Raw genomic sequence first — 288,358 nt, 5'->3', positions numbered from 1 at the left:
TGATCAATTTATCAAGGTGCCTCTGCTGTGTCCTGTGTAACTAGCTATGCCCGACCCTGTAGAGATGCTGCAGCTGATGGCCATGCACACATAACTTCTGGCAAGGGGTAGAGGCATAAGAGAATACATTGTATTGATGCCACATGACTGGGTATGGATCGAAATTACCCCTTCATCTTCCCTCTCCAATACCACTTCACTCCATCTCCCCAATTAAAACACTGACACTTTTTTCCTTTGGATAATTTTCACCACAGCGGCCACTTATTATAACATTATAACATTATATTAAGAACAATACCATGTAAACTTAAGAGGTTGTCCACTACTACACTGTGCGCAGAATTATTAGGCAAGTTGTATTTTAAAGGATTATTTTTATTATTGATCAACAACTATGTTCTCAATCAACCCAAAAGACTCATAAATATCCAAGCTTAATATTTTTGGAAGTTGGAGTATTTTTTTTTTAGATTTGGCTATCTTAGGAGGATATCTGTTTGTGCAGGTAACTATTACTGTGCAGAATTATTAGGCAACTTAATAAAAAACAAATATAATCCCATCTCACTTGTTTATTTTCACCAGGTAAACCAATATCAGTGCACAAAATTTAGAAATAAACATTTCTGACATGCAAAAACAAAAACCAAAAAATTTGTGATGAATATAGCCACCTTTCTTTATGATGACACTCAGCAGCCTCCATCCATAGATTCTGTCAGTTGCTTGATCTGTTTTCGATCAACATTGCGTGCAGCAGCGACCACAGCCTCCCAGACACTGTTCCGAGAGGTGTACTGTTTTCCCTCCCTGTAGATCTCACATTTTATGATGGACCACAGGTTCTCTATGGGGTTCAGATCAAGTGAACAAGGGGACCATGTCATTATTTTTTCTTCTTTTAGATCTTTACTGGCCAGCCACGCTGTGGAATAGTTGGATGCATGTGATGGAGCATTGTCCTGCATGAGAATTATGTTTTTCTTGAACGATACTGACTTCTTCCTGTACCATTGTTTGAAGAAGTTGTCTTCCAGAATCTGGCAGTAGGCCTGGGAGTTGAGCTTCACTCCATCCTCAACCCGAAAAGGTCCCACAAGTTCATCTTTGATGATACCAGCCTATACCAGTACCCCACCTCCACCTTGCTGGTGTCTGAGTCGGAGTGGCGCTCTCTGCCCTTTACTGATCCAACCTCTGGCCCATCCATCTGGCCCATCAAGAGTCACTCTCATTTCATCAGTCCATAAAACCTTTGAAAAATCAGTCTTAAGATATTTCTTGGCCCATTCTTGACGTTTTATCTTATGTTTCTTGTTCAAAGGTGGTAGTTTTTCAGCCTTCCTTACCTTGGCCATGTCCCCGAGTATAGAACACCTTGTGCTTTTTGATACTCCAGTAACGTTGCAGCTCTGAAATATGGCAAAACTGGTGGCGAATGGCATCTTGGCAGCTTCACGCTTGATTTTCCTCAATTCATGGGCAGTTATTTTGCGCCTTTTTTGGCCAACACGCTTCTTGCGACCCTGTTGGCTATTTACCATGAAACGCTTGATTGTTCGGTGATCACGTTTCAAAAGTTTGGAAACTTCACGACTGCTGCATCCCTCTGCAAGACATCTCACAATTTTGGACTTTTCAGAGCCCGTCAAATCTCTCTTCTGACCCATTCTGCCAAAGGAAAAGAAGTTGCCTAATAATTAAGCACACCTTATATAGGGTGTTTGTTACAGATCCGGGTGGTGGAAGCTCTGTGCTGCGGTGAAAGGAGGGACCTGAGGGGCGTAACTAGGTATCAACTTGGACCGACCAAGATCGTACGGCGGCTCAATCGACTCCGTGACCAGGGAAGGACCGAGCAGAGGGACCAGGTGCTACTCTGGGGATGGACCTTGTATGAGAGCAGGTGACTCCCACGGGTCAGAAGGCAGGGACTGACCGGTACAGCAGATGAGCACGTCAGGCAGGCTGACGGGTGATCCGGGCAGATGGACTGGCAGACACGGCAGGTAACAAGCAGGAGCCTCCAGGTAGGCTGGCTGGTAGGCACGGCAGGTAACAGGCAGGTGCTTCTAGTTAAGCGGGCTGGCAGGCACGGCAGGTAACAGGCAGGTGCTTCTAGGTAAGTGGTCTGGCAGGCATGGCAGGTAACGGGCAGATGCTTCCAGGTAAGCAGAGGGGGAAGAGCCCATAGACAGACTGGCAGACTGGAATGTAGACAGACTGTCGGGCTGGAGAGTAGACAAGCTGGCGGACTGGACTTGTAATTAGGCTGGCGGACTGGACTTGTAGTCTGGCTGGCGGACTGGACTTGTAGTCTGGCTGGCAGACTGGACTTGTAGTCTGGCTGGCAGACTGGACTTGTAGTCTGGCTGGCGGACTGGACTTGTAGTCAGGCCGGCGGGCTGGACTTGTAGTCAGGCTGGCAGACTGGATTTGTAGTCAGGCTGGCAGACTGGATTTGTAGTCAGGCTGGCAGACTGGATTTGTAGTCAGGCTAGCGGGCTGGACTGGTAGTCAGGCTGGCAGGCTGGACTTGTAGTCAGGCTGGCGGGCTGGACTGGTAGTCAGGCTGGCGGGCTGGACTGGTAGTCAGGCTAGCAGCGGGACCTGAGGGCTGAAGCAGAGTAAAACTCACAAAGCTACTGTAGCACCCCGAGGGCTCGGCTGCTACAGGGGTATTGCACCTCAAACCAGAAGTGTGATATTCCACTACCGGGTAAGGATGGATTGTGGACCAGGACTCGTTAGGCTGCATGCACCACACACACCCCATTTCCGAGGGACAGCTCAACGGTGCTCCCACAGAAGTGCAGGCATGACAGCTTCTGTCCCTGGCTGGAGTGGGGAGGGGGAGGAAAACCCAGTGGTGTAGGAGCAGATAGGGGTGGGTCTCTGGGCATAGGTAGGAGCCCATTGGTTGCTAGTCACCTGGACTCGGGTGTTAGAAGAAGGTATATAAGGTGGGCACCATCTTAGGACAGTGTGAGTTCAGAGAGTGAGTGAGTCCAGAGAGGAGTGCAGCCTATGCAGCTTGGAGAAGGACAACATGTATAAAAAGTATCATGTGATCAAAATACTCATTTGCCTAATAATTCTGCACACAGTGTATAGAGAATGCCCCCTTCTATTTAAAAGGTGGAAATAAGATTTTTTATAAGTACCTTGTGTTGTGATTCTTGCCTGTGAGCAGCGATATTGCAGACCACTCACCAGGTATCATGTGATCCCGGCTGCAGCCAGGCGTGACCCATTGACGCCCTCCCCCTGATTGATGGGCTATGGGTGGGGTTTCCCCGCGTGTCACAGCCCAGCATCCACCGCGCTTTCCCTCTCCTCTGCATTCATTGGAAATGCGCGAGGTGGATGCTGGACTGTGACGTGCGGTGAAATCCCGCCCACAGCCCATCAATCAGGAGGGAGCGTGTCACCGGGTCACGCCCAGCTGCAGCCAGAACCTGACGTGACATCAGCGGATGTCAGAGCCGGCTGCAGCCGGGTCACATGATGCCTGGTTAGCAGTCAGCGATAGCGCCGCTCACAGGCAAGAATCACAACACAAAGTCATTACAAAAAATCTTATTTCCACCTTTTGAATCGACGGGGGCATTCTCTATAGTAGTAGACAACCTCTTTAAAGAAAGAAGGTGGGAGGGTTTCTTGGAGCTAGAACATCTGGCACCACCTAATAAAATTATTAACCGACCATTTTACCCACAGCCGTGAAACCTTAGCTGGAGTGCACCATACTACCACAGTCTGGGATAGCTTATCAAACCATAAGCTCCCAGGGTAAAACCCCGTCCAGAGCCCAACAAATGCCAGATTAACCCTTTCTCCATATTATAGTGAGAGTGAATTATCCAATATAATTCCTTCCACCACCAATAATACACCAACTCCCAGGACCCCCCCCCCCCTCCAGCCAACAACCACTGTGACAATTTTTTTTAATAAATATGTATATGTGTCACCCCAGGCCTGGATGCCACAAATATTAAAGGCTGTGTCTTAGAGCAGGAGGGAGGTTCCCTGGTCAGGGACAATTAGGGACTGTCCCAGGCCAGTAGGGGGAGCTGGCTGCCCCTATAAAAGCTGGAACTGGGGGCAGGGTTAGGGAGAACTGGATGACCTAGCTCAGGGCTGAGACTAGTCCCAGAGAAGAGGGACAGTTCAGCTGTAGCCAAGGAGTCCGTGAGGCAGAGGAGAAGCTGCGAGCCAGGGACAGAGGCGACGAGAGCCGGTCCTGGCTGAGCGAACTACACTACCGGACATTGGGGTCCGAGGCTGTCAGGGTTGCAAGCCCAGCAGCAGAGAATCAACCTGCGAGAGATTTCAGGTCCCTTGGCCTAAGAAGCCTGGAGGCTCCGCCACACAGAGGGACCAGTGCAGCACGGAGAAGCAAAAGGTGTTACAACTCTCCTGTTAGGTTTTTTTTAGTTTGCTGGTCACATGACCATTTTGCCTATTTAATCCGGCTCCGCCCTCCTGGCTTTGCTGGACTTCATTTGTATTTACTACTGTTGAGCTAGCTTGTTGCTCTGTTGCCGTTCTCTGTTAGTTTTGCTAGGTCTTCTGACCCCTATGCCTTTTTGTTGTGTGTTTGTCTTTGACTGCTACTATTTCTGCTAGGAGGTGTCCAACTTCTCCCAGTCCCTAGATCTTGTAGGGATCCCTCCCTCACATCTATAGGTCTGCGTTCAGACTAGCCGAGGACTTTAGCGGGTCTGATCGCAGGATCAGGTTCCCCGTTACATCGTAGGGATCAAGTTTAGTTCTATTGTAGGGACAGATCTCCTGTCTTTCCTAAGTCTATGTAGCAGATCATAACAGTAAGTCCAGCCATAAAAAAAAAAAATTTCTCTAAGGAAAGACCTCCAGTTTTCCATCATGGTCTCGGTGCAAGATTTGGCTCAGCGCTTGCAGGGACTCTCTCTGGGGGTGACCAAGCTCCAACAACACGTGAGTAGCTGTTCTGGAGCGCATTTTGTGGAACCTAAGGTACGTCTGCCTGATCTATTTTTTGGCGAACAACAAGATTTTTTTTCTTTTAAAAATGCTTGTCTATTATATTTTCGTTTGAGACCCGGATCCTCTGGTGATGAATCACAGCGCATAGGGATCACAATGTCACTTTTGCGCAAAGATCCTCAGGGATGGGCCTTCTCTCTCCAACCTAGTGATCCGTGCTTTAGATCAGTGGATAGTTTTTTTTCTGCTTTGGGTTTGTTGTACGATGATCCTGATCGTGTCTCATCTGCTGAGTCTGAATTAAGACGTTTGAGGCAGGGATCAGGTAATGTGGAAAAATATTGTTCTCACTTCCGTCGGTGGTCTGCCCAGGTGGGGTGGAACGATTCAGCTTTGAAAAGCTTGTTTCTGGCAGGGCTATGTGAAAGGGTTAAGGATTTACTGATTGCTTATCCCACACCTGGAAACTTGCAGGAGGCAATGCAATTAGCTATACGGGTGGACAGGAGACTGCGTGAAAGGGTTAATGAGAGCAAATCCTCTGCTATGTCAGCTTCGAGTCCTGAGAGGTTCAGTGCTGACAATGGTGAGCCGATAGAAATTGGGGTGATGGCACCCCGCTCTCAGGAAAAAGACCGCCGACTTTCTGAAGGCTTGTGTTTCTATTGCGGAAATTCTGGTCATTTTATTAAGAGCTGTGTGCTTCGTAAGAAGAAAGAAAAAAAAATGGTCAGTCATGCTCGTATTGCCTGTTTAAATTCTAAGGGAGTATTCCTATCTGCCACTACTGCTGCTCAGGATGAATTAATTGAATTTCGGGTATTTGTGGATTGTGGATCTACTCTGAATGTGATTGATGGGGGATTCTTGGAAAAACTTAGATTAGAACCTAAAACTTTGTCATCCCCTATTGCCGTGGTTTCTGTCGATGGCTCTCCCTTGAAGAGTGTTACTCACAAGGTCTGTGAATTTCCCCTCACTATTAATGGTATTCATCAAGAGAATTTGGATTTGGTGGTATTGGATAATTTGCCTTCTCCAGTAATATTGGGGTTACCCTGGTTAAAATTGCACAATCCTGTACTGGATTGGTCTACCAATGAAATTAAGTCCTGGAGCCCTAAGTGTTATGACAAGTGTTGTAACGGGCGCATTGCTGCTGTGGATAGAGGGGAATTGCCTGTACCTATTCAGGATTTTTGGAGAGTTTTTTCTGAGGAGGAGTCGCAGGTTTTGCCTCCCCATAGAGACTATGATTGTACCATTGAATTTGTCCCTGGCGCGACTCTTCCTAAGAGTCGTTTATTTAATCTTACTATTCCTGAAAGAAAGGCTTTGGAAGAATACATACAGACAAGCTTGGCCGCCGGTCACATTAGGCCTTCCAAGTCTCCTGTGGCTGTTGGATTTTTTTTTGTAAAAAAAAAAGATGGCGGTTTACGTCCTTGTCTGGACTTTCGTGAGATTAATAAAATTACTGTACGCAATCCTTACCCACTGCCATTGATTCCTGATTTATTTAACCAGTTAGTGGGGGCCAAGTGGTTCTCTAAAATTGATTTCCGGGGGGCATACAATTTGTTGCGCATGAAGGAGGGTGATGAATGGAAGACTGCTTTTAACACTCCTGTGGGTCATTTTGAGAATCTGGTTATGCCTTTTGGTCTCACCGATGCTCCTGCATTTTTTCAGAATCTGATTAATGACATCCTTAGACCTTTAATCGGCAAAAATGTGGTTGTGTATTTGGATGACATTTTGATTTATTCGCCGGATCTGGAGTCTCATTGGCGGAGCATACGTGAGGTATTACAGTTATTAATGGACAATTCGCTTTTTGCTAAGCTGGAGAAATGTGAGTTCGCTGTACAGAGAATTAGTTTTTTGGGTTACATTATCTCCAGTGAAGGTTTTGAGATGGACCCGGTTAAAGTTCAAGCTGTGCAGGAATGGCCTAGGCCTATTGGTTTGAAATCGATACAGAGGTTTTTGGGTTTCGCCAATTATTACAGAAAATTCATAAAAATTTTTTCTATTATTGTCAAACCGCTGACCGATCTCACCAGGAAAGGTGCTAATGCGGTTCAGTGGACTTCTGAGGCCATTGAAGCTTTTGTGTTTCTAAAGGAGAAGTTCACCTCTGCTCCCATCCTTATGCAGCCTGATGTGACTAAGCCGTTTTTGGTTGAGGTTGATGCTTCTTCGGTGGGGGTTGGTGCGGTGTTGTCTCAGGAAAACAAGGATGGAGTACATCCCTGTGCCTTTTTTTCAAAAAAATTTTCCAAGACTGAACTTAATTGCGATTGGTAATCGGGAATTGCTGGCGATTAAACTCGCATTTGAACACTGGCGTCATCTCTTGGAAGGTGCTGAATTTTCCATTCAGGTTTTCACTGATCATAAAAATCTGATCTATCTTGATGCTGCCAAGCGCTTGAATGCCCGTCAGGCTAGGTGGGCACTTTTTTTCTCGTGGTTTAATTTTTCCGTTACTTACATCCCGGGTACCAAGAATGTTAAAGCGGATGCTTTGTCTCGCAGCTTTTCTCCCATGGTCGGTCTTGAGGAGGAAGAGGAGACCATTTTACAAGAAGGTGTTGTGATTGCTGCTTTGGACTCCGTTTTGGAGGATGAGATTCTTAAAGCACAGGAGAATGCCCCATCTAACACTCCCCATGGGAGGTTGTTTGTGCCTAGGACCTTTAGGAGAGATTTGTTTGTTGAGTGTCATGAGTCTCGGTTGGCAGGTCATCCAGGAATTTCTGAGACCAAGAGACTTGTGGGTCGCAGTTTTTGGTGGCCTGGATGGCAGAAGGAAGTCATTAAGTGGGTGCGCCAATGTACTGTGTGTGCAAGATCCAAGTCTTCGCATGCTCCTGCTGCGGGGTTGCTTTGCCCTCTGGAGGTTCCTAGTGCACCTTGGACACATCTGGCTATGGACTTTATTACTGACCTTCCTCCCTCTGAAGGTTTCACGGTCATCTGGGTGGTCGTGGATAGTTTTAGCAAGATGTGTCACTTGGTTCCCTTCATCAAACTGCCTTGCGCTAAGACACTCGCCAAGGCCTTTGTCAAGGAAATTGTCAGACTACATGGTGTTCCTACTGACATTGTTTCTGATAGGGGACCTCAGTTCGTGGCTCGTTTTTGGCGTGCCTTTTGTGACAGGTTGGGAGTTCATTTGTCGTTTTCATCCGGATATCATCCTGAGTCTAATGGCCAGACAGAAAGGAAGAACCAGGATGTTGAGCAGTTCTTGCGTTGTTTTGTGGCAGACAATCAAGAGGGGTGGTCTGAGTTTCTGTCACTTGCTGAATTTGCTCTTAACAACCATACATCCTCTTCTGCTGGGTGTTCGCCTTTTTTTTGTTGTTCTGGGAGACATCCGTCTTTTGGGCCATTTTCCAAATTGGTTTCGGCTGTGCCTGAGGAGGAGAGTTTTTCCGGTGATTTGGAGAGAGTTTGGACGGATGTGCGTGGTAATCTTCAGGAGGCTAACAAAAAATCTAAGAGGTACTTTGATAGGAAACGGCAAGGTTTTGTTTGCTGTTGGTGACATGGTTTGGTTGTGCTCTAAGAATCTGCGATTGAGGATTCCTTCTAAAAAATTGGGTCCCAAGTTCGTAGGGCCCTTTAAGGTACTTCAGATAGTTAACCAATCTGCTGTTAGGCTGGAGGTTCCTACGTCCTGGAGGATTAATCCGGTGTTTCATGTTTCTCTGTTGAAAAAAGCTGATGTGTCGGATGGTGACGCCTCTGCCACTGTTCCTCCGGTGGTGGAGGACGGGGAATATGAAATTTCCCGCATCCTAAATTCTAGACGGTATAGAGGGAGTTTGCAGTATCTCGTCGCTTGGAAGGGTTTCGGACCTGAGGATAACTCATGGGTGAGGGCGGATGATGTTTCTGGTCCCAGACTTGTCCGAGCGTTTCACAGGAGGTTTCCTGGTAAGCCTGGGCCTAGGGGATCCGGAGGATCCTCTTAGAAGAGGGGGTACTGTTACAACTCTCCTGTTAGTTTTTTTTTAGTTTGCTGGTCACATGACCATTTTGCCTATTTAATCCGGCTCCGCCCTCCTGGCTTTGCTGGACTTCATTTGTATTTACTACTGTTGAGCTAGCTTGTTACTCTGTTGCCGTTCTCTGTTAGTTTTGCTAGGTCTTCTGACCCCTATGCCTTTTTGTTGTGTGTTTGTCTTTGACTGCTACTATTTCTGCTAGGAGCTGTCCAATTTTTCCCAGTCCCTAGATCTTGTAGGGATCCCTCCCTCACATCTATAGGTCTGCGTTCAGACTAGCCGAGGACTTTAGCGGGTCTGATCGCAGGATCAGGTTCCCCGTTACATCGTAGGGATCTAGTTTAGTTCTATTGTAGGGACAGATCTCCTCTCTTTCCTTAGTCTCTGTAGCAGATCATAACAAAAGGTACCTAAGGTCGCAAGCCATACAGGCGAAGTACACGGCCAGCTCAGGGACGTGGGCTATTACACCACGAAAAGGGGGATAGTCAGCAAGGGCAGAGAGAGAACGGTCGGCCTTCACACTCACCCTGAGCAGCGGGGCTCGCCCGAATGCTCTCAGACACCCAGGCCCATTCCTACCCGGTACTCCTGTTGGGTCATTAGTAATACCTACAATAAAGACCCTGGACTGTTTGAAGCGGATTCTGAACTCTTATTATTGCGGCCTGCACTATCACCCCCAGCATTCACATACGCTGCCCTGAGGCTACACTCTTCCCGTGGGGAGTTATCCTATCCCTGTGCTGCACACCAACATCAGCCTCAGCGGTCTGCCTTGCAGCGGCTGTCATCCCTGACCGCAATCCACGGGTGGAGTAGTCGGACATTCATAACTCTACAAATAGACTGCCACAGCATTTGGTCTGAGCACCCTGAGCCACGGGATCGGATTGCCACTACTCCCCCCATCATCGCACTGAAGCCCAGTTCCGGGTGCCCCACGGCCCCTTGGGCGAGTCAGCTTTGGCATAGTCGGCAGGATTGTGACCAACCCGCCACAAACGGGTATTGCGCGCCTGAAAAGACTATATACGTACCTTAAAATGAGATTTCCCGCCGTTCGGAGCCGTTTCCCGCCATCTTCAGCCGTTTTCCCACCATTGAATGCCATCTTCGGGACACCGCGCGGGAAGAAGAGGGGCGTGGACGTCAAAAACGCGCGAGACCTGAAGCTTGGACAGCTGAGGAGAAAAGGACTGTAAAGGGGGTTCTGACCCGTCTGCGGGACACCTTTGACACCCGTACCTCAGCAGAAATCAAAATGCGGTTCTAAGCAGCGAGCCCAAGATAGTATCAGAGACTATACCTTAAACCTGCCAGAAGCTCTAGGAGAAATCAAGCAAGCTGACCCTGGCAGTGTGCAGGACACCGATAAACTGTTGACTGACCAGTTCATAGAAGGTCTGCTGTCCAGCGCCCACAGAACCCAGCTGCACCTCATGGCCCTACAGAACCCCGATTTGACTTTTGCACAGTTCAAAGATAGGGCCATCCGGGTGCTCCGAGAACCCGCACCAGGTGGCGCTGTAGCTTCCCGGCGCCCTGCCATCACTTACCACCAGGGGGCGACGCCCTACCCCGCAGACCTTGTGGGGGCTGATGCGCAGGCCCTAAATCCATCCCAGCCTGCAAACCTGCACCATCAGGTCCAAGAACTAACAAAGAGTGTGGCTGCATTGACCAGGACCGTACAGTCGTTGCAGATGGAACCGTCAGGACCAAGCAAGCTGGCTTCCAGTCCGGAGGATGTCCCGTGGCGTCGACAGAGGAGGATCCCGTCATTCAGAGGGAGGCCCGCCGACCGTTACACTGAGGATGGACAGCCGATTTGTCGCCGTTGCAGCCAGCCAGGACACATAGCCAGGTACTGTACTTTAAATGGGTCCGACCTGGGGCAGAGGGCCAACCCCCAGGCATAAGGTCATCAGGCCCATCTAATTGGCGCGATAAGTAAGTGGGGGGATGCCTGGTTTTACCCGTGGTGCTGGACGGTATCACCATGAGTGCATTGCTGGACACCGGGTCCCAAGTGACTACCATCCCCTACGTACTTTTCAAGCGGTACTGGAGTGACGCTGATATAACCCGTTATCCAGACGATGACTTAAGCATCATCGCCAGCAATGGCCAACCCGTGCCGCAGGTGGGGTTCAGAGAGATGACCATTAAGATTGGTAAAGTTGAACTGCCGGCACAGGGAGTGATCATTGTGGACATTGACCGTCGAGAAAGTCACCCTAAAATAACCTTGGGTACTAACGTGATTGAAAATTGTCTTTCAGAAGTAATTGTAATTTTGTAGCAGGTGGCGATGAATGTGAGCTCCAGCCAACAGAGGGTCCTCCAGAAAAAGAAAAGAGCCCTGATGAGATGGCAACAGGTAGAACTGTCTGGTGGTGAGATCAGTAGCGTGAGGATGAGCGACCCGTTCCCCATTGCCATGCCTCCCAAAAGCGAAATGATGATCTGGTGTCGGACTGCAATCGGGTTAAGAGGGAGAGATTACCAAGCTATGGTAGAACCCGTGTACTCAGACAGCAGGCCCACCATTTTGACAGCCCAGGGGGTGGTTGATGTCCGCCATGGAAGGGTGCCCGTCCGGATCTTAAACATCGGGGAAAGGGAAGTACACTTGCCCCGGTACGCTACACTAGCCAAATTGTTTGCCGTCGAACACAATGCTCTCAGGGTCGTGAACCCTTGCCTCCATCTCCCCCGGTGGAGGATAATGGCTCCCAGAAACATAAGGAGGACTGGTGCCAGAAACTCCACGTGGGTGCTGACTCCACCCCCTTGCACCAAAAACAAGGACTCTATTGGGTGGTTCAGGAGTACGAGAGAATCTTTAGTAAGCACCTGCTAGACTTCAGCAGGGTGAAAGGGGTAGATCACCACATCCCCACGGGGAGCCACCCACCAATAAAAGAGAGATACAGACCTGTACCCCCTGCACATTATCAAACGCAAAGGGCATGCTGAGAGAAATGAAAGAAGCCGGGGTCATTAGAGACAGCTGTAGCCCCTGGGCAGCCCCCTTGGTTCTGGTAAAAAAGAAAGATGGTACCATGAGAATGTGCGTGGACTATAGACAAATCAATCGTATCACCCATAAAGACCCGTTACCTAGGATAGAGAAGTCTTTAGCCGCACTAAAATCAGCTAATTTCTTCTCTACTTTGGACCTTACTAGCGGGTACTGGCAGGTTCCTGTGGCAGAGGCTGACAAGGAGAAGACCGCCTTCACCACCCCGATGGGATTGAGCAAATTCAACTGTATGCCATTCGGGCTCTGCAATGCACCCGGGACCTTTCAGAGGCTGATGGAATGCGGTCTAGGGCACCGAAACTTCGAGATGGTCCTACTTTACCTGGATGACGTGATTGTCTAATCGAAGACTTACGAGGACCATCTCAAGCACCTGGCCGAAGTGTTCGAGGCCCTAGCAGGCTTTGGCATGAAAGTGAAACCCTCAAAGTGTCACCTGTTAAAGCCGAAGGTACAGTACCTAGGACACGTGATGAGTGCAGAAGGAGTAGCCCCAGACCCCGACAAGGTCACAGCAATCAAGAGCTGGCCAAGCCCCTCTAACATCAAAGAAGTGAGGCAATTCCTCGGGTTGGTAGGCTACTACCGAAGGTTCATCCCCGGGTTGACTAAGATGGCAGCCCCTATGCAGGACCTCCTGATAGGGCAATCCAAGACCAGAAGCCAAAAGCCACCCTTCAATTGGGACAAGCCGGAAGAGGAGTCCTTCCACCAGTTGAAGATGGCCCTCACGGGGGATGAGATCTTGGCCTACCCCGATTATGGCCAGCCTTTTATCCTCCACACAGACGCCAGTAATGTGGGGCTGGGAGCCGTACTGTCACAGAACCAACAGGGCAGAGAAAGGGTGATCGCGTACGCCAGCCGGAAGCTGAGGCCCACTGAAAGAAACCGGGAGAATTACAGCTCCTTCAAGCTAGAATTCTTGGCAGTGGTGTGGGCTGTCACAGAACGGTTTAAGCATTACCTGGCCTCCGCAAAGTTCACTGTGTACATGGACAACAACCCGCTGACACACCTGGACAATGCAAGACTAGGTGCCCTAGAACAGCGGTGGATGGCCCAGCTATCCAATTATGACTTCACAATCAAATACCGGGCAGGCAGGACCAACGCCAACGCAGACGCCCTATCAAGAATGCCTCACCTACCCGAAGGAGAAGAGGACTCGGAAGAGCTGGAGGAAGTAGAGCTCCCTGCATTCCACCGGTATGAGGCCACTCAGTATTCTCACCGGGTAAGAGACAAAGACCTAACCACCGTCATGTTCAACCCCTTACCCCACCACGGCTGGGCTGAAACGCAAGATAGTGACCCTGCAGTTCGCCTGGTGAAAGACCTCTTAACCCAGGCAGACGCTAGCCCTGGCCCGGACGCTCCAGAGGAAGCCAAGCAGTTATGGAAGGAGAAAAGCAGGTTATTCCTCTATGAGGGTAAGCTGTGCAGAAGGCTTGTCAATCACCGGACGCACGAGCTGACCTGGCAGGTAGTGGTCCCAAGGCGAGATGCAGCAATGGTCCTGGAGGCCTACCATGACAGAGCGGGACACTTCGGTGGAAGAAACTGGAGTTCCTACTGAGGGAGCGGTTCTACTGAGTCGGTATGAGAGGGGCCATAGAGAAGTGGAGCAGGGACTGCGGCCCATGCCACCTCAGAAGGAAGGACCGTACCAGCCAGAAGACACCCTTGAGGCCCATCGTCACCAGGCAGCCTCTTGAGTTGGTAGCTCTGGACCATGTGAAGTTAGCTCCAAGCCGATCCGGTTACCTCTATGCCCTCACGATTGTGGACCATTATTCCTGGTTCCTGGTGGTGGTTCCTGTTAAAGACCTGACAGCCCAAACAGCGGCCTGAGCCTTCCAGCAACACTTCTGTGGTCCACACGGGTATCCGGAACAGGTCTTGACAGATCAAGGTCCAGCGTTTGAGGCTGAAGTATTCCAGGAGTTCCGCAACCTCTACGGCTGTAGGAAGATTCGGACAATGCCTTACCACCCGCAAACCAACGGACTGTGTGAGAAAATGAATAATATCGTCATTGATCTCCTCAAGACATTGCCCCTGGAAGAACGCAGCCTGTGGCCGGAGAAGCTGCCAGACCTGATTGACTTGTACAATCATATCCCGGTAAATGCTACAAATTGCACCCCGGCTTACCTGATGCGGGAAAGACCAGGTAAGCTGCCGATAGACCTGGAGATGGGAGTCCTGACACACGAGGACACCTCCCCAGACGCGGACTGGGATACGGAACGGCGGCTACAGTACAAGAAGGTACAGGAGAGTGTGGAGAGGAGTCTGGCTCAAGCGAGAGAAAAGTAAGAGAGGCTCTTCAACCAACACGCCCCTGCTGGTCCCCTGGAACCTGGAGAGCAGGTCCTGAAGCGGAAGAGAAGGCTTCACAAGCTGGACGACCAGTGGGAGAGCGACCCGTACACAGTACTGCAGTCCGACCACAACAACCCGAAGGTATGTGTGATTACCAAGGATGGAGGAGAAACCACTAGCACCGTCTCCAGAGACCACCTAAAATGGTGCCCCGAGCAACTGCAGAGTCCAAGTGAAGATCCAGATGACCTTGAGCCCGCAGTGGACAAGGAAGAATTGATCAGCACAGTTCTCGGAGAGTTCCCCCGGACCTGGACTTGGATAAACGATGCGATAGTGGTACCCGTCCTACACTTCCTTCAACCTACCCAGCAGGAACCTACAGGAGAGCAGGAAGAACAAGAGGAACAAGCAGCCCCGGAGGCAGAAGAACCCACGCCAGCAGCCCAGGAGAGTCAACCCTCTGCTGACAGTGAGCCTGCCATGCCTGCGGTAAGCCAAAGGACCCGCAGACAGCTGCCTGCCCTGCCTGTAAACCCAGCTAGTAGCTGTACCCTTAATACTAGTGGGGAAAGCCAGGTTAGACCACCACCAGACAGTGGGTTACGGAGGTCAACCCGGAGCACTAGGGGTCAAATGCCAGCTCGCTGGAAGATCTAAATGCACAGTGTATATATTTAATGTTTTATGTTTGTACCCTGGTTATTAATAATGTTTTTCCAGTTTCCCTAGATACAATGGACTGACAGGTTATGGACAGTGAATAACCGGAACTACCATGTAGATAGTTGCACCTGGTGTCCTCTTTCGAAGATGGCCACAGAAGAAAAACCTGTCCGGCGTGGCTCCCTTGTGGTCCAAAGTAGTTAGCTTTTACCTTGCCGCCACGCCCAAGGCCAGGAACTTGGGGTTTATAGGGACAGGTCCCCACATTGTGGAAAACTTCACCTAGTTGGGTGATATGGACACCCGGTCACGGAAGCGCCGTGGCCTAAAGGACAAAATGCACTTGTAAATATGTTATTGTTTATACCCTGTATTTGTGCATCCTGTTAGTCCCGGAGTACTAAATTTTACTAGGGGGGAATGTGTCACCCCAGACCTGGATGCCACAAATATTAAAGGCTGTGTCTGAGAGCAGGAGGGAGGTTCCCTGGTCAGGGACAATTAGCATACAGCACCTCCTGTCCCAGGCCAGTAGGGGGAGCTGGCTGCCCTTATAAAAGCTGGAGCTGGGGGCAGGGTTAGGGAGAACTGGATGACCTAGCTCAGGGCTGAGACTAGTCCCAGAGAAGAGGGACAGTTCAGCTGTAGCCGAGGAGTCCGTGAGGCAGAGGAGAAGCTGCGAGCCAAGGACAGAGGCGACAAGAGCAGGTCCTGGCTGAGCGAACTACACTACCAGACATTGGGGTCCGAGGCTGTCAGGGTTGCAAGCCCAGCAGCAGAGAACCAAACCGCGAGGGATTTCAGGTCCCTTGGCCTAAGAAGCCTGGAGGCTCCGCCACACAGAGGGACCAGTACAGCACGGAGAAGCAACAGGTACCTAAGGCCCGAGTCGCAAGCCATACAGGCGAAGTACACAGCCAGCTCAGGGAGGGGAAAGGGGGATAGTCAGCAAGGGCAGAGAGAGAACGGTCGGCCTTCACACTCACCCTGACCAGCGGGGCTCGCCCGAATGCTCTCAGACACCCAGACCCATTCCTACCCGGTACTCCTGTTGGGTCATTAGTAATACCTACAATAAAGACCCTGGACTGTTTGAAGCGGATTCTGAACTCTTATTATTGCGGCCTGCACTATCACCCCCAGCATTCACATACGCTGTCCTGAGGCTACACTCTTCCCGTGGGGAGTTATCCTATCCCTGTGCTGCACACCAACACCAGCCTCAGCGGTCTGCCTTGCAGCGGCGGTCATCCCTGACCGCAATCCACGGGTGGCGTAGTCGGACATTCATAACTCTACAAATAGACTGCCACAGCATTTGGTCTGACCACCCTGAGCCACGGGATCGGGTTGCCACTACTACCCCCATCATCGCACTGAAGCCCAGTTCCGGGTGCCCCACGGCCCCTTGGGCGAGTCAGCTTTGGCATAGTCGGCAGGATTGTGACCAACCCGCCACAAACGGGTATTGCGCGCCTGAAAAGACTATATACGTACCTTAAAATGAGATTTCCCGCCGTTCGGAGCCGTTTCCCGCCATCTTCAGCCGTTTTCCCACCATTGAATGCCATCTTCGGGACACCGCGCGGGAAGAAGAGGGGCGTGGACGTCAAAAACGCGCGAGACCTGAAGCTTGGACAGCTGAGGAGAAAAGGACTGTAAAGGGGGTTCTGACCCGTCTGCGGGACACCTTTGACACCCGTACCTCAGCAGAAATCAAAATGCGGTTCTAAGCAGCGAGCCCAAGATAGTATCAGAGACTATACCTTAAACCTGCCAGAAGCTCTAGGAGAAATCAAGCAAGCTGACCCTGGCAGTGTGCAGGACACCGATAAACTGTTGACTGACCAGTTCATAGAAGGTCTGCTGTCCAGCGCCCACAGAACCCAGCTGCACCTCATGGCCCTACAGAACCCCGATTTGACTTTTGCACAGTTCAAAGATAGGGCCATCCGGGTGCTCCGAGAACCCGCACCAGGTGGCGCTGTAGCTTCCCGGCGCCCTGCCATCACTTACCACCAGGGGGCGACGCCCTACCCCGCAGACCTTGTGGGGGCTGATGCGCAGGCCCTAAATCCATCCCAGCCTGCAAACCTGCACCATCAGGTCCAAGAACTAACAAAGAGTGTGGCTGCATTGACCAGGACCGTACAGTCGTTGCAGATGGAACCGTCAGGACCAAGCAAGCTGGCTTCCAGTCCGGAGGATGTCCCGTGGCGTCGACAGAGGAGGATCCCGTCATTCAGAGGGAGGCCCGCCGACCGTTACACTGAGGATGGACAGCCGATTTGTCGCCGTTGCAGCCAGCCAGGACACATAGCCAGGTACTGTACTTTAAATGGGTCCGACCTGGGGCAGAGGGCCAACCCCCAGGCATAAGGTCATCAGGCCCATCTAATTGGCGCGATAAGTAAGTGGGGGGATGCCTGGTTTTACCCGTGGTGCTGGACGGTATCACCATGAGTGCATTGCTGGACACCGGGTCCCAAGTGACTACCATCCCCTACGTACTTTTCAAGCGGTACTGGAGTGACGCTGATATAACCCGTTATCCAGACGATGACTTAAGCATCATCGCCAGCAATGGCCAACCCGTGCCGCAGGTGGGGTTCAGAGAGATGACCATTAAGATTGGTAAAGTTGAACTGCCGGCACAGGGAGTGATCATTGTGGACATTGACCGTCGAGAAAGTCACCCTAAAATAACCTTGGGTACTAACGTGATTGAAAATTGTCTTTCAGAAGTAATTGTAATTTTGTAGCAGGTGGCGATGAATGTGAGCTCCAGCCAACAGAGGGTCCTCCAGAAAAAGAAAAGAGCCCTGATGAGATGGCAACAGGTAGAACTGTCTGGTGGTGAGATCAGTAGCGTGAGGATGAGCGACCCGTTCCCCATTGCCATGCCTCCCAAAAGCGAAATGATGATCTGGTGTCGGACTGCAATCGGGTTAAGAGGGAGAGATTACCAAGCTATGGTAGAACCCGTGTACTCAGACAGCAGGCCCACCATTTTGACAGCCCAGGGGGTGGTTGATGTCCGCCATGGAAGGGTGCCCGTCCGGATCTTAAACATCGGGGAAAGGGAAGTACACTTGCCCCGGTACGCTACACTAGCCAAATTGTTTGCCGTCGAACACAATGCTCTCAGGGTCGTGAACCCTTGCCTCCATCTCCCCCGGTGGAGGATAATGGCTCCCAGAAACATAAGGAGGACTGGTGCCAGAAACTCCACGTGGGTGCTGACTCCACCCCCTTGCACCAAAAACAAGGACTCTATTGGGTGGTTCAGGAGTACGAGAGAATCTTTAGTAAGCACCTGCTAGACTTCAGCAGGGTGAAAGGGGTAGATCACCACATCCCCACGGGGAGCCACCCACCAATAAAAGAGAGATACAGACCTGTACCCCCTGCACATTATCAAACGCAAAGGGCATGCTGAGAGAAATGAAAGAAGCCGGGGTCATTAGAGACAGCTGTAGCCCCTGGGCAGCCCCCTTGGTTCTGGTAAAAAAGAAAGATGGTACCATGAGAATGTGCGTGGACTATAGACAAATCAATCGTATCACCCATAAAGACCCGTTACCTAGGATAGAGAAGTCTTTAGCCGCACTAAAATCAGCTAATTTCTTCTCTACTTTGGACCTTACTAGCGGGTACTGGCAGGTTCCTGTGGCAGAGGCTGACAAGGAGAAGACCGCCTTCACCACCCCGATGGGATTGAGCAAATTCAACTGTATGCCATTCGGGCTCTGCAATGCACCCGGGACCTTTCAGAGGCTGATGGAATGCGGTCTAGGGCACCGAAACTTCGAGATGGTCCTACTTTACCTGGATGACGTGATTGTCTAATCGAAGACTTACGAGGACCATCTCAAGCACCTGGCCGAAGTGTTCGAGGCCCTAGCAGGCTTTGGCATGAAAGTGAAACCCTCAAAGTGTCACCTGTTAAAGCCGAAGGTACAGTACCTAGGACACGTGATGAGTGCAGAAGGAGTAGCCCCAGACCCCGACAAGGTCACAGCAATCAAGAGCTGGCCAAGCCCCTCTAACATCAAAGAAGTGAGGCAATTCCTCGGGTTGGTAGGCTACTACCGAAGGTTCATCCCCGGGTTGACTAAGATGGCAGCCCCTATGCAGGACCTCCTGATAGGGCAATCCAAGACCAGAAGCCAAAAGCCACCCTTCAATTGGGACAAGCCGGAAGAGGAGTCCTTCCACCAGTTGAAGATGGCCCTCACGGGGGATGAGATCTTGGCCTACCCCGATTATGGCCAGCCTTTTATCCTCCACACAGACGCCAGTAATGTGGGGCTGGGAGCCGTACTGTCACAGAACCAACAGGGCAGAGAAAGGGTGATCGCGTACGCCAGCCGGAAGCTGAGGCCCACTGAAAGAAACCGGGAGAATTACAGCTCCTTCAAGCTAGAATTCTTGGCAGTGGTGTGGGCTGTCACAGAACGGTTTAAGCATTACCTGGCCTCCGCAAAGTTCACTGTGTACATGGACAACAACCCGCTGACACACCTGGACAATGCAAGACTAGGTGCCCTAGAACAGCGGTGGATGGCCCAGCTATCCAATTATGACTTCACAATCAAATACCGGGCAGGCAGGACCAACGCCAACGCAGACGCCCTATCAAGAATGCCTCACCTACCCGAAGGAGAAGAGGACTCGGAAGAGCTGGAGGAAGTAGAGCTCCCTGCATTCCACCGGTATGAGGCCACTCAGTATTCTCACCGGGTAAGAGACAAAGACCTAACCACCGTCATGTTCAACCCCTTACCCCACCACGGCTGGGCTGAAACGCAAGATAGTGACCCTGCAGTTCGCCTGGTGAAAGACCTCTTAACCCAGGCAGACGCTAGCCCTGGCCCGGACGCTCCAGAGGAAGCCAAGCAGTTATGGAAGGAGAAAAGCAGGTTATTCCTCTATGAGGGTAAGCTGTGCAGAAGGCTTGTCAATCACCGGACGCACGAGCTGACCTGGCAGGTAGTGGTCCCAAGGCGAGATGCAGCAATGGTCCTGGAGGCCTACCATGACAGAGCGGGACACTTCGGTGGAAGAAACTGGAGTTCCTACTGAGGGAGCGGTTCTACTGAGTCGGTATGAGAGGGGCCATAGAGAAGTGGAGCAGGGACTGCGGCCCATGCCACCTCAGAAGGAAGGACCGTACCAGCCAGAAGACACCCTTGAGGCCCATCGTCACCAGGCAGCCTCTTGAGTTGGTAGCTCTGGACCATGTGAAGTTAGCTCCAAGCCGATCCGGTTACCTCTATGCCCTCACGATTGTGGACCATTATTCCTGGTTCCTGGTGGTGGTTCCTGTTAAAGACCTGACAGCCCAAACAGCGGCCTGAGCCTTCCAGCAACACTTCTGTGGTCCACACGGGTATCCGGAACAGGTCTTGACAGATCAAGGTCCAGCGTTTGAGGCTGAAGTATTCCAGGAGTTCCGCAACCTCTACGGCTGTAGGAAGATTCGGACAATGCCTTACCACCCGCAAACCAACGGACTGTGTGAGAAAATGAATAATATCGTCATTGATCTCCTCAAGACATTGCCCCTGGAAGAACGCAGCCTGTGGCCGGAGAAGCTGCCAGACCTGATTGACTTGTACAATCATATCCCGGTAAATGCTACAAATTGCACCCCGGCTTACCTGATGCGGGAAAGACCAGGTAAGCTGCCGATAGACCTGGAGATGGGAGTCCTGACACACGAGGACACCTCCCCAGACGCGGACTGGGATACGGAACGGCGGCTACAGTACAAGAAGGTACAGGAGAGTGTGGAGAGGAGTCTGGCTCAAGCGAGAGAAAAGTAAGAGAGGCTCTTCAACCAACACGCCCCTGCTGGTCCCCTGGAACCTGGAGAGCAGGTCCTGAAGCGGAAGAGAAGGCTTCACAAGCTGGACGACCAGTGGGAGAGCGACCCGTACACAGTACTGCAGTCCGACCACAACAACCCGAAGGTATGTGTGATTACCAAGGATGGAGGAGAAACCACTAGCACCGTCTCCAGAGACCACCTAAAATGGTGCCCCGAGCAACTGCAGAGTCCAAGTGAAGATCCAGATGACCTTGAGCCCGCAGTGGACAAGGAAGAATTGATCAGCACAGTTCTCGGAGAGTTCCCCCGGACCTGGACTTGGATAAACGATGCGATAGTGGTACCCGTCCTACACTTCCTTCAACCTACCCAGCAGGAACCTACAGGAGAGCAGGAAGAACAAGAGGAACAAGCAGCCCCGGAGGCAGAAGAACCCACGCCAGCAGCCCAGGAGAGTCAACCCTCTGCTGACAGTGAGCCTGCCATGCCTGCGGTAAGCCAAAGGACCCGCAGACAGCTGCCTGCCCTGCCTGTAAACCCAGCTAGTAGCTGTACCCTTAATACTAGTGGGGAAAGCCAGGTTAGACCACCACCAGACAGTGGGTTACGGAGGTCAACCCGGAGCACTAGGGGTCAAATGCCAGCTCGCTGGAAGATCTAAATGCACAGTGTATATATTTAATGTTTTATGTTTGTACCCTGGTTATTAATAATGTTTTTCCAGTTTCCCTAGATACAATGGACTGACAGGTTATGGACAGTGAATAACCGGAACTACCATGTAGATAGTTGCACCTGGTGTCCTCTTTCGAAGATGGCCACAGAAGAAAAACCTGTCCGGCGTGGCTCCCTTGTGGTCCAAAGTAGTTAGCTTTTACCTTGCCGCCACGCCCAAGGCCAGGAACTTGGGGTTTATAGGGACAGGTCCCCACATTGTGGAAAACTTCACCTAGTTGGGTGATATGGACACCCGGTCACGGAAGCGCCGTGGCCTAAAGGACAAAATGCACTTGTAAATATGTTATTGTTTATACCCTGTATTTGTGCATCCTGTTAGTCCCGGAGTACTAAATTTTACTAGGGGGGAATGTGTCACCCCAGACCTGGATGCCACAAATATTAAAGGCTGTGTCTGAGAGCAGGAGGGAGGTTCCCTGGTCAGGGACAATTAGCATACAGCACCTCCTGTCCCAGGCCAGTAGGGGGAGCTGGCTGCCCTTATAAAAGCTGGAGCTGGGGGCAGGGTTAGGGAGAACTGGATGACCTAGCTCAGGGCTGAGACTAGTCCCAGAGAAGAGGGACAGTTCAGCTGTAGCCGAGGAGTCCGTGAGGCAGAGGAGAAGCTGCGAGCCAAGGACAGAGGCGACAAGAGCAGGTCCTGGCTGAGCGAACTACACTACCAGACATTGGGGTCCGAGGCTGTCAGGGTTGCAAGCCCAGCAGCAGAGAACCAAACCGCGAGGGATTTCAGGTCCCTTGGCCTAAGAAGCCTGGAGGCTCCGCCACACAGAGGGACCAGTACAGCACGGAGAAGCAACAGGTACCTAAGGCCCGAGTCGCAAGCCATACAGGCGAAGTACACAGCCAGCTCAGGGAGGGGAAAGGGGGATAGTCAGCAAGGGCAGAGAGAGAACGGTCGGCCTTCACACTCACCCTGACCAGCGGGGCTCGCCCGAATGCTCTCAGACACCCAGACCCATTCCTACCCGGTACTCCTGTTGGGTCATTAGTAATACCTACAATAAAGACCCTGGACTGTTTGAAGCGGATTCTGAACTCTTATTATTGCGGCCTGCACTATCACCCCCAGCATTCACATACGCTGTCCTGAGGCTACACTCTTCCCGTGGGGAGTTATCCTATCCCTGTGCTGCACACCAACACCAGCCTCAGCGGTCTGCCTTGCAGCGGCGGTCATCCCTGACCGCAATCCACGGGTGGCGTAGTCGGACATTCATAACTCTACAAATAGACTGCCACAGCATTTGGTCTGACCACCCTGAGCCACGGGATCGGGTTGCCACTACTACCCCCATCATCGCACTGAAGCCCAGTTCCGGGTGCCCCACGGCCCAGGGGGCGAGTCATATACATATATAACTATAAGAACATACTGCTCCTACCAATCCCTGCTTCACCTAAGGGAAGGAGGGTGGGTCACTCTCAGCTTCATTGACCCAAGATGGCCCCTCTTTCCTACATTTTTCCCCTAAATACTGCTCATCCTCCACCCCCTTTTTCTAAACACCAATGACCACCCTATAAACCTCCTGCATTATTTCAAATTGACCCTCTCATTCAATCTCAGTCATGAGGGGCTTTCACCTAATCCCCTTTCTGGAAGAGACTGATAGAGCTGCTTCTTTGTGTGAATTCACTCCTTTCTCTCCCCATTTGTTTCCCTGAAGGAGGAGAGTATCTGCTGCTTCACCATCTTGTGAGCTCATCATGAGTCCAACCATTGAAGTACAAGCTCAGTGGTTGGACACCTAATCTGAGCCCACAGATTATCATTACAGTGAATGCGGAGACCTCATGCAGTGCCTGGGGCCAGCAAGCACACAGCCGTGGCCCATAAGTAGCGGCCCATCCTTAACATGCTTATTTCCAGCAGCTTCATAGGCTATATTCACACAACCATATTGTCTGTCTGAGAGCTGCCCATGGAAAAACCCACAGCACTTGGAGCAGTTCAGATGAGCGTTTGTAGTGGTAAGACGCAGTACATATTATGCTTATGCATGACCATTTTTAAATTGGATATACAATATTAGAGATGTAGTAAAACAAGGTATGCTGTGCTTTTCTACACTCCTAAAAAAACATATCAGCAGAGTAAAGGTGGCCACACATAAGCCCAGATCTGACACATAGATACCTGGGAATTATTATTTTGTGTATTTTTTCAAACAAACTTGATCAAGCAAATCATCATTGTAAAATTCCATTCCATATTATAGTATACTAGCTATTGAACCCGTTCTACGCCCTGGTGGCGAGCATTTTTATTGGTATATGGTCCCCTATCCTGGTTCATGCTCCCCCATTCTGGTCCCCCATCCAGGTATTTGTGCCCCCACCCTGGTCGCCCATCCTGATATATGCTGCCCCATCCTGTTATGTGCTACCTCATCCTGGTCCCCCATCCTGGTATATGCTCCCCCATCCTGGTCCCCCATCCCGGTATTTGCGTCCTCATCCTGGTCAATGCTCCCACATCCTGAATCACTTTGGGGAGACAACTACGGTTGGATGCAGAGTTGGATTCCCCCCAAGGTGTCTGCGGTGACGTGAAGGGCCATCTGCTAGCCTGTCAGACTGAAACTGCGTTCCTGTGACAAGCCCAGCATTCCCTCCTTGGTCTCGCAGCGTAGTGGCTGATCAGACGATCAGACAGCCTCTTCAGAGATCAGTTAATGGCCGGTAAGTTCTGAGCTCAGGCCCCAAAATAGGGATCCCAGTGGGAACGTGCACGCAGACTATAGAGAGAGTTTGGCACCATAGATTCTCAGTTAGAGACATTGTTTGCTAATAGGGTTGTGTGAACCTTAGCTAGATACTCCCCTCAGTGGGTGAGCTTGTGTATAGATAGTGTAACAGTATTGTAATCGTAGTAAGTTGTTAAGTTTGTGAACTTTTGCGCTGCACCCCTGCAGGGGCCGCCCCTTGCACCCATCTAATTACTGTTAGAACCTTGCTGTTAGGTTTTTTTCCTTTGCTGGTCACATGACCTTGTTGGCCTATTTAATCCTGCTCCGCCCTTCTGGCTTTGCTGGACTTCATTGTATATCTACTTTCTAGCTAGCCTGTGCTCTGTATCTAACTCTGTTAGTTTGCTTGGTCTACGGACCTCTATGTTCTATCTATTTTGTTTGTTCGTCTGTCTGCTACTATTTCTGTTAGGAGGTGTCCCATATTCCTCCCAGTCCTTAGTACTTGTAGGGATTCCCTCCCCACATCTATAGGTCTCCGTACAGACTAGATTAGGACTTTAGCAGGTCTGATCGCAGGATCAGGTTCCCTGTTACATCGTAGGGATTCAGCTGAGTCCTATAGTAGGGACAGATCTCCTCTCTTTCCTTAGCTTTGGTAGCAGAACATAACAGTAAGTCCAGCCTGCAAATTCTCTAAGGAAAGATTTTTTTTTTTTTTTTGTTTGTTCCATCATGGTGTCGGTTCAGGATTTGGCTAAACACCTGCAGGGACTCTCTCTGGAAGTGGCCGAGCTCCGTCAGCACGTGAGTAACTGTCCTGGAGCATATTTCTTGGAGCCTAAGGTATGTTTGCCGGATTTATTTTTTGGTGAACATCGAGAATTTTTTTCATTTAAAAATGCTTGCTTATTGTATTTTCGTTTGAGACCCAAGTCCTCTGGGGATGAATCCCAGCGCGTAGGGTTCATAATGTCACTTTTGCGGAAAGAGCCTCAGGAGTGGGCCTTTTCTTTGCAACCTAGTGATACATGCTTCAGATCAGTGGATAGTTTTTTTTCTGCTTTAGGACTATTATATGATGATCCTGACCGTGTGGCATCAGCTGAGACTGAGTTGAGACGTTTAAAACAAGGATCAGGTAATGTCGAAAAATATTGTACTCATTTTCGTCGTTGGTCCACTCAAACAGGGTGGAACGATTCTGCTCTGAAAAGTCTATTTCTTGCTGGGCTCAGTGAAAGGGTTAAAGACCTGCTAATTGCTTATCCTACACCTGAGGATTTGCAACAGGCTATGCAATTAGCTATACGGGTGGATAGAAGACTGCGTGCTAGGGTTAATGAGAGCAAATCCTCTGCTATGTCAGTTTCTGGTTATGATAATGTGTGTACTAACAGTGGTGAACCGATGGAGATTGGATCGGTGGCACCTCGCTCTCAAGAAAAAGACCGTCGTTTTTCGGAAGGCTTGTGTTTCTATTGCGGAAAATCTGGTCATTTGATTAAAGGCTGTGAGCTTCGTATGAAGAAAGAAAAAAAAATGGTCAGTCACACCCGTATTGCCTGTTTAAATTCCAAGGGTATATTTTTAGCTGCTTCCACGATTGCTCAGGAAAAATTAATGGAATTTCGGGTGTTTGTTGATTGCGGGTCTACACTGAATGTAATTGATGGGGGATTCGTGGAAAAACTCAATTTAAAACCTGAACCTTTATCATCCCCCATTGCTGTGGTTTCTGTGGATGGCTCCCCTTTGAAGAATATTACTCTCAAGGTCAGTGAATTTCCTCTCACTATTAATGGTGTTCACCATGAGAAATTGGATTTGGTAGTGTTGAATAACTTGCCTTCTCCAGTAATATTGGGTTTGCCCTGGTTAAAATTTCACAATCCTGTACTGGATTGGTCTACCAGTGAAATTAAATCCTGGAGCCATAAATGTTATGACAAGTGTTGTAACGGGCGTATTGCAGCTTTGGATAGGGGAGAATTGCCTGTTCCTATTCAGGATTTTTGGAGAGTTTTTTCTGAGAAGGAATCGCAGGTTTTGCCTCCCCATAGAGACTATGATTGTTCTATTGAATTTGTCCCTGGAGCGACTCTTCCTAAAAGTCGTTTATTTAACCTTACTATTCCTGAGAGGAAGGCTTTGGAGGAATACATACAGACAAGTTTGGCCGCCGGTCACATTAGGCCCTCTAAGTCTCCTGTGGCGGTTGGATTTTTTTTTGTAAAAAAAAAGGACGGCGGTTTACGTCCTTGTCTGGATTTTCGTGAGATTAACAAAATTACGGTACGCAATCCTTACCCACTGCCATTGATTCCTGATCTGTTTAACCAGTTATTGGGGGCCAAGTGGTTCTCTAAAATTGACCTTAAGGGGGCATACAATCTGTTGCGCATGAAGGAGGGTGATGAATGGAAGACTGCTTTTAACACTCCTGTGGGTCATTTTGAGAATCTGGTTATGCCTTTTGGTCTTACTAATGCTCCTGCATTTTTTCAGAATCTGATTAATGACATCCTTAGACCTTTGATCGGTAAAAATGTGGTTGTGTATTTGGATGACATTTTGATTTATTCGCCAGATCTGGAGTCTCATTGGCGGAGCGTGCGTGAGGTATTACAGTTATTAATGGACAATTCGCTTTTTGCTAACCTGGAGAAATGTGAGTTCGCTGTACAGAGAATTAGTTTTTTGGGCTACATTATCTCCAGCAAAGGTTTTGAGATGGATCCGGTTAAGGTTCAGGCTGTGCAGGAATGGCCTAGGCCTATTGGTTTGAAATCGATACAGAGGTTTTTGGGTTTCGCCAATTACTACAGAAAATTCATAAAAAATTTTTCTAGTATTGTCAAACCTCTGACTGATCTCACCAGGAAAGGTGCTGATGCGGTTCAGTGGTCTTCTGAGGCCATTGAAGCTTTTGTGTATCTCAAGGAGAGGTTCACCTCTGCTCCCATCCTTATGCAGCCTGATGTTACTAGGCCATTTTTGGTTGAGGTTGATGCTTCCTCTGTGGGGGTTGGCGCAGTATTGTCTCAGGATAACGGGGATGGATTACATCCCTGTGCCTTTTTTTCAAAAAAATTTTCGGAGACTGAACTGAATTACGATATTGGTAATCGGGAATTATTGGCTATTAAACTCGCATTTGAACACTGGCGCCACTTCTTGGAAGGTGCGGAATTTCCCGTTCAGGTTCTTACAGATCATAAAAATCTGATATATCTTGATGCTGCCAAGCGCCTGAATGCCCGTCAGGCTAGGTGGGCACTGTTTTTCTCGCGGTTTAATTTCTCCGTTACTTACATCCCTGGTACTAAGAATGTTAAGGCGGATGCCTTGTCTCGCAGTTTTTCTCCCATAGTCGGTGCTGAGAAAGAGGAAAACATTTTACAAGAAGGTGTTGTGATAGCTGCTTTAGACTCCGTTTTGGAAGATGAGATTCTTAAAGCTCAGGAGAATGCCCCATCTAACACTCCTCATGGGAGGTTGTTTGTGCCTGGGACCTTTAGGAGAGATTTGTTTGTTGAGTGTCACGAATCTCGGTTGGCAGGTCATCCCGGAATCTCTGAGACTAAGAGACTGGTGGGTCGCAGTTTTTGGTGGCCTGGATGGCAGAAGGAAGTCATTAAGTGGGTGCGCCAATGTACTATATGTGCTAGATCTAAGTCCTCACATACTCCTGCTGCGGGGTTGCTTTGTCCTTTGGAGGTCCCCAGTGCTCCTTGGACACATTTGGCTATGGACTTTATAACTGACCTTCCCCCCTCTGAGGGTTTTACTGTCATCTGGGTGGTCGTGGACCGTTTTAGCAAGATGTGTCACTTGGTTCCCTTCGTCAAACTGCCCTGCGCTAAAACTCTCGCTAAGGCCTTTGTCAAGGAAATTGTCAGACTTCATGGCATTCCTACTGACATTGTTTCTGATAGGGGTCCTCAGTTCGTGGCTCGTTTTTGGCGTGCCTTTTGTGACAGGTTGGGAATTCATTTGTCGTTTTCGTCCGGATATCATCCTGAATCTAATGGCCAGACAGAAAGGAAAAACCAGGATGTTGAGCAGTTCTTGCGTTGTTTTGTGGCAGACAATCAAGAGGGGTGGTCTGAGTTTCTGCCACTTGCCGAATTTGCTCTGAACAATCATACATCTTCTTCTGCTGGTTGTTCGCCTTTTTTTTGTTGTTCTGGGAGACATCCGTCGTTTGGGTCGTTCTCCAAGTTGGGATCTGCCGTGCCTGAGGAGGAGAATTTTTCCGGTGATTTGGAAAGAGTTTGGACGGATGTGCGTGGTAATCTTCAGGAGGCCAACAGAAAATCTAAAGACTACTTTGATAGGAAACGACAGGAGGTTTTGTTCGCTGTTGGTGACATGGTTTGGTTGTCCTCTAGGAATCTGCGGTTGAGGATTCCTTCTAAGAAATTGGGTCCCAAGTTTGTAGGGCCCTTTAAGGTGCTTCAGGTTGTCAACCAATCTGCTGTTAGGTTGGAGGTTCCTACCTCCTGGAGAATTAATCCGGTCTTTCATGTCTCTCTGTTAAAAAAAGCTGTTGTGTCGGATGGTGACGCCTCTGCCTCTGTTCCTCCGGTGGTGGAGGACGGGGAATATGAAATTTCTCGCATCCTTGACTCTAGACGGTATAGAGGTAGTTTGCAGTATCTTGTGGCCTGGAAAGGTTTCGGACCCGAGGATAACTCTTGGGTGAGGTCAGATGATGTTTCCGCGTCCAGACTTATCAGAGCGTTTCACAGGAGATTTCCTGATAAGCCTGGTCCTAGGGGATCCGGAGGATCCTCTTAGAAGGGGGGGTACTGTTAGAACCTTGCTGTTAGGTTTTTTTCCTTTGCTGGTCACATGACCTTGTTGGCCTATTTAATCCTGCTCCGCCCTTCTGGCTTTGCTGGACTTCATTGTATATCTACTTTCTAGCTAGCCTGTGCTCTGTATCTAACTCTGTTAGTTTGCTTGGTCTACGGACCTCTATGTTCTATCTATTTTGTTTGTTCGTCTGTCTGCTACTATTTCTGTTAGGAGGTGTCCCATATTCCTCCCAGTCCTTAGTACTTGTAGGGATTCCCTCCCCACATCTATAGGTCTCCGTACAGACTAGATTAGGACTTTAGCAGGTCTGATCGCAGGATCAGGTTCCCTGTTACATCGTAGGGATTCAGCTGAGTCCTATAGTAGGGACAGATCTCCTCTCTTTCCTTAGCTTTGGTAGCAGAACATAACAATTAAATCCTTGCTTCGGATAACCCTCGGTTTCCGCATTAGGTGGAACCACTGGTCAGGCAAATTATAGTTCATCTTTTAGTACATCCTGGTCCTGTCAGTTGTGCAGTGCAGGGGTCCTAGCTGTGCTGAGCTAGGTATGTGTTCCTTTCTTACGTTGCTGGGGCAACCCAGTTCCTGTTCTTAGTAAAAAGGTGGTTCCCTAACAAATTGTCTGCTAGTATCCTTTGTCCTCGGGCCGCTGTATTCTGAGAGCGACCTCCCCGGTACACGGTCTACACTGGTATGTGCTTCCCCCATCCTGGTATGTGCTTCTCCCAACCTGGTATGTGCTTCTCCCAACCTGGTATGTGCTCTCCCATCCTGTTCTGTGCTTCCCCCATCCTGTTCTGTGCTTCCCCCATCCTGTTCTGTGCTTCCCCCATCCTGTTCTGTGCTTCCCCCATCCTGTTATGTGCTCCCACCATCCTGTTATGTGCTTCCCCCATCCTGTTATGTGCTTCCCCCATCCTGTTATGTGCTTCCCCCATCCTGGTATGTGCTTGTACCATCCTGGTATGTACTTCCCCCATCCTGGTATGTATTCCCCCATCCTGTTATGTGCTACCCATTCTGTTATGTGCTTCCCCCCTTCCTGTTATGTGCTTCCCCAATCCTGGTATGTGCTTCTCCCATCCTGGTATGTACTTCCCCCATCCTGGTATGTATTCCGCCATCCTGTTATGTGCTCCCCCATTCTGTTATGTGCTTCCCCCCATCCTGTTATGTGCTTCCCCCCATCCTGGTATATGCTCCCCCATCTTGGTATATGCTCCCCCAATCCTGTTATATGCTCCCCCATACTCCATCAATTAAGTAAAAAAAACACTCCTACTCACCTTTCCATCGCTCCCCTGCAGTGCGTTGCCTGTGTTATTTTACTAAAATGGCGCCAGAATCAGCGCCTGCATAGCACGATATCCGGCGCCATTTTAGTGAATACACATTTGCAGAGTGTATTCAACAAAATGGCGCCGGAGTACGCACATGTGCATACCGTGCTGTCTGGCGCCATTTTGTTGAAGACACACTGCAAATGTGTCTGCACTAAAATGGCGCCGGATATCGCGCTATGTGCAGGCGCCGATTCCGACGCCACACTCCTCCCCGGCCTCTGGCCCGAACAGAGGTGCGACACTCTTCCCAGGTAGGTATGTGCTTATGGAGCCAGAGATGGCGGTATGCGTTAAGTGCCTACACATACCGCGATCTCTGGCGCCACACTCCTCCTCCCTGTAACCTGAAGCGGCTGGATGCGTTCTTCTGTCTGGGGCCAGACTGCGCAGGCGTATTGCACAGGCTCAGTCCACATATGCTTCGGACAGACGGACACATCCAACGTTATATTATAGATGATGTCACATTATTGTAGCAGTCAGTAATTATCCTGTGTGCACCATCTGATGTCTGTGCACACAGTGTACATATTATACCACATACAGTACAATATACATAGGAGAAGATATGGCCGCTATATAGAGACCAGCAATCATCTAGTGGTCAGATGAATATTCAGTGGCTACTTGATCAGAGCCCTATGGCCGCCTCCTACCTGACACCATTCTTTTTGTCTTTCTTTGATTTGTCGGCAGGCACAATGTCTTGCATGTGTCACGCCACAAAGATGACACCACTCAAGGTCTACAAATCAAAAGAGGAGTCCGAGATGCCGGCAGGTAGGAGGAGGCTCGCAGGGCCCTGGTCTGGTGGCCATGGACTACTGACGTGACTGACCAGTGTCCTGTGAATCAATTGGCACATCTGTACTGGTATCTGACATATCATGACTATACATACAGTATCAGATATTATATACAGGATATCATGTGACAGCTATATATGACACTATGACTACAGACATCAGATATGACACCATATTATGTTGTGTCTATTATGTGATGTTTGATCTGATAGCCCTCGGCCCAATGTTATTCTATGGGCCGGCTCAGATCTGTGATTACTTTCTCATGCTGATGCAGCATGCTGCGATTGGCAGCAAGACTTGGCTCACACTCACCCATACAAGTCTATGGAAGCGTGTGAAACATCGGACTGCACTTGGATGTCATCCGAGTGCAGTGCAATTACCATGGACGCTGGCAATGGAGGAGATGGAGAAATGACTTTCTTCGCCTGCTCTGCACCTACAGAGGATGGAAGCACAGTGCACTGACACTCGGCTCACTCTCGCAGCAGATGCTATACGCTAGTGTGACCCCAGCCTAGCACTGGATGTCTGTATCACAGGATATTACATCCAGTATACAGCATAATATGTGATGGTATATGATATACAGACATCAGATATTATACCAGCCATCAATGATCTTGTATATAATATGGGATGTCTGTGCATATAGTATACCACATACAGGATAATATGTAACTAGTGCATATTACACTATGACTACAGACATCAGATATTACACCACTCACATATTATGCTGTATATACCATCTGATGTCTGTGCACAAAGTATATCACATCCAGTATACAGGGTAATATGGGATGGTATATGATATACTGTGATACAGACATCAGATATTATACCAGCCATCAATTATCTTGTATATAATATGGGATGTCTTTGCATATAGTATATCACATACAGGATAATATGTAACGAGTGCATATTACACTATGACTACAGACATCAGATATTACACCACTCACATATTATGCTGTATATACCATCTGATGTCTGTGCACAAAGTATATCACATCCAGTATACAGCATAATATGTGATGGTATATGATATACTGTGATACAGACATCAGATATTATACCAGCCATCAATTATCTTGTATATAATATGGGATGTCTTTGCATATAGTATATCACATACAGGATAATATGTAACGAGTGCATATTACACTATGACTACAGACATCAGATATTACACCACTCACATATTATCCTGTATATACCATCTGATGTCTGTGCACAAAGTATATCACATCCAGTATACAGGATAATATGTGATGGTATATGAAATACTGTGATACATACATAAGATGGTATATACTGGATAATATATGATAGCATATGTCAGGGGTGGGCAATTAATTTACCCGAATGGCCACATGAGAGAACGTGACTGTTGTGGAGGGTCGAACCAATAGATTGAAGTTAATTCTGCTCAATATTAATATTAACAAACATTAATATTAACAAAAATTTATATTCATATAAAATATGAATTATATCACTTAATATTGAGCAGAATTAAGTATGTTGACATCCCCTTAAATACCGTATGAACGCACACACATAGCCCCCTTTGTTTAGTATGAGCCCCACATAGCCCCTTATACACAGTATAAGCCCATTATACACTGTGTGACCCCACATAGCCCTTATATACAATGAGTCCTCACATAACCTCCTAAATACAGTATGAGCCCTCACATAACCTCCAATACACATTATGAGCCCTCACATAGCCCCTATATACAGTGTGAGCCCTCACTTAGCCCCCTATATACAGTGTGAGCCACACATAGCCTCCTGTATACATTATGAGCTCCCATATAGCCTTCTATATACAGTGTGAGCCCCCACATAGCCTCCTATATACAATATGAGCCCTCACAAATTGCCCCTATATACAATTTGAGCCCCAAATAGCCTCCTATATACATTATGCTCTCACACATAGCCTCCTATATACAGTGAGCCCCCACATAGCCTCCTATATACAGTATGAGCCCTCACATAGCCTCCTATATAAAGTATGAGCTCCCACATAGCTTCCTATATACAGTGTGAGCCCCACATAGCCTTCTATATACAGTATGAGCCCCCTATGTACAGTGCAAGTCCCCACATAGCCCATATATACAGTATGAGCCCTCACATAGCCTCCTATATGCGATATGAGCCCCACATAGCCTCCTATATACAGTGTGAGCCCCACATAGCCTCTTATATACATTATGAGCTCCCACATAGCCTTCTATATATAGTGTGAGCCCCCGCATAGCCTTCTATATATAGTGTGAGCCCTAACATAGCCCCCTACATACAGTGTGAACCCCACACAGCCTCCTATATATAGTATGCGCCCCCACATAGCCTCCTATATACATTATGAGCTCCCACATAGGCTCCTATATACAGCGTGAAGCCCCACATAACCTCCTGTATACAGTGTGAGGCCCCATATAGCCTCCTATATACAATGTGGAGACCTACATAGCCTCCTATATACAGTGGGACCCCCCACATAGCCTCTCTATATACAGTATGAGCCCCCGCATAGCCTCTGTATACTATATGCCCTCACATAGCTTCCTATATACAGTATGCACCCCCACATAGCCTCCTATATACATTATGAGCTCCCACATAACCTCCTATATACAGCGTGAGGCCCCACATAACCTCCTATATACAGTGTGAGGCCCCATATAGCCTCCTATATACAATGTGGAGACCTACATAGCCTCCTAAATACAGTGGGACCCCCCACATAGCCTCTCTATATGCAGTATGAGCCCCCGCATAGCCTCTGTATACTATATGCCCTCACATAGCTTCCTATATACAGTATGAGCCCACACATAACCTCCTATATACAGTATGCGTTCTCACACAGCCTTCTTTATGCAGACACACATCCCAAACACATATAAAAGAAAAAAAACACCATCTCACTTCGCTCTTGTTCCCCCAGTTTTGATTCTGCACTTAAAAAAGTAACTGCAGTTTTTTACATGCGTTTTTTTTAGGCTCCACATAGAAGACAAGAGAAAGAAAAAAACACCAAAACTGCACAGTTTAGCAGCGTCTCTAGACCACAGAAGGCGCAGTTCTCATGAAATCACATCCACTTCGCTTGGATAGCTAAACCCAGCAGAATTTATGTGCAAAAAAAGCAGCAGAAAATATGCAACATTTATGCTACATGGGAACAAGTAAATGTGATTGCATGAAATCTCCGCCCTCTGTGCATGTAAATACGCTGCTGTACTCTGCGGTTTTAGTGCCTTTTTCTCTATAGGCTTCTTCTGAAAAAAATGCATGAAAAAAACGCTGATGCATTTTTAAGCGCAGAATCAAAGCTTTTCTGTACTATTAAAAAAGTGCTAAAAACTGTGCTTTATATCTGCCACAAAATGGCATGAAATAAGGGGAACACGCATAAAAGAAACGCAGCAAGCACACAACAATCAGGGAAGATTGTTATTGCATCGCTTGGTGAGGACACCTGCAGAAAAAAGCTGTAGAAAGAACGCAGCATTTGCGCTACGTGTGAACACGGCCTCAGCACTACAGTTTTATCACATTTTTTATTGGTTTAATAGAGAAATATCAATCACGCCTTTTTTTATGCCATTTACTGATTCCCATAAATAATTTGATGGCTGTGTTGTGCGGGTTATCACGATTACAGGAACACCAAATATGTCAGTGTTATTTGCTGATTTGTGATGTTTTTTATTTAAATTTAAAAAAATGCATTACAAATGACAATATTTTTTTCATTATCAAGTGTTTTTCATTATTTTTTAGTAATTTTATCTCTAGAATACAAATACATACATTGTACACAGCAGTGTATTTCTATCAGTATAATCTGTCTGTTGAGTCAGAGCCTGCAATAGAGATAAAGTATACTAAATTCTCCTCATCACCAGAGCTTGTAGCTCAGTAGCTTAGGCTCCTGCCTGTAATGTTAAGGTTATGGGTTCGGGACCTGGGGAGACTCACAAAATTAGAGAAAATTGTGTTTTTGTAATTGCTTCTTATTATTTTTACTACTTTTATAGCAATCTTTTTCTTCACCTCAGTATACAGGGAACATAGAAATACATTGTTATATATACAATGGATCTCTATGGACATGTATAATCTGATTCTGGGTTCACTGCCTGCAATAGAGGTCAAGATTGCCAAATTCTCCTATGTGAATCATTATAAGTTGTGGCTCATTGGTAGAGCAGCAGCTTGTGAACATAGAGATGTGAGTGTAAGACCAGATCACTGGAGAGGCAGTGAATATATGTGGCGCCCCTGAGGGTTCAGTCGCCACAGGGGTACTGCACCTCAGCTTGAGGTGTGGCATCTCCTCTTCCAGGTAAGGATGGAACATTTCTCAGGACCCTACTTCACCACTCAACACTACACCACTCCTGTCCTGTAGGGAGCCTAAATGCACCAGGGTGCTGCCCTGGGCTGGGATAGAGGAGATGGGGGGAACCATGTAGTGGGTGAGGGTGGAGGAAATACTTATTCTTTCATATTTAATCTACAGCCATCTTAAGTTCAAGGTCTTTGATTGTGGTCTTCTGTCAGGATCCAGCAAGAGGCTGTAGCTGGCTGAAGATACACGGTCCTCGTACTCTGGCCTTGAGACGAGGAGCGGGTCAGATTTAACCGCTGTCTCTACCCGGTCAAGGTCCTGACCTAAGAAGGCCTAGAGGGGAGCAGAGGAGACAAGCTCCACAGGCAAAAGGATCCCAGGGGATACGGACAGAGCAGCCTACGCCACCTGTACTCTTTATTCTGGCTTAGTCAGAGGGATTCCTGCTGCAAAAGGGGTGACCGGCCCCCGATATCTGACTTTGTTACTTCACGTCTCAGTCGGAAAAGCCCGGAGGCTTAGTGGATCCCAGGGGGATATGGACGGAGCGGCTTACGCCACCTGTATCTCTTAAACTGCGTTTATCGAGTGGGACCCGGCCTTACACCACATTCATACCACGCACAGTCAGGAGAAAACTTAGTGGGAGAACTAACCAAGGAGAGGAACACACACCAGAGGGGTCTCGACAGGTGCTCCTGATCTACCTGGAAAGTGCTGAACCCCCTTCCCGGTGGCCGCAGTACGTTGTGTGTAGCAGAGGGAAGCTTTGCGGCTAAAGATCATCTGAAAGTGAGTAAAAACCCTGGATGACTTCACACACCGCTTCAGCCTGTTATTTTCTGCGCGGCACTGCACCCATCTTCACCTTCAGCTCACTGCCCTGAGGCCTGCTCCGCCTGTGGGGAGCCATCCCATCTTAGTTGCCCGTAACACCGGCCTCAGTGGACTGAAGCAGCCCTGGGGTCCATCACCGGAAACCGCAGGTGGCGTAGTCGAAATACCACTCTCACTTAAAAGCCCAATTTTTTATGAGGCAGCCCTGGGCACGGAACGGATCTAGGCCACGACTGCATCCCCCTCCCCTACAACCGACCCGGCTCCGAGTAACCCCATCTCCCAGGGAGGGCGTCTCAAACTTGGCGTAGTCGGCAGGATTGCGTGCCCGCAGCAACGGAAGAAGATAATCCCCATTGCCGACGGGTGCTGTGCGCCTTTTCACAAGAAGACTGTCGCTTCACACTTAAAGTGGCGCCTGCCCAAGAAGAACGGATGCCATCATGTGCAAAAACAACAGCAACAAAAGTCCTCCCATCGTGGGCCTAGCTCCCCAATGGCGCCAAAAGTGCAGACCGCCCCCTCCAGCAGAGACAGTCCGCATAGTAGTGTCCGTCAAGACGGATGGGACGTCCCAAGGAGTGCCCGTCAGCCAGCTGCCCTGGAGCCGCCCTAAAAGAAGGAGGAGAAAGAGACTGCACCCAGCAGCAAAGATGGAAGCAGCAAAGGAGATGTCCTCCGAGTCCTCCGACGCTGGCCCACCAACTGCCACCTCCCTCGGTATGGAGAGAATTCACCTGACCCCGGAGGAGGCCGAGTTCCTCCGTGGAGAATCGCAGGACCTGACCCGGAGGGTCGAAGAGGCCCAGCGACTGGCCGCCACAGACTGGAGAGAGGATGTGTTGCGGAGGATCCGGGACCGCCGCCAGAGCTCGTTGCACCTGTCAAGTGAGGCTCCAGCCTAGTATAGTATAATGGCTGCCACATAGCCCTTCAAATTGTATTATCACACCCCACATAGCCCTCCAACTAGTATGGTGGCCCTCACATAGCCCTCAAAATAGTATGCTGGCACCCCACATAGCCCTCCAAGTAGTATGGTGGCCCTCACATAGCCCTCAAAATAGTATGCTGGCACCCCACATAGCCCTCCAACTAGTATGATGCCCCCCAAGTAGCCTTCCATATAGTTTGATGGCCCACACAAAAAATAAATCTCTCTCCCAGTTCCCCTGCTGCTTCGGTCTCTGCAGCGTGTGGTCTGACAGCTCTGCACTGCTCGGCACAGCGCTCGCAATGTAGTGATGTCATTGTGCCTGCTAGGCTGAAACTTAAGACGCACAGGGAGAATGATGGAGGAAAGAGCTCACGGCTCCCTCTTCCATCATTGCTTTCAACTGTATCTGCCTCCAGGATAGTGGCTACATGGAGGCTGACTACAGGAGTAAACCTACAAAGAAGCAGCTAGATCCCTGCCAGAAGCTGTGTATGTGCGACCATCAACTGCAGCAGCTCTACTACCTCTGTATTTAAGGGTTAACTACATTGCACTTAAATCCTAAGGTGTAGCTGTACTCACAAGGGGTTAATTAAGGGTGAGGGGTTATAAATAAGGGTTTATAAGCGGCAGCTGGTTGGGGCATCCAGTCCTTTGGAAGTGCATTGAGCTGTAGGTTGGATTGCTGCTAAAGGGAAGAAAAAAAACTCTTTAAATCTTCTTCCTTAGCGAGTGTGAACGGAGCGTAAGTGCAAACAGAAGGAAGTGTGTGACTTGTTTTTCAGTGACTTGGATTCAGGGAGTTTGTAAGGGAGGAATTTGGACTGAATTGCTGTCTGTATTTTCTTAATTCTTTACATTTCTTTTTCCTTAACATTTCTGTCTAGTGCAATCCCCATAAGGAAATGAGCTCCATTATTGGCAATGCTATCCAGTGTACATCTTGCCACATGTATGCAATCCTTGAACAGCCAGTCGGGGTTGCATACTGCTGCGCGAGATGTGTACACGTTGTGCATTTGGAAGCCCACGTACTGGATCTAAATGAGCAGCTGGCAACACTGAGATCCATTGACAATATGGAAAGGAGTCTGCTGCTCACTGAACAGCTGCTCACTGGGATAGATGTGGGAAAGGATGGTATTAGGAAGCTGCAGGACAGTGTGGCAGCTAGCTGGGTGACCGTTAGAAGGGGGGGTAGAGGGAAGAGTGCCAGGTAGGTAGTCCTGATCTGGCACACCCAAATAAGTTTGCAAAGTTGGCAGATGAGGGGGGTGTCTGTACAGGTGGAGCACGTCCTCTGAAAGCTGGAGGAATGTCAGCTCCAGTAAGGGGGGAAATAGGAGAGCAGGGCAGGCCAGGCAGGTGCTGGTAGTGGGGGACTCAATTATTAGGGGAACAGATAGGGCAATCTGTCACAAAGACAGGGATCGTCGAACAGTGTGCTGTGTACCTGGCGCTTGAGTCCGGCACATCGCTGATCAGGTTGACAGATTACTGGGAGGGGCTGATGAGGACCCAGCGGTCATGGTACACATGGCACAAATGACAAAGTTAGAGGTAGGTGGAAGGTCCTTAAAGATGATTTCAGGGAATTAGGCTGCAAGCTTAAAGCAAGGACTCCCAATGTGGTATTCTCTGATATACTGCCTGTACCACGTGCCACACCAGAGAGGCAACGGGAGATTAGGGAGATAAATAAGTGGCTCAGGAATTGGTGTAGGAAAGAGGGGTTTGGGTTCCTGGAGAACTGAGCCGACTTCTCAGGTGGTACAGGTTCTACGCTAGGGACTGGCTGCACCTCAATGGGGAGGGTGCAGCTGTGCTGGGGGAGAAAATGGCTAGAAGGTTGGAGGAGTGTTTAAACTAGGGATTGGGGGGGGTATTCATTTTATAGGTGGGGAAGATAGTGCAGATAGTGACCTGGGCACAAATAAAGAAATTAGGGGTGGGCTTAGAACAGTCAATATAGTAGGAAGGAATAGAGGTACAGAGAGATACATGTACATGCATGTACACTAATGCCAGAAGCCTCACCAACAAAATGGAGGAATTAGAATTAATTTTGTTGGAAAATAATTATGACATGGTAGGGATATCTGAGACGTGGCTGGACGAGAGCCATGACTGGGCAGTTAATTTACAGGGCTATAGTCTGTTCAGAAATGACCGTACAAACAAGCGAGGGGGTAGGTGTTTATATGTAAAATCATCCTTAAAACCCATCTTGCGTGAGAATATATGTGAGTCTAATGAAAATGTAGAGAGTCCCTATGGGTGGCGATAAGGGGAGGGGGGAAAAATAATAAATTACCTATAGGGGTTTGTTATAAGTCTCCAAAAATAATGGAAGTAGTGGAGAATATCCTCATAAAGCAAATAGATGAAGCAGTGACTCAAGGAGAAGTCATTATTATGGGGGACTTCAACTACCCTGAAATACATTGGGGAACAGAAACCTGTAGTTCCAGCAAAGGTAATAGGTTTTTGACAACTATGAGAGACAATTACCTTTCACAACTAGTTCAGGACCCAACAAGAAGGGGGGCACTGCTAGACCTAATATTAACCAATAGGCCAGACCGCATATCAAATATACGAGTTGGGGGTCACTTGGGTAATAGTGATCACAAAATAATACGTTTTCATGTATCCTTTAATACGATGTGTAGTAGAAGGGTTACAAGGACACTAAACTTCAGGAAGGCAAATTTTTAACGGTTGAGAGATGATCTTAGTGCAATAAACTGGGACGATATCCTGAGACATAAAACTACACAAAGCAAATGGGAGACATTTATTAGCATCCTGAATAGGACCTGTGCACAATATATACCCTATGGGAATAAACATGCTAGAAATAGGAGGAAACCACTATGGCTAAATAAAGCTGTAAGGGGCACAATAAGTGACAAAAAGAAAGCATTTAGAGAACTAAAGCAAGTAGGTAGTGATGAGGCATTAAATAAATACTGAAAATTAAATAAATTATGTAAAAAACAAAATCAAGGCAGCAAAGATTGAGACAGAGAGACTCATTGCCAGAGAAAGTAAAAATAATCCCAAAATATTCTTTAACTACATAAATAGTAAAAAACTAAAAAATGATAGTCTTGGCCCCCTTAAAAATAGTCTGGGTGAAATGGTGCATGAGGATAAGGAAAAAGCCAATATGCTAAATGATTTTTTTTCAACAGCATTTACCCAAGAAAATCGCATGACAGAAAGCATGATCAGTGATGACAAAAATTCTCCATTAAATGTCACTTGCTTAACCCAGCAGTAAGTACGGCGGCGTCTAAAAATCACTAAAGTTGACAAATCCCCGGGCCTGGATGGGATACACCCGCGAGTACTGCAGGAATTAAGTAACGTCATAGATAGACCATTATTTTTAATCTTTAAAGATTCCATAATAACAGGGTCTTTACCACAGGACTGGCGTATAGCAAATGTGGTGCCAATATTCAAAAAGGGGACAAAAACCGAACTTGGAAATTATAGGCCGGTAAGCTTAACCTCTACTGTGGGTAAAATCCTGGAGGGTTTCCTAAGAGATGCTATAATAGAGTATCTGAAGAAGAATAACCTCATGACCCAATATCAACATGGGTTTACGAGGGACCGTTCCTGTCAAACTAATCTGATCAGCTTTTATGAGGAGGCAAGTTCCGGGCTGGACCAAGGAAATGCAGTGGATGTTGTGTATATGGACTTTTCAAAAGCTTTTTATACGGTTCCACACAAAAGGTTGTTACATAAAATGAGAACAATGGCGATAGGGGAAAATATATGTATGTGGGTTAAGAACTGGCTCAATGATAGGAAACAAAGTGTGGTTATTAATGGAACACACTCAGACTGGGTCTCAGTTAACAGTGGGGTACCACAGGGGTCAGTATTGGGCCTGCTTCTTTTTAACATATTTATTAATGACCTTTGTAGGGGGCATACAGAGTAGTATTTCAGTATTTGCAGATGACACTAAACTCTGCAGGGTAATCAATACAGAGGAGGACAATTTTATATTACAGGAGGATCTACAGTGCATTGTGAAAGTATTTGGCCCCCTTGAACTTTTCTACCTTTTGCCACATTTCTGGCTTCAAACATAAAGATATAAAATTCTAATTTTTTGGGGAAGAATCAACAGCAAGTGGGACACAATCGTGAAGTGGAACGAAATTTATTGGATATTTTAAACTTTTTAAAAAAATTACAAACTGAAAAGTGGGGCGTGCAATATTATTAGGCCCCTTTACTTTCAGTGCAGCAAACTCACTCCAAAATTTCAGTGAGGATCTCCGAATGATCCAATGTTGTCCTAAATGACTGGTAATGATGAATAGAATCCACCTGTGTGTAATCAAGTCTCCGTATAAATGCACCTGCTCTGTGATAGTCTCAGGGTTCTGTTTCAAGTGCAGAGAGCATCATAAAGACCAAGGAACACACCAGGCAGGTCCGACATATTGTTGTGGCGAAGTTTAAAGCCGGATTTGGATACAAAAAGATTTCCCAAGTTTTAAACATCTCAAGGAGCACTGTGCAAGCGATCATATTGAAATGGAAGGATTATCAGACCACTGCAAATCTACCAAGACCCGACCGTCCCTCTAAACTTTCATCTCGAACAAGGAGAAGACTGATCAGAGATGCAGCCAAAAGGCCCATAATCACTCTGGATGAACTGCAGAGATCTACAGCTGAGGTGGGAGAGTCTGTCCATAGGACAACAATCAGTCGTACACTGCACAAATCTGGCCTTTATGGAATAGTGGCAAGAAGAAAGCCATTTCTCTAAGATATCCATAAAAAGTCTCGTTTGAAGTTTGCCACAAGCCACCTGGGAGACACACCAAACATGTGGAATAAGGTGCTCGGTCAGATGAAACCAAAATCGAACCTTTTGGCCACAATGCAAAACAATATGTTTGATGTAAAAGCAACACAGCTCATCACCCTCAAAACACCCTCCCCACTGTCAAACATGGTGGTGGCAGCATGATGGTTTGGGCCTGCTTTTCTTCAGCAGGGACAAGGAAGATGGTTAAAATTGATGGGAAGATGGACGGAGCCAAATACAGGACCATTCTGGAAGAAAACCTGTTGGAGTCTGCAAAAGACCTGAGACTGGGACGGAGATTTATCTTCCAACAAGACAATGATCTCAAACATAAAGCAAAATCTACAATGGAATGGTTCAAAAATAAACGTATCCAGGTGTTAGAATGGCCAAGTCAAAGTCCAGATCTGAATACAATCGAGAATCTGTGGAAAGAGCTGAAAACTGTTGTTCACAAACGCCCTCCCATCCAACCTCAATGAGCTCGAGCTATTTTGCAAGGAAGAATGGGCAAGAATTTCAGCCTCTCCATGTGCAAAACTGATAGACATACCACAAGCGACTTGCAGCTGTAATCGCAGCAAAAGGTGGCGCTACAAAGTATTAACTCAAGGGGGTCGAATAATATTGCGCGCCCCACTTTTCAGTTTTTAATTTGTTAAAAAAGTTTAAAATATCCAATAAATTTCGTTCCATTTCACGATTGTGTCCCACTTGTTGTTTATTCTTCCCAAAAAAATTTGAGTTTTATATCTTTATGTTTGAAGCCAGAAATGTGGCAAAAGGTAGAAAAGTTCAAGGGGGCCAAACATTTTCACAATGCACAGTATGTAAACTAGAACCTTGGGCTGATAAATGGCAAATGAGCTTTAATGGGGATATATGTAGAGGAAATAAAATGTATAATTATATGCTTAATTGTAAAACACTGGGCAAAACTGTCACTGAAAAAGACCTGGGTGTATTGGTGGACGACAAGCTCACGTTTAGTGGACAGTGTCAGGCAGCTGCTGCAAAGGCAAATAAAATAATGGGATGCATTAAAAGAGGCATAGATGCTCATGAGGAGAAGGTAATTTTACCTCTATACAAGTCATTAGTGCGACCGCACTTAGAATACTGTGTACAGTTCTGGTCTTCTGTATATAAGAAAGACATAGCTGAACTAGAGCGGCTGCAGAGAAGAGCGACCAAGGTTATTAGAGGACTGGGGGGTCTGCAATACCAAGACAGGTTATTAGAGGACTGGGGGGTCTGCAATACCAAGACAGGTTATTAGAGGACTGGGGGTCTGCAATACCAAGACAGGTTATTAGAGGACCGGGGGGTCTGCAATACCAAGACAGGTTATTAGAGGACTGGGGGGTCTGCAATACCAAGACAGGTTATTACACTTGGGGTTATTTACTGTGGAAATAAGAAGGCTTAGGGGTGATCTTATTACTATGTACAAGTATATGAGGGGACAGTACAAAGACCTTTCTACTGATCTTTTTACTCTGAGGCCAGAGACGGGGACAAGGGGGCATCTTCTACGTCTGGAGGAAAGAAGGTTTAATCATAATCACAGACGCGGATTCTTTACTGTAAGAGCAGTGAGACTATGGAGCTCTCTGCCGCATGATGTTGTAATGAGTGATTCACTACTAACATTTAAGAAGGGCATGGATGCCTTTCTTGAAAAGTATAATATTACAGGCTATATATACTAGATTCCTTGATAGGGCGTTGATCCAGGAAACTAGTCTGATTGTCGTATGGAGTCAGGAAGGGATTTTTTCCCCAATGTGGAGCTTAGTGTTTGCCACATTGGGTTTTTTATGCCTTCCTCTGGATCTACATGTTAGGCTATGGGTTGAACTAGATGGACTTAGTCTTCCTTCAACCTTAACCCTTTCGCAACCTTGGGTTTTGTCGTTTTTGCATTTTCGTTTTTTGCTCCGCTTGTTCCCAGAGCCATAGCATTTTATTTTTTGGTCAATATGGCCATGTGAGGGCTTATTTTTTGCGGGACAAGTTGTACTTTTCAACGCCATTACTAGTTTTACCATAACGTGTACGGGAAAACGGGAAAAAAATTCCAAGTGCGGTGAAATTGCAAAAAAAGTGCAATACCACAGTTGTTTTTTTTTTTTTTTTACCACATTCACTGAATGCTAAAACTGACCTGCCATTATTATTCTCCAGGTCATTACGAGTTTGTAGACACCAAACATGTATAGGCTCTTTTATATTTAAGTGGTGAAAAAAAATTCCAAAATTTGGTAAAAAAAAAAAAAAAAATAGCGCCATTTTCTAAGACCTGTAGCGTCTCCATTTTTCGGGATCTGGGGCTGGGTGGGGGCTTATTTTTTGCGTGCCGGACTGATGTTTTTATTGATAACATTTTGGGGTAGATCCGATGTTTTGATCGCCTGTTATTGCATTTTATTGCAATTTTGCGGTGACCAAAAAACGTAATTCTGGCGTTTAGAATTTTTTTCTCATTACGCCGTTTACCGTTTGGATTAATTCTTTTTTTATATTGATAGATCGGGCGATTCTGAACGCAGCGATACCAAATATGTGCATGTGGGGTGTTTTTTTTAATATTTTATTTTGAATGGGGCGAAAGGGGGGTGATTTAAACTTTTATATATTTTTAAAAACGTTTTTTTTTTCACTTTTTGCATGCTTCTATAGTTTCCATAGGAGACTAGAAGCAGCAACTATCCGATCGCCTCTGCTACATACAGGGGATCAGCAGATCCCCTGCATATAGCAGAATTGGTCCTGTGCTATGAGCGCCGACCACTAGGTGGCGCTCATAGCGACCAGCTCATGACAACCGCAGGCGTCTGCTGCAGACCCTGGGTTGTCATGCCCACCCATCGGTGACCCGCGATCACGTGACGGGGTCGCCGATGGGCGGGGCTTAGGACGCGCTTCCCGGAAGCGCGCGTTAAATGCCGCTGTCGGAGATTGACAGCGGCATATAACATGTTAACAGCCGCGGGTGGATCGCGATTCGGCTGTTGCGGGCACATGTCAGCTGTAAGAATCAGCTGACATGTGCTCGGTTCAGTGCGGGCTCAGCGCCGGAGCCCGCACTGAACCGGGGGAGGTAGCCTATAACGTACTAAGACGTCATAGGTTGTAAAGGGGTTTTAAAAACGATGTTACTACTGTATGTTGCTCTGTTACATACTTGGGTAAAGCTAGATACACGGTATACATGAGGGGCGCATTTATAAGTTTATCTCAACAATATGATTTTTTTTTAAATATATCCAATTGTGCAACTGCTTTGTTTTTCATGATCTATTGATTAAAATGTACTTTTGTTCTTGGGATAAACTTTTTAAGGTCTTAAACTTACCATAAAGAGGTTTTCCATCCCTGTATTTTAATCAGCATATGTCAGAATGTGCTTTATAAAATAAATAGCCCATGTTCACTTATGGATTGTATGTTCAGGCCATATGTTCAAGGGGTTGGTGATCGGTCTCGGACTCCCAGCACCACCACGATCACTTGGTATGTGAGTTGCCACCAGCTAGATGTGCACAGTGGACATTGTGTAATGGCTGCTGTGGGGTCCTGCCGATCAGCTCCTAGTCACTTCACTAGAAACCTATCTGCAGTTCCTGGCAGCGGCCACTACACAATGTCCAGCGCTGTGCTATTCTGCTCCATACACTATTTACATCCTGCCAATGGCGGATAACAAATGATCAGCGGGGGCTGGGTGGCAGTCCCTCACCTATATTATATTGATGACCTATCCCATCTATGCTGTATGATACATTTTGATCTTGCTAGACCTGTTGAACACTAAGCCACACTTCTTTACTTTATATCAACCCCTTTTCTAGACCCTTAATAGTGAGGCTCAAAAAATGCCAATAACAAAATAATTCAGGCCCATTTAGCCCAATAAAACTCCCAAACCTCAATCAAAATCCTGACAAAACCTGGACTGTGAATAGACCTTGCCACATTTTTATTAGACATTAAGGAGTTTTCATACCAAAGACATTATTTATTTTATTCCATACACTTTCCCACTATAAAAATATTAAAAAAGCTATTCTCATCCACTCTTTAAAGTTGATAGGCTGCAGGGATAACTTCACAACTCCAGCATACCTGACCGCTGCAGCCAATCGCTGGGCTCAGTGGTATTGTGATGACTGTATCAACATCATTGCTGAACCCTATGATTGGCTGCAGCCATAATGTGCCCTGTGGTCATGATGCTTCTGCTATAATCTGCCCCCAAAGACCAGGGACAGAGACAGCGGAGAGACATTGCCCAACCTAGGAAGGATGAGGAGGATGAGGAGGATGAGGAGGAGGATGAGGAGGATGATGAGGATGAGGAGGAGGAGGATGAGGAGGAGGATGAGGAGGATGAGGAGGAGGAGGATGAGGAGGACAGCTTCATTTATCATTGTTATAGCGGCCAAGCATTTGGAATAAAAAAAATAATCTTGTAATATCCTTTACAGTCTGAGGTGGTGTCTGCCGGGTCACGCACCCAAGTTTTAGAATAGTAGATCATTGTCTATTGATGTTTTTCCATCACTTCTCATTGACTGCAATGTAAATCGCAACGCACATGTAGCAAAAGATTCATTGAACCCCCATTCTTACAATCATTGGGGTCTTAGGATCACACTTCCACCATTAAAATAGTAATGAATACTGGCAGCACACCACATTAATTGGACTTAATTGACTTTAATGGTTGCAGCAATACCACATGTATACAGTAACAATAAAAAAGCATGAAAATTCATATCACCCCATCTTTTCCAATAAAATAAAGACATACATATGTATATACATATATATATACTGTGCACACAACTATAAATATTTATATATATATATATATATATATATATATATATATATATATACTGTGCACACAACTATAAATATATATATATATATATATATATATACTGTGCACACAACTATGAATATTTATATATATATATAATTTATTTATTTTTTGTCTTACAACTGTAATGTAATATTGAGGTAAATCCCGGTCTCCTATGAACCCCGGCCATTGACTGGGCTTCACCGGGGCACCAATATGGCAGCCATGGGGATAATGATCTGTCCCCTGGCTGCCATGACATCCCATCAGCACTCCACAACCACATTCTTTGGTGACCAATGGACGCCGCTGTCACTGGAAGAATAAAAGACTGTTATTAGTCTTGAAATATGATGGCAGAAAACAATAATTGTTTAAAGTGTTTGTGTTTTTATGGCAATAACAGTAGAAGTGAAATAAACTTTATGAAGTTGGAATCACCATAATTGTCCTGACCCTGATAATAAAGACACAAGAGTCCAAGTCCTCACCGGACCCCGATGTTCAATGTTTTATTGTGCCCCACATATAAGCAGCCCACCCCCAGACCTCGATTTCCATAGATATCAGCTGAATACATCATTGACCCAGAGAGTAACATTATCTTCAGATTTGTAATGTATATTGTAAAGTGAATGATGAAAAAATAAAGAATAAATGACAGAATTGCAACTTTTTTTGTAGATTTCCCTCCAGAAGTTCTTTACATGTAAATGAAATCAATGCATTAAATATACAGTATCCCAAATTATGACTTAAAATACAATTTGTCCCAGAAGAAGTAAGTCTTTTATAACTATGTCAATGAAGATATAAGAAGTCATGCCTTCTGATGTTCTACAATGAAAAAAAAACAAAAAAAAAGAAAAATTAGAATAGGGCCCAAAATAGTCTGCTCACTAAATAGTACAGAAACCCTCCACAATGGTAGGTATGACTTGTTTTATAAAGCCCATAAATGTATGTGTTACACTACCTGAGCCTCTCTGGAGTCCCTGGTGGGCTTCTGTTTTCAGGACCCCTTTGGCTCTTTTGGGCAGCAGATTTTTTTCTCCTGAAGAGTTTATGGTGTGTTTTCTCTTCTTGGCACTTTTTTTCCTCTCTTCGTCCACTTGATTCATCTTCAGATTGGAAGACATCTTCTCAGCTGGCCTCGAGCTTGTCCTTCTCTTCTTCCTCTCTTGGCTGCTGTTCTTCGATGTCTTCTTATCTTCATTTGATGAGATCAATGTGGCGTTTGTCCTCTTCTTTCCCTTCCTCGGTTGTCCTCTGTCTTCATTCATCTCCATATTTTTGCTACTCAGTTCAGGGTTGGCAGATATCTCCTCCACCGTCGCAAGTCAACTCCAACTGTCACTCTCAACTGTCAACTTCCATTCAAATATTATATACACACTTGGCCTGGCCGCACGGCTGGCCATGTGACCAGTAACTGACCAATAGTTTTATTTAGTATATTCTATATAAGCATATACAGTACAGACCAAAAGTTTGGACACACTTTCTCATTTAAAGATTTTTCTGTATTTTCATGACTATGAAAATTGTACATTCACCCTGAAGGCATCAAAACTATGAATTAACACATGTGTTGTTAAGTATATAATTCCACATGTCTTAATTCATAGTTCTGATGCCTTTAGTGTGAATGTACAATTTTCATAGTCAGGAAAATACAGAAAAATCTTTAAATGAGAAGGTGTGTCCAAACTTTTGGTCTGTACTGTATATCATCATTTTTATACATGGCTTGTATTGAATATGTTCCATATAAATGCCAGTCGTTTATTAATTCACTCTTAGGAAGATTTGCTGTATCTGTCAGATGCTCCTTATTACATCGCCCTATTTGTAGCAGAAGGACATGATGGGAAAGTGTCAGATTGTATCTGTAAGTGAGAAACCCCTGACACAAATCTAAACGCCATATGGTAAATGCCATTGAACTTGTTTCTTAGAGATGAAATCTGGGGTTAAACTAAGTATTTATAAATAATAAAACTGTGCAATATATAGAGCTGTAACCATCAGACTTTATTAAAGTGGTTTCAAACCATTTTAGAACTTGAGCCAAATTCCTCCTAGGTCCTCGCTCCTTGTCACACAATATTCACTGCACAGTCGCCCCAGGAGTCGCATGTATAGCAGCATGCTGCACCATTCTGTCCAGTAACATATTGGATGTTCCAGTGGACACTAGACAAACCTCAGGGTCCGATATACAGGGGGTCCGGCGCTTCCGTTATCTTCATCTTTTCTTTTTTTATCATAGAACAAAAATATGGAAATCACAACATAGTGGGGAAAAAAAGTATTTAGTCAGCCTGGTGCAGGGATAGAATTTTGTTTCTGGTGTCCTTCGACAGCTCTTTGGTCTTCACCATAGTGGAGTTTGGAGTGTGACTGTTTGAGGTTGCGGACAGGCGTCTTTTATACTGATAACAAGTTCATACAAGAGCCAGTACTACAGGTAATGAGTGGAGGACAGAGGAGCCAGTACTACAGGTAATGAGTGGAGGACAGAGGAGCCAGCACTACAGGTAATGAGTGGAGGACAGAGGAGCCAGTACTACAGGTAATGAGTGGAGGACAGAGGAGCCAGTACTACAGGTAATGAGTGGAGGACAGAGGAGCCAGTACTACAGGTAATGAGTGGAGGACAGAGGAGCCAGTACTACAGGTAATGAGTGGAGGACAGAGGAGCCAGTACTACAGGTAATGAGTGGAGGACAGAGGAGCCAGTACTACAGGTAATGAGTGGAGGACAGAGGAGCCAGTACTACAGGTAATGAGTGGAGGACAGAGGAGCCAGTACTACAGGTAATGAGTGGAGGACAGAGGAGCCAGTACTACAGGTAATGAGTGGAGGACAGAGGAGCCAGTACTACAGGTAATGAGTGGAGGACAGAGGAGCCAGTACTACAGGTAATGAGTGGAGGACAGAGGAGCCAGTACTACAGGTAATGAGTGGAGAACAGAGGAGCCAGTACTACAGGTAATGAGTGCAGGACAGAGGAGCCAGTACTACAGGTAATGAGTGGAGGACAGAGGAGCCAGTACGACAGGTAATGAGTGGAGGACAGAGGAGCCAGTACTACAGGTAATGAGTGGAGGAGAGAGGAGCCAGTACTACAGGTAATGAGTGGAGGAGAGAGGAGCCAGTACTACAGGTAATGAGTGGAGGAGAGAGGAGCCAGTACTACAGGTAATGAGTGGAGGACAGAGGAGCCAGTACTACAGGTAATGAGTGGAGGAGAGAGGAGCCAGTACTACAGGTAATGAGTGGAGGACAGAGGAGCCAGTACTACAGGTAATGAGTGGAGGACAGAGGAGCCAGTACTACAGGTAATGAGTGGAGGACAGAGGAGCCAGTACTACAGGTAATGAGTGGAGGACAGAGGAGCCAGTACTACAGGTAATGAGTGGAGGACAGAGGAGCCAGTACTACAGGTAATGAGTGGAGGACAGAGGAGCCAGTACTACAGGTAATGAGTGGAGGACAGAGGAGCCAGTACTACAGGTAATGAGTGGAGGACAGAGGAGCCAGTACTACAGGTAATGAGTGGAGGACAGAGGAGCCAGTAGTACAGGTAATGAGTGGAGGACAGAGGAGCCAGTACTACAGGTAATGAGTGGAGGACAGAGGAGCCAGTACTACAGGTAATGAGTGGAGGACAGAGGAGCCAGTAGTACAGGTAATGAGTGGAGGACAGAGGAGCCTCTTAAAGAAGAAGTTACAGGTCTGTGAGAGGCAGAAATCTTGCTGGTTTGTAATTGACCAAATACTTATTTTCCACCAAAATCGAAAAAAATTTCTTTCCAAATAAGAGAATGTGATTTTCAGGATTTGTTTTCTCATTTTGTCTCTCATAGTTGAGGTCGACCTATGATGTCAATTACAGGCCTCTCTCATCTTTTAAAGTGGGAGAACTTGCACAATTGGTGGCTGACTACTTTTTTTCCCCATTGTAGTGTAGATGTGAACAGAGCCTAAAAAGCAGTAAAATCTCGCTCAGGCAGATTTGAGCCTGGATACTTACCATAAAGGATGGGGACATGGCAGCTCTTGAAACCATAGTGGACATAACCTTCTCTTGCTGCCATAACGCTATCATAGTTCATAGATAAAGCCCACACTCAATGTGGACAGATTTATACCGAGGCCATTATAAATACTTGTACAATTCATTTCCATCAGTATCAGCTGCACTCAACCACAATAATATCATTTATCAAATGTGAAAACAGTGTAGAAATATGTAATCATTCAACGCATTTTACACCTAAAACCAAATCGTGGTCATTAACTTGAAAAAAGTTGTAGTGTACGTGGCTAAAGTCTCTATAATGGTTTAGAGCCCAATGATTCCTATATATACACCTATTGGATGAGGCATGCACTAGGTAATATATAAACTGTTAATTCCCCAAATCACAATGTTGTCTCATATTAGTGTACACATAGATTTATTTAGTTGTATTAGTATAACTCAGGATTAAATCTGACCTGTTTTGCACTTATTACACCGCAGAATATGTTCCTCCAGGCTGTATTTCCCTTCAGATTGCCTTTAGATCTGAGCTTCTGTAGTTCTCCTGCTGTGGTCAATCATGCAGAGTGCAGGGTCTCTCAGCTGGTTTTCTTCTATCATAGCTCTGCGGTGCCTCCAGGCTGTATTGCCTTTAGATCTGTGCTTCTGTAGTTCTCCTGCTCTGGTCCATCATGCAGAGTGCAGGGTCTCTCAGCTGGTTTCTTCTATCATAGCTCTGCGGTGCCTGCAGGCTGTATTGCCTTTAGATCTGTGCTTCTGTAGTTCTCCTGCTCTGGTCCATCATGCAGAGTGCAGGGTCTCTCAGCTGGTTTCTTCTATCTTAGCTCTGCGGTGCCTCCAGGCTGTATTGCATTTAGATCTGTGCTTCTGTAGTTCTCCTGCTCTGGTCCATCATGCAGAGTGCAGGGTCCCTCAGCTGGTTTCTTCTATCTTAGCTCTGCGGTGCCTCCAGGCTGTATTGCCTTTAGATCTGTGCTTCTGTAGTTCTCCTGCTCTGGTCCATCATGCAGAGTGCAGGGTCCCTCAGCTGGTTTCTTCTATCATAGCTCTGCGGTGCCTCCAGGCTGTATTGCCTTTAGATCTGTGCTTCTGTAGTTCTCCTGCTCTGGTCCATCATGCAGAGTGCAGGGTCCCTCAGCTGGTTTCTTCTATCATAGCTCTGCGGTGCCTACAGGCTGTATTGCATTTAGATCTGTGCTTCTGTAGTTCTCCTGCTCTGGTCCATCATGCAGAGTGCAGGGTCTCTCAGCTGGTTTCTTCTATCATAGCTCTACGGTGCCTCCAGGCTGTATTGCCTTTAGATCTGTGCTTCTGTAGTTCTCCTGCTCTGGTCAATCATGCAGAGTGCAGGGTCTCTCAGCTGGTTTCTTCTATCATAGCTCTGCGGTGCCTCCAGGCTGTATTGCATTTAGATCTGTGCTTCTGTAGTTCTGCTCTGGTCCATCATGCAGAGTGCAGGGTCTCTCAGCTGGTTTCTTCTATCATAGTGACGCGCCCCCTGGGACATATTCCTTTTTGAGGGGAATACCCGGCACCGGATCAGATGGGGGGTTGTAGTCTCCGAGCGGCTGTGACCCGGCCCCGTGCCCAGGGCGTCAAGCTCAGTGTTATGTGGCAGTCCTACAGATGTTATTAAGAGTTCTTTTGTGTCGACTACGCCACCCGTTGTGATGCGGTCACTGGGGCCGCCGCTGCAGCAGGTTCCGCTGAGGCTGATGGTGGATGCGCAGCTTGGTGGGATAACCCCCAACGGGAGGGGTATAGCCTCAGAGGGGACAGGCGCAGAGGATGGGGGTTGTGGTGGTGTAGTGCAGACGGCAGTGAAGACAGAGTCGGGTTGTGCAGTTAAGGGTGTTTACTTACTGCAGATGTTGTACTGGTCACTCCAGCTGCTAGTGACCACCCGAGCCGTGCTGCGTCCACCAGGTCCTGGATCCAGCCAACCCCCAAACAAGTCCGGAGCGTGGCCCTGAGCTCTCTTTCTGTCCCGTTCTCTGGCCGTCCCCACCAGTAATCCACCTAGGTCCAGCTCCCTCGGGCCTTCTGTTGGGACACCCTTGGCCCTGGGTTCCCTGACCCTTCATGTGGTGTGCCTTCGGGGTGGATGAGATGGGTGACCGTGGCAGACGCTGCCCACGGTCTCCGGTCTCTGGCTGGGGAATGTTTTTACCCCCACCAGCTTGGGTTCCGGTACCCTGATGCCGACTCTTCACCCGGTGCTTTTAGTTGGGATCTCAGAGTCCTTCTCTTCTGTGCTCTGGGTCTCTCTCTTTTCTCCTCTCTCACTCTGGGTCTTTGTCTTTCTTCTCTCCTCTGCTCCTGACTTGTTCTCTGCAGCTGACTGACTCTCTGCATCTGATCCTCTGCATCTGACCCTGATCTTAGTTGGTGCCCACCTTATATACACCCTCTATGTGTGAGCTCAGGTGCCCAGCACCCAATGAGCTCCTAACTTTACCCAGGCTGCTCCCCCTATCTGCCCCTACACTACTTGGGATGTACCACCCCCCTCCCACTCCAGCCAGGAACAGACTCGGTCGTACCTGCACATTTCTAAGTGGGAGTACCGTCGGTCTGCTCCTCGGAAATGGGATGTGTGTAGTGCATGCAGCCTACCGAGCTCAGTTCCACACTCCATCCTTGCCCGGGAGTGGAATATCACACCTCTGGGTTGAGGTGCAATACTCCTGTAGCAGCCGAATCCTCAGGGTGCTACATTCCCCCCTGGTAAATCACAGCACGTCCTCGGGCTGTAAGACATAAAACATCACCAAAACATACAAATTTTTTTTTTTTCATATAAACATAATAAAACATATAAAACATTATATATATAAAACTTTTCATATAACATTCTCGTCGTCTCTTGTTTCAGGTTCCTCCTCCGGACACTGTGCAACGTGTGTCCGGGAAAAGTGCGACAGTCTCTTAGAAAAACTGGTTTTCCTATAAAACCGGTAGGGGGCGCTTTAGGACGCGCAACTATATACAGGGGAAGTTGGCCGCTCTCAGTCCTCGGCCAGGTAGAGGGAAGGGAATGGCTGCTCACAGTCCTCAGCCTGTGGGATTAAGGGTAAACAGTTCACTCAGCTGGTCCCAACGGGGACTATATATAAGTATCAACAGTTTCTTTGGTACCCGGTCGGGTAACTATTTACATCACTTCTCTGCCGCACTCAACGGCGTCTTCCTCCTGCTCTTTGCTTACAGCTGGTTGTAACTTCAGACCCGTCCGGGTCCTCTTGCTCCTCCTCCTCGCACCGCAACTCCTCCTCCGTCAGGCGGTGTACGTGGAGGGCGTAAGGTCCTTTGGCACACTTGTGCCGGGTGAAGGTGACCTCGTCTCCGATGTAGAGGTCACGACCTCTGTGCCCCTCCGGCAGATGGGACTCCACGTCTCTGCGCGTGACAAAGACGTCGCCGGGGGTGTTGTTGTCTCTGATGAAGCCCCACCCGTGCTGCTGGTTAAACTTGATTACAGTCCCGGTGGTACGGGGACTGTGCGCTGCACGGGGGTCCCTCCTGGTCCGGCTCTTTTGCTCGGCGCTCCTTATTTGGGCCTGTTGTTCCCGGACCCGCCTCTCTCTCCGCTCCCTAGCAAACTCCTCGAGCTGTTGGCGGCAGCACTCCGCACGCTCTGCTGCAGCTGCCCTAGTTTCCTGAGTGAACCCCATTAGATCTTCTCCGGTGGGGTCCCACTCAAACTGTGCTTCCGCTAGCGGGGGCGAGATCCTTATTACGGGCTTCGGAGCCGGAATCAGGGGTGCACACATGGCCCCAACCCTCCTCTGGTGCTCCAGTTCGTAATACTTCTGGGGCCAGATGAAAGGCTGCCCGTCCGGCCACGTGTGCTGGGCAAACAAGTCCTCTCCCAGACGCGGCACCCTTGGTTTTACGGGTGCGGGCGCGGTGGTGGTGGCGCCCGGGTTGCCCAGGCCTTGCGGCCAGGCCTGGGGCACCTGGAAGGTGAAGGGCACCGTTAATACGGCGGCGCCCTTGGCTACCTGGCCTTGCGACCAGGCCGGAGGCTCCGCAGAGGTAGGGGGCGCTGTTGGTGTTGCGACGCCCGGGAATTCTAGGCCCTGCGACCAGGCTGGTGGTACTTCCTGCTTGGTCACGCTCGGGGTCGAGACGTGTGACGTCACAGGGGTCGCGGCGGCGGCTTCCGGTTGGGGCCTAGTCTGCGTCGGTGACATGGCGTTTACGGGCACAGCAGGGGGACTTTCGGGCTCTGCGACGGGGAGCTGGGGCAGGTGGGCGGTTTCCCGGCTTGGGGTATAGGCGTCCCCTTTACCTGCCTCCTTGCGTCCGGCTCCCTTCTCGGCGCCGTCTCCGGCCTTTGGTCCTCCCGCGCCATCCTCAGAGGCGGTCTGTTTCCTCTTCCAGGGTAGCGTGCTCCGTTGACTGGTCTCAGCTTGCTGGGCCATCTCCCGGCTCCATTCCGCCAATATCTCGCGCTGTACCCGGGCCATCCTCCGTGCGAGGCCCTCCAGGGCAGTCTGTGCACACTCCCGGTCTCGGGGGAGCTGTGAAAGGACCTCCACTAGGCCTAGTGGGGTCGTGGTGTCCAGCAGGCTCCTGACCAACGGGTCGGTGCTGCTCTGCTCTTCTTCCAGCAGGCTCCTGGCCAGCGGGCCGGTGCTGCTCTGCTCTCTGGACATCTCCGGGTGAGCTTCTCTGCTACTCTTCTCCAGGCTTCCTGCCTCCGGGTGCGCTCGCTCCAGACTGCTCCAGGCGGCACCCATCTTTGTTCTTTTCTTTCGTCTCCTCCCACTTCGAGGGCGGTCCCGGGGCAACTCGGTGACTGTCAGCTCCAGGGGTAGTTCTTTCACGCTGACAGACACCTCCAGCATCACAGTCTCTGTTGGTGGGGGCGGTTTCCACTTTTGGCGCCATTTTCTGTCCCGGCCCACGATGGGAGGCGGCCTCTTGCCCTCCTTTGGCACGCCCATAATGGCGTCCGCTGCTCTTCCAAGGCGGGAAATCTTCGGATTTGGCGGGAAGCGTCGCCCAGTGGCGGGAAACTCTGCAGATGGCGGGAACAAGCTGGAAATGGCGGACAATCGGCGGGAAACGACCTGTGATGGGGTCCGATGGCGTGGACCCTCCGGAACCGGCGGGAGACTTCTTTCTGAGGTAAACTTGCACTTTTCTTCAGGCACGCAGTACCCGGGTGTTGCGGGCACGTAATCCTGCCGACTACGCCAAAGTTGACGCGCCCCCTGGGACATATTCCTTTTTGAGGGGAATACCCGGCACCGGATCAGATGGGGGGTTGTAGTCTCCGAGCGGCTGTGACCCGGCCCCGTGCCCAGGGCGTCAAGCTCAGTGTTATGTGGCAGTCCTACAGATGTTATTAAGAGTTCTTTTGTGTCGACTACGCCACCCGTTGTGATGCGGTCACTGGGGCCGCCGCTGCAGCAGGTTCCGCTGAGGCTGATGGTGGATGCGCAGCTTGGTGGGATAACCCCCAACGGGAGGGGTATAGCCTCAGAGGGGACAGGCGCAGAGGATGGGGGTTGTGGTGGTGTAGTGCAGACGGCAGTGAAGACAGAGTCGGGTTGTGCAGTTAAGGGTGTTTACTTACTGCAGATGTTGTACTGGTCACTCCAGCTGCTAGTGACCACCCGAGCCGTGCTGCGTCCACCAGGTCCTGGATCCAGCCAACCCCCAAACAAGTCCGGAGCGTGGCCCTGAGCTCTCTTTCTGTCCCGTTCTCTGGCCGTCCCCACCAGTAATCCACCTAGGTCCAGCTCCCTCGGGCCTTCTGTTGGGACACCCTTGGCCCTGGGTTCCCTGACCCTTCATGTGGTGTGCCTTCGGGGTGGATGAGATGGGTGACCATGGCAGACGCTGCCCACGGTCTCCGGTCTCTGGCTGGGGAATGTTTTTACCCCCACCAGCTTGGGTTCCGGTACCCTGATGCCGACTCTTCACCCGGTGCTTTTAGTTGGGATCTCAGAGTCCTTCTCTTCTGTGCTCTGGGTCTCTCTCTTTTCTCCTCTCTCACTCTGGGTCTTTGTCTTTCTTCTCTCCTCTGCTCCTGACTTGTTCTCTGCAGCTGACTGACTCTCTGCATCTGATCCTCTGCATCTGACCCTGATCTTAGTTGGTGCCCACCTTATATACACCCTCTATGTGTGAGCTCAGGTGCCCAGCACCCAATGAGCTCCTAACTTTACCCAGGCTGCTCCCCCTATCTGCCCCTACACTACTTGGGATGTACCACCCCCCTCCCACTCCAGCCAGGAACAGACTCGGTCGTACCTGCACATTTCTAAGTGGGAGTACCGTCGGTCTGCTCCTCGGAAATGGGATGTGTGTAGTGCATGCAGCCTACCGAGCTCAGTTCCACACTCCATCCTTGCCCGGGAGTGGAATATCACACCTCTGGGTTGAGGTGCAATACTCCTGTAGCAGCCGAATCCTCAGGGTGCTACAATAGCTCTGCGGTGCCTCCAGGCTGTATTGCATTTAGATCTGTGCTTCTGTAGTTCTCCTGCTCTGGTCAATCATGCAGAATGCAGGGTCTCTCAGCTGGTTTTCTTCTATCATAGCTCTGCGGTGCCTCCAGGCTGTATTGCCTTTAGATCTGTGCTTCTGTAGTTCTCCTGCTCTGGTCAATCATGCAGAGTGCAGGGTCTCTCAGCTGGTTTTCTTCTATCATAGCTCTGCGGTGTCTCCAGGCTGTATTGCATTTAGATCTGTGCTTCTGTAGTTCTCCTGCTCTGGTCAATCATGCAGAGTGCAGGGTCTCTCAGCTGGTTTCTTCTATCATAGCTCTGCGGTGCCTCTAGGCTGTATTGCATTTAGATCTGTGCTTCTGTAGTTCTCCTGCTCTGGTCCATCATGCAGAGTGCAGGGTCCCTCAGCTGGTTTCTTCTATCATAGCTCTGCGGTGCCTGCAGGCTGTATTGCCTTTAGATCTGTGCTTCTGTAGTTCTCCTGCTCTGGTCAATCATGCAGTGTGCAGGGTCTCTCAGCTGGTTTCCTTCTATCATAGCTCTGTAGTGCATGCAGGCTGTATTGCCTTTAGATCTGAGCTTCTGTAGTTCTCCAGCTCTGGTCCATCATGCAGAGTGCAGGGTCCCTCAGCTGGTTTCTTCTATCATAGCTCTGCGGTGCCTGCAGGCTGTATTGCCTTTAGATCTGTGCTTCTGTAGTTCTCCTGCTCTGGTCCATCATGCAGAGTGCAGGGTCTCTCAGCTGGTTTCTTCTATCATAGCTCTGCGGTGCCTCCAGGCTGTATTGCCTTTAGATCTGAGCTTCTGTAGTTTTCCTGCTCTGGTCCATCATGCAGAGTGCAGGGTCTCTCAGCTGGTTTCTTCTATCATAGCTCTGCGGTGCCTGCAGGCTGTATTGCCTTTAGATCTGAGCTTCTGTAGTTTTCCTGCTCTGGTCCATCATGCAGAGTGCAGGGTCTCTCAGCTGGTTTCTTCTATCATAGCTCTGCGGTGCCTCCAGGCTGTATTGCCTTTAGATCTGTGCTTCTGTAGTTCTCCTGCTGTGGTCAATCATGCAGAGTGCAGGGTCTCTCAGCCGGTTTCTTCTACCATAGCTCTGCGGTGCCTCCAGGCTGTATTGCCTTTAGATCTGTGCTTCTGTAGTTCTGCTCTGGTCCATCATGCAGAGTGCAGGGTCTCTCAGCCGGTTTCTTCTACCATAGCTCTGCGGTGCCTCCAGGCTGTATTGCCTTTAGATCTGTGCTTCTGTAGTTCTGCTCTGGTCCATCATGCAGAGTGCAGGGTCTCTCAGCTGGTTTTCTTCTATCATAGCTCTGCGGTGCCTGCAGGCTGTATTGCCTTTAGATCTGAGCTTCTGTAGTTCTCCAGCTCTGGTCCATCATGCAGAGTGCAGGGTCCCTCAGCTGGTTTCTTCTATCATAGCTCTGCGGTGCCTGCAGGCTGTATTGCCTTTAGATCTGAGCTTCTGTAGTTTTCCTGCTCTGGTCCATCATGCAGAGTGCAGGGTCTCTCAGCTGGTTTCTTCTATCATAGCTCTGCGGTGCCTCCAGGCTGTATTGCCTTTAGATCTGTGCTTCTGTAGTTCTCCTGCTGTGGTCAATCATGCAGAGTGCAGGGTCTCTCAGCCGGTTTCTTCTACCATAGCTCTGCGGTGCCTCCAGGCTGTATTGCCTTTAGATCTGTGCTTCTGTAGTTCTGCTCTGGTCCATCATGCAGAGTGCAGGGTCTCTCAGCTGGTTTCTTCTATCATAGCTCTGTGGTGCCTCCAGGCTGTATTGCCTTTAGATCTGAGCTTCTGTAGTTCTCCTGCTGTGGTCAATCATGCAGAGTGCAGGGTCTCTCAGCTGGTTTCTTCTATCATAGCTCTGCGGTGCCTCCAGGCTGTATTGCATTTAGATCTGTGCTTCTGTAGTTCTCCTGCTCTGGTCAATCATGCAGAGTTCAGGGTCTCTCAGCTGGTTTCTTCTATCATAGCTCTGCGGTGCCTGCAGGCTGTATTGCCTTTAGATCTGTGCTTCTGTAGTTCTCCTGCTCTGGTCAATCATGCAGAGTTCAGGGTCTCTCAGCTGGTTTCTTCTATCATAGCTCTGCGGTGCCTCCAGGCTGTATTGCCTTTAGATCTGTGTTTCTGTAGTTCTCCTGCTCTGGTCCATCATGCAGAGTGCAGGGTCTCTCAGCTGGTTTTCTTCTATCATAGCTCTGCGGTGCCTCCAGGCTGTATTGCATTTAGATCTGTGCTTCTGTAGTTCTCCTGCTCTGGTCAATCATGCAGAGTTCAGGGTCTCTCAGCTGGTTTCTTCTATCATAGCTCTGCGGTGCCTCCAGGCTGTATTGCCTTTAGATCTGTGTTTCTGTAGTTCTCCTGCTCTGGTCCATCATGCAGAGTGCAGGGTCTCTCAGCTGGTTTTCTTCTATCATAGCTCTGCGGTGCCTCCAGGCTGTATTGCATTTAGATCTGTGCTTCTGTAGTTCTCCTGCTCTGGTCAATCATGCAGAGTGCAGGGTCTCTCAGCTGGTTTCTTGTATCATAGCTCTGTGGTGCCTGCAGGCTGTATTGCATTTAGATCTGTGCTTCTGTAGTTCTCCTGCTCTGGTCAATCATGCAGAGTGCAGGGTCTCTCAGCTGGTTTCTTCTATCATAGCTCTGCGGTGCCTCCAGGCTGTATTGCCTTTAGATCTGAGCTTCTGTAGTTCTCCAGCTCTGGTCCATCATGCAGAGTGCAGGGTCCCTCAGCTGGTTTCTTCTATCATAGCTCTGCGGTGCCTGCAGGCTGTATTGCCTTTAGATCTGAGCTTCTGTAGTTTTCCTGCTCTGGTCCATCATGCAGAGTGCAGGGTCTCTCAGCTGGTTTCTTCTATCATAGCTCTGCGGTGCCTCCAGGCTGTATTGCCTTTAGATCTGTGCTTCTGTAGTTCTCCTGCTGTGGTCAATCATGCAGAGTGCAGGGTCTCTCAGCTGGGTTTCTTCTATCATAGCTCTGCGGTGCCTCCAGGCTGTATTGCCTTTAGATCTGTGCTTCTGTAGTTCTCCTGCTCTGGTCAATCATGCAGAGTTCAGGGTCTCTCAGCTGGTTTCTTCTATCATAGCTCTGCGGTGCCTCCAGGCTGTATTGCCTTTAGATCTCAGCTTCTGTAGTTCTGCTCTGGTCCATCATGCAGAGTGCAGGGTCTCTCAGCTGGTTTCTTCTATCATAGCTCTGCGGTGCCTCCAGGCTGTATTGCCTTTAGATCTGTGCTTCTTTAGTTCTCCTGCTCTGGTCCATCATGCAGAGTGTAGGGTCTCTCAGCTGGTTTCTTCTATCATAGCTCTGCGGTGCCTCCAGGCTGTATTGCCTTTAGATCTGTGCTTCTTTAGTTCTCCTGCTCTGGTCCATCATGCAGAGTGTAGGGTCTCTCAGCTGGTTTCTTCTATCACAGCTCTGCGGTGCCTCCAGGCTGTACTGCATTTAGATCTGTGCTTCTGTAGTTCTCCTGCTGTGGTCAATCATGCAGAGTGCAGGGTCTCTCAGCTGGTTTTCTTCTATCATAGCTCTGCGGTGCCTACAGGCTGTATTGTCTTTAGATCTGTGCTTCTGTAGTTCTCCTGCTCTGGTCCATCATGCAGAGTGCAGGGTCTCTCAGCTGGTTTTATTCTATCATAGCTCTGAGGTGCCTCCAGGCTGTATTGCCTTTAGATCTGAGCTTCTGTAGTTCTCCTGCTCTGGTCAATCATGCAGAGTGCAGGGTCCCTCAGCTGGTTTCTTCTATCATAGCTCTGCGGTGCCTCCAGGCTGTATTGCCTTTAGATCTGTGCTTCTGTAGTTCTCCTGCTCTGGTCCATCATGCAGAGTGCAGGGTCTCTCAGTTGGTTTCTTCTATCATAGCTCTGCGGTGCCTGCAGGCTGTATTGCATTTAGATCTGTGCTTCTGTAGTTCTCCTGCTCTGGTCAATCATGCAGAGTGCAGGGTCTCTCAGCCGGTTTCTTCTATCATAGCTCTGCGGTGCCTCCAGGCTGTATTGCCTTTAGATCTGTGCTTCTGTAGTTCTCCTGCTCTGGTCCATCATGCAGAGTGCAGGGTCTCTCAGTTGGTTTCTTCTATCATAGCTCTGCGGTGCCTCCAGGCTGTATTGCCTTTAGATCTGTGCTTCTGTAGTTCTCCTGCTCTGGTCCATCATGCAGAGTGCAGGGTCTCTCAGCCGGTTTCTTCTATCATAGCTCTGCGGTGCCTCCAGGCTGTATTGCATTTAGATCTGAGCTTCTGTAGTTCTCCTGCTGTGGTCCATCATGCAGAGTGCAGGGTCTCTCAGCTGGTTTTCTTCTATCATAGCTCTGCGGTGCCTCCAGGCTGTATTGCCTTTAGATCTGTGCTTCTGTAGTTCTCATGCTCTGGTCCATCATGCAGAGTGCAGGGTCTCTCAGCTGGTTTCTTCTATCATAGCTCTGCGGTGCCTCCAGGCTGTATTGCCTTTAGATCTGTGCTTCTGTAGTTCTCCTGCTGTGGTCCATCATGCAGAGTGCAGGGTCTCTCAGCTGGTTTTCTTCTATCATAGCTCTGCGGTGCCTCCAGGCTGTATTGCCTTTAGATCTGTGCTTCTGTAGTTCTCATGCTCTGGTCCATCATGCAGAGTGCAGGGTCTCTCAGCTGGTTTCTTCTATCATAGCTCTGCGGTGCCTCCAGGCTGTATTGCCTTTAGATCTGTGCTTCTGTAGTTCTCCTGCTCTGGTCAATCATGCAGAGTGCAGGGTCTCTCAGCTGGTTTTCTTCTATCATAGCTCTGCGGTGCCTGCAGGCTGTATTGCCTTTAGATCTGTGCTTCTGTAGTTCTGCTGCTCTGGTCCATCATGCAGAGTGCAGGGTCCCTCAGCTGGTTTCTTCTATCATAGCTCTGCGGTGCCTCCAGGCTGTATTGCCTTTAGATCTGTGCTTCTGTAGTTCTCCTGCTCTGGTCCATCATGCAGAGTGCAGGGTCTCTCAGCTGGTTTCTTCTATCATAGCTCTGCGGTGCCTCCAGGCTGTATTGCATTTAGATCTGTGCTTCTGTAGTTCTCCTGCTCTGGTCCATCATGCAGAGTGCAGTGTCTCTCAGCCGGTTTCTTCTATCATAGCTCTGCGGTGCCTCCAGGCTGTATTGCATTTAGATCTGTGCTTCTGTAGTTCTGCTGCTCTGGTCCATCATGCAGAGTGCAGGGTCTCTCAGCTGGGTTTCTTCTATCATAGCTCTGCGGTGCCTCCAGGCTGTATTGCATTTAGATCTGTGCTTCTGTAGTTCTCCTACTCTGGTCAATCATGCAGAGTGCAGGGTCTCTCAGCTGGTTTCTTCTATCATAGCTCTGCGGTGCCTCCAGGCTGTATTGCATTTAGATCTGTGCTTCTGTAGTTCTCCTGCTCTGGTCCATCATGCAGAGTGCAGGGTCTCTCAGCTGGTTTCTTCTATCATAGCTCTGCAGTGCCTCCAGGCAGTATTGCCTTTAGATCTGAGCTTCTGTAGTTCTCCTGCTCTGGTCCATCATGCAGAGTGCAGGGTCTCTCAGCTGGTTTCTTCTATCATAGCTCTGCAGTGCCTCCAGGCAGTATTGCCTTTAGATCTGTGCTTCTTTAGTTCTCCTGCTCTGGTCCATCATGCAGAGTGTAGGGTCTCTCAGCTGGTTTCTTCTATCATAGCTCTGCGGTGCCTCCAGGCTGTATTGCCTTTAGATCTGTGCTTCTGTAGTTCTCCTGCTCTGGTCCATCATGCAGAGTGCAGGGTCTCTCAGCTGGTTTCTTCTATCATAGCTCTGCGGTGCCTCCAGGCTGTATTGCCTTTAGATCTGTGCTTCTTTAGTTCTCCTGCTCTGGTCCATCATGCAGAGTGTAGGGTCTCTCAGCTGGTTTCTTCTATCATAGCTCTGCGGTGCCTCCAGGCTGTATTGCCTTTAGATCTGTGCTTCTGTAGTTCTCCTGCTCTGGTCAATCATGCAGAGTGCAGGGTCTCTCAGCTGGTTTCTTCTATCATAGCTCTGCGGTGCCTCCAGGCTGTATTGCATTTAGATCTGAGCTTCTGTAGTCCTCCTGCTCTGGTCAATCATGCAGAGTGCAGGGTCTCTCAGCTGGTTTTCTTCTATCATAGCTCTGCGGTGTCTCCAGGCTGTATTGCATTTAGATCTGAGCTTCTGTAGTTCTCCTGCTCTGGTCCATCATGCAGAGTGCAGTGTCTCTCAGCCGGTTTCTTCTATCATAGCTCTGCGTTGCCTCCAGGCTGTATTGCCTTTAGATCTGTGCTTCTGTAGTTCTCCTGCTGTGGTCCATCATGCAGAGTGCAGGGTCTCTCAGCTGGTTTTATTCTATCATAGCTCTGAGGTGCCTCCAGGCTGTATTGCATTTAGATCTGTGCTTCTGTAGTTCTCCTGCTCTGGTGCATCATGCAGAGTGCAGGGTCTCTCAGCTGGTTTTCTTCTATCATAGCTCTGAGGTGCCTCCAGGCTGTATTGCATTTAGATCTGTGCTTCTGTAGTTCTCCTGCTCTGGTCCATCATGCAGAGTGCAGGGTCTCTCAGCTGGTTTCTTCTATCATAGCTCTGCGGTGCCTCCAGGCTGTATAGCCTTTAGATCTGTGCTTCTGTAGTTCTCCTGCTCTGGTCCATCATGCAGAGTGCAGGGTCTCTCAGCTGGTTTCCTTCTATCATAGCTCTGCGGTGCCTCCAGGCTGTATTGCATTTAGATCTGTGCTTCTGTAGTTCTCCTGCTCTGGTCCATCAGGCAGAGTGCAGGGTCTCACAGCTGGTTTCTTCTATCATAGCTCTGCGGTGCCTCCAGGCTGTATTGCCTTTAGATCTGAGCTTCTGTAGTTCTCCTGCTCTGGTCCATCATGCAGAGTGCAGGGTCTCTCAGCTGGTTTCTTCTATCATAGCTCTGCGGTGCCTCCAGGCTGTATTGCCTTTAGATCTGAGCTTCTGTAGTTCTCCTGCTCTGGTCCATCATGCAGAGTGCAGGGTCTCTCAGCTGGTTCCTTCTATCATAGCTCTGCGGTGCCTCCAGGCTGTATTGCCTTTAGATCTGTGCTTCTGCAGTTCTCCTGCTCTGGTCCATCATGCAGAGTGCAGGGTCCCTCAGCTGGTTTCTTCTATCATAGCTCTGCGGTGCCTACAGGCTGTATTGCCTTTAGATCTGAGCTTCTGTAGTTCTCCTGCTCTGGTCCATCATGCAGAGTGCAGGGTCTCTCAGCTGGTTTTCTTCTATCATAGCTCTGCGGTGCCTCCAGGCTGTATTGCCTTTAGATCTGTGCTTCTGCAGTTCTCCTGCTCTGGTCCATCATGCAGAGTGCAGGGTCTCTCAGCTGGTTTCTTCTATCATAGCTCTGCGGTGCCTCCAGGCTGTATTGCCTTTAGATCTGTGCTTCTGTAGTTCTCCTGCTCTGGTCCATCATGCAGAGTGCAGGGTCTCTCAGCTGGTTTTCTTCTATCATAGCTCTGCGGTGCCTCCAGGCTGTATTGCCTTTAGATCTGTGCTTCTGTAGTTCTCCTGCTCTGGTCCATCATGCAGAGTGCAGGGTCTCTCAGCTGGTTTTCTTCTATCATAGCTCTGCGGTGCCTCCAGGCTGTATTGCCTTTAGATCTGTGCTTCTGTAGTTCTCCTGCTCTGGTCCATCATGCAGAGTGCAGGGTCTCTCAGCTGGTTTCTTCTATCATAGCTCAGCGGGGCCTCCAGGCTGTATTGCATTTAGATCTGTGCTTCTGTAGTTCTCCTGCTCTGGTCCATCATGCAGAGTGCAGGGTCTCACAGCTGGTTTTCTTCTATCATAGCTCTGCGGTGCCTCCAGGCTGTATTGCCTTTAGATCTGAGCTTCTGTAGTTCTCCTGCTCTGGTCCATCATGCAGAGTGCAGGGTCTCTCAGCTGGTTTCTTCTATCATAGCTCTGCGGTGCCTCCAGGCTGTATTGCCTTTAGATCTGTGCTTCTGTAGTTCTCCTGCTCTGGTCCATCATGCAGAGTGCAGTGTCTCTCAGCTGGTTTCCTTCTATCATAGCTCTGCGGTGCCTCCAGGCTGTACTGCATTTAGATCTGTGCTTCTGTAGTTCTCCTGCTCTGGTCCATCATGCAGAGTGCAGGGTCTCTCAGCTGGTTTCTTCTATCATAGCTCTGCGGTGCCTCCAGGCTGTATTGCATTTAGATCTGTGCTTCTATAGTTCTCCTGCTCTGGTCAATCATGCAGAGTGCAGGGTCTCTCAGCTGGTTTCTTCTATCATAGCTCTGCGGTGCCTCCAGGCTGTATTGCCTTTAGATCTGTGCTTCTGTAGTCCTCCTGCTCTGGTCCATCATGCAGAGTGCAGGGTCTCTCAGCTGGTTTCTTCTATCATAGCTTTGCGGTGCCTCCAGGCTGTATTGCATTTAGATCTGTGCTTCTGTAGTTCTCCTGCTCTGGTCCATCATGCAGAGTGCAGGGTCTCTCAGCTGGTTTCTTCTATCATAGCTCTGCGGTGCCTCCAGGCTGTATTGCCTTTAGATCTGTGCTTCTGTAGTTCTCCTGCTTTGGTCCATCATGCAGAGTGCAGGGTCTCTCAGCTGGTTTCTTCTATCATAGCTCTGCGGTGCCTCCAGGCTGTATTGCCTTTAGATCTGTGCTTCTGTAGTTCTCCTGCTCTGGTCCATCATGCAGAGTGCAGGGTCTCTCAGCTGGTTTCTTCTATCATAGCTTTGCGGTGCCTCCAGGCTGTATTGCATTTAGATCTGTGCTTCTGTAGTTCTCCTGCTCTGGTCAATCATGCAGAGTGCAGGGTGTCTCAGCTGGTTTCTTCTATCATAGCTCTGCGGTGCCTCCAGGCTGTATTGCCTTTAGATCTGTGCTTCTGTAGTTCTCCTGCTCTGGTCCATCATGCAGAGTGCAGGGTCTCTCAGCTGGTTTCTTCTATCATAGCTCTGCGGTGCCTCCAGGCTGTATTGCCTTTAGATCTGTGCTTCTGTAGTTCTCCTGCTTTGGTCCATCATGCAGAGTGCAGGGTCTCTCAGCTGGTTTTCTTCTATCATAGCTCTGCGGTGCCTCCAGGCTGTATTGCCTTTAGATCTGAGCTTCTGTAGTTCTCCTGCTCTGGTCCATCATGCAGAGTGCAGTGTCTCTCAGCCGGTTTCTTCTATCATAGCTCTGCGGTGCCTCCAGGCTGTATTGCATTTAGATCTGTGCTTCTGTAGTTTTCCTGCTCTGGTCCATCATGCAGAGTGCAGGGTCTCTCAGCTGGTTTCTTCTATCATAGCTCTGCGGTGCCTCCAGGCTGTATTGCATTTAGATCTGTGCTTCTGTAGTTCTCCTGCTCTGGTCCATCATGCAGAGTGCAGGGTCTCTCAGCTGGTTTCTTCTATCATAGCTCTGCGGTGCCTGCAGGCTGTATTGCCTTTAGATCTGTGCTTCTGTAGTTCTCCTGCTCTGGTCAATCATGCAGAGTGCAGGGTCTCTCAGCTGGTTTCTTCTATCATAGCTCTGCGGTGCCTCCAGGCTGTATTGCATTTAGATCTGTGCTTCTGTAGTTCTCCTGCTCTGGTCCATCATGCAGAGTGCAGGGTCTCTCAGCTGGTTTCTTCTATCATAGCTCTGCGGTGCTTCCAGGCTGTATTGCATTTTGATCTGTGCTTCTGTAGTTCTCCTGCTGTGGTCAATCATGCAGAGTGAAGGGTCTCTCAGCTGGTTTCTTCTATCATAGCTCTGCGGTGCCTGCAGCTCTGACAGAAGATAATCCTCTGCCATATGCATCAACAAAGTGGCATTTGCAGTTTCACTGATTTGTCCGCGTCAGAGAAAGGAGTTGGCAGCCGAGTGTTGCTGGGAATTATAGTTATAGTAGTGTACGAATAGGAAAGAAACATTATATTGAGCTTAGGGTTTAGATTCGCGTGCAGCAATTGGTAAGGAAGGAGGTCTCCACTCCACCTTTCCCTAGTGTCAGGGCTCCCTTTCCACATCCCTTCATGTTACACTAGTCTTTCCCACACCTTGCGGGACACATAGATATTTGGACTTGTAATAATGTTAATTAATAGTGAAACCAACAGACTAATTCGTTTTTAAACCTTAAAAAATTGGCAGTGAACATGTAATAGGCCTGGAGATCAAATTCTTATTTAAAAAAAATTACAACAAAAATACCTTAGTGTCATAAGAATAAATACTTCTCTGCATGGAGGTATTCTGGTATGATATTCCTGACCTCAGCAGCTCCAAAAGATGGTCAAATGTAGATACGCTCATCCGACAATAGTCATAAAACTTTTGAGGATGCAAGCGTAGCTCATAATACAGTCTACTAAACTTACCTTTTGCGGCCCTTTTTGTCAGAAGTGGATGGATCCAGTTTGGATGCGGCCTCCTCGGATCAGCTACAGTTGGGTAGGGCTCGCCATAGCGCCAAGATAAGACCCAGTGGAAAAGGGTACGCTCTGTATCAGGTTGAATTATTATTATTATTTATTATTATAGTGCCATTTATTCCATGGCGCTTTACATGTGATAGGGATATACATAGCAAAAACATTTACATAATCTTAACAAAACGAGTCAGCGACTGGTACAGGAGAAGCGAGGACCCTGTCCGCGAGGGCTCACAGTCTACAAGGAATGGCTGAGGATACAGTAGGTGAGGGTAGAGGAGGTCATGCAGTAACGTGGTGGAGCGGTGGTTATTGCAGGTAGTAGGCTTGTCGGAAGAGGTAGGTCTTCAGGTTTCTTTTGAAGGCTTCCATGGTAGGCGAGAGTCTGATGTGTTGGGGTAGAGAGTTCCAGAGTAGGGGGGATGCACGGGAGAAATCTTGTATGCGATTGTGGGAAGAGGAGATAAGAGGGGAGTAGAGAAGGAGATCTTATGAGGATCGGAGGTTGCATGCTGGTATAGTACTGGGAGACTAGATCACAGATGTATGAAGGAGACAGTTTCTGGATGGCTTTGTATGCCATGGTTGGGGTTTTGAACTGGAGTCTCTGGGCAATGGGGAGCCAGTGAAGGGATTGACAGAGGGGAGAGGCCGGGGAATAGCGGGGGGATGTTGTTGCCAAAAAATACTTCAAAACCAGGCTACAGCGGTATTATGGGGGAATATCCCAAGATGATATATGTGCTCACAGTGTGGGACATGGAAACGAGGCTTTTTATAGGGTTCTACACAAGGATTTCTTAGGCATCTTAGTGAAAATACATGATGAAAATTACAAGGCAGACGGATGCCATTCGCATCACATACGCTCATATGTGAAAAAGACCGCACAATCACACTACACTCGCAGAGCAATAGAAAGAAAAATAGCCTGACACTCATCCGACTCCTGCATTAAAATAAGACGCGAGTGTGACTGCGGCCTAAGAAGGGTTATGATAGGAATCGTTGGAGTCAGAGTCCTGGAAAGTATTGTCAGAGGAATCAAATTCAGAGGAGCTGGAACATGAGATTTGGAGGCAGATTTGTGGTATGAATGGGGTATTAATATTGATTTGGGGGTGTGTAGTGTTCCACTCCATCTACCCCATTCATACACCTGGTTAAGTGTATAGTCATTATTATCACGTTGGAATTTATTTTTCTTCATAGACATAATGCTGTCTTCCAATTTGGTGATCGTTTGTTGCGTTTTACTTATAAATGCTCCATGTTCTGTTAGATTTATATGGCTCCAATGTTAGTTTAATATCATTCATTTATGATTGAACAGCAATTCATTTTTGCTCTTCATTCTTAACAATAAGACACATGAGATTTAGAGAACATGTAGTAAGTAAATGGTTCCATTGCTCCACAAATTGCTGGGAATAAATGGTTGTCGGAAGTTTTTTGATCCGTAGTCCTCTAGGGACCATATCTTTATCAATATAATTCCGTAATGTTGTTTTGTCCCACCATGTTTTCATTTCATAAATCATGATTTTTTTTAAGTTTCCTTAAGTTGACAAACATGGAATTAGGAGTCTGATCCGATTGTCTGCCATTATCGGCCATAACCGCCACACCATCCGCCCTTATGAACCATGGCCTACACCATGGCTGTCTCCTCTCTAGTTTTCCCTATGACCTAAATAATCCTCCTATACTATAAGGCCTCCACACTGTCCGCCTTAATGAGCTATACCCACCACATTGTCTGCCATTATCAGCTATAACCGCTACACCATCCGCCCTAATCAACCATGGCCTATACCATGGCTGTCTCCTCTCTAGTTTTCCCTTACACTCTCTATATCTCCACACTGCCCCCCACCATGCTAACCTCTCTCCATATTGTGCCATTTCACACTGCCCTCTCTCAATATCCATTCTGTGTCTCTTTTCACACTGTGCCCTCATACTGCTCTCTCCAAACTGTATCCCACAGCGCAGGTATAATGTCCCCCACAGCTCCCAGTATAATGTCCCCCACAGCTCCCAGTATAATGTCCCCCCCAACTGACAGTATAATGTCCCCCACAGTCCCTGATATAAAATTATGTCCTCTACAGCCAGCCATCCTTTATCATAGAGGAAAATGAGATCATTGGGTTTGAAACATAGAGCAACAGTTCATCGGAATATAGAGCTAGTTTATAGTGATGTGAGCCTATAGTAACTCCACTAATATCTGGATTTGTATGTAATGCTACCACTAAATGTTCCATCATAGGAACATAAGGGACAACCTTGCCTCGTCCCATTTTTAATAGAAAATGTGTCCGATAGAAAGATAGAAGGCCGTTTACCCCAACTATCACTTTAGGGTCAGTGTATAAGAATAGAATTTTAGATAACAAGAAATAACCCAACCCAGTTTGTGGTAGGGCGCTCTTCAAGTAAAGGCCAATGCACTGTGTCGAATGCTTTTATGGCGTCAACAGAAACATGGCACATTGGGATCCCCTGGCTTTTTGCATGGGAAATTAACAACAATGTTTTATTTGTATTATCATGAGCTTCTCTAGCCTTAACAAAGCCAACCTGATCGCTGCTAACAATTGAGGGTAGATAATGGGAGAGCCGTGTTGCAATTATTTTAGAGAATATTTTGACGTGTACATTAATTAATGATATTGGATAAATATAAGGGCAGGTATTTGGTTCTTTTCCGGGCTTTGATATAACCGTTATATGAGCCTCAAGTGATTGGGGGGCAAAGGGGTCTTCTGAGATATTATTGAACACTTTTGCTAAAAATGGTAATAACACAGGTGCAAACATCTTATAATAAAATCTATTATTGAATCCACCTGGCCCAGGGCTCTTCCCAGTAGGGAATGATTTAATGGCCTCTCATATCTGTTGCTCAATGAAAGCTTTGTCTAGTACCTCCTGCTCGGGGGTCTGTAAGGAAAGTAAGGCAGTGTCCAGAATATATTTGTCAATTTTTGTTTTAAGACTATTAGGTGGCATGTTGTGGTATTGTGCATAAATATTATATAGTGAGCTATAACAGCAATGAAATGCTTCCTCTATGTCAGTGGGGTTATGAATCTATAGCCGGGTGCCCCTTTTATTCTGGATACATATGTCCTTTGCATGTCTGGATGTAACCTCCTTGTCAATGAGCGGCCACATTTATCTGTGAATTCATACGAGTATCTTCACATGTGATCTTGGTATTTTATACACGTTTCATCTATTAATGACCTTCGCTCCTTTCTTTTTCCAATCAGACTGTTTTTATTAAACAAAACAAAGAATTACAGACATTTTGTTTTTCTTATAGAAACATTGTGAGAAAAACAATAAAAAGAAAGAAAAACCAGTAACAATACGACAACCGGTGTACAATGATACAAATCCCAATATCGCTCTATAGTACAAGGTTTTGGAATAGTAATTTTACATTTGTACATAAATGTCTGAAATATTCCTGACTGATTATTTTTTTCCCTATTGGGACAACAAAAGAAAAAGAATATATCTAAGAAGGGACAATTATATGGACTGAGACAATTATTATTCGCTGACACCTTGGGTATAAGGATATAAATTCCTGGTTTACTGTAAGGAAATGGACAAACGGTCCAGTATAGTATTTCTGAGAAGGTTTTCTGAGGCAATACCGGGGGTAATTAACCATTGTTCCATATGTGTATGGATTTCTTGACAGCGTTTCTTGATATATAAGCTCCCTTTCCAAGCATAGTGTTATTTATCCTGGATTTTAGTTCTGTTATCATTGGGGGAGAATTGTCTATCCAATGTAGTGCAACGATCTGGCTTGGAATAATATTCTGGAGCTAGCTATTGCCATATGGGAGTCTGGTCTACGTCCTCTCCCAGGAGTCTCAGGATACAGATTTTAGGTTCCAACTGAAGTTGTATCCCAAATACAGATAGTACAAGAGCGATCACCACAGTAGTCGCCAATATTCCCACATCATATGTATCAGGTGGGCGTCATTTTGACCACATCTAGGGCATGTGTCATCAGTTTGTATTAAAATTTTAAATAAAATACTTGGGGATCTATATACCCTATGAATGAGAAGAATTTGGGACAATCTTTGTGACTCTGACAATGAAAGATTCGGTGTCAAATCCAAGTTTCCTCAGATAAAGGACCCACATCCTCCTCCCATTTTGTCTTAACTATCAAAGGATATTTACCCAAATGTAGGGCAAGTAACTGCCTATAAATAAGGGATATTAGACATTCTGTATCCAGCGCTGTAGCAATGGTATCTATCGGGTGATGTCGATCAATCAGTATGGCGTTTATTCTAGTTGTGTGTTATATGCCTGACGTATTTGCAGATACTGATAAAGCACCCTATGTGAAAGGCTAAAATCTGCCTTTATTTGTTCAAAGCTCTTGAATAATCCATTCCTTAAGAGTTGTGATACCAAACATATACCCCTATCCACCCACTCACTAACATTATTTAGTTTCTGTAGCTCTGGTAAGTTATAGTTGTCCCATAAAGGAGTATAGTTTGTGTACTTTTCAATCCCCAGAATATTTTTACCCCTATCCCACACCTTATATATTAACTTTAGTTTAGGACATTTTAGGTCATTTTCTCGAGGAGGCCCCATATCTAGTACCGAGAATGGATGCTTCCGCTTGGTTCCTTCCATAAGTAGGTGCCCTGAAATTACACAATATTTGCGAGTACCCCATCCATGAAACTACCTTAGCTGCTTTCTAGCGTTAAGCAGGTCTGCGTATGTCTGGAGGGAAACAGATCATTTATGTTGTTTGCCAAGGAGATCAATCTGCTCAAGCAAATGGGAGACTTTAGCTGCTTTCTCTTTTTAGCCGGCATCCATGTTTTATTAGTATCCCTCTGAGGACGCATTTGAGAGCTTCCCATTGAAATTGTAAGGCAGTTTCATCATGCTCATATTTGTGAAGGAGTCTATAGTCTCAAGAAGGTCTGAGACACAGAGTGAGTCTTTCAGCAGATTATCATTAAGTTCCCACAGTTGAAGCCTTGGTGGAGTCAGGTATAGTCAGATTACAATATACAGGAGCATGATCTGACCATATAGCAGTCCCTATCAGATATGTAGGTGGCCATGTAAGCAAGTGATGACAATTTAATGAAAAGTCTCTACGGCTACGCATATTGAGTATAGGAGAATAATACGTATAATCCTTTACATCTGGATGTTGTATCTTCCATACATCGACCAGTTGGAAAGACCGGAGCACGTTTAGCAAAGCTTTTGGGTGATTTCGATTGGTGACTCCATCCCAGGAACGCCTCTAAAGAAGGATCCAAGACAAAATGAAAGTCACCTTCAATGATGATAAGCTCCTACAGAAAATGTTTTAGTTTAAGTATTGACATCATGTCTTAATTAGGTCACAATTAGGGAGATATAAGTTTGCCAAAGTCAAATTGTTGGAATAGATGGAGATCTTAAACACATACCTCCTCTCAGTGTCAGACAGTGTTTCTACAATAGTATGCGGCAGTGATCTGTGTCGGCCTATACTCCGCACCTTAGACTTCAAAACAGCATTTGTACTGTGACGCCAAGATGAATAATATCTGTTAGTAATCTGAGGTACAGTATATGATCGCCTCTAAAGTGGGTCTCCTGAAGAAGGAGAAAATGAACGTGTTGTTTATTCATATGATAAAACACTTGAGCTCCTTTCTCTCGAACATTAAGTCCTCTGACATTCAATGAACGAGTTTTGAATTGTGTCATATTATATGAAAAAAAAGGAGGAGGAGAGAAAGATCAAGAGCAAAGAGGAGGTATAGATGGTAGATAGTAATGTCTACCTCTCAGTGGCCAAGAGGTATAGATTATGAATATATCGAACACTAGGAAATTACGAAACAAGCAGATCCCAATGCAAGTCCTTAACTGGGGGTTGTCTTTACAGGCGTAAGTCAAACCTTTAGTCCTAGGGTTCCTATTAGGGGGAACCACAGAATATATAGCGAGCAAAGTAATACAGCCTGATATTACAGTAATATAATGTGAACTCAAATTAAATGCCGTTCTAAGATATGAACTGTGACATTCTGTATAGTGGAAGAGTGGCACCTAAAACTCTATTTAGATATATCTTATTATATTCTGAAAGAAATAAGTACGCATCTGCAAACTGTCTCTCTCATCAGGGAAAAGAAGATTCATTTCAGGAGCTCATATGATTGGCAGGTTCCTTTCCCGTCTGGGTGCATCACCATCAAATTCCTGATCCATTGAAAACCTTATGTGAGGTGCCGAAACTCTGTGGCAATGGTGGAGAAGGTGGCCAATCAGATATATGGATTCTGGGAATGTCCAGGACATCACAGAATGGTCTCATGTCGCTTTGATCTTTCAAAGTATACAATGTTCCTTTTTTTTCGGACTCGCAGGTGGAAAGGGTACCACAGGAGTACATCAGACCATTTTCCTAGAGAGTATCAAGTAGTGGTTTCAATACCCTTCTTTGAGCGAGTGCCATTCAGGATAGATCTGTATGCGTTTTCCATTGAAATCACCAGGACCCAACTCCCCTGCTTTCCTCAGAACGGCCTCTTTTATATTGGAAAAATGTATGTGACCGATAATGTCCCTTGGACGCTCAGGATCTGAGCCATGATTGCCTAATGTACGGTGCGCCCTGTCGATCTCCAGCTCCTTATCAATAGGGTCACCAAGGATGTAATTGAACAATGTCCACAGTGTTGGCCTGATCGCTTGTGCATTGATGATTTCAGGATATTATTGTGATTTTCTTGGTCATCAATGATATTAAACAGACTGTTTATTTGCTGGCTGTGAAGATCCAGTGTTTGTTTCTGAGCATTTTGATGGCCACAACTTGTACGACATCAGCCTCGAATATCTGTACCTTCTCGGTAAGCCGTGATAGGCTAGAAGTGAGGGGACATATGTCAGTTTTGTACGTGGTCTTCAGCCTTTGTATATATTGCTCTATCTCTTGTTTAGTAGGGATAGACACAATATGAAATATAAATCAATTATGGCGTTCCCTATATCAGAATCCTCTGTGGCTGCGGAGGGAGGGGAGTAAATTTCCCTGTGAAGCAAGCACTGCTCAGTATGTGGGCTTTGGTGAGAATACAGGGAGATTTGTGGTGCGGTTTTCTTGTGAGGCCTACATTAAGAGAGAAGATGGTGCAGGACTTACAGGCTTGAGCTGTCTGGCATCATGAGGGTTAATACTGCTTCTTTTTCCAAGCAGAGATGAGGCAGTAATGGCTCCGGAGCAGGATGATAAGACTTTCGATAAGAAACACTGCATACCAGACATGATGACCGAGGTGGAGGACCTCAGATTAACCTCAGATATCGTCTTTCTTTCCCATATCAGACGTCATATTTAAGGCCAGAAATTGCTTATAATTCCCCAGAAACACTGTCTGAAGAGAGTGCTTTCAGTTTGTGCATCCTCTCCGTGTTACGTCCAGGCCATGTCTTTCCTGTTGATATTCAATACGTCCGAAGGCGGCGTTGATTGGGACCAGGATTGTGTGATGTAACAACCTTATGTGAGCCCCAGAAATGCGAGTTGTGACACCAATGGAACGTCACCACAACGCAACGGGAGGTTTGTATGAGTGTTTTTATTTTAACAAGGCCAAACATGAGGAATGAGAAGGAGTTGTACCAATAGAAGTGGAAAACCCCTTTAAGAAGATACAATTTTCGGTTAGAATTTAAATAGGCTTCTCCCCTGTGTGACTTCTCTGAAGTTTATTAAGAGTTGATTTCTGTGTAAAACATTTCCCACATTAAGAACATGAAAATGGCTTCTCGCCTGTGTGAGTACTTTGGTGACTAAGAAGTGAGGATTTCTTCACAAAACATTTTCCACATTCTGAACACAAAAAAGGCTTCTCCCCTGTGTGGGTTCTCTGGTGTATAACAACATCTGATTTCTGGTTAAAACATTTCCCACATTCTGAACAGGAAAAAGGCTTCTCCCCTGTGTGAGTTCTCTGGTGCTTAATCAGATTTGATTTCTGGTTAAAACATTTTCCACATTCTGAACAGGAAAAAGGTTTCTCCCCTGTATGAGTTCTCTGGTTCTTACCCAAATCTGATTTCTGTTTAAAACATTTTCCACATTCTGAACAGGAAAAGGCTTCTCCACTGTGTGAGTTCTCTGGTGATTGACCAAATCTGATTTCTGGTTAAAACATTTCCCACATTCTGAACATGAAAAAGGCTTCTCCCCCATGTGGGCTCTCTGGTGGCTATGAAGAATCGCTTTACGGTTAAAACATTTCCCACATTCATAACAGGAAAAAGGTTTCTCCCCTGTGTGAGTTCTCTGGTGGCTATCAAGAATCTCTTTACGGTTAAAACATTTACCACGTTCTGAACAGGAAAAAGGTTTCTCCCCTGTGTGAGTTCTCTGGTGCTTAACCAAACCTGATTTCTGGTTAAAAATTTTTGCACATTCTGAACAAGAAAAAGGCTTCTCCCCTGTGTGAGTTCTCTGGTGGCTATCAAGAATTGCTTTACGGTTAAAACATTTCCCACATTCTGAACAGGAAAAAGGCTTCTCCCCTGTGTGAGTTCTCTGGTGCTTAAGCAAATCTGATTTATGGTTAAAACATTTTCCACATTCTGAACAGGAAAAAGGCTTCTCCCCTGTGTGAGTTCTCTGGTGATTGACCAAATCAAATTTCTGTTTAAAACATTTCCCACATTCTGAACATGAAAAAGGCTTCTCCCCTGTATGAGTTCTCTGGTGCTTAAGCAAATCTGATTTCTGGTTAAAACATTTCCCACATTCTGAACAGGAAAAAGGCCTCTCCCCTGTGTGAGTTCTCGTGTGATAGACCAAATCTAATTTCTGGTTAAAACATTTCCCACATTCAGAACATGAAAAAGGCTTCTCCCCTGTGTGGGTTCTCTGGTGGCTATCAAGAATCGCTTTACGGTTAAAACATTTCCCACATTCTGAACAGGAAAAAGGCTTCTCCCCTGTGTGAGTTCTCTGGTGATTGACCAAATCTGATTTCTGGTTAAAACATTTCTCACATTCAAAACAGGAAAAAGGCTTCTCCCCTGTGTGAGTTCTCTGATGTCTGATAAACCTTGACTTCTCTGTAAAACATTTTCCACATTCTGAACAAAAAAATGGCTTCTTCTTTGTGTGACTTCTCTGGTGATTAACAAGATTTGATTTCTGATTAAAACATTTCCCACACTTGAAACAAAAAAATCTTTTCTCCGCTGTGTGAATGTTTTGATGTTTAAGAAAAGACTTTTCGAGGGAAAAACTATTTTCATATTCTGAACGTGAAAATGGCTTCTTTGAATTAGTATCAGTTTGTTTTTTAATACTTATTTTGCGACTTTGATTTTCATTAGTAGTCGGTAATGAATCAGAAGACAGGACCTGTTTCAAAGGATCAGATGACAGATCTTTGCTGTGAAGGGATGATGGGATATCTGGAGTAATGGCATTCACTTCAATTGTATCCTGTGGGATCTCAAGATCATCTGATTTAAAAACTGAAGATGTCAGCTGTCCCTCTGATCTCCTGGTACAGTCATCTGCCAAGAATAAAACCAATTATTATTTATGAATAAAATATCCTTGAATTATATATTTTTTAACATTTCTACTTAAACTGTAAAATAGCAACTCATGTAAAAAATATTGAATTATTCACCAAGACAATGACAGTTCACAGTCTAATAGAAAACCTCATAGGATGAGCCAGTGGAGCGTGGTGTTCAACTGTTTGTTCATTCAGTCTCTCAAATATGGAATAAAAAGCCACCAAACAATGTTATATAGGCAAAAATAGCACCAATAAAAACTTCTACTCATCTCACAAAAAACAAGTCCCCACTCAGGTCCATCATTTGTCAGTGGAAAAACAGAGATTTACACATTATCAGTGGCTCAAAGGGTCTTGAAAAGCAACTTTGTTTCTATAAACCAATCCAGCAATATCTGCTCTCCCACAGTCAGATCTCCCCCTCTCTTCTGAGCCTTGCAGTGCGTCCAAACCACATTTATCATCCATGTATTTGGCATTACTATAGTGAGAAGAACCCTCTTCATTTACGGTGTGTGTCTCCCGGAGCACAATCTGGGCACTATGTGTTGGCCAATAAATGGCATATTAGTAATTTTCACTTTGAAACATCTACTGTGTGCTAATTTTAGGAAAGTGACTGTGGAGTCAAAGTAGTGACAACTTCTAAAGATTAATTCATTGAGGGTCATAATTTTCAAAATGGAGTCAATATATGGGAATTTCTACTGCTGTGATTTTCTGACATTTTGTATGGTGTGGTGTGTCCCATATCCTCTGGGACCTGCTCCTGCGATGTCTGCTTCTGTCACCAGGTGCTGTCCTATTTATTCTGCAGGCGGCGCTGGTGATTGAGAAGACGACGAGACCAAAAGTTCTGGGCGGCGCAGGCTCTGTCCAGCCACTTAGATTAGTTTGCATGGAACCAGTAGTACCATCCAGTCTGGCAGTATGGGTGTGTGTGCTGTCCAGCTGAAGTAACCTGCTCCCTACTTCAGCCATATGGAAAGCACCGCACCCTACTAAAGCTGGAAGCATATTACCGGAAGCTTCCAGATACAGCCTTGTTCTCCTCTGGTTCAGTCCTCTGCTCAGCTCCCGGCTTGTGTATTTGTTTTCCATTGTGACCCCGGCCCGTTTACTCTGCCCTCCTGGTTCTGGCTACCTGACTATTCTTCTTCCCATCTCACTCCACAGAACAGCAAGTAACACTATGGCCCAAGCCTAGGAGTATCTGCGTAAGTCCAGATCCATAAGGAAGGATTAAAGGGTAATGGGCAAAACTGTGACTACAGATAATAACACCGACTGAAACGATCAAGCTGAATAGTCTTCTTCAGTAAAAAAAACCTTCAGTCTGTAACTGTAACTAGTAGGTAGTTAAAGACTTACATAAGTGAGGCAGGCCGATCCAACCCCAAATAAACTATCATACAGAATGAACATGTAAAAAAAATATAACAATAAAAATATATGCTACATTCCCAACACCAACGTATGTATGAAGGGAGAAATCCAACACTAAACCGGAGTTGCACTCATTTATGGTGGACCATTGGAGGTATGATGAGTCCTGACCAGAAGAGTAGAGAAAGTATTAGTGCCCCCATTTCAGGAGAGATTGTGCAGGAATCTGAATTCTTTAGGATTGAAAACATAATGTAATTTATGACGTGGAGTGAATCCATGAAACCAGGGCTCGAGCCATGCCACCACATCTCCTGCAGGCGTGAATAGATGTATATTACAGCCATCAGCCACGCACAGCTTAGAGACATATCATGGCACAGGTGTAATGTTATTTATGTAGTTTTATCCCAATCCTGCTTGAAGTTATTCAGTTTTAAAAGAAATTAAAAAGTCAGAATAAAGGGAAACTTTGTACAGAAATTCACACTTGGCCCTCACTGCACATTTAATATTTGCGATCATAAAAGTGAAGTTTGGCCAGAAAGACTGGACCTGGTCTTGTAGGGACCATACGAGCACATTCAGCCGCAGAGAAGGGAGAGAAGGTAGATTCATCCAATAAGATATCAGGGATCTAGGAAGCCAACAGCATCATCACCCTCTGCTTTCTCTTACAGGTCCATCAGAATGTTTCGTCAAGTGATTTTCTCACTTGTCAGCATTTTCTACGTACGCTGTCATTTGGCTTTGTAGTTTACAGATCTGGGCAGGTAATGGCCAGCGTCTCCTAATCCCAGGGGGTAGGTGGATCCTCCAGGTTGTAAGTTCTACAGAAAAAGGCTTTCACAATTACACAAAGTAATGTGACCATATTTGGATGGAGAAGAATGTTGTGGTCTAGAGGGAAAATGGTGATCACACGATTGTGATACGGCCGGACTACACCACCGATAAAGCAGCCACAGCCAGTGACTGAGAAGAATCTGTGACTTCTCTGCATTTAGTGGTTACTACTCACTTGGGTAGTCATATGTAGGAATCTCCTCCTTACACCGCTCATCACACCTCACATATGTCTCTGTAGTATTAATATGGGTCAGATCTTCACCCTGAAACAAAAATATTGTAAAAGTCACAGACAGATGGAGAAGTCACATCTATGATCAGCTCTAATCCTGCCATCTCCAACGTTCTCTTTACACAAGTATAAAATATATAATACTGGTGGATGAAACAAGACTGAGCACAAGACCTTCACAGCCGTCTACACATCATAGGGGAGATCTCATGACACCTTCTCTCCATCTACCTGATGATCCTGAGGAACATTGGGATCTTCTTGTTTACAGTCCTGTGGAAGAAGAGGACGGGGACATCTCTCTGGTGTTGTCCTCTTACTGGATAGATCTGGAGGAAACACATACAGGGACTGAATTAATTCTTTACATACAGAGAATTATAGGCCGTGGGTATTTAGTCCTATTACCTGGTGATGCGAGGGGCTGGGGAACCTCCATCATGATGTCCCTGTACAGATATTTGTGTCCTTCTAAATACTCCCACTCCTCCATGGAGAAATAGACTGTGACATCCTGACATCTTATAGGAACCTGACACATACAATGATACAGTCATCCCCCCCAATCCCTCCATAGCATTACTGTATAATGTCCCAGCATTCCCAGCAGTGTCACCTCTCCAGTCAGCAGCTCAATCATCTTGTAGGTGAGTTCTAGGATCTTCTGGTCATTGATGTCCTCATGTATCAGGGGGTGAGATGGAGGCCCTGTGATTGGGCTCAGGGGTCTTCCCCATCCCTCAGACACAGGGTCCTGACAGCGCTCACTAGAGGTCTTCTTCACTACTGTGTAATCCTGGTTATGGAGAGACACATTAATAAATCTCACTCCAGACATTTCCAGAGTCCTCACCTCTCCAGTTCTGTCCATCTGTTATTCCCATAGATAAGAATGATGTAATGTGACGTCATCAGAATCTCTCACCTCTCCAGTAATCCGGAAGAGGATCTCTAGGGTGAGGTGTAATATCCTCTCCATCATCTTGTCTCTGTCCATGTCCATCCTTGATAGGTCATTCAGAAAAATTCTCTTATATAGAAGATCTTCACTGAGAGGATCTGATATTGTAGAGACCTGAATGAGAAGAAGATGAGCCGATGTAACATCATAAAGAATCCTGTGTAATAATACAATTACTGGAGACAATAAGGGAAATCTATCAGGAGATAGAATGTGTAGATGTTGTGTTCTCTAGTTTTTTATGGACTGGAACATAAGTTGAATTGCTGACTTAGACATCTCCTCCATACTTCCAATCACTGGCTAAGTTGGCCACTGCTTCAGTAAGAATCACCCAGAAACCCAAGCAGCAATGGTATTTTTATTATTTTACAACATTCTGCTTTTGTCCCTGACGTACTAATAAAACCTATATATTTTAGGCCACAGACAACAAGCAGTTTCTGCCTCGGAGTCTGCAGCTGAATACGTTTCTTATAGACTCATCTTCCATAACGCTAATTCTCGTCATATACATTACACATGGCATGAGAAATAACAACTTCAAGATGAGGACGACATCTTCATCTTCTAATAAGGCTCTAGAAACAAATTTGTCCAGAGTCCGTCACTGACTACATCATCACCGACCGTCTATATGAATGTTTCCCGTCTTTCCCAGGTTGTAATCTTTTATCATGTTAGATCTAGTGTTGAGCGAGTATGTTCTGTCCGAGTACGCTCGGGCCGAGCTCCGAGTATTTACAGCTGCTCGGTGATATGCTTGAATCACTCCCATGTGCATGATTTGCAACTGTTTGACAGCTTTATTACATGTGAAGAATGTGTAAGAAATAGACATTCTTCCCATGTAATAAAACTGTCAAATAGTCGCAAATCATACACAAGGGAGTGATTCAAGCATATCACCGAGCAGCTGTAAATACTCGGAGCTCGGCCCGAGCGTACTCGGACAGAACATACTCGCTCAACACTAGTTAGATCTCATTTATAAGAGCGTGTTTGTAAGAACAAGACAGTTATTTGATGCTAATGTCTCCATGTACAGTGGTTTATTCCTGGATATTATGTTTCTTTTAGCATTTTCCTGTAGGCTTCCATATATTACATGAAAAACACCAAAAAAAGAAAACCAAGTGTTATACTGTATGTGGGAAGATGGCGGTACTGTGGGAACATTATACTGTATGCGGGGGGATGGTGGTAATGTGGGAACATTATACTGTATGTGGGAAGATGGCGGTACTGTGAGAACATTATACTGTATGTGGGGGGATGGCAGTACTATGAGAACATTATACTGTATGTGGGAAGATGGTGGTAATGTGAGAACATTATACTGTATGTAGGAAGATGGCGGTACTGTGGGAACATTATACTGTATGTGGGGGGATGGCGGTACTGTGGGAACATTATACTGTATGTGGGGGGATGGTGGTACTGTGAGAACATTATACGGTGTGGGGAAATAGAGGTACTATGAGAGCATTATATTGAGAGGCTTAATGACCGCAGTGGCTCCTGCGACCGACCCCTACTTCAGCTGGATGTGTTCTCGGACTGACATTCAGCTGAAGTGCCACAATACACGCTGCTGACCAATCAGAGGCCAGCAGCTGACATCGGCATGTACGCCATTAGGGGGCGCATGGAAGTAACATCATGCTCTCCTGTCACTTGCAGCTGAAGTCAGCGGCAGCTCCAGAAAAAAGACACCGAGCTGCGAGGGAGCAGAGAGAAGGCGAGTATAATGTTCTGTTTTCTTTTAATCAGCGAGTACACGGTGCCCTTTGCCATAATACTACATGTAAGAGTGTGGGCTGTGCATTATACTACATGTACGTTCTATGGGCTGTGCATTATACTACATGTATGACTATGGGCTGTGCATTATACTACATGTACGGACTGTGGGCTGTGCATTATACTACATGTAAGAGTGTGGGCTGTGCATTATACTACATGTAAGAGTGTGGGCTGTGCATTATACTACATGTATGAGTGTGGGCTGTGTATTATACTACATGTATGGACTATGGGCTGTGCATTATACTACATGTATGGACTATGGGCTGTGCATTATACTACATGTATGACTGTGGGCTGTGCATTATACTACATGGATGACTATGGGCTGTGCATTATACTACATGTATGAGTATGGGCTGTGCATTATACTACATGTATGACTATGCGCTGTGCATTATACTATATGGAGGACTATGGGCTGTGCATTATACTACATGGATGACTATGGGCTGTGCATTATACTACATGTAAGAGTGTGGACTGTGCATTATACTACATGTATGACTATGAGCTGTGCATTATACTACATGTACGGACTATGGGCTGTGCATTATACTACATGTATGGACTGTGGGCTGTGCATTATACTACATGTACGGACTATGGGCTGTGCATTATACTACATGTACGGACTATGGGCTGTGCATTATACTACATGGATGACTATGGGCTGTGCATTATACTACATGTAAGAGTGTGGACTGTGCATTATACTACATGTATGACTATGAGCTGTGCATTATACTACATGTACGGACTATGGGCTGTGCATTATACTACATGTACGGACTATGGGCTGTGCATTATACTACATGTATGGACTATGGGCTGTGCATTATACTACATGTAAGAGTGTGGGCTGTACATTATACTACATGTACGGACTATGGGCTGTACATTATACTACATGTATGACTATGGGCTGTGCATTATACTACATGTAAGAGTGTGGACTGTGCATTATACTACATGTATGACTATGAGCTGTGCATTATACTACATGTACGGACTATGGGCTGTGCATTATACTACATGTACGGACTATGGGCTGTGCATTATACTACATGTATGGACTATGGGCTGTGCATTATACTACATGTAAGAGTGTGGGCTGTACATTATACTACATGTACGGACTATGGGCTGTACATTATACTACATGTATGAGTGTGGGCTGTGCATTATACTACATGTATGAGTATGGGCTGTGCATTATACTACATGTATGACTATGGGCTGTGCATTATACTACATGTATGAGTATGGGCTGTGCATTATACTACATGTATGAGTATGGGCTGTGCATTATACTACATGTATGGACTATGGGCTGTGCATTATACTACATGTATGAGTATGGGCTGTGCATTATACTACATGTATGAGTGTGGGCTGTGCATTATACTACATGTATGAGTATGGGCTGTGCATTATACTACATGTAAGAGTGTGGACTGTGCATTATACTACATGTAAGAGTGTGGACTGTGCATTATACTACATGTAAGAGTGTGGACTGTGCATTATACTACATGTAAGAGTGTGGGCTGTGCATTATACTACATGTATGAGTGTGGGCTGTGCATTATACTACATGTATGAGTGTGGGCTGTGCATTATACTACATGTAAGAGTGTGGACTGTGCATTATACTACATGTAAGAGTGTGGGCTGTGCATTATACTACATGTATGAGTGTGGGCTGTGCATTATACTACATGTATGAGTATGGACTGTGCATTATACTACATGTATGGACTATGCGCTGTGCATTATACTACATGTAAGAGTGTGGGCTGTGCATTATACTACATGTATGAGTATGGGCTGTGCATTATACTACATGTATGAGTGTGGGCTGTGCATTATACTACATGGATGACTATGGGCTGTGCATTATACTACATGTATGAGTATGGACTGTGCATTATACTACATGTATGGACTATGCGCTGTGCATTATACTACATGTAAGAGTGTGGGCTGTGCATTATACTACATGTATGAGTATGGGCTGTGCATTATACTACATGTATGAGTGTGGGCTGTGCATTATACTACATGGATGACTATGGGCTGTGCATTATACTACATGTATGAGTATGGGCTGTGCATTATACTACATGTATGGACTATGGGCTGTGCATTATACTACATGTATGAGTGTGGGCTGTGCATTATACTACATGTATGAGTATGGGCTGTGCATTATACTACATGTATGAGTGTGGGCTGTGCATTATACTACATGGATGACTATGGGCTGTGCATTATACTACATGTATGAGTATGGGCTGTGCATTATACTACATGTAAGAGTGTGGGCTGTGCATTATACTACATGTATGAGTGTGGGCTGTGCATTATACTACATGTAAGAGTGTGGGCAGTGCATTATACTACATGTAAGAGTGAGGGCTGTGCATTATACTACATGTATGAACTATGCGCTGTGCATTATACTACATGTATGACTATGGGCTGTGCATTATACTACATGTAAGAGTGTGGGCTGTGCATTATACTACATGTATGAGTGTGGGCTGTGCATTATACTACATGTATGAGTATGGGCTGTGCATTATACTACATGTATGACTATGGGCTGTGCATTATACTACATGTAAGAGTGAGGGCTGTGCATTATACTACATGTATGACTATGGGCTGTGCATTATACTACATGTATGACTATGGGCTGTGCATTATACTACATGTAAGAGTGTGGGCAGTGCATTATACTACATGTAAGAGTGTGGGCTGTGCATTATACTACATGTATGACTATGGGCTGTGCATTATACTACATGTATGACTATGGGCTGTGCATTATACTACATGTAAGAGTGAGGGCTGTGCATTATACTACATGTATGACTATGGGCTGTGCATTATACTACATGTATGACTATGGGCTGTGCATTATACTACATGTAAGAGTGTGGGCAGTGCATTATACTACATGTAAGAGTATGGGCTGTGCATTATACTACATGTATGACTATGGGCTGTGCATTATACTACATGTAAGAGTGAGGGCTGTGCATTATACTACATGTATGACTATGGGCTGTGCATTATACTACATGTATGGACTATGGGCTGTGCATTATACTACATGGATGACTATGGGCTGTGCATTATACTACATGTATGAACTATGCGCTGTGCATTATACTACATGTATGAGTGTGGGCTGTGCATTATACTACATGTATGAGTATGGGCTGTGCATTATACTACATGTATGAGTGTGGGCTGTGCATTATACTACATGGATGACTATGGGCTGTGCATTATACTACATGTATGAGTATGGGCTGTGCATTATACTACATGTATGGACTATGGGCTGTGCATTATACTACATGTAAGAGTGTGGGCTGTGCATTATACTACATGTAAGAGTATGGGCTGTGCATTATACTACATGTAAGAGTATGGGCTGTGCATTATACTACATGGATGACTATGGGCTGTGCATTATACTACATGTATGAGTATGGGCTGTGCATTATACTACATGTATGGACTATGGGCTGTGCATTATACTACATGTAAGAGTATGGGCTGTGCATTATACTACATGGATGACTATGGGCTGTGCATTATACTACATGGATGACTATGGGCTGTGCATTATACTACATGTATGACTGTGGGCTGTGCATTATACTACATGTATGGACTATGGGCTGTGCATTATACTACATGTAAGAGTATGGGCTGTGCATTATACTACATGTAAGAGTGTGGGCTGTGCATTATACTACATGTATGGACTATGGGCTGTGCATTATACTACATGTATGGACTATGGGCTGTGCATTATACTACATGTATGGACTATGGGCTGTGCATTATACTACATGTATGACTATGGGCTGTGCATTATACTACATGTACGGACTATGGGCTGTGCATTATACTACATGTATGGACTATGGGCTGTGCATTATACTACATGTATGACTGTGGGCTGTGCATTATACTACATAGATGACTATGGGCTGTGCATTATACTACATGTAAGAGTGTGGGCTGTGCATTATACTACATGTATGACTATGGGCTGTGCATTATACTACATGTAAGAGTATGGGCTGTGCATTATACTACATGTATGACTATGGGCTGTGCATTATACTACATGTATGACTATGGGCTGTGCATTATACTACATGTATGACTATGGGCTGTGCATTATACTACATGTACGGACTATGCGCTGTGCATTATACTACATGTATGACTATGGGCTGTGCATTATACTACATGTGTGACTATGGGCTGTGCATTATACTACATGTATGGACTATGGGCTGTGCATTATACTACATGTATGACTATGGGCTGTGCATTATACTACATGTACGGACTATGCGCTGTGCATTATACTATATGTATGGACTATGGGCTGTGCATTATACTACATGAACGGACTATGGGCTGTGCATTATACTACATGTATGAGTATGGGCTGTGCATTATACTACATGTACGGACCATGGGCTGTGCATTATACTACATGTACGAACCATGGGCTGTGTATTATGCTACTTGTACGGACCATGGGCTGTGCATTATGCTACATGTACGGACTATGGGCTGTGCATTATACATGTATGGACTATGGGCTGTGCATTATACTACATGTATGACTATGGGCTGTGCATTATACTACATGTACGGACTATGCGCTGTGCATTATACTATATGTATGGACTATGGGCTGTGCATTATACTACATGAACGGACTATGGGCTGTGCATTATACTACATGTATGAGTATGGGCTGTGCATTATACTACATGTACGGACCATGGGCTGTGCATTATACTACATGTACGAACCATGGGCTGTGTATTATGCTACTTGTACGGACCATGGGCTGTGCATTATGCTACATGTACGGACTATGGGCTGTGCATTATACATGTATGGACTATGGGCTGTGCATTATACTACATGTATGACTATGGGCTGTGCATTATACTACATGTACGGACTATGCGCTGTGCATTATACTATATGTATGGACTATGGGCTGTGCATTATACTACATGAACGGACTATGGGCTGTGCATTATACTACATGTATGAGTATGGGCTGTGCATTATACTACATGTACGGACCATGGGCTGTGCATTATACTACATGTACGAACCATGGGCTGTGTATTATGCTACTTGTACGGACCATGGGCTGTGCATTATGCTACATGTACGGACTATGGGCTGTGCATTATACATGTACGGACTATGGGCTGTGCATTATACTGCATGTATGGACTATGGGCTGTGCATTATACAACCCCTGGCAAAAATTATGGAATCACCGGGCTCGGAGGATGTTCATTCAGTTGTTTAGATTTGTGACATGTCTGTGATCTGATTTTTTTCAACAACATTAAAGTCATTTCAAATGGCAACTTTATGGCTTTAAGAAATACTAAAAGAAATCAAGAAAAAAAATGTTGTACTCAGTAAGGGTAATTTTTTTCCGACCAAGCAGAGGGAAAAAATTATGGAATCACTCTGTAAATTTTCCTTTCCAAAACTAACACCTGCATCAAATTAGATCTGCTCATTAGTCTGCATCTAAAAAGGAGTGATCACACCTTGGAGAACTGTTGCACCAAGTGGACTGACATGAATCATGGCACCAACACGAGAGATGTCAATTGAAACAAAGGAGAGGATTATCAAACTCTTAAAAGAAGGTAAATCATCATGCAATGTTGCAAAAGATGTTGGTTGTTCACAGTCAGCTGTGTCTAAAATCTGGACCAAATGCAAACATGGGAAGGTTGTTAAAGGCAAACATACTGGTAGACCAAGGAAGACATCAAAGTATCAAGACCAGAAACTTAAAGCAATATGTCTCCAAAACAGGAAATGCACAATAAAACAAATGAGGAACGAATGGGAGGAAACTGGAGTCAATGTCTGTGACCGAACTGTAAGAAACAGCCTAAAGGAAAGGGGATTTACATACAGAAAAGCTACACAAAAGCCATCATTAACACCTAAACAGAAAAAACAAGGTTACAATGGGCTAAGGAAAAGCAATCGTGGACTGTGGATAACTGGATGAAAGTCATATTCAGTGATGAATCGCAAATCTGCATTGGGCAAAGTGATGATGCTGGAACTTTTGTTTGGTGCCGTTCCAATGAGATTTATAAAGATGACTGCATGAAGAGAACATGCAAATTTCCACAGTCATTGATGATATGGGGCTGCATGTCAGGTAAAAGCACTGGGGAGATGGCTGTCATTACATCTTCAATAAATGCCCAAGTTTACATTGATATTTTGGACAGTTTTCTTATCCCATCAATTGAAAGGATGTTTGGGGATGATGACATCATTTTTCAAGATGATAATGCATCCTGCCATAGAGCAAAACTGTGAAAACATTCCATGAAAGAAGACACATAAGGTCAATGTCATGGCCTGCAAATAGTCCGGATCTCAATCCAATTGAAAATCTTTGGTGGAAGTTGAAGAAAATAGTCCATGACAAGGCTCCAACCTGCAAAGCTGATCTGGCAACAGCAATCAGAGAAAGTTGGAGCCAGATCGATGAAGAGTACTGTTTGTCACTCATTAAGTCCACGCCTCAGAGACTGCAAGCTGTTATTAAAGCCAGAGGTGGTGCAACAAAATACTAGTGATGTATTGGAGTGTTCTTTTGTGTTTTGTTTTTCATGATTCCAGAATTTTTTCCTCAGAATTGAGTGATTCCATAATTTTTTCCCTCTGCTTGGTCGGAAAGAAATTACCCTTACTGAGTACCACATTTTTTTTCTTGATTTCTTTTAGTGTTTCTTAAAGCCATAAAGTTGCCATTTGAAATGACTTTAGTTTTGTGCTATGTCTGTGATCTGCTTTTTTTCAACAACTTTATGAACATCCTGCGAGCCCGGTGATTCCATAATTTTTGCCAGGGGTTGTACTACATGTACGGACTAAGGGCTGTGCATTATACTACATGTACAGACTATGGGCTGTGCATTATACTAAATAGATGACTATGGGCTGTGCATTATACTACATGGATGACTATAGGCTGTGAATTATACTACATGCACGGACTATGGGCTGTGCATTATGCTACATGTACGGACTATGGGCTGTGCATTATACTACATGTATGAACTGTGGTCTGTGCATTATACTACATGTACGGACTATGGGCTGTGAATTATACTACATGTACGGACTATGGTCTGTGCATTATACTACATGTACGGACTATGGGCTGTGCATTATACTACATGTATGACTATGGGCTGTGCATTATACTACATGTATGGACTATGGGCTGTGCACTATACTACATGTATGAACTGTGGTCTGTGCATTATACTACATGTACGGACTATGGGCTGTGCATTATACTTCTGTTATGGGGTTCCATCACTTCTATGTTCGCCCCTGGTGAGTGTAATAGTTTATTTTTTTCTATACACCAAAGAACAGGGGCAGAACGGGGGACATATACTAGGTTGAGGCCCAGGATAAGGGACATACGTATACAGGGGGTACGGAAAGTATTCCCTTTAAATTTTTCACTGTTTTTTTTTTTAACATAATTTTTATTAGATTTTTCAAAACATAAATACATAACTGTAGTATAAACATGAAAAATGGCTATTTTATATTTCAGATCCATATTGAAATAAAATAGGAACCAAACATGTCAGCATTTGTCGGTATCCAACCTCAGTAGACTAGGGGTCATTAGTCCAGACATACTAAAACATAGCATTAGTTTAAGTTTACTAACAGTCTGAGGTTTAATCTTTATTACTGAAGGGAATTAGCCTTTTGTATATGCCATGAGAGATCCGATGTAGAACTAGAGACAGACGATTGCACAATATTGTAAATAAGAATTACAGGCATATGGCTTCAGATGGAGAAGCTTATTGTAGTACAAAAAATATAAGTGGCTATCTGAAACCCATTATGATGTATCCAACCATTAATTAATATTCTGGTTATATATTCTGTGTTAAGGTATACTTTATCTGTGAATGTATCTCACTGATACATAGCTTCTTAACACAATATACTGTCTGGGAAGAAAACCTTGTTCTGATTTATAACCCGGTGTAGGATTTACTCTTATCATATGTAAACATTATGACAGAAGTAGAATGGTCCGTGAACAGGTCTTGTCCGGCATTGCTTATCTGTGATAGCTGGCCACTGTCATGGGATTGGAATGTTGGACAACAACCTATGAACTTTCATGCTTACGTAATATTAGGTTGGGTAAGCCTTTTTCTAAAATGTATAAAGCTGTTGAAGAATTCAGTTATGGCAGAAGCATTGTGGACCTGTGAAGAGGACGCTCTTCACAGTGTAGGACCTAGGACGCATTCTCTGCCCATCGCTGAACGCTTCTCCAGCTGATGTTTCCGGACAGATGATGTACATGCTACTAGGGAAATCTTTTTCTTCTGCTATCTTATAGTAAGTATGTAACCTTTATAAGTATTTAACCTTTGTAACCTTTAATCTACAAAAGTGTACGCAATATCATAATATCATACTATTCCTTTGATTCTGTATTTTATCTTTCAAATTAACTATTATTTATAAAATTGTGTTTCTTTTTAATAAATTTGCAAAAATTTCTACATTTCTGTTTCTTTTTAAGTGAAGATGGGGTGCAGAGTGTACTTTAATGAGAGAAAAAAATGAACTTTTTAGAATTTACCAAATGGCTGCAATGAAACAAAGAGTGAAAAATTCACAGGGGTCTGAATACTTTCCGTACCCACTGTACATATCAGGATGGGGGGTGGTCGAAATCTCGCAACGGGTCCTATCAGACCCTAGTTATGCCTCTGATTGTACTGTGCGGGGGGATGGCGGTACTATGGGAACATTACACTGTGTGGGGCAAAGAAAGGGACATAATGGGGGCATTACACTGTGTGGGGGCATCATACATCCTGCATAAGGGGTATAATGGGGGCATTACACTGTGTGGGGGGCATCATACATCCTGCATAAGGGGCATAATGGGGGCATTACACTGTGTCGGGGCATCATACATCCTGCATAAGGGGCATAATGGGGGCATTACACTGTGTGGGGGCATCATACATACTGCATAAGGGACATAATGGGGGCATTACACTGTGTGGGGGGCATCATACATCCTGCATTAGGGGCATAATGGGGGCATTACACTGTGGGGTCCTGTACTCTGAGAACAATACGTTTCCTCCCTTCCTGTCTCCATAGTTGGGTCGTATGTATCTATTACAGGAAACAGAACAGAAACCTTATGATTGTTATAAAGGGGCAACACAAGACCCCAAAAGAGCCTCCGTGCTGAAGGGGTTATTGCCCCCTGCCCCAGTAATGGGGGTCTCCACATACCTCCACCTGCAGAGCCGCCACCACATATATGGCTGTTGTGTGCGCACAGGAGCTGTGATGAGGTCACAGGAGGGGAGGAGTCAGGGGTCACATGATCAGGGGCCTCAGTGGATGCAGGACTCTGCTGTGCTGGTTGTCATGGTGCTGGATGAGCTGAAGTTTATGTGTGGGGTCAGGAGGGGTTTACAGTGTGGATGTAGCAGAGCCGTGTGTGTACGAGGTGTACGGAGCGGAGCCGCGCGTGTACGAGGTGTACGGAGCGGAGCCGGGCGTGTACGAGGTGTACGGAGCAGGACCGCGCGTGTACGAGGTGTACGGAGCGGAGCCGCGTGTACGAGGTGTACGGAGCGGAGCCGCGCGTGTACGAGGTGTACGGAGCGGAGCCGCGTGTGTACGAGGCGTACGGAGCGGAGCCGCGTGTGTACGAGGTGTACGGAGCGGAGCCGCGCGTTTACGAGGTGTACGGAGCGGAGCCGCGCGTGTACGAGGCGTACGGAGCGGAGCCGCGTGTGTACGAGGTGTACGGAGGGGAGCCGCGTGTGTACGAGGTGTGCGGAGCGGAGCCGCGCGTGTACGAGGTGTACGGAGCGGAGCCGCGCGTGTACAAGGTGTACGGAGCGGAGCCGCGCATTTACGAGGTGTACGGAGCAGAGACGCGCGTGTACGAGGTGTACGGAGCCGAGCCGTGCGTGTACGAGGTGTACGGAGCGGAGCCGCGGATGTATGAGGTGTACGGAGTGGAGCCGTGCGTGTACAAGGTGTACGGAGCGGAGCCACGTGTGTACGAGGTGTACGGAGCAGAGCCGCATCTGTAAGTGGTGTACGGAGCAGAGTCGCGTCTGTACGCAGCGGAGCCGTGTGTGTACGAGGTGTACGGAGCGGCGCCATGTGTGTACGGAGCGGAGTCGCTCGTGTACGAGGTGTACGGAGCAGAGCCGTGTGTGTACGAGGTGTATGGAGCGGAGCAGTGTGTGTACGAGGTGTACGAAGCGGTGCCATGTGTGTACGGAGCGGAGCCGTGTGTGTACGAGGTGTACAGAGCGGAGCCGCGTGTGTACGAGGTGTACGAAGCGGAGCCGCGTGTGTACGAGGTGTACGGAGCGGTGCCGCGCGTGTACGAGATGTACGGAGCGGAGCCGTGTGTGTACGAGATGTATGTTGTTGAGGTTTCATTCGATAATCTTGTTCTGCCATTTGGATTCTCCAATGCACCAACAGGATTTCACGACTTTCTGAATGATATTTCTCTGATTACATCGGGAGATTTCTTGTGATTTATCTTGATGATAGAATTTTCTCTCCTGATTTGGATTCTCACCAGGAACATGTCCGTCTTCTATTAGAAAGGTTGAGGGAGAATTCTTTCTTTGTTACAATTGAGAAATGTTTTTTTTTTTCTGTTCAGGAAGTTTCATTCCCGGGGGTAATTTTATCGGCTGATGGTTTACGATGGATCCTGAGAAGGTGAAAGCCATAATAGATTGGGTCCAACCTGGTGACCTGAAAGTGTTGCAACATTTTGTAGGATTCGCCAACTATTATAGGAAATTCTTTAGGTTTTTTTTCTCAGATTACTGACCTCACACGTAAGGGGGCAGATCTCAAGGTTTGGTCACCAGATGCTATTGGGGCTTTTGAAAAATTGAAGGAGAGTTTTATGTCTGCTCCTGTTCTAATCCAACCCGATCTCCAAGAACCATTCATTGTGGAGGTGGATGTTTCGGATGTCGGGGTCGGGGCCGTTTTATGTCAATGTTCCAAGACTCTGACCAATTTGTGCTTTTTTATCAAGAAAATTTTCATCTGCTGAAATTTTGTGGTTGGGAATTGTGAGTTACTCACTGTTAAATCAGCCTTTAAGGTTTGAAGACATTTTCTGGAGGGAGAAGTTCATCAAATAACTGTGGTCACTGACCAGAAGAATTTAGCGTATATTGAATCAGCTAAATGGCTAACTCCTAGACCGACCAGAGGGTCCTTATTTTTCTCTAGATTAAATTTCTCTATCACTTTCAGGCCGGGTTCCAAGCAGTTTTAGTTCTGTTTCTCCCCCAAGACCTCCATTCTCCCTGAGGGCATTGTGGTTTCTGTGATATCCTTGGAGGTTGAAGCTAAGATCTGTAAAGTCCAATCGTTTGCTCTTTTCGCCACGCCTATGTCCAAATTATTTGTAGCTGTGTATCTAAGATTGCAGCTGTTGCAGGAGTTTCATGATTTAATCATGAGTGGTCGTCCGCGGTTCACAGCTATGCAGAGAGCTATCACTAGCCTTTTTTAGTGGCCATCTATGTATAATTTTAATTATATTAAAGATTTTGTATCTGTTCATGAAGTTTGCGCACATGCTAAAGTCTGTCATAACAGTCCGGTTGGAGCATTGGCTCCATTGCAATTCCAGAAAGACAGTGAACTCATCTGTCCATGGATTTCATCACAGATTTGCCTCTGTCTGGTGGGAAGACTGTCTTTGAGTGGTCATTGACTGATTCATTAAACGGGCTCATTTTGTTCCTTTCTCAGAGGATTACCTAATGCAGAGACATTCTCCAGGTTTTTTATTTCTCATAAAGTAAGGCTACATGGGATCCCTCTTAACACTGTGTTTGATAGGGCAGTGCAATTTGTCCCCAAATTCTGCAGAGATTTTTGTAATAAACTGGGAATTCATTTATTTTCCTGCGCCTACCACCCTGAAACCAATGGTCAGACAGAAAGGACTAATCAATCTCTATAACAAATTTTAGGGTATGTGCCCACGATGCGTAATTCATGCGTATTTTGTGCGGAAATTTCCGCTGCATAAACGCATGAATTACGCATGTTAGCCTCCCCCCATGGTCCCCTATGGCATTCCGCAATTGTAATGCCCATACTGCGGAATTTTCCGCAGCATTTTTGATGTGCGGAAAATTCCGCAGCATGTCAATTCTTTGTGCGTTTACGCATGCGGAATGGCCATATACAATGCAGTAGAATACGCAAGGCAATTCCGCATGTGCAAAACGCATGAATTCCGCTTGAAAAACGCATGTCAAATTCCGCATGCATTTTTCCAGGAAAAGGACATGCGGAAATGAAGCGCAAAATTCCGCTTAATTTGCGCATCGTGGGCACATACCCTTAAGGTGTTTTGTTACAGCTCAGTGTTTTGTTGTGACTTCATTCTTACTGCTTGCTGAGTTTGCCTTTAAGGCCACCGCCCCACTATTAGTATTTGGCCAGTAATTTTTTTCAGGAGTGGGAGCCAAAACCAGGAGTGGGTGATAATTGTAGAATTGGTGAGTTGTTTCTATTATATATTTTCTCTGATTGTTCTTCACCTGGTTTTGGCTCCCACTCCTGAGAAAAAATACTGACCGAATACTGAACCAAATACTGATAGTGGGGCCGTGGCCTAACAGTCGTATCATTCAGTCTGCTGGAACCTTGCCATTTTATTGTAATTATGGTGATCATCCCCATTTTTTTTAATTTTCCTTTCTCTTTCCTGTTTGCCCGAATGGCCATTTCTCCACCCGTATTAAGTGCTCCCTAGTCCTTAGTATGGTCTTTGGAAGGAATAAGTCAGCTAGAGATAGTCGCCATCATGCTCTCCAGAGACCCCCGAGCATCCCCAAGGAATAATCGTAAATCATCGGCAAACAATGCCACCTTCTCTTCCTTGGTCCCATATTTAAATCCATTTATCTCCGACATTTTACTAATTCCTGCCGCAAGAGGTTCAGTTGCTCTTGAAAACAATGAGAGACAGGGGGCACCCTTGTCTTGTACCTCTGTGCAACAAAAATCGATTAGCCATAGATTCATTCGCTCTTATTTTGGCCTTTGAGTCTGAATAAAGCAATTGCACCCATTATATAAATTTGTCCATCTGCCGCAATGTAGCTGAGAAATATTGCCATTCTACACTGTCAAAGGCCTTAGCAGCGTCCAAAGACAGGATCCCCCTTTGACCAATATTATCAGCCCTTGCTTGTATATTAATATAAAGCCTTCTGAGATTGATCGTGGTGGACATATCAGGCATAAACCCAGACTGACCGGGGTGTATTATTGAGATTACTTTTGAGAATTTGTTAGCAAGAAGTTTGACATCTACTGTTAAAAGAGAGATGAGTCTATAGGATGCCTGCATGCTAGGGTCTTTGCCTTATTTAGGTAATACTGTAATTATGGCTTCATGCATGGATGTGGCAATGATCCTCCTTCGAATTGTATACCTCCAATAATACTGGTAGTAATACTTCCTTATATCTGTTATATTCTTCCACTGGAAGACCGTCCATTCCCGGTGCTTTATCGTTGGCCATTGAGCTCAGTGCCCATTCTAACTCTTCTATATCAAGTAGTTCATCTAATAAATTCTGAGAGTGTTCTTCTGAGGGTTGAACCTGAGAAGTACAGTGCTGGCCAAAAGTATTGGCACCCCTGCAATTCTGTCAGATAATACTCAGTTTCTTCCTGAAATGATTGCAATCACAAATTCTTTGGTATTATTCTCTTCATTTAATTTGCTTGCAAGGAAAAAACGCAAAAGAGAATGAAGCAAAAATCAAATCATTGATCATTTCACACAAAACTCCAAAAAAGGGCCGGACAAAAGTATTGGCACCCTCAGCCTAATACTTGGTTGCACAACCTTTAGCCAAAATAACTGCAAACAACCGCTTCCGGTAACCATCAATGAGTTTCTTACAATGCTCTGCTGGAATTGTAGACCATTCTTCTTTGGCAAACTGCTCCAGGTCCCTGTTATTTGAAGGGTGCCTTCTCCAAACTGCCATTTTGAGATCTCTCCACAGGTGTTCTTTGGGATTTAGGTCTGGACTCATTGCTGGCCACCTTAGAAGTCTCCAGTGCTTTCTCTCAAACCATTTTATAGTGCTTTTGGAAGTGTATTTTGGGTCATTGTCCTGCTGGAAGACCCATGACCTCTGAGGGAGACCCAGCTTTCTCACACTGGGCCCTACATTATGCTGCAAAATTTGTTGGTAGTCTTCAGACTTCATAATGCCATGCACACGGTCAAGCAGTCCAGTGCCAGAAGCAGCAAAGCAACCCCAAAACATCAGGGAACCTACACCATGTTTGACTGTAAGGACCGTGTTCTTTTCTTTGAATGCCTCTTTTTTTTTTCTGTACACTCTATGTTGATGCTTTTTCCCAAAAAGCTCTACTTTTGTCTCATCTGACCAGAGAACATTCTTCCAAAACGTTTTAGGCTTTCTCAGGTAAGTTTTGGCAAACTCCAGCCTGACTTTTTTATGTCTCGGGGTAAGAAGTGGGGTCTTCCCGGGTATCCTACCATACAGTCGCTTTTCATTCAGACGTCGACGGATAGTACGGGTTGACACTGTTGTACCCTCGGACTGCAGGGCAGCTTGAACTTGTTTGGATGTTAGTCGAGGTTCTTTATCCACCATCCGCACAATCTTGCGTTGAAATCTCTCGTCAATTTTTCTTTTCCGTCCACATGTAGGGAGGTTAGCCACAGTGCCATGGGCTTTAAACTTCTTGATGACACTGCGCACGGAAGACACAGGAACATTCAGGCCTTTGGAGATGGACTTGTAGCCTTGAGATTGCTCATGCTTCCTCACAATTTGGTTTCTCAAGTCCTCAGACAGTTCTTTGGTCTTCTTTCTTTTCTCCATGCTCAATGTGGTACACACAAGGACACAGGACAGAGGTGGAGTCAACTTTAATCCATGTTAACTGGCTGCAAGTGTGATTTAGTTTTTGCCAACACCTGTTAGGTGCCACAGGTAAGTTACAGGTGCTGTTAATTACATGAATTAGAGAAGCATCATATGATTTTTCAAAGGGTGCCAATACTTTTGTCTACCCCTTTTTTTTGGTTTGGTGTGGAATTATATCCAATTTGGCTTTAGGACAATTCTTTTTGTGTTTTTTCATCGAAGACAAATTAAATGAAGATAATAATACCAAAGAATTTGTGATTGCAATCATTTTCAGGAAGAAACTGAGTATTATCTGACAGAATTGCAGGGGTGCCAATACTTTTGGCCAGCACTGTATACAGATTTGCATAGTATTCCCCCAACACTTTCAGTATGTCCACTGTGGACTGTACCACGTTACCCTCCCTAGTCTCCAGACTGGATATACAGGCCGAGTCCCTCTGGCCGGCAGCTATCACAGATATAAGTGACCTGCTTTTCCCCCTCTTCACATTATTGCATCTTGTGAATCAGCTTCTTCCTTCCTGCAGCTGCAATGTTCCCGGATTCAGCAGGTCCTGAGCTGCTTTCTGTTTTGCGCAGCCGGCGTTGGATCTGTAATCATGGCACTCTCAGGATTTGAGAGATACAGAAACACCAATTGATCCTGCTGCTTAGTCCGGGATTTAGCAGCTGAGATTTCTTTTATAAATATTCCTTTAAGGTTGGCCTTCATGGCTTCCCATACATATAAAAAATAAGTTGTATTTTTATTAATCACAAGATATTCCTTTATATCCCCCTCAATTTTCCCCTTAAGATTTATAACTTGCAACCAAAAGGGGTTAATTTCCCTGTGGGTCTGTACTGCATTGGGAGATTAAGCTTAGGGAGACACACAGGAGAATGATGGGATAGCATTCTGGGCAGGAGCTGATGTCAGATACAAGACCCTGCATCAGTTCATTTCCAAGAGCCAAATCCATTCTTGACAAAGAGGAGAATGTGGACGAAGAGCAGGAGTATGGTAGACTCCATACTAAATAAGGAAGGAGTCACTGACTGTGGTGGCCCCTCCCCAGGCCGTGGCGATTGGTGATCCTCCTTCGCTGCCCCTTACTGACCAGTGATCCTGAAGTTCCCGGAAGGGTCCAATGGAACAGAAGGGATGGCTGCCACAAGCCGTCCCATGGATACATAAACACCGGGACATCCTACGTTCCTTCCTTTCTCTGTTGGTCCCGGAGTCAAACGTCGCTTTGGACAATTCAGGATCAGGTCAGATTGCTGAGGCCCTCCGGGCTGGGTTTGCACAGGGGGGGCGAGCGCTAGTTACATGCCCTCATGTGTGGGCTCAGCGCTCCTCCCCCCGATCCCAGCTCTAAATCCCCAGATTACCCGGCCCCAGGCCCTCAACCCCTTATGGGAACATCATATTCCCCGGACCCAGTCCCATCACCCCTTTGGCCCACTCACCCTCTCCATCAGGATCAAGTTCCGCTGGTAACGCGGTTTCCCCCACTCCACGTGCTGCGGTCGGATCCTCTGGGACAGGGGACTGCGCATCTGCGGCTGCCTGGCCCTCCATTCTTGCCCGGCCGTCGCAGCCGCACAGCTGCAGGAGATTCATAAGGCCACGCTCATAGCAGCAGGGGATTGGGCAGCTGAGGCGACTCGGCAGGCGCGCGCTGGCACAGAAGAGCGGGCTGCTGTGGCGGTTCGGCGGGCGCACACCAGAGCAGGGGAGCGGGCAGCTGCAGCGGTTCGCCGAGCGCGCCGGCGCAGGGGAGCGGACGCGCGACTCCTCGAGGTCGGAGTTGCATGCTGGTGGAGGCGTGGCTGGAGAGCCGGCAGCGCTCAATGCGCATGTGCTGGGTCAGGGCCCGCCGCACGTGACCCTGCAGGCCACGCCCCCCAGTCCAGGATGCTGTGGGGCAGAGCAGGAGGCTGCGACTGATGCGGCGGCGGGCCCTGCGCCTCACTCACAGCTGGCGCAGGGCTCCGCTGCGCTAATAAATGAGTGGGGGCTTTCTTCGGCGGCGGGCGCAGAGTGGATTCAGGGCTCGTGCCCGCCGCCGGGGCTGGAGACAACACTGAGCCCGTTGTCCCACACCCCCCAGCACACACCCGTTCTGCATCCCGCCGAGGGGCGCCCTGGAAAGTGGAGGTCCAGTCGGCACTCCCGCCTTCCAGAGCGCTTTAGGCACAGTACGCCACAGCCACATAGAAGAAGCTGCCGGCCACTTAGTAATCAGTCCCCGCCCCCTCAACATACAGCAGGGGCTGTGGCAGAGCAGAGCTCCGGACGGTAATCCTCTGCCAGGAGTGGTGCTCTGCAAACCCCCCAAACACTCCCCCGCAGAAAACCCTGTAATAAAAATAAAAGAAAAAGTGCCCAAAACAGAACACAAGACACTACACAACCAGGGGACATGGCGGCCCCTGTAATCACCGCAGCCCATCTATTGCCCATTCACAGTAACAATAACCCCTTGATGGACACTACGCGGAGCTTAAACGCTTCAGCGCTCATCCTCGCCTCCTCCATATACCCCTATAATAGCGCAGCGACGCACGCGCTTGACACCGCTATAGCATCGCAGCACCAGATTGAAAATGTATTAGTTAATGTTCCCCTGACACCCACCCGCTGGCCACAAATAGCACCGACATGTCCAGGCAGGACGCTGGTAAATGGCGCAGAACCCCCCATACACCCTCACGGACAGAGAGACATCAGGCGTACTCGCTCCAGGCGAACTCGCCGTAGTTCCTCCGATGACAGGTCAACACCATTGCACACAAGTCACCGGCGAAGGAAGCGGTTGTCACAAACAAAGCGGAGATCGGCATCCCACAAGAGGGGTCACAGATCAAGGTCCTCAAGGTGGCGCTCACCATTCTCCACTTCAGAGATGTCGAGCACCAATAGCCGCTTACACCGATCCCGTCCTCCGGGGAACAGAAATGATACAATGGCACCCTCCAGAGCTTACAGCCTGCACGATGCAACGATTTCTTTCAAGTCTACGAGCAGAGGCACGCCACTCACCCCGAGCAAGACTGGTGCCGGAGTTCCTCTACACATTGGAGTCCCTCCTCCAGCCGTAGGAATGGGTGAGTGCAATATAAGTATAACTGAAATGGGAAATAATAACAACTTAATAGCGGCCCTTAAGGCCCTAGTCGAACAACTATCTGCCCCACCAGGCGCGGTACATAATTCTACGAAAACAGCTCCACCATTAGCCAGCGTACACAAGGACGCATTCTTTTGCGGGATTAGTTCATTGGGTTCACACATAGACGAGGAAACAAGAATTAAAATATGGAATAATGACTACATCGACATTTGGTCCCTAGTATCCACGGACCAACATACTATAGACAAAGAAAGAAGGGTAGCCAACAGACTATTCGACAGAAACAGACAAAAAGTTGAAAAGACAATGAGTAACTGGTTGCATTTTCTGTCCTGGGTTGCGTTATGGGCCAAAAGCATCCGAAATGCTGCTCGGAACTATTCATATACCAGGATACGGTGTATAACTCGTACAAAGCCCACGGCGGTTCAGCATTGTGGCGCTACGACGAAGAGTTCCGGAGGTGGTTGGCCCTGCAACCACAGCTAGGCTGGGGAGTAAAAGCTACAGACGTATGGTTGCGACTAATGCTGTCACAGAAAAACCATCCCTTTCCAACAACAGCTACTGGACAACCGGCAACAGCAGGCCAAAATTCAGTGGTCCTACATAGACCAGGGGCCTGCTGGCAGTTTAACGAGGGACACTGTCGTTTTTACGCCTTAAGCAGATACAAGCATGAATGCTCTGCCTGTGGTGGAGCCCACCCCGCGGAAAGATGTTCTCGTCCCGCAAGCAAATTATCAATTAAACTCCCTCAGTCAGAATCCAAGGACCCCGGTGAGCGTAAACGCGATGGGCCCCTGGCTAGACCAATATCCTAAGAAAGGCGCGGCGGGGCAGTTACGTTTTGATTTCACATACGGTTTTTCATCCCTTTCAAACTTAATAAATCGCCTACCTTTGCAAATATCCTTAAATCTGCAAGAGATCACCCCCAAATACTTAGGCAAAAAATACAAAAAGAAGTAGCTCTAGGCAGAGTTGCGGGCCCTTTCCCAACACCACCATTCAGTAACCTAAGAGTTTCCCCTCTGGGAATAATACCCAAAAAAGAGCCAGGTTCATTCCGGCTTATCCATCATTTTTCTTACCTAAAAGGAGAGTCTGTGAATGACGGTATTTCGTCTGAAGATGCCTCGGTCTCCTACGCGTCCTTCGACAGAGCAGTAATGTTAGTACACGATGCAGGGCCCGGAGCGCAGCTCGCTAAATCCGACATAGAATCCGCCTTTCGCCTACTACCGGTGCACCCAGATTGCTACCACCTGTTGGGATGCCAAGTGGACAACGACTACTTCTACGACACTTGCCTCCCAATGGGTTGTTCAATATCTTGTTATTACTTCGAACTATTCAGTTCCTTCCTAGAATGGGTTGCCCACCCTCCCTATGGGATATAGTGGCGAACAGCTGATGCCATTAATCAGAGCGTCAGTCACCCCGTCGACATGGCAAGCATACGGTAAGGCATGGGAAGACTGGACACGACTAGTAGCAGGTAGACGGGTTGACCAATGTGAACAAGCCAGATTACAAGTCACCATAGAATTTCTTCACCAGCCAATGATGAGAGGCATATCAGGGGCGTCAGCGCAGCGGTGGCTGACCAGAGTGGCATTTCACTTCCAACTACTGAATTGGGGAGATGTGACAAAAAGATTCATCATCAAACAAGCCTTAAAAGGGTGGAAAAGGGCTCAGCCAAGTCAGGAGTGTAGTCGTCCCATGTCACTAAAACTGCTTTCCCAAATCATATCCCTAACACCTTTAACATGCCAATCACAATTTGAAGCGACAATACTGTCTACTGCATTTGAGATCGCCTTCTTTGGGGCGCTACGCATAAGCGAATTAGTCCCTCAATCCAAAATTTGCACCAGAGGAGGCTTATTACACCAGGACGTAGTCATAGCCAATAATGCAATACACATACGCAAATCGAAAACGGATCCAACGGGCAGGGGCACTTGGGTGCTTTTACAACCCACAAACAATTCACTGTGTCTGGTAACAATAGTAAAAACATAAACAGCCATCAGGCCACAAAGTAATTTCTTCCTATCACACATTGACGGAACTCCATTATCAAGATACCAGTTCCAATCAATATTTAATAAATGCCTATCATCGGCAGGGAACCACCCCAAAAATTACGGGACACACTCATTCCGCATAGGCGCAGCCACGGAAGCAGCTAGAGCAGGACTGTCAGAAACAGAAGTGCAGAGGATAGGGAGATGGCGATCCTCGTGTTTTGCAAGATACAAAGGACCGGACTTGTTATCCTAACGTGGTTTGTTTCTTTTACAGGTGACACAAAGCCAACAGTGTGGGTGATAGGCCACTCGTACATATACTGGGCAGAAAAAAGGGTGAAACTCCGCCCGGGCGGGAGGAAGTTAGGGTTTCATAACACATATTTCAACTGGAGAGGTATTAGAGGCCTGCGATGGCCACAGGTACTAATGGAGGTAATCGAGATAGGGAGAGAAGCAACAGGTCCGGTCATATTAGTTATACATGCTGGGGTAAACGACCTCGGTCATTACAAGAGCGCAGAACTAATGGCAATAATGAAGTTAGACACTGAGCGCTTAAGAGCATTTTTTAGTAAACTAACTATAATATGGTCAGAGATTGTGCCGAGAGCGGTATGGCGAGGTGTGCAAGACAGCGCGGCCATCGAATGGACAAGGCGGCTAATAAATATTCGGATGGCAAAATTTGTTAATGAAAGAGCCGGTGTAGTAATACTACACCGAGAACTGGAAGGAGATAAAGCTGGCCTCATATGGCCCGATGGGGTTCACTTAACGGATATTGGACTGGACACATTCCTGTCAGGACTCCAAGACGGAGTGGAGCAAGCGTTAATGATGATGGGTGGGGGTCAGAGTCCTGCGTACGAGTACGCAGGATCCTCCGTGGCCTGGAAATAGAAAGGACATGTTGGAGAGTTACATTTGTTGGCCAACTTGCCGGTGTGGAGACACAGGGCATGCTGCAACAAGCTGAATAATTTTGGAAATAAAATGCCTTTCTAATGGAATGAGTATAAAGAGTTAATAAAGCTGTAACCGATTCTCCCCCATCCAGCTGTAAGAGTTACATTATTGTACTGTCAAGAAAAGGGGGGCGGTAGGGGGGCTGAGCGTCTGGGTGTGGTTGGGGGTCCCCACAGTCTAGTAGACTCCATTCTAAATGAGGAAGGAGTCACTGACTGTGGTGGCCCCTCCCCGGGCCGTGGCGATTGGTGATCCCCCTTCACTGAACCTTATTGACCAGTGATCCTGAAGTCCCCGTAAGGCTCCAATGAAGCGGAAGGGATGGCTGCCACAAGTCGTCACATGGATGCATAAACACCGGGACATCCCACGTTCCTTCCTTTCTCTGTTGGTCCCGGAGTGAAACGTCCCACCCACCCTCCCAGGTGTGAAGACTGGAAAAAGGACAATCATAGACTTTTGAAGTCACAGCGGCCTGGAAATAGAAAGGACATGTTGGAGAGTTACACTTGTTGGTCAACTTGCTGCCGATGTGGAGAGACAGGGCATGCTGCAACAAGCTGAATAATTTTGGAAATAAAATGCCTTTTTAATGGAAAGTATAAAGAGTTAATAAAGCTGTGACCGATCCTCACCCATCCAGTTGTAAGAGTTACATTATTGTATTGTCAAGAAAAGGGGGGCGGTAGGGGGGCTGAGCGTCTGGGTGTGGTTGGGGGTCCCCACAGTCTTGGTATACATTAGGATGACGGGCTCTTCAAAGATTAATTATGACTGTCTCCTTAAGTGACCAAAAGGAGTACAATTGCCTTCTACCCTCTTAGCTTCATGTCTCCCTCTATCCCAGAGAGAGTCCGGTATATTATTGAAGTCCTCTATTATAATATAGGGGGGTGTGCGAGAAGCCCGAAATAATAGTGATAATTTTATGTATGATTCTCCTGGAATATGGGGGTGACATGTAGATAGATTATTAATAGAGATTTAGTAATAACTTAAAGAACAAATATACGTACTGACCCTCTGCATCTATTATCACTTTAAGATGCTCACATTGGGAGTGTCTTAAATAGAGATGAGCGTTGTTCTACTCGAACTGTTCGCCAATCTCAAATTCGAGCTGTTTTGGGCGGTGTTCGAGCCGTTCGGCAAACACGAACAATTTGAGAAAAATTCGGCTGTTCAAGGTTATGTTCGATAACTGTTCGTGCACCAAAATCATAACTGGATTTTTTCTCAGTAATGCTGAAAATTAATGTTAATACGCAGTTTGAGTGTACAGCGGGGCGGGGGGAGGGGCAGGGGATGGATCTCTGCAGGAACAATGAAGATCTCCATTTTTTTTCTCTTTCCCGCATTTACAGTGGGGAGGTGCAATCTGTCAGCCTATCAGCAGCGCACACACGGAGCGAAGTGCTTTTTTTCACACAAGCAAGGGCATGTGTCATTGGCAGTGTATGTCACATGTCCTTGCCCTATAAGACCAAGCCATTTTCCCCGTCGCCACCATTTTCTCACTGCTGCAGCTGCGTGTTAGACGGCACCGCTGTTGCTGTGTGCGCTATACCTTGTTAATTTCAAGCCAATTTTCGCACAAATATACAGATAGCTTGGGAGTAGGGAATAGTTGTGATTGCAGTCCTTTTAAGGACTAGGTTACAGCATTTCCTACGACTTTTATCAGGCAGGTCTGTGCTCTTAAATAGATAGGTTGTGGGAGTAAAGACTAATTGTAATTGGAGTCCTTTTCAGGACTAGGTTACATGAGTTCCTATCAGTTTTTGCCAGGCAGGTCTGTGCCAGTGCTGTGCAAGTTTTTTTCACAGCATTTGGCTGAATCTAGCAAAGCTAATCCTTTTTGGCCTATTGCAGAGTGTGTTAGTCAGTGGAGTAGCCTATCTGTGTTGCAAGATATACCACCTGTGTATAGAATACCAATTTTTTTACTGCACCTAGTGAAGTAAAATCTTTTGGGCATAGCATCATTCTATTAGTCCATCTATACTGACCTCCATCAGGTTGCAAACTGAATATAATTTTTTTCTGCATCTAGCTCTGAAAAAATATTTGGGCTTCTAGCAGTGTGTGGGACTTGGTCTATTAGTCCATCTATACTGACCTCCATCAGGTTGCAAATTAAAAATAATTTTTTTCTGCATCTAGCTCTGAAAAAAATATTTGGGCTTCTAGCGGTGTGTGGGACTTGGTCTATTAGTCCATCTATACTGACCTCCATCAGGTTGCAAATTAAAAATAATTTTTTTCTGCATCTAGCTCTGAAAAAATATTTGGGCTTCTAGCAGTGTGTGGGACTTGGTCTATTAGTCCATCTATACTGACCTCCATCAGGTTGCAAATTAAAAATAATTTTTTTCTTCATTTAGCTCTGAAAAAATATTTGGGCTTCTAGCAGTGTGTGGGACTTGTTCTATTAGTCCTTCTATACTGACCTCCAGCAGGTTGCAAATTGAATATAATTTTTTTCTGCATCTAGCTCTGAAAAAATAGTTGGGCTTCTAGCGGTGTGTGGGACTTGGTCTATTAGTCCATCTATACTGACCTCCATCAGGTTGCAAATTAAAAATAATTTTTTTCTGCATCTAGCTCTGAAAAAATATTTGGGCTTCTAGCAGTGTGTGGGACTTGGTCTATTAGTCCATCTATACTGACCTCCATCAGGTTGCAAATTAAAAATAATTTTTATCTGCATCTACAGTACCTCTGAAAAAATATTTGGGCTTCTAGCAGTGTGTGGGACTATTTGTATTAGTCCATCTATACTGACCTCCATCAGGTTGCAAATTCAAAATAATTTTTTTCTGCATCTAACCCAGCCAATAGTTTTGGCCTAATACCACAGTTTGGCCACTCAGCTCTGCTCGGTTACCATACATTGTTTTTTTTGTGCAAACAACTCCAGAGTTGTGAATTAGTTAACCACCAAAATGAGTGGAAAAAGGCCTGCTGCTGGTGGAAAGGGGAATAGGCGTGTTGGGAAGGGGAAAAAAGGTTGTGTCCGTGGGGTAGGTGTTAAAGCAACAGTAACATCTGCAGAAGAAAGACCATCTTCCAGCCAAACTAAAATGTCTACTTCTTTTAGCGGACAATGTGATAAGATCCCTTTCTTACGGCCACGCCAATCGCTACAAATTCCAGATGAGGCACAAAAACAGCAGGTGCTTCAACGGATATCAAGTGCTCCTTTAAGTGGGCTCTCCTCCACATCAACTTCAACATCACAAATACTCCAGTCCTCAAAGGTGTCACCCAAATCGCACTTGCTTCCTCACAGCTCCCAAATCTCCAGCTGCCCGTCTGAGTATGAGGTAGAACAGATGGTTGAGTCTGCAGAGCTGTTTACTCATACTATAGCCTGGGAATCAGAGGTCGACTCCAGCGCTTCTGTGAATCCAGACGAGGAAATGATCTGCACTGATGCCCAGAATCTTTATGAGTCGGATCCAGGACCAGACGCAGAAGGTTCTGACCATAATGTAGACCCTCATTCCCAAACTGTAACTCCTGTTGGTGGAGACAATGAGGAAGACGATGATAAGACTCAAATACCTGATTGGAGCGACAACTTTAGTTTTTTGTCAGGGCAGGAACAGGTTGGCTCTGAGGACGACGGGTGTGATAACGCACAGGGTGATGATGATGAGGTCGGAGATCCCACTTACTGTCAACCCACAGTCAGCCAAGAGATGAGGTCAGCAGAGGAGGTGGAGGAAGATGCTAGTGACGACGAGGTCAGGTTGCGCCTTCCTGGACAGAGACGTAGTACTGGAAGCACGTCAACAACTGCATCCTCAAACACAACTCTGCCTCTCACCACAAGTCGTGGTGGCTCTTCAGGTCGCATGGGTGCTAAGCCTTGCATAGCCTGGGCATTTTTTCAGATCGAAAAAGATGACCCAACTCGTGTTATCTGTAACATTTGTCAGCAAAAGCTAAGTAGAGGCCAAAAAATACATAGTTTGAGTACTTCATGCATGAACCGGCACATGGACATGAAGCATAAGTTGCAGTGGGAAGCTCAGTGTGCTACAATGCGGCCTAGCCGGCCGGGCCAATCACCGTCTGCCATATCTTGTGCATCCGCGGCCTCTTCATCCTCTGTGACTGGGGGGACAGCAGTCACACCTGTTTTGGGGCGCAGACCTGCCACCTCTTTACCCGCAACAGCCAGCGTGATTGGCAGGTCATCATTTTCTTTGGAGGTGGTAACACCAGCTGGTGTTGAGCGCTGTCCGACATCGATAGCACCACCTTTGGATCAAGGCAACCTAACATGTCCGCCTGCATCTTCCTCACAGACCGGCAGTTTGCCGGGGACACCCTTATCAACCCCGTCTAAGCACAATAGCCAGCCCTCGGTCCCTCAGATGTGGACAAGTAAAAGACCATTTCCTCCTAGCCATGAGAAAGCTAAGAGGTTGAATTTCACCATCTGCAAGCTCTTGGCTACAGAAATGCTGCCTTTCCGCCTGGTGGACACAGAGGATTTTCGAGACCTTATGTCCGTCGCAGTGCCCCAGTACCAGATGCCCAGTCGGCACTACTTCTCAAAGAAAGGTGTGCCTGCGCTCCACCAGCATGTCGCACACAACATCACCGCTTCTTTGAGAAACTCTGTGTGTGACAGGGTGCATTTCACCACAGACACTTGGACGAGTAGGCATGGACAGGGGCGTTACATGTCGCTGACTGGGCACTGGGTAACTATGGTGACAGCAGGACAAGGGGCTGCTGTCCAAGTCTTGCCGTCCCCACGAGTTGTGCGTCAATCCTCTTTATGTCAAAGTTCCTCCACTGCTTCTGCCTCCTCAACCTCCTCTCGGTCTTCCACCTGCACCCAAAGCCTGTCTGGTCATGCCACAAGCTTTCTAACTGCGCAGAAGGGATCCTGCACACCTCCTTACTATGCTGGCAGTAGGGCTCAACGTCATCAGGCGGTTTTTACATTGAAATGTCTGGGAAATGTGAGTCACACAGCTGAAGAGTTGTGGTCAGCTCTGGAGAACCAATTTCATGAATGGTTGTCTCCACTGGACCTGAAACCAGGGAAGGCCGTGTGCGACAATGCTGCAAACCTGGGTGCGGCCCTTCGCCGGGGCAATGTCACACACGTGCCTTGTATGGCTCACGTGTTGAACCTGGTTGTCCAGCAATTTTTAGCCCACTATCCCAGACTAGATGGCCTTCTGCAGAGGGCACGGTCGCTGTGTGCTCACTTCCGCCGTTCGCATCCCGCAGCTCAGCGACTTACATCTCTACAGAAGTCGTTGGGCCTGCCACTTCACCGGCTAAAATGCGATGTGCCTACCCGGTGGAATTCAACTCTGCACATGTTGCAGCGACTGTGGCAGCACCGACAAGCCCTGGTGCAATACGTTCTGACGTATAGCCTGGGCCAACGAGATTCAGAGGTGGGGCAAATCACGCTGGAGGAGTGGTCTCAGATCAGAGACCTATGCACCCTTCTGCACAGTTTTGAAATGGCGACGAAGATGTTTAGTGCTGACGATGCCATTATCAGCATGACTATTCCGGTGATTTACATGCTGGAGCACATGTTAAACAGAATTCGGAGTCAGGTGGTGGCACAAGAGGAGGTGGAGGAAGTAGAGGAGGAGGAGTTGTATGCGGAAGGGCTAACATCTGCAAGGTCCAGACGGTCGGCAGCACCAAGGCGGCAGGCATGTGAGGGTGGGGGAGATGGTTTTACCAGGGCGCATGGTAGCAGCCAAACTAGTGAGGAAGGTGCAGGAGCCCAGGAAGAAGTGGAGGACGAACTGATGGAAGACTCATCAGATGAGGGAGACCTTGATCACATTTCTGTTGTGCGAGGTTGGGGGGAGAGGACAGAGGAAGGAAGCATGATTGTTACCTCGCCACCAACACAACAGGGACTTGGTGCTCCTGGATGCGCAACACACATGAGTGCCTTCTTGCTGCACTACCTGCAACATGACCCTCGAATTGTGAGAATTAGAAATAATCCTGACTACTGGGTTGCCACACTGTTAGATCCCCGGTACAAAAGTAAATTTGCAGAAATTATTCCTGCCATAGAAAGGGATGCACGCATGCAGGAGTATTAGCAGAGACTGTTGCAGAATCTTACATGTGCTTTTCCACAAAATACCAGTGGTGCACGTAGTGAATCTCACAGTTCCAACTTGCCAACCGTGGGACCGTCAAGTGTTCAGCACTCAAACCGTAACAGAACCACAGTATCTGCTGGTAACATCAATTTTGCGGAATCATTTCACCACTTTTTTAGCCCATCCTTTGCAAGGCCACAGGAGACAAGAAGTCTGACACATAGTCAACGCCTAGAGACGATGGTACAGGAGTATCTCCAAGTAAACATTGAAGCCACGACTGTGTCACTGGACCCTTGCTCTTTTTGGGCTTCCAATCTGGATAAATGGCCGGAGCTAGCCACTTACGCCTTGGAGATCTTGTCATGCCCCGCAGCCAGCGTTCTGTCTGAACGTGTGTTCAGCGCTGCTGGTGGTGTGCTGACAGATAAGCGCACGCGGCTCTCCACTGATAATGTAGACAGACTCACGTTCATAAAGATGAACAAATCATGGATCCGAAACGACTTTTCTACCCCTGTGTCATCCTGGGGAGAGTAAAAGCTTGATGATTGGTTAAAATCACCCTACCAACCGTTTTAAGCTTTCAAATTACTAATCATGTTTATCTGTATCTTGACTGGAAAATAATTTGGGCTTTGTAGCAGTGTGCAGCACTGATCCTATTAGGCCATCTATACTAAAGCTTCACCAGATTTAAAATTAAAAATAATTTTTAGCTGCATCTAGCCCGGAAAATAATTTTGGGGCTCCGAGATGCGCAAGGCACATAAGTGCCTTCTTGCTGCACTACCTGCAGCATGACCCTCATATTGTCAGAATTCGAAGTAATCATGACTACTGGGTTGCCACACTCTTAGATCCCCCAAACTTTTCGATCAACCTTTTCATTTTAATAAAGACCAAAAAAATGGTCATTTTTGAAATTATAAGCATTAGCAGGTTGTTAGAAACTGAAATCAAACAGTTTTCAACTCAAAACTTTATTCTAGGTGATGTTACATTTTCACATAGGACCCCTTGTTCGAAAGGAGCTTCTGAACTCTCTCGTCCATTGAATTTGTCAGGTTTTGGATGGTTTCTGCTTCAATTGTTTTGCATGAGGACAGAATACCCTCCCAGAGCTGTTGCTTAGATGTGAACTGCCTCCCGCCATCATAGACACTCCTTTTAATGATGCTCCAAAGGTTCTGAATGGGGTAGAGGTCAGGGGAGCATGGGGGTCACACCATAAGTTTGTCCCCTTTTATGCCCATATCAGCCAGAGATGCAGATGTTTTATGTGCAGCATGAGATGGTGCATTATCATGCAGAAAAATGATCTTGCTGTGAAATACACGGTTCTTCTTCTTGAACCATGGCAGGAAGTGCTGTTTGAGAAAATCCACATACATTATGGAGTTCATCTTTAGCGCCTTCAGGGATCCTAAAGGGGCCGACAATCTCTCTCCCCATGATTCCAGCCCAAAACATTACTCCACCTCCTCCTTGTTGGCGCTGTAGCCGTGTTTGCGTGGGGTGTCCATCAACCAGCCATCCTCCACTCCATCCATCTGGACCATCGAGCGCTGCACGGCACTCATCCGTGAACAAAACAGTTTTGAAATCAGTCTTCATGTAATGTTTGGCCCACTGGAGCCGTTTCTGCTTGTGTGAAGTGGATAGAGGAGGTCGACAGGATGGCGCATGCACAGCTGCAAACCTCTGAAGGACCCTGCATCTTGTTGTTCGGGGGACGTTGGAGGCACAAGCAGCTTCAAAAACTTGTCTGCTGCTATGACAAGGCTTTTTTGCCGCTGCTCTTTCAACCTGACGTAATTGCCTGTAGGAAAGAGTCCTCAATTTGCCCTTATCAGCACGCACACGTGTGTACTGTGAATCAGCTACATACTTCTTGATTGCCAAGACACTTCATCCTGATCATCGCACAATGTTGATTGTAGTCATGCCTTGACCTAAACACTCCACAATTTGTTGCTTCTCAGCAGCCGACACATCCTTTTTCTTTCCCATTTTGGCAGAAAATGTAGGCTGCTTAATAATGTGAGAGAGCCTTCTTAAGTAGTCTTGCCTTTCATTGGACACACCTGCCAAACTAATTAGCACAGGTGTCTGCAATTGCTTACAGTGATATAAAGAGCCCTGACACACATCACCATCAATGAGTTTAACTGACAAACAAACAAATTCTTCCCTTATCACTCCTAAACACTTTTTGTATAATAATTTGGAACGCAGTGTACATGTGCTTTTCCACAAAACACCAGTGGTTCACGTAGTGAATCTTACAGTTCTAACTTGCCAACCGTGGTCTGTATGGAGTTGTTCAATAAAGGGCCCAAAATTAAGATAACATAGATGGGAGAGGTCTCTATGAATAGGAATTCCTAAGTATTTGATACCCTGTGAGGGCCAGGCAAAGGGAAAGTTGGACTGGATGGAATCCTATATGGATTTGGGGAGGGAGACATCGAGGGCCTCAGACTTCGCTGCATTGATTTTAAAATTTTACCATGTAACAAAGTGATCTATTTCAGCCATAACAGCAGGGATGGATATATGTGATTGAGTGATATATACTAGGACATCATCAGCAAATAGAGAGCACTTGTACTCGGTGCCTCCCACCTCAATCCACCTAATATTGGGGTTATGGCGAATTGATGAGAGCAGGTGCTCAGTCACTAGGATGTATAAGAGAGGGGACAGAGGACATCACTGCCTTGTCCCATTGGTGATTGTGAAAGGTGATGAAAATGTTCTGACGCACCCCCTGGGCCTTGAGACACCCGGAGCCGGACCCTTTTTGGTGGATGCTGGTGGTTGTAGTCTTCGTGGCGGCGACCCAGTTCCGTGGCTCAGGGCGGTCAAACCAGTGGCGGAACTATTTATGTGGTTTTCATGTTTAAATGTCTGACTACGCCACCCGTGGATTGCGGTCAGAGTGAACCGCCGCTACAGGGCAGACCACTGAGGCTGGTGTTGTGGGTGCAGCAGGGCGTAGCATAACTCCCCACGGGAGGAGTATAGCCTCAGGGCAGTGTATGCGGAGGATGGGGGTGATGGTGCAGGGCAGCAGCAGTAACGACACGGAGTCAGTGATGCAGTTCAGGGCCTTTACTCACAGTTCTTATTATCCAGACCACGTCTGCAGGTAACGGCTGCCCACGTCGTACTGTGCTCACCAGGTGAGGGGCTCAGACAACTCCCAGATAACTTTGGAGTGCTTCACAGGACCCCCTTTGTGTGTCCTTTGTCTGGCCTTTCTTACCAACACTTCTGTCCGGCTGCCTCGGGCCTCCTCTTGGTAAACTTGGCGCCAGTTTCCCTGACCCTATGTGGTGCCTTCCTAGCGGGTGTAGCGAGGGGCTGCGCCACATAAAATGTCAGAGCCTCCGGTTTCTAGCTGAGGGTCGTTTCCTGCCTCCACTAGTTCGGGGACCGGTCTCCCCCTTTGGCCTGACCCCTCCACGCAGGTGGATTCGGGCGTGCGGTGGCGACTCGCCCGTCCGCACCCCTGGGATCCCTTCATTCCTCGTTCCTGGAGCCTTCTCCGCTCCTCTTCCTTCCTTCTTCCTCTTCCAGGCCTGGGCCTCTGTTACTAGGCCCGCCTCCGGAGCAGAGCTCATGCAGAGCCCCTGCTCCCTGCCACTTCTGCTCAGACTTCTCTGCACTGAACTAAGATGGTGCCCACCTTTTATACTCCCTTCTCAATGCACCCAGGAACTGCTTCCTCCCTGCTCCTGCACTACAGGGTTCCCCTTCCTCAGTGTTCCCTCCCCCCACTCCAGCCAGGGACAGGGACTGTCGTGCCCATCTCAGGGGCATATTGGTCGCCCTGCCCCACGGCAATGTGGTGTAATGCATGCAGGTGTCGGGTCCTGATCCACACTCCATCCTTACCTGAGAGTGAGATATCACACCTCTGGGTGAGGTGCAATACGTCTGTAGCAACCGAGCCCTCAGGGTGCTACAGTTCCATTTATCTTCAGCCTAGGTGACGTATTGCGATACAGGGCCGTGATTTTGGCTATAAAAGGGTCCCCTAGACCCCTACCCCAAGCTTTTTAAGAGAATCATATATGGCGTGCCAGGAGACTCTATGGAATGCTTTCTCAGCATCCAACGAGAGTATCTAATTACAAATTTTTAACTGCATCTAGCCCAGGAAATACTTTGTGCCTAGTAGCAGTGTCTGCTAGTGAGCGGATTATCCCGGCTGTTAAGCAAGCTGCACCACCTGTAGTTTAGACACTTAATTTTTTCAAAGGAAATGCTTCGGGACCATGGGATACTTAGTGAAGAGCATCAGGAGGCACCCCAAGGCATAGGGGCTGGGACTGGCAGTAGGATGCCTTGCGGTGGACAGCCGAGCTCGATCCTTATAAAAGCTTTTTAACTGCAGCAGCTTTAGTGGACGCTACTGGAGCTGGAATTACCGCGGCTGTTGGCATGAGACTTGCCCTCCAATAGATCCTTGTAAATGGATTTAAAGTGTATTCATTCAAATTAGAGAGACAATTTAAATTAAAAAGCTTAGAGCTGCCTCCACCACAGGGGGGCTCGCTCGACCCACCAGCGGACAGGCACCAGTATTGGGAGAGGGGGGCTGGCCGTCAGGGTTCACCGCGGCTCTGGCACAAACCCGGCGACACGGAGGTGGCACGGGCAGGAGCGGACTGGCCGTGTCGGCTTCTCACTTTCTGGATTTTAGAAGGGCATGACATGCCTATATCTGTGTCTTCCCCTCCTTTTACTCCTCCACCTCTTTTATTTTCGCATGACTATATGTACTTGTCACTTTTCCATGTGTTAGTTATGTCTTCTGAGCAGTTTGTCAGCTTTTGGACACCTTTGAAGGTGTTTTCTATGTGTTTCTATGTGTTTTTGTTTGCCTGCCATTGGTTTTAACGGTGTTCGAAGGTGTTCGACGAACAGTTCGACGAACAGTTCGGCGAACACACGGGTGTTCGACGAACCGAACCGAACTCGAACACTACGGGGGTGGCTCAACACTAGTCTTAAATGAAAGGAGCCACGATTTTTAATTTTGTATTAATAATTATTGACTATATCAGGGGTCCTCAAACTACGGCCTGCGGGCCACATGCGGCCCGCGGAGGACTTTTATCCGGCCCGCCGGGCTGTGGGCAGAGGAGAGCGGTGTCAGCGCCCGCCCTTTCCCCCGCTTTCTCAGAGCCCCGGCAGCCGGATACTTACCTCTCCCCGTGCCTCCGCAGATCCGCTGTCTTCCTGGTCTGCGCTCGCTGTGACGTCTCAGGTCAGAGGGTGCGGTGACGTCACAGGCAGCGCAGAGAGGGACAACGCCGGAGACCCTGGAGTACAGACCTGAGCAGCGGCAGCAAGAGAGAAGTGAGGTGAGTATTGGATTTTTTTTTTTTAATGTATGGAGGCATGGGACATAATATTAGGGATGACATCCTGCATGTGGCATTATATGGGGGAGGGGGGGGTGACATCCTGAATGTGGCATTATATGGGGGAGGGGGGGTGACATCCTGAATGTGGCATTATATGGGGGAGGGGGGGTGACATCCTGAATGGGGCATTATATGGGGGGGGGGGACATGCTGCATGGGGCATTATATGGGGGGTGACATCCAGCATGGGGCATTATATGGGGGGGTGACATCCTGAATGGGGCATTATATGGGGGGTGACATCCAGCATGGGTCATTATATGGTGGGGTGATATCCTGAATGGGGCATTATAAAGACAGGGGAGTGATATCCTGCATGGGTCATTATATGGGGGGGGGGGTGGCATCCTGAATGGGGCATTATATGGGAGGGTGACATGCTGCATGGGGCATTATATGGGGGGTGACATCCAGCATGGGGCATTATATGGGGGGGGGTGACGTGCTGCATGGGGCATTATATTGGTTGGGAGACATCCTGAATGGGGCATTATAAAGACAGGGGAGTGATATCCTGCATGTGTCATTATATGGGGGGAGGGGGGTGACATCCTGAATGGGGCATTATATGGGGGGGGGGGTGACATCCTGAATGGGGCATTATAAAGACAGGGGAGTGATATCTTGCACGGGGCATTATATGGTGGGAGAAAGGGAAATCCTGCATGGGGCATTATAAGGGGGGAACAGCCTGCATAGGGCATTATAAGGGGGAAATAGCCTGCCTATTGAGGACCTATGCTGCCTATTGAGGACCTATGCTGCCTATTGGGGACATTTACTTGCCTATTGGGGATATTTACCTGCCTATTGGGGACCTATGCTGCCTATTTGGGACATTTACCTGCCTATTGGGGACATTTACTTGCCTATTGGGGACCTATGCTGCCTATTGGGAACATTTACCTGCCTATTGGAGACATTTACCTGCCTATTGAAATACCGGTTGATTTAACATTACTTGTTCTTCATTTTAAATATTGTATTTGTTCCTGTATTGTTTTTTTTACTACAAAATAAGATATGTGCAGTGTGCATAGGAATTTGTTCATAGTTTTTTAAAAAAAACTATATTCCGGCCCTCCAATGGTCTGAGGGACCATGAACTGGCCCCCTGTTTAAAAAGTTTGAGGACCCCTGGACTATATAATCAATTATTTTTAATACAAAATTAAATGTACCACTTTATTAGTTTTATTATTTATACATTTTTATTTCAGCCACTGGGGGCTGCCATTTTAATTTGGTGGGGGTGTAAGTGTCTTAGCAGGACACTTACATGCAGGGAGATGGGGTCCATACATGCCGGGAGGAGGATGATGGGGGCCATGCACGCCGGGAGGATTATGACGGAGGCCATGCACGCCGAGAGGAGGATGATGGGGGCCATGCACGTCGGAAGGGTGATGAAGGAGGCCATGCACACTGGGAGGAGGATGGGGGCCATACACACAGGTAGGCTGAGAATGGGGGCCATACATGCAGGGAGGAGGAAAATGGAGGCCATATGTAGCACCCTGAGGATTCGGCTGCTACAGGGGTATTGCACCTCAACCCAGAGGTGTGATATTCCACTCCCGGGTAAGGATGGAGTGTGGAACTGAGCTCGGTAGGCTGCATGCACTACACACATCCCATTTCCGAGGAGCAGACCGACGGTACTCCCACTTAGAAATGTGCAGGTACGACCGAGTCTGTTCCTGGCTGGAGTGGGAGGGGGGTGGTACATCCCAAGTAGTGTAGGGGCAGATAGGGGGAGCAGCCTGGGTAAAGATAGGAGCTCATTGGGTGCTGGTCACCTGAGCTCACACATAGAGGGTGTATATAAGGTGGGCACCAACTAAGAACAGGGTCAGTTGCAGAGAGAAAGTCAGCGAGCGGAGGAGAAGAGAGACCCAGAGTGAGAGAGGAGAAAGAGAGACCCAGAGGGGGAAACAGAAGAAAAGGACTCCAAGAACCCAACTTAAATCCCCGGGTGAAGAGTCGGCACAGGGTACCGGAACCCAAGCTGGTGGGGGCAAAAACACACCCCAGCCAGAGACCGGAGACCGTGGGCAGCGTTTGCCACGGTCACCCACCACATCCACCACGAAGGCATACCACGAGGAGGGTCAGGGAACCCAAGGCCAAGGGTCTCCCAACAGAAGGCCCGAGGGAGCTGGACCTGGGTGGATCAATAGTGGGGACGGCCAGAGAAAGGACAGAAGGAGAGCTCAGGGTCACGCTCCGGACTTATTTGGGGGTTGGCTGGATCCAGAACCTGGTGGACGCAGCACGGCTCGGGAGGTCACTCGAAGCTGGAGTGACCAGAACATCAGCAGTGAGTAAACATCCTAAACTGCATAACCCGACTCTGTCTTCATTACCATCTATGCTGCACCACCACAACCCCCATCCTCTGCACCTGATCCCCCTGAGGCTATACCCCACCCGTTGGGGGTTATACCATCAATAGCTGCACCTACACCATCAGCCTCAGCGGACCCTGCTGCAGCGGCGGCCATAGTGACCGCAATACAACGGGTGGCGTAGTCGACATTAAGAACTTAGTGACATCTGTAGGACTGCCACATACAACTGAGTTTGACACCCTGGGCACGGACCGGGTCACAGCCACTCGGAAGACTACAACTCCCATCTGATCCGGCTCCGGATATTCCCCCTAAAGAATATGGCCCAGGGGGCGCGTCAACTTTGGCGTAGTCGGCAGGATTACGTGCCCGCAACACCCGGGTACTGCGTGCCTGAAGGAAAGTGCAAGTTTACCTCAAGAAGAAGTCTCCTGCCGGTTCCGGAGGGTCCCCGCCATCGGACCCCATCACCAGTCAATTCCAGCCGGTTGTCCGCCATTAACAACTTTTTCCCGCCATCTGCAGAGTTTCCCGCCACTGGGAAGCGGTTCCCGCCATTTCCAAGGATTTCCCGCCTTGCCAGAGCGGACGCCATTATGGGCGTGCCAGAGGGTGGCGAGAGGCCACCTCCCATCGTGGGCCAGGACCGAAAATGGCGCCAAAAGTGGAAACCGCCCCCACCAACAGAGACTGTGATGCTAGAGGTGTCTGTCAGCGTGAGAGAACCGCCCCTGGAGCTGACAGTCACCCAGTGGCCCCGGGACCGCCCTCAAAGTGGGAGGAGACGAAAGAAAAGAACGAAGATGGGTGCCGCCTGGAGCAGTCTGGAGCGAGCGCACCCGGAGGCAAGAAGCCTGGAGAAGAGTAGCAGAGAAGCTCACCCGGAGATGGCGAGAGAGCAGAGCAGCACCGGCCCGCTGGCCAGGAGCCTGCTGGAAGAAGAGCAGAGCAGCACCGACCCGTTGGTCAGGAGCCTGCTGGAAACCACGACCCCACTAGGCCTAGTGGAGGTCCTAGCACAGCTCCCCCGAGACCGGGAGTGTGCACAGACCGCTCTGGAGGGCCTCGCAAGGAGGATGGCCCGGGTGCAGCGAGAGACGTTGGCGGAGTGGAGCCGTGAGATGGCCCAGCAGACCGAGACCTGTCAGCGGAGCACGCCACCCGAGACGAGGAGACAGACCGCCTCTGAGGATGGCGCGGGAGGACTGAAGGCCGGAGACGGCGCCGAGAAGGGAGCCGAACGAGTGGAGGCAGGTAAAGGGGACGTCTATACCCCACACCGGGAAACCGCGTACCTGCCCCAGCTCCCCGTCGCAGAGCCCGAAGTCTATCCTGCCGTGCCCGTCGCTGCAACGTCACCGCCGCAGACTAGGCCTCAAACGGGAGCCGCGACCCCTGTGACGTCACACGCCTCGACCCCGAGCGTGACCAAGCAGGAAGTACCACCAGCCTGGTCGCAAGGCCTAGTACCCCCGGGCGTCGCATCACCAACAGCGCCCCCTACCTCCGCGGAGCCTCCGGCCTGGCCGCAAGGCCAGGTAGCCCAGGGCGCCGCCGTCCTAACGGTGCCCTTCACCTTCCAGGTGCCCCAGGCCTGGCCGCAAGGCCTGGGCAACCCGGGCGCCACCACCACCGCGCCCGCACCCGTAAAACCAAGGGTGCCGCGTCTGGGAGAGGACTTGTTTGCCCAGCACACGTGGCCGGACGGGCAGCCTTTTATCTGGCCCCAGAAATATTATGAACTGGAGCACCAGAGGAGAGTTGGGGCCATGTGTGCACCCCTGATTCCGGCTCCGAAGCCCGTGATAAGGATCTCGCCCCCGCTTGAAGAGACCCAATTTGAGTGGGACCCCACCGGAGAAGACCTAATGGGGTTCACTCAAGAAACCAGGGCAGCTGCAGCGGAGCGTGCTGAGTGCTGCCGACAGCAGCTCGAGGAGTTTGCGAGGGAGTGGAGAGAGAGGCGGGTCCGGGAACAACAGGCCCAAATAAGGAGCGCCGAGCAGAAGAGCCGAACCAGGAGGGACCCCCGTGCAGCGCACAGTCCCCGCACCACCGGGACTGTAATTAAGTTCAACATGCAGCATGGGTGGGGCTTCATCAGAGACCACAACACCCCCGGCGACGTCTTTGTCACGCGCAGAGATGTGGAGTCCCATCTGCCGGAGGGGCACAGAGGTCGTGACCTTTATATCGGGGACGAGGTCACCTTTACCCGGCACAAGTGTGCCAAAGGACCTTACGCCCTCCATGTGCATCGCCTGACAGAGGAGGAGCTGCGATGTGAGGAGGAAGAGCAAGAGGATCCGGACGGGTCTGAAGCTGAGATCCCCAAAGAAGGAGCAGGACGAAGACGTTGTTGAGTACAGCGGAGTAGGTGCTGTAAATAGTTACCCGATCGGGGTATAAAGAAACTGTTACTGCAAATATAGTCCCCGTTGGGACCAGCTGAGTGAACTGTTTACCCGTTTACCCTTAATCCCACAGGCTGAGGACTGTGAGCAGCCATTCCCTTTCCCTCCTTAACTGGCCGAGGACTGAGAGCGGCCATATCCCTGTATATAGTTGCGCGTCCTAAAGCGCCCCCTACCGGTTTTATAGGAAAACCATTTTTCTAGAAAGACTGTCGCACTTTGCCCGGTCAACAGTTGCCCAGTGACCGGAGGAGGAACAAGAGACGACGAGAATATTTAATGCTGCTAATTTATATAAAGTTTTATATGTTTATGTTTATATGAAAAATTTTGTATGTTATGTGATGTTTTTGTCTTACAGCCCGAGGACGTGCTGTGATTTACCAGGGGGGAATGTAGCACCCTGAGGATTCGGCTGCTACAGGGGTATTGCACCTCAACCCAGAGGTGTGATATTCCACTCCCGGGTAAGGATGGAGTGTGGAACTGAGCTCGGTAGGCTGCATGCACTACACACATCCCATTTCCGAGGAGCAGACCGACGGTACTCCCACTTAGAAATGTGCAGGTACGACCGAGTCTGTTCCTGGCTGGAGTGGGAGGGGGGTGGTACATCCCAAGTAGTGTAGGGGCAGATAGGGGGAGCAGCCTGGGTAAAGATAGGAGCTCATTGGGTGCTGGTCACCTGAGCTCACACATAGAGGGTGTATATAAGGTGGGCACCAACTAAGAACAGGGTCAGTTGCAGAGAGAAAGTCAGCGAGCGGAGGAGAAGAGAGACCCAGAGTGAGAGAGGAGAAAGAGAGACCCAGAGGGGGAAACAGAAGAAAAGGACTCCAAGAACCCAACTTAAATCCCCGGGTGAAGAGTCGGCACAGGGTACCGGAACCCAAGCTGGTGGGGGCAAAAACACACCCCAGCCAGAGACCGGAGACCGTGGGCAGCGTTTGCCACGGTCACCCACCACATCCACCACGAAGGCATACCACGAGGAGGGTCAGGGAACCCAAGGCCAAGGGTCTCCCAACAGAAGGCCCGAGGGAGCTGGACCTGGGTGGATCAATAGTGGGGACGGCCAGAGAAAGGACAGAAGGAGAGCTCAGGGTCACGCTCCGGACTTATTTGGGGGTTGGCTGGATCCAGAACCTGGTGGACGCAGCACGGCTCGGGAGGTCACTCGAAGCTGGAGTGACCAGAACATCAGCAGTGAGTAAACATCCTAAACTGCATAACCCGACTCTGTCTTCATTACCATCTATGCTGCACCACCACAACCCCCATCCTCTGCACCTGATCCCCCTGAGGCTATACCCCACCCGTTGGGGGTTATACCATCAATAGCTGCACCTACACCATCAGCCTCAGCGGACCCTGCTGCAGCGGCGGCCATAGTGACCGCAATACAACGGGTGGCGTAGTCGACATTAAGAACTTAGTGACATCTGTAGGACTGCCACATACAACTGAGTTTGACACCCTGGGCACGGACCGGGTCACAGCCACTCGGAAGACTACAACTCCCATCTGATCCGGCTCCGGATATTCCCCCTAAAGAATATGGCCCAGGGGGCGCGTCACATACACGCAGGTAGAAGGATGGGGGCCATACACACCGGGAGGATGGGGACCATACACACCGGGAGGAGAATGGGGGCCATACACACAGGTAGGAGGAGAATGGGGGCCATATACGCAGGGAGGAGGAGGATGGGGGCCATACACACAGGGAGGATGATGATGGGGGCCATACACGCCGGGAGGATGATGGGGGCCATACACGCAGGGAGGTGGATGATGGGGGCCATATATGCAGGGAGAAAGGTGATGAGGGCCATTGTAGCGCCGGCGTCCCTGCCCTCTGCTAGGCAGGGACGCTGTTCCCCTCACCTCTCTGCTCCGTGCCCGGCGTCCTCCTCCCGCTCTGCTGGCAGCGCGCGCTCCTTCCCGGCCACTGTGCTTAGGGCGCGCGCGCTCTCCCTCCCTCTTAAAGGGGCCGCGCGCGCCGTCCTAAGGAGTCCCCGGCCAATGGCCGGAGGACTTCACCATATATAAGGCACCTCCTCCAAAATGGAGGTGCCCGAGCAATGTTGTTGCACTGTTCACTACTCTGCTTCAGCCCTCAGGTCCCGTTGCCAGTTACCTGCCAGATTCCTGCCAGCTTGCTGTCTTATTCCTGCCTGATATTCTGCTACATGCCTGCTAGCCTGAGGTCCGACGGTCTGCCTTACAACTCCTGTCAGTCTGTCTAAGGACCAGCTTGCCCGCTCACCTGGGAGCGCACATCAGCTACCTGCCTGCTTGCCTGAGGTCCGACGGTCTGCCTTCCAACTCCTGTCAGTCTGTCTATGGACCAGCTTGCCCGCTCACCTGGGAGCGCACATCTGCTACCTGCCTGCTAGCCTACCTGGAGGCTCCGCCGTCACGTGCTGTGACCACCTGCCTGTCCAGTGACTCCTGCCCGCTCACCTGGGAGCGCTCATCTGCTGCCTGTCTGCTAGCCTACCTGGAGGCTCTGCCGTCACGTGCTGTGACCACCCGCCTGTCCAGAGACTTCTGCCCGCTCACCTGGGAGTGCTCATCTGCCGCCTGTCTGTTTGTCTTCCTGGAGGCTCCGCCGTCACACGCTGTGACCACCCGTTTATCCAGAGACTCTCGCCTGCTCACCTGGGAGCTCACGTCTACCATCAGCCGCCACAGGTCGTACCAACCCTTTACCCAGAGACTGCCCCGGTCACTTGCCGTGACCATCTGCCCGTTCATCCAGAGACTGCCCCGGTCACTTGCCGTGACCATCTGCCCGTTCATCCAGAGACTGCCCCGGTCACTTGCCGTGACCTCCTGCCCGTTCATCCAGAGACTGCCCCGGTCACTTGCCGTGACCTCCTGCCCGTTCTTCCAGAGACTGTCCCGGTCACCTGCTGTGACTGCCTGCCTGGTCGCCACCCGCTCCCTTACAAGGACCGCCCCCTTGTATAGTAGCTCAGAGGTTCCGCCTCCCAGACCCGTTACAGTTTGCTCGGGCCATGGAACCCGGATTGACCTACGGTTCCAGGAGCGTGCCAAAGAGGTCACCCGTGAGAGGAGGTTTCCACGTCTAGCTCCTACTTTTCAGAAACCCGTTACTCCCTCCGTCTCTCCCCAGGTACACTCTACTGAGCCTATGCAGGTCGACCAGACCAAGATGGTCAAAACCCGTCAGGACTTACGCCGTGCCGAGGGGAGCTGCTTCTACTGTGGCAGTAAGGAGCACCGGATCCGTGCCTGCCCGGAGAGGTCGGGAAACGCCTGTGTCTAGGTTCGCTCAGAGAGGTCGACCTAGACAAGAATAAATCCTCTCCATCTCTGCTGCTGTCAGTCTCAATCGTCTGCGGGGAGAACCGTTATTTCGAACTAGCCCAACTGGACTCTGGAGCAGCCGGGAATCTTATTTCACAGTCCCTGGTAGAGAAATACCGCATCCCCACCAAACCTCTGGCTGTACCCTTGTCTGTTGCTGCCGTGGATGGGGGTCTCTTACCACGCCCCATCCAACTCTTCACCGAATCCATTACTCTGCAGGTGGGAATGCTGCATTCTGAGAGTATCTCCTTTCATGTTCTGCCTGGACTCTCTCACGCCCTCTTTCTAGGTCTACCTTGGCTCCAGAGACATGCACCCGTGCTTGACTGGCAGACCGGAGAAGTCCTTCGCTGGGGACAGGACTGCCATAAGACCTGTCTGGTTCCCGTCCATCCCGTCCGTCCTTCTCCTACCCCAGCTAATCTACCTGGACTTCCGATTCCTTATTGGTCTTATGCTGATGTCTTTAATAAAAAGGAGGCAGAGACACTACCCCCTCATAGACCATACGACTGCCCTATCGACCTGTTACCCGGTACTACTTCTCCCCGTGGGCGTATTTATCCATTATCCGCTGCTGAGACCCGGTCGATGTCCGAATATATTGAGGAGAATCTGGCCAGGGGATTCATCCGGAAATCTACCTCCCCGGCGGGAGCAGGCTTCTTTTTCGTCAAAAAGAAGGACGGCTCTCTCCGTCCCTGTATAGACTATAGAGGCCTTAACCAGATCACGGTGAAGAATAAGTACCCCCTTCCGCTCATTCCGGAGTTATTTGATCGTCTGAGAGGGGCTAGAATCTTCACCAAACTGGACCTCCGTGGGGCGTACAACCTGGTTCGTATCCGTCAGGGGGATGAATGGAAGACGGCATTCAACACCCGGGACGGCCACTATGAATATCTGGTAATGCACTTTGGTCTCTGTAACGCTCCTGCCGTCTTTCAAGAGTTGGTCAATGACATCTTCCGGGACCTTCTCTACTCCTGCGTAGTGGTGTACCTGGACGACATCTTGGTCTTCTCTCCGGATCTCCAGACTCACCGGAGGGACGTTCGTCAGGTCCTGCTCAGGCTCAGGCAGAATCACCTCTTCGCTAAATACGAGAAGTGCCTCTTTGAGCAGACCTCGCTTCCGTTTTTGGGCTACATTATTTCTCAGAACGGCCTACGAATGGATCCAGAGAAACTGTCTGCCATCGAGAAATGGCCTCGACCGGAGGGGTTGAAGGCCATTCAGCGGTTCCTGGGCTTCGCCAACTACTACCGCCTCTTCATACCACACTTCTCTTCCCGGACTGCCCCAATTTCCGCGCTCACCCGTAAGGGTACTAATCCCAAAGAGTGGCCGCCCGAAGCAGAGGAGGCCTTTCTTTCCTTAAAACAGGCCTTCTCTTCCGCCCCGGTGCTGCATCGCCCGGACGGCAACAAGCAGTTCTTCCTGGAAGTTGACGCCTCCTCCTCTGGAGCCGGAGCGGTACTTACTCAAAAATCATCTTCCGGGAGGATGGTAACTTGCGGCTTCTTCTCTAAACTCTTCTCTTCCTCAGAGCGCAATTATTCCATAGGAGACCGAGAGTTATTGGCCATCAAACTGGCATTGGAGGAGTGGCGTTACCTGCTCGAGGGGGCTCTTCACCCGGTAATAATTTACACTGACCACAAGAACTTGGCTTACCTCCAGCATGCCCAGAGACTTAACCCGCGCCAAGCCCGGTGGTCCTTGTTTTTTGCTTGCTTTGATTTTGTTCTTCATTTTCGCCCGGCTGACAAAAACGTCAAGGCGGACGCCTTGTCTCGATCCTTTCTGGTGTCTGATCTCGAGGAAGATCCGAAACACATCATCGATCCCGCCAGAGTAATGCAGGTGGCTCCCGTGAGTCTAAATCGTCTCCCTCCCGGAAAGACGTTCGTATCAGTACCTGATCGGGAGAAGATCCTTCACTGGGGTCACTCGTCTAAACTGGCTGGCCATGCCGGTCAGAAAAAGACCCTCCAGCTTATTACCCGGCACTACTGGTGGCCTACCCTGCACAAGGACGTAATAGACTTTGTTTCTGCCTGTGTGTCCTGCGCCCGCAACAAGGTTCCGAGACATCTGCCAGCCGGTCGCCTCCTTCCGCTTTCTGTACCTGCTGCCCCCTGGCAGCATATAGCAATGGACTTTATAACAGACCTCCCAGTCTCTGCCGGTTGTACGGTCATTTGGGTGGTCGCTGACCGCTTCTCCAAGATGGCTCATTTCGTTCCCCTGCCAGGTCTCCCGTCTGCACCCGAGCTAGCTAAAGACTTTATTCGTCACATCTTTCGTCTTCATGGCCTGCCCCTCCACATCGTGTCGGATCGTGGGGTACAGTTCACCTCACGCTTCTGGAGAGCCACTTGTAAACTGCTAGACGTCACCCTGGACTTCTCTTCCGCTTACCACCCACAGTCCAATGGTCAAGTGGAGCGGATCAATCAGAACCTGACCAGTTACCTCCGGCACTTCGTTAATGCCCATCATTCAGACTGGGTGGATCTCCTACCATGGGCCGAGTTCTCTTATAACAATCACGAGAGCGAATCCTCCTCCAAATCCCCGTTTTTTGTAGTCTTCGGTCAGCATCCTCGGATTCCTTTTCCTGTCTCCACCTCTGTGGACAACCCGGCTGCGGAATCTCTCGTTAACAAATTTTCCTCCATTTGGGAGAGTACCCGATCCGCACTCCTTCAGTCGTCCGAACGGATGAAAAGACACGCTGACAAAAAACGCCTGGATCCTCCACAATTTCGTCCTGGAGATAAAGTCTGGCTCTCATCTAAATATGTCCGACTCAATATACCTTCTTACAAGTTAGGGCCTCGGTTCATCGGTCCTCTGGAGGTCATCAGTCAGATCAACCCGGTGGCCTATAAATTGAAACTCCCGGCCAACTTACGGATCCCTAACTCCTTCCATGTATCTCTCCTCAAACCTGTGGTACTTAACTCTTTTTCCAAGTCTACAGGTACGCCTCCTGCTCCGGTTTCTGCTGAGGACGAGTTTGAGGTAGAGAACATTCTTGCCACCAAAAGGGTAAGAGGAAAGACCTTTTTTCTAGTAGATTGGAAGGGGTTTGGTCCTGAGGAGAGAACGTGGGAGCCCCGGGAGAACATCCATGCCCCTCTTATCCTTGCTAAATTTCTGTCTGGCTTAAAAAAGGGGGGGCCTAAAGGGGGGGTACTGTAGCACCGGCGTCCCTGCCCTCTGCTAGGCAGGGACGCTGTTCCCCTCACCTCTCTGCTCCGTGCTCGGCGTCCTCCTCCCGCTCTGCTGGCAGCGCGCGCTCCTTCCCGGCCACTGTGCTTAGGGCGCGCGCGCGCTCTCCCTCCCTCTTAAAGGGGCCGCGCGCGCCGTCCTAAGGAGTCCCCGGCCAATGGCCGGAGGACTTCACCATATATAAGGCACCTCCTCCAAAATGGAGGTGCCCGAGCAATGTTGTTGCACTGTTCACTACTCTGCTTCAGCCCTCAGGTCCCGTTGCCAGTTACCTGCCAGATACCTGCCAGATTCCTGCCAGCTTGCTGTCTTATTCCTGCCTGATATTCTGCTACCTGCCTGCTAGCCTGAGGTCCGACGGTCTGCCTTACAACTCCTGTCAGTCTGTCTAAGGACCAGCTTGCCCGCTCACCTGGGAGCGCACATCAGCTACCTGCCTGCTTGCCTGAGGTCCGACGGTCTGCCTTCCAACTCCTGTCAGTCTGTCTATGGACCAGCTTGCCCGCTCACCTGGGAGCGCACATCTGCTACCTGCCTGCTAGCCTACCTGGAGGCTCCGCCGTCACGTGCTGTGACCACCTGCCTGTCCAGTGACTCCTGCCCGCTCACCTGGGAGCGCTCATCTGCTGCCTGTCTGCTAGCCTACCTGGAGGCTCTGCCGTCACGTGCTGTGACCACCCGCCTGTCCAGAGACTTCTGCCCGCTCACCTGGGAGTGCTCATCTGCCGCCTGTCTGTTGGTCTTCCTGGAGGCTCCGCCGTCACACGCTGTGACCACCCGTTTATCCAGAGACTCTCGCCTGCTCACCTGGGAGCTCACGTCTACCATCAGCCGCCACAGGTCGTACCAACCCTTTACCCAGAGACTGCCCCGGTCACTTGCCGTGACCATCTGCCCGTTCATCCAGAGACTGCCCCGGTCACTTGCCGTGACCATCTGCCCGTTCATCCAGAGACTGCCCCGGTCACTTGCCGTGACCTCCTGCCCGTTCATCCAGAGACTGCCCCGGTCACTTGCCGTGACCTCCTGCCCGTTCTTCCAGAGACTGTCCCGGTCACCTGCTGTGACTGCCTGCCTGGTCGCCACCCGCTCCCTTACAAGGACCGCCCCCTTGTATAGTAGCTCAGAGGTTCCGCCTCCCAGACCCGTTACAGCCATATACACTAGGATGCACTTTATGGGGCACATTTTACTGTGGGGCACTATATGACAACATTACACTGTGGAGCAATATGTGAGGCACATTATAGTATGGGACCAATATACTGTAGTGCACTATATGGGGCCATTATTATGTAGGGCACTATATGGGGCCATTATACTGTATGGAGGACTATGTGCACCCATTATATGGTATGGAGGACTATATGGGGCCATTATACTGTATGGAGGACTATATGGGGCCATTAGACTGTGGGGCACTATAAGGGGCCACTATACTGTGGGGCACTATATGGGGCCATTATACAGAGGGCTCTGCGACTCTGATGAGCGGTGTAGTTACTGACGCCACTTCTCATCACAGCCGCCGAGTCTCGTGGAGCGCAGTGGGCCTCGGAGTTACTGCTACTACGGCCTATAAACCCTCATTCTCTGAAAAAGGCTTCATAGCCTTTGGACGTCGGATTCAGGGATCGTCATGGGAACACCATGGACTACATCGGACCTGCTTGTTTTTTTTGTTAAAAAAAATAAATTGGTGAACCAGGGAAAGTATCGGGGAGTCTTTATTCAAATAACATTTATTTTTCACTTTTTTTCTCCATTAGTGGGTTAGTAGTGGGGGTGTCTGATAGACGAATAACCAGGTACCTTTCTAGCCTGATAATATAAACCCGTAGCTGTCTGCCTTACCTTGGCTGGTTACCAAAAATAGGCGCGTTTTTTTTTCATTTATTAGGGTAAATGCCTTTTAGTGACACATGAAAGGCACTAAAGAGTGCAAGTTTATTATATGTGGGGGCATGTGAAATTATATATTTACAGGATATTTATCTATTCTGTCTTATTACACCCATGCACCTATAGAAGTAGACAGAGTGGGGTCACATATTACACCACTTCTCCCATAGAAGTGGAAATAGCGGGATCATGTATAACACAACATGTATATTTTTCTGTGTTTATGAGCATGCGTGTGTTTTTTCCTGTGTGTATGAGCGTGCATGTGTATTTTTCTGTGTGTGAGCGTGTGTGTGCATTTTTCGGCGTGTGTGAGCGTGCGTATTTTCCTGTGTGTGAGAATTTTTCTATTTTTCTGTGTGTATGAGCGCATGTGTATTTTGCTATGTATAGTAGAGATCAGATGATCGCAACTTCAAGTAAGAAATACAGTATAAAGTGAAAAGCTATCTAATCCCTGCATGTGTGATACTCCCCAGACCCGTGTATCTAATCACATCGTCGTACACGATACTCCACAGACCGGTGTATCTAATCCCATCATCATGTGCGATGTTCCCCAGACCGGTGTATCTCATCCCATCATCATGTGCGTTTTTCCCCAGACTGAAGTATCCAATTCCATCATCATGCGCAATACTCCCTATCAGCCTCCACGATAGAATGCAATCCCCATCGGCCTCCAGAGTAGAATGCACTCCCCATCGGCTTCCAGAGTAGAATTCACTAGCCAGCGGCCTCCACAGAGTAGAATGTACTCCCCATTGGCTTCCACAGAGTAGAATGCACTCCCCATCGTCCTCTATACAGTATAATGAACTCTTCATTGTTCTCCCGCTGCTTCGGTCTCTGGAGCAAGCACCCGCACATCTCAGCACAGTGGACTCAATGTAGTGATGTCATCGCCCCTGCGGTCAGTGCCTGCATCAGTGACGTAAGACACAGAGGGGGATTGATGGGAGCGTCACGCTCCCTCACTCAACATTGCTTTCAACTGTATCGGTAACAAGTCAATACAGTTCAATTTGTGAGGACAGGAAGGGGAACCGGAGCTGGGCCCCTCCCCTCACCCGGCTCACAGGCCCCACATCAGCCGCATGTGATACACTACATTGAGACCTGTATCTATTCTCACCGTGTTACTCTAAGCGCATCTAATCACAAACGATACACTCCGCGTATCTAACCCCAGCTTATGATACAGCTAGCAGCACCATCTAACAGAATCGGTGCTGCCAGTCGTCCTGAGTGACACTGTACTCGTCAATATCACTGGCAGTCACCAACAACATGGCTCCACACTGTGATCCTAAACTTCATCCTCTCATATCCTGTTACAAACACCCAGAAGGGGAGGAGAGGAGTGACATCACACACACAGGAGAGCAGATCCAGCCCCAATTTACTGCAGTCCGTAATGTGAGCTAGTTGTACACTAGGTTTTCATGGCAAATCTCAGCAGCTGCTCCCCCCTAGTGTTTAAAAGTGGAAATACCAAACCTTTTAAAATTATTTTTCATATTTTACTTCATTAAAAACAAATGATTGAAAAAAATAAAAAAAATACTTTACAATTTTTCAATTGTTGAAAAAATTTTTTTTTTGATGGCATCTTCCCTTTAACGGATTTACTAATATAGTGTGTGGAGTGATAGTTGGCCTGTAACCACTTCTTGTGTAGTAGATGAAGTTTCTCAGAGGTAAGATGTGTTTCTTGCAGACAAATCAAGACAGGTTTTTCCATTTGAAGATACTGAAAGATCACCTGTCTTTTAACACTAGAAGAAAGACCCCTTACATTACATCTAATTATTTTCACTGACCCCACCATATTTAATGTATTAGATATGTTGTTTCCAATATCCTATCAGCAGAGCATTTCCGTTTTACATAGCTTGTTAAGCGCATATTACAAGATTGTCGACAATATAAAACATACCCAAAAAAATAAAAAAGACCTCCACCCATAAAACCCCAACCATAATAGGCAGATATAAAACACCTTTCTCCGGGTTAGAGACTGGGCGGAGTATTTCCATAGCTGTCGCTTTTAAAGTAGAAAAAATGGCGGCTCAGTCACTGTTGAAAAAATGGGAGAATCTCGCCTAGAATTTAAGTCTCCTTGGGGGATAATTCAACCCCAATTAGACATAAGGACTGTGATATAATCATAATAGAACCTGAAGAAAAAAGAGGGATTTTTGGTACTCACCATAAAATCTTTCTTGGAGCCTTCATTGGGGGACACAGGACCATGGGTGTATGCTGTTGTCGCTAGGAGGTTGACACTAGGCAAAAAAAGAAAATAGCTCCTCCTCCGCAGTATACACCCGCCTACAGGCACCAAGCTCACCAGTTAGTGGCTAAAGCAGTAGGAGGAACACAAAATAATTAACTATGCAATGCCCAACGGGGCACACCCGTGAAAACTAAATTAGATGCCCAACAGGGCCAACTGGACATATGCCCAAAATCAGGGAGGGTGCTATGTCCCCCAATGAAGGCTCCAAGAAAGAGATTTTATGGTGAGTACCAAAAATCCCTCTTTCTTTATCACTTCATTGGGGGACACAGGACCATGGGACGTCCAAAAGCAGTCCCTAGGGTGGGAGAACAAAAGATTACCATAGATTAGGTCTGACTGCTGGCAACCGCCGCCTGCAGAACCTTCCCTCCAAGACTGGCATCAGCCGAGGAATAAGTGTGGACTTTGTAAAACCTTGAAAAGGTGTGGAGTGAAACCAGGTTGCGGCCTTACAGATCTGAGAAGCTGAAGCCTGATGGTGAACAGCCCAAGAGGCCACCCCGCCCGGGTGGAGTGAGCCCTTAGCCCCGGATGGGGAGGTTTGTCCGAGACGCGATATGCCTCCAAAATGGTTGAACAAATCCAACGGGGGATGGTTGACTTCGAAGCAGGAAGGCCCCTGCGACGCCCTTCAGGGATGACAAACAGGGCGTCCGAACGCCGGAGGGAAGCCGTTCTAGAAAGGTACACACGTAAAGCTCTGACCAGATCCAGCTTGTGCAGGGATTTCTCCCGTGGGTGCACGGGGCCGGACAGAAGGAAGGCAAAACAATGTCCTCATTGATGTGGAAAGAGGAAACTACCTTCGGCAAAAAAGAAGGCAAAGGCCTGCGCACTACCTTATCTTGATGGAAGACCAGAAAGGGGGACCGAAATGAGAGGGCCGCAAGCTCAGCAACCCTCCTAATAGAGGTAACAGCCACCAGAAAAGCCACCTTCCAGGAGAGAAGAGAGGCTGGGATGCCCTGAATGGGTTCAAAAGGGGGCTGTTGGAGGACGCTTAGGACCATGTTAAGGTCCCATGGAACCACTGGGGGGCGATAAGGCGGCGCCAGGTGGGCCACCCCTTGTAGAAACGTCTTGACAGGAGGACGGGAAGCCAAGTTACGTTGGAATAAAATGGACAAGGCTGAAACTTGGCCTTTGAGAGTGCTTAGAGAGAGTCCCGCTTCCAGACCAGACTGAAGAAAAGCCAAAATGACCGGTAACGAAAAAGACATGGGAGCTAGCAGATCTTTCTCGCAGTGACAAAAGAAGGCTCTCCAGGTTCTGTGGTATATGTGCGAGGTTGCAGGTTTTTGGCACTAATTAGGGTCTGGATGACGTTGTCCGAAAAACCCGCCTTCCTCAACACTGCGGCCGCAACGGCCATGCCATTAAGTTCAGAGAACGAGAATTCTGATGAAGAATAGGCCCCTGAGAGAGGAGGTTTGGACGGTCTGGTAGTCTCCAGGGGGAGTCGACAAGCAGGTTTACTAGATCTGTGTACCAGACGCATCTGGGCCAATCCGGGGCTACTAGAATTACTGGTACTCCTTCTGTCTTGATCTTTTTGATGACTTGAGGGATCAATGGTAGAGGGGGAAAAAGATACGGTAGCTGGAATTGAGACTATGATATGACTAGCGCGTCTTGAGCGATCGCAAGGGGATCGCGGGACAGGGCTCCAAAGGATGGAACCTTGTGGTTTAACCGAGACGCCATGAGGTCGACGTCCGGCGTGCCCCATCGTAAGCAAACGTGATGGAACACCTCGGGATAGAGAGACCATTCTCCTGAGGTAAGGCCCTGTCAACTGAGGAAGTCGGCCGCCCAATTGTCAACCCCCGGAATGTGGACTGCTGAGATTGCTGGAACTGTATTCTCGGCCCAAACTAGCACTCTTGCTACCTCTTTCAAGACGGCCTTGCTGCGTGTTCCTCCCTGACGGTTTATGTACGCCACAGCCATGGAGTTGTCCGATTGTACGCGGACCGGGAACGCTACATGAAGATCCTGTCAGTGGCGGTATATTGCCCTTATCTCCAAGATATTGATCGGTAGGGAGACTTCGTGGGGACTCCACCGGCCCTGCACCGTGTGGTGAAGGAAGATTGCCCCCCAACCGATGAGGCTGGCATCGGTCGTGACCACCTGCCAGTGAAGCGGTAGGAATTACCTCCCGGGTCTGAAGGAAGAGGGGCGAGTCCACCATGTTAATGACCTCCTCACATGAAGAGGTAACCTGATGCGTCGATCTAGAGATGACGGGTTCTTGTCCCATGCCGATAGAAGGGCCAGTTGAAGAGGCCAGGTATGGAACTGGGCGAACGGCGCTGCTTCCATAGCTGCCACCATTTTCCCAAGACACTCATGCAAAGGCGAAGAGAGTGTGGACTTGGGTCGGAAAGAAGGTGGATCCCCCGACGGAGTTTATCTTTTCCCTCGGGAGAAGGACCCGGGCATGGGACGTGTCGAACTGCATCCCTAGAAAGGTTACGAGTTGAGATGGGACCAGGTAGGACTTGTCTGTGTTGATCAGCTAGCCTAACCGAGAGAGCGTGTTCAAGGCGATCTGGAGACTGTGGAGACAGTCCCTGAAAGTGGGGCCCTTGATCAATAGGTCATCGAGGTAGGGGATAATTACAATCCCCCTGGCTCGTAGGATGGCCATGACCGTCGCCATTACCTTCGTGAAAACCCTTGGGGCCGAGGCAAACCCGAAGGGGAGAGAAGTGAACTGATAATTTGTGTTCTGGAAGGCAAATCAAAGGAACTTCTGATGTGATGTGCAGATTGGGATGTGAAGATATGCATCCTGAATGTCCACTGAACATAGATATTCCTCGGCTTCCATCGAGGCAATTACCGACCTGAGGGACTCCATTCTGAAGTGCCTATCGGTTTAGTTGTTTGAGGTCCAGTATCGGACGTAATGAGCCGTCCCTTTTTGGAACAACGAAAAGATTGGAGTAAAAAACGGAAAACCTTTCCTGAAGGGGGACTGGAACTATGACTCCTGAGCGCAGAAGGTAGGCAATGGCCTGAAGGAAACCGGGAAGCAGAGATGGATGCGGGGGGCGGGACTTGAGAAACCGTGTTCCTGGCATGACGTTGAATTCGATCTTGTAGACGGAGATCACAATCTCCTTGACCCAGGCGTCTTCTATTGCCGAGACCCAAGAGTCTCGGAACAGAAGTAGACGGCCGCCCACCCTGGGAGAAGTCCCAGGTGGGAGTGACCCATCATGCTGAGGAAAATCTGTTGGATTGTGATCGGGATCCAGAGGGCTTAGAAGAGCGACCCTTTGGGCGCCAGTTGGGAGTGGGCCTAAAGGTAGGCTTACGTCTCTCTCGCTGTGCTGGGATACGGTCTTGTTGAGAGGAGGGGCCCAGTTGAGCGAACTGACGAAAGGACCGGAACTGAAGAGAACGTCTCCTAGGAAAGGGGCCTTTAGATCTCGGCTGGGGGAGGAAGGTGCTCTTACCCCCAGTGGCATCAGAAATGATCTGGTCTAACTTAGACCCAAACAGCCTGGAGCCTTGAAAAGGGAGATTTGTTAGTGATTTTTTGGAGGCCGGGTCGGCATTCCAAGCCTTCAGCCAAAGAATTCTACGTATAGCAATGATATTGCTAGAGACACGGGCTGATCAGGCAGCGGCGTCAAGGGACGCCGTGAGCAGATATTTTCCTGCATGGCCGATCTGATCGGCTAGGTCAGCCAGATCGTCCAGGGAAGTCCCCGTTAGGATGCCCTGCCTATGTTGTTTGTCCCATGCGGACACTGCCTTTGATACCCAAGTTGAGGCGAAGGAAGGACACAGGGAGGTGCCAGCAGCCTCGAAGGCTGACTTAGTCAAGGCCTCAACCTGTCTATCCGTAGTGTCCTTGAGGGAGGAACCATCTGGAAGAGACAGCACCATCTTGGCCGAGATACGAGAGACAGGAGGATCCACAGATGGGGACTCCGTCAATTTGCTGACAAGATCGTGGTTAAACGGGTATAGCATGTCTAACTGTTTATTTCCAGTGAAGCGCTTATCTGGATGCTCCCACTGTTTCTGAAAGACACTGTCAAATTCTGAATGATTAGAAAAGGTGCGAGCAGGTCGCTTAATTCTCTTGAAGGAAACGGAGTAGTCCTGAGAAGGACTCTCATCCTCTTTAACATGTATGGTCTGATTGACGGCAGATATAAGGCTGTCAACCATGTCCTGTATTTTAGAATATTGGTCCGTGTCGGATCCAGAGTCAGAATCTGATGCCGTGTCAGATCCCGGGGCGACCTCTGGGGAAGAAGTGTGAGATGCAGGGAGTATTTTGATGTCTGGAGAGCTGGAAGACGAACTTGTGTGAGTCCGTTTCTGAGAACGTGCTCTCAATCTGCCCTTGTGAGAAGGGGGCAGGGGTGCCTGCGAATCGTCCGTAGGAATGTTCGGAGCACTGGTGGCCATGGATAACATAGGCAAGCTTTCTAGGACCTGCACTAGAGATTGAGATACCTTGGTGAGGTCAAAGACAGACTGGGACATAGCAACAGCCCACTCCGGAGGAGGGAGAGTTACATCTTCCTGGGCGGCAGGGGGGTCTTGGGGTGCCAGCATGGTGGGAGGCTTGCAGGTCGAGCAGAAAGCCGTTGTCAGACCCGCGGGCCACTTAGTACTGCAGAGAGCACAGGCATAGTATGTGACTGTGTGAGCGGGACGGACAGAAAACTCCCTGGGTTTGGGCATATGTGCCTAACCAGGAATACTGCAGAGGAGGGAGCCAGTGGGCAGAAAAGGTTGTCGTGCCAGGACAGGACCTACCCGGTCAGGGAATATCCACAGTCCAGTATCCCCCTTGGAAGCTCCGGAGCTGAGGCTGAAGGGAGCCGCTGTAGGAAGTACGGTGCTGAAGCTGGCAGACAGAGCCAAGAACAGAGCAGGGCAGGAGCAGAGCGTGCTGTCCTGAGTGACTTAGGGGAGACGAGGCTCTGATAGGTGGAGAGAATGGGGGCGGGCTTAAGAACCCAGCCGCTGATAGGTCCCCGGGAGAAATGTGGGCGTGCCGAACGCATCACATAGCTCCTCGGCCCTGATTGGCCGGTTGCCAGAGGGGGCGTATACCCACCGGTAAAAGGAATGCCCACCCGAGACGCCACCCGACAGAGGAAGCGCGGGCAGATCTGCGGCGCAAAAAAAGGGAAGGAGGAGGAAGGGGGGGGACGCCATGCTGCGGGGAACGCCATGCTGTGGGATGTGAGGAGAGGAGGCATGGCCAGAAAAGCGCTGCTGTAAGTAAGCTGTCCATGTCCGGTGTTCTGGCCTGGAGGACTGCCGCTGTAAGGGGATTGTACCTTGATTGAGGTCCCGATACCTCTACTGGCTTTCTCCCTCTGAGGATGGTCACCGGAGGTCCTCCGTGGATAGGGGGGATCCAGTCTCTTCCTCCTTCCCGCACTATCCGGTCCTGGACAGTGCAGGAGATGGTGTTGACCCCAGAAACTGGGGGAAGGTCACCCACAGGGACCACCGTCTCCCTCCCATGCCGCTCAGAGGAGGGGGCTGGGGTGGGGAATAGGCAAAGACTGGCCACCGGGAATCACCCTGAGACACCTGGAGGTGACAGGGGATAGGTCCTGCCCAGCGGGTCCGAGAGTGGGCGATGTGGGGGATGCCACACTGCTCTCTCGGTCGCTTGAGAATGGGGATAACAGGGGACGCAGTGTTCCCTGTTAACCCTGAAGAGCTGTATCTTAAAAATAAAGAACAAGGATTAATAAAACACAACAGGGTTGGATCTGTTAGGATCCAGGTCTACATCCTACAGACACGAAGCTTAAACTGGTGAGCTTGGTGCCTGTAGGCGGGTGTATACTGCGGAGGAGGAGCTATTTTCTTTTTTTGCCTAGTGTCAACCTCCTAGCGACAACAGCATACACCCATGGTCCTGTGTCCCCCAATGAAGGGATAAAGAAACAACATTTGTAAAGAACTGTCCAACAAGCAGGGACACACTTCTTCCCATATACTCACGGATCACTGTGTTTTTGAAGAATTAGGGTTTGTACCACAGGATCTTCAACTTGTAAGATCCCGAATGTGATCCCGGTGTATTTCATATTTGATCCTCTCATTCATATCCAGCCAGTGAAGGGTTTATGAATCTTGTAAAAAGTGCACAGTACCTCGGGCTACCACTCTTAACGTGGCAGGGTATATCATTGAATGTCAGAATCTGGAGAAATTTGTGGATACTTCCCACGCTGCTGCTTCATTGAAGACGTCAATTCAGAAAGGTTTATTAAATTGCTGTTTTTATTTGAGGAGTTTCAAAGTGACAAACACTTCTTCTTCAGGAAACAACCACATACAGACAAAGTCGTCCAAGACAGTTTACAAGGCGGAGTTTAGAATTAAGGCACCAAATCAACACATGACTGTCTGACTTGTGTCAGAGTCCACTGGATTGGCACACGATTACATCGGAAAATAACAAAACTGCGTGCATTTCAATTATACAAAGAAATTCCTCCTAAAAAAATGTATCACAATTCATATACTATAAACCTATTTGACATTATTTAATTATTGTATATATACAAGTTCAAATGTTCTCTAAATAAATGTATTTATTCACTTATTCTAAAAGCAGGAGATGGGCTAGAACCTATGTCTCTATAAGGAAAACCACCGTGTCCTGTGTTCTTTACTCGATAAGCTGCTATGTGGATTTAGGAATTAACAAAAGAAAAGCAAATCCAAGAGTTGGAGAAAAGTCTGTAAAAAAAGTATGTAAAAAAATTCTTGTTTTATTTTATTTAATGTCTTTTTGATGAGCTCAAATGCTTTTATCTGAATTCCTCTAAATGTTATTTTAGTTTATTATATTTGTTACAGTCCGTTTGTCGTGTTTCATAAGTCAGAATATTATTTTGTGTCATTCTACTGATATCAGGGTGTTTTATCAATTCCTGTATAATTTTATTAGAGGGAAAATAAATATTATAAATTATTTCCACGCTTCTTTAATTAATGTGTTTCTGATACAATGTGATGATAAAATATTGGGGGAGAGCGCGGTCTACCTCGGTGTGTGAATACGACCGCTGGAGTAAATATACGGCTATGTGCGTAACCTGGAAGGATTTCATCTGCTGAGGGGTCACCTAGGTCAGCAGTGACGTCACCTGGGAATCAGGTCAGGGAGCCGATTCTTTTTACTACAAGCCTTCCTTATCAGGGGCTGTAGGGAAATAGAGGACGGGGGAGGGGAGGACATCGGGGGGGATCCCGTGCTTGCTACATGGATTCTCTTGGAACGTAAAAAGGTAGTGACCCGAATTATAATGAGAGGAGTTTTACCCTCTACTGAGAAAAAAAGAGAACAACTTAATGGGAGATCTACATGCTTGATGTTCCGGGAGGTTAATAAAATGGTGACATCTAAAAAATATACATAAGGTAATAAAAGATTATCATTGTACCATAGTTATATATTTTAATAAATCATAGGAAATATATATATAAGAACTAAATATTAAAATCTGAAAGGTCGAGGGTTTTATCTAAAATAATTAATTTACATCAATTGGTTAATAAAACCATGTCACAGATCATGGATAATATTGTTGGAGATATTAATAGATAGTACAATAAAATATTTTATAAAAGATCATCTAAATTATTACAATTAATACTAATGTTAAAGGAGCTTCCACATCAGGCTTTCTATCTCCAGAATGACCATATATGTAGATTTCTTAACATCTAAAGGAACACTTCAGACATTCCATCTAATCCATGGGGTTTCAAGCTGTTCAGTCTCTATATCCAGGAAATCTCCTTCCTATTCAGTTTCTGAATGCGGTTCGGCCTATTACCAGGAATATATTCAATTGGACTAATTTTCAATTCTTTATACTCTTTATTGTGCTCTATTGTGTTGAGACCCACAAAGTGTATTATTTCACCTTACATAAGCTTGTTTAGATCAAAAGATGGCTGCCATTTCCTGTTTCATCACACCATGCTCTGTTCTGGGAGGGAGCTACATTCTATAGAAGGACTAACCAACCACAGAGCGACACATCGCATAGATCACGCCCCCTGATGACCTCATGGACCACGCCCCCTGATGACCTTATGGGCCACGCCCCCTGATGACCTCATGGATCACGCCCCCTGATGACCTCATGGAACAACCCACCCTGATGACCCCATGGACTACGCCTCCTGATGACCTCATGGACTACACCCCCTGATGACCTCATGGATCTGCCCATGGACTAACCAATGAATACATCTGGTTACTCTCATTCTAGGGTTAACCGAGCCCCTGTTTACAGGCTATATAAGTCTACGCTGGAGTTGAATAAAGATACTTGAAGCTGTGCCATAGCTGATCAAGGAGAACTTACATCCGACTGTGTGTGTCTGATGTTATTCTTTCTTGCATGCACTTGATCATATCCATTAGGCCAGGAGCAGGCAACTAGTGAACATACCAAAGTGTTCACCCTAACATTTTTGGCTGCCCAACATGGGGCCAGCAGAGGAAGAGGCCTTACACCCTGAGGACCGGCGAGTGGAACAGCAGGACGCACTGAATACCCCGAGCCAGGAGACTTTATCACCTCCATAACCAAACACGTTAAGTCTGCTGATTTTTATAATCTGTAGTCTATTCCTGTGTTCATCGGGGTATCCTGTGCAAATTGCCTGACTGTGTCCGGTTTTCGAGGTATCTGTAAGACGGCAGAAGGATCTCTCCGCTGCTGGCCATTTAATTGCGGAAGAACCGTCACGTGCTCAGTTGCCTGCTGCCTGTTATGTGTCGTGTTGAGGGGAGATTGACTGGTATTTAAAAGGAGCAAGTGGGTTTTTGAGCGGTATCTGGAGAAGTAAAGGATATTGCCTGTGGTACAGTTGACGTTTGTCGCTTGTGATACGATTTTCTGTTCTGGTGGAGAAAGTAGGGGTACTTAGCCTGGAGTGAGTGACTCAGCGTGGCCTAGAGTGAGTGACTCGGCCTGGTACCAGCATGGAGCCTGGAGTGAGTGACTCGGCCCAGAGCCTAGTAAATTGATTTTTGGCACGTAGCCTAGAGTGAGTGACTCGGTACGGGGCCTGGTAGTTGGATTAGTAAATTGAGTATCGGCACATAGCCTAGAGTGAGTGACTCGGTACGGGGCCTGGTAATTGGATTAATACAGGTGTTTTAATTATTTATTTTTACATATATATACAGAAATCAGACAGGGACCACGTGGCAGGACTGAGACAGATAGAAAGTGTGTGCTGCAGACTCAGTTTTCCCTTAGAATCTCAGGTTTGAGTCATCCTCCCCCATCTTATTGTTTGATTTGTGTTTATCTTGGTCTATATAGAGAAAGATGGAGAAATTAATGCAGTTTTGTCGTATTTGCACCAAGCCAAATTCAGATGGCAAGTTAGACCCGTGTGCATTAGTTGCGACTCGTGAACGGAAAAGTCATGTTAAACAATGTAAAAAGCTTATGAAGGTGTGTGGAATGCCAGAAGGGGGAGGTTACAGCCCCTGGAGTGGAAGAATGTCTTAAAAGAAAGAAAAGGTACGATAGAAGATAATGGATTGTTGTCTACTGCTAGGGCATGGGAAAGAGTCTCTGAAAGTTTGTATAGAGAAAATTGGGTAGAAGAGGAAAGGAAAAAGGACAGAGTTTTGAGTTATGTGTATTACAAAAATGTATCCTGTGAGCGGCCACCGCCGTATAATGGTGGTGATGGTGGCACATTGCCATGTGCTGCTTCTGGTGGCAGCCATTTTGTGGATGGCACATGTGCTCCTTCTGGCGGAAGCCATTTTGTGGACGGCACATGTGCTCCTTCTGGCGGCAGCCATTTTGTAGATGGCAAATGTGCTCCTTCTGGCGGTAGCCATTTTGTGGATGGCACATGTGCTGCTTCCGGTGGTGGCCATCTTGGAGCGTTGCCCCAGATCATACAAACTGAGCCATATCATCATGTAACTGACATAGATCTGGCTAAATCGAGTGAAGCACAATCCAGGTATATACACACGACTTTTGGTGGTGAACATACTAGGCCAAAGCTACACACCACAAGACCAGATCCTTTTTACCCAGTAATGACCACTAATGACCAGTACTATACTCCTTCGGGAAGTGAACAGGCTTTACCCATGTTCCCTATCACAACGGTGTCCAGTGGGCCACTGACCCTTTCACCTAACACTCCCATCGTGAGCCCAGCTATTCTCCCACCTGGATCATCCCCAGCACCGACCCTTTCCACTGTCACTTCCACTGGCAACTCAGCTGCACGTCCACACGAGTTACTTCAAGCAGCGACCTCTCCTCACAACACTTCCACTACAACAGCTATCCTTAGGAAGTGATACTCTTGTAAATTCATGTCATTGCCCTTACTAAAGAATTGTCAGTAACACATGCACGAGTTTTATCATCCATTCCAGATCCAGATTTTAGTGAAGGTACTCACACTTTCCAACCTGGTGACTACGTGCTGGTAAAGAGGTTCACCAGAAAGACATCCCTGGAGTTGAGATTGGAGGGTCCCTACCAAGTGCTCCTGACCACTCATACTTCAGTCAAACTTGAAGGAAGACCGATGTGGATACACGCCTCCCACTGCAAGAAGTTTATGCCTCCATCAGAACCTTCTACATAATGTTGCATATCGTTTACTTTGTGTGTTGTGCCATTCTATACTCATTTGTAGGAGCACAACAGGTCGCAATCACCCAAGCAAGGGGGGTGATCACATTCTGGTATAACACCACAGCACACGTTGCTTCTTTCAAATTCGATTATTGTGATGTAGTACAGTGTAATACTCAATGAGTTTCCTCACCCTCTGCAATGAGTCAACCGGCACAGCTGAGATCAGGGCAACAATATATAAGTGTTACGGGAGATGGATGGGGACAAACTTGTAGTTCATGGAGGGCGGTCAGGTGCAACACTGGTGAAGATTGGGGGTATAGACCAAACACAGCCTTAAATAGACAAGTTCCACAGGGTAAATCCCTACTCACTAGGATGACACTTTCTCGTACAAAAGTTCTTAAGCCTTGTGATACCATCGGGCAATGTAATCCTTTAGTCCTCAACCTGGAGAACCCTCAACCTGGCGATAAGGGCACCAGTGGCGCACCGCCAATGGCGGCAAGCCACGCGACTGCTATGGAGCCCGTGAGCCGTGGGGGCCCCATAGCAGTCCAGGGGCGGACATGCCGCTGCCGGTGCAGCTGCGCCGGGGGGCCCGCCCCTGCAGCTGCTCCCTGCCAGCGGCGGGCAGGGAGTGAAGCCTGCAGCTCCGCTGCTGACAGGAGGAGAATGGCAACGGAGCTGAAGGGATTCCTCTTGTGCTTCCTCCCTGACCCAGGCGCGCGCAGCTTGATGATGTCATCATGCTGCGTGCGCCTGGGTCAGGTAGGAAGCTGCCGGCAACCAGGAGAATGCTGCAGGGGAGCGAGCTGAGGTAAATTGTTGTTTTTTTTTACCGCTGGGGAGGGGAGGTGGGGAGCAATGATGGGATGGTGGGGCTGAGGAGAGCAATAATGGGTCTGGGGAGAGAAATTATGGGATGGTGGGGCTGGGGAGAGCAATAATGGGGCTTATGGGGCTGGGGAGAGGAATGATGGGCTGATGGGGCTGGGGAGAGGAATGATGGGGCTGGGAAGAGCAATAATGGGGCTCATGGGGCTGGGGAGAGCAATGACGGGGTTAAGGAGAGCAAGGATGTGGCTGGGGAGAGCAATGACGGGGCTTGGGAGAGCAATGATGGGGCTGGGGAGAGCAATGATGGGGATGATGGGGCTGGAGAGAGCAATGATAGGGATGGTGGGGCTGGGGAGAGCAATTATGGTGATGGGGGCTGGGGAGAGCAATGATGGGAATGTGGAGAGCAGTGATGGGGCTGGAGAGAGCAATGATGGGGATAGTGGGGCTGGGGAGAGCAATGATAGGGATGTGGGGAAGGAGAGAGCAATGACGGGTTGCTGGGAGAGAGCAATGATGGGAGTGCTGGGAGAGAGCAATAATGGGGGTGCTGTGAGAGCAATGATGGTGCTGTGAGAGAGCAATGACGGGGTTTGCTGTGAGAGAGCAAATGACGGGGTGCTCAGAAAGAGCAATGACCGGGGTGCTGGGACAGAGCAATGACGGGGGTGCTGGGAGAGAGCAATGATGGGGGTGCTGGGACAGAGCAATGATGGGGGTGCTGGGAAAGAGCAATGATGGGGGTGCTGGGAGAGAGCAATGACGGGGGTGCTCGGAGAGAGCAATGACGGGGGTGCTGGGAGAGAGCAATGACGGGGGTGCTGGGAGAGAGCAATGATCGGGGTGCTGGGACAGAGTAATGATGGAGGTGCAGGGACAGAGCAATGATGAGGGTGCTGGGAGAGAGCAATGATGGGGTGCTGGGAGAGAGCAATGATGGGGGTGCTGGGACAGAGCAATGATGGGGGTGCTGGGAGAGAGCAATGATCGGGGTGCTGGGAGAGAGCAATGATTGGGGTGCTGGGACAGAGCAATGATGGAGGTGCTGGGACAGAGCAATGATGAGGGTGCTGGGAGAGCAATGACAGGAGTGCTGGGAGAGAGCCATGATGGAGGTTCTGGGAGAGAGCAATGATGAGGGTGCTGGGAGAGAGCAATGATGGGGTGCTGGGAGAGAGCAATGACGGGGGTGCTGGGAGAGAGCAATGACAGGGGGGCTGGAACAGACCAATGATGGAGGTGCTGGAACAGAGCAATGATGGAGGTGGTGGGAGAGAGCAATGATGGGGGTTTCACTTTGCTTGTACTGTTAAGCCTTGTATGTTTTCCGTGTGCACATAGCCTTACAGTTAATTGGAGAGAGTCACAGAGACTGAATAATTTATATTATTGGCCGGTGGAGATAATAGTTAATGGGGGGCACAGTGCTGCTTATCACTTTATATTTTGATTACTAAGTGGCTAATAGTATATTAATGGGGGGGGTTACATATCTGTATTCAGGGATGCAGAGTGGGGGAGACACATGTATACATACAATATGTGACCTTGTTATTTTCTAGGCTGGAGATCATCGTGACAAGACGAGTCGTGGCTGGGAGATGTCGACATGAAGGTCTGACCAGATGGAGAAGAAGCAGAAACCGGCTCTGATCAGATGAGACGTCAGCGGTAAGTGCCTGGATGTAAATATTATTCTGTATCTGCACTGTGTGACTTGGAGTGATAATGTTATCTGTAAAATCCCTTAGGCTGTACTCTCACATTTGTGTGAAATGTCCGTGTGCTGCCAGATCTTTTTATCGGATGGTTCACGGACTCGTACAGTTTTATAGATCCATTCACACATCCATGAAAATCACGGATCTGAGAATGAGATCTAAGAGGGTCAGAGAATGTCCTGTTCTGATTTTGAGGATTAGAATAGGACATGCTCAATGCGTCATTAAAACAGGGCAGCACACCGACACTGCACACAGATGCAGGAATGTAGCCGTATTATGTATAGCACAGTCCTTTAGTATATAGTGTACTCACTTATTATGTATAGCATACTCCCTTAGTATATAGTGTACTCACTTATTATGTATAGCATACTCCCTTAGTATATAGTGTACTCACTTATTATGTATAGCATACTCCCTTAGTATATAGTGTACTCACTTATTATGTATAGCGCCATCCTTAGTTATATAGTTTCCTCTTTTATTATGTATAACACTCTCCCTTATTATGTACCATCCTCTCTAGCTCTAGGGGGTCACAGTTGGGGGATCATACTATGTTGGGGTCAGCATACTTCGCCCTGGGAGTTGAGGTGGGGTACAGTAGGGTCATTACACTGCGCATGTGGAGGAATTCACCATGGGGGTATCACACTGTGTTTGGGGGCGCTTTGTTGGCATCACACTTTATGGGGCAATGAAAGATCTAGGACGTCAGCAGGAGGAAAATTACTATGTAAAGGATGAAAAGTTGTGAGAACTGATCTTCTGTGACCCCGACAATTATTTACATTTTTTTGTGGGGGGAGGGGGCCCATTTAGAACTTCTGCTATGGGGCTCCATGATTCCTATGTACGCCCCTGAAGGGCACCTATCTGCTGGGTACACATGTATATGGTGTGTGTGCCAGTTGTGCCAAGCTGGGTATGTTCAAATTAGCGGACATAAAAGAAATGTCAACGAAAGATAATAATACGCACTCAAACTCCATAATGTTCTGTATCCAAAAATTGAACAAAATGATAGCCGTTGCAAACCCCACATTTGAAGATATTCTTGCCGTTGAAATGGGGTACACTGAGACCAACTTATGGTTGAAGTGGATGAAATATACAGCCAATCAATGTAATAAATCCAATTGCTTTGTCTGTGCAGGAGCGAGACCTCACTTGGGATCTGTCCCTCTAGACTTACCCCCAGATGTGGAAACATGTTTTCTGAGTCTGTTCACTAACAAATCCCTGAGTCGTTCTACCCACATATTTTTCCTTACATATACATTGGATAATAAATCACAAAGTCCATGTTAGATGTTGCTTAACTGAAAAGCTCTCTCCAGTAGATGAGGAGGAAAATCTATGGACACCATGACCTATAGAGAAACGACACAAACAATTCCTTCATCCACATTTGTATATGCCATTTGATTTATCTGATTAGGTATACTGTATGATTTGAGGCGGCGAGGGGCCAAAATATTCCTTATTGTAGGAGCTCTACGAAAAGTGATCATGGGGTTTCTAGGTAGAGATTTTCCAAGAATAGGATCACTTTGTAATATGTGACAATATTTATGAAAAATTTGGCTTATTTCTTTATGGCAGAAATTAAACTGGGTGATCAAATTGAATTCATATCCATTTACAGACTGATTTTTTATTTCCTAGCAGTGTTTTCTGATCATATTTCATTGAATTAGAATACGCTCGTTTGATTAATCCATTTGGGTATCTCTGAGCTTCACATCTCTCTTCCAAGATCTTGGCTTGTGTTATAAAATCAATGTCAAGACTACAATTCTTCCGAATTCTTTTGAATTGATTTTGTGGGATGTTATCCGCCACTTCACATAATGTCCGCTCTTATAATGGTGGTAACTATTTGTGTCAACTTTTTAAAAAAAGGTTTTCGTACATATGGAATATCCCTTAATAAACACATTTATATCCAAAAAATTAATATTTACAAAATCATAGAGGGGTGAGAAGGAAATACCCCAATTATTAGAGTTTGTGTCGCTAATAAAGGAATGCATATTATTGTTACAATTGTCCCATATAAAGAACACGTCATCAATGAAGCTTTTACATAAAGTTAAAAACAAGCAGCATAGCCAGAACAATAAACAGAATTTTTGAAAAAATTCCAAAGTAAAATGAGAAAATAGCAAAAGGCAATGGTACTCACCAGCCAAGATTACAAGAAAAATGCACGCCAGGCCGCAGCCGGCCCCCTTTTGTTGGAAGGAGGTAACACGGGTGCAGAATGCTGATGAACAATCACTCTCATCCACTCTCGCTGGAGGAGCGACTGCCTAGCACTAAAACTGCACACAGATGAAACTTGCAGTAGGGTGCAATTCACACACACGCGGCACCGTGCTTAGTCAGCATCCTATTACACGCCCCTACTATTCGATTAGGCGGGATGCCCGGCACCCTATCCGTGCATCGCAGAGGTGCAAAGCCCCAACTCACAAGGTCACCATTAATGGGCCTGGCTGCGCCCTGACAGATAAAAAAGTGCAATAATATCATATGAGGTATTAGTTAATATTTTGGCCAAAATACAGTACAGACCAAAAGTTTGGACACACCCTCTCATTTAAAGATTTTTCTGTATTTTCATGACTATGGCAACAAGTGCTAAGCATCTCTGGGAACTCATTCAAGATTGTTGGAAGACCATTTCCGGTGACTACCTCTTGAAGCTCATCAAGAGAATGCCAAGAGTGTGCAAAGCAGTCATCAAAGCAAAAGGTGGCTACTTTGAAGAACCTAGAATATAAGACATATTTTCAGGTGTTTCACACTTTTTTGTATAAGTATATAATTCCACATGTGTTAACTCATAGATTTGATGCCTTCAGTGTGAATGTACAATTTTCAAAGTCATGAAAATACAGAAAAATCTTTAAATGAGAAGGTGTGTCCAAACTTTTGGTCTGTACTGTACGTAAGCTCGCAACCCATCGTCAAGGGTCCTCATGATTTTGCGAGTCCCTACTCTATCATTAAAAACAAACTGCATAGCCAGAATAATAAGCAGAATTATTTTTGCACTTTTTTTAATCCAATTTCAATAGGGATTTCAAACTAGGAAACATATTGCATCCAAATGGATTAACCCCTCACCCCCAGAAATTAGTGAACTCAAAAATAGGATAACTAATATCAGATTAGAAAAAGGGGTATATAAAAAATGAAACTCAGTGAATAAATTTGAGAAAATATGAGACTTATGGTTGGATACACCTGGAATGCCATCAAGGAGGTTATTGCTGGAGAGACAATTTGACTTATGGAGGAAGGGAGGCATTGACGAGGTCTAATGTTTCATTGTGTATTGGAATTCCTTAACATGTGTTCTGGGTAATATAGCACACCTATATGTGTAGAGGATTATAATGTTTATTACAATATTATGCTAATAAGAGATTTCAAGAATGTGGAATGTTAATTGTAAGATATAGTAACTGCAAGTTATCAGACGGTAATGGGCAAGCTGAAAGGATATATCGGAGAGATGCATGTATGTTATTTTATTATTGTATGTACTGGTTTCTTGTTTTGTAAAAAAAAAATAATGAAAAAAATTTATTGGATTAAAAAAAAAAAGAATAGGAAAAAGGCTTCTACCCTGTGTGAGTTCTCTAGTGCTTAATTAAAGCTGATCTCCGGTTAAAACATTTCCCACATTCTGAACATAAAAAAGGCTTCTCCCCTGTGTGGGTTCTCTGGTGAATAACCAAAGCTGATTTACGGTTAAAACATCTCCCACATTTGGAACAAGAAAATCTATTGTCCACTGTGTGTATTTTTTGACTTATAGACTTTTCGAGGGTAAAACTATTTCCATTTTCTGGCAGTGAAAATGTCTTCTTTGCTTTAGGAGCAGTTCGTTTTTCAATCCTTATTTTTTTATTTTGACTTTCCTTAGTAGTCGGTAATGAATCAGAAGACAGGACCTGTTTCATAGGATCAGATGACAGATCTTTGCTGTGAAGGGATGATGGTAAATCTGGAGTAATGGCATTCACTTCAATTGTATCCTGTGGGATCTCAAGATCATCCGATATAAAAATATCCTGTCCCTCTGATCTCCTGGTACAGTCATCTGCCAAGAAAAAAAACAATTATTAATTTTGAATAAAATATTCTTGAAATTTATATTTTTGAACATTTCTACTTAAAATGTCTGTAGAAATGACAACTTATTGACAGAATGACAGTGAATGACAATTCACAGTCTAATAGAAAACTTCATAGGATGAACCATTGGAGCGTGGTGTTCAACTGTTTGTGCATTCTGCCTCCAAAATATGGAATAAGAAGCCACCAAACAATGTTATGTAGATGAAAATGATACCAATAAAAACTTCTACTCATCCATAAAACAATCCAGCAATATCCGCTTTCCCAAAGTCAGATCTCACCCTCTCTTCTGAGCCTTGCAGTGCGCCCAAACCACATTTATCATCCATGTATTTGGCATTACTATGGTGAGAAGAACCCTCTTCATTTACGGTGTGTGTCTCCTGGAGCACAATCTGGGCACTATGTGTTGGGGAATAAAATGGCCAATGGGCAATTTTTACTCTCCAACATCGACTGCGAGCTAATGTCCAGAAAGTGGCCGTGGAGTCAAAATAGTCACTACTCCTATAGATTAATTCACTGAGGGTTATCATTTCCAAAATGCAGTTACTTTATGGGGATTTCTATTGCTCTGATTTTCTGCCATTTTGTCATATTAAGGTTTCTGCAAATGTTGTGTCCCATCTCCTCTGGGATCTGCAAGATCTGCATTCAAATAGCTAAATGGCGCTCCTTCCCTTCTTACCCTGTCATGTGCCCAGACAGCAGTGTACAACCGTATATAGGGGATTGTCACATTCAAGAGTAGTTGGAAATAATTTGTAAAGTCCATTTGTTTCCTATTATCCTTTGTGAAGAATTCCAAAGTTATCACCACATAAAGTGACACACGTCAGATTTGAAAAATGGAACCTGATTAGGAACAAAAAACTGTCTGCGGGAAGGGGTTAAATCAGAGTATTTTGGGAACGAACTGCTGTAGTCAAAAACTGAGTATAGACGGTAACATATCTACTGAAATGATCGAACTGAACAGTCTTCTCAGTAAATAGTGAGTAACTAGTGGTGAAACCTCTCTGGGGTAATTAGAGTCTGGGGCTCGGGGGCTCTTCGTCATCTAAACTATGATAAGAACCAATATATTCTGTCAGATAAATTTCAAGAAGAAATATTAGACATTGAAGTAGAACTTTTTATAATAGTGCAGAGCTGAGGTGTCTTAAATTTAGACCTCGGCATTGGGAAGATGTAATGGAGACCTTCTTTTAAAGACCACCATGGAGTTACAGAGACACATAAGTGAGTCAGGCCGATCCCACCACAATCAAACTATCATAGAGAATGAACCTGTAAAAAAGACAGAATAAAAGATATGTTACATCCCCAACAACAACGTATATATAAGGGAGAGCTCCAACACTAAACCGGAGTTGCACTCGTTTATGGTGGACCATTGGAGGTATGATGAGTCCTGACCAGAAGAGTAGAGAAAGTATTAGTGCCCCCATTTCAGGAGAGATTGTGCAGGAATCTGAATTCTTTAGGATTGAAAACATAATGGAATTTATGACGTGGAGTGAATCCATGAAACCAGGGCTCGAGCCATGCCACCACATCTCCTGGAGGCGTGAATAGATGTGTATTACAGCCATCAGCCACGCACAGCTTAGATATATATCATGGCACAGGTGTAATGTTTTTCATGCAGTTTATCGCAATCCTGTTTGAAGATAGTTTGAAAAATCAGGATAAAGGGAAACTCTGTTGTTATTGTACAGAAATTCACACTTGGCCTCACTGCACATTTAATATTGTCGATCATAAAAGTGAAGTTTGGCCAGAAAGACTGGACCTGGTCTTGTAGGGACCATATGAGCACATTCAGCCGCACAGAAGGGAGAGAAGGTAGAAGGTAGAAGGGAGAGAAGGTAGATTCATCCAATAAGATATCAGGGTCCTAGGAAGCCAACAGCATCATTACCCTCCGCTTTCTCTTACAGGCTCATCAGAATATTTTTCTTCAAGTGATTTTCTCACTTGTCAGCACTTTCTACGTACGCTGTCATTTGGCTTTGTAGTTTACAGATCTGGACAGGTAACGGTCAGCGTCTACTAATCCCAGGGGGTAGGTGGATCCTCCAGGTTGTAAGTTCTACAGAAAAAGGCTTTTACAATTACACAAAGTAATGTGAACATTTTTGGATGGAGGAAAATGTTGTGGTCTAGAAGGAAAATGGTGATCACACGATTGTGATACGGCCGAACTACATGACTGGTAAACCAGCCACAGCCTGTGACTGAGAAGAATCTGTGACTTCTCTGCATTTAGTGGTTACTACTCACCTGGGCGGTTATCTGTAGGAATCTCCTCCTTACACCGCTCATCACCCCTCACATATGTCTCTGTAGTATTAATATGGGACAGATCTTCACCCTGAAACAAATATTATAAAAGTCAAAGACAGATAGAGAAGTCCCATCTATGATCAGCTCTAATCCTGTCATCTCCACCGTTCTCATTACACAAGTATAAAACATATAATACTTGTGGATAAAACAAGACTGAGCACAAGACCTTCACAGCCGTCTACACATCATAGGGGAGATCTCATGACACCTTCTCTCCATCTACCTGATGATCCTGAGGAACATTGGGATCTTCTTGTTTACAGTCCTGTGGAAGAAGAGGACGGATACTCTCTTACTGGATAGATCTGGAGAAAACACATATAGGGACTGAATTCATTCTTTACATACAGATAATTATAGGCCGTGTGTATTTAGTCCTATTACCTGGTGATGTGAGGGGCTGGGGAACCTCCATCATGATGTCCTTGTACAGATCTTTGTGTCCTTCTATATACTCCCACTCCTCCATGGAGAAATAGACAGCGACATCCTGACACCTTATAGGCACCTGACACATACAATCATACCGTCATCAACCAGAATCCTACAGTGCCGTCTTGTATAATGTCCCAGCATTCCCAGCAGTGTCACCTCTCCAGTCAGCAGCTCAATCATCTTGTAGGCGAGTTCTAGGATCTTCTGGTCATTGATGTCCTCATGTATCAGGGGGTGAGGTGGAGTCCCCGTGATTGCGGGCTCAGGGGTCTTCCCCATCCCTAAGACACAGGGTCCTGACGGCGCTCACTAGAGGTCTTCTTCACTACTGTGTAATCCTGGTTATGGAGAGACGCATTAATAAATCTCACTCCAGACATTTCCAGAGTCCTCACCTCTCCAGTTCTGTCCGTCTGTTATTCCCATAGATAAGAATGATGTAATGTGACGTCATCAGAATCTCTCACCTCTCCAGTAAGCCGGAAGAGGATCTCTAGGGTGAGGTGTAATATCCTCTCCATCATCTTGTCTCTGTCCATATCCATCTTTGATGGGTCCATAAGGAAAATTCTCTTATATAGAAGATATCCACTGAAAGGATCCGATATTGTAGAAACCTGAATGAGAAGATGAGTTGATATAACATCATAAAAATCCTGTGTAATAATACAATTACTGAAGACAATATGGGGAAACATATGAGGAGATTTATTATTTTACAGAATGTAGTATTCTTCTTCAAATCTAGTAATAAAACCTATATATTTTAGGCCACAGACAACAAGCAGTTTCTTCCTCGGAGTCTGCAGCTGAATACATTTCTCATAAACTCAACTTCAATAACGCTAATTATCGTCTCATTTACAGACACTGGAATCGACATTAGCAATACTGCAGGAGATATTCATTCCACATGACATTAGAAATTGTAACATACCTGGCGGCGTGCTTGCATAGTGCACCACCTACCACTATGCAAGATCGCAATTTTAACCTTCAGTCCAGTCTGCTAGTCTAGCTCCTGTTCATACTGTGTGCTTGCCTCTGGTCTGACTGCTTAGGGCGGCGGCCCGGTTACTTCCTGTTTCTTATAGCTGCTGTGGGCACACTCCTAATGTGTCCCCAGCCTATTGCTGTGAGTCACTGGATATTTAAACCCACTCCACCCTGTAGAAGATGCCTGAGCAACACTAATTTCAGTGTGCTCCTACTCTGAAGTTGCCAGGTCCTGTTCTGTTTCTTGCCTGTCCCGCCATTCTGGGGGCTGCATTCCCAGACCTGTTATCTGTGTCTTCTAGCCTGTTCCCGCCATTCTGGGGGCCGTATACCCAGACTCGCTCCTGTATCTCGTTGCAGTGTCAGTTCCTGTCTGAACACTCTCCTAGCCTGTTTGTCCGCCTTTCTGGGGGCCGTATACCCAGACTCGCTCCTGTATCTCGTTGCAGTGTCTGTTCCTGTCTGAACACTCTCCTAGCCTGCTTGTCTCTATGTCCATATCTTCCATTTTCCTGCAGTGTCTGAACCTGCACCTAACTCCAACTCGTTGTCTCTGTACTTCTGTTTGTGAGTTTAGAGTCCACTCGCTACTTCATTGCAAGTACCTTGTGTGTATCTGGTTCTGCTTGTCCCTTCCAGTCTGTTCCATGTGAACAGAGCCCTGTCCTCTCTGCTCTGCCTTGCTCACTGCTCCTGCGGTTTCGCTCTGCCTTGCTCACCGCACCAGCGGTTTCGCTCTGCCTTGCTCACCGCTCCGGCGGTTCCTCTCTGCTGTGCCTTGCTCACCGCTCCGGCGGTTCCTCTCTACACTGCCTTGTCCACCGCTCTGGCGGTTTCGTCCTGCTCTGCCTTGCTCACTGCTCCGGCGGTTCCTCTCTGCTCTGCCTTGCTCACCGCTCCGGCGGTTCCTCTCTGCTCTGCCTTGCTCACCGCTCCGGCTGTTCCTCTCTGCTCTGCCTTGCTCACCGCTCCGGCGGTTCCTCTCTGCTCTGCCTTGCTCACCGCTCCGGCGGTTCCTCTCTGCTCTGCCTTGCTCACCGCTCCGGCGGTTCCTCTCTCTGCTCTGCCTTGCTCACCGCTCTGGCGGTTCCTCTCTCTGCTCTGCCTTGCTCACCGCTCCGGCGGTTCCTCTCTGCTCTGCCTTGCTCACCGCTCCGGCAGTTCCTCTCTGCTCTGCCTTGCTCACCGCTCCGGCGGTTCCTCTCTCTGCTCTGCCTTGCTCACCGCTCTGGCGGTTCCTCTCTCTGCTCTGCCTTGCTCACCGCTCTGGCGGTTCCTCTCTCTGCTCTGCCTTGCTCACCGCTCCGGCGTTTCCTCTCTGCTCAGCTTGCTCACCGCTCCGGTGGTTTCGCACTGCTCTGCCTTGCTCACCGCTCCGGCTGTTCCTCCCCGCTCTGCCTTGCTCACCACTCCGGCGGTTCCTCTCTGCTCTGTTTGTCTACCGCATCTGCAGTTTTGTTCCTGAATCCCAGTCTGTACAGGACTCTATCCAGCCTGCGCTCCAACCTGCTTTTGCCTCCCTGTCGGCACTCCAGCCGTGCTTGCCAGTACCCCCCCTGTCTGCATACCAGCCGTGCTTGCCAGTATCCTCCTGTCTGCACTCCAGCCGTGCCTGCCAATACCCACCTGTCTGTGTGCCAGCCTAACCTGCCTGTTCCTGTATTCCCCGGTGTGGGTCAACAGCCGTGTCCGGGGTCTGACCTGGAGTAGCACCTGGTACCTCTGCCCGGTTCCTCCTTGGTGCACGGAGTCGATTGAGCCGCCGTGCGACCTTGGTCGGATCGGGTTGATACTTAGTTACGCCCCTCCAGGCACTCCTCGGTTCATGGTACAGTGGGATCACTAATCACGCACACGCCAGCCAGTCCGGGCGTGTGCATAACAGTTTGCTCAGGCCATGGTTCCCGTTGAGCCCCACGGTCCTTCGTTCTCAGAGACTTATTGAATCTTTGTCTGGCGAATAAGTGCATCAAGAAAATTTTTTTTTTTTCGCAAGCTGAGGTCCTGGCGATTTACGCACCAGCCCCAATGGAGCTATCAGCACCCGTTCCTGCGGATCCACCACGGTACTATGGGGATCCAAAACGAAGCCGTGCATTTGTGGAGCAATGCATGCCGCATTTCAAGTTCTACGCTCACTATTTTCCTACCGATCGGGTTAAAGTGGGATTTATGATGTTCTACCTAGCGGGTGATGCCTTGAAATGGATCACCCCCCTATGGGAAGCATGGGATCTTATCGTCTCTGACCTGCAGGCCTTCCTGGTGGCCTTTCTAATGGTCTTTGATGATCCTAATCCTGAAGCCTCTGCTAAAGCTTCTCTTCCCAATACCCCGGAGCAGCCCCGATGGGTAATGTGTGTGGGTAGCTCACCAGTTGTCCTGCCTGAAGAGACTGCTGCCCACCCAGAATCCATACAGGATGACTATGCTCCACAGAATACTTCTCTTCCCAACCTCAAGAGGCAGTCCAGACGTGCAAGGCGTAGAGGCAAACCATCACGCCAGGTTCTGTCCTCCCAAAGACCTCCTGTTCCCCAGCCAGTAGAGGCAGCTATCCGCACTGAATCCATGAAGATTCACCATGTTCGTCAGGCAAAGCAGAGGCCGGAACTCAGTCACAAAATCGGATTGCAGTCCCGCTGCGGTTGTTTGGGACCTCCTGACGGTCTTTGTCCAGTGAAGGTTGTAGAATCCCAAGACATTAGGCCTGTAGGAGAGGCTGCCCTTGGCGTTAGTGTTTCCTCTCCACAGATGACCATGACTGTCTCCGTGGCAAGTGAAAGCCTCGGATTAACTGGAAGTTTCGAGCTTAAAGCCTTGAAGAATCACTGTTTGATTCCCGTCTGAAAACTGCAGAAGCCGGTTTGGGCAATGTCAGCGGTAGGACGAGCCCTACTCAGAAACAGTCTAAATATGTCTGTACAAATTAAGCTCCAGATTGGAGCATTACACATGAAGAAGCTCACATTCCAGGTGCTGACTGGTTTACCCACAAGTCGTCCAGAGCCGAGAAATCTAGTGCCCGCTCAGATCTGGAGACCCTGCATGGTGTATCCTGGGGGACAGCTAAGGTACAAGGGGTGTCCAGTCCCCATATCTTCAGGACAGTCTGCAGTTTCTTCTTCTTCTTCACCAGATCTGCTTGTCGCTGACTTGCTGTGCGTTGAAGTCTCCGAAGGAAGAGAAGAGGAGGCAATGTCCCCACAGTCTCGACGATTGTACCAATGATCTGGCTTCAGGTACCGCCCCGCCTCACAGACATGTCATCTTTGAAACCAGATTGAAGATGGTCCCAAAGCAAGGACCCTCCATCTCTAATAAATCTGACCTTACGTCCATCAAGGCGGTGGATACCTCCAAGTCTCTGCACCCCTCCAACCAGGCGGAGGACCTCCAGTTGCCTCCTGAATCCTCCGGCGTGCTACCTGATAACAAATGGAGACTTTCCTACACCCTGTACCTGATACCTTGCCCACTTCATCCAGTGAGCTTGACAAAGTGTACTCTGAAGCAGGGGTTACCCCCGAGTCTCTGCACCCCTCCAACCAGGCGGAGGACCTCCAGTTGCCTCCTGAATCCTCCGGCGTGCTACCTGATAACAAATGGAGACTTTGCTACACCCTGTACCTGATACCTCACCCACTTCATCCAGTGAGCTTGACAAAGTATACTTTGAAGCAGTGGTTACTCCCGAGTCTCTGCACTCCTCCAACCAGGCGGAGGACCTCCAGTTGTCTCCTGAATCCTCCGGGGTGCTACTTGATAACAAATGGAGAGAGACTTTCCTGTGTGCTGTTCCTGGTACATCACCCACTTCATCTGTTGCGGAGGATGGCTTGATGGGAGGAAGCATCCTAGTTACCAAGATGATGAGACCAGTCTCGTTTCCTCTAGTGGACAGAAGAGGTAATCCTCTTGAAGAGAAGGATTGGCCTCCAAATTCTCTGCGGAAGACCCTTGCAGGCTTGAAGAAGAGGGGGCATAAAGGGGGGGGGGGGTACTGTAACATACCTGGAGGCGTGCTTGCATAGTGCACCACCTCCCACTATGCAAGATCGCAATTTTAACCTTCAGTCCAGTCTGCTAGTCTTGCTCCTGTTCATACTGCGTGCTTGCCTCTGGTCTGAATGCTTAGGGCGGTGGCCCGGTTACTTCCTGTTTCTTATAGCTGCTGTGGGCACACTCCTAATGCGTCCCAAGCCTATTGCTGTGAGTCACTGGGTATTTAAACCCACTCCACCCTGTAGGAGATGCCTGAGCAACACTAATTTCAGTGTGCTCCTACTCTGAAGTTGCCAGGTCCTGTTCTGTTTCTTGCCTGTCCCGCCATTCTGGGGGCTGTATTCCCAGACCTGTTATCTGTGTCTTCTAGCCTGTTCCCGCCATTCTGGGGGCCGTATACCCAGACTCGCTCCTGTATCTCGTTGCAGTGTCTGTTCCTGTCTGAACACTCTCCTAGCCTGCTTGTCTCTATGTCATTATTTTCCATTTTCCTGCAGTGTCTGAACCTGCATCTAACTCCAACTCGTTGTCTCTGTACTTCTGTTTGTGAGTTTAGAGTCCACTCGCTACTTCATTGCAAGTACCTTGTGTGTATCTGGTTCTGCTTGTCCCTTCCAGTCTGTTCCGTGTGAACAGAGCCCTGTCCTCTCTGCTCTGCCTTGCTCACCACTCCGGCGGTTCCTCTCTACTCTGCCTTGCTCACCGCTCCGGCGGTTCTTCTCTGCTCTGCCTTGCTCACCGCTCCGGCGGTTCTTCTCTGCTCTGCCTTGCTCACCGCTCCGGCGGTTCTTCTCTGCTCTGCCTTGCTCACCGCTCCGGCGGTTCTTCTCTGCTCTGCCTTGCTCACCGCTCCGGCGGTTCCTCTCTGCTCTGCCTTGCTCACCACTCCGGCGGTTCCTCTCTGCTCTGCCTTGCTCACCGCTCCGGCGGTTCCTCCCCGCTCTGCCTTGCTCACCGCTCCGGCGGTTTCGCCCTGCTCTGCCTTGCTCACTGCTCCGGCGGTTCCTCCCCGCTCTGCCTTGCTCACCGCTCCGGCGGTTTCGCTCTGCTCTGCCTTGTCCACCGCACCTGCGATTTTGCCCTGCTCTACTTGCTCACTGCTCTGGCGGTATCTCTCTGCTTTGCCTTGCTCACCACTCCGGCGGTTCCTCTCTGCTCTGCTTGTCTACCGCATCTGCAGTTCTGTTCCTGAATCCCAGTCTGTACGGGACTCTATCCAGCCTGCGCTCCAACCAGCTTGTGCCTCCCTGTCGGCACTCCAGCCGTGCTTGCCAGTACCCCGCCTGTCTGCATACCAGCCATGCTTGCCAGTATCCTCCTGTCTGCACTCCAGCCGTGCCTGCCAATACCCACCTGTCTGTGTGCCAGCCTAACCTGCCTGTTCCTGTATTCCCCGGTGTGGGTCAACAGCCGTGTCCGGGGTCTGACCTGGAGTAGCACCTGGTCCCTCTGCCCGGTTCCTCCTTGGTGCACGGAGTTGATTGAGCCGCCGTGCGACCTTGGTCGGATCGGGTTGATACTTAGTTACGCCCCTCCAGGCACTCCTCGGTTCATGGTACAGTGGGATCACTAATCACGCACACGCCAGCCAGTCCGGGCGTGTGCATAACAGAAATAACTACTTCATGATGAGGATGACATCTTCTTCTATTACGGCTCTAGAAACATATTTGGCCAGAGTCGGTAACGGACTACATCACCACTGGCTGTCTATATGAATATTTCCCGTCTTTCCTGACTGTAATCTTCTATCACGTTACATCTCATGTTTAATTCACACACAGAAGTTTGAGGCTTTTAAAAAAGCGTTTTTTTGGGGATAAACACCGTGGACATAAATTATTTGATGCCAAAGTCTCCATGTATAGTGTTTAATGGGGTTTATTTCTGGATTTAGGCTCTCCTATATCACAAGAAAATCACCAGAAAAAAGCAGATATTAAAATGTTTCAAAAGATAATTAGCACCAACAATTCTTGCAAAAAAAAAAAAACATGCAAAAAGCAGAACATTTTTTTAAATTTTGTAACACGGTAAACATTTGTTTTAAAATAAATTAACTCTTTTGGGCACCAGAACATAGATGTACCAGCAGGGATGGAATAGGTGCGGCTGCAACAAAAACACTGGCAGTTTAACCACTTGCTGCTGTCAAAGGCAAACATGGCATCTAAGAAGGTTGGACTCAATGGACCTCCTCCCCCAAGTACTCGATAGTATGGGGCTGCCTAGTTCCTACGATACTTAAATGTCTAATAATGGTTTCTGGGCCTGCAATGTATGAAGGTCTATCGATCGGGCGAGAGGCAGCGTCCAATAAGTTACCTTTTAACGTCCCTATTTAATGCCCCCCATACACATTAGACAAAAGTTGCATGAAAGTACTGATTTCGGGGGGTTTGGTCGACTATATAATGTATTTGGGGGCCTCCCGACAGATGATGTCAGGGCAGAGAAGGATCTGTCATCCTGAATTTCAGAGGCTAATCTGTATGCAGGCGCCATTTAAAAAAAGTATGTGTATATGTACAGTACAGACCAAAAGTTTCGACACACCTTCTCATTTAAAGATTTTTCTGCATTTTCATGACTATGAAAATTGTACATTCACACTGAAGGCATCAAAACTATGAATTAACACATCTGGAATTATATACTTAACAAAAAAGTGTGAAACAACTGAAAATATGTCTTATATTCTAGGTTCTTCAAAGTAGCCACCTTTTGCTTTGATGACTGCTTTGTGCACTCTTGGCATTCTCTTCATGAGCTTCAAGAGGTAAGTTGGTCTTCCAACAATCTTGAAGGAGTTCCCAGAGATGCTTAGTGCTTGTTGGCACTTTTGCTTTCACTCTGCGGTCCAGCTCACCCCAAACCATCTCGATTGGGTTCAGGTCTGGTGACTGTGGAGGCCAGGTCATCTGGCGTAGCACCCCATCACTCTCTTTCTTGGTCAAATAGCCCTTACACAGCCTGGAGGTGTGTTTGGGGTCATTGTCCTGTTGAAAAATAAATGATGGTCCAACTAAACGCAAACCGGATGGAATAGCATGCCGCTTCAAGATGCTGTGGTAGCCATGCTGGTTCAGTATGCCTTAAATTTTGAATAAATCCCCAACAGTGTCACGAACAAAACACCCCCACACCATCACACCTCCTCCTCCATGCTTCACGGTGGGAACCAGGCATGTAGAGTCCATCCGTTCACCTTTTCTGCGTCGCACAAAGACACGGTGGTTGGAACCAAAGATCTCAAATTTGGACTCATCAGACCAAAGAACAGATTTCCACTGGTCTAATGTCCATTCTTTGTGTTCTTTAGCCCAAACAAGTCTCTTCTGCTTGTTGCCTGTCCTTAGCCGTGGTTTCCTAGCAGCTATTTTACCATGAAGGACTGCTGCACAAAGTCTCCTCTTAACAGTTGTTGAAGAGATGTGTCTGTTGCTAGAACTCTGTGTGGCATTGACCTGGTCTCTAATCTGAGCTGCTGTTAATCTGCGATTTCTGAGGCTGGTGACTCAGATAAACTTATCCTCAGAAACAGAGGTGACTCTTGGTCTTCCTTTCCTGGGGCGGTCCTCATGTGAGCCAGTTTCTTTGTAGCGCTTGATGGTTTTTGCAACTGCACTTGGGGACACTTTCAGAGTTTTCCCAATTTTTCGGACTGACTGACCTTCATTTCTTAAAGTAATGATGGCCACTCGTTTTTCTTTACTTAGCTGCTTTTTTCTTGCCATAATACAAATTCTAACAGTCTATTCAGTAGGACTATCAGCTGTGTATCCACCAGACTTCTGCACAACACAACTGATGGTCCCAACCCCATTTATAAGGCAAGAAATCCCACTTATTAAACCTGACAGGGCACACCTGTGAAGTGAAAACCATTTCCGGTGACTACCTCTTGAAGCTCATCAAGAGAATGCCAAGAGTGTGCAAAGCAGTCATCAAAGCAAAAGGTGGCTACTTTGAAGAACCTAGAATATAAGACATATTTTCAGTTGTTTCACACTTTTTTGTTAAGCATATAATTCCACATGTGTTAATTCATAGTTTTGATGCCTTCAGTGTGAATGTACAATTTTCATAGTCATGAAAATACAGAAAAATCTTTAAATGAGAAGGTGTGTCCAAACTTTTGGTCTGTACTGTATATCTTGTATATAATCCTCCGCTAGAGGAGTCTGGAGGTGACTCTCTCATACAGAGCACAGGAAAGCTGGAATATTTGTGTATGGGGGAGTCTGGAGAGATAGCCGTCTGCCAAATGATCGTTCAGCCAACACTTATCTCATGTGTATGGGGCAGTTAGTATTACACTGACAGGCAGTGATAATACACGGCACTACAGTAGTACAGTGCATCACCTGAGCAATCAGAGGCTTGTATGTTTTATGATCGCACTAATGAGAGTTGTTTGAAAAAGTAAATAAAATAATCAAAGTTTTAGCAACAAGAAATATCCGTCACTATAGGGAAAACAGACTTACTGCACAATGTTAGTTAGGTCATGTCCATACTTTATTATACTCTATTATCCTATACACATCCTATACACAGTGGTGCACATAGAAATCACAGGTCCCACAGCAATAGCTGTAATTGGGTCCCCCAACCTCAAAAGGAAAAATAATTATATTATGCCGTTGTACTTGATAGGCACAGATCAGATAGTATGGACATGAATGAAGGAGACCAAAGTAAAGAAAAGTTTATGTTTCAACTTAACTAGAACTTGATGAGAAGTATATACATCAGATAGCAGGCACAACACTTTATGAATGCTTTTTCTGTATCATTCAGAGTCAGGAATTTTCCGGTTACATGTGGCGATAAATAACTTTTGTTACAAGCTACAACAGTCCAGCAAACCATTATGGGAAAGTCCATCATCCCCTGTGGGGACCATACAAGTTGAGATTTGTCGCTACAGCCCCCCAAAGCTACTTTTAGCTCCCTGTTGATTTGTGAGGACCTCACTGGCTGAGGTGCATTGGTACGACTCCTCCCTAGTACTCTCAAAGTCTATTCGATGACGGCCACACACTCCTTGCTGTGGCACTGCATCTTGAGCTCTCGTAGGAGACCTCGGGTCCCAGTTTGGCGACCCCGTCGCTTCCTCTCTAGTATAGACAATTGTTTGTTTAAATACTGTTTATCTAAGATAAGGAATCCTTCCTTAACTTAACCCCCTTTAATTAGACCTTCTGCCCCCTCCCTCCCTCCTCTCCTCCAGGGCAAAGTTCTGTATTGTTTAAGTAGGTCTCCTGGCCTGAGCCAAGTTCCTCATCCTGCTGCTCACCTTAGCAAATTTGTATCCCTTTAAATAGGCCCACTGTCCACTCAGGGCAAAGTTCTGTACCATCTAAGTAGGCCTCCTGACCTGAGCTAAGGACCTCGCCCTGCTCTTTGTCTCCGATATGCTCCCTGTCTGGAATCCAAATTCACACTGCTATTATATCTTTGCTTTCCTTCAGACCGTACTATCTGATGTCTTCCTCCTGGCACACAACACCTTATCAATTTAAGACTACAACCAGATACCAGCCTGATGTCTGTATTTCTCACTTACTTATCCCTATCTGACTCATCACCAGGAAATTGTTCTCCTGTATCACCATGTAGCTTAGTGCTACATGGTCACATTATGATGGTCCCCATAGAACCCTCATGGTATGATGGCGCCCACAACCCATCACAGAGTATTATGGCCTCAACAGCCTGCTACACAAAATGAGGACCACCACTCAGTATGGTGGTCCTTGCAGTCCACCACAGTTTCCCTCTCATTAAAATGACCCCCACAGCCTTTCACTTAATATGATGTCCTCACGGTTTCTGATATTAATATTAAAAAACAAGATAAAGGACACACACTACTCAACCAACCCTGTTCCTGAGGTGCGCTGCTCCGGTCTGTGCAGTGTAAGTACTGAGGGTCCGAAGTACAGTTGTGATGTAGTGACGCCATTGTGCCTGTAGTGAACGAAATCTCAGACTCACAGGTGACGACTGAACTGTGAATCAGGTAGCTTTCGACTCCCAGATGTAACTTAAATGTGCTCACCTGAGCAGGTTGTGCAAGATAGGCACAAGACTAGCATAGAAGTTACAGGAGATGGGGTTCTCAATCCGTGGTGTGCAGCTTGTCCGAGAGCAGTGGTGGCGTGCTTGTGATAGCCCGACAGGTGCCTCCACGTGAACATAGAAAAGAGTATTATAACCGGAAGCGCTCCCAAAGGATGGTGGAGATTCCGATAGTGCCAGGGAATTGTTCATCTTACATATGATCCATATAAAATAGATGGCCATGATATTAAGGCTGCGTGCCCACGATGCGTTTTTCATGCGTTTCCGCTGTGGAATTTCCGCAGAGGAAACGCATCAAAAACGCATGGTAATCCGCACCCCATGGTCCCCAATGGCATTCCGCAATGTCAATGCACATGCTGCGGATTTTTCCGCAGCGTTTCTGCAGCGCTCATAAATCCGCGGCATGTTCATTAATTTTGCAGAAGCGCAGCGGAATTGCCGCCATTGACTTGCATTGAGAAACATATAATCCGTGACTGTACATTTGTACACGCGGATAATATGCGTTTCAATGTGCGGATGGTACCCAAGTCTGGAGGAGAGGAGACTCTCATCCAGACCTGGGTACCATTGTACCTGTAAAAAAAAGAATAAAATAATAAAGTTTATATTCACCTGTCCGGCGGCCCCTGCAGCGCTTATCTTCCAGGACCTGAGATGACGTTGCGGTCATGTGACCGCAGGCTGTCTCGCGATATGCCGGCAACCCGGAAGGAGCGCGACAACACACGCGGTAGCACAGGCGGGGGATCGGTAAGTGTAGCTTTATTTTTTACGGTCACACTATATAAATCCATGCTGTTTGTATGGATTTATACAGTGTGACCTAGTTGTCAAGCACTTTCCAAGTGATGCTATCGCCTGGAAAGTGCTTGTAGTCCGCATGCATAAACGCATGTGAATACGTGTGTATTCTGCAGGAAAAACGCATGCAGGGAGATGCAGAAACACTGCAGAAATTTTCTGCTTCATTTCTGCATCATGGGCACATAGCCTAACCCCTTTACCCCCGAAGGTGGTTTGCACGTTAATGACCAGTTATACCTTAGATCCCTATTAGCCATGGAGTAGCCTCTGGGATAAAAAGTGACTCCAGCTCACAGAGGCATACAATTCTATTTAATTTATTAAGACGTGGTAAAAATTTGAAAATCATTAAAAACAAGAATAGAAAAAGGGGAGAAATGGGGGGGACCTCCAATAGATGAGAGACATAGATATATTCAACTTGTCCCTGGTGCTTTGAAACAGGTACTGCCAACAGTATACGGTATCAAAGTAAAATTCATAATGCCTATGTACCTTTATTTGCAAAATATGTATTTATATCTACTATATAATCGGCTTATCCCATCTGTCTGTCCGTCCGTACAGGAAATCCCGCATCGCTGATTGGTCTGGCCGCGGCCAGTCAGCGACGCGGGATTTCAGAACAAGATGGCAGCCATTAGTGGCTCATCTGCCGAATGGAGGTCAGCGGCGATGCACCCGGGAGATGACCGGCTCGCAGCGGAAGTACCCGCACAGGCAGCGCCGCTCCCCGGTCCTCACTAACACGGTTCGCTGATTGGCGCCAAATTTAAATACCGCTCTGCTGATTGGTTGCGGCCGCCGGCCGCGACCAATCAGCGATTTTGGCACCAAATTTAAACAGGCTCTCCTGCCAATTGGCGCCGGATTTAAAATAAGTAACCAGGATGAGGGGGCCATACAAGCCAGGATGAGGAGGCCATACAAGCCAGGATGAGGGGGCCGTACAAGCCAAGATAAGGGGGGCCATACAAACCAGGATTAGGGGAATGAAGGAGCCTTACAAACCACAATTAGGGGATGAGGGAGCCATACATACCAGGATATGGAAATTTAACAGTAGCTGCTGCATTTCCCACCCTAGGCTTATACTCAAGTCAATACATTTTCCCAGTTTTTTGTTGTAAAATTAGGGGTATCTGCTTATACTCGGGTCACCGCGCACAGGCAGCATGTGACCCCCGGCTGCAGCTGGCTCTTGCTTCCGCTTATGTCACGACTATTTGCGGCTGCAGCCAAGGGGGTCTCCTGTTTCGCGTTCCAAGGTGAGTGATGGGCTGTGGGCGGGGTTATCCCCCATCCCGTCACACCTGGCATTCACCACACGCGCATTCATTGACAGAGCGCGCGGTGGATGCTGGATGTGACACGATGGGGGATAACCCTGCGCACAGCCCGTCATTCACCGTGGTACGCGGAACAGGAGACCCCTGGCTGCAGCCGCAAATAGTCGTGATGTAAGCGGAAGCAAGATCCGGCTGCAGCCGGGGGAATTACGTGCTGGCTGTGCGTGGTCAGTGATGTTGTCACAAGCAGTATTGACAACATGACGTAATTACAAAATTCATTAGGGGCCCCGGGGGGATACATTGGGGGGTTAATTTAAAGTAGTGCACAACCCATTTAAATACTGCTTCGCTGATTTGTCGCGCCCGGTCGGCCGCATACATATTCTAGAATACCCGATGTGTTGGAATCGGGCCACCATCTAGTATTATATATTAGCACAATACCAAGTGAATTGAGGATTCACCAAAAATGCTTAATACAATCTATCATTGTCCATTCATAAAGTGCATTGTACAAATGGCTGACAACTTCATTGTAAGCTAAATTGTCAAGCAGTAGCAACAAATAAAGTGACCGGTGCCAAAGGAGAGCATGGCTATTCTATAAAGGTAAGCGGTTACTTAGATTTACTTGTGCTATTGGTAGATGCGTAGTTACGAAGGACACAAGTCCGGCACGTGAGAGTTTGAAAGCAATACCAAACTTGGCAAATCAATTTGCAATGGTTATAAAATGTCCTATTACCTGTGTGCCAAGCGGCCGATAGACCAGGGGTGTATAGGTAGGCGCCGCGTCCCCCTCGCTTAGACATTGTTTTGCTGTCGCTTATTCCGGAGCGTGTCACCAGGAGGCTTAAACAGTACAGAACTTTGTCCTGGATTAGGGGGGGGGGAACCGGTCTAATTAAAGGGGATTAAGTTAAGGAAGGATTCCTTATCTTAGACAATCAGGATTTAAACAAACAATTGTCTATGCTAGAGAGGATCATATGTAAAGCCCCCGTCTCACATAGCGATATCGCTAGCGAGATCGCTGCTGAGTCACGGTTTTGGTGACGCAACAGCGACCTCACCAGCGATGTCGCTATGTGTGACACTTTGCAACGATCAGGCCCCTGCTGTGAGGTCGCTGATCGCTGCAAAGTGTCCTGGACCATTTTTTGGTCGTTGGCCTCCCGCTGGCCAGCACACATCGCTGTGTGTGACCAGCGGGACCAACGATCTGGCTTGTAACCATGGTAAACATCGGGTTACTAGGGGCACGCGCGCACTTAGTAACCCGCTGTTTACCATGGATACCACTCTGCTACGGTGCGCGGAGGCTACCGTTCACCTTAGCAGAGTAATATCCATGATAAACATCGGGTTACTAAGTGCGCGTATGCCCCTAGTAACCCGATGTTTATCATGGATACGACTCTGCTAAGGTGAACGGTAACCTCCCGCGCACCGTAGCAGAGTGGTATCCATGGTAAACAGCAGGTTACTAGGGGCACACGCGCACTTAGTAACCCGATGTTTACCATGGTTACGAGCCTGCTCCTGCTTAAGCAGCAGGCTGGTAACAGGAGCAGGACATCGTGGAACGAGTCTTTCCACGATATCGCTGCTCCCCTGATCGCTGGTGAGCCTGCCTGTTTGACAGCTCACCAGCGATGTATTAGCGATGCAGCAACGATCCCTGACAGGTCGTATCGTTGTCGGGATCGCTGCTGCATCGCTTAGTGTGACGGGGCCTTAAGATGAACAATCCTCTTGTACTATCGGGATCTCTACCATCCAACGAGAGAGCCTCCGGGTAAAATACTCTTTTCTATGGAATTGTGATGATTGGAGAGAGTGCCCGGTGCCAAACCACACTGAGCTCTCTCAATTCACAGGCACCATAGCGGCCGAATGGGTTGCCACCATGGATGATACACCCCTACCTATCCAACTATTGAGAGGTAAATATCTCATAGGTCCTGGTTTCCTTAGTGTCTGCACCAAGAATGGGGATAAGTGATTATTTATTAATTAGCCGTGGCATAGTCAGTGGGCGGGGTGGTGCCATAGTGTGTGTAGGGGGCAGTACTGTGGGAAAAAAAACCCGAAGTAAAATTTTAAACCTTTATTAAATATATGCATTAAAAACTTGACTAACAACATATATATATACTAACATCTAGCAAATTTACAAGCTGAATGGCTTGTTGTGGATGTATATAAACAGGTGTAAACAATGATGCTGCTGAAAAATTGAAATAGTCACTACCATACCCGACCCTGTACCTAAACAAAGCTGATACTGCCTAGCCATGGAGGTTGGCATGAGAAGGCGCCCCCACTCACCAGTGGGTGTCCCTCAGAAGCCATAGTTAACCCTGATTATATATTTATATATCTCAAAAAAATACACTGATACATTAAATAGGAGCAGATATCTCTCAAGGTATAAAGGAAAGGGTATGGTCCTCATCAGAGAATGTTCCAATAATCCGCCTCAACGTGTTTCTCCAGCAGCTTCATCAGGAGGCTTCATACAGGGATGATGATACATGATGCGCATGTCTGTAGTTATGCGTTCCACACAGCAGGGCATCTAGGGTCATGTTCCGTGATTGCGCATGTCCGGAAGCATGCGTTCCACGCCGGATCGCATATGGTATTGGATTGCATTCCACCAATATAGAAAAATCCTATCTCTGAGATCAGCATCATGGGAGACTAAAAACAAGTCTTGCACATCCTCCCATCATGTAACAGGCATGTAGATCTACTTTATCACTACAAAAAATATGGGATGGTGGCCCACAGTATATTCTTAAATGGTCAAATTTGATTCCTATTGTATAATTATAGTCAAGGAACACCACACTTGCTAATGATTAAATAGTATACGTGGGATATAACTGATAAGTAATAATTCTGATATAGAAGCTCAGATATCTCGATGAAGCACAACAATATGTGAACCCTATTCACAGGGAACTGACTAGCAATGGGTAGAGCATAAAATCCAAAAATGTAATCCAGAATGGGGCTGTATTCACACAAAACAGACAGGCGTAGGACATTTGCTCATTGAGTCCCTTAGGGGCTCGTGAATCCAGTCTAAAAAAAATCCACTCACTTTCTCTTTTGAGGATACATCTATTCAGGGCTGATGTCGGAGTTGTGGTCCATTTTGGTGGAGTAGGAGATGGAGTCTGTATAAAATGGACCGACTCCAACTCCTGAAATATATAATAAATTAGGTACAGTAGTTCAATGCAGGATGTGCTGTAAATGTTTTCTTAAGACTTTGGGAAAGTTGTGAAAAGTTCTGTAGACGTCTGCTCTATTCCTGATCTAAGCTTTTAATTGAGATGAATCTGTGCTGCACTTTATGTACATGCTCAGCAATGAGGCAGTGCTGTGGAGTCGGAGTCGTGGAGTCGGAAATCAGGGAAATTGAGGAGCCGAAGGTTTGGCTTACCGACTCCACAGCCCTAAATTGTGATCACCTCTTCTCACATTGGGTTTAACCACCTCAATGATACAAAGGGAGATGTCTCCAGTTTCACCTCGATGTACACTGTTCATGTGTCTCGCTAATGGGGTGTCCCGACCATGGCGTATATCACCAAAAATGCTCCCCCACCCTACTTCTAGACTTCCTCTTGGTAATGCCTACATAATCTAGGGGGCAGGTGCATGTGGCCACATATACAAGTCCTGAGGTTTTACAGTTGGAAAGATCCCCTGGAAAACGGTTTTACCAATGGAGGAACTCAAGAAAGATTTACATGGTCTCATCCAATTACATGTACAACATTCTCCACCTCTAAAGAAAGCACTGATTGTTCTATTAGCAAAGTCCCCTTGGGTGCAGATTTTTTATAGAAACTATGCACTCAACAGTCCCTAATTGACCAACCCTGAAAGTTATTGTGAGAGTAGATCCCACAGCACCCTCAGGTCAAGGATGGCCAAAAGTACATCCCAGTGTTTTCAGAGGATATTAAAGATACTGTCACTGATTGTCGTAAGTTCCTATTACTCACGTTATCCCATCTTTTTCTTAGTCTCTTGATTAGGTATGTAGGAGTGTCTCTCCAGTTTTTCTGCTATCGTGCACAATCCAAAATGTACTGTGGGTACCCCTTTTCTCTTAATCGGGTGTTCATGACTATTGCCTGTGTATTAAAATCTGTGACATTAGAACAGTTCTTCTCAACCGAATAAATTGGTCCTTTTATATATATATTTTTTTTTAGGGGGGTGGGGTGGTGGCTATCCCACTTCAATAGTTTATTAGTGCTTGTAGGTTTATGGGAGATGAGCGTCTCTATAGTCCAATCTTGTTCTTCCTCGACTAGTACATCCAGGAAAGGCAACTGATTATAATTAAACTCTGATGTAAATCTACGGCCCACTCTGTTGATGTGGAGTTCGCTCACAAATTCAAGAAATAGTTCACTCTTCTCTGACCAGATGAAAAAATGTTGTCAATAACTCTATACCATACCCCAATATAAGGATTCCTTGAATATTGTGGTCTCCCCCCACCAGCCGAGGAATAGGTTAGCATATGAGGGGGCACAGGGGTTCCCCATCGCAGTACCCCTGAGCTGGAGGAAGTACTGCCTGTCAAAAAGAAAGAAGTTATGAGCAAGAGTGAATTTTAGAAGATCCTCCATGATGTCATTATGTCTGCTACACTTTATTGATCTCGATTTCAAGAAATGTCTTACTCCTCCGATACCATCCTCATGTGATATATTACTGTACAAAGCCTCGATATCTAGTAAGGCCGGCTGCTCCACTACATGCATGTATACATGCTCGAGGGTACACATGGAGGGGAGCAGGCAAAGGGAAAACCAACTCCAGAGGGATTATTCCAACTGTAAAACCTCAGGACTTAGTGTACGTGCCCATGATCCGTAATGGCATCGGTTTGGACGCAGCTCACCTGCGCTGCATCCAAACCGCTGCATTGTACAGTAGAAGTACAGTGGATGGGATTTATAGAAATACATAGCCCACTGTGCTTCTATTTGACGCCGCGTAAACTCACTGGCGGCACGGCTTTATGAGCCACAGCATGTCAACTTCTGTTGCAGAGACGCTAGTCTTCGCAACAGAAATTTCCACAATTAAATGTATAGGATGCGGTAAATCCGCATAGTTCAATGAACGTATGCGGATTAACCTGCGTGATTAGAACGCAGAGCTTTAGGCGCAGCGAAAATACGCTACTTCCAAAGCGCTGCTGATTCCTGATCATGGGAACGTAGCCTTATTCCAACTGCAGGACCTCAGTTGGTACTGTGGCAACATTATACTGTGTGTGGGCCAAGAAAGGGGCCGTGTAATATGAGAACAATACGTTTCCTCACTTCCTGTCTTCCATAGTTGGGTCGTATGTATTGTGACAAAGTTACTGGCAGAATACTGAAGGGGAGATAAGTTTCACTGAGTCTGTTAGCTTCAGTGCTGTGAAACATGGAAGTCTTCTCCTGCATGGTAGGTGCAGAGAGGGTTAAGCAGCCATATTTAAAAGGGCATGTTTGATTGGCCAGAGAGAAGTTGTGTTTATTTTGTGCTAACCTGAACCGTGTGTTTTTTGCTAAATCCTAAGTGGCCGGACCCAGGTCGGTGCAAGGACTTAGCTGTACATTTCCTTATTTTGTTTTGCCGTTATGCCAGATGAGCTGTGTTTATTTTTAAAAACTTTGCATTGGTTTATGCCGCTTAATAAACCAACTGAAAATTTAAAGAGACAGTGTTCTGTATTGTGAGGAGCTGCCCACTTACTAAAGACTAAGAGACATTTTTTCAGCACGGAGCACCATTTCCATCAATAATATTATTGTGTTTTATTGGAGATTTGCTGGCTGTGTTTTATTAATGCTCTGCTTGCTCGTCAGTTATGTCCACTAGTTTTGCTTGTAAATTGTCCAACATTTCAGTAATCTAATCAGTATCTCAGGAGCCTTAGGTCATTGTCCAAGCAGCGACTGGACTCATTGTGTGAGTGTTGATTGTGGACACAGAGGAGCCGTCACCACAGGGGGTCTTACATGCAGTCTCAGGTGAAGACTCCTGGAATATCCTTCATTGTTTCAGTTAAAAGCTGAAATGCTTAAGGGGGAGGGGGTCATCACTGCTGACCTGGGAAGGGGTTGAGCCCAGAGGACAGAAGAGACATGTTTAGCAGGAGTTGTGTGGAAGGACATCGAAGGAATGGGAGCGAAACTGAGGTTCTGGACGAAGAATGGATCAATGGGATATGGAGATCAGTACCGCCTGGGCTGGATAAGCATGCTACAGTTTTGGATATGTTGTTGGATATAAACTTTCTTGAAGGACTGTTGCTACTGGATACCTGTGCTTTCATCATTTTATTTGTCGTTTGGAGGATCGTGGACTGTGGCTACAGACTATACTGGTTGGAGATACGAAATCTATGGGCCAACCAAAAGTTGAGAGACCGTGAGTATGGCCTGATAAAAAGCCAGTCAAAGCCAGTGGAACTACTGATCCCAGGTTGGGAACTTAAGGACTGAGAGAACTGTATTTTGGCAGTTTACCTGGAATTGCCGTATTACCATGGATGTAATTAATAAAATATTGTTGCATCGGAAACATGCCTAAGTGATTACTTACAACCCACAACCTCGGATCTTTACACATATCTACCTCCATGTGCAGCCAAGTAAGCAGATCTACCACAGAATCTATTACAGGAAACAGAACAAAAACGTTACGATTCTTATAAAGTGGCAACACAAGACACTTGCTGCTGTGAAAAGCAAACATGACAACTAAGAAGGTTTGACAAGAGTTCGGCTCAATGCCCCTTCTCCCTCAAGGACTCAATAGCATGGGGCTGCCTAGTTATTACGATACTTAGATGCCTAATAATGGTGTCTGGGCCTGCATTGTACGAAGGCAGGGTCAGACTGAGGCACCAGGATACCGGAGAATTCTCCGGTGGGCCCGAGTCCTCAGCAGACACAGAGCAGGACGCATGGTGCCCCTTGTTAACATGGCCGCCGGTGCTCCGCATTGCAAGGGCCTGGATGTGGAAGAGGGCCCTTGCAGTTCAGCTGATGAGGTGGGGGGAGATATGGCAATGATGATCGAGGAGGTGGGGGGATATTTGGCAATGATGATGGAGGAGGTAGTGGGGGGAGATATGGCGATGATGGAGGAGGTGGTGGGGGGAGATATGGCAATGATGATAGAGGAGGAGGGGGGAGATATGGCAATGATGGAGGAGATATGACAATGAAGGCAGAGGTGGGGGAGATATGACAATGATGGAGAAGGTGGGGAGAGCAATAATGGGGATGGGAGGGAGCAATGATGGAGGAGGTGGGGGGAGAGCAATGATGGGGAGAGCAATGATGGAGATGGCAGAGAATTGATGGGGAATTATTTGGACGCTATATGCTGTTAATATCTGGTCTGGTCACGGTGTGGTGGTATTTCTCCCTTGTATGTAGTATTATCCGGTCACTATGTGGTGGTAATGTGTAGTCCAGTCATGGTGTGGCAGTATTTCTCTCTTGTATGTGGTACTATTGGTGCTGGCATAGTGGATTGTGTTGTGTATGGCGGTCATTTGCTCTCTCTGATATTAATTAGGAGAACATTCTTTATTTCCATTAGTGATTAAATGCTTGTAACAAGATGCACTTACAGGGGTTCTCTGAAGAAAACAAGTAATCACCCCCCCACAGGATAAATATTGATTAGTGGGGGTCTGAATGCAGGAACCAGCACCGATAGGTAGAATGTGGAGTTTTTATTCCCATTAGACTGGAGCTCATGTGCGACTTGACCATTGATCCATTCATTCCCTCAATGACTGTTCTTGTTTTCTTCTGGCAGCCCCAAAGAGAATGAATGGAGCTGCGGTCAGACGTCCCACCTGCCGCTGCATTTTAAAATGGGGATAAGTGTCCTGTCAGGGATAAAACTTCCCCATTCTTCCGATAGCTGCGTTTTACAATGTTCGGACCCAAATGATCAATAAGTTATCACCTATCCTGTAGAGACCAGGGATCGGTGATAACTTGTTTTAACCATAGAAGCCCTTTAATACAAACTACCGTAATTGTAAATCCCAGTTATAGTATGTGCACAGTAGATGCAGGAGCCTCCAGTGACTTACAGTCGATGCTCCACTATAACGGGGATATCAGCTAACAGGTATTTGTATATAGCCGTAGGGTGTGCCCCTATGGTCAATTCCTTCTTTGGGCCCTAGACACCCCAGTCCGACACTGTATGAAGGTCTATTAGGACGGGCCAGAGGCAGCGTCCAATAAGTTACCTTTTAACGCCCCCATACACATTAGACTAAAGTTACATGAAAGCACTGATTTCGGGGGTTTGGTCGACTATATAATGTATTTGGGGGCTTCCTGACACATGATGTCAGGGCAGAGAAGGATCTGGCATCCCGACTTTCATTTTGGGGCATTACACTGTGTGGGGGCATCATACATACTACATAAGGGGCAAAATGGGGGCATTAGACTGTGTGGGGGCATCATACATACTGCATAAGGGGCATAATGGGGCATTACACTGTGTGGCGGCATCATACATCCTGCATAAGGGGCATAATGGGGGCATTACACTGTGTGGGGGCATCATACATCCTGCATAAGGGGCATAATGGGGGCATTACACTGTGTGGGGGCATCATACATCCTGCATAAGGGGCATAATGGGGGCATTACACTGTGTGGGGGTATCATACATCCTGCATAAGGGGCATTACACTGTGTGGGGGCATCATACATCCTGCATAAGGGGCATTACACTGTGTGGGGGCATCATATATACTGCATAAGGGGCATAATGGGGGCATTACACTGTGGGGGACATCATACATACTGCATAAGGGGAATAATGGAGGGCATTACACTGTGTGGTGGCATCATACATCCTGCATAAGGGGTATAATGGGGGCATTATACATCCTGCATAAGGGGCATAATGGGGGCATTACACTGTGTGGGGGCATCATACATCCTGCATAAGGGGCATAATGGGGGCATTACACTGTGTGGGGGCATCATACATCCTGCATAAGGGGCATTATGGGGGCATTACACTGTGTGGGGCATCATACATCCCGCATAAGGGGCATAATGGGGGCATTATACATCCTGCATAAGGGGCATAATGGGGGCATTATACATCCTGCATAAGGGGCATAATGGGGGCATTACACTGTGTGGGGGCATCATACATCCTGCATAAGGGGCATTACACTGTGTGGGGGCATCATACATCCAGCATAAGGGGCATTACACTGTGTGGGGGCATCATACATCCTGCATAAGGGGTTTTACACTGTGTGGGGGCATCATACATACTGCATAAGGGGCATTACACTGTGTGGGGGCATCATACATACTGCATAAGGGGCATAACACTGTGGGGGGCATCATACATACTGCATAAGGGGCATAATGGGGGCATTACACTGTGTGGGGGCATCATACATCCTGCATAAGGGGCATAATGGGGGCATTACACTGTGTGGGGGCATCATACATCCTGCATAAGGGGCATAATGGGGGCATTACACTGTGTGGGGGCATCATACATCCTGCATAAGGGGCATAATGGGGGCATTACACTGTGTGGGGGCATCATACATCCTGCATAAGGGGCATAATGGGGGCATTACACTGTGTGGGGGCATCATACATCCTGCATAAGGGGCATAATGGGGGCATTACACTGTGTGGGGGGCATCATACATCCTGCATAAGGGGCATAATGGGGGCATTACATTGTGTGGGGGCATCATACATCCTGCATAAGGGGCATAATGGGGGCATTACACTGTGTGGGGGCATCATACATCCTGCATAAGGGGCAAAATGGGGGCATTACACTGTGTGGGGGCATCATACATCCTGCATATGGGGGCTATACTCTGTGTGGGGGCATCATACATCCTGCAAAAGGGGCATAATGGGGGCATTACACTGTGTGGGGGCATCATACATCCTGCATAAGGGGCATAATGGGGGCATTACACTGTGTGGGGGGCATCATACATCCTGCATAAGGGGCATAATGGGGGCATTACATTGTGTGGGGGCATCATACATCCTGCATAAGGGGCATAATGGGGGCATTACACTGTGTGGGGGCATCATACATCCTGCATAAGGGGCATAATGGGGGCATTACACTGTGTGGGGGCATCATACATCCTGCATAAGGGGCATTACACTGTGTGGGGGCATCATACATCCTGCATAAGGGGCATAATGGGGGCATTACACTGTGTGGGGGCATCATACATCCTGCATAAGGGGCATAATGGGGGCATTACACGGTGTGGGGGCATCATACATACTGCATAAGGAGCATAATGGGGGCATTACACTGTGTGGGGGCATCATACATCCTGCATAAGGGGCATAATGGGGGCATTACACTGTGTGGGGGTATCATACATACAGCATAAGGGGCATAATGGGGGCATTACACGGTGTGGGGGCATCATACATACTGCATAAGGGGCATAATGGGGGCATTACACTGTGTGGGGGCATCATACATCCTGCATAAGGGGCATAATGGGGGCATTACACTGTGTGGGGGTATCATACATACAGCATAAGGGGTATAATGGTGGCATTACACTGTGTGGGGGCATCATACATCCTGCATAAGGGGCATAATGGTGGCATTACACTGTGTGGGGCATCATACATACTGTATAAGGGGCATAATGGGGGAATTACACTGTGGGGGGCATCATACATACTGCATAAGGGGCATAATGGGGGAATTACACTGTGGGTGGCATCATACATACTGCATAAGGGGCATAATGGGGGCATTACACTGTGTGGGGGCATCATACATCCTGCATAAGGAGCATAATGGGGGCATTACACTGTGAGGGGGCATCATACATCCTGCATAAGGGGCATAATGGGGGCATTACACTGTGTGGGGGCATCATACATCCTGCATAAGGGGCATAATGGGGGCATTACACTGTGTGGGGGCATCATACATCCTGCATAAGGGGCATAATGGGGGTATTACACTGTGTGGGGGCATCATACATCCTGCATAAGGGGCATAATGGAGGCATTACACTGTGTGGGGGTATCATACATACTGCATAAGGGGCATATTGGGGGCATTACACTGTGTGGGGGCATCATACATCCTGCATAAGGGGCATAATGGGGGCATTACACTGTGTGGGGGCATCATACATCCTGCATAAGGGGCATAATGGGGGCATTACACTGTGTGGGGCATCATACATCCTGCATAAGGGGCATAATGGGGGCATTACACTGTGGGGGCATCATACATCCTGCATAAGGGGCATAATGGGGGCATTACTCTGTGGGGGTCCTGTACTCTGAGAACAATACGTTTCCTCCCTTCCTGTCTCCATAGTTGGGTCGTATGTATCTATTACAGGAAACAGAACAGAAACCTTATGATTCTTATAAAGGGGCAACACAAGACCCCAAAGAGCCTCCGTGCTGAAGGGGTTAATGCCCCCTGTGCCCAGTAATGGGGTCTCCACATACCTCCACGGTAGCGTCTAGATTGGAGTTGATCTCTTGAGGGGGAGGAGTGGTTTCATTCTGTCATGACGCCACCGGAAGGGGCGGGGCTTCTCAGTCCAGTGGACGCTCTTCCACCTGCAGCTGCAGCAGTGACATTGTGCCGGGACCGGAGGATGGTGATGAGGAGCTCGTGTTCAGCGTTGTGCTGTGAGGACTGAGGTGGGGGGAGCTGACCATGTGAATAAATGCTATGGAGGCATAAAGGGGGCTGTGTGGCTGGTGTGAGTAGGCATGGGATATGTAGAGGGGCATCCAGGGGGCTGTGTGGGTGGTGTGAGTAGGCATGGGATATGTAGAGGGGCATCCAGGGGGCTGTGTGGGTGGTGTGAGTAGGCATGGGATATGTAGAGGGGCATCCAGGGGGCTGTGTGGGTGGTGTGAGGAGGCATGGGGTATGTAGAGGGGCATCCAGGGGGCTGTGTGGGTGGTGTGAGTAGGCATGGGATATGTAGAGGGGCATCCAGGGGGCTGTGTGGGTGGTGTGAGTAGGCATGGGATATGTAGAGGGGCATCCAGGGGGCTGTGTGGGTGGTGTGAGTAGGCATGGGTTATGTAGAGGGGCATCCAGGGGGCTGTGTGGGTGGTGTGAGTAGGCATGGGATATGTAGAGGGGCATCCAGGGGGCTGTGTGGGTGGTGTGAGGAGACATGGGATATGTAGAGGGGCATCCAGGGGGCTGTGTGGGTGGTGTGAGTAGGCATGGGATATGTAGAGGGGCATCCAGGGGGCTGTGTGGGTGGTGTGAGGAGGCATGGGGTATGTAGAGGGGCATCCAGGGGGCTGTGTGGGTGGTGTGAGTAGGCATGGGATATGTAGAGGGGCATCCAGGGGGCTGTGTGGGTGGTGTGAGTAGGCATGGGATATGTAGAGGGGCATCCAGGGGGCTGTGTGGGTGGTGTGAGTAGGCATGGGTTATGTAGAGGGGCATCCAGGGGGCTGTGTGGGTGGTGTGAGTAGGCATGGGATATGTAGAGGGGCATCCAGGGGGCTGTGTGGGTGGTGTGAGTAGGCATGGGATATGTAGAGGGGCATCCAGGGGGCTGTGTGGGTGGTGTGAGTAGGCATGGGATATGTAGAGGGGCATCCAGGTGGCTGTGTGGGTGGTGTGAGTAGGCATGGGATATGTAGAGGGGCATCCAGGGGGCTGTGTGGGTGGTGTGAGTAGGCATGGGATATGTAGAGGGGCATCCAGGGGGCTGTGTGGGTGGTGTGAGTAGGCATGGGTTATGTAGAGGGGCATCCAGGGGGCTGTGTGGGTGGTGTGAGTAGGCATGGGATATGTAGAGGGGCATCCAGAGGGCTGTGTGGGTGGTGTGAGTAGGCATGGGATATGTAGAGGGGCATCCAGGGGGCTGTGTGGGTGGTGTGAGTAGGCATGGGATATGTAGAGGGGCATCCAGGGGGCTGTGTGGGTGGTGTGAGTAGGCATGGGATATGTAGAGGGACATCCAGGGGGCTGTGTGGGTGGTGTGAGTAGGCATGGGATATGTAGAGGGGCATCCAGGGGGCTGTGTGGGTGGTGTGAGTAGGCATGGGATATGTAGAGGGGCATCCAGGGGGCTGTGTGGGTGGTGTGAGTAGGCATGGGATATGTAGAGGGGCATCCAGGGGGCTGTGTGGGTGGTGTGAGTAGGCATGGGATATGTAGAGGGGCATCCAGGGGGCTGTGTGGGTGGTGTGAGTAGGCATGGGATATGTAGAGGGGCATCCAGGGGGCTGTGTGGGTGGTGTGAGTAGGCATGGGATATGTAGAGGGGCATCCAGGGGGCTGTGTGGGTGGTGTGAGTAGGCATGGGATATGTAGAGGGGCATCCAGGGGGCTGTGTGGGTGGTGTGAGTAGGCATGGGATATGTAGAGGGGCATCCAGGGGGCTGTGTGGGTGGTGTGAGTAGGCATGGGATATGTAGAGGGGCATCCAGGGGGCTGTGTGGGTGGTGTGAGTAGGCATGGGATATGTAGAGGGGCATCCAGGGGGCTGTGTGGGTGGTGTGAGTAGGCATGGGATATGTAGAGGGGCATCCAGGGGGCTGTGTGGGTGGTGTGAGTAGGCATGGGATATGTAGAGGGGCATCCAGGGGGCTGTGTGGGTGGTGTGAGTAGGCATGGGATATGTAGAGGGGCATCCAGGGGGCTGTGTGGGTGGTGTGAGTAGGCATGGGTTATGTAGAGGGGCATCCAGGGGGCTGTGTGGGTGGTGTGAGTAGGCATGGGATATGTAGAGGGGCATCCAGGGGGCTGTGTGGGTGGTGTGAGTAGGCATGGGATATGTAGAGGGGCATCCAGGGGGCTGTGTGGGTGGTGTGAGTAGGCATGGGATATGTAGAGGGGCATCCAGGGGGCTGTGTGGGTGGTGTGAGTAGGCATGGGATATGTAGAGGGGCATCCAGGGGGCTGTGTGGGTGGTGTGAGTAGGCATGGGATATGTAGAGGGGCATCCAGGGGGCTGTGTGGGTGGTGTGAGTAGGCATGGGATATGTAGAGGGGCATCCAGGGGGCTGTGTGGGTGGTGTGAGTAGGCATGGGATATGTAGAGGGGCATCCAGGGGGCTGTGTGGGTGGTGTGAGTAGGCATGGGATAAGTAGAGGGGCATCCAGGGGGCTGTGTGGGTGGTGTGAGTAGGCATGGGATAAGTAGAGGGACATCCAGGGGGCTGGTGTGAGGAGGCATAGGATGTGTAGAGGGACATCCAGGGGGCTGTGTGGGTGGTGTGAGTAGGCATGGGATAAGTAGAGGGACATCCAGGGGGCTGTGTGGCTGGTGTGAGGGGGCATGGGGTATGTAGAGGGACATCCAGGGGGCTGCGTGGGTGGTGTGAGGAGGCATGGGACATCCAGGGGGCTGTGTGGGTGGTGTGAGGAGGCATGGGGTATGTAGAGGGACATCCAGGGGGCTGCGTGGGTGGTGTGAGGAGGCATGGGGTATGTAGAGGGACATCCTGGGGGCTGCGTGGGTGGTGTGAGGAGGCATGGGGTATGTAGAGGGACATCCAGGGGGCTGCGTGGGTGGTGTGAGGAGGCATGGGGTATGTAGAGGGACATCCAGGGGGCTGCGTGGGTGGTGTGAGGAGGCATGGGGTATGTAGAGGGACATCCAGGGGGCTGCGTGGCTGGTGTGAGGAGGCATGGGGTATGTAGAGGGACATCCAGGGGGCTGCGTGGCTGGTGTGAAGAGGCATGGGGTATGTAGAGGGACATCCAGGGGCCTGCGTGGCTGGTGTGAGGGGACATGGGGTATGTAGAGGGGCTCCAGGGGGCTGCGTGGCTGGTGTGAGGGGGCATAAGGTATGAGGACGGTGGCTGACACAACCTCCTTAAAGACGATAGCACGCCATTTTAAAATCTGTCATGGGAGAAATCCTAAAACATTTATGGTACGTGGTATTGATGTCATCCATTGTGGCATTAGGGGTGGAAATGTAAAAAAACTTCTGGCTCAAAGGGAAACCAAATGGATAGTGGAACTGGGAACAATGACGCCAAATGGCCTTAATGAGGCCCTGAGCTTCACCCATTTCTTTAATAGATATAATCTTTGTGGTATTTTTATATAATTGTATGTGTTGATTTTAATTAGTTTTCTTTGTCATTTGTAACTTTCTCCCTCCATAGTCTATATGCACCATCTATATGGATCACCTACATATGGTTAATCAATATGAGGATACTACGAGCAACAATTAAATTGGACTAAGAAAATAGATTTTCGTACTGACAGAATCGTGTTGCAATTATAGGAAAATGATATTGCTTACTCTAACACATTTTTGCATTATTAAGTAGTTGCGTTACTATACTTGTCTAAATGCGTTGCTGTGTTCTCTTTGGCGAGCGCGCGGGTGCTGTGCCTCCCCTTGCCTCTGCGTCATGCACGGCATCTGCATGGTGTCTGCGCATGTTGGGGGGCCATGGCAACGTGTCCTGGTTCCCGGTCATGCGTGGTTCACCTTGATGGCCATGCGTGACGCATCTGGCTCGGGCATTTCAGCGCGCATGCGCTGATGGTCCAGGAGATGATTGGTCCGTTGTGGTCACGTGACCGCAGGCCCTAAAGTATATTTAAACAGACATGGAAGGTCCTATTAAACAATCCCCCCCCCCCCCCGAGGAAGCCATAGGATATACCACGTGAAACACGCATTGTGGTCCTTGTTTATTCTGGGTGCTGATCTAATATGGGTACGAGTGCAATATAATTCTTTAGCATTTTTTCATAGGGCACTATAGGCCATATGGCACGTGGTACATATCCATAGTGATGAAATATGCCATAATTTTGTACCAGTGCATAAATGCCTTGAATACGAGCACTTCTTGCACTTTGTCCCAATAGATATTTAACATCTATTATTATGTTGTATATGTGTCACCCAGTTTGGTTGTCTGTGTGTCATCCTTTTTAATCATGTTTGTCTTTTCTGTATATTGTTTACAATAAAGTTTTTTGATTCTTTGCCATATACTCCGTATTTGGTTCGTTTTTGCTATATAACAGCAGAAACAAGTCCGGGGACGCCTCCCGCCAGGGAAAATATAGAAATAGTCCTTGGATGAGTTCAATGGATCCAGCAGATGAGGGACACAACACAATCCCATGTGGCAGCTTCTATCAATCCACACACGCCACGAGGATCTGGCCGCAGCCTGAGACCCTCCAGCGTCGGGAGGCCCCACACAACTGACTGGGCCAAACATGAGTCTATTGTTCTGTCTACTGGGATCAGCCCCTGGATGGGGGAAGGGTTCACACCCTCTAGATGCAACAAGAGATGTTGACCTAGGCCTGATTACATTACAGTCCATGAACACAGGCTGGGGGAGGGACACGCTAATTCACCCCTTAAACTGAAGCAGGTTACATTACATAGAGTACATGAACACAGGCTGGGGAGGGACATACTGTTACAGTCATATTGGATAAAACATAAGTTGCTGAGGTTAGGACCACTAGGGACTCCAATGTTACTTAGGAAAGACTGTGTCCATGTTTAATAAAATAATTTTCACGTATGCATAGCACAGGTCTGTCCGTCCATTCATGGATTCTGTATGGGACTAATAAATATAGGCCATCGCAGCACTCGGCTGTCACTTATGTACATAAATGCATAGAAAATATTAACTCCTCAAGCTAAATTGCTGCATTGTCACCTTAAAGAACTCTGCACCTGATTAATGTCTTGATGAGAGGGCGGGGGTGAAGGACGCAACTCCTGATTCATTAAGAGACATATTCATCAGAGGCGTCTGATGGCTGGGCAGCGCCTCCATGCTATGCCACTTACTGGAGTAGGACTTGTAGCGACCACCGCTGCTCATGATGAAGTTGCCAAACAGCAGTCATCACAACCCGGCCCACTTACCCATAAAAATGGCATTAGAAAGCAAAAAGTTGCAATGTTTTTACATAGTCTTCAGTTGCATCCAAATTATACGATTGAGCATTTTATAACAGAATTCTGGAGTAAACACTATGATGAATAGGGTCCTATGGGTTTGTTCTGTTTAAGCTGAGTTGAGGCAAGTCTGCGCTCTCTTTAAAAAAAATTGATTTCAGTCACCTCAGCACCAAACTGTACAGTTTGGAGGCTACAGGGAGGTCCACAAAAAATCCACTCCGATCTAGACGGCTCAATGAAGAATCAGCTAGAATAGAGTTGCTAAAATGAGGTCCTCAAAAAATCCACTCCAATCCATTATTGTTAATTATAAGGACTCCATCGCTGCGCTGTTAAGTTTATCCCCACGAGGCTCCGCCCACTCTCGAAAGACTCAATTCCAGTCACCTCAGCACCAAACTGTACAGTTTGGAGGCTACAGGGAGATCCTCAAAATACCCACTCCGATCTAGACGGCTCTCTCTAGTGAATCAGCTAGAATGGAGTTGCTCAAATGAGGACCTCAAAAAATCCACTCCAATCTTATGTTGTAAATTATGAGGACTGTTGGCTGCACTCTGTTATGTTTTTCCCCACGAGGCTACACCTACTCTTTGAAAACCTAAATTCCAGTCACCTCAGCACCAAACTGTACAGAGTGAAGGCTACAGGGAGATCCTCAAAAAATCCATTCCGATCTAGATGGCTCACTAGTGAATCAGCTAGAATGGAGTTGCTCAAATGAGGTCCTCAAAACATCCACTCCGATCCAATGTTGTAAATTATGAGGACTCTGTTGCTGCGCTCTGTTACGTTATTCCCCGCGTAAAACTGAATGATCAGCGCTGTGTGTGATTATATTATAAAAAGCGATAATAAAATGCAACTTTGATTAATCATGAAAAAAATAAAATTTTGCCCTTTGGAAATACGTAATAAATATAACAGTTTCAGCAAGTACCTAAAAAATCAAAACATGAAATCATTACAATTATAAAGCTGATATACATCTACAATGTGTGTACATTCCAATTCCACTACATTGCAGGCTATGAGGATCCGGGAATCTGCTCCATTCTGGACATTGGAGGTGATTTTTTGAGGAACATCACTGTAGAAACTGAACTGTCTAGAATGGAGAAGCTGCAGAGAGATCATCAAAAGATCAACTCCGATCCAGTCACCTCACCAGTGAATCAGCGAGAGTGGAGATGCTGGAATGAGGACTACAATATATCCCCCCCGATCCAGTCACCTCACCAGTTATCAGCTAGAGGGGAGGTGCTAAAATGAGGAGCACAAAATATCCCTTCGATCCAGTCACTTCACCAGTGATCAGCTAGAGGGGAGATGCTAAAATGAGGAGCACAAAATATCCCTCCGATCCAGTCACCTCACCAGTGATCAGCTAGAGTGGAGATGCTGGAATGAGGACCACAATATATCCCCCCGATCCAGTCACCTCACCAGTGATCAGCTAGAGGGGAGATGCTGGAACGAGGACCCCAAAATATCCCCCCGATCCAGTCACCTCACCAGTGAATCAGCTAGAGTGGAGATGTCGGAATGAGGACCCCAAAATATCCCCCCGATCCAGTCACCTCACCAGTGATCAGCTAGAGTGGAGATGTCGGAATGAGGACCCCAAAATATCCCCCCGATCCAGTCACCTCACCAGTGAATCAGCTAGAGTGGAGATGCTGGATTGAGGACTCCAAAATATCCCCCCGATCTAGTCACCTCACCAGTGAACCGTCTAGAGTGGAGATGCTGGAATGAGGAGCACAAAATATCCCCCCGATCTAGTCACCTCACCAGTGAACCGTCTAGAGTGGAGATGCTGGAATGAGGAGCACAAAATATCCCCCCGATCCAGTCACTTCACCAGTGAATCAGCTAGAGTGGAGATGTCGGAATGAGGACCCCAAAATATCCCCCCGATCCAGTCACCTCACCAGTGAATCAGCTAGAGCGGAGATGCTGGAATGAGGACCCCAAAATATCCCCCCGATCTAGTCACCTCACCAGTGAACCGTCTAGAGTGGAGACGCTGGAATGAGGAGCACAAAATATCCCCCCGATCCAGTCACCTCACCAGTGAATCAGCTAGAGTGGAGATGCTGGAATGAGGAGCACAAAATATCCCCCCGATCCAGTCACTTCAGTAGTGAGCCGTCTAGAGTGGAGCTGATAAAATGAGGCCTCAAAAAATCAACTCCGATCTAGACGGCTCACTGGTGAATCAGCTAGAATGGAGGAGCACAAATAATCAACTCCAAACTAGACGCAACCCCACCTGCAGAGCCGCCACCACATATATGGCTGTTGTGTGCGCACAGGAGCTGTGATGAGGTCACAGGAGGGGAGGAGTCAGGGGTCACATGATCAGGGGCCTCAGTGGATGCAGGACTCTGCTGTGCTGGTTGTCATGGTGCTGGATGAGCTGAAGTTTATGTGTGGGGTCAGGAGGGGTTTACAGTGTGGAAGTAGCAGAGCTGCGCGTGTACGAGGTGTACGGAGCGGAGCCGCGCATGTACGAGGCGTACGGAGCAGAGCCGCGTGTGTACGAGGCGTACGGAGCGGAGCCGCGCGTGTACGAGGCGTACGGAGCGGAGCCACGCATGTACTAGGCCTACGGAGCGAAGCCGCGCGTGTACTAAGCGTACGGAGCGGAGCCGCACGTGTACGAGGTGTACGGAGCTGAGCCGCGTGTGTATGAGGTGTGCGGAGCCGCGTGTGTACGAGGTGTGCGGAGCCGTTTGTGTACGAGGTGTATGGAGCGGAGCCGCGTGTGTACGAGGTGTACGGAGCGGAGCCGTGACTATAATCAGCCTTTGGGGGATAAATGCTTTTCTAACCTTGCCCTTAGAGGGGCTTATTACAATTTAATCATGAAGGGTGATGAGTGTAAATCGGCGTCTTCAGCGTCTGAGGTTTTATCCGATAATCTTGTTCTGCCCTTTGGATCCTCCAATGCACCAACGGGATTTCACGACTTTCTGAATGATATTTCTCTGATTACATTGGGAGATTTCTTGTGATTTATCTTGATGATATAGAATTTTCTCTCCTGATTTGGATTCTCTCCAGGAACATGTCCGTCTTCTATTACAAAGATTGAGGGAAAAAAAAATATTTGTTTGCTAAAATTGAGAAATGTTTTTTTTTTCTGTTCAGGAAATTTCATTCCCGGGGATCATTTTATCGGCTGATGGTTTACGATGGATCCCGGGAAGGTGAAAGCCATAATAGATTGGGTCCAACCTAGTGACCTGAAAGCGTCACCAACTATTATAGGAAATTCTTTAGGGCTTTTTTCTCAGATTACTGACCTCACACGTAAGGGGGCAGATCTCAAGGTTTGGTCACCGGATGCTATTGGGGCTTTTGAAAAATTGAAGGAGAGTTTTATGTCTGCTCCTGTTCTAATCCAACACGATCTCCGAGAACCATTCATTGTGGAGGCGGATGCTTCGGAGGTCGGGGTAGGGGCCGTTTTATCTCAGGGTTCCAAAACTTTGACCTATTTGTGGCCATGTGCTTTTTTCTAGAGAAAATTTTCGTCTGCTGAAAGACATTATGCTGTTGGGAATGGAGACCTTTTCTGGAGGGTTCATCAAGTCACTGTGGCCACTGACAATAAGAATTTAGCATATATTGATCAGATAGTTGGCTAGCCCCTAGACAGGCTAGATGGTCTTTATTTTTCTCTAGTTTCTATTTCTCTATCACTTTCAGGCCGGGTCCAAGGATGTGAAGGCTGTCGCACTATCAAGCAGTTTAAGTTCAGTTTCTCCTCCAGAACCTCCATCCTCCATTCTACCTAAGGGCATTGTGGTTTCTGTGATATCCTCTGAATTGGAATTTGAGATACGTAAAGTCCAGTCTTTGGCTCCTTCCACCACTCCTGGGTCCAAATTATTTGTAGCCGTGTATCTAACATTGCATCTGTTGCAGGAGTTTCATGATTCCATCTTGAGTGGTCATCCTGGGATTACAGCTATGAGGAAAGCTATTACTAGGCTTTTTTGTTGGCCGTCTATGAATAATGATATTAAAGCTTTTGTATCCGCTTGTGAAGTATGTGCACACAATAAAGTCTGTCATAACTGGCCGGCCGGGGAATTGAATCTATTGCCAATTCCAGAAAGACAGCTGACTCATCTGTCCATGGATTTCATCACGGATTTGCCTCTGTCTGGTGGGAAGACTGTTATTTGGGTGGTAATTGACCGATTCAGTAAACAGGTTCATTTTGTTCCTTTTTCAGGGTTACCTGATGGTGAGACACTCTCCAGGTTGTTTATGTGTCATGTTGTGATAATGTTATCAGGAATTCCATGCAGTATGTCTGATAGGGGAGTGCAATTTGGCTCCAAATTCTGGAACGGTCAGAAAGAATGAACAAATCAATCTTTGGAACAAATTTTAATGTGTTTTATTGCGGCTCAGCAGGACTGGTCCTCATTCTTATCTCTTGCTGAGTTTGCCTTTAATAATCGGATCAATCAGTCCAGTGGAACTTTGCCCTTTTTTGTAATTATGGTTTTCATTCCCATTTTGGTGAATTTTCTAAGATAAGTTTTGAGGGGGGTAGAGATCGCCATACAGAAACATGGGGGATGTTACATACTTTGAAAATAGACCCAGTTCCATCAAGTTAACCAATTCTCCACCAATTATAGTTTTTTTGTCAATAAATTATCTATAACCCACAATGTTATGTAATGAGGAAATCATCCAGCCCTTTTTTAAAAGTTGTTATAGTGTCTGCCATTACTACCTCTTGTGGTAGGGCGTTCCACAGTCTCACTGCCCTGAATGTAAAGAACCCTTTCCTGTTTGCCAGAATGGCCATTCTTCCACCTGTAATGAGTGCCCACTAGTCCTTAGTATGGTCTTTAGAGGGAATATGTCAGCTAGAGATAGTCACCATCGTGCTCTCCAGAGGCCCCCAAGCACCCCATAGGAATAAGAGTAAATCATCGGCAAACAATGCCACCTTCTTTTCCTTGGTCCCATATTTAAATCCATTTATCTCAGACATTTTACTCATTCCTGCCGCAAGAGGTTCAATTGCTATTTCAAACAATAAGGGAGAGAGGGGACACCCTTGTCTTGTACCTTTGTGCAAAAAAAAAAATCGATTAGCCATAGAGCCATTCACTCTTATTTTGGCCTTTGGGTCCGATAAAGCAATTGCACCCAATATATAAATTTAGCGAAGAAACCGGGGAGCAAATAGGGTTTTACCCGTGATGAGATATAAACAAACGGGGGGGTTTGTTCACCTTGTTCTGTTGCAATTGCAACAATGAAAACATGTGTAACAGCTGCTGCAAACCGCGGGTACTAGACCAAAGTGATAGTGGAAGGAGATGGGGTTATCAGCACCCTGCACCATCAAGCATAGTGGAGAACTTAAACAACTCCGTATACTTCCAATTGGACACATTCCACAAGTTACTCCAGATCGTGTAGCCGAGCTCAAAAGAAAGGAAATATGCTGGAACTATAAGTTGAACTTTCTTATTCCTAATGGGCTCAATGAAATCACAGATTTTCTCTGAATGAAATTAATATTGAAATTCCCTTTGATAGGTTATAGTTTCTTGATATCCATGACACCCCTTCATTACCAAATAATCATTATAAGTCTCTAGATATATTAGAATTCTTGTTATCGATTGTGACTTAATGCTAAAATAACCCAAATAATACCCTAATGATACCTTTTGAGAGATGGTTAATTAGTTAATTATCATTTCAGGTTCACACACTGTTCACTCAGAAATAGTAAGGATATTTACCTTCATTCCGGCTTCTGTCCACGAAAGGGCTGGTGTTTTTTTTCCGGCCCAATCCTGGCGGGTGACTGTGCGGCTTGTGTTCGCTGACGTGTCTCAGCGCCTTGGTATCTATTAGTTATTGCAGAATTCCCTACATGACTCGGTAAGAGAGAAATGCACGGCGCATCCAACGCCCCAGCACTGCTTTTTGCATCCATTGCTTTCCTTACCCACTCCCCTAAATAACCAGGAATTGAATATAAAAAAATCTCTGTGATTGTTCTACACAATTGTGTTCTAATAATAAATACTGTAAAAGTATATATATGTTATCTTGAGAGTTGATATCATCAGTATAATTATTCATAATTCCCTATGGGCATATAAATTAATATGTCATCTTGGAAGATGGATGACACTAGTGGAAGTTCTCTTATCCTCTATGTCCAGGTGATTTCAGTACAGATACTAGCCTGATGAAGAGATTTGCGTAGTCTGGAAAGCTTGCATTTTGTTACAATCTTTTCAGTTAGCCATTAAAAGGTATCAACCGCTGAGGACTCTCAAATCTAAATATTTTTCATATAAATATATAAACTAATAAAGATAAAAATTGTCTTCCACTTTCCACCTCACAGTTCTAGGTTTCCCGAGATCCTTTCCACTAAGCACGATGGCTCTCTGATATAGGGCACTAATAAGTGAGTTTGCTGTGGGATCAGAGTGTGTTCGATTCCATCGGCATAAGTTTATTTCAGCACCATTACTGCAATTCATCCAATTTATTGTTTTGTTTTAAAATCCATCACCTGAATAATAAATTATTGAATACATTTGTTAGTTATATAAGTTGAATCTGCATAATGATGTTTTGTATGAAGCTTTGTATGTATTTCATCTGAACTTTGACATGACATGTGGTTCTCTGGCGCACTTTTTTCAAAATATCAGCGTGTCGTGGTAGCCCTTCCAAGAAGAGCTCATTTGGATTGAGATAATTATCTCCAAATCGGCCATTTCTGGTTCTGATTAGATAAATAAATACGATGCATCGGAGAAAGAAAATAACACACAGCCTGTGTCTGAGTGTACAATTCTTGTCTGCCCTTAGACCCCAAGCAACAAGTATTTTATTACACCCCCAGAAGAACGGGGGTGGCTAACATTACCTAACAGAGGAAGTATTTTAATTGGAAATAGCAGTCGTCCTTGAAAGATAGATAAAGAGAGGGGTCGCTCACTGGTCTATTCGGGTGCTCTGAAGAAAAAAGTAATCTAAATTGCAAAAAGAACTTCGGCACTCCATACATGAATACATAAGAAATATTGCATCTAGACTGATGTCACTTTACAAAATGAAGTTTTTTTGCGCATAATTTGGCCAATTCATGTGTGCCCATCAACCATGACAAGGTAACCTCCGTATGATGGGAAACTACGCTATGCTACCACTGGATATGCCACTCTTGGGCTGTAAGCCTGTATGGACAATATGTCTCTGCTTGGGCTTTAAACCTACAATGTATGGGCTGGCAGAGCTAGTTAAAACCACCTGTGACTGAATAGAAGGAATTAGTGGGAGGGACGTATGGTCAGAAAAAAGGCTGTCAAACTTCTAATAGTGTGAACACGTACCTGCTGCAATGTCTCCGGAGCGGGATACCAAAAATGATTAATAGATAAAGAGAGGGGTCGCTCACTGGTCTATTCGGGTGCTCTGAAGAAAAAAGTAATCTCAATTGCAAAAAGAACTTCGGCACTCCATACATGAAAATATAAGAAATATTGTATCTAGACTAATGTCACTTTGAAAAATGAAGGTTTTTGCGCATAATTTGGCCAATTTATGTGTGCCCATCAACCACGACAAGGTCACCTTCGTATGATGGGAAACTACGCTACGCTACCACTGGATATGCCACTCTTGGGCTGTAAGCCTGTATGGACAATATGTCTATGCTTGGGCTTTTAACCTACAATGTATGGGCTGGTAGAGCTAGTTAAAACCACCTGTGACTGAATGGGAGGGACACATGGTCAGAAAAAAGGCTGTCAAACTTCTAATAGTGTGAACAGGTACCTACTGCAATGCTCCAGGAGCGGGATCCCAAAAATGATTAATAGAAAAAAGAGAGGGGTCGCTCACTGGTCTATTCGGGTGCTCTGAAGAAAAGAGTAATCTCAATTGCAAAAAGAACTTCGGCACTCCATACATGAAAATATAAGAAATATTGTATCTAGACTAATGTCACTTTACAAAAGATAGGTCTGTCTAATTAACTATACTTTACAAAAACAGAGGAAAGTGTAACAGAAAGACAGCTGTATATAACATACAATGCTGTGATATCACTTTTATGAATAACACTTATACAGCTAATATTAAATTATCAAATATATATATACAGTACAGACCAAAAGTTTGGACACACCTTCTCATTTAAAGTTTTTTCCGTATTTTCATGACTATGAAAATTGTACGTTCACACTGAAGGCATCAAAACTATGAATTAACACATGTGGAATTATATACTTAACAAAAAAGTGTGAAACAACTGAAAATATGTCTTATATTCTAGGTTCTTCAAAGTAGCCACCTTTTGCTTTGATGACTGCTTTGCACACTCTTGGCATTCTCTTGATGAGCTACATGAGTTAGGCCTGGTAAGCGAATACTGGCAAGAGAAGTGTTAGAACCTAATTAAGATGCAAGCTCACTTCTCCCTGGCGAAGGCAGGGAACAATTAGATGCCGGCTGCGATAAATGTACAGATACCTGTTGAAGTTTCATTCCCAGGACTTAAAAAAAGGCCAATTTTGGCACCGATACTGTTCGTGTAGGGGGGCCTCGGTCTGGAAGACTTGCAGTAGTTCACAATGAACGGCCACTGGAGCCGGTGCAGCGACAGTCTCCTCTGTGAAAGGGGCTTCCCGCAGTTTTGGTCACGAATTCCCCTAGCGGGGCCGTGTCTGCTATGACCAGTATTCCAGTCAGAGGGGCTGAGTTATTTGTAATTTAGCAGCTCGTCCCTCTACCCCTTCACAAGTGACATTCGGGGGACAGTAGGTCTTCTGTTTTGCGTTCTTGCATTAATACTGTACAGGCTGCTCCAGTGTCTATCATGAATGTAACACTCTGTCCCTTCCCAGGGAAATGTCTCCCCCTCACTCTTCCCTTTCTTGCTGCACTGGTCCTAATTAACTCTTTCTTTGACATGCTCTCTACTTTAGCACCCTGGGATATTTTTCATTCAGATCAACCCATTGCATATTGCGCCACTCCGGGCGACTAGTGCTTACTGCGATCGGACTATAGGTCTAAAGCTGTTAATGGAACACTGCAGCAATAATAAGGGGTCATTGTAAAATGACTGAGACTGAATATGTGGCCCGATATGCCTCCTCAACACCATGGAGACGCATTCTAAATGTTAGGGGGTCTGGGAGCTGGGTAACAAGAGCGAAGAGCTCGCTATTGGACCAGGGCCAATGTATTATGGTTTTGGCAATACCTATGGTGGATCGTGTACCAGCAGGTTATTTTCTATCCTAGGAGGTAGAAAGTGTACATGACTCGTGGTCCTCATGGGGGCAGAGGCACCTTGGGCATCCATGGCGTGGTGACCCACAAGACACAGTACTTAATACCACGGGGATTCTGTACACAATATCTGCAGTTCCTTCATAAGGCAGGGTGTCAAAAAGGATGCAAGTTTTATGTCAAGTACAGATACTACAGGGGTCTCTGCAGTTTCATGTATCATAGATTACATACACAGTTCTAGGTCTATTTTCCCTGATTTATGTTCGCTTATTGAGAGACGCTTTGAATACTTCTAACCATATCCTAACCAGCTCAAGTCTGCTTTTATCTATTGTAAGGTAGCGCTATTGATCATGTTGGGGGGCACTCACTTCACCAAGTCAATTAAAGCACACATGCAACGTTTTCCGGTAATATGAAGTCCAGCAGTTTATTACACATCATAAACTGCTTACAACATAGTCCATCTCAGTGGATCGCAGGAATGTTACACATGTATATCCTAGAGCCTTTTTAGTGGCAGCTATGCCCGCTTGGCTTCAGATACAGACTTCAGCAAGGTACAGCATCAATATTCACTTAAAGTGCCGATTTACCTTTGTCGGGTCTCAGCTGCTTCTATCAGCTCTGTTCTGCCACAGCTGAGGGTCTACAATCGGGCCGCAAGGCAGAGACTATTCAGCCCTGGAGATCGGGTGTTGGTGTTGGTACCCACGGTTGAGCATAAGTTCATGGCTAAGTGGCAAGGACCATACGAAGTGGTTGAGAAGCTGAGTGAAGTGAACTACAAGGTCCATCAGCCGGGTAGAAGGAAGCCGTACCAGATCTACCACATCAACCTACTGAAGCCGCGGCGAGACAGTGGGAAGGCTCACGAGGCTCTTTGACCCCCTAAAACCTGCTGACTAAAGTAGGAAGGCCCAGGTGATAGACCTCTCATCTACTAACCAGCTGTGAAGTTGGCTACCCCCTCTGCTGATCCTTAACCAGCTGTACAGCAACCACACAACTGGAAGCAGGTACAAAACACACACTGATGATCAAATAATCACTTCCAAATCTTCCTAAAATAGGCACAATATTTTACTTTCAACTTTTGTGCAGTACTGTCTCTTTAAAATCCCACACACTTATCAGCACGGAAAACTTGCACACAGCTGGAGCAGTTTCAGCCCCTGCGCAGCAGCACCAGCCTCTCCCTTCAGCACGGAGATCAGGATTTTTCTCACACAGAACTAGGAGGAATGCAGCAGATATGGCAGTTTCTTAACAGAGTTATTACATTTGTTTAACAGAAACTCCAAACATTCCACATGAAACCCCTGTAGGGCTCAGCCTGGCATATTACACCCAGGGCACCACTTCTGTGCATCTTTGACAGAATTACAAGTTTTCTTCACCGAGAAAGTATTTTAATTAGAAATAACAGTCGGCCTTGAAAGCTAGGTCTGTCTAATTAACTATACTTTACAAAAACAGAGGAAAGTGTAACAGAAAGACAGCTGTATATAATATACAAAGCTGTGTTAACGCTTTTATGAATAACACTTATAAAGCTAATATTAAATTATTAAATATATATATTATATATACACACACACACATATAGATATTGTGGTATTTCGACAAGTTCAGCTGTATGCGGAGGAAAGACATGGGATACTGTCTCTTTAAATGTTCGGGTTAGTTTATTCAGCAGTCATAAACTACCCTTGAGTTCATAACAAAAACACAGCCCATTCCGCCAAAGAGACAAAACAAACATACAAAACTCGCTGCACAGTCCGTATTTCGGGCAAGGTCTGGCCACTCTGGATTAAGCACACACAGGTTCAGTATAGCATGAACCAGCTCCTTCCTGGAGCAAAGTTTCCTCAGGTACTAAAAACACCTGAGTGTCAGGGCTGGGTATTTAAAGCCCAGACACTCCCCTGATTGGGAGGTAGGGTGGATAACGTCCCGCCCAGCACTTTCTTTATCCACTAAAAACATTCCCTTTCAAATGTGGTTGTATTAACTCTCTCTGCACCTACTTGTGCAGGAGAACTCGCATGTTTTCACATCACTGAGCTTAATACTTCCTTATATCTCTTATATACTTCCTCTGAAGGAATGTCCATTCCCGGTGCTTTATCGTTGGCCATTGAGCTCAGTGCCCATTCTAACTCTTCTATATCAAGTGGTTCAACTAATAAATTCTGAGAGTCTAAGGAAAGGAGCGGGAGCTGAACCTTATCTAGGAAGGTCTGGGTCTGTTCTTCTGAGGGTTGAGCCTGAGAAGTATACAGCTTTGCATAGTATTCCTCCAACACTTTCAGTATGTCCACTGTGGACTGTACCACATTATCCTCCCTAGTCTCCAGACTGGATATAAAGGATGAGTCCAGGCTCGGAATGGCCTACCGGGAAATCTGAGGATCCTCCCGTGGGCACTGAATCCGACAGTCTCTCTTTTCTCAGCATGCAACACATAGCCTGCATGCCCAATTTAAGCTCCGCCGCTCCCCATCCATCTGAAGAGGGGAGAAAATCTGAGCATAAGGCTGTGTGCACCGCAACTCCCTACGCTTCTCCTGGAGCGTCACGACAGTTAGCTCCGCCACCAGCACGGACCTGCTGTGGAGTCTCAGGCTGCTGGGACATGTGGCCAGGAGAACTGTGTAATCGCTGCTGAAGAAAGAAGTGAAGAGAAGGAGTCCCCTCTCTCGTGCATTGCTGTGTCAGCTAAATTCTGTAGTTGGCACTATCAATACGGGAGGCTCCAGCGGAGCACAGTGCTGACCCGAAGTGAGTACTGGAGCCTCCTGTATTATCTCTCTAGCCTCACTACTCTCTCCTGTCCTCCACTCCAACAAAAGCTGCTTTTCCTGTTTGCCCCACGCAGTTGCAATTTCCCTGCCCCCTCTCCCGCTTCTGCCCTCTAGTTGATGATATCACTTTACCTTCCCCCACTGCTCTCTGTGATGGGGACAGGGGGTCCCCATCGTCTTCATTGCTGCCGGAGATCCAGCTACCTTATTTGTGTGTGTAAAGTGCATACACAAATCACATATATACACACTATATAAATAAATACAGTGTATATGTCATCTGCATTTATGCGAATAAGTGAATGTGTATACGTGTAACATTTTTAGATAAAAGACAGACATTAAACAGCATATATGCTTTAACTAAAAAGTGCCAGAAAAATGATAAAACACATGTACCTTTAAAAAAATAACTGCCATTTTTTATAAGCAGAATGAATAAATTAATATATCTATAATGTTGTTTATAGCAAATATATAATAGTAAAAAAAATTACAACCTCCCCACGCCCAAAGAAATACTAAAAAATAAATCATTAAAAGGGTTGTCCCATTTCAAAAATTACTCCATAAGCTCAGGGATATAAAAAACAAACCCAAAAACTGAGCTTTTACTCTTTCTATCTTTGTTGATTGGCTGCAGCTGTAAAGTTGTGTCTGCAGCGCTGCAGTCAATCAATGAACTCAGCGTCTGATGTAAACACAAGTCAATGAGCTCGGTGACAGATTACAGCACTGCAGACGTGAACAACAAAGGTGCAAGAAGTGGCAAGGGGAATTGCTGGACCCCGATAGAGTGAGTGAGATTATGTACACACTGAAAGGAATCAAGTGATCAGCAATGTAAAAATGACTTGTGCATAAGTTCACTATCTTTCAGCTTCATCTAACCGCTTTAGGCTTTCAAAGATGAAAAATGGTGAAAAGAAGTCAGCAAGAAGCTCACTATTAACACACACACACAAATATATATTTTACATATGTGTAAAAAAGATGCCTGTAATAAAAATCCAATAAGACGCTCCAGGAAAGCTGTGGACGCTTCAGGAAAGCTGTGGACGCTCCAGGAAAGCTGTGGACGCTTCAGGAAAGCTGTGGACGCTCCAGGAAAGCTGTGGATGCTTAAGGGCTTAAGGAAAGCCGTGGACCCTTCAGGAAAGCTGTGACCCTCCAGGAAAGTCGTGGACCCTCCAGGAAAGCCGTGGACACTAAAGGAAAGTTGTGGACTGGACTTGAAAGGGCAGGAGTCATGGGGCATGTAGGGTTACGGTACTGACCTATATGGCACAATAATGCTAATTGCTCCTATCTCTACCCTTCCCAGACCTGAGGAGGATTCTGTCCTTTGTTTGCCTTGGATGAGGAGGAACTTCCTATTAACTCAGTGGATCTGAATTTTGAGTGAGAGATTTCAAATTTTATTATCCATTGTAATGCAGCAGCTTGCTAGCATTACTGTAAATGGTCCAGGATGTGTTTTACCTGACCATGTACCTTCCCCTTTAACTGATTGGTCACATGACTGTGACATCACACAGGTCCTGTATACACAGTAAAGGTCTGTACACATGACTAGGACAGCACACAGGACCTATACACACAGCTGACTGATCACATGACTGTGACATCAGCAAGGTCCTGTCAGTATGGGTGTATGTGTGCACAGGATATATAAACCCCGGTAATTGGAGACAGGTGTGTTTGGTGTGAGAGACATGAGGCCTGTTCCCCATGTGTGTGGGACACCGTTCTGCCTAGTGAGGCTGAGTGAAGCCTGGTGCCTGAAAGGCTGAGACTGGATCCTGTGAGTGGATGCTAGTGGCCTTGGAAGGCAGAGGCTTGGTGAAGAGTCCGGAAAGGCGCAGACTGGATGTGTGTGAGTGAAACATTCCAGTAGCCTTAGACGGGTCGACGGCTAGAGCCCCCTACCTGGGAAGCCACAAAGCCACAGTGATGGTGGATTAAAGGGACTGCAGCAACTAAACCCGGCAAAGGTAATACACTTTGTTACATGGACTGTGCTATGGACATTGCTATAGTATTACCTTGCTGAAGGCTGTGTCCTGGGCCAATTGGGCCTGTCTGCTATTTGAGAGACTCCCGGATGTTAAGTGTGTAAACATGCTGGTGACAAACTAAGATGGACATTATGTGTGTGAACAGCGGTTTATGATAACATAATAAACTGCTGTATTGAGAAAATACCGGAAGGACATTGCACGCGTGCTTAATTTACCCGGTGCAGCGAGTATCCCCCAGTATGATGACTAGCGCTGCCTTACATATGGTTCGAGGATGCGGGCAGCTGCAGTCCGGTTGCTAGCGGCAACTGCAGTCCGGTTGCTAGCAGCAACGACAGCCCGGTTGCTAGCGTCAACGGCACAGGACGACGAGTGTGGATAAAGCATCCTGCGGCAACTCGGCGGGGTTGCGAAGATTGGCGTCGCACTCAAACCTGGTTTGCTGTGGCTCGGCGGGGCTCACGAAGTTTAAAGCATCTTGCGGCAACTCGGCGGGGTTGCGAAGATTATCGTCGCACTCAAACCTGGTTTGCGGTGGCTCGGCGGGGCCACGAATATTTTTCCGGGAGAGCGGTGAAGTTCTAGTGTGAACAGCGTACCGCAATGGCTGTGAACGGAGCAGCAAATGGGTCTGACGAGTCGGACCGCATATATGAGAAACGTCTACTGGACATGAAACTGGACATGGTGCGGGAGCTGTGGGCACCATGTGGAATGGCGGCAGTGGACCATTCTATGAACTCTCCGGGGGCGCCAGTGTTGTCCCAGAGTGCCCGGGGAGGTGGTAAGAGATGTTGTGAACTGAGTCCTAAGACTACTGCTGATTTTTGTGTAAAAATTACCCTGCCGGTGTGGTTGTTAAAAAGGGGGCGGGTCTAAAAAAGGGGCGGATTTTCACAAGAGTGTGGAGTGTAGAAAACTGAAAATTGTTACTGGTTGTGGGTTGGTACCTCCTAAAAATGACAATGTGACCGTTGATAACGGGGTAACTCCAGTAGAAGGGGGTGACGTCAAAGTGGGAGGTGACCTGTTAGTCCACAACACCATGGGGAGTGACACAGACCCCGTAGCTGACTGTGACACTATAAAAGTAAAAAGTGAGTTCAGTCAGGAGGGGCTAGACGAGGGGAGAGAGTCCCCCTCTCGTCGTCGACGGCGCAAGGGCCACAAAAAGGTTGCTCCGGTAGTACTCCCTGAAAATGAAAATAAAGAGAATATAGTACTGTGTGCCTATGCTTCAAGTGTGGATCCTCCTTTAGAGGTAGAAGAGGAGATGAAGTTGCCAGTAGCAACCTCCGGTACGGTACGGAGACTGACGGATCAGGATCCGACAGCCCTGAAAGGGGAGGCGGCCAGTCATGACCAAGAGAGGGAGTCTATCAGGCCGCAGTGTCAGATTGACGTGCAGCAGTTATGTGAAAACCTGGGGAACGTGTCCTCAGACCAGCTGAACCTGGAGTCTGAGCAGCAGAAAATATACCAGGTTATGAGGAACAGGCAGCGAGACATGGAGGGAAGCAACGCGGAAATTAACCAGTGGAAGGAAATGTTCTACGGAATTAAGGAGGACCGCCGCAAAATAAAGGAGGAGGTTTTTCAATTAGAGATTGACAAAGCGGTGTGTGAAGATGAGTTATGCGAGGTGAAAGATCGCTTCTCCCTGGTACAGTTAGAGCTGTCTGCCCTCAAAGAGGCGCTGCAGCATGAAGTTGCTGGGCGTGAACAAAACCTAGAACGATTGCGCGAACAGTTCAACCAGGAGCTGTGTGACTCCAAGAAGGAGTGTGATGAAAAGTTCGGTATGGAACTGCAACAACTTAAGAGAGATTAAGAGGATCTCCTCAAGGTAAAAGCAAAACTAGAGGAGGATAAGGCGGGTGCAGAGCAAGTGCGCCAAGTGGTTGAGACCACTCTGCAAGACACCCGTGAGGAGAATGATGGTCTCCGGGGAAAGACCCTAGATCTGGAAGCTCAGGTGAAGGAGCTACAGATGTCCTGTGATACTCTCCAGAAGGCAGAGACGTACCTTAAGGAAACAGTCAGCAAGATGGAAGCTGGGCGAGAGAGGATGGAGGAGTCCATCGGAAAAGCCACAGACCAGGGCCAGGAATTGACCGCTGGTGATGGGAGGTATGAAGCAGATACCTCCTCGAGTGATGCGAGCTTGGATGATTCGGTGGAAGTAAGAGCCGAGATCAGGGAGCTCAAGGAATTGCTTCAGGCCCATTTGAAGCAAGAGAGGTCTGAGAGAACTCTACTGTTAAAAGAGCAGTTGAAGCAGGAAGAGCTTCAGAGACGGGCCGCTGAGAGGCGAGTGACGGAACTAGAGGAAGAGGTTTCCGGGCTCAAAAGTCGCATGACAAAGTATCACTCAGTGAACGAGGCCTCCTTGGAGAAGGAAAAGGGCAAACACGTTGCACTCACTCCCTTATACCATGAGAAGGTGGACCTGAGGAGAGCTAAGAGCATGATAACAGAAGATAAATATGAAGTGGAAGTGGTCAAGACGAAAATTCGTGAATTTGTAGCTGTGAGTCAGCTCAGGGTAAGCATACAGGGGGAAGAAGCTGAAAGTCAGTTGTCCCTGAACCCTGAGCTGGTTGATCGTCTGGAAACCACTGGTGAGACCGAAACGTCTTGGTACAAATGCCTCGTAGATGTACCCGAGGATTTGAGGGAAGAATGCACACGTGAGTCCGTGCATGAAGAGTTTAAGAAGGCTGTGGGAGCCTGTAAGGTGTACTTGACCTCCGAAGCTAAACAGCTGGTGGTTCTGTCCATGACCGAAGTCACAGTGAAGAGGGTGGCGATCCTAAGTGATATGCATTGGCGATGTATTCGCACGAAGCGGTTTCTCCGGTTGAAGACGGAACAAGCCGTTAGACAACTGGAGTTGATGAGGAAAGCTCACAGTATGCGTGAAGAGGTCATCCGGGTGCCTCATGTTCTGGTGAGAAAGCTCATTGGGAGAAGCGGTCGAGCCATGCAGATGATGGTCAAGAAGTCTGGTGTGGTGAAAGTAAGCAGTCCACATGATAGTCAGGACTGGATACCAGACGAAGACGGCATGGTATCATTCTCCGCTGTAGGAACAGAAGAAAGCCTAGAATATATACGCATGCTGTTGGAGTACCGAGTAACCTACCTGCGAGAGGTAGAACAGTTGAATCTCGCTAGACTGTGAGTGGATAGACAGCATCATCTGAGTAACAGAAGATGGCAGCCATCTAGAAATTACGAGACCAGACAGAGAAAGGGCCCCCTAAATAACAGAACAGCTATAGCTGGACTTAGGGACCTTTCAAGATGTCCTGAGAGTAGGGGGCGTGGGTTTAGAGGTAGTGAGACCTCCAGTAACTCAGGTTTGAGCAGCCCATACAAACGAACCAATAGAGGACGGGACAGTACTGAGTCGAACCGGACCTTAGATATCAGGGCATGTGAGTCACACCGCGGTATGACTGACCGCTGGGAGCGGGGAAGACCTGACAAGATTACGACTGACCGCTGGGAGCGGGGGAGGTCTGACAAGATTATGACTGACCACTGGGAGCGGGGAAGACCTGACAAGGTTGCGACCCGGAAAGGTGACCTGACGAAGTCAGTGACAATGACAAATGGTAGGTCCCTAAGGAATGGGCTAATGTCATTGACTAAGGTTCCAGGGGCTGAGTAGCACAATTGTAAAGTACATGGTCTCTATGTGAGCTGGGGGTTATAATGTTATTGTGTATATTATGTGTTCAACCCCACAAGTTTGAACAGAGGGGGGGGATATGTAATGCAGCAGCTTTCGAGCATTACTGTAAATGGTCCAGGATGTGTTTTACCTGACCATATACCTTCCCCTTTAACTGACTGGTCACATGACTGTGACATCACACAGGTCCTGTATGCACAGTAAAGGTCTGTACACATGACTAGGACAGCACACAGGACCTATACACACAGCTGACTGATCACATGACTGACATCAGCAAGGTCCTGTCAGTATGGGTGTATGTGTCCACAGGATATATAAACCCCGGTAATTGGAGACAGGTGTGTTCGGTGTGAGAGACATGAGGCCTGTTCCCCATGTGTGTGGGACACCATTCTGCCTAGTGAGGCTGAGTGAAGCCTGGTGCCTGAAAGGCTGAGACTGGATCCTGTGAGTGGATGCTAGTGGCCTTGGAAGGCAGAGGCTTGGTGAAGAGTCCGGAAAGGCGCAGACTGGATGTGTGTGAGTGAAACATTCCAGTAGCCTTAGACGGGACGACGGCTAGAGACCCCTACCTGGGAAGCCACAAAGCCACAGTGGTGGCGGATTAAAGGGACTGCAGCAACTAAACCCGGCAAAGGTAATACACTTTGTTACATGGACTGTGTTATGGACATTGCTATAGTATTACCTTGCTGAAGTCCTGTGTCCTGGGCCAATTGGGCCTGTCTGCTATTTGAGAGACTCCCGGATGTTAAGTGTGTAAACAAGCCGGTGACAAACTAAGATGGACATTATGTGTGTGAACAGCGGTTTATGATAACATAATAAACTGCTGTATTGAGAAAATACCGGAAGGACATTGCACGTGTGCTTAATTTACTCGGTGCAGCGAGTATCCCCCAGTATGATGACTAGCGCTGCCTTACACCATCCTAATAAGTAAACTTGTTGACATTTCCTCCTACACTTGGTATGCATTATATATGACCACTGTCATTTTCAGGCATTTACATGCAGGTTTCTTACAGTTCTATCTCCATTTACAGATATATTGTCCACCACTGTGGCGCTCTCTTCATTTAAATCTATATTTATGAGAAACAGAGGTGTTCTTATTTTTATACTACTGTAGTTGTTTTTATACGCTTTAATCAAAGTTATGTTTTATTATTATTCTCACCTTGCTGCTATCTACCTAAAGCAAGTTATTGGTAGATTTGGAAAGAACAAAGGATGTGGGTGTGTGGCATGTAAGGCCATTAATGTAGGCAAGTCCTTCTAGAACAAAGCCACGGGAGAAAAATATGTCCTCAGATCATTCATGAATTGCAGAAGTGAAGGGGTCATCTATAAAGCCACATGTGTCTGCGGTTTGGAATATGAAGGACTTTGTCATAGAAGGACTTGCACGTGTGCGTGCTATTACGAATCACGCGTTCCGGCAGTATGCAGATCGTTGGCGCACCAGAAGTGACGTGTTGCGATGTCACGCTGCAGAATAATGCGTTCCAATAAGAGGAAATGACGTTGTGGTGTTCAGAAATGAAGGGTTTTGCTCGGTGCTTTTGAGTTATTTAACGGGAACCGGGGAACAGGCCGCTATTACACAGGAGGAGACTTGAAGACCTACACAACTGAATGGTGTAATTCTCTGGTGAATCCCACACAGAGAAGAAAAGTTTCATGTGTTCTTTGTTTGTGTCTCTATTTTAATAAATTAAATGTTATTTTTTAATTTGTATCCTTTGAATAATCCTATATTATATTCATCTGGGAAAGTACCTTTTCTGTTTTCTACCTTTAAAAACTGTTTATGCTATTGCTTGATGACATAAGTGACCTGCTTTCCCCCCTCTTCACATTATTGCACCTTGTGAAGCAGCTTCTTCCTTCCTGCAGCTGCAATGTTCCCTGATTCAGCAGGTCCTGAGCTGCTTTCTGTTTTGCGCAGCCGGCGTTGGATCTGTAATCATCGCACTCTCTGCAGCTCCCAATTCCTGAAACACCAATCGACCCTGCTGCTTAGTCCGGGATTTAGCTGCTGAGATTTCTGTTATAAATATTCCTCTAAGGTCGGCCTTCATGGCTTCCCATACATATAAAAAATAAGTTGTATTTTTATTAATCACAAGATATTCCTTTATATCCCCCTCAATTTTCCCCTTAAGATCTATAACTTGCAGCCAAAAGGGGTTAATTTCCCTGTGGGTCTGTTCTGCATTGGGAGATTAAGCTTAGGGAGACACAGAGGAGAATGATGGGATAGCGCTCTGGGCAGGAGCTGGAGTCAGATATAAGACCCTGCATCAGATCATTTCCAAGAGCCAAATCCATTCTCCACAATGAGGAGACTGTGGAGGAGGAGCAGGAGTATTGGTATACATTAGGATGACGGGCTCTCCAAAGAGCAATTATGACTGTCTCCTTAACTGACCTAAAGGGGTACAATTGCCTATTACCCTCTTAGCTTCATGTCTCCCTCTATCCCAGTGAGAGTCCGGTAAAGTCCCCTAATATAATATAGGGGATTTGAGAGAAGCTGGCAATAATAGTGAGAATTTATGTATGATTCTCCTGGAATATGGTGGTGGTATGTAGATAGAGATTATTAATAGAGATTTAGTAATAACTTACAGAACAAACATACATAAAAGGAAAGTCCTTTTGATAGTATTAATTTCTCATAATTTGATAAAACGTAGTCCGACAGATGAAAAATATTTTTGGGCATTATTGTTTGGGGTAGGTTTATTCTCTTTTTTTCTTTCTCCTCGCGTTCCTCTAGCAGGTCTTTTCTTTTCCCTGGTTTGGGGGAGAAGTATTGATTTATATGCCCTTTCTTAGGAGACATATCCCAAGGTAAAAAAGGTATCAGACCTTTAGTACCAGTTGTGGTATTGTCCACTATAATAGTATTGCTTGTTATTTTAGTAGAGGAAACAATGTCTGATGTAGCATCATATATTGAGAGGTCCAGTAGTGGAGTAGAAATGGGATCTGAGAATTCGATTAGAGCAGGAAATTCAATTTCATTAGGTGGAATTAGACTTTTATTTCATTTATTGCCACTAGTTGTCTCCGTTTTTTTATTTTTACTTAGAAGAGCCCTTTCCCTTTCTTCATTGATTCTATTTATTTGTAGTCTAATGTTTTCTAGATTTTTTTTGCATCAAGAGCTGACGGTAGAGGTTTTCCATTCGGAAGATAGAAGGGTATTTGAATTTTGTATAGGAGGAGTGTTTGTCAAATTTGAGCTGCTGCTCACAGAACTTTTTGTAGATTCAACTGTTGCAATTGATAAAAGTTACAATTCTATTTGGTAGGACTTTTTCAATTATTTTATTATCATCATCTTTGGTTTGATCTTATTATTTTAATTTTTTTCAATTTTTAGATTTTTGTTCGATCACTCGGGGCACACTTTGTGTTTCATTCTTTTTTCATAATACGATAATCATCCCTATCTCGTTGCAGTCTCATGTTCCAATTGTAATATGGACGTGATGTTAGAATTGATTTTTTTTATATTCTGGATGAGATTCAAACCTTAAATAGGTCCTTAGCTCAAGATAGGACTTTTTTAGTTGAAGTTTCACGTAATTATGTTCTATTTTTATGTAAACATTTTAACATATTATGCATCCAATTATTTAAATTAGAGTCCCATTCAAGTGTAAACGTATTGTCATTAGGAAATGGAGGGGTATGTACCAACCTGAGGCCCCTCAGACATATTTTTTTCATCCATAATAGTTAAAAACTGGACATCCAGACCAAAATGAAGTTACTCTTTTAATCGGTCTTTGGAAGTGCATTGAGGTGAAGGGTACATTGTTGGAAAAGGAAGAAAAAAAAAAAAAAAAAAAACCCTCTTTAAATCTCTTAGTTTGCGAGTGTGAACGAGCTGCGTGTGTCCGGAGCGTAAGTGCGAACGAAAGTAAGTGTGTGACTTGTTTTTCAGTGACTTTGGATTCAGGGAGTTTGGAAGGGAGGACTTAGGACTGAATTGCTGACTGTATTTCATTCTTTCTTTACTTTACTTTTTACTTAATTAATCCACCTGACCTACTTATCTGATTCCCCCGTCCATACTTGATACTTAACTGATCCCCCGCCGATATCTAATTGATACACTTGCACATCCCTAATTGATCCCCGTCCATACACCTATATATAAATAATTGTGTTTTGTACTTGTATATATATACTGACTGTATCCCCATATTTAGAATGACGTCCATTTTGGCCGGAGCCGTGCAGTGTACATCTTGCGCAATGTATGCATTCCGTGAGCAACCGCTCGAGGATCCATACTGCTGCGAGAGATGTGAGCATATCGTGCACTTGGAAGCCCAAATTCTGGATCTAAGTGCTCAGCTAGCGATACTGAGGAGCATCGACAACATGGAACGGAGTTTGCTGCTCACCGAGCAGACACTCAATGGGTCAATACTGGGGGTGGAGCATAGAGGGGAAGTGCAGGCTGAACAGGCAGGGAGCTGGATAACAGTTAGGAGGGATAGAGGGAAGAAGTATAGGAAGGCTGGTTCAGAATCGGCATTATTGGAGCACGACAGATCCTCTGACCGCCGGGGGAGTGTATGCTCCAGTAATGAGGGGGAGGGGGGAAGTGTAGGGCAGGCAAGACAAGTTCTGGTAGTGGGTGACTCTATTATTAGGGGGACAGACAGGGCAATCTGTCACAAAGACCGGGATCGCCGAACGGTGTGCTGCCTCCCTGGCGCTCGAGTCCGGCACATCGCTGATCGGGTTGACAGGTTACTGGGTGGGGCTGGCGAAGACCCAGCGGTCATGGTCCACATCGGCACCAATGACAAAGTGAGTGGTAGATGGAGGGTCCTTAAAAATGATTTCAGGGACCTAGGTAGGAAGCTTAGGGCAAGGACCTCCAAGGTAGTTTTCTCAGAAATACTACCAATCCCGCGAGCCACACAGGAGCGCCAACGGGAAGTTAGGGAGGTGAATAAGTGGCTAAAGAGTTGGTGCAAGGCAGAAGGGTTTGGGTTCATGGAGAACTGGGCCGACTTCGCGGTCGGCTACAGGCTCTACCGTAGGGACGGGCTGCACCTCAATGGGGAGGGTGCAGCGGTGCTGGGGAAGAAGATGGCTAACAGGTTGGAGGAGTTTTTAAACTAGAGACGAAGGGGGGGGAAACCAAGGAAATAGGTGGGATGTGAGGCAAGCAAGGGGGAAGGGGAGAAGTGAATATAATGAGGGTGGAGAGGGGGGTGGGGATAGTACAGTTAGATCGTTAGAGAAGAATAGGATGCTAAATAACCCCAAAGTTTTATCTTGCATGCTGACCAACGCAAGAAGCCTGACCAATAAGGCGGATGAGCTGCGGGCGCTTATATCGGAGGAGAGGTATGACATCGTAGGTATAACAGAGACTTGGCTAGACGATAGCTACGACTGGGCGGTAAATTTATTAGATTATAGTTTATTTAGAAGGGACCGGAAACAGGGGAAAGGCGGAGGAGTCTGCTTATATGTAAAGTCATGTCTAAAACCCAGACTAAGGGAAGATATAGGAGAGGAGAAGAGGAAACCAATATGGTTGAACAAGAACGTAAAAGGGGCGTTAAATAGCAAAAAAAGAGGCATTCAAGAGATTAAAACAGGAAAACAGTAAGGAAGCACTAATGTGTTACAAGGAAAAAACGAGAACCTGTAAAAAACAAATAAAAATAGCGAAGGAGGAAACAGAGAGACGTATTGCTAGGGAAAGTAGATCAAATCCCAAACTGTTCTTTACGTATATAAATAGTAAAAGGATTAAATCGGATAATATTGGACCGATAAAAAGTGAGGAAGGCAAAATCATAGAGAAAGATGAGGATAAAGCGAATCTATTAAATAATTTTTTTTCGACAACTTTCACAAAGGAAATCGAAATAACAGGAGAAATGAGAAGTGACAAGCTTAATCCTCCACTAAGTATGACAAATCTAACCCAAGCTGGGGTACAGAAACGCCTCAGTAACATTAAAATAAACAAATCACCAGGACCTGATGGCATACACCCACGGGTACTAAGTAATGTGATAGACAGACCGTTATATCTTATATTTAAGGACTCTGTTGAGACTGGGTCTGTGCCACTTGATTGGCGACAGGCGAATGTAGTGCCAATATTCAAAAAGGGAGCGAAAAGTGACGCCGGAAACTATCGGCCGGTGAGTCTGACGTCCGTTGTGGGCAAAATTTTTGAAAGCTTCATTAAAGAGGCAATTATGGAGCATCTTGATGCTAATAATCTTTTAATCCCGAACCAACATGGATTCATGAGGAATCGCTCCTGCCAAACAAACCTGATTGACTTCTACGAGGAGGTTAGCTCTCGAGTAGATCAGGGGGAACCAGTGGATGTCGTGTATCTCGACTTCTCAAAAGCTTTCGATAGCGTGCCACATAATAGGTTGGTATACAAAATGAGAATGATGGGGCTGGGGGAAAATGTCTGCAAGTGGGTAGCTAACTGGCTAAAGGATAGAAGGCAGAGGGTGGTTATAAATGGAATATACTCAGATTGGGTAAGCGTCACTAGTGGGGTACCACAGGGGTCTGTACTAGGCCCAATGTTATTTAATATCTTTATTAACGACATAGTCAACGGGATAAATAGTAAAATATCAATATTTGCAGATGACACAAAGTTATGTAAAACAATTAATACAAAAGAGGACAGTGCAGACCTACAGAGGGATTTGGATAAGCTGGGTAGGTGGAGCATTAAATGGCAAATGAGGTTTAACGAGGAGAAATGTAAGGTCATACATATGGGAAGGAAAAATGGAAGTCACCAGTACTCACTGAATGGGAAATCATTGGGGAATTCAGAGATGGAGAAGGACTTGGGCATCTTGATTGATAGCAAACTAAATTGGAGTGCCCAAAGTCAGGCCGCTGCTGTAAGGGCAAACAGGGTAATGGGATGTATCAGAAGAGGTATAGCTGCAAAGGAGGAGAACATTGTTCTTCCACTGTACAAAGCTCTGGTCAGACCACACTTGGAATACTGTGCTCAGTTATGGGCCCCAATATATAGAAAGGATATAAATGAGCTTGAAAAGGTACAAAGGAGGGCAACAAAATTAATAAAGGGAATGGAGGGACTGCAATACCCAGAGAGGTTGGCAAAACTAGGACTATTCAGCCTGGAAAAGAGAAGGTTGAGGGGGGACATAATAAATGTGTACAAATATGTTAGGGGACAGTATAGAGATCTTGCCCGGGATTTGTTCAAAAGGAGGGATATTACGGTAACAAGAGGGCACTCACTAAGACTGGAAGAGAAAAGGTTTCAGCACCAGCATAGGAAGGGGTTCTTTACGGTAAGAGCAGTGAGAATATGGAATTCACTGAGTGAGGAGACGGTAATGTCGGATTCACTACACCAGTTCAAGCGGGGACTGGATGCATTTCTAGATACCAGGCAGATTTCAGCATATACTTAAAAATAAAATAAAATAGTAGGTTGATACAGGGATTTATTCTGACTGCTGGTTTCAGAGTTGGGAGGGAATTTTTCCTCAGGTGAAGATTGGCCAAATCATTTGGGGTTTTTGCCCTCCTCTGGATCAACTTTAGCAATTAAAGAACTAACAGGTCGAACTTGATGGACGCAAGTCTTTATTCGGCTTTACAAACTATGTTACTATGTTAATAATTTTTTTTTCTTAAAACTTCGTGTCCTCCTAACTGAATGAGTTTGTGGAATTGTCCGTGTCCATAACGGATCCTCCTGTTTGTCCAATAGTTTGTAACATGAGCCGTTCACTTGATGAAAGTCGATTGTAAAAGTATTCCATGATGTAGATATATAGATAATTCCCTCTGCTGCCGGGCTCTCCTTTGACAATTGCCAGACTGGGAGACGGTTCCAAGGTATTGCTTCTGTATCCAAGATAAAACACTAGGGAGAAAGTAGCAAAAATAGGGTCTTATCCAACAAACATTTAAGAGTATTTGTATCAGATTGTGCTAACCTGATCCGTATTCTTTTCTTTGGTGTTTTAAGTTTGATGTTCAGCTGCTGCGGATCCAAGGATTTGTCAAAGCCGATGAATATCAGGATCTGGAGAAATTTGTGGATACTTCCCGCGCTGCTGGTTTATTGAAGATGTCAATTCAGAAAGGTTTATTAAATATAATTGAATATGAAACGTGCAGAGCTCTCAGATTTTTTTTCTATCAATGAATCTGGCTCTTAGTTTCTGCACTTCTATAGAATAATCTGGAAAGATCGAGATTTTGGATCCATTGATTATTACATCTGGATAATCCCTTGCCTGTCGCAGGATAATATCTATGTCCCGGTAGTGTAAAACTTTAGCTAGCACAGATCTTTGTGGAAGCCCAGGAGGAAGAGGACGGGTCGGCACCCTATGAAATTGTTCTACAGCCTATAGGGGGTTAAGGTTTCAAGCCTGATTATTAATTTTAATTTTCAGCCAGTTTTCAAAGAATTTAGTAGGAAAGGAGCCTTCTATTTTTTTCAGGCATATCAATAAGTGGCATATCATTGAGCATTGATCTAGTTTCAAGATTATCTGTTTCTGCCAGGAGTGCTGATATTTGCTGTGCTTCAAGCCTGTTCTCATTGCTTGTATCGGCTATCTGATCCGCAATCGCGCTGACTCTGACTTCCACTGACTCTGCTATGTTTTTTGCAGATATGTTGTATACCTGCTATCTCATCTTTAAGACCACCAAAATGTACATTTAAAGCAAATAGAGAGGATTTACAATGTACCACTGCAATGAAAGTCTTTAAAGTAGGTTCCTCAGGTACCTGTATGTAGCATTGGTGCAGATTAGGCAATGGGGCAGCAAGTACTGTGTCACATGCAGTTTTGCGATGTTTTCACCTCCTTCAATGCGGTTGCCTCTCCCATCTCCTGCTCACCCAACTCTTCCGCTCTGGAGCTAGTGCACAGGTACGGGGTAGCTGCTATAAGAAGTCCATGGTCACCTGCTCAGACCTGTGTTTCTGTGCAGGCATATTGCTCCAGCTTGGCCACCACTTCCCTCCTCCTCGTCTCCCCTGCTCAATCTGTCTCCAGCGTAACGACCGTGGTGTCATCTTGGAGCCGAGAGCCTGCTTCTCCCGCCATCTTTCTGTGGCTTTTCTTAATTATTTTTTTCCCTTGAGCAAAGTACCTCCAAACTCAGAAATGAATCCGGAAGATATATGAGGATTTTCAGGATGATCGTCAAGTCCTATATCGGAAAAATAGCTAAACAGCTAGATGCTCGGCAAGAGCTCCTACATCTGCACGTTCACACAAGCCGTCAAGGTTATTGCCCTCTTATTTGGTCTCCAGTGTGGATACACAAAAGTACTGCTGCTTTCTGTGTGAGTGGTATAGTCATGCAAGAGAATATCATTACAATAAAAGAGACTGGCCTCGCCGACATTCACTTCAGCAAGGGAGTAAAACTGTCCTGCATCCAGAAGTTGTTGACCCACCTAAGCAATGGTGGTAAGAAAATCTTATCAAGTTAGGCCTAATGAAGAACTTTGCAAAGGATAAAAATGTAAAATCATTCATGTATCTCATTGATACCTTTCCAAGGTTAAGTGAAGCAAATATAAAGGAAGGAATGTTTACTGAACCTCAGATTCATAAATTTCTTCAAGATGAGGAGTTTCTTCGTTTGTTACAGGGCAAGGAAAAGGCTGCATTTGCATTTGTGGCAACTAATTTTTTGGGAAACTCATGAGCAGATACAGTAACCATGAAGAGTTGGTGTTATTTCTCCTCAAAAGATATAAGGATCTTGGCTGTAACATGTCCTTAACAATTAATTTCTTACATTCTACACTTTACTTCCACCAAACTGCGGAGCAGTGAGAGACGAAGATGGTGAGAGATTTAACCAAGATATTGCAGCTATGGAGAGAAAAGATATCAAGGAAAATGGAATCCATCAATGCTTGCAGATTGCAAGAAATTGCAAGAAATGATCTGATACAGGATTACAAGAAACAAGCAAAAAATAGTATTTTGGACCAAGTTTTGTAGTGCAATTTCTGTAACTGTTTAGAATTCAGAATAGTGTTTAGGCAGGTTTTCGTTATTTGAATTCTTGTTTTCTTTAAATAAATATTAGAAAATTGGCATAACAAGAAATTCTGCATCTGTATATTTACAAAAATAATAATGTTTCAAAGTAATGAAACTTTTATGCATTACTTACATGTAGCAGTAAAAGAAAAACTCTTTGGTATCATAGAAACAAGAGACAACTACCATATTTTTGGGACCATAAGACGCACTTTTTCCCCCAAAATTTGGGAGGAAAATGGGGAGTGCGTCTTATGGTCCGAACATTGCATACCTGCGGTGGTGGTGGAGCGGAATCTCCCTCCTTGGCGGCAGCGGCAAAGGAGGAGGAGGTGACATGCTGCGGGTGTCTGGCTGGGGGCTGCGGGTGTCTGGCTGGGGGCCAGAGCGGGTTGAACTGAGTGCGGGCAATGTCTGGCTGCGGGCTGGGGCGGTGAGCGGCGCAGGATTCCGGTGCGCACGGTCACTTCCTGAAGTTGTGATCCACAGGAAAATAGCCGCTCGAGCCGGCTCATGCACTGACTTGTAGCGTGGGCGGCCATTTTCCTGTAGACCACAGCTACAGGAAGATGGCCGCGCACACCGGAAACCTGCAAAGCTCACCACCCTGGCCCGCAGTCAGACACTGCCCGCATTCAGTTCAACCCGCGCAGCCCCCCCAGCCAGAGACCCACAGCCCCCCAGCCAGACACCCCCAGCCAGACACCAGAAGTATCTCACCTCCTCCGCTCACCGCCCCGGCCCGCAGTCAGACACTGCCCACATCCAGTCTAACCCTAGCCAGACACCAAGGGCCCCCAGCCAGACACCAAGGGCCCCCAGCCAGACACCCACGGCCCCCAGCATCTCACCTCCTCCTACTTTGCTGTTGCCGCCGTCGCCACCACCACTACCACTGGTCTCAGTCTCCAGGCAGGCCTCGGCGGCAAGCAGGCAAGCCTCTATCGCCAAACACTGGCTCCGTTCCCCAGCCATGCACTGAGCGTCAGCCAGGCCTCGGCCCCCAGCCTGGCATCGGGCACCAGCCATTTCCTCTGCTGCAGCCGCCAGGTTCCTGAGGGAGGGAACGGGGGGCCCTGCAATCCTGCTCCACCGCAACTACCCGCTGCTGGAGCATAGGATTCCAGAAGGACCCTGCCTTCTGTGACCCTCGCTCCACCGACCTCCGGGTAAGATACTGTACCTATTAAGACTATAAAAGATGGACCCCATCTTATTAAAATATTTTTTTTCTATATTCCACCCCAAAATTTGGGGTGCGTCTTATGGTCCGGTTCGTCTTATAGTCCGAAAAATACAGTAAATATTTTCATTGTCCAATTTGAATTCAGGAGGTCAAACTCATTAAGAAATGGCTCCATACATAACTGAACCAGACAATTTGAAAATATGTAAAACAGTGTTACAGGATCTGAAAGATCCTTGAGCTAGTCGGGTGGCAGGTTCTTCAGCTGCTCAGTCAGGACGTGCGGCCTCTGTACACGATCCGGTACCTTCCTCTCCTGCTCTGCACCAATCAGTTAGATAAGTGTGGGGCCGAAGGAGAGAGCAGTTCTCTCACTGATCGGAAAGGACACTGCCGCATTGTTCGCAGTCACAGAAAGCTGCCTCCAATCTATAGAATTTACTCACTTATTAGCAAGATTTTTTCTTGCTAAAAGTGTGTCTTTCCATGTAAAACATTTTCCACATTAAAGATATTATGAAGGCTTCGCCCCTGTGTGATTTCTCTGATGTCTATAAAGACTTTTTTCTGGTTAAAACATTTCCCACATTCTGAACATGAAAAAGGCTTCTCCCCTTTGTGAGTTCGAAGGTGTGTAACAAGACCTGATCTCACTGTAAAACATTTCTCACATTCTGAACAGGAAAAAGGTTTCTCCCCCGTGTGAGTTCTGTGATGTGTAACAAGAGCAGATTTCTGTTTAAAACATTTCCCACATTCTGAACATGAAAATGGCTTCTCCCCTGTGTGAGTTCTCTGATGTGTAACAAGAGATGATTTCTCTGTAAAACATTTCCCACATTCTGAACAGGAAAAAGGCTTCTCCCCTGTGTGGGTTCTCTGGTGCTTAATCAAATCTGATTTCTGGATAAAACATTTCCCACATTCTGAACATGAAAATGGCTTCACCCCTGTGTGAGTTCTCTGATGTGTAACAAGAGATGATTTCTGTGTAAAACATTTTCCACATTGTGAACACGAAAATGGCTTCACCCCTGTGTGAGTTCTCTGGTGACTAAGAAGATTTGTTTTCTTGTTAAAACATTTTCTACACTTGGAACAAGAAAATCTATTCTTTGCTGTGTGAATTTTTTGATGTTTAAGAAAAGACTTTTTGAGGGGAAAACTTTTTCCATATTCTGAATGAGAAAATGGCTTCTTAGCTTTAGGAGCAGTTAGTTTTTTAATACTTATTTTGAGACTTTGATTTTCCTTAGTAGTCGGTAATGAATCAGAAGACAGGACCTGTTTCATAGGATCAGATGACAGATCTTTGCTGTGAAGGGATGATGGTAGATCTGGAGTAATGGCATTCACTTCAATTGTATCCTGTGGGATCTCAAGATCATCTGATTTGAAAATTGAAGATATCAGCCGTCCCTCTGATCTCCTGGTAGAGTCATCTGCTAAGTAAAAAAAAATATTATATTATATTTGAATAAAATATTCTTGTAATTTATATTTTTGAACATTTCTACTTAAACTGTCAGTAAAAATGGCAAGTTATGTAAAAATATTGAATTATTCACCAAGACAATGACAGTTCACAGTCTTATGGGCAGCACGGTGGCTCAGTGGTCAGCCTTGCAGCCCTGCGGTCCTGGGTTCGAATCCCACCAAGGACAACATCTGCAAGGAGTTTGTATGTTCTCCCAGTGTTTGCGTGGGTTTCCTCCTGGTACTCCTGTTTCCTCCCACATTCCAAAGACATACCGATAGGGAATTAAGATTGTGAGTCCCATGGGGACAGTGCCCATAATGTCTGTAAAGCGCTATGGAATTAATGGCACTATATAAGTGAGTAAAATAAATAAATAATAGAAAACTTCATATCATGAACCAGTAGAGCATGGTGTTCAACTGTTTGTTCATTCTCCTCCCAAATGTGGAATAAAAATGCACCACACAATGTTATGCAAGCAAAAATAATAACATAAAAACTTCTACTCATCTCACAAAAAAGCCACCACTCAGGTCTATCATCTGTCAATGGAAAAACAGAGAATTCGACATCATTAGTGGCTCAAAGGCTCTTGAAAAGCAACATGGCTTTCGTAAACCAATCCAGCAAAATCCGCTCTTTTCAGAGTCAAATATGCTCCCTAATTAACCCAAATGGAAAGCATCACACCATACTAAAGCTCAAAGCATATTGCCAGAAGGTGCCAGATACAGCCTTTTTCTCCTCTGGTTCAGTCCTCTGTGTTCAGCTCACCAGAGGATGTAACCCCACCCTAATAGGGTCAGGAAATATGAAGAGGTTTAAATAGCCCCGTCCCACATCCTACCTCGAGTGTTATTACAAAGGACCACAAGAGTATAGATGCTTCAAATTAATTTTTATTTCTACTGATCTAACTGTCGTAGAAACAATAAGCAAAGGGAATTATCCGTGCTGTTGTGGTGGGTTATTAGAAACCGAATTACTGGCAAGTCTAATTCTATTTTCTCTAATAACCCCCCCACGACAGCACACCGGAGGTATACCAATGATATACTAGGGAGGGACAACAGCCTGAAGAACCTTCTTTCCGAAGGCTAAATCTCCAACGGACATTAGATCTAGTCTGTAGTGTTTGGAGAATGTATGAATTGAGGACCACGTAGCAGCTCTGCAAATCTGTTTGATGAATGCGCTGGCTTTCTGAGCCAAGGAGACAGATATCGCCCTTGTAGAATGGGCCTTGAGCTTTTCCGGAGGAGGCAGATCTTGGATTTGGTAAGCCTCCGTAATTGCCCTCTTAATCCAGTTGGCTACTGTGGATTTTGCTACTTTCTTTCCTCTGTTTGGACCTTGTGTATGGACAAATAGGTTCTTGTCTTTCCTTCCTTCTTCTGTTTCCTGAAGAAAGTGCAGTACTATTCTTCGAACATCCAGAGTGTGGAACTCCATTTCTTTCTCGTTTTTTGGGTTGTCACAAAACGATGGAAGAATTATTTCCTGAGATCTGTGGAAATTCAAGACCACTTTAGGTAGAAATGAAGGGTCAAGTCGGAAAATTAGATGATCTTCCAGGATTCTCAGGTAGGGTTCGTTGACCGAAAGGGCCTGTAGTTCACACACTCTCCTGGCTGTAGTTATTGCTACCTGGAAAGCCATTTTCCAGGCCAGCCTCTCAAGTCTTATGGCTGATAAGGGCTCAAAGGGTGGAAGGGTTAACCCCTTCAGGACAATGTTAAGGTCCCAGGGGGGAATTAAGTCTGTTACTCTAGGCTGGATGCGGGTGGCTGCTGTCATAAATCTCTTCACCCACTGATGTTCAGCTAGGCTTTGATCAAAGTACGAGCTTAGCGCTGCTACCTGGACCTTAAGGGTACTAGGTCTGAAGCATTTGTCCAGACCTTCTTGTAGGAAATCTAGAATTTGTGCTACATCGGCCCTATGAGGGTGAGTATGCGCACACAACTTTAATAAGGTCTTCCAGATCTTATGGTAAATGGTGTTAGTTACAGGTTTCCTGCTCTTCTGGAGAGTTTTGATGACTTTGTCTGAGAGGCGTCTTGTTTTTAAAATCAGGAATTCAGAAGACAGGCAGCCAGGTGTAGTCTCTAGGGGTCCGGATGGTGAATCGGTCCCTGGAGAAGAAGATCTCTGATGGGAGGAAGGATTAGAGGGCCCTCCACACTCAGACTGGTTAATGTACCAAACCAACTACTATTTAGCCAGAGAGGAGCCACTAGGATTACTCTGGTCCCTTCGGTCCTTATCTTTTGCAAGGTTTTTGAAAGGATAGGCAGCGGGGGTCTGATGGGGGGGATAAAGGCATACGCTAGTTTGAATTCACATTAGTGAGCGAATGTGTCTACGCCCATGCAAGGGCAGTTTGGATCCAGGGAGAAATATTGAGGTACCTTCGCGTTCTGGTGTCCGACGAAGAGATCTACCTCTGGATAGCCACATCTTTCGATTAACATCTGGAAGACGTCTGGGTTTAGACTCAACTCTCCTGGATGAATCTTTGTTCCGCTTAAGAAATTGGCCTGCACGTTGACTGAACCTTTGATATGAACAGCCGACACGGATGGAAAATGTTCTTCAGCCCAGGAAAATATTCTCGCATAGTCTGCTTTTAAGCTTTCAAGTCTTGTGCCCCCTTGATGACGAAGGTGGGCTACTGTGGTGATATTGTCGGAAAATATCTGTATGTGGGTTTTCTGGACCAGAGGCTCTGCTGCTTCCTCTACGGCCTTTAATTCTCTGAAATTTGATGAGCGCTGGCTTACCTCTTTGGACCATATACCCTGGAATAGCTCCTGGGAGACTATGGCTCCCCATACCTTCCTGCTGGCATCCACTCTTATGGTTACTAGTGGATTCTGGATCCATGGTACTCCTCTGTTTAGATTCTTCATGCTCAGCCACCAGAATAGAGAGGTTTTTACCCATGGTGGTATAGGAATTCTCCTGTTCAGAGACCGTAGAGATTCGTCCCAATTCATAACGATGTGGGTCTGTAATGTTCGGGTATGTGCCTGAGCCCAGATCACCATCTGGATACAGGATGTCATAGATCCGAGGACCGACATAGCATTTCTCAATGATACCAATCTCCTGCTTCTTAGGACATTGATCTTTGCTTTTAGCATGACCTGTTTTTGTTTGGGCAGAAAAGACATCTAGCTGTGGGAATCCAATAGTACTCCTAGAAACGATTTTGTCATGGAGGGAACCATATCTGATTTTTTGTGGTTCACTAAGCAGCCCAGAGAAGAAAGCATCTGAGTGGTCAACTGTATATGCTCTTGGAGCAATGGTACTGAGGGGCCGATTAATAACAGGTCATCAAGGTATGGTACTATTGAAACATTCTGACCCCTGATATAAGCCATGACCTTTGTAAATATTCGTGGGGCTGATGATATCCCGAAAGGGAGAACATTGAACTGGTAGTGGACTATCTGTTCCCCCTGAGCCACTGCGAATCTTAAGAACTTTCTGTAAAGTGGATGTATGGGGATGTGATAGTATGCATACTGGAGATCGTTTGTGGCCATGACATGGTCCTGTCTTATCAGAGGGACCGTCGATCTGATGGATTCCATCTTGAATCTCTGGTAGTGGATATACTGATTCAGTGATTTTAGACTGATAATAATCCGGTGCGAGCCAATTGTTTTTTTTATTAGGAAGAGATTGGAATAATGTCCTCTGCTTATCTCCCCTGTAGGAACCAGGGATATCACCCCTGAGGATAATAGGTCTGTTAGACCAGATATCATGGTGGCCTGCAGACTTTGAGAAGAGAGCCGCGTTATCTTTACTCTCAGGAGTAAAAATAGAATTCTCCTGCTATCCACAAACTCGACTGCCCTCAGGACCCGTGGGGCTGAGCAGATTTCTCTCCACTGAGGGAGAAAGTTTGAGATGCGGCCCCCGACTGTCCTGACGTCATGGTTTATTCTACGTTGATTTTGGGAGAGAACAAAGATTTTTGCCGCCTCTTCCTTTTGGGTAGGCTTCACCGACCTGTTTTCCTTTACCTCTATATTGAGGGGTCGGCTCCTAAGAAGGACGAAAGGGCCTTTTCCTTACATTTCTAGGTTCTGGGAGGGCTTTCTTCTTGTCTGAGGCTTTCTCGAGAAGATCATCTAGGGCTGGCCCAAACATGTATTTCCCTTTAAAGGGGAAGGAACACAATTTCATCTTTGATGCCACATCACCGCTCCAGGATTTTAACCATAGGTCCCGTCTCACATAGTTTGATAACCCAGATACTCTGGCCGCCACTCTCACCGATTCTGCAGAAACATCTGCTAAAAACCCCGTAGCTTTCTGGAGAAGCGGTAGGGATGCTAAGATGTCTTCTCTGGGGGTGCCAAAGACTAGGTGTTCCTCCAGTTTATCTAGCCAACGAGCCATTGATGGAGCTACGCCCGTAGAGACTGCGTTGGTGCTTAATAGGGCTGCCGAGGTCTCCCAGGACTTCCTAAGTAGTCCCTCCATCTTGCGTTCCATGGGGTCCTTTAGCTGAGAGGAATCTTCAAAGGGCAATGTAGTCTTCTTTGCCACTCGTGCAATCTGGATATCCACTCTTGGGACTTCGGACCAGCATTCTGCTGTCTTGTTGTCTACAGGAAATCTATCCTTTGTTACGGATCCGGGTGGTGGAACCTCTGTGCTGCGGTGCAAGGAGGGACCAGAGGGGCGTAACTAGGTATCAACTCGGACTGACGAAGGTCGTACGGCGGCTCAATCGACTCCGTGACCAGGGAAGGACCGAGCAGAGGGACCAGGTGCTACTCTGGGCCAGACGTTGTATGAGAGCAGGTGACTCTCATGGGTCAGAAGGCAGGGACTGACCGCTACAGCAGATGAGGACGGCAGGCGGGCTGGCGGGTGATCTGGGTAGACGGACTGGCAGACCCGGCAGGTAACAAGCAGGAGCCTCCAGGTAGGCACGGCAGGTAACAAGCAGGAGCCTCCAGGTAGGCACGGCAGGTAACAAGCAGGAGCCTCCAGGTAGGCACGGCAGGTAACAAGCAGGAGCCTCCAGGTAGGCTGGCTGGTAGGCACGGCAGGAGCCTCCAGGTAAGCAAGTAGGTTGGCAGTCACGACAGGTAACAGGCAGGTGCTTCCAGGTAAGCAAGTGGGCAGAGCCCATAGACAGACTGGTGGACTGAACAGTAGACAGACTGTCGGGCGGGAGAGTAGTCAGGCTGGCGGACTGGACTGGTAGTCAGGCTGGCGGACTGGACTGGTAGTCAGGCTGGCGGACTGGACTGGTAGTCAGGCTGGCGGACTGGACTGGTAGTCAGGCTGGCGGGCAGGACTGGTAGTCAGGCTGGCGGGCAGGACTGGTAGTCAGGCTGGCGGGCAGGACTGGTAGTCAGGCTGGCGGGCAGGACTGGTAGTTAGGCTGGCGGGCAGGACTGGTAGTTAGGCTGGCGGGCAGGACTGGTAGTCAGGCTGGCAGCGGGACGTGAGGGCTGAAGCAGAGGTAAGTACACAGTGCTACAACTTTTGCTTAGTATTAGTCCCTAATACTCTGGTGTATAGGGAACACCAATTTCTTCCTGGAACGAGGCTAAGGAGGATTTGATTTCTTGACGTACAATCCCCTTTATTTCTTCCATTAAGGAAGGCTGTTCCTGCCTGATAATTTTCTCCATACAGTCCTTGCATAGGGGCTTTCTATGGGAGGACGATAGCTTTTTTGTACAGATGGGACATCTGCGTGACGGTCTAGCTTTGTCTCCAGATGCAGGTTCCTTGTCCCCCTACAAGAGAGGGGAGAAGGGAAAGGGAGCTATAATCACCATTACCTTCATCTGGGAGATGGACTACTAGTGCCATACATACTGGGACCGGCCCGGGGCTGGGCTCTACAGATGCAGAAGGAGAAGATGCTTCAACAGACATGGTTTTGTCCTACCTGCAGATGTCTTCCTGTCCAGGGCTTCTTTATGGGCGACTGGACCTGTGCCTCCCTCTGATTAGAGGGCTCCTCTCCCAGTGTCCAGGTGAAGATAGGTGTGATCACCGGCGGCTATCGCCGCTTTTCCCCCCACTGAGCCTGCTGCGTTCCACCGTGGAATGCATAATTGGCGGAAGGGACGTCATCATCCACCGCCCGGCGTCACCTATGGCGCAGCGGCGCGCGCTCCACATCCTGAAGACCGGCATCACCCGCGCATCCAGCAGGGGAGAGAGAAGGAGGAGGAGATGGGCCGGAGAGCTCAGAGAGGCTTCCGGCCAGAATATCCTGCAGGTTTTGCCGAAGGCGAGGACTGGAGGAGGGGGTCCCGAATCCAGAGGAGATGGGAGCAGCGCATGTGAGGAGGAGAGGTAAACCACTCGATCCTCTGCTGCTCGGCTTGTAGTTTTCTCCCCAGTGCCTGTCGCCGGCCCAGCACACCAAGGATGACCTCTTCATCCCTGATAGGGACAGGAAATAACACAGAAGGGAGGATGTGGGAGGGGCTATTTAAACCTCTTCATATTTCCTGTCCCTTTTAGGGTGGGGTTACATCCTCCGGTGTGCTGTCATGGGGGGGGGGGTTATTAGAAAAAACATGTTACATCCCCAACAACAACGTATGTTTGGGGGGAGAACTCGAACACTAAACCAGAGTTGCACTCATTTATGGTGGACCGTTGGAGCTACTATGAGTCCTGAACAGAACAGTAGAGAAAGTATTAGTGCCCCCATTTTAGGAGAGATTTTACCTGAATTCTTTAGGATTGAAAACATAATGGAATTTATGACGTGGAGTGAATCCATGAAACCAGGGCTGGAGCCATGCCACCACATCTCCTGCAGGCGTGAATAGATGTATATTACAGCAATCAGCCACGCACAGCTTAGAGATATATCATGGCACAGGAGTAATGTTATTTACGTAGTTTATCGCAATCCTGTTTGAAGATAGTTTGAAAAGTCAGGATAAAGGGAAACTCTGTTGTTATTGTACAGAAATTCACACTTGGCCCTCACTGCACATTTAGTGTTGTCGATCATAAAAGCGAGGTTTGGTCATAAAGACTGGACCTGGTCTTGTAGAAACCATATGAGAACATTCAGCTGCACAGAAGGGAGAGAAGGTAGATTCATCTAATAAGATATCAGGGATCTAGGAAGCCAACACCATCATTACCCTCCACTTTCTCTTACAGGCCCATCATAATATTTTTCTTCAAGTGATTTTCTAACTTTTCAGCACTTTCTACATATGCTGTCATTTGGATTGGTAGTTTACAGACCTGGGCAGGTAAAAGTCAGGATCTTCTAATTTCACTTGGTAGGTGGATCTTCCAGGTTGTAAGTTGTATAGAAACGGACTTTCAATGTCCAAAGTCATTTGAACAGTTTTTGGTGGAAGAGAAGGTTTTGGTCTAGATGCAAAATGGTGATCACACGATTGTGATACCGCCGGACTACACCACCGATAAAGCAGCCACAGCCGGTGACTGAGAAGAATCTGTGACTTCTCTGCATTTAGTAGTTACTACTCACCTGGGTAGTCATATGTAGGAATCTCCTCTTTACACCGCTCATCACCCCTCACATATGTCTCTGTAGTATTAATCTGGGTCAGATCTTCACCCTGAAACAATATTGTACAAGTCACAAGTATAAACCATATAATACTGGTGGATAAAACAAGACCAATAGGGGAGATCTCGTGACACCTTCTCTCCATCTACCTGATCCTGAGGAACATTGGGATCTTCTTGTTTACAGTCCTGTGGAAGAAGAGGACGGGGACATCTCTCTGGTGTTGTCCTCTTACTGGATAGATCTGGAGGAAACACATACAGGACTGAATTCATTCTTTACATACAGATAATTATAGGCCGTGTGTATTTAGTCCTGTCTATTACCTGGTGATGTGAGGGGCTGGGGAACCTCCATCATGACGTCCTTGTACAGATCTTTGTGTCCTTCTAAATACTCCCACTCCTCCATGGAGAAATAGACAGCTACACCCTGACACCTTATAGGAACCTTACACATACAATGATACAGTCATCCCCTCGATCCCTTCATAGCGTTACTGTATAATGTCCCAGCATTCCCAGCAGTATCACCTCTCCAGTCAGCAGCTCAATCATCTTGTAGGTGAGTTCTAGGATCTTCTGGTCATTGATGTCCTCATGTATCAGGGGGTGAGGTGGAGGTCCTGTGATTGGGCTCAGGGGTCTTCCCCATCCCTCAGACACAGGGTCCTGACGGCGCTCACTAGAGGTCTTCTTCATTACTGTGTAATCCTGGTTATGGAGAGACACATTAATAAATCTCACTCCAGACATTTCCAGAGTCCTCACCTCTCCAGTTCTGTCCATCTGTTATTCCCATAGATAAGAATGATGTAATGTGACGTCATCAGAATCTCTCACCTCTCCTGTAAGCCGGAAGAGGATCTCTAGGGTGAGGTGTAATATCCTCTCCGCCATCTTGTCTGTGTCCATAACGATCTTTGAAAACTCTCAGGAAAACTCTCTGATATAGAATATATTATATGATATAGAATAGAATATATTCACTGAGAGGATCTGATATTGTAGAGACCTGAATAAGAAGAAGATGAGCCGATGTAACATCATAAAAATCCTGTGTAATAATGCAATTACTGGAGATAATAAGGGAAACATATGAGAATTATTATTTTACAGTATTTAGTTTTCTTCTTTACATCTACTAATAAAACCTATATATTTTAGGCCACAGACAACAAGCAGTTTCTTCCTCGGCGCCGGCAGCTGAATACGTTTTTCATAGACTCCTGAACCTTATTGCTAATTCTCGTCTCATTTACTGACACTGGAAACGGCATTAGCAATACTGCAGGAGATATTCATTACACGTGACATGAGAAATAACTATTTCATGATGAGGACGACATCTTCATCTTCTACTACGGCTCTATAAATATATTTAGCCAGTGTCTGTCACAAACTACATCATCAATGGCCGTCTATATGTTTCCTGTCTTCACCAGACTGTCATCTTCTAACGCATTAGAGCTCAGGTCTAATTCACACACAGAAGTTTGAGGCATTTATAAAAGCTTGTTTCTTTAAACAAACACCGTGGACAGAAATTATTTGATAGCAGTCTCACCAGGACATGAGTTATTTGATGCCAAAGTCTCCATGTACAGTGTTTTATGGAGTCTATTTCTGGCCTTAGGCTTTCCTATACATTACAAGAAAAACTCCATAAAAAAGCAGATATTAACATTTTGTTAATTATTTTAAAACAAATGTTTAACATGTTAAAAAGTAACTCTTTTGGGCACCAGAACATAGAAGTGCACCGCAGGGATGGGACAGGTACGGCTGCTACACCAACCCTGGCAGTTTAACCACTTGCTGCTGTCAAGAGCAAACATGGCATCTAAGATGGTTTGACAGAGTTCGGCTCACTGCCTAGTTACTACGATACTTAAATAACCAATAATGGTGTCTGGGTCTGCAATGTAGAAAAGTCTATTAGGCCGGGCCAGAGGCAGCGTCCAATAAGTTACTTTTTAACGCCCCCATACATATTAGACTAAAGTTTCATGAAAGCACTGATTTCCAGGGTTTGGTCGACTACATAAAGTATTTGGGGACCTCCTGACAGATGATGTCAGAGGTTAATCCGATTGTTCTTCCTGTAGATAATCCTCCGATAGAGGAGTCTGGAGGCGACTCTCTCATACAGACCACAGGAAAGCTGGAATATTTGTGTATGGAGGAGTCGGAAGAGATAGCCGTCTGCCAAATGATCGTTCAGCCAACACTTATCTCGTGTATGGGGCCGTTAGTATTACATACATACATACAGCTGACACCTATCGGGTGGCAATATTCTCTTATTCCTGATTGCAGTTTTAAAACAGCAATGAGGCAATAAGGCCCCTTAACGACAGCCGTTTTAATGCGTATCGGCGGTCGTTAAAGTTTAAAAAAAGAAGGTTTAACGTGAAAAAAATATCAGTTTTAGCAACAAGAAATATCCATCACGTTAGGGAAAACAGACTCACTGCACAATGGTAGTTAAGTCACGTCCATAACAACTTTAACCCTTTCCCGCCAGAGCCTGTTTTCGCCTTCGTGACCAGGCCAATTTTTTCAATTCTGACCACTGTCGTTTTATGAGGTACTAGCTCTGGAACGCTTCAACGGATCTTACTGATTCTGAGATTTTTTTTGTGACATCTTGTACTTCATGATTGTGGTAAAATTTCTTCGATATCACTTGCGCTTATTTGTGAAAAAAATCGGAAATTTGGTGAAAATTTAGCAATTTTCAAACTTTGAATTTTCATGCCCTTAAATCAGAGAGATATGTCAGACAAAATAGTTAATAAATAACATTTCCCACATGTCTACTTTACATCAGCACAATTTTGGAACCAAAATAATTTTTTGTTAGGAAGCTATAAGGGTTAAAAGTTGACCAGCGATTTCTCATTTTTCCAACAAAATTTAGAAAACCATTTGTTTTAGGGACCACATCATATTTGAAGTGACTTTGAGGGGCCTTTATGACAGAAAATATCCAAAAGTAATACCATTCTAAAAACTGCACCCCTCAAGTTGCTCAAAACCACATTCAAGAAGTTTATTAACCCTTCAGGTGCTTCACGGAAATTTTTGGAATGTGGAAGAAAGCAATGAACATTTTACTTTTTTTCACAAAAATGTTACTTTAGACCCAATTTTTTATTTTCACAAGGGTAACAGGAAAAAATGGACTATCCAATTTGTAGTGCAATTTCTCCTGAGCTCGCTGATACCCCATATGTGAGGGAAAACCACTGTTTGAGTGCACTGTAGGGTTCGGAAGGGAAGGAGCGCCATTTGACTTTTTGAATGTAAAATTTGTTAAAATAATTAGCGGACGCCACGTCGCATTTGGGGAGCCCCTGATGTGCCTAAACAGTGGAAACCCCCCACAAGTGACACCATTTTGGAAACTAGACCCCTTAGGGAACTTATCTAGAGGTGTGGTGAGCACCTTGAACCCCCAGGTGCTTCACAGAAGTTTATAATATTGAGCCATAAAAATAAAATTTTCAAATTTTTCCCACATACACGTTTTTCAGCCCTTAATTTTGCATTATCATAAGGGTAACAGGAGAAATTGCACCATGAAATTTGTTGTGCAATTTCTCCTGAGTAAGTTAATACCCCATATGTGGGGGAAAACCACTATTTGGGTACACTGCAGGGTTCGGAAGGGAAGGAGCGCCATTTGACTTTTTGAATGTAAAATTTGTTTGAATAATTAGCGGACGCCATGTCGCGTTTGTGTAGCCCCTGATGTGCCTAAACAGTGGAAACCCCCCACAAGTGACACCATTTTGGAAATTAGACCCCTTAGGGAACTTATCTAGATGAGTGGAGTGGTGAGCACTTTGAACCCCCATGTGCTTCACAGAAGTTTATAATATTGAGCCATAAAAATAAACTTTTTACTTTTTTCCCACCAAAAAAATTTTCATCCCCTAATTTTGCATTATCATAAGGGTACCCCATAAGTGGGGGAAAACCCATGCTTTGGTGTACGGCAGGGTTCGGAAGAGAAAGGAGCGCTATGTTGGCTGGGATAGGTTGCAGACACCATGTCAAATTTGAAGAGTCACTGACATGCCAAAACATCAGAAACCCCCACAAGTGACCCCATTTTGTAAACTACACCTCTCAAGGAATTCATCTAGGGAAGTAGTGAGTATTTTTAAATTTTTAAATTTATACCATTGGGCATTGAAGAAAATATAATTATATTTTTACCACAAAAAAATGTTTTAGCCTCAGATTTTACATTTTCACACAGGGCAATGGGTAAAAATGGTGCCGAAATGTGTCACACAATTTCTTCTAAATGTGGCAATACCCCATATGTGGCTGTACAGTACTGCTTAGCCATACGGCGAGATCCGGAGCGCTATTTGACTCTTGGAGAACAAATTATTGTAGAATAGTTTGTGTACTCCATACACACAGCCCCGAAGTGCTAGAAGAGCAGAATCCCCCCTCAAGTGACCCTATTTTGGAAATTATACCCCTTTGGGAATTTACCTACAGGTGTAGTGACGATTTTGACTCCATGGGTCTTTTCCAGAAACAAGCAGCAATGGAGGATGCTGAGAGAAAATTTAAAACTGCCGTTGAAGTGACCAATACGCTGTAGTGACCAGTACGTTGTGCCCAGCTCGTGCTTCTGGAGACATGCACCTGTAAATTAGGCAAGCTCTCATCGCTACAGGAATGCCAAACATGTGGACCCTAAATGTCGTTCAGGCACATTGTGGGGCTCAGAAGGGAGGGGGGCATTTGAATTTGGGAGCACAAAATTTTCTGAATTTCTTTTGGGGTGCAAGGGCCATTTCGCTTTTCCAGAGCCTTTCTGCTACCAGTAACTTGGAAGTCCCTTATATTTTTAACAGATAACGGACCTGAGTGGGGACTAGCTTTTTTTGAGGACTGAGTTGAAGCTTTTATTGGGAACAATTTACATAACATTTATCCGCCGCTCTAGGCTGAGCACTTACATCGGGGTTTCCATCTAAATCTCCAAGTGATGTAATTCAGATGAAACCACCGCGGGATCCATTCACTGTAATGAGGCAGCAGAGTTACTCTGGACTCCGTCTGGCCTCTGTTAAGCGGTGTCCTTTTTTTCAGAAGTGCACAAAACTGTGGCCAACCGCACTCTTATGCACGCCTAAAAAAACTGACACCGTGGCATCACAGGCCAGATGGCGTCCACAGTGCCTCCATCTGCCTCATTACAGGGAATCTTCCTCTGAATCACGTATTTCAGATATTTACACGGAAACCCCGGTGTAAGCGCTCAGCGCAGAGTGCAGGATAAATGTGAGCCGAGCCTTACTGCTATCTTTGGGAAGCAGAATAAACAAATCAGTAGCAGGTGAAGAATTGGTTTTATTTATTTTTTACGCCGTTCCTCATGTGGTATAAGTGATTAGACGACTTTATTCTTCGGGTCGGTGCGATGCCAGATTCATATCGGGTTTTTATGATTGACAGCTGTCACACACTAAAAGAAGCTTTTTTTTGCAAAATCTAGTTTTTGCATCGCCACATTTTGAGAGCTATAATTTTTCCATATTTCAGCCGACAGAGTCATGTGAGGGCTTGCTTTTTGCGGTACCATTTTTATTTCCATTTGGCTTTTTGATCGCATTTTATTCCACTTTTTGTTTGGCGATATGATGAAAAAGCATAGTTTTTAGCTCCGTTTTTTTTTTTTTTTTTTTTTACGGTGTGCACAGAAGGGGTTAGTGTGACAGTTTTATAGATCGGGTTGTTCCGGACGCGGCGATACCAAATATGTGTACTTTTTTTGTTTTTGCATAAATATACGGATTTATTGGTTTAATATTTTCTTTATTTAATTTTATTTATTTTGTGATTTTTTTTTAACAGTTTGAAAAATTTTTTTTTTACTTTTGTTTTTCCATTTTTACTTGGTCCCTTTATAGGACATCAATTTTTATTTTTCTAATCCCTGCTCTCATGCAATGCAATAGACATGTATTGCATTTCATGCGAGCTCTGCTGACAGTTTTACACTGTCAGTGTCTCCTGCGAGACTCAGCTGCAGGCTGGGCCTAGCAGGACACCGTACATTTCAGACCCGGAGGTGGTCATGCTACTGCTCTGCACCACACCCGCAGAGCTTGCAGGACCCTGGGGGTCCTGAGCGCTGCAGGACCACCGACGGTTCATAAACGTCGGCGCTGCTCAGAGCCCGGGCAGCGCCGACATTTATATACAGTGGGCGGTCGGGAAGCGGTTAAAAGTGCCTCCCTAGTAATGGAACAGTATAGCAGATCCAAACAGAATGAAGTATGTTCTGTTAGGGGCCCGTAATCCAGCACGGCGGGTGTTAGATGTTCTGCCTGTGCTGGCTCTGGGCATATTGCAGGTATTGCAAATGGTCAGGTACAAAAAGAGAGGAAATATTGCTCTGATATAAATGTGGTCACTTTGGACATATTGCAAGGAATTGTTATTGTGAGGAGTCCAGCAATATTGTGATGGAGAAAAGGCATTTACACAGACAGAATAGCATTTCTTCTCAGTCCCATGTGTCCCACCATGTGCAGAAGAGTCAAAATGGCTGATTACAACCAGGGAGGAAAGGGTAAAATTGCCCCTAGTGAGGCCTTGATATACCTCAGTACATCCAGGGGCAGCAGCGTCTCTAACAGGCCTGTACTGTTCTTTATCTATACGGTGGTTTTGTTTTATTACTTTATTTTACTATTTGAAATAGGGCAGAAAGTTTCCTCTAAACTATAGTTATTACAGGGGGACTTTCTCCACCTCTATTGGGGTCCGATATTAATTAACTTCAAAATTGACTATTAATTAATACACAAATATTAGTGATGCTTAACGTTATCTGTTCCTTATGCTATATACTGAGACAAACCCTGTATCAATTGTAGCTCTGGCATGTCTGCCTCCTGCCCGGCGGAGACGCCGACCTCCTTATCACTGCGGCCCCCTCCAGGTGTCTCCCGCGCCGCAGCTTGTCTCCTACGCTGGCTGCGTCCAGCGTGTGCGCAGAACCCTGGGCACTGTGCTTAGGGCGCGCGCGTGCTCCTTGTCTCTTAAAGGGGCCGCGTGCCCCGTCCTAAGATGTCCCCGGCCAATGGCTGGAGGACAGGTAATATATAAGGCACCTCCCCCAGCATGGAGGTGCCTGTGCAACGTGTTAGTTTGGCCTCCTAACCTTTCTGTCAGTTCTTAGGTCCCCATGCTGCCCGCCAGCCCGTCTACCAGCCGTGCCCGCCAGCCTGTCCACCTGCCGTGCTTGTCTGTCTGCTTACTATATATATATATATATATATATATATACACATATACATATATATACACATATACATATATATATATACACATACACAGTACAGACCAAAAGTTTGGACACACCTCATTTAACCCCTTAATAACATCTGACGTACTAATACGCGTCTGTGCCCTGGGACTTAAGAGCCAGACCCGTATTAGTACGTCATCGCGATCGCGCGCGCACACAGGCTGTGCGGGCGCGATCGCCGCCGGGTGTCAGCTGATAGTACCGGGTGTCAGCTGATTGTCACAGCTGACACCCGGTACTATGTGCAGGGAGCGGTCCTGCACCGCTCCCAGCACATTAACCCCCGCGATGCTGCGATCGAAGTCGATCGCGGCATTGCGGGGGCAAGGGGAGGTGATCGGCGATACTCCCCTCCTCTTCCGGCTTCCAGCGCAGTCTGCAAAGGCTTCCCGGGTGTTGCCATGACGACCCGATGTCGTCATGACAACATCCGGGTCACCAGAGAGCAGGAAGATTGCTTGGACATGCGCAGTGCATCTCCAAGCAATCCTCACACTGTGCACTTCTGACAGCCTTCATGGCATAGGGATGGTACTCCATTCCTGTGCCATGCAGGCGATCAGAAAAAAAAAAGTGAAAGTTCCAGAGTGGGACAAAGTAATAAAGTGTATAAACTGTGTGAAAGTGGAAAAAAAAAAAAAAAAATGTGCAAAAATATTATAAAAAAAATAATACACCAAAAATAAAAATATAATGTACCCATCAATAAATATTATAAAAAAAATAAAAAAAAAACAATAAAAGTACACATATTTGGTATCGCCGCGTCCGGAACAACCTGACCTATAAAACTGTCCCACTAGTTAACCCCTTCAGTGAACACGGTAAAAAAAAAAAAAAAAAAACGAAGCAAAAAACAATGCTTTATCACCATACCGCCAAACAAAAAGTGGAATAACACGCGATCAAAAAGACGCATATAAATAAAAATGATACCGCTGAAAACGTCATCTCGTCCCGCAAAAAACAAGCCGCCATACAGCTCCATCAGCCGAAAAATAAAAAAGTTATAGCTCTCAGAATAAAGCGATACTAAAAAATATTTTTTTCTATAAAATAGCTTTTATTGTGTATAAGCGCCAAAACATAGAAAAATGATACAAATGTGGTATCGCTGTAAACGTACTGACCCGAAGAATAAAGCTACCTCATCAATTTTACCACACGCGGAACAGAATAAAAAAAAACAAAAAAAACAATTCCTGAATTGTTGGTTTTTGTTTATTCTGCCTCCCAAAAATCGGAATAGAAAGCGATCAAAAAATGTCACGTGCCTGAAAATAGCACCAATAACAACGTCAAGTCATCCCGCAAAAAACGAGCCGTCACATGACTGTCTGCCAAAATCTGGAAAAATTATAGCTCTCAAAATATGGCGATGCAAAAACTAGATTTTACAAAAAATGCGTCTTTTAGTGTGTGACAGCTGTCAGTCATAAAAACCCCATATGATTCTGGCATTGCTGTAATCACACCGGCCCGAAGAATAAAGTCGTCTAATCACTTATACCGCACAAGGAACGGCGTCAAAAATAAACTCTTGGGTTAGGATTGGGCTAGGGTTAGGGCTGGGTTTGGGGCTAGGGTTGTGCTGGGGCTAGGGTTGTGCTATGGTTAGGGTTGTGCTAGGGTTAGGGCTGGGGTTGGGATTTTTTTCAAAAGTAAGAAAAAAAGATGACGATATGGCGACTAGTGTTGAGAGCAAGTGCTCGCTACTTGAGTTTGCATCGGGTGCTCTGGTATACATTGAGTATCGTGGGTATTTGAGTGACATGCTCGAGTCTCTGCCCCATATGTTTCGCGGCCAAAAAACTTTACGGGGATTGCCTGCCATGCACGAGCGATCCCCGCATGTTTTTTTTTGGGTGTCTAATAACCGTGAAACATGCGGAGCAGGGACTCGAGCATGTCACTCGAGCACACGCTGTACATGGTGCATACCTGAGTACCCGATGCAAACTCAAGTAGCGAGCACTTGCGCTCAAGAATAATGACAACTTATTCAATATGATGACCTAATGTAAACAAATTCTGTGCCGTACCTCTGGGTTCAAAATGTTCACTATACACCTTAATAAAATCCTTGAGGGGTATAGTTTCCAAAATGGGGACACTTGTGGGGGAGCTCCACTGTTTAGGCACATCACGGACTCTCCAAACGCGACATGGTGTCCGCTAACAAATTGAATGGAAAATCGGCTCAAATTGTTAGCGGACGCCATGTTGCGTTTGGAGAGCCCCTGTGTGCCCAAACATTGGAGCTCCCCCACAAGTGACCCCATTTTGGAAACTAGACCCCCCAAGGCACCTATCTAGATGCATAGTGAGCACCTGGAATCCCCAGGTGCTTCACAAATTGATTCGTAAAAATGAAAAAGTAAAAAAAAAAACCACTTTCATTTTTATGAATCAATTTGTGAAGCACCTGGGGTTCCAAGTGCTCACTATGAATCTAGATAGGTGCCTTGGGGGGTCTAGTTTCCAAAATGGGGTCACTTGTGGGGGAGCTCCAATGTTTGGGCACGCAGGGACTCTCTAAATGCAACATGGTATCCGCTAACAAATTGAATGGAAAATCGGCTCAAATTGTTAGCGGACACCACATTGCGTTTGGAGAGCCCCTCTGTGCCCAAACTTTGGAGCTCCCCCACAAGTGACCCCATTTTGGAAACTAGACCCCCCCAAGGCACCTTTCTAGATGCATAGTGAGCACTTGGAACCCCAGGTGCTTCACAAATTGATTCGTAACAATGAAAAAGTGTTTTTGTTTTTCACTTTTTCATTTTTACGAATCAATTTGTGAAGCACCTGGGGGTTGCAACTGCTCACTATGCATCTAGATAGGTGCCTTGGGGGGTCTAGTTTCCAAAATGGGGTCACTTGTGGGGGAGCTCCAATGTTTGGGCACACAGGGGCTCTCTAAACGCAACATGGTGTCCGCTAATTATTCAAGCAAATTTTACAATCAAAAAGTCAAATGGCGCTCCTTCCCTTCCGAGCCCTACAGTGCGCCCAAACAGTGTTTTTTCCCCAAATATTGGGTATCTGCGTGCCCAGGGGAAATTGCACAACAAATTTTGCGGTCCATTTTTTCTTGTTACCCCTGTGAAAATAAAAAAAATTGGGTCTAAAGTAACATTTTTGTGAAAAAAGTTAAATGTTCATTTTTTTCTTCCACATTCAAAAAATTCCTATGAAGCACCTGAAGGGTTAATAAAGTTCTTGAATGTGGTTTTGAGCACCTTGAGGGGTGCAGTTTTTAGAATGGTGTCACTTTTGGGTATTTTCTGTCATAAAGACCTCTCAAAGTGACTTCAAATGTGATGTGGTTCATAAAAAAATGGTTTTGTAAATTTTGTTGGAAAAATGAGAAATCGCTGGTCAACTTTTAACCCTTATAGCTCCCTAACAAAAAAAAATTTTGGTTCCAAAATTGTGCTGATGTAAAGTAGACATGTGGGAAATGTTATTTATTAACTCTTTTGTGTGACATATCTCTCTGATTTCAGGGCTTAAAAATTCAAATTTTGAAAATTGCAAAATTTTCAAAATTTTCGCCAAATTTCCATTTTTTTCACAAATAAACGCAAGTGATATCGAAGAAATTTTTCCACAATCATGAAGTACAATATGTCACGAAAAAACAATCTCAGAATCAGGGGGATCCGTTGAAGCGTTCCAGAGTAATTACCTCATAAAGTGACAGTGGTCAGAATTGTAAAAATTGGCCCGGTCATTAACGTGCAAACCACCCGCGGGGCTTAAGGGGTTAAAGATTTTTCTGTATTTTCATGACTATGAAAATTGTACATTCACACTGAAGGCATCAAAACTATGAATTAACACATGTAGAATTATATACTTAACAAAAAAGTGTGAAACAACTGAAAATATGTCTTATATTCTAGGTTCTTCAAAGTAGCCACCTTTTGCTTTGATGACTGCTTTGCACACTCTTGGCATTCTCTTGATGAGCTTCAAGAGGTAGTCACCGTTAATAGTTTTCACTTCACAGGTGTGCCCTGTCAGCTTTAATAAGTGTGATTTCTTGCCTTATAAATGGGGTTGGGACCATCAGTTGTGTTGTGGAGAAGTCTGGTGGATAGACAGCTGATAGTCCTACTCAATAGACTGTTAGAAATTGTATTATGGCAAGAAAAAAGCAGCTAAGTAAAGAAAAACGAGTGGCCATCATTACTTTAAGAAATGAAGGTCAGTCAGTGCGAAAAATTGAGAAAACTTTGAAAGTGTCCCCAAGTGCAGTTGCAAAAACCATCAAGCGCTACAAAGAAACTGGCTCACATGAGGACCGCCCCAGGAAAGGAAGACCAAGAGTCACCTCTGCTTCTGAGGATAAGTTTATCCGAGTCACCAGCCTCAGAAATCGCAGGTTAACAGCAGCTCAGATTAGAGACCAAGTGAATGCCACACAGAGTTCTAGCAGCAGACACATCTCTACAACAACTTTTAAGAGGAGACTTTGTGCAGTAGGCCTTCATGGTAAAATAGCTGCTAGGAAACCACTGCTAAGGACAGGCAACAAGCAGAAGAGACTTGTTTGGGCTAAAGAACACAAGGAATGGACATTAGACCAGTGGAAATCTGTGCTTTGGTCTGATGAGTCCAAATTTGAGATCTTTGGTTCCAACCACCTTGTCTTTGTGCGAAACAGAAAAGGTGAACGGATGGACTCTACATGCCTGGTTCCCACCGTGAAGTATGGAGGAGGAGGTGTGATGGTGTGTGGGGGCTTTGCTGGTGACACTGTTGGGGATTTATTCAAAATTGAAGGCATACTGAACCAGCATGGCTACCACAGCATCTTGCAGCGGCATGCTATTCCATCCGGTTTGCGTTTTAGTTGGACCATCATTTATTTTTCAACAGGACAATGACCCCAAACACACCTCCAGGCTGTGTAAGGGCTATTTTACCAAGAAGGAGAGTGATGGGGTGCTACGCCAGATGACCTGGCCTCCACAGTCACCAGACCTGAACCCAATCGAGATTGTTTGGGGTGAGCTGGACCGCAGAGTGAAGGCAAAAGGGCCAACAAGTGCTAAGCATCTCTGGGAACTCCTTCAAGATCATTGGAAGACCATTTCCGGTGACTACTTCTTGAAGCTCATCAAGAGAATGCCAAGAGTGTGCAAAGCAGTCATCATAGCAAAAGGTGGCTACTTTGAAGAACCTAGAATATAAAGACATATTTTCAGTTGTTTCACACTTTTTTTGTTAAGTATATAATTCCACATGTTTTGATGCCTTCAGTGTGAATGTACAATTTTCATAGTCATGAAAATACAGAAAAATCTTTAAATGAGAAGGTGTGTCCAAACTTTTGGTCTGTACTGTATATACAGGGGTTGGACAAAATAATGGAAACACCTAACGTTTTGGCATCATAATCTTCGAACATGTTATCATATGTCACGGTTTGCATGTTTATAATGTTTTGTAGTTGATTATTTGTGTTATGTGATATGTGTATGTAAATTAACTGTTTGTTTTGCGAAATTGTAAAAACATTGATGAGAACCTGATACCAATGGCAGACCTCTCAGATTTGGTGCTCGTATGGCAGGCGCTAGTGTATCAGAAAGTGCCCGAATGCTTGGCGTGTCAAGAGCTACTGTCTCCAAAGTAATGACTGAGTTTGAAAGAGAAGGAAAAACGTCCACAGCAAAGCACAGGTCCGGCTGGAAGTCGAAGTTGACTGACAGATACCTTCGGACTCTAAAGCGAATTGTGAGAGAGGATCGCAAGACCTTGGCTCTGAAAATCACTGCTGAGCTCAATGAACACCTACAGAACCGAGTTTCCACGAAAACTGTTCGTCGGGAGCTGCACAAATCTGGATTCCACGAAAGAGCTGCAATTACAAAACCGCTGCTCTCAATGACAAATGTTTCCAAGCATTTAGAGTGGTGTAGAAACCTCCAGAATTGGTCCCTCGAGCAGTGGAAACATGTGATATTCTCCGACGAATCATTGTTTACCCTTTTCCGACCTCCGGCCGAGTGTACGCTTGGAGACAGCCGAAAGAAGCATTCCATCCAGACTGCCTTTTCCCAACTGTAAAACATGGCGGAGGTTCTGTGATGATCTGGGGTGCTATTTCGTGGAGATCCGCCGGGCCAATGATATCCCTTCATGGAAGAATTAACAGCCAAGATTATTTAGGCATTTTGGGCGACCAAGTGCATCCTATGGTTCAAGCACTGTTCCCGGAGGGGAACGCCATCTTTCAGGATGATAATGCACCAATTCATACAGCTAGAATCGTTAAAGCATGGCACGAGGAACATTCTAATGAAGTTGAGCATCTCATCTGGCCCCCACAATCCCCAGACCTCAACATTATTGAGCATTTATGGTCGATTTTAGAGATTCAAGTTAGACGTTGATTTCCGCCGCGATCGTCACTCAAAGAACTGGAGGGTGTATTAACTGAAGAATGGGCTAAAATTCCTTTGGAAACAATTTACACCTTGTATGAATCCATACCTCGGAGAATTGAGGCTGTAATCGCCGCAAAAGGTGGACCTACTGTTAGAACTCTTCTGTTAGTTTTTTCTATTTTGTGGTCACGTGACCTGCTGCCTATTTAATCCAGCCCCGCCCTTTTGGCTTTGCTGGACTTCAGTGTTATTTGACTCTCTATCTAGCCAGGTGCTTTTGTACCTATTTCTCTAGTTCGTTTGGTCCTTTGGACCTCTAAGTACTTTTTGTCTGTTTGTCTTTTTGCTCCTCTACAACATCTGCTAGGAGGTGTCCAATTTTGTCCCAGTCCTTAGTTCTTTTAGGGACCCCTCCCTTTATTCTATAGGTCTGCGTTCAGACTAGCTGAGGACGAAGGCGGGTCTGTTCACAAGGAACAGGTCGCCCGCTGCAACGTAGGGAATCAGCTCAGTCTTATTGTAGGGACAGATTCCCTTTCTTTCCTTAGTTCTTGTAGCAGATCATAACACCTACACCATATTAAACTAACTTTTGTTGATGTTTCAAGGTGTTTCCATTATTTTGTCCAACCCCTGTATATATATAAAAAAAAATAAAGGGAACACTCAAATAACACATCCTAGATCTGAATGAATGAAATATTCTCATTGAATACTTTGCTCTGTACAAAGCTGAATGTGCTGACAACAAAATCACATAAAAATCATCAATGGAAATCACATTTATTAACCAATGGAGGCCTGGATTGGGAGTCACCCCCAAAATTAAAATTGAAAAACACACTACAGGCTGATCCAACTTTGATGTAATGTCCTTAAAACAAGTCAAAATGAGGCTCAGTATTGTGCGTGGCCTCCACATGCCTGTATAACCTCCATACAATGCCTGGGCATGCTCCTGATGAGGTTGCGGATGGTTTCCTATGGGATCTCCTCTCAGACCTGGATTAAAGCATCCGCCAACTCCTGAACAGTCTGTGGTGCAACGTGACGTTGGTGGATGGAGAGAGACATGATGTCCCAGATGTGCTCAATGGGATTCAGGTCTGGGGAACGGGCGGGCCAGTCCATAGCTTCAATGCCTTCATCTTTCAGAAACTGCTGACACACTCCAGCCACATGAGGTCTGGCATTGTCCTGCATTAGGAGGAACCCAGGGCCAACCGCACCAGCATATGGTCTCACAAGGATCTCATCTCAGTACCTAATGGCAGTCAGGAGGTCATTTTGCAGGGCTCTGGCAGTGCTCCTCCTGTTCCTCCTTGCACAAAGGTGGAGGTAGCAGTCCTGCTGCTGGGTTGTTGCCCTCCTATGGCCCCCTCCACGTGTCCTGGTGTACTGGCCTGTCTCCTGGTAGCGCCTCAAGCCTCTGGACACTACGCTGACAGACATAGCAAACCTTCTTGCCACAGCTCGCATTGATGTGCCATCCTGGATGAGCTGCACTACCTGAGCAACTTCTGTGGGTTGTACAGTCCGTCTCATGCTACCATGAGTGTGAAAGCACAACCAACATTCAAAAGTGACCAAAACATCAGCCAGAAAGCATTGGTACTAAGATGTGGTCTGTGGTACCCACCTGCAGAGCCACTCCTTTATTGAGGGTGTCTTGATAATTACCAATAATTTCCATCTATTGTCTATTCCATTTGCACAACAGCATGTGAAATTGATTGTCAATCAGTGTTGCTTCATAAAAGTGGAAAGTTTGATTTCACAGAAGTTTGATTTACTTGGGAGTTATATTCTGTGTAAGTGTACCCTTTATTTTTTTTGAGCAGTGTATATATATATATATATATATTTATACACACACACACACACACTTACAGTAGGGAAACTGTGGGAGGCAGAATCTTGAAAAAAATCCAGAAAATCACATTGTAGGAGTTTTACATAAGTAATTTGCATTTTATTGTATGAAATAAGTATTTGATACAATATATATGTTTGCAATTACAGAGGTCAGACGTTTCCTGTAGTTCTTGACCAGGTTTGCACACACTGCAGCAGGGATTTTAGCCCACTCCTCCATACAGATCTTCTCCAGATCTTTCGGGTTTTGGGGCTGTCGCTGGGCAACATCCCTCCAAAGATTTTGTCTTGGGTTCAGGTTAGGTCTGGAGACTGGCTAAGCCAGTCCAGGACTTTGAAATGCTTCCTACAGAGCCACTCCTTAGTTGCCCTGGCTGTGTTTTGGGTCATTGTCATGCTGGAAGACCCAGCCACGACCCACCTTCAATACTCTAACTGAGGGTAGGAGGTTGTTGGCCAAAATCTCGAGATACATGACTCCATCTATCCTCCCTTCAATACAGTGCAGTTGTCCTGTCCTCTTTGCAGAAAAGCACCCCCAAAGTATGATGCTTCCCCCACCATGCTTCATGGTTGGGACAGTGTTCTTGGGGTTGTACTTATCCTTCTTCTTCCAAACACGGTGAGTGGAGTTAATACCAAAGGTTCTATTTTGGTCTCATCAGACCACATGACCTTCTCCCATGTCTCATCTGGATCATCCAGATGATCATTGGCAAACTTCAAACGGGCCCTGACATGTGCTGGCATGAGCAGGGGGTTCTGTAGGATTTTAATCCATGGCGGCATAATGTGTTACTAATAGTGATGAGCGAACGTTCTCACCACTGCTCGGTGCTCAACAAGCTCAGCGATTATTTACGGGATGCTCGGGCGAGAACTCGGGTCCCCTCCCTGCATGTTTGGTGCTCTTTGGAGAGCCAATGAACATGCAGGGATTGCCTGCCACGCACTGTAATGCCGTAGTCATGTTGGTTGTGGGCATTACAGTGATTGGCTGGCTGCACAGCATCATCAGGTCTATATAAGACCTGACTCCGCTATGCTCGTCACAGTCTTCCCTGGAAACAGGCAGAGTAGGGAGAGGTGCTGCTGAGTCAGGGAGAGATTTGCTTCTTTATAGTTAGTATAGGTATTCCACAACATACAGTGGGTACGAAAAGTATTCAGACCCCTTTAAATTTTTCACTTTGTTTCATTGCAGCCATTTGGTAAATTCTAAAAAGTTAATTTTTTTTCTCGCAAAAGTACACTCTGCACCCCATCTTGACTGAAAAAAAATAGAAAAGTAGAAATTTTTGCAAATTTATTAAAAAAGAAAAACTGAAATGTCACATGGTCATAAGTATTCAGACCCTTTGCTCAGACACTCATATTTAAGTCACATGCTGTCCATTTCCTTGTGATTCTCCATGAGATGATTCGACTCCTTCATTGGAGTCCAGCTGTGTTTAATTGTGTTTAATTAACCACTTCGCGCCAGAGCCTGTTTTTGCCTTTGTGACCGGGCCAATTTTTTCAATTCTGACCACTGTCACTTTATGAAGTAATTACTCTGGAACGCTTCAACGTATTCCCCTGATTCTGAGACTGTTTTTTCGTGACATATTGTACTTCATGATAGTGGTAAAATTTCTTCGATATAACTTGTGTTTATTTGTGAAAAAATCGGAAATTTGGCGAAAATTTTGAAAATTTTGCAATTTTCAAACTTTGAATTTTCATGCCCTTAAATCAGAGAGATATGTCACACAAAATACTTAATAAATAACATTTCCCACATGTCTACTTTACATCAGCACAATTTTGGAACCAAAATAATTTTTTGTTAGGGAGCTATAAGGGTTAAAAGTTGACCAGCGATTTCTCATTTTTCCAACAAAATTTACAAAAACATTTTTTTAGGGACCACATCATATTTGAAGTCACTTTGAGGGGTCTTTATGACAGAAAATACCCCAAAGTGGCACCATTCTAAAAACTGCACCCCTCCAGGTGCTCAAAACCACATTCAAGAACTTTATTAACCCTTCAGGTGCTTCACAGGAATTTTTGGAATGTGGAAGAAAAAAATTAACATTTAACTTTTTTCACAAAAATGTTACTTTAGACCCAATTTTTTTTATTTTCACAGGGGTAACATGAAAAAATGGACCCCAATTTTTTTTGTGCAATTTCTCTTGAGCGTGCTGATACCCCATATGTGAGGGAAAACCACTGTTTGGGCGCACGGCAGGGTTCGGAAGGGAAGGAGCGCCATTAGACTTTTTGAATGTAAAATTTGTCTGAATAATTAGCAGACGCTATGTTGCGTTTGGAGAGCTCCTGATGTGCCTAAACAGTGGAAACCCCCCACAAGTGACACCATTTTGGAAACTAGACCCCTTAGGGAACTTATCTAGATGTGTGGTGAGCACCTTGCACCCCCAGCTGCTTCACAGAAGTTTATAATATTGAGCCGTAAAAATGCAATTTTCACATTTTTCCCATAAAAAATGTTTTTCATTCCCTAATTTTGCATTATCATAAGGGTAACAGGATAAATTGCACCATGAAATTTGTTGTACAATTTCTCCTGAGTACGCCGATACGTGGGGGAAAACCACTGCTTTGGTGTACGGCAGGGTTCGGAAGAGAAAGAAGCGCTATGTTGGCTGGGATAGGCAGCAGACACCATGTCACATTTGAAGAGTCGCTGACATGCCGAAACAGCAGAAACCCCCACAAGTGACCCCATTTTGTAAACTACACCTCTCAAGGAATTCATCTAGGGAAGTAGTGAGCATTTTTTAATTTTTAAATTTATACCATTGGGCAGTGAAAAAAGCATAATTATATTTTTACCACAAAAAAATGTTTTACCCTCAGATTTTACATTTTCACACAGGGCAATGGGTAAAAATGGTGCCGAAATGCATCACACAATTTCTTCTAAAAGTGTTAATACCCCATATGTGGCTGTATCGTACCACTTAGCCATACGGTGAGATTTGAGGGGGAAGGAGTGCTATTTGACAATCGGAGAACAAATTATTGTAGAATAGGCATTTGGATTTGGGAGCACAAAATTTTCTGAATTTCTTTTGGGGGGCAAGGACCATTTTGCTTTTCCAGAGCCTTTCTGCTACCAGTAACTTGGAAGTCCCTTATATTTTTAACAGATGATGGACCTGAGTGGGGACTAGCTTTTTTTGAGGACTGAGTTGAAGCTTTTATTGGGAACATTTTATGCAACATTTATCCGGCGCTCTAGGCTGAGCACTTACATCGGGGTTTCCATCTAAATTTCCAAGTGATGTAATTCAGATGAAACCCCTGCAGGATCCATTCACTATAATGAGGCAGCAGAGTTACTCTGGACTCCGTCTGGCCTCTGTTTAGCGGTGTCCTTTTTTTCAGAAGTGCACAAAACTGTGGCCAACCGCACTTTTATGCACGCCTAAAACAAATGACACCGTGGGATCCCAGGCTAGACGGCGTCCACAGTGGCCTATATCTGCCTCATTACAGGGAATCTTCCATCATGGGTTCTGGCTGAATCACGTATTTCAGAGATTTACACGGAAACTCTGGTGTAAGTGCTCAGCGCAGAGCACAGGATAAATGTGAGCAGAGCCTTACTGGGATCTTTGGGAGACATAATAAACAAATCAGTAGCAGGTGAATAATATTTGTTTTATTTATTTTTTATGCCGTTCCTAGTGTGATATAACTGATTAGATTACTTTATTCTTTGGGTCGGTGCGATTACAGAGATACCAGATTTATATCGGGTTTTTATGACTGACAGCTGTCACACACTAAAATACGCTTTTTTTGCAAAATCTAGTTTTTGCATCACCATATTTTGAGAGCTATAATTTTTCCATATTTCGGCCGATAAGCCGTCACATGACTCTGTTTTTTGCGGGACGAGTTGACATTTTTATTGGAACCATTTTTGGGTACGTGACATTTTTTGATCGCTTTCTATTCCGTTTTTTGGGAGGTAAAGTTAACAAAAACAAACACTTCAGGAATTGTTTTTTGAGTTTTTTTTTATGCCGTTCTGCGTGTGGTAAAAGTGATCAGGCAGCGTTATTCTTCGGGTCAGTACGTTTACAGCGATACTACACTTATTGTATTTTTTTTATGTTTTGGCGCTTTTACACAATAAAACAATTTTATAGAAAAAAAAATATTTTTTTTGCATTGCTTTATTCTGAGCGCTATAACTTTTTTATTTTTCGGCTGATGGAGCTGTATGGCGGCTTTTTTTTGCGGAACAAGATGAAGTTTTCAGTGGTACCATTTTTATTTCTATTCTGCTTTTTGATCGCATTTTTTTCCACTTTTTGTTTGGCGATATGATGAAAAAGCATATTTTTTTGCTCCGTTTTTTATTTATTTTTATTACGGTGTGCACAGAAGGAGTTAATTAGTGTGACAGTTTTATAGCTCGGGTTGTTTCGGACGCGGCAATACCAAATATGTGTACTTTTTTTGGTTTTGTAATAATATACGGATTTATTGGTTTAATATTTTATTTATTTATTTTTATTTATTTTGTGATTTTTTTTTTAATAGTTTAAAAACTTTTTTTTTACATTTTTACTTAGTCCCTGTATGGGACATTAATTTTTATTTTTCTGATCACTGATCTCATGTAATGTAATAGACATATATTACATTACATGAGATCTTCACTGACTGTTTCAGTCAGTTTCCTGTCTGGCATCAGCTACATACAGGCTGAAGCCAGACAGGAAGGACACCATATATGGCAGAGCTGGAGGCGGTCATGTGACCTCCAGCTGCCATAGCAACCCCAGGTCCTCAAACGAAACGGAGGTCTTCGGAGGTAAGTAAGACGACCCCCTCTCTTCCTGCTGTCTCCTATATGCCGCGATCACTATAGATCACAGCATATAGAAGACAGCAAAGGGTTAACATCACTGGGACCTGATCTAATCAGGTCCCGATGATGTACCCTGTCAGAGCTAACGCTCTGTACTGGAATCGCAGTGCTTGCAGGACCCTGGGGGTCCTGAGCACTGCGAGAGCACCCACCGTTTTTAAACGTCGGCGCTGCACAGAGCCCAGGCAGCGCGGACGTTTATCTACAGTGGGCGGTCGGGAACCGGTTAATCTAAACTGATAGGACTTGATTTGGAAAGGCCTCTCAGCTCACAGTGCATGTCAGACCAAATGAGAATCATGAGCACAAAGGAACTGCCCAAGGAGCTCAGAGACAGAATTGTGGCAAGGCACACATCTGGCCAAGGTTACAAAAGAATTTCTGCATTACTCAAGGTTCCTAAGAGCACAGTGGCCTCCTTAATCCTTAAATGGAAGATGTTTGGGACCACCAGAAGTCTTCGTAGACCTGGCCGTCTAGCCAAACTGAGCAATCGTGGGAGAAGATCCTTAGTGAATGAGGTAAAGAAGAACCCCAAGATCACTGTGGCTGAGCTCCTGAGATGTTGTAGGGAGATGGGAGAAAGTTCCACAAAGTCACCTATCACTGCAGCCCTCCACCAGTCGGGCCTTTATAGCAGAGTGGCTCGACGGAAGCCTCTCCTCAGTGCAAGACATATGAAAGCCCGCATGGAGTTTGCTCAGAAACACATGAAGGACTCCCAGACTATGAGAAATAAGATTCTCTGGTCTGATGAGATGAAGATAGAGCTTTTTGGTGATAATTCTAAGCGATATGTGTGGAGAAAACCAGGTACTACTCATCACCTGCCCAATACAATCCCAACAGTGAAACATGGTGGTGGCAGCATCATGCTAGGGGGGTGTTTTTCAGCTGCAGGGACAGGACGACTGGTTGCAAATGAAGGAAACATGAATGCGGCCAAGTACAGAGATATCCTGGATAAAAACCTCTTCCAGAGTGCTCTGGACCTCAGACTTGGCTAAAAGTTCACCTTCCAACAAGACAATGACCCTAAGCACACAGCTAAAATAACAAAGGAGTGGCTTCAGAACAACTCTGTGACCATTCTTGACTGGTCCAGCCAGAGCCTTGACCTAAACCCAATTGAGCATTCCTGGAGAGACCTGAAAATGGTTGTCCACCAACGTTCACCATCCAACCTGATGGAACTGGAGAGGATCGGCAAGGAAAAATGGCAAAGGATCCCAAAATCCAGGTGTGAAAAACTTGTTGCATCATTCCCAAGAAGATTCATGGCTATACTAGCTCAAAAGGGGGCTTCTACTCAATACTGAGCAAAGGGTCTGAATACTTATGACCATGTGATATTTCAGTTTTTCTTTTTTAATAAATTTGCAAAAATTTCTACATTTCTGTTTTTTTCAGTCAAGATGGGGTGCAGAGCGTACTTTAATGAGAGAAAGAATGAACTTTTTAGAATTTACCCAATGGCTGCAATGAAAAAAAGAGTGAAAAATTTAAAGGGGTCTGAATACTTTCCATACCGTGTGTGTGTGTGTGTGTGTGTGTGTGTGTGTGTGTGTGTGTGTGTGTATGTGTGTGTGTATGTGTATGTGTATATATATATATATATATATATATATATATATACACACACACACACACACACACACATACACATACACATACACATACAGAGTTAGGTCCATATATATTTGGACAGAGACAACATTTTTCTAATTTTGGTTCTAGACATTACCACAATGAATTTTAAACAAAACAATTCAGATGCAGTTGAAGTTCAGACTTTCAGCTTTCATTTGAGGGTATCCACATTAAAATTGGATGAAGGGTTTAGGAGTTTCAGCTCCTTAACATGTGCCACCCTGTTTTTAAAGGGAGCAAAAGTAATTGGACAATTGACTCCAAGGCTATTTCATGGACAAGTGTGGGCAATCCCTTCGTTATGTCATTCTCAATTAAGCAGATAAAAGGCCTGGAGTTGATTTGAGGTGTAGTGCTTGCATTTGGAAGGTTTTGCTGTGAAGTAAAAATGCGGTCAAAGGAGCTCTCCATGCAGGTGAAACAAGCCATCCTTAAGCTGCAAAGACAGAAAAAAAACATCCGAGAAATTGCTACAATATTAGGAGTGACAAAATCTACAGTTTGGTACATCCTGAGAAAGAAAGAAAGCACTGGTGAACTCATCAATGCAAAAAGACCTGGGTGCCCACGGAAGACAACAGTGGTGGATGATCGCAGAATAATCTCCGTGGTGAAGAGAAACCCCCTCACAACAACCAACCAAGTGAACAACACTCTCCAGGAGGTAGGCGTATCAATATCCAAATCTACCATAAAGAGAAGACTGCATGAAAGTAAATACAGAGGGTTCACTGCACGGTGCAAGCCACTCATAAGCATCAAGAATAAAAAGGCTAAAAAACATCTAAAAAAGCCAGCACAGTTCTGGAAGAACATTCTTTGGACAGATGAAACCAAGAATCAACCTCTACCAGAATGATGGAAAGAGAAAAGTATGGCGAAGGCGTGGTACAGCTCATGATCCAAAGCATACCACATCATCTGTAAAACACGGCGGAGGCAGTGTGATGGCGCGGGCATGCATGGCTGCCAGTGGCACTGGGTCACTAGTGTTTATTGATGATGTGACACAGGACAGAAGCAGCCGAATTAATTCTGATGTATTCAGAGCCATACTGTGTGCTCAGATCCAGCCAAACTGATTGGTCGTCGTTTTATACTACAGATGGACAATGACCCAAAACATAAAGCCAAAGCAACCCACGAGTTTATTAAAGCAAAGAAGTGGGATATTCTTGAATAGCCAAGTCAGTCACCTGATCTCAACCCAATTGAGCATGCATTTCACTTGTTAAAGACTAAACTTCAGACAGAAAGGCCCACAAACAAACAGCAACTGAAAACCACCGCAGTGAAGGCCTGGCGGAGCATCAAAAAGGAGGAAACACAGCGTCTGGTGATGTCCATGAGTTCAAGACTTCAGGCAGTCATTGCCAACAAAGGGTTTTCAACCAAGTACTAGAAATGAACATTTTATTTACAATTATTTAATCTGTCCAATTACTTTTGGTCCCTTTAAAAACAGGGTGGCACATGTTAAGGAGCTGAAACTCCTAAGCCCTTCATCCAATTTTAATGTGGATACCCTCAAATGAAAGCTGAAAGTCTGAACTTCAACTGCATCTGAATTGTTTTGTTTAAAATTCATTATGGTAATGTCTAGAACCAAAATTAGATAAATGTTGTCTCTGTCCAAATATATATGGACCTAACTGTATATCTCCATCTGAACTAACAGTCCTTCTGAGGACTAATCCAGCTGCATATAATCAGTGCTAGGCAGACAGTGTATGTAGCTGACTGAAGTGTATGAGACAGCACAAGATGGTCCATTGAACGTCCTGTCTGCTGCAATAATTACAGATATTTGTAGACATAGCCCTAGATACCAGGGCAAATTGTTTTTTTGTTTTTTTTATCTTAATCCTGGTTATTTGCTTAAAAAGAAATCCAGAGTACAAGATCTGTCTGCTATTTGCTTGTTAGCACTGCAGAATAAAGCCAGATCTGTTCCATATTTGAGAGATAAAAATCCAGAAATTTGAACTGAACGTGGAAAATATTAGCCTCATTTTCCATTCTGCTGCTGTGTGTCGGTCAAGCTATTCACACTAGGTGTCTGTGAAAAATAGCATTAGTAAATTGCAGGCCTGCTATTTAAAACCATGGTTCTTTGTCAGACATAACACCTATAAGAGTGTTCCAAAATCAGCCACTTCTTCCATTTCCATTCTGTTGCAGTGTGTCGGTTAAGCTATTCACACTAGGTCTCTGTGTAGAATAATAGTAGAAAATTACAGGCCTGCTATTTAAGATTTGCGGTTCTCTGTCAGACGTATCACATATAACTGCGTTCCAAAATCAGCCATTTCTCGTGAACGTGGAAAATATTGTCCTCCATTTAGAATGGGCAAGGTGCGTGGCAAGGGATGGGGAAGAGGACGTGATGGTGCATTCGAGGACGAGGAGTTGGCTGTGGGCAAGCTGAAATTGTGCCACAGCAAACACCCACCCCTTGTCGCTCGACTTTCCTGTCCTAATTACTAGGAGACCGCAGAACACCACTATTGAACCCAGAGCAGCGTCAAAAGGTTGTTGGTTGGATAGCAGATAATGCGTCCAGTCACTTTGCCACCACCACCAACACCCTGTCTTCCACACGGTCAAGTCTCAGTAGCCGTGAGTAAGGACCGCATATTCCTCACCCTGAGCCCCCTTCCTCCCACCATGACGAGTGCCTGGAGACAACTGATCCCACATTTGGACACTCAGAAGAGCTGTTCACTTTTCCATTTGTAGATTCAGGCCTCTCGCCCAGCCAGCTTCAAGCGAGTCAAGAGGAGAATGCGTGTAGCAATGCCCAAATATTGGAGCAGCCACGGTCACACGAAGGCGATGGTGGGAAAGTGCAATTACTGTCGCAAGAGGTGGATAATGATGATGAGACACAATTGCCACAAAGTCAGGAGGAGGACCAGGGTGCGGAAGTTGAAGACGAAGTGGTGAATATTATAGTAACTGACCCAACCTGGCAGGTGGACATATAGAGAGAGGACAGCAGCACACAAGGGGAGGGAGGCATAGCACCACAACAGGCAGGAAGAAGCAGTGTGGTGGCCACAGACACAAGATGGGAAAGCGTTCCTCGTAAGGCCAACACGACGGAAGTTGCCAGTACAACTGTTAGGTCTTTTTGAGTCTGGTTATTTTTTGAAGACTCTGCAGGTAACCCCAAAAAGGCCATTTGCACCATCTGTCAGGCCAGAATCAGCAGGGGTAACAAAACTAGCAGCCTGACCACTACAAGCATGATCAGGCACATGGCAGCAAAGCACCCGACTAAGTGGGCCGAACCCCAGGGTACAGCAACAGTGTCTGTGGGTGACACCACTGCTTCTTCTGTTGTTCTGCGTGCACGCCAATCCCCTGTCCTCGGCGCATGCCAAGATGCCTCCCGTCCTGCACTTGTTAATGCAGACTCAAGTAGCTCAATCAGCAAGCTCGTCAACATCCTTGTCCCAGCGCAGCGTTCAGTTGTCCCTACCCCACTCCTTGGAACGTAAGCGCAAATATGCAGCCAATGCCCAACAGGCCATATTACTAAATTCACTTCACACATTTAGTAAATACTTGCGCTCAAAATGTTGCCTTTTAGGCTCGTGGAGACGGAAGCTTTCCGCAACCTGATGGCGGCGGCCGTCCCTCGCTACTGGGCCCCCAGGCGCCACTATTTCTCCCGGTGAGCCGTCCACGCATTACACGAGCACGTGTCCCACAACATTAGCCGTGCCCTCAACAATGCAGTTACTGGGAAAGTCCACCTAACCACTAACACGTGGACAAGTGCTTGTGGGCAGGGATGGTACATCTCACTGATGGTACACTGGGTTAATATAGTGGAAGCCAGGACCCAGTTGGACCTTGGGACGGAACACGTCCTCTCGACGCTGAGGATTGCGGGCCCTGGGTCAATAAGGGTTGCCCCCACATTCTACAGCTCCTGCTCCTCTTCCTCTTGAGCCTCCATCTCCGAAATGACCACATCAGTCGCAAGCTGGAATCACAGCAGCACTGCCTCAGCCAAGCGGCAACAGGCTGTTCTGAAGCTAATATGCTTAGATGACAAACCGCACAACGATGAAGAGTTGTGAAGAGCTCTGAAAGAGCAGGCAGATCTGTGGCTAACACCACTAACCCTACAGCCAGGCATGGTCGTGTGTGACTATGGCCAGAACCTGGTGGTGGCTCTGAGGCGAGGTGAGCTCACACACGTACCATGCCTGGCCCATGTGCTTAAGCTCTTGGTTCAGTGGTTTCTCAAAACATAACCGGAGCTGTCGGATCTGCTTGTGAAAGTACGCCGCCTGTGTGCCCATTTTAGAAAATCAGCTACAGCTTCCGCTGCCCTTGCAGTGATTCAGCAGCGTTTGAAGCTTCCAGCTCACCGACTGATCTGCGATGTCCCCACGCGGTTGGAACTCTACACTGCAGATGTTGGGAAGGATTTGTGAGCAGAAGGGTGCAGTTATTGACTGTCAACATCAACAAGGCTGTCAGTATTCAGTTCAGACTCCAGACATAAGACCTCAGGAGTGGACATGGATGTCTGATATATGTACCATCCTCCAAAACTTTGAGGACTCCACCAAGATGGCGAGCGGCGATAACACCATGATTAGCGTCACCATCCCGCATCTCTGTGTTCTAAAACGCTCTCTGCTCACAATTAAAGAGGATGCATTGCAGGCGGAGTACGTTGAGATGGAGCAAGGAACCATACAGGGTGATTCCACATAGCCCAGCCTCATCTCATCCCAACGTGGATTGGGTGACAATGAGGAACAGGAGGAGGAAGAACAGGAGCTAGTTTCCTGCGCTATAGACGGTACTATCGACACAACTGTTATAAAGTCTGTTCAGCGTGGATGGCCTGAGGACAGGGAGGAGGAGGGGGAGAGCATGGTCAGTTGTCCTCTTGGTAAGGACATGGAAGTCTTGCCTCTTTGCAGTCTGGCACACATGGCTGAGTTTATGTTACGCTGCCATTCCTGTGACCCTCGCGTTGTCCAAATTTTGTGTGACAGTCATTATTGGTTGGTGACACTTCTAGACCCCCACTACAAGGAGAACTTTCTGTCTCTAATTCCTGCGCAGGACAGTCCTAATAAAAAGGGGCAGTACGAGAAGGCCCTTGTTGCGGAACTATTTAAAAAATTCCCATCTGAAAAGAATGGTGGCAGAGGTCATAGTTTATTGGACAACCAAGAACTACAGGCGAGAGAGACACAAATGCAATCCAGCAGAGGCAGGGGAACACTGTCAAAGTTCTGGGACAGTTTTCTCAGACCCTCACATCGCACAGGCCCTGAGGCGTGGGGTACTCTCCCAAGGAGGGAAAAGTCAAGGTCCTCTGTGACTCCTCTGTACCTTATAATTATTCGGTATCCAAGCTGGACACGTGGCATGAACTGGCTCTCTACGCCTTGGAGATCCTGGCCTGGCCTGCCCTGCCGCTAGCATTTTATCAGAGCGGGTTTTTAGTGCCGCTGGTGGAGTTAACCGATAGGCGCATCCGCCTGTCAACTGAAAATGCTGACAGGCTGACTCTTATAAAAATGAGTAAAGGCTGGATGGGGCCAGACTTCTAAACACCATTGAATGATAGCAGAGTAACATAAACTCAAATCCAGTGTCTTTTTTTGGGAGGTCTAACTTTATTCCCATGCACCTCTGTCTTCACACCCAGACATGGGTATAGTGCAAAGCAGTCATCAAAGCAAAAGGTGGCTACTTTGAAGAACCTAGAATATAAGACATATTTTCAGTTGTTTCACACTTTTTTGTTAAGTATATAATTCCACATGTGTTAATTCATAGTTTTGATGCCTTCAGTGTGAATGTACAATTTTCATAGTCATGAAAATACAGAAAAATCTTTAAATGAGAAGGTGTGTCCAAACTTTTGGTCTGTACTATATATATATATCTGTACAAAGACTCGATATCTAGAAAGGCCTGCTCCCCTACATGCATATATACATGCTCGAGAGTATACATGTAGGGGAGCAGGCAAAGGCATAGCTCCCAAACATACCGTTTTCCGCGAGACTGTCCCGCTTTGAGGGCTCAGTCATGCGTCCCGTCACAGCTCAGGTGTTTTCCCGGCTTCTATGCATTCTGGCTGTAAAGGGTGGTGGGGGAGGGGAAGTTATGGCGGTGGAGCAGCGGGCACAGGTAATAGCCGGCAGCTTCAGTTACCATGTGTGCCCGCTGCTAAAGAAAATGAATATTCACTCTTCTCCACGCCCATGGGAGTGGAAAGAAGTGAATAGTAATTCTCCTTAATAGCGCACACTGTCAGTCGCATCCTCCGGCTTCTTGCTGCGGCTAGGCGATCCTGTGTGCCCGCTATTAGAGAGAATGAATGTTCACTCTTCTCCACTCCCATGGGTGTGGAGAAGAGTGAATATTCATTCTCTTTAGTGGCAGGCACACAGGATCGCTGAGCGGCAGCAGGAGCTGCTGCCGTGCTGACAGTGCGCGCTATTAAGGAGAATGACTATTTACTCCTCTCCACGCCTGTAGTCCTGGTGTGGAGAGTGACTATACCCACAGGTCACCTCGGCATCTGAGGGTGCATGACAGTGATGTCATGCCCTGCTCAGCTGCTGAGGTGAGCAGCTGCTGGCAGAATTGGATGCAGTGCTGGAGCAGAGGAAAGGAAGGTAAGAAGTGTTTATTTTTTTCATGTGTGCAGTGATGGGGGGGCCATGTATACCACGATTGGGGACGAGGGGGCCATGCATACCACGATTGGGGACCATGCATACCACAATCGGGGACGAGGGGGCCATGCATACCAGGATTGGGGATGAGGGGGCCATGCATACCACGATTTGGGACGAGGGGGCCATGCATACCAGGATTGGGGATGAGGGGGCCATGCATACCAGGATTGGGGATGAGGGGGCCATGCATACCACGATTGGGACATGTGAACACGGCCTTACACAAAAAAGCAAAATGTCATATAGTGAAGCTACATAAAGATGAGAAAGTTCTGGCACCTCCAACTGTGAATAAAGGAACAAAAAATAATCCTCAGGTCCCAACTAGAGATGAGCAGGAGCACAGATGATATCGCGCTGTCATGGGTGATCAAAAGCCACCGGGGACATCGGAACATTAGAGATTCATGACCTCCTGTCCAGTCGCCACCAACCTGGATGCAGGACCAGAGACTCGGGAATCTATCAGCTCATCTCTAGTCCCAACTGTCCCGGATACAGAGGACAGTCCTGGATTTGGATGTGCACCCTGCAGTCTCGGGCGTCTGCTGAATACCTCTCATTACCAGCGCTCCTCTGACTACTCCTCCTGCCAGGGGAGAAATAGTAAATGGGCGTGGATTGGGATGTGGCCAGCTGTGTGGGGCATCATACATACTGCATAAGGGGCATTAAACTGTGTGGGGGCAACATATATCCTGCGTAAGGTGCATAATGGGGGCATTACACTGTGTGGGGGCATCATACATACTGCATAAGGGGCATAATTGGGGCATTACACTGTGTGGGGGCATCATACATACTGCATAAGGGGCATAATGGGGGCATTACACTGTGTGGGGGCATCATACATCCTGCATAAGGTGCATAATGGGGGCATTACACTGTGTGGGGGCATCATACACTCTGCATAAGGGGCATAATGGGGGCATTACACTGTGTGGGGGCATCATACACTCTGCATAAGGGGCATAATGGGGGCATTACACTGTGTGGGGGGCATCATACATCCTGCATAAGGGGCATAATGGGGGCATCATACATCCTGCATAAGGGGCATAATGGGGGCATTACACTGTGTGGGGGCATCATACATCCTGCATAAGGGGCATAATGGAGGCATTACACTGTGGGGGGCATCATACATTCTGCATAAGGGGCATAATGGGGGCATTACACTGTGTGGGGGCATCATACATCCTGCATAAGGGGCATAATGGGGGCATTACACTGTGTGGGGGGCATCATACATTCTGCATAAGGGGCATAATGGGGGCATTACACTGTGTGGGGGCATCATACATCCTGCATAAGGGGCATAATGGGGGCATTAGACTGTGTGGGGGCATCATACATCCTGCATAAGGGACATAATGGGGGCATTACACTGTGTGGGGGCATCATACATCCTGCATAAGGGGCATAATGGAGGCATTACACTGTGGGGGGCATCATACATTCTGCATAAGGGGCATAATGGGGGCATTACACTGTGTGGGGGCATCATACATCCTGCATAAGGGGCATAATGGGGGCATTACACTGTGTGGGGGGCATCATACATCCTGCATAAGGGGCATAATGGGGGCATTACACTGTGTGGGGGCATCATACATCCTGAATAAGGGGCATAATGGGGGCATTACACTGTGTGGGGGCATCATACATTCTGCATAAGGGGCATAATGGGGGCATTACACTGTGAGGGGGCATCATACATACTGCATAAGGGGCATAATGGGGGCATTACACTGTGTGGGGGCATCATACATCCTGCATAAGGGGCATAATGGGGGCATTACACTGTGTGGGGGTATCATACATCCTGTATAAGGGACATAATGGGGGCATTACACTGTGGAGGGGGGCATCATACATACTGCATAAGGGGTATAATGGGGGCATTACACTGTGGAGGGGGGCATCATACATACTGCATAAGGGGCATAATGGGGGCATTACACTGTGTGGGGGCATCATACATCCTGTATAAGGGGCATAATGGGGGCGTTACACTGTGTGGGGCATCATACATCCTGCATAAGGGGCATAATGGGGGCATTACACTGTGTGGGGGCATCATACATCCTGCATAAGGGGCATAATGGGGGCATTACACTGTGTGGGGGGCATCATACATCCTGCATAAGGGGCATAATGGGGGCATTACACTGTGTGGGGGCATCATACATCCTGTATAAGGGGCATAATGGGGGCATTACACTGTGTGGGGGCATCATACATCCTGCATAAGGGGCATAATGGGGGCATTACACTGTGTGGGGGGCATCATACATCCTGCATAAGGGGCATAATGGGGGCATTACACTGTGTGGGGGCATCATACATCCTGCATAAGGGGCATAATGGGGGCATTACACTGTGGAGGGGGGCATCATACATACTGCATAAGGGGTATAATGGGGGCATTATACTGTGGAGGGGGGCATCATACATACTGCATAAGGGGCATAATGGGGGCATTACACTGTGTGGGGGCATCATACATCCTGTATAAGGGGCATAATGGGGGCGTTACACTGTGTGGGGCATCATACATCCTGCATAAGGGGCATAATGGGGGCATTACACTGTGTGGGGGCATCATACATCCTGCATAAGGGGCATAATGGGGGCATTACACTGTGTGGGGGGCATCATACATCCTGCATAAGGGGCATAATGGGGGCATTAAACTGTGTGGGGGCATCATACATTCTGCATAAGGGGCATAATGGGGGCATCATACATCCTGCATAAGGGGTATAATGGGGGCATTACACTGTGGGGGGTCCTGTACTCTGAGAACAATACGTTTCCTCCCTTCCTGTCTCCATAGTGGGGTCGTATGTATCTATTACAGGAAACAGAACAGAAACCTTATGATTCTTATAAAGGGGCAACACAAGACCCCCAAAGAGCCTCCGTGCTGAAGGGGTTAATGCACCCTGTCCCAGTAATGGGGGTCTCCACATACCTCCACCTGCAGAGCCGCCACCACATATATAGGTAAATGCTAGAATGTATGGGCTCCTTCTAGGTATGACGTCTTTCCGGGGGCATGTCCTTCAGGACCTAGAAGGAGCCCATACATTCTAGGCTCAAACCACATATATGGCTGTTGTGTGCGCACAGGACCTGTGATGAGGTCACAGGAGGGGAGGAGTCAGGGGTCACATGATCAGGGGCCTCAGTGGATGCAGGACTCTGCTGTGCTGGTTGTCATGGTGCTGGATGAGCTGAAGTTTATGTGTGGGGTCAGGAGGGGTTTACAGTGTGGATGTAGCAGAGCCGCGTGTGTACGAGGTGTACGGAGCGGAGCCGCGTGTGTACGAGGTGTACGGAGCGGAGCCGCGCGTGTACGAGGTGTACGGAGCGGAGCCGCGCGTGTACGAGGTGTACGGGGCGGAGCCGCGCGTGTACGAGGTGTACGGAGCAGAGCCGCGCGTGTACGAGGTGTACGGAGCGGAGCAGTGTGTACGAGGCGTACGGAGCAGAGCCGCGCGTGTACGAGGTGTACGGAGCGGAGCCGTGTGTGTACGAGGTGTACGGAGCGGAGCAGTGTGTACGAGGTGTACGGAGCAGAGCCGCGCGTGTACGAGGTGTACGGAGCGGAGCCGCGTGTGTACGAGGTGTACGGAGCGGAGCAGTGTGTACGAGGTGTACGGAGCAGAGCCGCGCGTGTACGAGGTGTACGGAGCGGAGCCGTGTGTGTACGAGGTGTACGGAGCGGAGCAGTGTGTACGAGGTGTACGGAGCAGAGCCGCGCGTGTACGAGGTGTACGGAGCGGAGCCGTGTGTGTACGAGGTGTACGGAGCAGAGCCGCGTGTGTACGAGGTGTACGGAGCGGAGCAGTGTGTAGGAGGTGTACAGAGCAGAGCCGCATGTGTACGAGGTGTACGGAGCAGAGCCGCGTGTGTACGAGGTGTACAGAGCTGAGCCGCGCGTGTACGAGGTGTACGGAGCAGAGCCGTGTGTACGAGGTGTACGGAGCGGAGCAGTGTGTACGAGGTGCACGGAGTGGAGCTGTGTGTACGGAGCAGAACGTATGTAACAGAAGTAGTTCGTGTACGATGCCGTGTGTGCGATGCCTCGGGTATATAGTCTGCATTGCAGACATTTGCTGAGTGTGAGGAGCGAGTGGAGTCTGGAGAATCTCAGTTGTTCCCTCCATTGATGCAGTAAACAGCGCGTAGCAATGATAAATGAGATTGTGATCCTTGGTTGTGAATATCGGGACGTTTCAGTGTAATAACCTTTCTCAAACACTCGCTGGATGGGGGCACTGTGGGCAGGAATAGCTTATAGGGGGCTACACAATTTTTAAAGCAGTTTCTCAACAATAAGGCGACACCAGAATGTGGCAGAAGATCTCGCTTCCACGGCTCGGAAGGGAAGAATCACTACAGTGGGTACGGAAAGTATTCAGACCCCTTTACATTTTTCACTCTTTGTTTCATTGCAGCCATTTGGTAAATTCTAAAAAGTTCATTTTTTTCTCATTAAAGTACACTGTGCACCCCATCTTGACTGAAAAAAACAGAAATGTAGAATTTTTCTGCGAATTTATTAAAAAAGAAAAACTGAAATATCACATGGTCATAATTATTCAGACCCTTTGCTCAGTATTGAGTAGAAGCACCCTTTTGAGCTAGTACAGCCATGAGTCTTCTTGGGAATGATGCAACAAGTTTTTCACACCTGGATTTGGGGATCCTCTGCCATTCTTCCTTGCAGATCCTCTCCAGTCCCATCAGGTTGGATTGTGAACGTTGGTGGACAGCCGTTTTCAGGTCTCTCCAGAGATGCTCAATTGGGTTTAGGTCAGGGCTCTGTCTGGGCCAGTAAAGAATGGTCACAGCGTTGTTCTGAAGCCACTCCTTTGTTATTTTAGCTGTGTGCTTAGGGTCATTGTCTTGTTGGAAGGTGAAGCTTCGGCCAAGTCTGAGGTCCAGAGCACTCTGGAAGAGGTTTTGATCCAGGGTATCTCTGTACTTGGCCGCATTCATGTTTCCTTCAATTGCAACCAGTTGTCCTGTCCCTGCAGCTGAAAAGCACCCCCATAGCATGATGCTGCCACCACCATGTTTCACTGTGGGGATTGTATTGGGCAGGTGATGAGTAGTGCCTGGTTTTCTCCACACATACCGCTTAGAATTATCACCAAAAAGTTCTATCTTCATCTCATCAGACCAGAGAATCTTATTTCTCATAGTCTGGGAGTCCTTCATGTGTTTTTGAGCAAACTCTATGCGGGATTTCATATGTCTTGCACTGAGAAGAGGCTTCCGTTGGGCCACTCTGCCATAAAGACCCGACTGGTGGAGGGCTGACTTTGTGGAACTTTCTCCCATCTCCCTACTGCATCTCTGGAGCTCAGCCACAGTGATCTTGGGGTTCTTCTTTACCTCTTTCACCAAGGCTCTTCTCCCACGATTGCTCAGTTTGGCTGGACGACCAGGTCTAGGAAGACTTCTTGTGGTCTCAAAAATCTTCCATTTAAGGATTATGGAGGCCACTGTGCTCTTAGGAACCTTAAGTAATGCAGACATTCTTTTGTAACCTTGGCCAGATCTGTGCCTTGCCACAATTCTGTCTCTGAGCTCCTTGGGCAGTTCCTTTGAGCTCATGATTCTCATTTGGTCTGACATGCACTGTGAGCTGTGAGGTCTTATATAGACAGGTGTGTACCTTTCCAAATCAAGTGCTATCAGTTTAATTAAACACAGCTGGACTCCAATGAAGGAGTAGAACCATCTCAAGGAGGATCACAAGGAATGGACAGCATGTCACTTAAATATGAGTGCCTGAGCAAAGGGTCTGAAGACTTATGACCATGCGATATTTCAGTTTTTCTTTTTTAATAAATTTGCAAAAATGTCTACATTTCTGTTTTTTTCAGTCAAGATGGGGTGCAGAGTGTACTTTAATGAGAAAAAAATGAACTTTTTAGAATTTACCAAATGGCTGCAATGAAACAAAGAGTGAAAAATTTAAAGGGGTCTGAATACTTTCCGTACCCACTGTATATGGTTTCTGGATTGCTGATTTGTCTGGAATATTGTGCAGCGGCCAAAACAGCAGACCCCCTCTCCCACTACAGTGAACCCACTTAGGAAACGATATTCCTCTGGTATTAGAGGTTTAGAATACAAAGGGACATGATGAATTCTAAGTCTTTCCTTTAGACTATGGACTTCTTAGGGTGCCAACCTCTGCAGTCATTCAGTGTTAGTAGTAATAAGGGTGAAATAGTAATTATCAATAAACCCCATCCTATTTCCTCTCATCTCCCAATGTGCCCGTCCATCTTTGTTATCATTTTTATTCTATTTCATAGAAAGACTTAGAATTCATCACGCCCCTATGTATTCTAAGCCTCTAATCCCACATTTGTTATTATTCCTCCCCCACGATGGGGGTAATGGCTGCTGGAATAATTATGTCTAACATTCTGGGAGGGTGTCACGGGTGTATCAGGTTTGACAGACAGTAGTTCTGGATCCTGCTGTAGAAGGTCGCTGTGCTTGGCTTTGCAGACACCTTTTTGATTCTTTCATCCCTGTAGTGTAGTGCTATCCTCTCGCTAGGACCCAGCAGTGATCTCCTCTTTCTGCTGCTAATTGACACACCCTTGCTTGATATTTAAAAACCCACAGTGTCTCCAGAGAGTCACCGGTGAACTATTTTCCTCTGTTCAGGCCTGGAGTTCTAGCAGTTGGCTAGTTTCTTCTTGAAGTTTCTTGGTGATTAAGGACGATAGGGGAGTCAGGGTGTTGTAAGATCTGCCTAGGGGGTCTCCTCTCTCATTTTCCCTAGTTGTTGGGTTTCCCCCATTTTCCCATCGTCATACATTTGGTCCTTCCCTTCTACTTTGAAGAACCTAGAATATAAGACATAATTTCAGTTGTTTCACACTTTTTTGTTAAGTATATAATTCCACATGTGTTAATTCATAGTTTTGATGCCTTCAGTGTGAATGTACAATTTTCATAGTCATGAAAATACAGAAAAATCTTTTAAATGAGGTGTGTCCAAACTTTTGGTCTGTAATGTATCAAAACCAGATATGGTCGTCATTGTGTCCATGGAGTAAGAGAGAGACAGCACATGTGTCTTATGATTTTAAATCCAGTCCAAGAGGAGCATCTCCAGCCCCCGATGTGGGGGACTGATATCACCAGCCTATTGTATTCTCCCATTTTCCCCCATCACTGACTAAGAGCTATGATGAACCCTGGTAACCTCAGCTGATAGGACAGAAGGGAACTGGTGTTACGAGTTGTATACACCACCTTTACACAACTATTGTAAATCTGCTTCTGATTTGCCCAGACTGAGCTTCTGTTCAGAGAAAAGTCCTTCCCCCTCCAGCAAAGCACACTGTCTTATATACACACATTATATATATATATATATATATATATATATATATATATATAATAATAATATATACTCACACACACACACACACTCACACATATGAGTGGAGCAATATTCATGTGGGATAATATATGTACAGTACAGACCAAAAGTTTGGACACACCTTCTCATTTAAAGATTTTTCTGTATTTTCACGACTATAAAAATTATACATTCACACTGAAGGCATCAAAACTATGAATTAACACATGTGGAATTATATCCTTAACAAAAAAGTGTGAAACAACTGAAAATATGTCTTATATTCTAGGTTCTTCAAAGTAGCCACCTTTTGCTTTGATGACTGCTTTGCACACTCTGGGCATTCTCTTGATCAGCTTCAAGAGGTAGTCACCGGAAATGGTTTTCACTTCACAGGTGTGCCCTGTCAGGTTTAATAAGTGGGATTTCTTGCCTTATAAATGGGGTTGGGACCATCAGTTGTGTTGTGCAGAAGTCTAGTGGATACACAGCTGATAGTCCTACTGAATAGACTGTTAGAATTTGTATTATGGCAAGAAAAAAGCAGCTAAGTAAAGAAAAACGAGTGGCCATCATTACTTTAAGAAATGGAGGTCAGTCAGTGCGAAAAATTGTGAAAACTTTGAAAGTGTCCCCAAGTGCAGTTGCAAAAACCATTAAGCGCTACAAAGAAATTGACTCATATGAGGACCGCCCCAGGAAAGGAAGACCATGTGTCACCTCTGTTTCTGAGGATAAGTTTATCCAAGTCACCAGCCTCAGAAATCGCAGGTTAACAGCAGCTCAGATTAGAGACCAGGTCAATGCCACACAGAGTTCTAGCAGCAGACACATCTCTACAACAACTTTTAAGAGGAGACTTTGTGCAGCAGGCCTTCATGGTAAAAGAGCTGCTAGGAAACCACTGCTAAGGAAAGGAAACAAGCAGAAGAGACTTGTTTGGGCTAAAGAACACAAGGAATGGACATTAGACCAGTGGAAATCTGTGCTTTGGTCTGATGAGTCCAAATTTGAGATCTTTGGTTCCAACCACCGTGTCTTTGTGCAACGCAGAAAAGGCGAACGGATGGACTCTACATGCCTGGTTCCCACCGTGAAGCATGGAGGAGGAGGTGTGATGGTGTGGGGGTGCTTTTCTGGTGACACTGTAGGGGACTTATTAAAAATTGAAGGCATACTGAACCAGCATGGCTACCACAGCATCTTGCAGCGGCATGCTATTCCATCCGGTTTGCGTTTAGCTGGACCATCATTTATTTTTCAACTGGACAATGACCCCAAACACACCTCCAGGCTGTGTTAGGGCTATTTGACCAAGAAGGAGAGTGAAGGGGTGCTACACCAGATGACCTGGCCTCCACAGTCACCAAACCTGAACCCAATCGAGATTGTTTGGGGTGAGCTGGACCGCAGAGTGAAGGCAAAAGGGCCAACAAGTGCTAAGCATCTCAGGGAACTCCTTCAAGATTGTTGGAAGACCATTTCCGGTGACTACCTCTTGAAGCTCATCAAGAAAATGCCAAGAGTGTGCAAAGCAGTCATCAAAGCAAAAGGTGGCTACTTTGAAGAACCTAGAATATAAGACATATTTTCAGTTGTTTCACACTTTTTTGTTAAGTATATAATTCCACGTGTGTTAATTCATAGTTTTGATGCCTTCAGTGTGAATGTATAATTTTTAGTCATGAAAATACAGAAAAATCTTTAAATGAGACGGTGTGTCCAAACTTTTGGTCTGTACTGTATATATATTATATGTATACTGTGGGGAAAAAAAGTATTTAGTCAGCCCCCAATTGTGCAAGTTCTCCCACTTACAGAGATGAGAGCGGCCTGTAATTGACATCATAGGTCGAGATCAACTATCAGAGACAAAATGAGAAAACAAATCCTGAAAATCACATTGTCTGATTTGGAAAGAATTTTTTTTAATATACATAAATATGCATGTATTAAATTTAGATATGAAATGAATATTTGTTATCAAGAGATAATACTCAAATAAAAGCTGCGACACCTTCCCATAATGGCTACAGCCAGAGGGATCAAAAGAGAAAACGTATTCAGAACATACCCCGGCCCCCTCACACCACCCCAACGCCGTATTGCTGATGCTTCGTCAGGGGCACTGTGATTTTCTTGATTTTTTTGGGATATTCTATATCTCAATGTTAAAATTAATCTACCCTTAAAATTATAGACGGTTCATGTCTTTGTCAGTGAGAAAACTTATAAAAACAGCAAGGGATCAAATACTTATTTCCTTCACTGTATATATATATATATATATATATATATATATATATATATATATATACACTGCTCAGAAAATTAAACGGAACACTGAAATAACACATCCTAGATCTGAATGAATGAAATATTCTCATTGAATACTTTGTTCTGTACAAAGTTGAATGTGCTGACAACAAAATCACACAAAAATCATCAATGGAAATCACATTTATTAACCAATGGAGGCCAGGATTTGGAGTCATCCCCAAAATGAAAGTGGAAAAACATACTACAGGCTGATCCAACTTTGATGTAATGACCTTAAAACAAGTCACAATGAGGCTCAGTATTGTGTGTGGCCGCCACGTCCCTGTATTACCTCCCTACAATGCCTGGGCATACTCCTGATGAGGCTGAGTATTGTGTGTGGCCTCCACGTGCCTGTATGACCTCCCTACAATGCCTGGGCATGCTCCTGATGAGGGTGCGGATGTTCTCCTGTGGGATCTCCTCCCAGACCCCTGGGCTAAAGCATCCGCCAACTCCTGGACAGTCTGCGGTGCAACGTGACGTTGGTGGATGGAGTGAGACATGATGTCCCAGATGTGCTCAATGGGATTCAGGTCTGGGGAACGGGCGGGCCAGTCCATAGCTTCAATGCCTTCATCTTGCAGGAACTGCTGACACACTCCAGCCACATGAGGTCTGGCATTGTCTTGTATTAGGAGGAACCCAGAGCCAACCGCACCAGCATATGGTCTCACAAGGGGTCTGAGGATCTCATCTCGGTACCTAATGGCAGTCAGGCTACCTCTGGCGAGCACATGGAGGGCTGTGCGGCCCTCCAAAGAAATGCCACCCCACACCATTACTGACCCACTGCCAAGCCGGTCATGCTGAAGGATGCTGCAGGCAGCAGATCTCTCTCCACGGCGTCTCCAGACTCTGTCACGTCTGTCACATGTGCTCAATGTGAACCAACTTTCATCCGTGAAGAGCACAGTGTCCTGCACGGTCTTGGGCTGTGAGCACACCCCCCATCTGTGGACGTCGGGCCCTCATACCACCCTCATGGAGTCAGTTTCTAACCGTTTGTGCAGACACATGCACATTTGTGGCCTGCTGGAGGTCATTTTGCAGGGCTCTGGCAGTGCTTTTCCTGTTCCTCCATGCACAAAGACGGAGGTAGTTGTCCTGCTGCTGGGTTGTTGCCTTTCTACGGCCCCCTCCACGTCTCCTGGTGTACTTGCCTGTCTCCTGATAGCGCCTCCAGCCTCTGGACGCTACGCTGACACAGCAAACCTTCTTGTCAAAGCTCGCATTGATGTGCCATCCTGGATGAGTTGCACTACCTGAGCAACTTCTGTGGGTTGCAGAGTCCGTCTCATGCTACCACGAGTGTAAAAGCACAGCCAATATTCAAAAGTGACAAAAACATCAGCCAGAAAGCATTGCTACTGAGATGTGGTCTGTGGTCCCCACCTGCAGAACCACTCCTTTATTGAGGGGGTCTTGATAATTGCCAATAATTTCCATCTATTGTCTATTCCATTTGCACAACTTAATGTGAAATTGATTGTCAATCAGTGTTGCTTCCTAAGTGGACAGTTTGATTTCACAGAAGTTTGATTTACTTGGAGTTATATTCTGTTAAGTGTTCCCTTTATTTTTTGAGCAGTGTAGTATGGTTGGGTAGTAGTGATGCGGCGGTGTAGCAGTGATTGCCATGTGTCATGCCACGTCCTCCCCACACCCATTGGCCGAGAGACTACACACCCCCTTTTCTGCAGTTCTTTAATCTTTATTCTTACTTAGGTGCATTTTCTAGGCTTTAATATGTATTAGGATATACTTTTACCCTGTCGCCTAAGAGTCAGGGCACTGATACCACTTACAAAGGTCTGCTGTCCCCGGTATGAGCTATCTATATTAGTACCTATATATAGACAGCGGTATAACTAACCTCTTATATAGCAACTACTTCTGACCTACCTCACAAGCACCTGCACTTTTATTGAATGCTTCTCAGCATTTTAACAATATATTCTTATTTTTTGGCAGCCCAATTATGTACTTACATCAGAAAAGAATCATGTTAATTTGTCTCATGCTCCTCATTAGTGCTCCTCCATTGTTTTACTATTAACTGTCTCTGTTTCTGCGATTCATATTTTTTTCCTGTATAAATTATAATTAATAACATTTTGTAATTTTTTCACCATTATATGGGACTCTGACTTGAAGTTTTTTCCTCTTGTTTCTTATGTATGGAGGAGGATGTGGGGCTCATTATACTGTATACTGGTTGGCCCACGACTTTGTCAAAGTTTTCATGTTGTGAGGTTTACATTCCTGATGTAGAATCAGTCTGGGTAAATGTACATGGACATGGCAATAATGGAAAGCTGCTAATTGGACTTTGCTACAAGCCTCCTAATAAAGCTGAACACGTAGAGGATGAAATGCTGCAACAAGTTAAAAAGGCAACAAAAACAAGTCCTGGTGAAAAGTGTTGGATCCCTTGAAATTGTTCCAGAAAATGAAGTAATTCTCCCTGAAAATTATTGCAATTACATGTTTTGTTATACACATTTATTTCCTTTGCGTGTATTGGAACAACACAAGAAAACAGAGAGAAAAAGGCAAATTGAACATAATTTCACACAAAATAGGCCGGACAAAATTCTAGGTAAACAACTTTGTTTCAAGCATGTGAAGCTTGTTCACACGCAATTGTGGCAAGTAACAGGTGTGGGCAATATGAAAATCACAACTAAAACTAGATAAAAAAGGGAGAATTTGATTCAATCTTTGCATTGTGTGCATATGTGTGCCACACTAAGCATGGAGAAAACAGAAAAAGGAGAAGACAACTGTCTGAGGATTTGAGAACTAAAATTGTTGAAAAATATCAACAATTTCAAGGTTATAAGTCCATCTTTAGGGATAAGCATGTTCCTTTATCCAAGGTGCGCAGCATAATCAATAAATTTACAACCCATACAGTCAAATATGGTGGAGGTTCAAAGGTGTTTTGGTGTTGGTTCGCTGCCTCTGGCACTAGGTGCCTTGACTGTGTGCAAGACATCATGAAATCTGAAGATTAGCAAAGGATTTTGGGTCACAATGTAGTGCCTAGTGTCAGAAAGCTGGGTTTGTGTCCTAGGTCATGGGTTTCCAGCATGACAATGACCCCAAACATACTTCAAGAAGCCCCCAGAAAATGGATGGAAACAAAGTGCTGGGGAGTTCTGACCAGCAAGGAGTCTGGATCTAAATCCCATTGAACACCTGTGGAGAGATCTTAAAATTGCTGTATGGAGACAAATATTACAGTTTGAGAGTCCTCAGTTTTTGATACCATCTTTTCAGTTAGCCATTAGTCAGTAAGCTTTCGAGACTACTCAGGTCTCTTCATCAGACATAGTATAACACAAAATCTGAAGAGTCACATATTTATACACAACATGGCACAGGAATAATGCAATAGATGAGACAAGTGATGTGAAGCAGAAATATCAGTTTTGGAAAGGGAGAAGCAGTTGTGGAAGTAAAAATAAGTGGCCACAAGTAGAACTATTCTTTTTGTCTTTTTTTGTGTGGCGATGAGAATTCATCCTTGTTCTAAGTTTTTGCCCTGTCTCCCCTACATACAGACCCCCAGTTGGACATTTGGTACATATAATTAAGTACATTACATGTGATGCAGCTGAAAGTACCTGGGATCTTGTGGTCCTGATGTGAGTTGGGAATCTTTATCTTGTCCGTGGTCATTATAAATGGACAGGTTTATATACAGTGGATGAGGATGAATTTTGTAAGTTTCACCACAAAGGTGAAACTATCCTCCAGGTCAGTTTGCTTTCCCTCCCAGTACCTTTTCATTCTAACAATGTTAGGTTTTTGAGAGATTATACTTGTTCCTTCTATTTTTTGTTCTCCTTAGCTTGACTTCTTCGCCCTATATGAATGTGTTTTTGTTTCTCATTCAGGGTTTTCGTATTTTACTTCATACTTTTCTTTCCCCTTGTTGACAGTGTGTTGCGGTACGAGGACGAGGAGGTACGAGAAACTCCTCAACGGCTTATTAAGGAGTTAGGTCTGTGGTGGTTTTTAGTTGTGCAGCTAGGGCCTTTCTTGTCTGTGCAGAGACTAGTTGGGTGTAGTTGTGGCATTCTCCCCTGTGTGGGTTCTCCGGTGGTTATCAAGATGCGCTTTCTGGTTAAAACATTTCCCACATTTTGAACAAGAAAAAGGCTTCTTCCCTGTGTGAATTCTCTGATGTTTATTAAGATCTGATTTCTGTACAAAACATTTCCCACAATCTGAACATGAAAAAGGCTTCTCCCCTGTGTGAGTTTTGTGATGTTTTATAAGAGTAGACTGCGCTGTAAAACATTTCCCACATTCTGAACATGAAAATGGCTTCTCTCCTGTGTGAGTTCTCTGATGGTTGATAAGAGTTGATTTCTCTGCAAAACATTTTCCACATTCTGAACATGAAAAAGGCTTCTCCCCTGTGTGAGTTCTCTGATGTGGGATAAGCTTTGATTTCTTTGCAAAACATTTCCCACATTCTGAACATGAAAATGGCTTCTCCCCTGTGTGAGTTTTGTGATGTTTTATAAGAGTAGACTGCGCGGTAAAACATTTCCCACATTCTGAACATGAAAACGGCTTCTCTCCAGTGTGAGTTCTCTGATGGCTGGTAAGAGTTGATTTCTCTGCAAAACATTTTCCACATTCTGAACATGAAAAAGGCTTCTCCCCAGTGTGAGTTCTCTGATGTTTGATAAGCTTTGATTTCTTTGCAAAATATTTCCCACATTCTGAACAAGAAAATGGCTTGTCCCCTGTGTGAGTTCTCTGATGTGTGATAAGAGTTGATTTCTCTGTAAAATATTTCACACATTCTGAACAAGAAAAAGGCTTCTCACCTGTGTGAGTTCTCTGATGTTTGATAAGGGTTGATTTTGCTGTAAAACATTTCCCACATTCTGAACATGAAAAAGGCTTCTCCCCTGTGTGAGATTTGTGATGCTTGATAAGATTTGATTTCTTTGCAAAACACTTCCCACATTCTGAACAAGAAAATGGCTTCTCCCCGGTGTGAGTTCTCTGATGTATATTAAGATGTGATTTCTGTACAAAACATTTCCCACAATCTGAACATGAAAATGGCTTCTCCCCTGTGTGAGTTTTGTGATGCTTGATAAGATTTGATTTCTCAGTAAAATATTTCCCACATTCTGAACATGAAAATGGCTTCTCCCCTGTATGAGTTCTCTGGTGCTTAAGAAAACTAGATTTCTGGTTAAAACATTTTCCACATTCTGAACATGGAAAAGACTTCTCCCCTGTGTGAGTTCTCTGATGTGTGATAAGAGTTGATTTCTCTGTAAAACATTTCCCACATTCTGAACAGGAAAATGGCTTCTCTCCTGTGTGAGTTCTCTCATGCCTAACAAGATTTGATTTCTGATTAAAACATCTCCCACACTTGGAGCAAGAAAATCTATTCTTCACTGTGTGAATTTTTTGATGTTTAAGAAAAGACTTTTTGAGAGGAAAACTATTTCTATACTCTGAATGTGAAAATGGCTTCTTTGCATTAGGAGCAGTTTGTTTTTTAATGCTTATTTTGTGACTATGATTTTCCTTAGTAGTCGGTAATGAATCAGAAGACAGGACCTGTTTCATAGGATCAGATGACAGATCTTTGCTGTGAAGGGATGATGGTAAATCTGGAGAAATGTCATTCACTTCAATTGTATCCTGTGGGATCTGAAAATTATCTGATTTGAAAATTGAAGATGTCAGCTGTCCCTCTGATCTCCTGGTACAGTTATCTGCCAAGAATAAAACCAATTATTATTTTTTAATAAAAAATCCTTGAATTTTATATTTTTGAACATTTCTACTTAAACTGTCTGTAAATAAAGGCAAGTTATATAAAAAAAAATTCACTTATTCACCAGGACAATGACCATCTAATAGAAAACCTCATAGGATGAACCAGTGGAGCGTGGTGTTCAACTGTTTATTCATTCTGCCTCCCAAATATGGAGTAAAAGGCGCAGGCTCTGTCCAGCCACTTAGATTAGTTTGCATGGAACCAGTAGTACCATCCAGTCTGGCAGTATGGGTGTGTGTGCTGTCCAGCTGGAGTAATCTGCTCCCTGCTTCACCCATTTGGAAAGCACCGCACCCTACTAAAGCTGGAAGCATATTGCCGGAAGCTGCCAGATCCAGCCTTGTTCTCCTCTGGTTCAGTCCTCTGTGATCAGCTCCCGGCTTGTGCATTTGGTTCCTGTTGTGACCTCGGCTCGTTTAGTGACTACTCGTGTCTTCTGATTTTGTACTTTCTCTGCCCTCCTGGTTCTGACCCGGCTACCTGACTATTCTTCTTCCCATCTCACTCTACAGAACAGCTGGTAACACCGTGGCCCAAGCCTAGGGGTCTCTGTGTAAGTCCACATCCATGTAGACGGGTTAAAGGGTGATGAGCAGAGTAATTTGTGAAATCTGTAAACAGGGTAGATAGTGACAAGCCTGTTCGTGGTGGCCATCTTTTGAGCTGCCAGGTGACCATGAACAGTGCCCCCAATACATTGTGTCTGCGAACTATTCCAGCAAGATCTGCATTCCTAATAGCTAAATGTCGCTCCTTCCCTTCTTACCCTGCCATGTGCCCAGACAGTAGTGTACAACCGTATATAGGGGATTGTCAGATTCAAGAGAAGTTGGAAAATAATTTGTAAAGTCCATTTGTTTCCTATTATCCTTTGTGAAGAATTCCAAAATTATCACCACATAAAGTGACACATATCAAATATGAAAAATGGAACCTGATTAGGAACAAAAAACTGTCTGTGGGAAGGGGTTACATCAGAGGATTACTGAAGTCAAAAACTGTGAGTATAGACAATAACACATCTACTGAAATGATCAAACTCAACAGTCTTCAGAGAAAAATGAGTAACTAGTGGAGAAACCTCTCTGGGGTAATTAGAGTCTGGGGCTCGGTGGCTCTTGGCAATCTAAACTATCGTAAGGGACAATATTTTCTATCACATGAGTGTCAAGAAGAAATATTAGACATTTAAAGTGAAGATTTTTACAATACTGCAGAGCTGAGGTGTCTTAAATTTAGATCTCGGACATTTGGAAGAGGCAATGGAGATCTTTTAGAAAGACTACCAGGGAGTTACAGAGACACAAAAGTGAGGCCGGCCGATCCCACCACAATCAGACTATCATACAGAATGAACTTGTAAAAAAAAGGAAAGAATATATAAACATGTAACATCCCCAACAACAACGTAAGTATGAAGGGAGAAATCCAACACTAAACCGGAGTTGCACTCATTTATGGTGGACCATTGGAGGTATGATGAGTCCTGACCAGAAGAGTAGAGAAAGTATTAGTGCCCCCATTTCAGGAGCGATTGTGCTGGAATCTGAATTCTTTAGGATTGAAAACATTATGGAATTTATGACGTGGAGTGAATCCATGAAACCAGGGCTCGAGCCATGCCACCACATCTCCTGCAGGCGTGAATAGATGTATATTACAGCCATCAGCCACGCACAGCTTAGAGACATATCATGGCACAGTTGTAATGTTTTTATGTAGTTTATCAAGATCCTGTTTGAAGTTCGTTGGTTTTAAAAGAAATTGAAAAGTATAAAGGGAAACTCTGTTGTTATTGTACAGAAATTCACACTTGTCTCTCACTGCACATTTAATGTTATCGATCAAAAAAGCAAACTTTGGCCCGAAAGACTGGACCTGGTCTTGTAGGGACCATATGAGAACATTCAGCCGCACAGAAGGGAGAGAAGGTAGATTCATCCAATAAAATATCAGGGATCTAGGAAGCCAACAGCATCATTACCCTCCGCTTTCTCTTACAGACCCATCAGAATATTTTTCTTCAAGTGATTTTCTCACTTGCCAGCACTTTCTACGTACGCTGTCATTTGGCTTTATAGTTTACAGATCTGGGCAGGTGACGGTCAGCGTCTACTAATCCCAGGGGGTAGGTGGATGCTCCAGGTTGGAAGATCTATAGAATTTCACAATTACACAAAGAAAATTGAATATTTTCGGACGGAGGAGAATGTTGTGGTCTAGAGGGAAAATGGTGATCACACGATTGTGATACGGCCGGACTACACGACTGATAAAGCTGCCACAGCCGGTGACTGAGAAGAATCTGTGACTTCTCAGAATTTAGTGGTCACTACTCACCAGGTTAGAGGATGCAGTGTCTCAGGCACGTGATCCCTTAGCCCATTCTCCCTGTCTTCTGGTCCTAAGGGATTACTGCCTGAGACACTGTGTCCTCACCCTCCTTTCCTATTGTCATTCCCAACAAGTGGTACACTGATGAAGGTCGTATAGACCGAAACGTGTTTTTGTTTTTTTTCTGCTGTGGACTGCAATTAAAATTGCTTTTGCTAAAATTCATTACCTGAGTGCCGAGGTTCCTCTTATATTATATGTGGTTTGGACCCTACTCGTGCACCCAGGTCCAGTACTGCTGCGTTCTCCAGCACTATTACTGAGAAAAATCTGAGACTTCTCAACATTTCATGGTTACTACTCACCTGGGTAGTCATATATAGGAATCTCCTCCTTACACCGCTCATCACCCCTCACATATGCCTCTATAGTATTAATATGGGTCAGATCTTCACCCTGAAACAAATATTATAAAAGTCAAAGACAGATGGAGAAGTCACATGTATGATCGGCTCTAATCCTGCCATCTCCACTGTTCTCATTACACAAGTATAAAACACAATAATGGTGGATAAAACAAGACTGAAGACATGACTTTTACAGCCGTCTACACATCATAGGGAAGATCTCATGACACCTTCTCTCCATCTACCTGATGATCCTGAGGAACATTGGGATCTTCTTGTTTACAGTCCTGAGGAAGAAGAGGACGGGGACATCTCTCTGGTGTTGTCCTCTTACTGGATAGATCTGGAGGAAACACATACAGAGACTGAATTCATTCTTTACATACATATAATTATAGGCCGTGTGTATTTAGTCCTGTCTATTACCTGGTGATGTGAGGGGCTGGGGAACCTCCATCATGATGTTCTTGTACAGATCTTTGTGTCCTTCTAAATACTCCCACTCCTCCATGGAGAAATAGATGGCGACATCCTGACACCTTATAGGAACCTGACACATACAATGATACCGTCATCTCCCCGATCCCTTTATAGCGTTACTGTATAATGTCCCAGCAGTGTCACCTCTCCAGTCAGCAGCTCAATCATCTTGTAGGCGAGTTCTAGGATCTGGTCATTGATGTCCTCATGTATCAGGGGGTGAGGTGGAGGCCCCGTGATTAATCTCTGGTTATGGAGAGACACATTAATAAATCTCACTACAGACATTTCCAGAGTCCTCACCTCTCCAGTTCTGTCCATCTGTTATTCCCATAGATAAGAATGATGTAATGTGACGTCATCAGAATCTCTCCCCTCTCCAGTAAGCCGGAAGAGGATCTCTAGTGTGAGGTGTAATATGCTCTCCACCATCTTGTCCCTGTCCATATCCATCTTTGATAGGTAAATCAGGAAAATTTTCTTATATAGACGATCTTCACTGAGAGGATCCGGTATTGTAGAGACCTGAATGAGAAGAAGATGAGCCGATGGAACATCATAAAAATCCTGTATAATAATTAGTGTTGAGCATTCCGATACTGAAATATCGGGTATCGGCCTATATTCGCGGTATCGGAATTCCGATACTTAATTCCGATACTTTTGCAATATCGTATACCGGAATCGGAAGTTCCCATAATGCAATGAGCCAGTTTCATTTTATTCAGCCAATGAGGATCCTAAGAAGTGTGGGCACATCCTGTTAGGCATGTAGGCATCTTAACTAATGGCATGGCTGTGATTGGCTGCTGAAATGATGTCATGATGCACTATAAAAGCCGCCGCCGCCATTTTGAGCTCACTCTGCTGTGAATTCAGTTAGGGATAGGACGCTGTTGTTCTGAGGGACAGTTTTAGCTACCTATTTGCTCTATTCTGCTTTACCCAAGCTACTTTATAAATCGCTGTGCCTTGCAGCGCTAGTGCACAGTTCTCTGTGCTGTTCACCGCTGTCTGCAAGGTCTGTGTGTGTGACTGCAGCTCACCCTGTAGTGTGTGATTCAGCCACGTCTGGTTGTAGTGCACTCAGTGAGTGTCACTGCCTCATACATTGTCCTTTTTTGCCAATTCATAATTTTTCCTGATATCTCCTATTAGTGTGGTGGTTCCATCCGTATTCAGCTAAATTGGTTCCAAACACACTATATAGGAGTAGATAGAGAATTTTTTTTTTGTCTTGCAGCGCTAGTACACAGTGCTCTGCATCTGCACTGTTCACCGCTGTCTGCAAGGTCTGTGTGTTTGAGTGCAGCTCACCCTGTAGTGTGTGCTTCAACCACGTCTGGTTGTAGTGCACTTAGTGTGTGTCACTGCCTCATACATTGTCCTTTTTTGCCAATTCATAATTTTTCCTGATATCTCCTATTAGTGTGGTGGTTCCATCCGTATTCAGCTAAATTGGTTCCAAACACACTATATAGGAGTAGATAGAGAATTTTTTTTTGTCTTGCAGCGCCAGTTCACAGTGCTCTGCATCTGCACTGTTCACCGCTGTCTGCAAGGTCTCTGTGTGTGAGTGCAGCTCACCCTGTAGTGTGTGCTTCAGCCACGTCTGGTTGTAGTGCACTCAGTGTGTGTCACTGCCTCATACATTGTCCTTTTTTGCCAATTCATAATTTTCCCTGATTTCTCCTATTAGTGTGGTGGTTCCAAACACACTATATAGGAGTAGTTAGAGGAGCCTTTCTGCAGCATTATGCCCTGCAGCCCCAGCCAGATTAGTATTAGCCTATTTTTTGCAGCCTCATCTATTGCATTGTAGGTTACCTTCCAACATTGTAATAGCTACAAAAAGTTTGTGATACTATCGGTATTACATCTTTGGGCACATCCAGTGTCTTTTTGTGACAAAAAAAACCTAAACAAAGTTCACCAAACACTCCACTTTACAGTTGTGTAGGCCACATTAGCCCATATTAACCCCTTAATAACATCTGACGTACTAATACGCGTCTGTGCCCTGGGACTTAAGAGCCAGACCCGTATTAGTACGTCATCGCGATCGCGCGCGCACACAGGCTGTGCGGGCGCGATCGCCGCCGGGTGTCAGCTGATTGTCACAGCTGACACCCGGTACTATGTGCAGGGAGCGGTCACGCACCGCTCCCAGCACATTAACCCCCGCGATGCTGCGATCGAAGTCGATCGCGGCATTGCGGGGGCAAGGGGAGGTGATCGGCGATACTCACCTCCTCTTCCGGCTTCCAGCGCAGTCTGCAAAGGCTTCCCGGGTGTTGCCATGACGACCCGATGTCGTCATGACAACATCCGGGTCACCAGAGAGCAGGAAGATTGCTTGGACATGCGCAGTGCATCTCCAAGCAATCTTCACACTGTGCACTTCTGACAGCCTTCATGGCATAGGGATTGTGCTCCATTCCTGTGCCATGCAGGCGATCAGAAAAAAAAAAGTGAAAGTCCCAGAGTGGGACAAAGTAATAAAGTGTATAAACTGTGTGAAAGTGGAAAAAAAAAAAAAAAAAAAAAAATGTGCAAAAATATTATAAAAAAATAAAAAAAATAATACACCAAAAATAAAAATATAATGTACCCATCAATAAATATTATTATAAAAAAAATAAAAAAAAAAATAAAAGTACACATATTTGGTATCGCCGCGTCCGGAACAACCTGACCTATAAAACTGTCCCACTAGTTAACCCCTTCAGTGAACACGGTAAAAAAAAAAAAAAAAAAACCAAGCAAAAAACAATGCTTTATCACCATACCGCCAAACAAAAAGTGGAATAACACGCGATCAAAAAGACGCATATAAATAAAAATGATACCGCTGAAAACGTCATCTCGTCCCGCAAAAAACAAGCCGCCATATAGCTCCATCAGCCGAAAAATAAAAAAGTTATAGCTCTCAGAATAAAGCGATACTAAAAAATATTTTTTTCTATAAAATAGCTTTTATTGTGTATAAGCGCCAAAACATAGAAAAATGATACAAATGTGGTACCGCTGTAAACGTACTGACCCGAAGAGTAAAGCTGCCTCATCAATTTTACCACACGCGGAACAGAATAAAAAAAAAAAAAAAAAAACAATTCCTGAATTGTTGGTTTTTGTTTATTCTGCCTCCCAAAAATCGGAATAGAAAGCGATCAAAAAATGTCACGTGCCTGAAAATGGCACCAATAACAACGTCAAGTCATCCCGCAAAAAACGAGCCGTCACATGACTGTCTGCCAAAATCTGGAAAAATTATAGCTCTCAAAATATGGCGATGCAAAAACTAGATTTTACAAAAAATGCGTCTTTTAGTGTGTGACAGCTGTCAGTCATAAAAACCCCATATGATTCTGGCATTGCTGTAATCACACCGACCCGAAGAATAAAGTCGTCTAATCACTTATACCGCACAAGGAACGGCGTCAAAAATAAACTCTTGAGTTAGGATTGGGCTAGGGTTAGGGCTGGGTTTGGGGCTAGGGTTGTGCTGGGGCTAGGGTTGTGCTAGGGTTAGGGCTGGGGTTGGGATTTTTTTCAAAAGTAAGAAAAAAAGATGACGATATGGCGACTAGTGTTGAGAGCAAGTGCTCGCTACTTGAGTTTGCATCGGGTGCTCTGGTATGCATTTAGTATCGTGGGTATTTGAGTGACATGCTCGAGTCTCTGCCCCATATGCTTCGCGGCCAAAAAACTTTACGGGGATTGCCTGCCATGCACGAGCGATCCCCGCATGGTTTTTTTTGGGTGTATAATAACCGTGAAACATGCGGAGCAGGGACTCGAGCATGTCACTCGAGCACACGCTGTACATGGTGCATACCTGAGTACCCGATGCAAACTCAAGTAGCGAGCACTTGCGCTCAAGAATAATGACAACTTATTCAATATGATGACCTAATGTAAACAAATAATGTGCCGTACCTCTGGGTTCAAAATGTTCACTATACACCTTAATAAAATCTTTGAGGGGTATAGTTTCCAAAATGGGGACACTTGTGGGGGAGCTCCACTGTTTAGGCACATCACGGGCTCTCCAAACGCGACATGGTGTCCGCTAACAAATTGAATGGAAAATCGGCTCAAATTGTTAGCGGACGCCATGTTGCGTTTGGAGAGCCCCTGTGTGCCCAAACATTGGAGCTCCCCCACAAGTGACCCCATTTTGGAAACTAGACCCCCCAAGGCACCTATCTAGATGCATAGTGAGCACTTGGAACCCCTAGGTGCTTCACAAATTGATTCGTAAAAATGAAAAAGTGAAAAAAAAAACACTTTTTCATTTTTATGAATCAATTTGTGAAGCACCTGGGGTTCCAAGTGCTCACTATGAATCTAGATAGGTGCCTTGGGGGGTCTAGTTTCCAAAATGGGGTCACTTGTGGGGGAGCTCCAAAGTTTGGGCACAGAGGGGCTCTCCAAACGCAATGTGGTGTCCGCTAACAATTTGAGCCGATTTTCCATTCAATTTGTTAGCGGATACCATGTTGCATTTAGAGAGCCGCTGTGTGCCCAAATATTGGAGCTCCCCCACAAGTGACCCCATTTTGGAAACTAGACCACCCAAGGCACCTATCTTGATGCATAGTGAGCACTTGGAACCCTCAGGTGCTTCACAAATTGATTCATACAAATGAAAAAGTGTTTTTTTTTTCACTTTTTCATTGTTACGAATCAATTTGTGAAGCACCTGGGGGTTCCAAGTGCTCACTATGCATCTAGATAGGTGCCTTGGGGGGTCTAGTTTCCAAAATGGGGTCACTTGTGGGGGAGCTCCAATGTTTGGGCACACAGGGACTCTCTAAATGCAACATGGTGTCCTCTAACAAATTTAACGGAAAATCGGCTCAAATTGTTAGCGACACCATGTTGCGTTTGGAGAGTCGCTGTGTGCCCAAACATTGGAGCTCCCCCACAAGTGACCCCATTTTGGAAACTAGACCCCCCAAGGCACCTATCTAGATGCATTGTGAGCACTTGGAACCCTCAGGTGCTTCACAAATTGATTCATAAAAATGAAAAAGTGTTGTTTTTTTTTCACTTTTTCATTGTTACGAATCAATTTGTGAAGCACCTGGGGGTTCCAAGTGCTCACTATGCATCTAGAAAGGTGCCTTGGGGGGTCTAGTTTCCAAAATGGGGTCACTTGTGGGGGAGCTCCAAAGTTTGGGCACACATGGGCTCTCCAAACACAACATGGCGTCCGCTAATTATTCAAGCAAATTTTACAATCAAAAAGTCAAATGGCGCTCCTTCCCTTCCGAGCCCTGCCGTGCGCCCAAACAGTATTTTTTCCCCAAATATTGGGTATCTGCGTGCCCAGGGGAAATTGCACAACAAATTTTGGGGTCCATTTTTTCTTGTTACCCCTGTGAAAATAAAAAAAATTGGGTCTAAAGTAACATTTTTGTGAAAAAAGTTAAATGTTCATTTTTTTCTTCCACATTCAAAAAATTCCTGTGAAGCACCTGAAGGGTTAATAAAGTTCTTGAATGTGGTTTTGAGCACCTTGAGGGGTGCAGTTTTTAGAATGGTGTCACTTTTGGGTATTTTCTGTCATAAAGACCTCTCAAAGTGACTTCAAATGTGATGTGGACCCTAAAAAAATGGTTTTGTAAATTTTGTTGGAAAAATGAGAAATCGCTGGTCAACTTTTAACCCTTATAGCTCCCTAACAAAAAAAAATTTTGGTTCCAAAATTGTGGTGATGTAAAGTAGACATGTGGGAAATGTTACTTATTAACTCTTTTGTGTGACATATCGCTCTGATTTCAGGGCTTAAAAATTCAAATTTTGAAAATTGCAAAATTTTCAAAATTTTCGCCAAATTTCCGTTTTTTTCACAAATAAACGCAAGTGATATCGAAGAAATTTTTCCACAATCATGAAGTACAATATGTCACGAAAAAACAATCTCAGAATCAGGGGGATCCGTTGAAGCGTTCCAGAGTAATTACCTCATAAAGTGACAGTGGTCAGAATTGTAAAAATTGGCCCGGTCATTAACGTGCAAACCACCCGCGGGTCTTAAGGGGTTAAAGTCTAGTCCACACTTTATAAAATTAGTGTTTCTTATACCTGTTAGCAGCTGTTCAGGAATAAGCACACTAAGCCCTTAGTCCTTTGCTGCCTATCTTTATCAGTCTACCAAGATGAAGAAGGCAGGGAGTAAGGCATGTGGTCGTGGGCGTGGAGTTTCTGCAGGGAGAGGACGTGAGGATTCTGTGCCTGCAGGGAGAGGACGTGGGGATTCTGTGCCTGCTGCGGGCACCAGTGACTCAGCATCCCCCAGTTTTACCAGGGAACAGTCCTTTATGCGCAGCTTTGTAGGAGCTAGCCATACCCCACTGCTGCGGGAGGACCAAATTGAAGCCGTTGTCGGATGGATGGCAGCTAATGCATCGACTTCAATTAGTTTCACATCCTCTCAGGTCCTGAGCACTGAAGAGCACCCATCTCTCTCTTCACCACCTGCCAAATTGCCCAGGCAGTCAGAGAGCCCTGGACAGGAGCCATCTCTACTTCTGTTCTCTGAATCTCTTGGCTTGGAAAGAGGGGGCCAGCCAAGCAGAATTCGAGAATTTGAAGAAGAGGTAGTATGCAGTGATGCGCAACCGTTTTGTCTCTCTGAATCTGAAGAGGCGGGTGGGCCAGTGCCTATGCTCAGCAGCACACCTCAGTATGCATCTGATGAGGAGACTCAGGTGTCACTTTCTGGTGCGTACTGTGCTGTTGAGACTACCCAGGAGAAGCAGTTGTTTGAAGAGGATGGTGTAGATGATGAGGTCCTTGACCCATCATGGCGTGAGGGACAGGAAGGTGGTGGGAGCAGCTCTGAGGAAGAGATTCCCCGAACAGCCCAAAAAGGAGGGAGAGGGAGGGGGCAGACTTGGTTGCCTGTAGCCTCCACTTCGGCACCCATTAGGAGCATGGCTCTTCCAAAATCCAAAGCGGGCGCTCCCAAGACTTGCAGTGCCTGGTCCTTTTTTGACACAGTTGCAGATGACATTTGCTTTGTCAAATGCAAGCTGTGTAATCAGAAGGTGAAAAGAGGGAAAAGTGTCAGCAACCTCAATACCACAAATATGTGGAAACATGTGCGGACCAAGCACGTGGTGGAGTTACAAAAACACACTGAAGACCTAGGCCAACCTACAGCGCCACCTACCACCTCTTCAGCTCGTGTTGTAGCCTCTTCCTCCAGCTCACACACAGCTGGTTCGGCTTCCTCACAGGATCGCCATGGAAGAATCTCTGGCACTGTTGTACAGAGACACAGTGTAATTCCACCCACAGCACCACTTTCCCAGTCATCCTCACACTCCCAGGCCAGTCTACAGCCATCGTTAGCACAGGCATGGGAGAAAAGGCGCCCATACTCGGCAAACCACCCCCGAGTACAGGCTCTGAATGCTGGCATTGCTAAACTACTGGCCCTTGAAATGCTATCATTCAGGCTGGTGGAGACTGACACCTTCTCTAACTTTATGGCATTGGCAGTCCCACAATACAACGTGCCCAGCCGCTTTTATTTCAGCAGGCATGCCGTCCCTGCCTTGCAACATCATGTGGAGGGAAAAATTAAACATGCACTACAAAACGCCGTCAGTAGCAAGGTCCACCTGACCACCGATGCGTGGACCAGTAAGCATGGACAGGGACGATACCTTTCCCTCACTGCCCATTGGGTAAATGTTGTGGAGCCGGGTACAGATCTTGAGAGTGGCGCTGTACGTGTTCTGCCAACTCCAAGGATTGCAGGAATCCAGTCTGTACACATTGACTCCTCCTCATACTCCAGTTCCTCTGAATCAGCGCTGCAGGAGCCGTCACGGTCTACCTCCACATCGACCCGTGAACGGTTGGTTACCTGTTATGATGACCGATATGAGCACAGCCGTGGCCAAACGTCAACAGGCCATATTAAAATTAATTTCTTTGGGGAATCGAAGCCACACAGCGCAGGAGCTCTGGAATGCCATCAAGCAGCAGAGCGACGTGTGGTTTGTGTCAGCGAATCTCCAGCCAGGCATGGTAGTGTGTGACAATGGCCGAAATCTGGTGGCAGCTCTGGGCCTAGGCAACCTCACTCACATCCCATGTCTGGCACATGTGCTCAACTTGGTCGTGCAGAGTATTTTGAGGGACTATCCGGATCTTGATGCACTGCTTCACAAGGTCCGCATAGAGTGCGCTCACTTACGGCGTTCCAGCAACGCAAGATCACGCATTGCAGCTCTGCAGCACCGATTACGTCTTCCAGAACATCGCATCATATGTGACCTACCCACCAGGTGGAATTCAACGTTACATATGTTGAAGAGGTTGTGTGAGCAGCAGGCAGCAGTAATGGAGTACCAGCTGCAGCAGGCGCAAACAAGTCGCAGTGCGTGCCGTTCACACTTCACCACCACTGAGTGGGCTTTTATGAAGGACATTTGCCACGTTTTGCGTGCCTTCAATTATTCCACGCGGATGGCGAGTGCAGATGATGCACTAGTCAGCATGACTATCCCCCTTATCTGCCTGCTTGAAAAAACACTGCAAGCACTAAGGGACGAGGTTTAGGAAGAAGTGGAGGATGAGGAGTCACAAATGCCATCTGCTTCTCTAAAGTCTGCGCAACGTGGTTCCTCACAAAGGCCTAGGCAGGGGACACTTTGTGAGGAGGATGAGGAGGAGTCAATGGATGAGGAAGACATCTGTCCAGAGGAGGGAGGTACACAATGCTCTAGTAGTCAGTATCTAGAGAGAGGGTGGGGTGATGCAGAGCAGGCAGAGATCACGCCTCAAGCAGGGGACAGCGTTTCTTGGCCAGTTGGCAGTCTGCAGCACATGGTTGATTTCATGCTGCAGTGCCTGAGAAAAGACCGCCGCATCGCCCACATTCTCAACACGGCTGATTATTGGGTGTCCACCCTCCTAGATCGTCGCTACCGGGACAACTTACAAAGCCTCATAACACCATTGAACCGGGAGCGTAAAATGCGGGAGTAACAAGACGCACTGGTGCATTCCATCATGTTCTCCATTCCAACCGAGAGCAGTGCTGCTAGTGCTTTACAAAGCTCAGTGCGTTGAGGCAGTGGAGAAAGCTCTGCACAAAGAGGGAGCAGAAGCAGCGCCTCAGCACAAGGCAAGACCAGTATGGCTGAAATGTGGCAAAGTTTTGTGTCCCCGCCGCCACAAATATCTACACCATCACAGACGGCTCCAGTCAGCAGGAGGCAACGTTTCCGTCAGATGGTGACAGACTACATGTCTTGCCCTCTCAGTGTACTCCCAGACGGCTCTTCTCCCTTCAAGTTTTGGGTCTGTAAGCTGGATACATGGCCAGAGCTTAGTCAGTATGCATTGGAGGTGCTAGCTTGCCCTGCTGCTAGTGTATTATCGGAACGCGTCTTTAGTGCCGCAGGTGGTGTACTAACAGACCGTCGCATGCGACTATCCTCCGATAACGTTGACCGGCTTACTTTTCTCAAAATGAACAAGGCCTGGATCTCTCATGAATTTGCCAGTCCTCTTCCAGAATAAATAATTGGTTGGCAACAGTATCCAGGTCTCCTGTTGTGTTCATGCTTCTACCACCTGAACTGTAATCCCTGAGCTCCAACACCGCTAGTTGGCGCTCGGAAGTGCCGTCTGCACAGTCAACACTTGCTGCCGTGTTATTGGGGTTCAGTAACGTCAGCTGTTCCCCTGCTGTGCGGACGGCAATTTCTCCTGCTCTGTCCACATTCTCACTACTACAGATTTTAAAGTTGCTCCAATTACACCTCTGGCTCCTCTGTTTTCAGTATTATCCCTGAGCTCCAACACCGCCAGTTGGCGCTCGGAAGTGCCGTCTGCACAGTCAACACTTGCTGCCGTGTTATTGGGGTTCAGTAACGTCAGCAGTTTCCCAGCTGTGTGTCCGGCAAATTCTCCTGCTTTGTCCACATCCACTGTACTACTGATTTAAAACTTGCTCCAATTACACCTCTGGCTCCTCAGTTTTTAGTATTTATCCTGGGCTCCAATACCGCTAGTTGCTGCTCAGAAGTGCCGTCTGCACAGTCAACGCTTGCTCCAGTGTTATTGGGGTTCAGTAACGTCAGCTGATCCCCAGCTGTGTGTCCGGCAAATTCTCCTGCTTTGTCCACATCCACTGTACTACTGATTTAAAACTTGCTCCAATTACACCTCTGGCTCCTCTGTTTTTAGTATTTACCCTGGGCTCCAATACCGCTAGTTGCTGCTCAGAAGTGCCGTCTGCACAGTCAACGCTTGCTCCAGTGTTATTGGGGTTCAGTAACGTCAGCTGATCCCCAGCTGTGTGTCCGGAAAATTCTCCTGCTTTGTCCACATCCACTGTACTACTGATTTAAAACTTGCTCCAATTACACCTCTGGCTCCTCTGTTTTTAGTATTTACCCTGGGCTCCAATACCGCTAGTTGCTGCTCAGAAGTGCCGTCTGCACAGTCAACGCTTGCTCCAGTGTTATTGGGATTCAGTAACGTCAGCTGATCCCCAGCTGTGTGTCCGGCAATTTCTCCTGCTCTGTCCACATTCACACTACTACAGATTTTAAAGTTGCTCCAATTATGCCTCTGGCTCCACTCTGTTTTTAGTATTTACCCTGGGTTCCAGCACCGCCAGCTGTTACCCAGCAGTGTCTTTGGCACGGGTACTCCCTGCTGCCCAGCCTGGTTCCAGCACGCCAGCTGTTTCCGGGTAGTGTCAACGTCACTTTGCCTCCAATGCGTTGTCCTGTCGTGTTGCGGTCGGGTTAGCCAACTCTATGGTGCCTGCAGTTTAGGTGACTCCTATGTGGGCTGCGGGATCTGGCAATGAAGGCGGGTTCCATAGTGCCAATAGGACAAGCACCCCCTGTAGGACAGTGGGTTTTGTTAACTGCGGCTGGCTCGCGGCCTTGAAAGTTTTTTTTACATGGGTACCTTCTGCTACCCATCCGGGTACCAGTACCGTCAGCTGGTTCTCGGCAGTGCCTTTGGCTTAGGTGCCTCCTTCTCGGTATCCAAGTTCCACCAACGTCTGCTGGTCCTTGGTAGTGCTTTCTGGCACAGGTACCTCCTGCTTAGTAACCGAGTTCCAGCACCGTCAGCTGGTCTTCGGTAGTTCCATTGGCTCTTGTACCTTCTGCTACCCATCCGGGTTCCAGTACCGTCAGCTGGTCCTCGTTAGTTCCATTTGCTCTTGTATCTTCTACTACCCATCCGGGTTCCAGTACCGTCAGCTGGTTCTCGGCAGTGCCTTTGGCTTAGGTGCCTCCTTCTCGGTATCCAAGTTCCACCAACGTCTGCTGGTCCTTGGTAGTGCTTTCTGGCACAGGTACCTCCTGCTTAGTAACCGAGTTCCAGTACCGTCAGCTGGTCTTCGGTAGTTCCATTGGCTCTTGTACCTTCTGCTACCCATCCGGGTTCGAGTACCGTCAGCTGGTTCTCGGCAGAGTCTTTGGCACGGGTACTCCCTCCTGCCCAGCCTGGTTCCAGCACGCCAGCTGTTTCCGGGTAGTGTCAAAGTCACTTTGCCTCCAATGCATTGTCCTATCGTGTTGCGGTCGGGTTAGCCGACTCTATGGTGCCTGCAGTTTAGGTGACTCCTATGTGGGCTGCGGGATCTGGCAATGAAGGCTGGTTCCATAGTGCCAATAGGACAAGCACCCCCTGTAGGACTGTGGGTTTTGGTAACTGCGGCCGGCTAGCGACCTTGAAACTTTTTTTTACATGGGTACCTTCTGCTACCCATCCGGGTTCCAGTACCGTCAGCTGGTCCTCGGTAGTTCCATTGGCTCTTGTACCTTCTGCTACCCATCTGGGTTCCAGTACCTTCAGCTGGTCCTCGATAGTTCCTCAGCCTTCTTGTACCTTCTGCTACATTTCCAAGTTCAAGCTTTTTGAAATGGTTCTTGGTAATCACTCTGGATCTCCCTGACGAGGACCCTGAAGACGAGGACCCTGAAGACCACCCCGAAGAAGACGAGGACCCCGAAGACGAGGACCCTGAAGACCAACCCGAAGAAGACGAGGACCCTGCAGACGAGGACCCTGAAGACCAACCCGAAGAAGACGAGGACCCCGAAGACGAGGACCCTGAAGACCACCCCGAAGAAGACGAGGACCCCGAAGACGAGGACCCTGAAGACCACCCCGAAGACGAGGACCCTGAAGACGAGGACCCTGAACACGAGGACCCTGAAGACCACCTCGAAGACGAGGACCCCGAAGACGAGGACCCTGAAGACGAGGACCCCGAAGACGAGGACCCTGAAGACCACCCCGAAGAAGACCAAGAAGATGACCCTGAAGAAGTTGACCAAGAGGACAAAGAAGAGAAGACAACCACCAAGATACAGAAGAAAAAGAGACAGAAAACCAAGAAGCAGAAGTACAAGAAGCTGCAGAACAAAAAGCGGAAGAACATTAAGCATAAGACTAAAAATCAGAGCAAAAGATAATATCTAAATTATAAGCAGAAGATGACTAAGCAGTGTATGGGGGTGAGTCCGTTCCTCCTCGTGGTGCCCCTGGAAAAGACCTACTGTTGCAGGCCAAACTGAACGCGGACAAATCCTGTTGTAAATCTTTTGTGACGGGCAGAACGAAAGGTGTAATGTTCAAACTTTTATAGATAACAACTACAGGAATGCCTGTCACAAATAAGAATATGATGAAGAAGAAGAATATGAAGAAGATGAAGAAGTAGAATATGAAGAAGAATAATAGTTGAATAAGAAGAATATAAAGAATGTAAAAAAAAAGAATAATACGAAGAAGGTGAAGAAGAAAAAGATGAAGAAGGTGAAGAAGAAGTTGATGAAAAAGATGCTGATGCTGAGGATGATGGAGAAAGTGTGGGAGAAGTAAAAAAGAAGGTGAAGAGCATGGAAGTAGTGAAACATAAATATCTGACAAAATATAAAAATACTTAACATAGTCAATATTTCCGTAACTCAGAACGTCTTAAAAAAAATATTAATTCCTGCTATTCAATTTGATTGGGCTAAACCTCTATGCCTTTATTGTCTCCCCCAATACATTCTACATTATTCTTAGTTGTTTTCCTCCATGTAGAATTAACCTACAAGGAAAGAAAGGGTTTATTTTTATTCCGATATTTCTGTCCATTTGACTTGCATTGGTTTCCGGTATCGGAATTGGCGATATCCGATACTTTTTGGGTATCGGTCCGATCCAATCCGATCCGATATTTCCCGATATCGGAAGGTATCGCTCAACACTAGTTATGAACTCTTTTGGACACCAGAACATAGATGTACACCTCAGGGATGGCAGAGGTGCAGCTGCAATAAAATCCCTGGCAGTTTAACCACTTGCTCCTGCAAAAAGTAAACATGGCATCCAAGAAGATGTGACAGAGTTCGGCTGAATGCCCTCCTCCCCCAAGTACTGGGCATGTAATGTACAAAAGTCTATTAAGCTGGGCCAGAGGCAGAGTTCCATAACTTACTTTTTAACGCCTCCATAAACATTAGACTAAAGTTACATGGAAGCACTGATTTTGGTTGACTATATAATGTATTTGGGGACCTCCCTACAGATGCAGTCAGTCATACAAACCACAGGAAAGCTGGAATATTTGTGTATGGGGGAGTCTGGAGAGATAGCCGTCTGCCAAATGATCGTTCAGCCAACACTTATCTCATGTGTATGGGGCAGTTAGTATTACACTGACAGGCAGTGATAGTACACGGCACTACAGTAGTACGGTGGATCACCTGAGCAATCAAAGGCTTCTGTGTTGTATAATCACACTAATGAGAGTTATTTTAAAAAGTTTATAAAAAAGGTTTAAAAAAATTTTAAAGTGAAAATATCACAGTTTTAGCAAAAATAAATATTTGTCTCTATAAGGAAAACATGCATATAATGAGAAAATGGAGAGAGATGTCAGCTCACTGTTTATTTAATGCACCTTGTCTGAAGAACACCGCATGGAGCCGCCCTGGTCAGGGACTGTGAAGACCCGGGGTCTTCTGTGGGTGTAACGCTACTCAAACAACACAGGGTGAGGGTAAAACAGTGTAGCAATACTTTATTGAACCACAAAGGAGACATTAAACATACAGAACTGTCCAGCAAATACCCAAGATGGTACAACATTACACAGTCTCACCCTTCCTTCTCCGCCCGCCTGGGATAGAACAGCTGCGACTTTGGAGACTTCCAGGGCCAACTAACTCAACCAGTGGCCCTCCGCTTCTGGCTGGCCCCCACAGAGAGAAGGTAGCGGCAAGCTTAGGAAGTCAACAGTCCATCGAGGTACAAGACCAGGAGACCCGATGGTCCCATCCTGGCCTCTCCGAGAGTTTCCATGGGACCAGACGACCGGTGGGTCCCTCCTGGCAACTCCAAATGTCTCCATGGGTTCTAGGTGACCAGTGGGTTCCTCCTAGTAACACCAAAACAGCATATCCATGGGGCCAAGTGACTTTTTCATCCTCTCCTGGACTTCCTAAAAGTATCCATGGTCTCTCTGATGGTTAATGGAGCAGATCTGAAACTTTCCAGTGAGGGCTGATACCCTTAGACTAGAATCATGTAGAAAACAAATCTGTGTCTCTTTAGATGCCATGCAATCCATCTACTTTCCTGAAGGATGTCTCCCATTCTCCTTCCAAAGTCCTTCTGATGTTCCGTGATTCTCTGTCCCAAATTTCATTCTGTCTACAGCACTACAGACACCCCTGTTTATATTTACATCTGTGTGAGGTCATAAAGCCCAGGTAAAAGAGGTAAAGGTGCAGGGATCACCTATCATTGTTTGAGCTAATCTATTTACATAGTTGGTATCACAGGGGCTGTTGTAAATAAACTTTCAGCTGACTTAGTACAATTTGTCATTAGCACAGTAAACATGATTGTTTCCAAAAGAATAGAATTCAGCATTCAGGATTATACAAATACTATGACCTTTTTGATCAGCAAGAGAAATACAGCCCCTGACGAAGCTACTGTAGTAGCGATACGCGTAGGGCTTACCTCTCTACAGTGGAAACCCTAAGTAGGTATCTATACCCTACGTGTATCGCTTCTACAGTAGCTTCGTCAGGGGTCATATGTTTTTTAACCACTTGTGTGTCCCTACATGAAATAAAGTTGCTATTTTATTTATTATTTGTAGTAATTCTTATTATTTTTGGGTGTGCATTATCTCACTGTACAAGTTTTTCGCTACCTACTTCTTTATTTGCTTTGTTGCACAGTTACCATTGCACCCGGTATTTCAGTGATTTAGATTGTGTGGTGCCGACTGACAAATATCTTAATAGATTAATGTCTTCTAATACATTTTTTTAGCGGACCTGATGTGCATCCCACGTATTGTAGTTAACTCTCTATACACTCTATTAAATAAATGACCCCCTATAGTGGTACAATTGATGAAATTGTGTATTGAAAATTGCTGTACCGTTAGGTTTTCTTCAAATGTGTCGGTTTTATTAACATAGTTGCATGCTTTACAGGGTTTATGGCCACATTTAAAAAAACCCTTATAGGATAACCAAGTTACATTGCGTTTGATACTTGCTTCGTGCTTATTCCGCCTAGTGTAGAAGCCTTTTTGGATCCAAAACTCAAACAAAATATGCAAAAGAATTTACAAAGTCTGGAGGATGGATCTCAGACATCAAAAAAACTACGTTTGAGAGAGATATCAAAGACTACGAGTCAAATTCAATTTACACATGGAAACTAAACAAACCAGGAGCTACTGTTCTGAAATACAGGTCACACAATAAATTCAAAGGAAATAGAGGAGAGCGGAGGTCAGCGTCACAAATCCTAATGTGTCCATGGGTTCCTCTAATTATAATTCTCTGAGGACTTATCTGATGCATCAGTGGGATCAACTAAAGAAAGATGGAACAAAAATAAATTCTCAAGAACGCCCCACAATCCAGCACAAAACAACGGGCGGCAGAAAGCTCAAACGTGCCCAGACATGTGCGTTCCATGCCGGAGTGCATCACGGTCTCCTATCTGTGCATGCGCATGTCCGGAAGCATGCGTTCCACACCGGATCGCATATGGTATTGGATTGCATACCACCAACATAGAAAAATCCTATCTCTGAGATCAGCATCATGGGAAACTAAAAAAAAGTACTGCACATCCTCCCATCATGTAATAGGCATGTAGATCTACTTTATCACTACAAAAATTATGGGATGGTGGCCAACAGTATATTCCTAAATGGTCAAATTTGACCTCTATTGCACAATTAGAGATACACAGGGATCACCACACTTGTTAATGATGAAATAGTATAAGTGGAATATAATTGATAAGTAATAACTCTGATATAGAAGCTCAGATATCTCAATGAAGTACAACAATATGTGAACCCCATTCACAGGGAACTGACTAGCAATGGGTAGAGCATAAAATCCAAAAATATAATCCAGAATGGGGCTGTAGTCACACAAAACAGGCATAGGAAATTTGCTCATCGAGTCCCTTAGGGGCTGGTGAATCCAGTCTAACAATCCACTCACTTTCCTTTCAGAGGATACATCTATTGTGATCACCTCCTCTCACATTGGGTTTAACCACCACAATGATACAAAAGGAGAGGTCTCCGGTTTCACCTCGATGTGCACTGTTCATGTGTCTCACTAATGTGATCTCCCGACCATGGCGTATATCGCCCAAATGCTCCCCTACTCTCCTCCTAGACTCCCTCTTGATGTTGTCTACATATTCTAGGGGGCAGGTGCATGTGGCCATATATACTAGTCCTGAGGTTTTACAGTTGGAATAATCCCACTGGAAAAGGATTTTAACCATGGAGGAACTTGAGAAAGATTTACATGGTCTCATCCAATTACGTGTACAACATTCTCCAGATCTAAATAAACCGCAGATTCTTCTATCTAGCCAAATCCCCTTGGGTGCAGGTTTTTTATAGACACTGTGCACTAAATGGTCCCTAATTGACCAACCCTTTCTGAAAGTTATTGTGGGAGTAGATTCCACAGCACCCTCAGGTCCGGGTCGACCACAAGTATATCCCAGTGTTTTTTGAGGATATGAAAGATACAGTCACTCTGATTGTCATAAGTTTTTCTTACTCGTGTAGTCCAATCTTCTTCTAGGTCTCTTGGATTGGTATGGAGGAGTGTCTCTCCCATTTTTCTGCAAATGATGATGCGGAATCCAAAATGTACCACGAGTACCCTTTATCCCTTAATCTGGTGTTCAGGTCTATTGCCTGTATATTAAAATCTGTGACATTCGAGCAGTACCTTCTCAACCGTAAAAATTGGCCCTTGGGTTTTCCTCTTTATATGGGGATGGGGGTGGTGGTTATCCCACTTCAATAGTTTATTAGTGCTTGAAGGTTTATGGAAGATGAGTGACCCTAGGGTCCCATTCCAATCTAACTTGATCAGTACATAAAGGAACGTCAACAGGTAATAATTAGTGTTGGTCTGCCCCTTTAAACAAAATGTACTTTTCAGGTTACCACCCCAGCACCCTCACTTATCTTCCCTTCTTTTGAGGCCCACAGAGTCAGACTCTACCGGCCCTTCTCCCTGCGAGTGGCGGTTGTCTATCGCCCTCCGGGCCCCTCCCATCAGTTTGTGGATCATTTTGCCACTTGGCTTCCAAATTTTCTATCCTATTGTAATGCACACGCCCGGGCTGAGCGGCGTGTGCGTGTGATTGTAGTGATTCCACTGGACCGTGCCGGAGAGTGAATGACTGGAGGGGCGTAACTAGGTATTCACCCGATCCGACCAGGGTCGCACGACGGCATACGACGCCAGTGCACCAAGGAGGAACCGAGCAGAGGGACCAGGTGCTACTCCAGGACAGACCCCGGACACGGCTGTTGACCCACACAGGGGAATACAGGAACAGACTGGTAGGCTGGCACACAGACTGGTGGGTATAGGCAGGCACGACTGGTATGCAGGCAGGCGGGTATGCAGGCAGGGGGGTACAGGCAAGCACAGCTAGAGTGCAGACAGGGAGGCACTAGCAGGTAGGAACACAGGCGGGATAGGACCCAGTACACACTGGGACTCAGGAACAGAACCACAGATGTGGCGGACAAACACAGCAAAGTGAGGCCGCCCAGAGAGGTGAGCGATAACAGGGCAGGACAAGGCCGCCTGGAGCGGTGAGCAAGAGTAGAGCAGGACAAGGCCGCCAGGAGCGGTGAGCAAAGGGTCAGAGCTGAGTGAGACTGCCGGAGCAGTGAGCAAGAGTAAAGCAGGACGAGACCGCCTGGAGCGGTGAGCAAGAGTGGAGCAAGACTGCCGGAGCAGTGAGCAAAAGGATAAGAGCGGAGCGAGACTGCCGGAGCAGTGAGCAAAAGGATAAGAGCGGAGCGAGACTGCCGGAGCAGCGAGCAAAGGAGTCAGAGCAGGCTAGAACCGCCGGAGCGGTAAGCAAAGGAGTCAGAGCAGGCTAGAACCGCCGGAGCGGTGAGCAAAGGAGGCAGCGCAGGCTAGAACCGCCGGAACGGTGAGCAAAGGAGACAGAGCAGGCAAGGCTGAGCAGGGGGGACAGGGCTCTGTTCACACGGAACAGACAGGAAGGGAAAGGCAGAGCCAGATACCCACAGGGTACTTGCAGTGAAGTAGCGAGTGGACCACAAACTCACAAACGGGAGTACAGAGACAACAAGCAGGAGTTAGGTACGAGTTCAGACTCTGCAGAAAAAGGAAGGGAATGGACATAGAGGCAAAACAGGTAAAGGATAGGAGAGAGTTCAGACTGGAACTGAGTGTACGGAGGAGACCGACACTGCAGCGGAATACAGGAGCGGGTCTGGGAATACGGCCCCAGAGAGGCAGGATGAACAGGCAAGGAGCGTGTTCAGACAGGACAGACAAGATACAGGAGCGGGTCTAGGTAATCGGCCCCTAGAAGGCGGGAGGAACAGGCTAGGAGCGTGTTCAGACAGGACAGACAAGATACCGGAGCGGGTCTAGATAATCGGCCCCTAGAAGGCGGGAGGAACAGGCTAGGAGCGTGTTCAGACAGGACAGACAAGATACAGGAACGGATCTAGGTAATCGGCCCCTAGAAGGCGGAAGGAACAGGCTAGGAGCGTGTTCAGACAGGCCTGGAAATACAGCCTCCAGGATAGGCAGACAAGAGAACACAGACAGGACTCAGTTCAGACACGGGAACTGATACCGCAAGGCAGGAGACATAGACAGGACTCAGTTCAGACACGGGAACTGAAACCGCAAGGCAGGAGACATAGACAGGACTCAGTTCAGACACGGGAACTGATACCGCAAGGCAGGAGACATAGACAGGACTCAGTTCAGACACGGGAACTGATACCGCAAGGCAGGAGACATAGACAGGACTCAGTTCAGACACGGGAACTGAAACCGCAAGGCAGGAGACATAGACAGGACTCAGCTCAGACACGGGAACTGATACCGCAAAGCAGGAGACAAAGAACGGGACCTGGCACCTTCAGAGTGCAAGCACACACTGAATGAAACACTATGCTCAGACAGGGATAGATGGGAGCAGCTGAGCTATATACCAGGTGACAGACAGCAATAGGCTGAGGACGCACAAGGGGTGTGACCCACAGCAGGTACAAAAAGCAGGAAGTGATCGGGCGCCGCCCTTAAGCAGCAGAAACAGACACAAACAGACAGCATGGAGGGAAGCCAGAGAGACAATCTGGACTGGAGATCAAGTGCGCGCTCTTGCACAGTGGGAGATGGACCACCATGCAAGGACGCCGCCAGGTATGTTACAGTACCCCCCCCCCTTACACCCCCTCTTCTTCAGGCCTGCCAGAATCTTCCGCAGGGAATTCGAGGACCAGTCGTTCACTTCAAGGAGATCACTTCCACTGTCCACAGGAAAAACTGATCTCATCTGGTTAGCTAGGATGCTACCTCCTATCCAGCCATCCTCAGCAACAGACGAAACGGGTGGAGTACCAGGAACAGCACACAAGGAAGTCTCTCTCCACATATTTTCAGGTGGCACCCCAGAGGGTACAGGAGACAACTGGAAGTCCTTCACCGGGTTGGAGGGGGACAGAGACTTGGGGGTAATCTCTGCTTCGAGGTACATCTTGTCAAGCTCACAGGAAGAAATAGACGGGTTATCAGGTACATAATGAGGAAAAGTCACTGTCTCTTTGTTATCTGGTGGTACCCCGGAGGATTCAGGAAACAACTGGAGGTCCTCCGCCGGGTCAGAAGAGTGCAGAGGCTCAGAGAAAACATCTGCTTCAGAGTACACTAGGTCGGACTCACTGGCCGAAGCAGGCGAGGTATCGGGTACCGAGTATAGGAAAGTCTCTGTCCATTCACCACCAGGTGGCACCCCGAAGGGTTCTGGAGACAACTGGCGGTCCTCCGCCTGGTCAGAGGGGTGTAGAGACTCACGGGTAACCTCTGCTTCAGAGTACACTAGGTCGGACTCACTGGACGAAGCAAGCGAGGTATCAGATCCAGGATATAGGAAAGTCTCTGTCCATTCACCACCAGGTGGCACCCAGAAGGGTTCTGGAGACAACTGGAGGTCCTCCGCCTGGTCGGAGGGGTGTAGAGACTCGGGAGTAACCACTGCTTCGGAGTACACTAGGTTGGACTCAGTGGACGAAGCGAGCGAGGTATCAGGTACAGAGTATAGGAGAGTCTCTGTCTTTTCGCTACCAGGTAGCACCCCGAAGGGTTCTGGAGACAACTGGAGGTCCTCCGCCTGGTCGGAGGGGTGTAGAGACTCGGGGGTAACTACCACTTTGGGGTACCCATTGTCAGGCTCACAGGACGAAGCGGACAAAGTATCGAGTACCGGGTGTAGAGAAGTCTCTCTCCATTTGTCATCGAGTGGTATCCCGGAGGATTCAGGAGGCAACAGGGGGTCCTCCACCAGGTAGTAGAGGTGCACAGACTCTGAGGTAACCACAGCTTTGGAGCATCCTTGGACATGCACACCGGTTAAAGTGGGTGAAGCATCTGATGCCGGGTGCAGGAAGTTCTCCTGTGTG

The 288,358-nt window shown here is 46.6% G+C and overlaps 3 protein-coding genes across 4 annotated transcripts; all 3 read right to left on the bottom strand.

Annotated features, from left to right (window-relative positions):
* Positions 1 to 71,380: 71,380 nt before the first annotated feature.
* Positions 71,381 to 176,142, bottom strand: LOC141213686 (uncharacterized). 2 transcript variants are annotated; one of them, XM_073665288.1, is made up of 7 exons: positions 176,073 to 176,142; positions 151,783 to 151,932; positions 151,472 to 151,653; positions 151,265 to 151,388; positions 80,289 to 80,386; positions 79,998 to 80,088; positions 71,381 to 77,579 (listed from the first exon to the last, which is right to left on the bottom strand). In XM_073665288.1, exons 3-7 carry the CDS (start codon positions 151,592 to 151,594, stop codon positions 76,021 to 76,023), a joined length of 1,995 nt encoding a protein of 664 aa, XP_073521389.1. In that variant the 5' UTR covers positions 151,595 to 151,653; positions 151,783 to 151,932; positions 176,073 to 176,142; the 3' UTR covers positions 71,381 to 76,020. The 2 variants fall into 2 exon arrangements, with proteins under 2 accessions (XP_073521389.1, XP_073521388.1); XM_073665287.1 differs by lacking the exons at positions 151,265 to 151,388; positions 151,472 to 151,653; positions 151,783 to 151,932; positions 176,073 to 176,142 and adding exons at positions 80,466 to 80,589; positions 80,674 to 80,853; positions 80,983 to 81,132; positions 92,233 to 92,307.
* Positions 176,143 to 210,552: 34,410 nt separating this feature from the next.
* On the bottom strand, positions 210,553 to 267,669 carry LOC141213678 (uncharacterized). Its single transcript, XM_073665278.1, has 7 exons — positions 267,481 to 267,669; positions 267,283 to 267,406; positions 267,102 to 267,199; positions 266,815 to 266,905; positions 262,510 to 264,050; positions 261,073 to 261,078; positions 210,553 to 211,702 (listed from the first exon to the last, which is right to left on the bottom strand). The coding sequence occupies exons 1-7, from the start codon at positions 267,655 to 267,657 to the stop codon at positions 211,100 to 211,102; spliced, it is 2,640 nt and encodes an 879-aa protein (XP_073521379.1). The 5' UTR covers positions 267,658 to 267,669; the 3' UTR covers positions 210,553 to 211,099.
* On the bottom strand, positions 215,454 to 251,631 carry LOC141213667 (uncharacterized). Its single transcript, XM_073665264.1, has 8 exons — positions 251,542 to 251,631; positions 220,509 to 220,680; positions 220,200 to 220,379; positions 219,993 to 220,116; positions 219,816 to 219,910; positions 219,625 to 219,715; positions 216,204 to 216,286; positions 215,454 to 215,606 (listed from the first exon to the last, which is right to left on the bottom strand). The coding sequence occupies exons 2-8, from the start codon at positions 220,578 to 220,580 to the stop codon at positions 215,454 to 215,456; spliced, it is 798 nt and encodes a 265-aa protein (XP_073521365.1). The 5' UTR covers positions 220,581 to 220,680; positions 251,542 to 251,631.
* Positions 267,670 to 288,358: the final 20,689 nt, after the last annotated feature.

This window comes from Phyllobates terribilis, unplaced genomic scaffold (assembly GCF_046119375.1).
Source record: "Phyllobates terribilis strain yellow unplaced genomic scaffold, ASM4611937v1 Scaffold_207__1_contigs__length_3498100, whole genome shotgun sequence".
NCBI lineage: Eukaryota > Metazoa > Chordata > Amphibia > Anura > Dendrobatidae > Phyllobates > Phyllobates terribilis.
The sequence above is the reverse complement of the archived record's forward strand: the minus strand, read 5'-3'. Positions and strand labels throughout refer to the sequence as shown.

Excerpts from the sequence above, each read along its gene's own strand:
- LOC141213686 (XM_073665287.1), bottom strand. The coding sequence starts at position 81,060 with ATGGACATGGACAGAGACAAGATGATGGAGAGGATATTACACCTCACC. Across the intron at positions 80,854-80,982 it reads TCTTCCGGATTACTGGAGAG|GATTACACAGTAGTGAAGAA; the intron begins GTGAGAGATTCT and ends CTCCATAACCAG. Across the intron at positions 77,580-79,997 it reads TCCTACATATGACTACCCAA|ATGACTGTACCAGGAGATCA; the intron begins GTGAGTAGTAAC and ends TATTCTTGGCAG.
- LOC141213678 (XM_073665278.1), bottom strand. The coding sequence starts at position 267,657 with ATGGACAGAACTGGAGAGGTGAGGACTCTGGAAATGTCTGTAGTGAGA. Across the intron at positions 267,407-267,480 it reads TTGAGCTGCTGACTGGAGAG|GTTCCTATAAGGTGTCAGGA; the intron begins GTGACACTGCTG and ends TGTATGTGTCAG. Across the intron at positions 267,200-267,282 it reads CCAGCCCCTCACATCACCAG|ATCTATCCAGTAAGAGGACA; the intron begins GTAATAGACAGG and ends TGTTTCCTCCAG.
- LOC141213667 (XM_073665264.1), bottom strand. The coding sequence starts at position 220,580 with ATGGACACAGACAAGATGGCGGAGAGGATATTACACCTCACCCTAGAG. Across the intron at positions 220,117-220,199 it reads TTGAGCTGCTGACTGGAGAG|GTTCCTATAAGGTGTCAGGG; the intron begins GTGATACTGCTG and ends TGTATGTGTAAG. Across the intron at positions 215,607-216,203 it reads CCCTCCCAGAACCTAGAAAT|AAAGTTCTTAAGATTCGCAG; the intron begins GTAAGGAAAAGG and ends TCCACTTTACAG.